Source organism: Seriola aureovittata, chromosome 1, assembly GCF_021018895.1.
Source record: "Seriola aureovittata isolate HTS-2021-v1 ecotype China chromosome 1, ASM2101889v1, whole genome shotgun sequence".
In the NCBI taxonomy this organism is placed as follows: Eukaryota; Metazoa; Chordata; class Actinopteri; order Carangiformes; family Carangidae; genus Seriola; species Seriola aureovittata.
Genome location: NC_079364.1, coordinates 22,240,729 through 22,458,998, shown reverse-complemented (window position 1 = coordinate 22,458,998; position 218,270 = coordinate 22,240,729). Strand labels below are relative to the sequence as shown.

Genomic DNA, 218,270 nt, shown 5'->3' with positions numbered 1-218,270 from the left:
AGGGCACATTTCTTCCCAGCTGGACTGGAGAGTTGTGTCAGTTTCCTAGGGAGCGATTGATTCAGGACCAGTCATCTAGAACAGTAATTCAATTCACATGCATTGTTAATGTTTGTTTGTCTTGTTCCAGTAAAGCAATTCGGATTCAATTGTTGGTTTCATGTTATTGCCCAAGGAAACTTGATTCTGTCATAATTGTCCTGACTTTCCAGTCTTTGAACCTTGGATTTTTCCAAACAGCCACGTTGAAAAAGTTGGAATAAACAGCCAAGATATTGGTGTCCTGTTTCATATCAACTGTTGAGGAGACATGAATCATCTAACATTGTTATTGTGCATATCAATTGTGTAACAGGCAGGCATGTGCTTTTTGCTTTTGAAACATTGTTGTTTTGTTGCAGTAGGATAAAGCACTAAGTTTGGCCCTCTGAGTTTTAACAAGTTGCAAGTTAAAGCATACTGACATGTTCTACTTTTCAGAGTTAACTCTCCTTTGTAACAGTTTGGCATGTGTTTTACTGTATTATTCTACTCATGCATGAAAACAGAATCAGCAGAGATCCAGTCAGAGGATATCACATCATTAATGGAGTACAGCTTTTTCTTCATGTGTTGCTTATGAGCTGCTTTATGAAACAATCATTGAGCTCAGAACATTGTATTAAATACAAATACAAAATACTTGCTTTCAATAGCATCCACATCTTTAAAGGGCTCGGTCCCATCGAAAGGTCTTTAGATGTTTTCTCGAACACATGTCAGTTCATAGCAAAGGATTTTGGTTTAGAAGTTTCTGTAAGCATAATCTCTGCCCTAAACCAAGAACCAAGGCTAAACAAACAGAAACAATAACAGGGTTAAGCCAGTGCTGAGGGTATGTGACCTGCTCATCATATTTGCATGAATATATAACTGTAGGCACTGTGAACCCAAGGGTTAGCACAAAGCTTTGAGGTCCATTTCCAAGAAGGATAAACATATTTATTCAGCCTTTCCTCACCTTTGGCTTCAAGAAAACACTGATCCCTGTGTAGAGAGATGCAGTTTTTGTTGGTTTGTGAAGCTGTATAATTGTGCCCGTCGAGGCGTCTGCCGCTCTCACACCATCAGTGCACAATACAAGACAAGAACAGATGCAGCTTCTGCAATACAATAGGCTCTGACAACATGGAATTACAGCCTCTGCAGCTGAAAAGTGGCTTTTTATTTGTGCACTCCTGGGAATGGCAATGAAGAATGGGACATGTATTGAATAAAAGCATTGATTCTCATACAAAGACGCAAGTAGCAAAAAAAAAAAAAAAAGGGAAAAAAAAGGGAGGCACAGTTAGCATCTGGACTCATCCGTCACTCCCGAATTTCCTCCTGATCTATAAAGAAACAAACATGTAGAGGGAGAAACTCAGTGGGGAGAGAAATACGGGATGCAAGATGATTCATGTAGAGACAGAGGCATGTGATACATCAGTCTGTGGACTCTCCAAAAAAAAAAAAAAACCACACCACCTCTGAGGAGCTTATGTACAGAGCTGTATGTTCTTGCATGTGGGCCTGTGCTGAGCTCACTGAACAGCTGTGAGGCAGGCTGCAGGTGAAAGATGAGTCAAGTCCTAGGGGGAGACATCAATCATTGATAGACTGACACATCTGAGAGGAAGGGCAGAGGGAGACAGAAGGAGAGCCAGGAGAGAGCAGACAACAATCACACTCTTACACTCTTGAGCTCTGACCCTGTTGAGAAGTAGGAGAGTCATCGCTGTCCAGCCCAACCAAGCCCATCGCAGCACATATGAAACCAGTCAGCCCAGACGGGAAAAGACGGATATGATGCAACAAATGACATGTGCTTTGACAATAAACAGTCATTTTCCAGAAAGATTCAGCATGTCCTGCTCTTTAGCGTCATTCGAATTATTTCTACTTTTGGCCAAAACTTAGATTTTTGTAATGCAGATCCCTTGGTGCCTCATGGTGTTTCAAGATAAAGATGCAGCAATTCATATGTTTCCCTCCTCAATTTCAGATGAGAGTATACATTATACTGCACTATAAAAATGTCAGCAGATCCATGTTTGGTGATTTGATTGGTCTATCCTGTGGATGCTGAGGGATATATAAAAGAACAAAACTGCAAAAGATTTATCTTAGAGAATGCTTACCTATTCAAACGACAGTTTGATCCTTATTCCTAAAGGTATTCGTTTAGAGTTGTGTTTCTGACTAAAGCAAATCCAGTGTTCAATCTCCTCTGCTCTATTGGTTCAAAAAAAGAAAATAAAAATCTGGCTCTTTAGATACTCAATTCTCCACTATGTTCACCAGCAGCTAGTCTAAACAGTGGTTTTTTTGGGAGGCTTTTTCTCTGAAAACATTAAAGTTGCAATCTGTAAAACCAAAACAAGGAGCTAAAAGAAGCTATAAAGATCCGCTGAGCTGAGGAAAACCTCCGATTGGTGTCATATTTCTTTGTCTTTTTTTCCTTTACACGTTGTCATTTGATCCATTGCTAATATAAAAAGTGTTAATTAGTGCAGCTTTAAGAACCTTTAGAAATGTCGAATGTAAACAAAAACAAAACCCTGTGATGTTTTTAAGGTAAAAACATCACAGGGTGCCCTTACCATAAGCACTGAATGTGGAACTTCTATATTCTAGTCCCTATATGATTTACACTGGTAGGACAGATGAAAGAATTACAGTTTTAAACAGTGGTTTATAAACATCCATAGGTCAAAACCACTTTATATAACACTGTTGTTGCGAACAATACATACGTATGCTATCTAGACTTGATTTATGGAAAAACACACATGGTGTGATTTATGGCAGAATTCTCTGTGTTGCAGGAATCACCAAATGCATTTCAGCTGTGTTGAGCAATTCTAGTGGCGTGTGTTTGTGCTATCATTCCTCCTAGAGCCCACTAGGCAAGGAGGAGAGATGATGAATTAATGGATTTAATTCTGGATCCACTTGGTCCTCTGTTGTTTTTTCCAGTGGAGACCTGCGGTTAAATTGAAAGTCCCATCCAGTTTCTCCAGGAAAGTGCAAACATTTTTTTGTTAAAAGAGACTGTCACAGTCAAAAATGTAGTTTCCCCACTTTCATAAAAAAAAATAAAAAGTGGTATCACACTCTGGATGCAAAACAGTTCTCTTGCAGCAACATTAAAATAACATTTCAGCCTAACTGTCATTTAAAGCTTCTTTGACCTCACAAATTCTGACATCAAAAACTCAACACCCCAGTGAAGTGAGGGATTTGAAATGGCTTAATACACCTTTGAGAGAAGGGAAGAGTAATAAGCTTTCACTGCCCACAATAAAGCCAGGGAGATGTGACCAACAAGGCCACTGGGACATTTTGCTTCTCTTTAATGAATACAATTGGTCTTTCAGTGCTAGGTGACTCACTGTTAACAGGATGTGCTGAAGCATCATCCGAGGCTCATCTTTTGACCCACGAGATACTGGATAACCTTTGACTGATGGGATTTGATTGATACATAAAAGCATGTGTGAAAAAGTCTCACAGGAATGTGCCGCTGCGACATATGAGTCAGTGACCAGTGTCATGCTTTAATGACTTATAATGGATGTGCATTTTTGCTGATGTGGGCTGGTAAGGTTAAAGTCTTTATGGTTTTGTCCAGTGTTCATTTTTGAAAAACTGCTTTCCTGAGATCCTTGTTTTACTCTATTCACAGCTGAATGATAGCACCAACAGTTTGTTCCTTCAGACACTTGAGATCCCTTGAGTATGAAGTGCAGCTTCAGCCGGTCCAAAGCCCCATCTCATATTTTTAGCCATGTGGTAAATGTGGCCTCTGTGACACTTCACTTGCTTGCTGCAAGCTCTCACCAGTCTTTCTCTTCCTACTACTTATGAAACAATAAAGTGGAAACAGACCAGCTCTTTTACAAATTGATCTAGTAAACTGTTATTATTTATTTGACCTTAGCAAGAAAGCTTAATTAAAGGTTTGCCAAAGTTACAAAGAATATATTTTCCAACTTCCCACTAGGGGTTATACATGCAGATAGCATTGGTTTTAGTGGCTGACATTTTTAGATATCCACATATATATATATATATATATATATATATATATATATATATATATATATATCCACAGATAGACTTCAGCTGCCAGACCAGGGATGAGCAGAATTTTATCTGTGGTGTTCAAAGCATCTGGAAGACTTGGGAGAGACCAGACAAAATGCCACATTTACTCTGGACAGTGCTCAGACCTTTACCATTTTCTATGAGCTAATATACAGAGGCTGATTGGTCATATATTTAATTAAAACCAGACAAAATGCCCCTCTCTGTAAGTACTGCATGTTGTAGAGATCTGGCTCCATTTTGATTCTAGTTGAAGCCCTTAGTCTGTTTGTTCTTATCATGTGTTAGTTTGATATCTCATGTTTTTTTTAATAAATGTGTTTACTATGAGTGCTTTGAAAAAGGTGAGAGTCATCAATATTTTATTGATTGACTGAATCAAAGTGTGATTAGTTTCACCAGAGAGAGACTGAGATGCAATAACCTTAATAATAATATAAATTATAAAGCCCATGAACTATAGTATGTCTAACCTTTAGTTCAGGCCACCTGTAGTAAAAAAACATCTACATCTTTTCTGTTACAGTATGTGCCAAAGACTCAAAAGGTACTGTAAGGCCCACTGGGAATTCAGAGAAAGTTTCCAATAACTCAGATGGATACAGGTGGGTGGATTTCCCCGAGTCAGAGCGTCTACATCAAACGGAGGCAGCACCTGTGCTAGCTGCTCACCTCAGGCTACAAAACACTCTATTTTTCAAAGAAGGATCGAGAAACCCCTAACAGGTGCACAGCTTACATCCTCCCATACACCAAATCACAAGGTTTGTATCAAAGCTTTGTACTGGAGCCGGACAGACACCAACAATCTCCGAGAATTCTCTCTCCTCCCAGATGAACAAAATTGCTTGCTCACATACAGTATTATCTGCCCTCGGCTTGATTGAGGTGTTCAGCTGGACGAAATTTTGGGGGTTTTTGCTGCATTCTGACAACGCAAATCATTTATTATAATGCCTATGAGCAACTATACTCACTATGTTTTGTGACTTTTACCTTCATTCACACATCTACAGTACATGTGATAATGGGCAATGTAGTGAATGCTGATCATTTGAATGCATCCACCTGCATTCATTATTTCATATATTTCAGTAAAGACAATGCATCTTCTGTTTTATTCTACAGATAGAAATCTACATTTTTCTGTGGTGAAGGGAGTGGAGATAAATCCTGATCTTCAGGTTATTTTCCTTTTAATGGCAAGAAAGAGAAGAAGCTCATCTCATTGTTCTGTTGCAGAAGCATTAGTTCATGTGTTTTGGGACTGGACTGCAAGTGTATATCTTAATTCTATTTCATTCCAATTTCAAAGAAAATGTATAAATATCAGGATACTGTATCTATTATATATAGTGACATTTTAGTATTATTGAGCAGCAAGTCTGCATGCAATGAGCTAATTTGCTTTTGTGTGTTTTAAGACTCTAAAAATGGCCAGTAGGCTCTGAAAGGGAAGGAAAAGTGGCACGAGAACAATGAAGTGTTCGTTGGTCTCGATTACAAACTGATTAGAAGTGCAGTTTTCAAGGAAACTTGATGGGTCAGTGCCACTTTCAACACCACGTAATGAGGATATCCTTCACAGACATGAACACATTTCCAACATGTTAAAAGGAAAAACCTACATTAGCTGTAATACAGGCAGTTGGCCAGTCAAGAAGCAGAGAACAACAAGGCAATTAATGTGAAATAACAATTAGTGTGAGATCAAACTTGATACTGTTGTACATTTTTCTGCAATAGTTTTTGTTTGTTTCATTAGTGGCCATTCCCGGTCTGGATTTAAATTACCTTCTAGTGCAAGAGGGAGTCACAGGAAACGATGCAGCATCTCATCCAATTTAATCTCACTGATAGCAGCCCTCACTGCTTATTGTTTACTCTCTTTGCAGAGCTGCATTAAGTTACTGCTAACAGAACATCCTACTGCTGTGGCTTCACATTGAATGTGTAGTGCTTCATTGTGAAAAGCAACTGGAAAAAACAATAAGCTCATTCATCTTGGTATTAAACTACACCTGCTGTTTTCACAGTCACCACCAATCAACCAAGACTAAAATCTTAAAGGAGCTATTTGTAAGTCCTGCTATTGCTAGATAGCCATTGTTAGCATTACCAGCTATTTACATACCAGTCTTGCCAAGCCATCTTTACATTTACAAGACAAGAGGTTACAATACACTCTCTGCCCAGGGCTTCTTCCTCAGGGCAGCCTGTACACTACTATGACTGAATATCAGAAAGTGATGAGACAGTTTGGGCATGCCAGAGCTAACTGGTTAACATGCTAACTTCAGTAGTTCAAGAAAAGCAGTGATAGACACAGAAGCAAAACAAGAGTTAGCAGCTGCAGACAGAGGACAGACAGCTCTTTGACAGTAAAGGAATTAAGTTGGATGCTGAACTCACAATGTTTGTTAATTAAACAGCGTTTAATGTTAATGAGGATAATTTGATTTATCTCACCTTGTGAATGATGTAACCACATTTCAAGGGTCACTGAAGAATCATAAATCAAGTACGTCCGCACTCAAGCAATCAGATCGAGTGCGGTATTCAAAAGAAGATTCCTATATATTTTTACTCAAGTGTTATTCATCTTGTGACAGCGGGGGAGTGGACTGTACCCATCAAAGGAGTCTCACTTTAATTACATACTGTAGATACATGCGGTGCTGAACACCTTCTTTGACTCTGTCTTCAAGTGTTTTGTTTTTCTTTATTCAGATGGAACAAATAACAAGAGCTGTTAGGCTGGTCAGGAGACCTCCATGACCGGTCCAGCTCTGCATGTGTTGGGATGATTACCCAGCTGCTGATGAAGATGTCTCTGCCCTTTCTTGTCTGTCTGTGGACAGTCTGTCTGCACACTGTCATACGTTTACTGCTGTACACTCCTGAGCAAACCTAAGTGGAGCCACATATCCTGAAATAGGCATAAGAGCCCGGTCCAGTGGGCTGTGGGGCAGGATGTCATGCAGGAGAGGATCACCCAGTGTTAATTATTGGTCTCTCATCAGGGGGTGAGGAGGACTTCAGCTATATTAAACCCCTCACTAGAGTGGGATTCTTGAGACACCCTGACCCCACTGTGGCATTCACACCCCTGTCAGAGTTCACATACTTCTCCTACAATCCTGAGGAATGTGTAGTCAATATGTTGTGCAGTACCTTGGCATTTTGTAAAGTGGCATACATAAAGACAAGATACTCTTACATAGAATAATACATTTTTAAAGTTTGAAGCTGAATATAAATCCTCATACCCAAACTCACAGCTGTTCAGGAGCTAGAAAGAATGTACTCTGTCTTAAATGCTTCATGACAACACAGGATATTTCTTTGAAAGAGGGTCTTATGCAACAGCTTGTGCATTCTCTGGGGATTTAGTTTGAATTTGAACATGTGAACTTCAGTTGCCCCAACACGCCCTGCCTGTACATCTCTGGAAAGCACTGAAAGCTTGGAGCGAGCTGTCAGAGGAGGAATGAGGTAATGTTGTTACACCCTAATAAAAACATGCTGTCAAGCGAATGGGAAAACAGAGTACTACATTGCATTGAATGAATAGCAAACATACGGCAGCCAAAAGTTAAAAATCCACTGGTGTAACAAACTGTGCATGCTGGGCACTTTCATTTTTTATGCCCTCTCAAATTAGTGTAATTAAATATGACAAAGGTGTTTGATACGTATGGTTTTTAAGGACAGCTGGGTTGTGCTCAATCATTACATGAGATACAAACTGACCCTATATCCTAAGTAATGGTTAAGTTAAGCTAGGTTAATTGTAAGAATAATTTCTTCATAAATCATTATAGAACAAGACTGAGAGTCTACAGCCGCGGCTGCAGTTAGACACAGAGGTTCTTTTCTCTGAATAAAATCACATACTAACATGGTCACAAAGACAGTGCTAACACGCTTGATGGGAACATCATTAGTTTTACAGATATTTAGTCATAAACCAAAGTACTGGACAAAGTCAGAGTTTGAACTGATGGTGGCGCTAGATAAAAAGTTAAGCTATAACCAAAGTGATTCCAGTTCACCCTGAGTGGGGCATGAATGTTTAATACAACTCATAGCAATCCATCCACTGGCTGTTGAGACATGTGATTCAAAACCACAAATGTCAACTTCTAATAGGGAACCTCTCACCTGACCTCTCTAGAGGAAAGGTCAGGGGATCACCAAAGTTAGAGGGATTAATCCTCTGCGAGTCACGAATGTCTGCAAAAGCTTTCAGTCTGGACCAAGCAGTGGACCGACCCAGCTATCCTTAGAGCTACGTCACTAGCATGGCTACAAACGTAAACCAGAATTCACCCTCTGTTTTCTTAGACAATCTGATGAATATAATTGAGCTTGGCCCCCGAGGCTGGATGTAAATCAAGGATCTGATTTGTTATGTAATAAAGGGACAAAGTGGGCTGCTCTGTTATGACTTCAAGTGGGTTTGTGGGCTCAAAATTGTAGCTTCAGCATTACATAGTCATCAAACTGAGCTTCATTTGACTATATTTTAGGTATTCTGCAGGAAAAGTGCCCAGATTCCTCTTATCCTCTCTCACAAACTCTGCCTTACAGTCACTGTCAGTAACTCGTTGCGCAACTGTTTTGCAGATGACATCATCACTGGCTCTATTATGTGAAGTTTTAGGAGAAAATTACACTTGATCACAAAACAGGTCTCAGCTAGCTGAGGCCATAACAACTAGCACATGGCATATTCTCTCACATTTTCCCTTTGAGAGAATGCCTGTTTCAGATTAATCATCGTGCAACATTTCTCAACCTGAGAGATAAACAAACTGAACTCATCGTGCGACTCTTGCTTCAGTCTAGAAACACTGTATTTACAGGGCGGACACCAGCTTTGAATGCTACATATTACTGATTAATGAAAGGCGGCCGGATGAAATGGCACATCAGGCTGACAAGAATCCGCTTTAGTATCTTATTTGATTGTGTTTGTGGCTGTTTTGTGTTTGCGTGTGAGAGAGAAAGAGAGGGAGAGAGAGCACAGTAAATAGTGGACCGTCCAAAGTGATGAAGCAGATGGTAATCACAGTCTAGACAGGCAGGGCAGAGAGGAGGTAGGCGAGGAGGAGATAGGCCTCGCTGTTAAATCAACCACCCACAGGAACAACATTTTAAAGCCGTTTTCAAAGACTGCACACTGTACAGATTTCTGCAGTGCAAAAAGCCGGCACTCCAATTATCATGGTAGCGCATCATGATGAACCAACAGTACCAGACTAGAATATTAATATGTTGGCATGGAATATGGGAGTACGGTACATTGTAAGTCAAAGCATTTGCTGCATATTACCGTAAATATTCTGCCCATTATGTGAACAGCACTTTTTCTGCTGACAAATGACAGAAAGACAGAAGCATATGCCATGAAAAAAGATGAGAGAGAGCCTCGAATGGCCAGTGTATAACAAGCATGAATTATAATTCAGTGAGCTTCCCAAAACACTAACAACAATGTATGTTGTATGCTCCAGTTCTGCTCTCTACCTGTAGGAAAACAAGTACCTTGAACCTTTTACATAACAATCAATAACAACTCATCTTACTCTGCTGACACAGTTTCAGTTTCAGAGACCACCAACTTGCAAACATTTAAAATCACAGTGCATTGGTATTGATGGGCCTCTGAATACTCGAGGGCACAGGAGCATCTTTATGTAAAAGAGCATATTCTGTCAATAAGACTGGATAATTAAAGGCTGCAGGGAGCTACACGGCCTTCTGTGTACACTGATAGCACAGTACAACAGGCGTGGAAGCCACTGTTATGACACACAGACAAATATCCTTTGAAGGAGGAGCGCTCCACTTATTGGTTTCAGTAGTTTCAGTGTCATATCGTCGAACGCTGCTCCGGTGGACCTGCCTCGATCTTCTTTGACCGTTTATAACAGTAACACTGATGTAACAGCACTGAATTAATTAAGGAATCTTAATCATACGAGACATTGATCATATATGTTTAATGCTCACATAGGTTCAGTGGAGTGCTTGTGCCCTCTAGGGTCAGAGTTGTACATTTCTCTGAGCACATAAAACATCTCTTTCATCTAAGCAGCCCACTTGAGGATACAGGACACAGCTTCTGAGGGAATTAGTCTAATTATTTTAATTGAGATTTGAGATTTTCCTTTTTTCCACCTTATGTATTTCCTCTATTCTGATTATTCCTTAAATTTTGTTAATGTCAGACAAATCATGCGTTTTATAGGAAAAATATTTATAATTTGCTTAATATTAAAATAAAAAATGACACAATAACAGAATTGTAATGATGAGTTGTTCGGCAAGTTAGCAGCCTATAGCAGACAGCAACTACAGTATCAGCTGTTCACCAGTAGATGTCAGGCTTAAAACAGATGTCGGGTTTGGTTTCTTTATCATGAAGTAGCTCTTTAAGTACACTGGCACTGTTTGTGTGATGTTACGTCTCTTGTGTGGCACGGTAGGTCACATCCTCCCCACACTGGATAAAGACTGGACGCACCAGGATATCACACGGCTCAACCACAGAGTCAGCCAGCCAGTGCTGCATTACAGTCTGCACACAGTGTACAAAGTGCAGCTGTTAGGAAATCTGATGAAATCAGCTTTTATGATTAATGACTGGTCATCAATCTCACAGTTTCTCAAGTACAAGCTCTCTCTATGTCACAGGAAGTTCAAACGCATGGCTGATATGATGCCAGGATACCTGCACTGGGTCTATGAGAGGGGATCCATGCTGCCAATGGGGCCAGTGCAGCTCAGTCCCAGCAGTCTGACAGACGCACACCGTGTGTACAAAAATGTTATGTTGAATAATTAGTGTTCATATGGCTTTGAAGCCATAGAAACATTAATGGATTCCCAAGGGTTTGAAATAACATTTGCATCACTTAGCTTTAAAGGGGACTTATGCTTTTCTTATAGTGTGTTATATAGGTTTTTGTGCATGTAAATGGTCTACAGAGTCATAAAGATCAAAGTTTACACCAAAGAGAGTAACTCTGTCAGGGTAAAAACACAATTTTCTCTTTTGTATGAAATGCACTCGTTGGGGGTCCAGACATTACTTCCTGGTCCTTTTGACGTCAATTCATCTCTTCGTGCTGCCCACCTGCAAGCTGGACACCCCCTGCAAGCCTGGCACGCCCCCACACAAACCACAGCACATAACTACTTTTAATAAAGACTTTTATTTGGTTTGTATTTTATTTATATTTATGTTTGCATGTCGAAAAGACACTGTGTTCTCAACTGCCTGGAGAAATGCTTCATTTTTTCACGGTTACTGCGACCTGATCACGTTAGCAACAAGCAGCAGCAAAGATATAAATGCTTTAACGTTTTTTCAGTGTTGACATGCTTTACCTCGTTAGCTCAGATAAAGTATCCATAATTTAACCGCTGAGTTCATTTTTCAGTAACTATGGCACTAAGTTAAATTAATTTACGTTTACCGGCATCGTAACCAGCAGGAGGTGAAGCGGTGGAGACTCCCTACCTGTACAACTTCTGTCTGTTCAGTTCTGTTCCTCCATTACTTATATTCCTTTACTCCGGAAGTGTCCACACATAAAAAATCAAAAGGGTTTCTCATAAAAGTATTCCACGTTATCAATATTGTCATCCGAAATGTTTGCAGACTGGCCAGCGTCAGTGCTCTTCATGTTTCTCCCTCCTTCCGGCTGCCTGGCAGTGGGTACGCTCGTTTTCTTCTCCAGTCCAGCTTGCAAAGGTGGATCAGGTCTTACATCTTCTAGTTCAAGTTCGGACTCTTGCTCAAAACGATAAGGCAGAACCGAAACCGCCGCAACCATTTGTTTACATGCAGAACTTTCATTGCCATGGTAGTCGGCGGCAAGCTGACCAATCAGAGCACACTGGGCACACTGGGCACAATGGTAAGTGTCTTTATTATTCTTATGCAGTTGCTGTTTTTTCTCCTGACATTTGCAAGTTTACGTTGATGATCACGACATGATGTTAGGCTAACTAAGGTGATGTAACCATATCCATAGATTTGCTTAGTATTCTACTTAAAAAAAATTAATTGATAGCTGACAAGATACAAAGTTGACTTCATAGATACTAACCAACACTTTCCTGCCAACACCTGCTAATCCTCTGGCATCACAGGATCTGACAGGTTGCAGGTCAGACTGAAGTTATCAAAATCTGCCACGTATGGATGCACCATGTTCTACACCTGCTTTTTCAGAATTATTATCATATATGGCTGGGGAGTCCTGAAAATGTGATAGAATAACAGATAATTGTGGTCCACATCATCCTTACTGATTTTCCATGATGGTGATGGTGTTTGATGAAGACATTTTGACAGTAGTAAAAGATGAATCACCAAAAATATTTCAAGGCTTTACAGGAGAGGGATTTTGATATAAAAACGTGTATTGACACATTAAATTAAGTGTTTGTGTTTGACTTTGGGCTCTGTAACTTTTGCCGATGTGTGGTCTCTCACAGGATGTTCGACCTCGTGATTCTGCTCTTCATTCTCCTGAGCTGTGTCACCGCCTGGAATAGATCCTAAAATCACAGTGAGACACACATCTGTGACCTGCAATTACTGTTACACCACAGAGGGATACACGGCACTCACATACACACACACATGCGCACACACTCACACACACACACACACACACACACACACACACACACACACACGCACACACACACACACACACACACACATCCACTTAGGCGCACACAAGTATGTGTGATATAGACGGATGTGCACACACACACTACACATGCATGTCCACTGTGTGGACATGCATGTGTAGTGTGTGTGTGTGTGTGTAGTGTGTGTGCAGTGTGTGTGTGTGTACATGCAAACTCATACATGTGTTCAGCTCCAGCAGGGTGGAGATAACTACACTACAACTTCAGGTCATTCACAACACTGCTATGTTGTTCTAACACTTTTCCTTGCCTACTTTGACTTGGCTCTGTGTTTGAAATGTGCTGTATAAGTAAAGCTGCCTTACCTATATGGTGACATGTCATTTCAAATGAAGCTTTACAATGAAGATAAAAGGTTGCAGTAGAGTGTCATATGATCAACAGACTTACTTTATGGCCTTAAACTACAAAACCTACAACACACATTCTGACAGTGATTCGTGCCTGTACTTTACCAGGCTTTTTCAAAGCAGACATTTTGACTTTTCATAGCAGGAGATGCACGGGTGAAAATAATGACACTAGTCATGGCTGTGTTGCTTTGAAGTGAAGTGTTCAGTGTGTCGGCATGTACAATATCCCTGAAACTGGTACACCTGAATGTAATGCAGCCTTTACTTACTCATGTGCTTTTCCTGCTGAGGCACGACTTGATGTATGATAACAAAGACCTAGACATTTTATACAGTTAAACATCAAAAATACAATAGAGTTGTTTTAAGTGGTGGAAGTAATTTAATACATTTTCTTGGTTATTGAACTTAATTACAGTGTTGAAGTGCTTTTACTTTGCTTTCCATTACTTGTTGCTTTCTACATTTATTTCTAGTACATTTATAGTTATTTTTCAGATTAAAATATTTCATAAAAAACTCATAAGCTTATAAAATAAAACACATTGGAGAATATGAAATCAGTGCTTTCCTTTTTGGCTTTTGACTCCTTGCAATAATGGAAAACCTAGTTGGGGTCTTTTGTCACATTTCAGATGTCTAATTTGCTGTCAGCAGCTCCACCAAAGAGACATTTATCCTCTAAACTTCTCAAATGCTTTCCTTTAAATGACTGTTCAAGACAAAAAGAGGTAAAATTATCCAATAGTTTGGGAAAATTTTGCAAAGATTAAAGTACAGTGAAAAAAATTAAAACAGAAAAAAAACGTTTTTTTCCTTTCGTCTCTCATTAATTATCTCACGACCCCTAAGATTTAGTTTGTGACCCCTCAGAGGGGTCTGAGCCTTAATTGGGAATCACTGTACTAGATTAAACTACCTGACTCAATTTTGGATGCAGGACTGTTGCCTGGTACTAACACCAAAGATTTCATTCTTGTATCATGAATAGTTTACAGTCGCACTCATTTAACATCAATCTACACAGACTTTTGTCCGACTTATTCTGTTGTTGAATCATGGGATGTACATGGAGGACAAACAATCACGTGCATTAATAGATTGGGGTCTGCCGGTTTGCCCAACACCTCTGACCTTTCTGAGATAAAGATATTTAACACATTAATCACTTTGACACTGACAAAGACACGTTCACTGCTCAGACAGGTTCAGTGGAGTGCCTGTGCCCTCTAGTGTCAGGGTTGTAAATTTCTCTCAGGACATTGTTAATTGCAGAACATTTCAGGACTTTCACTCATAATTCATAGGTTCTGGATCTGTGTTGAAACATCAGAGTCACCTCACTCAAGGATATATGAGACAACTCTTAATGGAATAAATCAAATTATTTTGACGCGATTTAGGGAGCACAAGGCATTTGGGTTTATCAAGGGGCGATTTTTCTTTTTATCCACCTAATGCATTTCCCCATCTATTCAGATTGTTGTTTACATGACTTAATTGAAAATCAAACAAACAAAAACCTGTCATATTTGTATGGAGTTCTGGTATTCAGATTATAATCGTGTCATAGTAAATAGTCAAAAATACAGGTGACAGATTTTCTCTAAAATATCTATAATATACAAATTCAGTAATCCATGTTATTGCTTGTCACAATGTTTTTTGCCTCCGTGTTTGTGTGTGTTTGTATTACTGACATTGTGGGGGGAATTTGTTCATGCAGTCTCATAATGGAGACACATATATAGTTTGGGGACAAACCACTGGTTCCCAGCATCGCAATTTGGGGTTAAGGCTTAATTTTTTAAAAGTCTCCCTTCCCCGTCTCATAACGTTCAGTGTGCAGAACAATGTATGCTCAAAGTTTGACATTATAGCAGGCTGTTTGCACATCCATCTGTTGAAGCAGGATAGTTTCTCTCTGTTCACCTTAAATTTAAGACATTTACGTATAAGCATGATATTGTGAAGTAACAACTAATTTTAAAGCCAATCATGGTCGAGTGTGAAATGTGAATGATATGGAAACTTTAATCTTTCAGTTCAGAATTGACCTTTTAGTTGCAAATTCACAGATTGTGGATTTTTCAATGAGATGGGAAGAAATTGTATTAACTTTTTTTTTCGAATAGTGTCAGACAAATAATTCTTATTAAAAGCAAAGTATTTTTATGTCTGAACACAGGTCTGAAGGGGATTTTTGATAGCCACCATCCTTAACTCCAGTCCTGTTGTGCGGGTGCAGACATAGTGCCACCTGGTGGTTTTTGTAAATGTCGTGCAAATTATGCGTTTTACAGTAAAAAGAATTACGACTAAGGTTTTGTTTCCTGAAATTTAAACAGAAATGATACAAATCAAAAATTAGAGATTTATCCAATGACTAAGTATTTCTTTAAAACAGCAAAAGAAAACCTTCAGGCTAGATATAACAGCCGATATCAAAGCTTTTGAAGCCAGTTTAAAAAAAGAAAGAGAAGACAGTCATCAGTATTAACTGATAAAAAACTGCATAAAGATGATGTTTAATGGCTGGTGGTGAATTGCACTAAGTCAGCCACATTCCGCCTTTACTTGTGGCGTTGAGGAGGAGCTCAGTTGTTTATTCATTCACGTCAGCCCCTCTTCCCTTCCCTCCTTCCTGCTACACACAACGGGGACCCACCGTTGTAACTGTTTTTCCCATATTAAAATTAACCACAGTCACGTCGCCACCATAAACCGATTTTGGAACCAGGTGAGTTATGGTTTTCCGTTTCTCTTGCTTTGGCGATAATAGAGGGGATATATCTGCTGCCGGAGCGTTGACTTGTCCGGCCCGGCGAGGCGGAGGAGGAGGAGGAGGAGTGTTTCAACCGTAACTTATTAAATTCCTCCTGACCAGGCTACTAAATGTATGCGCCTTATGTGTGCCGATTTTACCACCTCTGCGATTTGGACGGGTGTCTTTGGGTGCGGGTTTTCACGCTGTACCGAAAACAAATGGTCGATGTAGGTCAGCAACTACAGTCAAAATGTCGTCTTTTCTTTTTTTACTTCCACATTCTCTCATGGCACAAACAGATGGCGTCGAGAGGGGGGATGGAGAGAATGGGGAAAGAGACGCATAAAGGAGTAGGGGCTATACCAGGCCACATTAGCCCGGGTCTGCCCATCACTAATCTATACCCTGAACATACACACAACCCACCTCTTCATGCCAAGACACCGGAGGCCGAGATGTCTTGCTTAGGCCCGTCTTGAACAAAGTTTTCGCCGTTAAGTTGTCGGGTGTTTCTTTTTAAAGATACAGCGCAAGTTTTTTTGTTCGGGGGTGGGGGGATAATGGTTTATTTTGAGCTGACAAAAGTGTCCACAATCCCAGTCTTGAGATAACGCTCGTGTCCGTCAGCTCTGGTGTATGTAACGTACAGTCGAGGCCACATTTTGGTCACAACCCTGCACACGGGATATTTTGACACCGCACCGCACCGGGGAGATGCACTGCAGCAGATAACCTGTAGCCGGGGCTGCTCGCTCCTGTGGGGGAGACAGGCTATCACCAGTGGGCTGACTCGTCACTTGGGCTCTGTCAGAGATCATTGATAGGCCACAGGTACCCTCCACTGCACTAATGAGGGCAGTGCTACTCAGCACTGGCTGCCAAGGGATGTATGTGATGGTCCTGTATGGCTGTCTGGATTCGCATATGTACACCCTCATGTTGGACTGCTTAGTGCCATTTTCTGTGATGACATTCAAAGCCAGAACAAGTAATAACACTGCTGACGACCCATGCATACCTGCCATGCAGTGTGTAATCATATAATGTGGATGGTGCACTGCATGCAGCAAGGCAGCTGCATACTGTGCATACCAGTTGGCAGCCTGGGGCCTATAGATGTGCTCTGATGCAGTTCAGTGTCAGTGCATTTCAGTGGCTGGCAGTAATTAAAAAGACATCCTCCCCTTGCGGTCTGTGGGTCATCTGATTGATGGTCATTTAGATGGAAATATTCAAATGACTCAGCATCCTTAACCAAGGTATCACTGCTGTGCAGATCTTAATTCATGCTGCAGATCTTACTGTTTGCATTGTTTGAAAGTGACCCATTTCTGATGTCAGTTTGAGCAGATGAGGGTCCTGAAATAACACTTTTAACTGACTTAATCATCTCAGTGCCCAAGGGAGTGCAGGGCGTCAACCACTACTGTCCAACTCACCCTTTTCTAGTGCTACTGTAGCCTTTTGTCAGGGGATCCTATTTCATTGCAGCTCTTAGGTTGAGCATGTCCAGCCATTTTTGGTCTTTTTTATTGGCTCATGAGGGTCTGTCAGGTGATGTTGGCCTGGTATTTTCTCAATGTAGAGTCCACCTCCACCTCTGTCTTCTAAATAGTGTATCCCGTGTCACTTACTGTTGTTTTTTTTTTTTCTGAATTGTTGGATGGCTCTGGCTCCCTGAATGCAATTTTTAGGCTCTTTGACTTCCACTGTTTGATGATAACTTCTCCAGTCTGTTTTTGCTTGAAGGCATCTCTGCAAATTTTAATTTGCTTTGCAAAGTTGCTGTCTCTCAGCTGGCTGCTATATTTGTTGTCCTCTGTGTTAACCTTGTGTTAATGAACCGTCTCAGTGAATTTGCTCTGGCTTGTGATTTTAATGTATTCTGCAGACTGATACAGGCATTGTGTATTGGTCTATGGACCAGACCACTCTGTTTGAAGTGATGAAAGATTGCTTGATCATGATAGAATAGTATTTGACATTATGTATGAAGATCCCATAACCTAATTTAATAATAGTGTCCTGAAAATTTGTCAAGATCAACAAAAAGCACTGGCAAGTTCTCAACAATTCAGTACTTTGTCTGCAGAATTTATGCCTCCAAGTTTAACTGTGCAGTTTTTTATTTTTTGGCTTGACTTATACAGTGATGAATGAATTTTCCCAAGTTTGGATCGATAATGTGTTATTACGCTGCTGCTGCTACTACACAATCTGTATGCTACACAAGGGATCATAAGCCATTCATCCATGGATCATCACTGGCAGGGTTAGTCTGTTGAATGAGGTCCAGTAGTGCTAAACAGAAAGCATGTCAGGACATTCACAGTATTTCTAAATAAAAATAAAAAGAACAATCATCCTTACAGACACTGAAAATTAGACACATCTCTTGTAAATGAAAATTAGGCTTTCTCTTTTTTACTCCATCTTTTCTTTATCTGGATGTGGGAATATAGCTGTGGTTAAAGGTTTAGAATAGCTGATGATGGTGTCAGCACATTGCAGCGCTTGGCTTTGCTGCAGGCAGGGTTAAAAAAAAAAAGAGGCTGATGTTTCTCGAAGCACAAAGGCCTAATGTGTAGTGTAGGGCCTCTTGGTTACAGCCAGGCTCAACGACCTCTAGAGTGTAATGCCAGTTTGTTTGTATGTGCTGTGTGAGTGTAGTGTGTAGGCCCATTTAAATGCCACAATGCTCAGGCCTTTTTATTGTGTTACTGAAGCAAATTGACAGTTTAGTCTTTATTTATTATTGATAAATGCAACTTGCTTTTTTCCCATAACATCACTGTCAGAATATGGTCTGACTTTTAAGAAGCATCAGAGTAAATATGATTGTAATTCAAAACAAAAACAATAAAACAGGTGGATGGGAGCCCACCTCGTGTCTTTTATTTAACAAGACTGATAGCAACTCTTTCTTCAGTGCCCTATATTCTAGCCAATATTTGTAGCAAACATCAGCAACAACTTTTAGTCATGCTTGCAGCGTGGCTGTAGGGAGTAGTGTCAGTCTGTTAGTCCACCACTTCTGTGCAGACTGAAACATTTCAACAACTATTGGATGGATTGTCATTAAATTTGACATTCATGGTCCCCTGAGGATGAATCATAGTGACTTTGGTGATCCTGTAAATTTTTGTTTAGGTAAATAAGTCCAACAGCTGTTGGATTGTCATGTGGTCCCCAGAGGATGTACTTTTGTGACTTTCTTAAGGCCCTTGACTTTTTCCTTCACTGCGGGTTAGGGTTAGGGTTATTGGATTGCCGTAAATAAATTAGGGCCATAAATTGATTATTTTAATACAGAATACTTTTTTATGAATTTTAACTCTGCTTCATGGAGTGTATGCAGATGGAGCTTTTAACAGACAACTCCAGTATGTAATGCTCATTAGGTGCGAGTCATGCCTGTCACTTTTGGTCTCATTGGTGGTCTGGCTAAATGCTGTCCTTGCCAGCTTTTGCTGTGTGAAGTTGTTACTAGTTGTCTGGTGAGTTGGTTTGTGCCCGTCAGTCCTCCCAAATCCTGCCAAATTCTCTGCGTGAAAAAGATTAGCAGTGTTGAACTTATTTTGCTGCAGTTTAACAGAACATGGTGTTGTACAATCTGCAAATTATTTTATGGCTGAAATTATTTTTGAATATTCAGTCCTCAGTTAGACAGACTACTGCTTATCTTTTTCTCCATTTCCCTCTTTTATTCTGATTGTATCTAGATTATTAGTCCCTATATTGAGACATGATTGGACCATAATCATCTGGGCTGACAGTGGGTGTAGTGTTGAGTATACAGTATGCAACAATATTCAGTGTTAGCCTTTAGCCTTCAGGTCACTGGAAGCCCCCTTTCACTTAACTAACTACCACTTTCCAGCATAATGCAGAGCAGTGGCCTAGTTCATGCCCTCTTGAATGTAATTTCAGCTGTGTGTGTGTTTGTGTGCATGCATTGTGTGTATATGTGTGTGTGCACGCTTATCTGTTTTGTCTCTTTCTCTCACCGTATCTGTTTCCCGTTCTCTCGTTCCCTCTCTGTCCTTTCACACTGTCTCTGTGTCCGTGGCTTTTGTTGTGACATTGTGCCATACTCGGGCCAGCGATGCTGAGCTAGTTATGAGTAGTTTTACAGTTAGTGATGTATGTTCAGCTTTGCTACACCTCTGTGGATGGATGGTGTAATGCTAGAGGGAGTCAGAGACAGTCCCCCCCAATTTACAGTGTTGGTTTGATTGACACCTGGTGTTGCTCAGCCCTTATTGCTGATATAGAGTTGACAGTGAGGCCATGAATGGGTGAAAAGTATTGTATAAGAGTATTGGATAAAAAAGTTGGTAGTTAAATCTCCTTTTCAGATTTCAGTGAAGGCCTTCTAGATTTAGTTTTGGGGGAAGGAAAGAATATTCAGTTTTTCTGATCATTTATTATTCTTTTTTTGAAATAATAACAAATCCCTGCTACAAGCCACATAATTGTTTTTTCTTTTTCTAAACAAAACATACACCTCATTACTATCATCACAACTTGCTTCAATGGATACAGTCCTCAGACAGTGCTGTCAAATTGGCTCAGTCTCAGTGTGTGTGTGCAAGATGCTGAGAATTAGCTGTAATACAGGAGCTCATAGTGCAAGAATGTAAACCAGTTCACATTAAACAGATAATTAATGCTGCAAGGTCAAGAATTGATAGTGAATAAATCACAATTACCCAAGGGGATGCATGATATGTCTTGATTTGTCTAAAACCTATAAATATTCAATTTAGTAATAATAAGACAGAGGAAAATGATCACAATTTAGACACCTAAACATTATTATTTTTATTTTTTTTAACAAAGACTTCACAAAGTAGTTGCTGATTAATTTTGTGTAAATCAACTTAATTGATTAATCGACTAATAGTTGCAGCTCTAGTACATTTAGAAAAAGAAATCCATGTGGCAAATGTGCTGTTTAATCAATTAAACACTGTGCTATGAGAAATTTAGCAGCAGCTTTAAGTGATTCCAGTGATACATTTTAGAAAGATTGTGAATTTTAGTGGACAGCACAGCTTAGCTTAGCATCTTCAAGACTTGGCAAATGCACAATAGTGCGCTACATACTTTGCATGCAGTGGTGTTAAAGGTTATGTCCTGTCTGTGACATTTTCTATTACATGCTGAGTAGCGAATCTGATCACTGTGCCACGTGAACATTAAATGAAATCTGTAAGAGAGAACTTGGTTGGGCAGAGAACAACAGATCAGTGAAGGAGTGATGGGGATGATACTGGAAGAGAAAAGATAAGAAGGAAGTGATGAAAAGGGGGGAAAGGGAGAGAGAAAAAGGGGGAGGGGGGTTTCCATGGAAACATGAGGAACGAGTGATGGGAGAGAGGAAGAGAAAGGAGTGATGTAGTTTGAAACTGTTAGTTATAAAGCATTGAAACAAAATGGTAGGCCCACAGCAGCATTTAACAGAGCAACCGAGCCTACGTAGATTGAGACTTTAAATTTTCTCTCATAATTTCACGTGATTCCAAGTGATTCTGTCTGATTGTTTCATGCCATGATATTTTATCAAGCTATTACAGGTGAATTTGTGACATAAAGGTGAAACATGGTACGAATAAAACTGAACCTGGGACCGATGTTCTAATGCTGTTAGGTTGGTTTGGATTGATGACCTATTAAACATCAAGCAAAACCAGACTTATCTGTCTGTTCTTTCATATCTGTATGAAAGACTGAGAAATTGAACACAAGGGCAGTGTCATGAAACTGTTTTAAGATGTTTCCAGGAACAGCTAACATGCCACAGTTTTGGGAAATTTGGTGTTTATCCCCAAGAGACAGCTCATCATGAATATATTATACTGTATACCTGCCTGAAGCGCTGCAAGTGTAATACCTTAAATCTTTAAATCTGCCATTTACACCTCCTGTAAACTGTGATGGCATATATCATACATGCTAATGGTGTCAGATCAAAACCTATTTTAATTTAATTCCTTTTTCACTCCTTTATTGGCCCCCATAACAAAAAAGGAAATATAACAGAAGTAAGTGAGCACTTCAGATGGTCTGTCCTGATTCCTCTGACTTCATTTTTTCTTAATTCTGGGGAACTTCAAGTAAAACGTGAGATGTTTATGGGCCACTGAAATACAGTTCAATACAGGGGCGAAGGTGGTGCTCGACCTTGGTGCTCACTGCTTCGATTCTACCATTAAAGATGGAGTTAAATTGGCAATTCATGTGCCAGAGCTGTTGTTGATGTCGGCTTCATGTATGTTTAAGGAGAGGGCTTCCTCTCTTCACAGTGCACCTTTGAAAATTTTTTTAACAAAATCTGAGATGTTGGATCTGATTCAGTTTAGCCTGTGGAGCCTGAGTGATGTGCATTTTACATAACTGTCTTTGCCCTGTTAATGTATATAAGACACCAAAATGTATACAGGGAGGTTACATTTACCCTAACTTAAGGCTTTTCAAAAAGTCTTTACCACAAAAAGGCATGACTCACTCCAAATGCAGCTACCTACAGTCAAGATACACCCTAACTGATAGACGGTATGGGGTTTGATTTATAGATAATGAGGTATAACCATCTGAGATAGAAAGATGGGCGACCATAGCACAAGGTTCACATCATTTTCACGCTCATTAAACCATTCAGTGACCTTTTGTGCTCTGTATGGAAGAATTTACATTTGTTATGGGCCAACATATATTCAGGTTGTTCTCTTAATTTTTTTTTTTTTTTTTTTTACAAGATGTAGAAAGAAAGAGTAGACATCTTTTCAATTTTCTCATGTTCAAGTAATCAAATATTTAAAGTATTTACTGGTCCTATAAATGGTGCATGAATGTACTTCAGCTCCGCTACACAGCAATACTATGACTATAAACAATGTCGTACTTATTTAAGCAGAGTTTACTTTCATGTGTTCTCACAACTTACCATGGCAAGAAAAAGTAAGTGAACCTTTTGGAATGATCTGCATTTATATATACATTAGTCTTAAAATATGGTCAGATCTTCATGAAGTTACAATAATGAACAAACACATTGTTCTTGTCCTTATAGAAAGCATCATTCAAACATTCACAGTGTTGGCTGGAAAAAAGTATGTGAACCCCTCGACTAAAGACAGTAACAAAAAGAGTTATCAAACCTGGAGTCCAATCAGTGAGACATGAGTGGAGGTGTGAGTTAGAGCTACTTTGACTTGTAGAAAACACTTAAACATTTTGATCAATAATTATTGGTTTGCATGAGAGGGTTACAGAGTCATTTCAAAGAGCATAGATATTCATCAGTCCGCAGTCAGACAAACTGTCTATAAATGGAGACGAGTTAGTTCTGTGGCTACTCTCCCTAGGAGTGGGCGTCCAGCTAAGATGACTCAAAAAGCACAACACAGAATGATCAGTAACGTAAAAAATAACCCCAGAGTAACAGCTAAAGGCTTAAAGGAGTCACTGGCGCTGGTTCACATCTCTGTTCACAATCCTGCCATACGCAAATCATGGTTGCATGGAGAATAATGTCCTGACATGGACACCACAGAGGAAGCTGCTGCTCTCCAAAAACAACATCACTGCATGTCCGAAGGTTGCGAAGAGCAGCTTGGCCCTTCACAACACTACAGGGAAAATGTTTTATGGACTGATGAAACTAAGGTTGAATTGTTGGGATGAACACGCAGCACTATGTAGGGTGTAAAAGGGCACTGCATACCAACATGAAAACATCATCCCAAAGGTGAAGTAAGGTGCATGGAGCATCATGATTTTCTGGTTTTGCTGCCTCGGGACCTGCACTGCTCACCATCATCGAGGGGAAAACAATTTAACGTAGGTATCTTACAGGATAATGTCAGGGTGGCTGTCCACCTGCTGAAGTAGAAGCTGGTTGATGCAGCAGGACAATGACCCTAAACATCAAAGTAAATCTACTACAGAGTGACTTCAAACAAAGAAAATCCACCTGTTGAAGTGGCCCAGTCAGAGTCCAGACCTTAATCCAGTAGGGATGTTGTTGAATGACCTGAAGAGAGCCGCTTACACCACACATCCCAGGAATATGGCTGAGCCGAAGCAGCTTCATAGGAAAAATGGTCCAAATTCCCCCTTATCAGCAGCTTGACTGAGGTTATTGGTGCCAAAGGCAGCTCAACCAGTTATTAAATCATAGGATTCCCTTACTTTTTCCACCAGCACTGTGAATGTTTAGTGGTAGAGTTCAATAAAGACACAAACAATTATAATTGTTTGTGTGTTATCAGCTGAAGTGCATTGTGTTTGGTAATTCCAAAGGGTTCATTTACTTTTTCTTGCCACTGTATGTTTGTGTGTGAAAAGTGAACTTCATGTGACCTTTTGCATGTTGAATCTCAAAGGGAAGACGACAAGTTCAAGCTATGTTCCTGCTTCCATGCTTATGAAGAGCTCAAACAAAATGGCCTTAAACAGGACATTTTAAAAACGGCATCTGTGTATGTTTAATCTGAAAAAGTTTAATGAGGGTCCATGCAAAGTTAATGGAAGTTATAAAAAGCTTAGTGAAGGTGTGCAATTAAGAGTGATTTTAACTTTACGAAGATATCACTATCTCTGATGTTCATAGCAAATACATGTCCGTAAGAAATCATGTTCCTTAAAACTCCAGATTTATCATATTTTTAAGTTTCTCCAGTTTCACAATAATCTTGTAATAGTTTATATAAATATATATATATATATATATATATATATATATATATATATATATATATATATATATAGTTGTAATAGTACTGTGCATCCATGGGTATACTGCAAGCAGGAACTGCTAATGGCTAATTCGCCAGACTTTTTAATGCTGCCACCTTGCCAGAATATAAACAAATTTAGGCTTAAAACGAACAAAAAAATAACAGGACTCAACCTGTAGCCCACATTGTAACTCACTGAATCCATGGGGACACGGAAGAGATGAGGAGAGTGATGGAGGGGCACAGTTGTCTCACCTCTGCGATACACTGGTATCAATCTATCTTTGGCAAGATAACATCGGCCCATCTATCAGTTGCACTGTACTGTTGAGTGCTGTACTAGTTGTGAAGAGTAAAAGACGAGGGCCCTTTAGCAAGTCTGTGAGCACAACACAATATACCTGAATGGAGCTGTTTCCACCCTACAATGATTAACATGGGTGATTACAGCTGATGCTGATAGATTATGATGTTAGTGGTTGTGTGTGTGTGCCTGTGTATAAAAACCAACAATACCATTCTTCTTTTTATTCTCCTTTTGCTGCAGCCATGTTTGTGAAACCTCAAAATAGAGCGAGATATGTTTTGTGCTCTCTTTCTCCCTCACTCGCTTCCTATTTTTTTTTTCTACCTCTTTCTGTTTTTCTCGCTCTAGCTCTCTTCCCCTCCCCCTCTCTCTGTTCCTCTTTCCTCCTCTCCCTCTTTCATTCTCTCTCCCTCCCTCCCTGTCTCTCGCCTTCTCTCTCCCTTTTTTTCCTCTCTTGCTCTCGGTTTCCATCACGCTTTACCCCTCCCTCTCCTCTCTCTCTTTGCCTCCCTCTCTCTCTTTCTTTCTCTCTTCCTCTCTCACGTTGCACACTGCCCCTCCCTCCCTCTCTCTTTCTCGCTCTCACGTTGCTCCCTGCCCCATCTCTCTCTCTCTCTCTCTCCCTCTCTCTTTTGCTTTCTCTCTCTCTCCTTTTTTTCTATCTTTTTTTCTGTCTCGCTCTCAGTCTCTCTCTTTCTCTTGCTTCTCTTGCTCTCCCTCTACATCCTCCCCTCCCCCACTGCTGCCTCTCATTTTCTCTCTCTCCTCTCTCCATTTCACTCGCTCACTCACTCACTCACTCACTTACTCACTCACTCACTCACTCCCCCTCCCATCCCTGTTCTCTTTATCTCCTCCCCTCCCTCCCCCCTCAATCCCTCTTTCATTCCATGCAATCATCTGTTCTCTCTCTCCCTCTCTCTCTCTCTCTGCTTCCTCTATTACGCCCCATTTTGTCCTCTGCTGTTTCCCTCTCTCTCTCTCCCTCTCTCGCTTCTTTCTATCCTCCATGTTCTCTCTATCCTGTTGTTTACCACACTCCCCCATACCATTTATGATACAAACTTTATTCAAAAAAATGATTTTCTATCAGAAAAAACAAACATGTTTGGGGTAGAAACGGTTATATCTCTAGAATAAAAGCTGCATGTTGAACAAAAAGCTTCCCATCACTTCATATTTGTTTCTTATTTAACCCGTCCATCTTTGGTGCCATTCACTAGCCTCTGATATTCTCATTAACCCAAAATATAATTCCCTGTCTCCTGTAACAATCTGACCCCAAGATAGCCGTTTACCCCAACATGGTGGTTGCTTCTGTTTGTTCATATTCAACAAGTGGCTACGTGCAGGGCTACAAAACAACCACAAATGACAGTGGTCATCCTCAGGGGAATGTAAACTATATGAACTAGGTGACTGCTTCACCTCTGTTTCACACAAAGAGTGACCTCATAAACTGTGCTGTTTCTTCTGCACAGCTGGAAGCTGCAACCATTTGATAGTCGGTTGAGGATTTACTTCAAGTAAAATACAAGTGTTTCTGCCTGGGCTGGGCAAGGTTTAGAAATGATTCAGTGTTATACAGTTGCAAAGTGGGAGGAGCTGTTTCAGGTGCCCGTGGTCCCGGATGTAAAATTCCCATTCATTTTCTCCATAGAAAATGTAACATGGCTCACAGCTGGAGCACCTGTCCAGGTTAAATCATCAGAAGATGAATAACTGTGTTAGAAGATATTTGGTTTCTTTGATAAAAAGCTGAAAGTACAAGCCAGGCTTCATAAAGGATGAGGCAACTGTAAGTAACTACAACTCACATGGTGCATTTTGGCAAAGAACATCCGAACATTGATCGTAAAAATGTTACATGCACTGACAATGGCGGTTTACAACTCTAACAACAAAGTGTTTTAAATTTACATCCGCTTTGATTTGCACCTCTGACTGGCTGCCTACTCCATAGCAACGATGTCTGAGGCTCATGGGTATTGTAGTATTTTGATTCGTCTTCCAGGCCAAAATTACAGACGGAATATGATATCTCAGAAATTAAGTTGATTCAATCAGAACTGGTGGTCATAACATAAACCTATAGGATCATTATTATCTGGGGGAGGCCTGTGTTTCTATATTAAATAAAACTGAGGATATTGTTTAACAGAATTGGGAAAACACTTGAATTTCCTTACAGTTACTAAAATGATACTATTTATGGGCCCCTACATTGGGAAATATACAATATGTGTTTTTCTACAAACCCTTTTTTCATTTATCAAAAGAAACCATAGTTCTCTATCACTAAATGTTGTCTAAACATTTGTTGCTGTACAAGACCTTTAAAAAACTACAGTCTAAAATTAACAAAATACTTCAAATCAAGAACTGTGAGTAAAAATCTAAGCAAATGTTGCCTGCCAATCTATGGTGGTTGACAGTTTTCGCTACCAAAGAATATTGAGGATTAATACCCAGCCCTAGGTGCTGTTCTTGCTGTTTGAATGATACTTTTGACAATACATCTTAAATTAACAATTATTTTCCTTATCAAATGGTTGATTATTTCTGGATTAATCATTTAGTCCTAAAAATTACATAAAATAATCAAAAAAAATGGCCCTCACCTTCCCTGAGTCCAAGATGATGTCTTCAAATGTTCTGTTCAAATGTGCAATGACATAAATCAGCAAATCCTCTCATACAAGAGGCTGGAACCAGTGATTGTTTTCTTCTTTGCTTGATAAATGACTTAAGCAATTATTACAATTGCACAGTTGTTGACCAGTACTTTTCTGTTGACTGGACCCACAGTGGAGCTAACGTGGCTGCCACAGCTATGGCCACGCAGTTTGTCACTGGTTCACTGATAAAGGTCATAGGTCAAAGGCATCCACATCTGTTTGGGCCAGATCTGACCCTCTTCAGTATCTTTTATCCAGATATACTGTATCTAGAAAGAGTCTGCATCCAGTTGAGACAGAAGAGTTGACAACTGGCATCAGGATCTTTCCCATTGGCCACAGTTGGTCAGATTTCGCTTCCCCCTTCCATTTGATTTTATCTCTAGGAAACTGTGACTGTGACAGAAACAAAAGTTTGTTGTTGGTCATACAGTCAGAAATTTAGTCTGCATCAGATCCAGGGACAAATGTACATGAGTTTGGAAAATTCATTGCGTTGGATTGTGTAACAACAATGCAATGTGTCTTCCTTTCATTTTGGGTAAAACATTTATTCATATCTTAAACTTTCTGCCTGTGGTCTGATCACAGACCAAACAGACAAAATGTATCTCTGTGATCATGGGAAAATATCAGATACAACAAAATAAGTACTTTTTACAGCTGTAAACCAAAAGTAAAAATTAAGTAATTGTACATGAAGTTACTCAGGCAGTTTAGTTTAAGAGTCCGAAGCAAAGGTGAACTATGCAAAAGAAAACTGACTGAACTGAGTTGAGTTTCATTCTGTTGTACATATAGTTGTATTTTTTGCTTTATTGCATTACTTGTAGGATGTCTTAACTTATAATATTAAAATCAAACTGATATTTTTTTAATTTAAATTTTACAGACTGCATTCAGTGGAAGCGTCTTGTGTTTTGTGCTTGACTGGGTTATGATTGACAGGAGATGGGTTGTAGCGTAACCACAGAGAACGTTAGCTTTTTGTGTAAAGTTTTATTTTGGAGATGAAAACATGGGAATCACTGAAGCTGAAAGTAAAGGCAATACAGCCCCAGTCGTCACAGCTCAGCTCTTGTACTTCTGAGTGTGTGCTTTCACATGAAACAGTGAGAAACACACTAAGAAAATGAGGAGAAACAAGTTTTTATGACAGAAGAGATAATTATCAAAATATGCAAAGATCTGGAGTAAAAAAAGATTGAGATTTTTATTAGACAGACTTGGAACCAAATCCACACATTACCCACCAACACAACACTACTGGTGCTAAGAAAAAAATCCCCTAAAGTTTTGAGAATAATAAAAAAAAAAATATATATCTTATTTTGTCTTGAACCAAAAGATATTACGTTTAATGTAAAATAAGTTTAAAAAAACAAGAAAACTTTCATATTTCAGAAGCATGAACACCTGAATCTCTGTCATTTTTGCACAATAGAATAAGTTCAACGTTTAATCTGTGATTAAAATTGTTGCACATCAATGTACTGTTGATCAACTAATCAATCAATGCTATTGGCTCTAATTCTAATTGAGAAAAACCTATTTAGGTTGTGAATCAAACTATAGTTTTGGCATTTTTCTTTTCTCTCAAGCAGTGTAATCATGAACAGTATATGGCTTTCTCAGGATTTACTTTTTATTCCTCTTTTTATTTTTATTTATTTATGAATTGATAGAAGCTTCTCTTGTCTATTGTTCACTTATTTAAGAGTTTGATTAGATTCTTTCAATCAGATCCTTGGTTTCTTGAGTGATCAGTTATCTCCTTTGATTTTTCTTAAACACACCTGCACCTAGATCGAACACCTGTCAGTGTCTTTACATTTGTATTAACGGTGTTGAACTCAGGCTGACATTACTGTAGCTGTGTTCTGTGACATGGGAGGATGTGTGACTGATGGAAATGGAAGGATGTTAACTTCATGGAAATTAATGTTGTGACTTTACAACATAGTGTAGAGCGGACACACCTTCAACATACCGTGCATTGGGTCACACACTCATTAATAATGCATATCACCCTCTACAATTACAATCTGCTGTCCATTCATAAGATTCACGTCATCTTAGGGAATCACAGCAACATGAATATGTCTTTGGTGTTTTTTTAGAGCTGAAACAATTAGTCAAATAATGAATTAGTTGGTTGACAGAAAATTCATCTGCAACAATCATGATCTTTTTTTTTTTAATTCACTGGTTCCAGCTGGAAAAATTTGAATATTTGTTGTTTTTTTAGTCTTCTATGACATTAATCAGGATTTTTGGACTGTAGATCACACAATACAAGCAGAGGATGGTACCTTGAGCTCTGGGACAATGTTCACTATTTTATTAGATCAGACAATTAATCGATGAATCGTGACAATAATGGGAAGATTAATCCAAAAGGAAAATGTTAGTTGTAGCCCTAGTATGCATCAATCCACATGTCTGAAGTAATTCCTGCTAAATAAATACATGTAGAGTTTCATATATATAGTGTTTTATTAAAATATGATTATTTTTTTTATGTATTTTTTTTTTATTAATTTCTTTGAAGTGTCAGTCAGTCATTAGATTACAATTGTCTGATTTCCCGCCATGGTTTGCAGCCCTGTAATTTGCAGCTTTTGTGTCGTCTCAGTTTCATTATTGGCAGGATATGCATGACCTTTGTGGCCTCCTGGGCCACCGTTGGCACCGTCTCACAGCTCCACGGCCATCGCATCTCTCTATGCGTCCCTAATTTGAGTGGCGGTACGCTGGTCATGAGATGCTGTGAGAAGAGATGAAAGTTCTTCACACTTGAACCTTGATGTTTCCTGAAGGTGTCAGTCAGCAGCCCTGTGTGTGTGTGTGTGTATGTGTGTGTGTGTGTGTGTGTGTGTGTGTGTGATTGAGGCCAGGAGATGGATTCATGGGGCTGCTTGATGCATCATTACGAGTAGTACAATATCTTTATTTCCTCCCTTAACTCTCATTTTGTCTATTTCTTCCCTTCATCTATCTTCCATTTCTTCTTTTTCTTTTACCGCATTCTGCTCCACTCTCCCCATCCCCCTCAGTCGCTTTCTCTCTCTCTTTTCTCTCTCTCTCTCTCTCCCCTCCACCCCCTCCCCTCTCTTTTCCTTCAGTATTCTTTCCTTCCGCTCCCTCCTCCTCCTCTCTCTCTCTCTCTCTCTCTCTCTCTCTCTCTCTATCTCTTCCATTCGCTCATCTCCTTGTCAGTCACCTTCCATCTCTTTCCCTCCTCTCTCTTCTTCCCCTCTCCTATCACACTCTTGCATCCGTCAGTCTGTGCACGAAACAATCCTCCAACACTTTTCCCTACTCATAAACCTTACTTGATAAATGAGAGAGTGAAAGATACAAAGGCAGAGAGAGAGAGAGAGCGGCAGAGAGAGACAGAGAGAGAGAGAGACAGATGAAACACAGAAAAAGGAGTCAGCAATAGATGGAGCTACAGGAATAAACAGATAAAGGAAGAGAGACAGACAGGGATAGGCAGAAACAAAGACAAAGAATGACAGACGAAGATGGAGGAAATGCCGGTGAGTGAGGGGGGGCAGCCTGGTGGATCCATAATTTCAGACTGATATGATGTTGGTTTTATTTTTGTTGTTGGTGTGTCTTGTGACTTTGAGGTGACTTAGCCCATTTATCACCAGACTATCAAGGAGCCTTGTGCATCAGTGACGTATGAGCTGTGTGTATCTTTATAAAACCTGCTGGCCCCATGCTCATTTGTCGGGAGAATATTTGTTTGTTTGTTTGTTTGTGGTGTGTGTTTGTGCTGGTGTGACCAGAGTCACTACCAAAACTGTGTTGAAAAAGAAGGAGAAGAGAGGGGGAAAGGGGGGGGGTTGTGGAGGCGGGCAATGTTAGCTCCGCCTCCCCTCATTCCTCACGTATAAATAGGAGTCGAACATAGTCTATTCCCACTCAACACTCACACTGAAGAATGAGATCCTTAAAGCACCTGAAACCTCACAGCAGGAGGAGCGTGGTGAGTTTATTGGCTCTCACTCGTAGCATGTTTAAGAGGTGGCGGGCAACATGGGTTTGATCCCACTGAAGCTGAGAGACAGGTAGAGGACTGCTGCCGGAGATGCTTTGATTCTCTTTAGGTTTTCTTTGTTTTTAAAGTTCCCATTTGCCGATTTGTTATTTCTCACTAATTGAGAATTATCTCTGGCATTAACTCATTAGCACCTTCTCCATTCGTCCTGTTTGGAGCTTTTGTCAACTCTTCTCTCTCCCCCCCCCCCCCCCCCCCCCCCCCCGTCTGTTTCTCCTCACAATGTTTTATCTTTCATTCTGTCTGGCTTTCATTTTGTCATTTTCTTTCTCCCTCTGTCTCCTGGTTGCTCACTGCCTCTCCCTCCCTCCCTCCCTCCCTCCCTCTGTCTCTACATAATATCTTTCTTTCTCTTTCTTCCTCTTGCTCTCTTTTGCCTGCTGCCTCACACTCACCCTCTCACTCTTTCACTCAGCTCTCCCCTCCCTCCCTCTCCAGTGTCTTTTTTTCTCTCTCTCTCTCAGCCTTCCTCCTTCCCTCCTGTCTCCCCTCCCCTCCCCCTTCTCCTTATCTCTCCTTCATTCTCCCTTTACCTTTCATTTTCTCTTTTTTCTTTTTTTTCCTCTCCCCCCCTCCCCTCCACTAGACTCATGCCTGCTTTAAGCTCTCCCTCCCTCCCTCTCTCTGTATCTGCTTTTTCCTCTTTCCCCCCTCTGTTCTCTCTCTGCTCTCTTCTGTTTTTGTTTCTTCTCTAATCTTGTTCAGTTTTTTCTTTCTCTTTTTTTCCCCTCTTGCACTTGAACGTGTGTGTGTGTGTGTGTGTGTGTGTGTGTGTGTGTGTGTTGTGTGTAGATCAGTAGGCCATCTAATCCCCCACAACACACACACACACACACAGACACACACAAGCCATACATGGTTAGCACACTGATTCAGGATGGTGTCTTTCATAGTTGCTCTGTGTCAGTCACTTGATCTAAAAGTTTGTGTTCAGACCGTCTTGTTTCAGGTTGACTTGTACCAGAACGAGTGTTTTGGGAATAGGTTCGTCTCTGTAGGAGGAAATGTGTACGCTTCCTAGTGATGCAATAAAGGGCTCTTTAAAATCAAACTCTGTTTCTTTCTCCTTCCCTCTCTCTCTCTCTCTCGAAAAACAATCTGATTGAAATTGCAGACATCTTGATTGTAGCCCAAGGGTCCTGTGTCGACAAATTTGGGCTGTTTTCATAAGTTCTCAACAGCAAGTGTCTCAATTGTTTACTTAGCTTGTTATAACCACTTTTGTTTGTGAGGTAGACCTTAGAAATTGGCTGGAACAGCAAAGCTTAAGATGAAAAAAATCTCAAATATTTCCTCTTAATAAAATAGTTATAACAGTTATAACAAAGTCAATTTGATGTTTATATCTCCAGAGTCAGATAAATATTTGTTAATTGCTTCTTTGCCGTGCTGATGTCTTGACCATCTGCATGTGTGTCTCTTTCTCCTCCAGGAGGAGGCGAGCCGGCGCCTGGGTAGATGTGAGCCCAAGGTAATGGCCAGGCTGGTGGACATAGGCACACAGACAGATCCAGTAGTTGTGCTGTCCTTGGCCCAGGCCGCCGTGCTAGGTCTCATCTCCCAGAATGAAGTGTTCGGAGCTACTATTGCACCCAACGGCTTCTACACCGGTGAACCCAAAGAGTCCCCTGCACCCCCAGTAGACGGAGTCGACTACGAGTACGCAGACCAGCTTATCGGAGCCAACGGAGATTACTTAGGAGACAACTTGGGAGAAGACGGTCAGATGCAACCCAGCTGCAGTCAGAGGAGGTGGCAGCAGGGGCCGCCTCAACATCCGGACGGGAAAATGGTTGGCCCCGATCGCCACAGCCTTCAAGGCGGTGACGTGTCCTCGTCCCATGTGAAAGGGGAAGGGGTGAACTCTGGAATGTCCTCCTGTGTCCACATGCTTAACAACATGGCTCCCAGAGGAGGTTTAGTACAAGTGGATCCAGCCACCCTCAGAGGCACCAACAAGAACTGTGCAGAGTGTGAGCGGGAAGCAACGAACCAGCAGCAAGCCAACACACACGTCCACCCTCCTCCCACTCAGGTGGGCCACAGAGGAGGGGAGCAGGGCCACAGAGGACTGCAGGGCCAACGCCCTATGGGGGGACACGGTCGAGGTGGCCGGGAGGATGAAGAAGAGGTAGAACACCAGGGAAACAACATGATGAAGCCCACACAGCAGGAGGAAGCTATCAGCAGCTACTTCCAGACCAGTGAAGTGGGCAGCTATGACTCGGGGGAAATGGGCATGGGGGGCGAGTACGAAGATGGCAGCCAGAGCATGATGTGGACAGACGGGAGTGCAGGAGGGCAGCACCAGCCGCCTCCGCACCCCCAGCCTCCACGTCGGCACGGCGGTCGCAGAGTAGACCGGCTAGATATCAACATCCAGATCGACGAATCGTACTGCGTGGACGTGGGAGACGGTCTGAAGCGCTGGAAGTGCCGCATGTGTGATAAATCTTACACCTCCAAATACAACCTGGTCACGCACATCCTGGGCCACAACGGGATCAAACCACACGCCTGTCCACACTGCGGGAAGCTCTTCAAGCAGCCCAGTCATCTTCAAACGCACCTGCTAACCCACCAAGGTACACGGCCCCACAAGTGCACCGTCTGCAAGAAGGGCTTCACCCAAACCAGCCACCTGAAGCGACACATGCTCCAACACACTGACGTCAAGCCATACAGCTGCCGCTTCTGCCGCCGCGGCTTTGCCTATCCCAGCGAACTGCGAGCGCACGAGGTGAAGCACGAGCGGGGTCGCTGCCACGTGTGCTCGCAGTGCGGCATGGAGTTCCCCACCTACGCCCACCTCAAACGCCACCAGACCAGCCACCAGGGCCCCCACACCTTCCAGTGTACCGAGTGCAACAAGTCGTTCGCTTACCGTAGCCAGCTCCAGAACCACCTCCTGAAGCACCAGAGCCCGAGGCCTTACACCTGCTCCCAGTGCGGCCTGGAGTTTGTGCAGCTCCACCACCTACGTCAGCACTCACTCACTCATAAGGTATTGACACCACCGCCGGACACTTCTGCTCCCACCCAGACATGCCGACTGCTCTTGTTACAGGCACGCTGTAAATATTACATGTATAGATCATGACACTGCTTTTTTTTCTCGTCACGTAAAAGAAAACGATAGCAGAGAGCAAAAGCGAACAGACACGCACACAAAAAAAAAGAGGCAATATGCGATCACCAAAGGGAGGCTACCTCACCTCTGTTGTCTAAACGCCATACCTCAGTTCATCTGCTGTCCTTTACCCACTGAGATCTGGGTGAAGTAGACAGGTAAGAGCACTTCCCCTGGCAGGCAGGCATCCATCCTGCGTCCTGAATCCTTTTGTGTCTTTATGACGGGTTTTTGTTGTGCCTGAAACTTCCCGTCAGATTTCTGAGGTCAAAATAGAAGAAATTAAATGTTCCGTTGTAACATGCACTCATTAACACCCAGCATAAATGTTATTAAAGTAAAATCAATGACAGACATTGTTGCATTGACAGACATTATTTTTAAAGGTTTTTATCATTGTAGTGCTTGATCAGAAATGTGGCAATTTTTTGTGCAGTCGCCCAGAGTCTAGATAATCACCCATGTACTGTTCAATAGAATGAGCTCCAGGATGTGTCTCCCCTGGACGAGATCAGGAGAATTGAGTTTCTAGCTTCGAAAGAGTTTGTTGTTCATGTTAACAAACCAGGACTGATCTGTTGCAAGATCCTCAATCCTACTGTAAGCTTTAAAAAATGTCTTTTCTTAAAAATCTTTTTTAATTACCTGTGAAAAAAAAAACTGTGAAATAGCAGAGGAAATGAGATGTAGAATAGACACTTAGTGTTCAGTGCTGCATTTTCACAAGGGTTTGATTCTGTACATCCAGAATACCAGGCATCCTCATGTCCTCCTCATTATAATCCTTGTCTGAGTGAACTGTCTGTAATTGCTCAGTGCCCCCTGCCTATTCCGCACACATGCGCGCAGTTACTCGCACACACAGGTGAGGAAGAGAGAGAAAGGGAAATCACACACAGTGAAAATGCTGAAATCCTTAGGAATCAGCTGAATTTTAGGACTTTGAGGACGACAAAAATCCCTAAGACACACTCATCATTGAAACGGGAGAGGGTTCTGTGTTCTCAGTGGAGAAAATGTTCTCTTTTGAGGCTTGTGTTTGAGCCTGCTGTCTGTTCACTGCTCCCCCTGGTGGACAATGGCAACACAGCCCATTTGTTGTGCAGACAGTGGGTGGACTGAGAGTCTGCCAGATTTGTCTGCTTATACAAACACGGTCTCTCGACCAACTAGTGACCTGTAATACATATTTGTTCTTCTCAATAACCCAGAATCCACTTATTCAGCGCCTCTTGTTTGTCGACTGACAATGACTGCAGAGTGGAGTGTATGGTGCAGCAGCACATTCATGTAGACAGGCCTCAAAGGCCTTAGATGTTGTGAATGGCCTGCTCCTGTGTCCCGCTTCTCAATGTTTACGCATTTCCTGTGGCATGTGGTTGAGAATATTATGGGAGCAGTATAAAGACACGTACAAAGGGCTTTTGCTGTTGTACTGGAGTAACCTCTTGGTACACCTAAAATGGCTGCCATGGATATTTATATCAATGTGTGATGTGAATACCATTAAGTTAAAATGTTTAACAAAACTGACAGCTGACATCCCAGAAAAAAAGGTTTCTTTGCCATCAAAGCACATTGTCCTTACGCTGTATACAGTATACATGATAAAAAACCGACAAGCTGGTCTGTCCATTGGAGTAAAGCTGTAAACCTCCCCTGTAGGTCGTACGTAACAGGAAGCTTATACATCTCTTGTTGTTTTTATGGATGAAATTAGATATTAAGTTGCAGTAGCAGAAATTAAGCCAGAGGTTTATACTGTGCCACCCCCTCAGACAAAATTGAGACAACTTACCACCCCCAATGCCCCCACACTGTTCCAGAGATAAACAAACCACGTTGATGGAACAGTAATGTAGAAAAATCATTGATAATACGTCACACAAATTGATTATGTCACTGCTATTATGCTTTGTCTCACTACTTCGCCTGGACAATCGTCTCAGTGTTTTAGAATTACAGTTCCCTTCATTCTGTGAGGGATGCAAACAGGAAGTGTACAGTTGCCATGGATTCAATGAGTTGGCTACAACTTGAGCACGTTTTTTTTTTTTTTTTTAGCCCGATATTTGTTTATATTTTGACAAACTGGCAACATTAATTAGCTGTTTGCAGTTTCTGTTTGCAATACACCAATGGCTGCTCAGACAAACTATTACTGGATTATTTTGATACTGAAGAAATCGGTCTGGAGTTGTAAGAAGAGGTTTTTTTTTTTTTTCTGATTTCCCTCCGCAACCCCACTTCAAGTCTCTCACACCTCCCCCTCACAGTTTGAAAACCTGTCAATTAAGTAGTTAATCCACTTCTGTTGCACTTGTAGTAAACAATGTGACAAGGGAAAAAAACACAGCAATACACATTGCTATGCGGGAATGACTAACCCTCTCCTTCTGTCTGGACTCTGCAGGGGATGAAAGGCCACAAGTGTGACGTCTGTTCCCGAGAGTTCACCCTGTCTGCCAACCTGAAGAGGCATATGCTCATCCACAACAGCGTGAGACCCTTCCAGTGTCACGTCTGCTTCAAAAGCTTCATCCAGAAACAGACCCTCAAGACCCACATGATTGTCCACCTGCCTGTCAAGCCATTCAAATGCAAGGCGAGTATTTGAGCCTGATTGATTAATTGAAAAAAAAAAAAAAAAAAAAAGGTGAGATCCTCGGTGATAATAGCAAATGTAAAATTTTCAAATTAATTTTGGTGTGAAATAAGATGTTACAAGTCCAGTTCAATTAAATATAACAGTATTATATGAAGAGGAGAAATGAGAAAATATGCTGCCAGGAAACGGCTCAAAAGGGTTTTATGCTTTGATGTCAGTGGTTCCGGCAAAATCAAATTCACATTCTTACAGTGAGAGAAAATCCCAAAGGTTAGAGCCAACTGTCGTCAGGACGGATGATTTTATCATTAACTTCCATCTCCCAGTAACTACTTTGACATATCTTTTATGTTGATGTTCGTGCTCATAAATGTCACTATTCTAAATTATTTTTGTTATTTTTTTCAGGTATGCGGAAAGTCTTTCAACAGAATGTACAACCTGCTGGGCCACATGCACCTCCATGCTGGCAGTAAGCCCTTCAAGTGTCCTTACTGCACCAGTAAGTTCAACCTGAAGGGGAACCTCAGCAGGCACATGAAGGTCAAGCATGGAATGGACGTTTCACCAGAGGGACAAGGTGAGGACCGCTGCACGTACTGTCATTTTATTTTTCTTCAATTTAACCTGTATTTATCCAGAAAAGGTTGATCGAATGTGCATGCTTTTCTTCAGCAGTGCCCAACCTCACATTCACATCCAAAACAGCTTGGTTTTTATTGGTTTCACGCCCCTTTTTGGTTCCTAAGGGATATCACACAATTCCCACCAGTGACCCTCTGATCAGAAACCTGCTACTGGTCTGGTCATGGTCGGACGGCTTTGAAGTGAGCATCAAAAAATATCTAAAACACAGTCTCTCTTCCGCACATGCCCACAAATATTTTTACGAAGCGTTTAATTGTAATTTTTAATTTTGAAGTAATACGTAATAGTTTCTGATGATGCGTCAGTGTGCACAAAAATAAATAGGCTTTGAACCCAGCACGAATACGTCACTATGTTTGGACCTCGTCATACTCAGCCTGAGCTGCCGACCTCAACCAAAGCCTGTTTCATAATATGCGTTGTTTGGCTTGGCTTTGTTTTGGCTCTTCTTTTTCTGTTAGAGCTCCCTGCTCTTCATGGGTTACGTTCAATGTTGATTTGTTTTTTGACCAGATCGACATCCAACATGATGTCGTGTATTTCCTTGCAGAATTCAGCAGCATTTGAATCAGAATTGACACTTATGGCGTTGCCTGCTTATTAATCAAATTTGATCTTACATCACACACACACTTCTGTTGAAGCAGACTAGAGTTTTTGAGTGTTATACTCTTAATGAAAATTACCTACGGGTATTTTTCCAGACTTTAACTATGATTGTTACTTTATTGAATCATAAATGTTTAATGGTACTTTTTTTTTTATTTCAGAGGCTTTAAACTGGAAAAAAAGCTATAACCGTAAAAGGTTTTGTAGCACAATCATAGGAAATTAATGATAACTTTTATTCATTCAAGGCAATAGCTCCTCATATCTCTTCACATTTAAGCAAGAAAACGGTGTTAAGCATGATGGGCAACTCTATTGGAAATGTTGGTTCAGGAATTTCTTCAGCATGGTAACAAAGATTGTACCTAGTTTAAGGAGGAAGGTAGCTTTGGAAATGTGCTTTATAATACTTCTATCTTTGTGTTTTCCAGAAGTTCTTCCAGAAATGGAAAGCCAGGGGGAGTATGAAGGACAGAACTTCAGCTTTACATCACCAGACAATATGGACAACGGTGGCTCCCAAAACCTCACTAAACTCACTACAGCAAACATGGAGGACATGGAGGAGTATTACAACTTTGGCAAGGATACAAGCAGCTACACTACACCTTGAGTGATGATGGACCAGCAAACATGATTTGGGTTTTTGTTTTTTTTTTATTCCAAAGCAGAAGGAAATCACAGATTCGTTGTCAAGGCTTTGGGAGACTTTGGGGGAAGGGTTTTCTTTTAGTTATGGCCTCCTTCCAGAAGAGCCAGAACTGCCGGACTCTGATGGGAGGCCAGGAAGCAGACACACTTCAAAGGACACGTTTCAGCTCTGTTGCTTATAGCAGAGACGCTGAAACTGTTGACATGGTCTGGAGCTCCTTTTTGGGGATTACTACGCGAACCAACTCCAAGACACTCTGTCTGGCGGACAGTGAAATCTGTATGTTGTGTGTATGTATCAGTTATTTGAAAAGAAAAAAAAAAGAAAAAACGTTGCAGTTGCAGAGCCATCAGTTACATTTGATGTGATAGAAAACTGTTTACCATTTGCCATTTTTGTCATTCACAACCAATGTATGCCCTTATATTTTTGACTGAAAGTGCCAGCTAGATACATTTGCAACTAAGCTTCCACCGTGTCAGCTATTTACTCACTGTATATCGAACTTTTGATACATAGTCACAACATACTCATAGGTTTGAATGCTCTTACTAAACAGTTCCTAATTGTTGTTACCTGTTCCTGCCCAGCCCTCAGTTTAAAATTTAAACAGGCCGGTCTTTCAGTGCGTTTGTGCTTTTTGCACAGGTCATTGTAGTCTTTTTCTTACCAGGGCACTTACTACCAAAGTTGCTACTGTCCAATTTCGGCTGATGCCAGAAAACCACGTTGCCGGCATGTCAAGCCCTCTCACTGTACAAATGATTCTGCAACATGCAGTGTGTTTACCCCGTTTTTGTTTCACATGGTTTAGCTTTACATTAATAATCAATCCCGTGTAGTGAATATACAGCTCTAGTTTTTGAATTACTGAGTGAACAATACAAAGCACTTTTTCATTGAGACCCGTCATTTTTCTGTGAAGCCCATCTTCAGTGAGAGTGAACTCATTTGCCTCAAGGAGAAGAGCTTGGGGAAATAAGATCGTAGAATCTTCTAAACCCCATAACGGCAATATTATTAAAAACAAACAGATATGCTTTCTCAGTAGGTTTTTGTAAAGTGCAGTTTCCTTGATATGGGTATTCCACAGTTGTCAGTTCAAATGCGAATTGAGGAATGAGCAGTTTGTATGGAGAATCAGCAGTTTGGGTTTTTTGTTGTTTGTAGTTTCAGCACTCTTAAATCCAGGGCTGTTTGCACTTTACTTTCAATTCAATTAATTCAGAAAGATATGTTCCCTCTTCCAGTGATAGTTCAGGTTATTTGACGTGAGCTTCTGTCAGATACTTATCTATAGTCAGTGTACTGTCTGCAATAGATTAGATCGATGTGCTTCCGGTTTGGAGGAGTAGTCACGAGTAGTGACAGAGAAACAGAGTGATGTACTGCTGTTCAGGGGGTCAGCAGAAGAAACGTGTTTTAGCCACTTCAACATGCCCACTGAAAAAAAAAAAAGCCAATATCAGCTAAAGCATACACTTTATTTTGAATATATTCACTGCTTTATCTTGCCATAAAACAGCCCTTTTCTTTGGAACTACATTCTCTCAACAGTTGAACTAATGTATTACTACGCACAGGTGCGCTAATGCGATAGTTCAGCAGTTGACAAAAATGTAGTTCCAAAGGAAAGGGCTGTTTAACGGCAAGATAAAGCAGTGAATATATTCAAAAGAAGCATACACTTACTGCAGGTAATACACTGTCTATGTACGACTAAGTATATAATCTGACTAAGTACCTCACACAACCCCACGTCAAACAACCAGAACTAGGAAAAAAATACTGAATGGATATTAAATCCAACATGCGGATTAAAAAAAAAAGAAAGGAAATATTTGGCGCTCCTGGTTACATTTTGTAATGGTTGAATTGAAAGTGGACTGAGACTAGTCCTGCTATTCATAATTCTGTTTTGGGGAAGACAGTCAGCTCCCCCTGTCCTGCCATGCAGGTCAGCCTTGATATGCACACTAAACCAGAGGAATGGTCTACTAGTTCTTTTTTTCAGATGAGGAATATCAAACTGAGACCTCATGGAAATTGACCATGAATTATTTAATAAAGGTTCTCTAGTTTAAATGATGGAGACTGGAGTCGTAATCTTTCACTGTGTTTTGGGGGGAGGAGGTGGGTGGGGTGTTCCTGCTGCTTCCCAGCTACAGTGGCCTCTGAAAGTATTCAGACCCCTTCACTATTTTTAATGGACAAAGTTGCCATCTTCGCCCATTAATCTACACTCAGTAACCCATCATGAGGAAGTGAAAACATGTTTTTAGATTTTTCTAATTTATTAAAAATCAAAAACTGAAATCTCTATTCACAAGAGTATTCAGACCCTTCGCTGTGGCATCCGCCCGGCTGAACTGAGCAACCAGGCAAGAAGGGCCATAGTCAGGCAAGTGACCAAGGATCCAACGGTCAGTCTAAAAGAGAAGGAAGGACAACATCTCAGCAGCACTCAATATATCAGGCCTTTATGGTAGAGTGGCTAGACGGAAGCCACATTAAGTAAGAGGCATATGACAGCATGATTGGAGTTTGCCAAGTGGCATTTAAAGGGCTCTGAGAGCATGAGGAAAAAGATTCTCTGGTCTGATGAGCCAAAAATTTAACCCTTTGGGCAGAACTCCAAACACTGTCATGGAGGGGGGGTGGCTTCTCAGCAGCAGGGACTGGGAGACTGGTCAGAATTGAGGGGAGGATGAATGAAGCCAAATACAGAGAGGTAACTGGCTTCTATGAATCACTGAAATTTACTGAATTAAGGGTCTGTGTACTTTATACCAATGAGACCTTTCAGTTTTTCATTTATTTTTAATAAATTTGTAACAACAAAAAAAATCTTGGAAACTACTGGATGGAGTCCCACGACATTCGGAACAGACATTCATGTTTCCCTCAGGATGAAATGTAATCACTTTGGTGATCCCAAAATCTTTCATATACCGCCATCAGCTCAAAATTTCAATTTGTTCAACACTTGGGTTTATGATGCAAGAGCATTAACATACAAAGAGCGCCCACACACCGGAATCACAACAGTGTAGGTTGGAAAAAGTATATGAACCCCTTGGCTAATGACAGGTTGGATGGGGACCATCGGTGGACAGCCATCTTCAGGTCTCGCCTCAGATATTCAATTGGGTTCAAGTCACGGCTCTGGCTGGGCTACTCAAAGGCATTGACAGAGTTGTCCGTAAGCCACTCCTGCATGGTCTTGGCTGTGTGCTCAGGGTCTTTGTCCTTTTGGAAGGTGAACCTTCAGTGCAGTCTGAGAACTTGAGCTCTCTGGATCAGGTTTTCATTAAGGATATCTCTGTCTTCAGCTTTTCATCAAACCTTACCAGTCTCTCTGTCCCTGCCGCTGAAAAACACCCCCACAACAAGCTTGGTTTCCTCAAGACATGATGCTTTCAAGTTTGATGCCAAATCTTTTTTTTTTTTTTTTTTTTAACAGTCTTTGTGGCCACTTTACTATAAAGCCCAGATCAGTGGAGTGCTGCAGTGATAGTTGGCCTTCTGAAAGTTTCTCCCATCTACACACAGCATCTCTGGAGCTAAGCTAGAGTGACCATCAGGTTCCTGGTCATCTCTCTTACCGAGGCCCTTCTCCCCTGATTGCTCAGTTTATACAGGTGGTTCCATACGTCTTCCATTATGGAGGCCACTGTGCTCTTGGGAACCTTCAATGCAGATTTGCATTCAGGAGGTCCAATGATTTCTATGAGGGAATAATGAAAAAATGCAAATATAAAGAGAAAAACTCTTAGGACATTTATTGAAGACCAAAGGGAGGATGTTGTTCTGTTAAATCTGATATAGAGCAGTAAATAAGTCAGATATGTAGTCTGACTTTTTTACTGCTCTGTGTGCACAGTAACGTAGTGTAAAGGGGGCAGCTTCCTTCATTCTTCATTTGAAATATCATCACTTCTCCTTCAGCATGTTCTTTTTGATTTATTTTATGCAGTCAGCTGGTTGGAGGTTAATGTCTTCTCTGAGGACACATTTCCTTTTGTGGGAGATAAATTGTGACTTTTTGGTCTTTCTGAAGCCTCAGACAACACCGGGAAAAACCCTCCTCCTGTAAAGTGTGCACTTGTGGATTGGTCCAACAGTGTTTTACAGATGCTTGGCATTGTGCACAGAAATGATTTCCTGGGACATGATTGATCAAATTGCTCAGAGATATTATTCTTCTGTAGATCATATTAAGTGGGAGCTTCTTTAGCACTTGGCAGTTGCAGGAAAATGTTCCTCCAGGAGGAAATGTTAAAAAAAGGGGGTAAAATGGCATTTTGAATGCTAATTAGTATTTTATTTATTTATTTATTTATTTATTTTTGATAGAGGCACCTTGTTCATAATTTACTTTTTTAATGACTGCGAAGGGAGAGAGGGCCTAGTATATTCCCTGGCTATAAAGTGAATGTCTGTCAAGACTTTTGAGCACCAAGTGCTTTAGACTGAAAATGAAGAGCATTAATAACACAATATCAAATTAACTATTGTCCTGTCAGTGTTTGTATGTCTTCATACTCACTCAGGCTGCCTTCAGTTAGATCACTAATTAGTCCTGATGAGGTCCTCTTCACATATAAACCAATAACGTATAAAGACAGCTATGTTTAGTCTACTTTACTTACTTATAAGTTGTTTTATAGGATAACATAATTATGAACCAGTGTATCTTGTAACGTGGTACAGTGAAGTATCAGCATACATACTTGTCGGACAGTGAATATGACGACATCTGCCGGTGATCCACTGTAGTTGCCTCCACAGCAACTGCCAAATCTTCAATCAGGTGCGGCCCCCTGCTGGTGCAAACCACTCCCTGCCATGCACAGGAGGGCACCAAGGACGCCAGCTAACTGAGCATTCAGCGCTGCATTCATGCACTGCTGGACAGAGGCTCATTTAAGCAGATGCATGATATTAAAATGGAACTGCATGTGGACAGCTTTTTACTATTAGTATTCCTGAATTCATCCGGGTTTGCCATTTTGCTGAAGCCTCTGTGAGGTAACCCCTACAGTCTGGAGGAGTTGTGGATTTAACTCTTTCCAGCCCTGAAACAATGTCTCATTGAATCACTCTTGAAGCTCCTCCAGAAGGCAAAGTGGTAACTACTCCCACACTCAACACTGATCAGACAAATATTTCACAGTGTTATTCTGACATCTCACACACTTAGTAAATACATTCCTGTTGCCAGATTTTGATAAATAGAAAATGCCACCATCTGCCTTACTAATGAAATCGGTGTGTATCACAGTGCAGGAGGTTTTAAATTAATCTAACCACACCCAAAGTTATTTTGTAACGTCTGTGCTGATAAGTGTTTTCTTCCCCAATGTTCAGATAAGATAAAGACAAAATGACAACTGTTTGTTACTGAGTGATGAGCAATCACTATTTCTTTTTTGTATTCATGTTGTTAGTGCAAAACATGGCATTATTGTCCGAATTTGTACACACTGTTCACTGAAGATGCCTTCTAATTAAATGTGAAAAGACTGGAATGACCATTATAAGTTAACATTGGTATTAATATTAATTCATACAGTACAATCATTCAATTTGTGCAATACAAAAATGGTCTGTTGGCAATAGGAAAGGCAGACGAGCAGTGATGTCTATGTGAACTATACAAATACAAAAAAAGGCACAAAGTTTTTTCTTCAAAATTGGATACAAAGGTTCATACAAACGACAGGTAAAAATGAGCTAAAAATCCACAGGCACAGTTTTTCTCTATTCATTGGCAAGTGCGTCTTCTGATTGTTCTTTATTTGCCCAGAGCTTTGTCCAGGTTGGTCTTGATAGCATCAAGGAAGTCTGAGGTGTTGACATAATGTTCATTCAGCTTGCAGCTGCAAGACCACAGAGCAGGGGGTTATATTTGTGATAAATATAAATGTATTAAGATAACATCATACACAGTTTCTTAAAACTCAATTACACACATACAACACACACTTAGCATGAGTGAGGGATGTGAATATGTAAACTCACTTGGCCAAGCCATGGATGCAGCCTGCAAGGTCCTTGGTCATTACACCATTTTCCACAGTTTCCACACAGATTCTTTCTAACGTCTGGGAGAACCTGGAGGGCGACAATGCAGAGCAACAAATCAGCGAGCTATAATATTATACAAATATACAGTTTGTCATATTAAATGAACAGACAACATACTTTATCAAATCAGGATTTCCATCCAGTTTGCCTCTGTGCTCCAGTCCTCTGGTCCAAGCAAAGATACTGGCAATGGGGTTGGTACTGGTTGGTTTTCCCTATAAAGCAAGGACACTGTTATCATCACTTACTGAAAATTCAACATGTGTTGTGGCTGCTTTGCATTCAGGTCTATAGATGCCACAGTGGATGGCGACATTTGTATCTGTGCCTCTTCTGCCATGGACTTAGGGAATTGATTTTCATGTGGGAAATATGTGTAACAAGGTGAGTCTAAGGGACTTGCAGCGTAACCTGACATTAACTGTTGATGACGTGAAACACTGGGGAAAAAGGATCTGCTTTCAAACTTAATCGTGGCGTTTCTGAAAATATCACAAAATCACGTTATCATGTCAAGTACAAGAGTTTCTACACTGAAAGACTTGTAAACTGCAATTTCTGAATAATTTGGTTCTGAAGAATGGTCACTGTCAAAATATTAACATAGTTTTATTCATTGAGAGACTATATCTGGTGGAGTTCACCCTCCAGTGGTAAGGATAGCTAGGAAACATGAAACAAAGAAAATATATAATTAAGAACTCCATCCTGCCTGTTTTTTGAGTGACTGCAGTAATTCAGACTGGCGTAATTATTTAATTACATTTGTGATTAAATACAGATGAGGCAGTAACAATTTAAAAAAAAAAACTTTTTTCCAACTCCAGCTAGTATTTGGCACATGTATGTTAACAGCTCCTAATCTCCAACTGTCAGAACTTCATCTAAAGCCCCAGTCTTCAGACTAATTCTAACACCAACACCAACACAAACATGATGCCACGTTCTAGCCCTGAATGACTCAACTGGAAAACTGGCTCCGGCCAAAAACATGCATCACTTTGCAAACATTTCCTCACTTACAAGGTCTAAAACTCCAATTAGGTAGAAGGTAGAAGTACAAAGGTAGAAATGCACACACACAGTATTCTTTGCTCCCAAAATAAAAACACTCCAGGCAGTTTCCCCTGATGACTCTTACCCTCTGGTGTTCACGGTAGTGCCTGGTGACGGTGCCGTGTGCAGCCTCAGCCTCAATAGTCTTGCCATCAGGACACACCAGCACTGATGTCATGAGACCCAGAGAACCAAAGCCTGGTACAACACACAAGACAAACATGTCATATAAAAATAAGCCCAAATACACAAAGCAAGAGAAGTAGATCAGATATAAATAACTTGACATTCACTCAGCCAGTAGAGCGACTCCACGACGACATACCCATCATCAAGTTAAAGTGCACTTGCCTTGAGCCAGGATGTCTGACTGCACATCTCCATCGTAATTCTTGCAGGCCCAAACAAATCCTCCAGAGGACTTCAGAACCTGGGCCACCATGTCGTCAATGAGACGGTGCTCATACCAGATCTTCAGCTTGTCAAACTCTGGCTTGTACTTCCTGAAGGAGACAGAATAATAAAACACTTTATTGGGGCAGTTAAATTCAGTGACATGGTGGTTGTTAAATGGCCCCGTGTAACACAACTAGAGACAGTACGCTGTTTGTTTGTCTGGCTTTGCCACACAAATCTGTGACAAGCCTACTGAAGACAGGTGTCCTTAAGCCACGTGATAAAGCAGTAAAGTGTAAATGCTTGTTTGTTGAGCATCTTACTTCTCAAAGATGTCCTGGAAGATGTCTTTGAAGCGCCCGTCGTACGCCTTGAGGATGGTGTTTTTGGTACTCATGTATAGAGGCCACTTCTTCTGGATGGCATACTGGAAGCAGCTGTGGGCGAATCCACTGATGGACTGCGCAAAGAAAATGTGAAGGAAGGTCCAGAACGAAATCACTTCAGAGAACATTCATTATACATCTATTTTTAGCTAATTATCTTTAATTGTCTATAAATATTGCAGTAAATGTTTGTATTATCTCAGGTAAATAAATCTATAAACAAACGCATTCTTACCTCATCAGTGTTGTACATTCCCATCCCACAGCCCCCAGCAGGAAAGTCATACACCTCCCACTCCTTCTGCTTGCTTCCATCAGCTGGGGAAAACACCATCTTGAACTTGCCAGGCTGGTCAACAACAAAGTCTGTGGCTCTGTACTGTGAAATTAAAAATCAAACCCTGTATGTGAGACTGATCCTTTGACAGACACAGCAAACACATATTTGTGTTTTTTTTCATTTTTTTCACCTGATCGCCAAAAGCATGTCTCCCGATTGTTATGGCTTGTGTCCAACCGGGAACAAGACGGGGAATGTTTCTACAAAGGATTGGCTCACGGAAAACTGTGCCACCCAAGATGTTCCTGATGGTTCCATTAGGACTCTTCCACATCTTCTTTAGCTTAAACTCTGAAAAAATATAGATACGATTTTGCCCATTGCAGATGTACATGTGTTATTATTATTTATAGGTTCACTTTCATACTTACCAACATTGCTTCTAGTTAAAAATGAAGTATATAATTAAGAATGAGTCAAACTCACCCTCAACCCTGGCCTCATCAGGGGTGATGGTGGCACACTTGACAGCCACATTGTATTTCTGAGTTGCCAGAGCAGAGTCAATGGTGACCTGGTCATCAGTCTGGTCTCGGTAGGGCAGACCCAGGTCAAAGTACTTCAGCTCAACATCCACGTTGGACAGGATGAGCTGTGGAGGCACAAGATGCTGTTGTGTTATTTTTCTATGGATAACACTGCATGGCAACATCAAAAACACACCCACACATGTAATGCTCCTACACCACACCATCGCAGGTAGGAAGAATATATTCTGTTCTGCAACTTCCTCATGAGAATCAAAATTCTTTACAAAGCGAAGTTTAACATTCATAATCAATCGATTATTGTAATTGCTGCTGATTAGTTTTCAGTTTATTAATTAATGGACTAACTGTTTCAGCTGTAACCAATCTTAACTCTGGATCTAAGACGCATCCTCCAAAAACACTGCTTTGGGCAGTTCATGTCAATGATGGCCTGTATGATCTACCTTCTCCTTGATGAACTCCCATATGATGCGAGTCATCTCATCTCCGTCCATCTCCACCACTGGCTGGTCCACCTTGATACGCTTTGTTGCATCTGAAAAATTTACAGTTACATAAACTTTCATACTTCACAGTGTTTACAGTGGCACAGGGATTATGGTACTGAAAATGTTTGGGGGAAACAAAAAGATTTTTTCACAGTTGAGGCTGCCGCTGTACAGCTTATCTACTTAAAATTCATTTAACTTGAGGCCAATTTTCAGTGATCATTTGCATGTTTTCCTTGCTTTGGACTGAATTCACTGCCTTGTCTTATAGTTCCTGGTTCTTGAATTCATTCAGACTGATGTGTGACTGTCCCTGCAATTTGGCCAAGAGTATTTAACTCTCATCCCTCTCATCAACAACTCAAGAATATCTCTAAAATAACAACCTTTAAGAAAAGAGCAAGCTGTTGACACACAATGTTGCATTTTGTCTTTTGTCTGTATCTCTTCCACGGCTTAGTTAGGCAGAGTTCACTTTCTGACCTTGGGATTATATGACAGCTGTGACAGCACTTACCTATCAAGCCCTTTTTGTACTAAACAACACGTGGACTTAGATGCCAAGACAGGCTGGCACCAGCTGCTGTTATAGGCTTCACAAGATTACTTATTACAATAAGTTATTCATAGCTAATGTAGGCTGCATAAACTACATCAATGCTTTCACTTTCACCTGTCAGATTTATGCAACTGCGTGTTCTTTAGTTTTACACATTTTATTACATTTTTTTTTTTTAACTTTTTTTTTTTTTACAATTACAATCTTTTATCTATTATGATCTTTCTGTTACTATTTCCAGGAACTTCCAGCCTGTTTCCGCTGTCACATAGTCACACATGAATGAGCACTAACTCGCCCACTCACTCAGTCCAAACTGTACATTGAAAAAGCGGGTGCCCACTTTAATGTTGTGAACCTCGCTGTAAAATGCTCCCCGCGGTACATTTTGACTCATGCAGTTGAGGTTTTAGTCGACGGATGACTTACAGTTCCTCTGCTGCAGTCTGTGGTGGCAGACGGCGGCCGGTGAGAGCCCTGCGGGGTTTTGCGACAGCGCTGCAGCTGCACTTCTCGACACGGTCGCCAGAGCCTTTAGGTAACCTGCCATGTTTACAAGATATTGATTACGGTCAGGGACTCGGTCACTGTGACTGTATCCTCTTGTGAATGGACTTCAGGCCGGTAGAGCCCGGTGAAGTGATGACGCTGCACCTAGGTGCTATTGAATTTCCACCCACGTCAGCTTCGAAGTCCAACAGGCTTCACTCTGATTGGCCAGTAAAGCCGACCGCAAACCAATCGGAATGAAGCCTGCTCGTCAAGCTGCCCCCGGGCCTACGGTGAGCTCAAGTTCACTGCAACCCTTCTTCCTCTTTGCTTTTTCCTGTCCCTCACACAGCAGGCAGCCCAGCCCACTGTTTTGTAAATACACTGGTGGAGTAACATTCATATCAAAAGACAAAAATTCTTCTCAGATATAGTTTAACATTCCTCTGCATGTTAAAGGTCCCCTGCTAAAAGTCTGTAACCACAGGAAGTTTGGGCCTCCTGTGGTGTTCACTGTGACACTTAGTCATTCGGAGGCTCTGGTTGAACATGCTCCTCGCGCTGACCACAACAACGTGTAGCGGGTTGGAGACATTCACGATGGAGAGGAGTTTTAACAACACGCTGCTTCCTGTCTGTGACTAGCCTTCATATTTCCATTTCAAACATGTTTTGGACCATGACTGGTTTCCAAATCATGTATCTACCTATATGTGTTTACCTGATTTTTGGGGGGAATCACAGAGAAATTTTTTCCCTTCAGCAAATGAACGTGAAGAGACTTATAGCATCAAACTCTTAACATACATCATTGTGCAAAGTGAAGGTCTAACAGCCAAGTGAATTAACATTAAGGAAAAAGAAAACATGTTTGAGTGGAGGGGTCCTCTCTTTCAGAAAAAAAAATCAAAACTGATAAACTAAAAGCAGAGAGTACACTGGATTATAGCGCCTGAACTTTTGACTGATTTAAATTTAGATTTTTGTTTAAAACTGACTCTTGAAAAACCGAAAGATACACGTTTGGGAGCTTTTTTTCCAGATACTTTTAGCCTTTTCTGAATCTGCATACCTGTATTAAATATAGAATTGGATTTGCACACAATACCTTTCTATTTGACATGCACCCCCTTTCTATGTCATTCTTCCCTCTACAGTTTGATCTTTATATGAAATGAAAAGAAGAAAAGATGCTACTAATAGGGGCCTGAGTGTTATGATGTAATGTGCTGTTAATCTGTCACTTAGAAAACACTAAGAGAGCTGATATCAGACAGAGCTGCCCAAGTTTTTTCTTTTAATAATAAAACATGTTTTTGTATTTAAATTTTTGAAAATTAAAAATAGATTGTTATGTGAGTTTAGATCTGAACTGGCATCACAATACACAGATTGCCAGGAAAATTTTCAGCCAAAAATGCTCAAAATGCAAATTATAATCTGGCAATGTAAAGAAATTCTTCACACAGTTCAAAACGTATGACTTTCCACCAATTTTTATTGAAATCTGCTGACAGATAACAGACCAATAAACCAATGAGGGCTGAAAACATAACTTTTGAATAAAAAAAAAAAAAACAAACAGCTGTAACAGTTGGTCACTTTCCAATATCTATTAATGTAAAACTTATGGAAACTGAGAATTCATTCATCAGTAACAACAGGATGGCACACTAACATATTTAAACAGTAAACTTTTAACTTGGTAGGAAACAATTAAGGCACTTTGTATGAGACAGAGTACGACATGAAGGACACGTAACAACGACAACAACAATATTATGCACATAAATTAAGGTAATAATAAACAAAATACACACTATAAAACAAATAAAACTAACATTCAGAAACAAACAACACATCTTTGGTCTCTATTAGTGTGCCACAACATTCACTGTAATTGCTGGGTATCCACATGAAAATCCTTGACGGTCCTACTGTAAGGCAACAGATGGACCAAACCAAAACTATTTCATGTTGTACTTGAATAAAAATATAATAAATAATCTGTGCAAGGTTGAAAGGTGTCAGCCTTGTTTTCAACAAAAGTATGAGTGGTGTTTCTTTTCAATACAGCTTGTTAAGAACAGAACTACTAAGACATGAAGAAGGCATTCACAAGTTTCTCAGACAATGGGTAAGCACTCAGAAATAGTGAAATTCCTTGAACTACCCCTTTAACAAAGGGTTTGCTGAAAATACAAAAAGATGTGTGCTGGTTTCCAGATGCACTTCTGCATTCACACTGAAGAGTTTCTGAGACCACAGGTTCTAAGTGGTGGCTGCTACAGAGCCTTTCTTCTCACTGAAGAAGCTCTTGAGCAACATGACTTGACCGATGCCGATGACAAACAGCAAGACAGTTTCTCCGATGGACCAGTAGGTGACCCGCTCGAGGAGGTGCTCTGCTTTTGCTCGGTCGTGTGCCTCTCTCAGCCTATACCATGTCTGCGAGTCCACCACCACCTTCAGGATCTCATGAATGGAGACACAAGATGACTCCAACTGAAAGCCGAAAGATCAACAAAGATTAGTCAAGAGAACGGAAATGGCCTGGGGCAAAGGGCACAGTTGAAGTTGGGTCATATGTATGCAACCACTGACTTAAATTCTCCAAACTGCTCCTGAGAAAATCCACTTCAACTTCCTACACTTCTGACAATTCCCGGGTCTTATTCCACTTTATACAAAATTGAAATGGACTGACCCTCCAAAAACACACAAGTGTTCACACGTCCAACTGTTTCAGGCATGGTGGGGTAAGGAGAGCACAATTAAAGACTTTAAATAAATATTCAACCTTTGTTAGTATTCCCACTACACAGAATTATCTCAGAACAACTCTGGCTCCACCTGGTGGACTTTATAAAAACCGTCCCACTTCTGAAAATATTCTAACAATAATGTAACAGCAACTGTTACAGCAGAATATCGTTTTTGCTATAGTGCCTCTTTAATCTGGTTCATATCTTGAATATGAAACTATGTAGGCTTACTGTGGTTGTCTTTTGTATGTTTTGTTTGCCTGCCCACCATCTTTTATTTGCTAGTGTTTAAAAATTGAGAAATGAGACAAAACAGAATGCTCAGCAAGGGAACAGGATGACAACAAATCCGCAACATAAAGGCAAACATTTGCATTTTTCTTAACAATTATTGAGCACATTTAATCTTTTTCCTTTTAGGGTTTCCACTGCAGCAGACACCTTGTTCCTTAAGCGTAATTATCAACTAGGTTCCTCTGGCTTACCTGAGTCAGTGCTGTGCTTCTTGTCATGCTGGGCATGAGAGGGTCCTCATCTCCATGGCGGAACTCCAGATAGACTGTTTTATGGGTAAATGAGGAGAATTCATTGCTAAAGCACACCTGGTAGACTCCCTTCATAGTTGTGGTGTGAGAGAAGCTGTCATACTGCTTCTTCTTCTCATTGTACAAGACATTGTTCTGAGGATCGGTGACAAAGCAGTCCACATCATAGTTGCCTCCTGCAATGACCTAAAAGAGAAAACACAAAGCACACATCAAAAACGCATGTGGATAACAGGACATATGCATGCCAAGATAGATGTGACATATGTTTTGTACAAACATATTGGACTGTGCACTGTTGCACTGACTGAAACTGGCTGTGCAACAAACCAGTTAAGTAACACTGGGTAAGAACACATTTACCAAAACATGTTTTTTTCAATTTAATTGTAGAATTAAACTCCAGTTAAAGGAACTAACGTAACCTGGGTAGTTAAATGGGGCCAGATACATCTTTAAAGCTTGTCAAGAACTAAAACTATGCACATTCTTCCTTTCTATGAACAAGAAACATAAACCACTGAAATTACAAATTAATAGCCGAAGAAAAACCTTTTTGTTTCACCTTGTAGACACGGTGAAGTGGAGCAGCTTTCAGAGTAACTTACTTGGAAGTCTATGTCGAACTTCACATCTTTCTCTAGGTCCTCGTAGAAACATTGCTTTTCGTTGTCAGGGAGCTCAAATGTGAGCTCAGTCCCAAACACCACAGACACATACAGCAGCAAAGAGCTCAGTCCCAGGTACAGCATGGTGAAGGCAAAGAGAAAGTGCAGAAAGCAGAAGACTCCTCTTCACTGTACTACTGATGATAACGCTTAGCTCTGACGTGGCACGAGCTCAAAACACTTCCGGTGCAGGTTTGTTTACTTTTTTGTAAAATATTAGTCCGCTGTTATCAAACGTAGAAAACTGTCAGACAAAATCCAGTTTAACATCTTAACGTAAGACAAAACATTCAAACTAGTTAAAACCACGAAGCGATATGTTACTGCAATACATCTACAACCCGATCTAAACCAATGATAGCGTCGTAGTATCAACAGTCCTGCAGCTTACTTTTCAAAGTAAGTGCACAATATTTGAAGGTTTCTCAGAAATAAAATAAAGGCAGTTAAAATAAAACAAAAAATAAATAGGATAAATCCAAGTGTCCATTTATATTTAAGTATTTTGCAGTGGTAGAAAAAGTATCCAGATAATTTACAGTAGCAATACCACATAATCACAAATGTCCTGCATTCAGATATTCAAGTAAAAGTGCCGAAGTATCAGCAACAAAATGTACTTAAAACAGCAGTATGTACTAAGCAGTATGGCCCCTGTCACTGTTATATTATTATATTTTTCGACATTTGTCATTGATGCACCGATATCAAAATAGCATTTTAATGTCGTGGCAGGGTTTATTTTAACTGCTGCACACGTTGTTGATTAGTTCAATCTGTAAAATCACATCATATTTTGAAAACGGATACTTTGCATATTGTATTAAGTTATATAGTAAAAATAGTAGAAAAATGTAGTGGAATACAAAATACGATATAATTAAAGAAAACAGTGGAGTAAAAGTATGAAGTAGCACATGAGAATACGAATGAATGAATGAATAAATAATATCATCATTATACGAACAAATACGTAGGGTTTTATTTTGGAGGTGTATTTGTATTATTTCTACCGATTTGGCACGAAGGCATCGTGACAGCCGAGAGATATTGAATTGCTCTACGTTAAATTAACATAGATGAGTCAGCGAGCTGCATTGATGGGTGTGTTTTGTAGGGCGTGTGTAAACTATTCATCTAGACTGATTTGCTCTCCTGGGGCCTTTCTAATACATTATCAAATCTGCGTCAGAGAGTCAGACATTGACTCACAACGCCAAATTAAATTTTCATTAGAAAAAGAAGGGAAAAAACATCACCAGAGCAGTTGTTGCATACATCAGTTGCTGTGACAACAAAGGGTAAACATTAAACAGGAGTCTTATTATGAAAATCCCACTGCAAACCACGCCCCCACTTCCGCACAGCGAGTTGTCATTACAAAATAGACCAAGGAAAAATAGGTCTTTGGCACAGATTTTGGCATTATATGGCGTGTTATCCAGTGAATTACATATTTTGAGTGTAAACGGATCTTTTTTAAACTTAAAGTTTGCACAGTCAGGCGTGTGCTAATTGAAGTTGGCTAATTGTAGTTGGTTAATAATTAACAGCCTGAGACATGCAAAACTACGCAGAGGTGATCAAGGACTTTCTAGAGAGCCATGCGACCGGTCTCACTGTTGCCTTTGTTGCAGGTAAGTCGATTCTGTAATCATCACAATAGTGTGTGAGGTGTTTTGTACGTTAACACATTTTCTTCGATGTCAATGCAAGAGAGGTTAACTCTTATTATTGAGAATATAGAATTAGTAGATGACAATCCATCACCCAGACAGAAACTGTGTCAGAGAAGTATGACATTTTTTCCAAAGGCATTCATTGTTGTTCTTCGTTATGTTCAGCATAGTTAAGTAAACAGTTATAGTTATGACACAAAAGCAAGAAGAAACCAGTAGAGGGAAAGGGCAAATGAAGAAAGATAATCACAACAAGTCATATTACACTACATATAGTGTTAATGATAATAAAATAATACCTATATTTTGATAACAGTATTCACACAAACCAGCTGAATCTGTTAATGCCACGAAGCGACATGCTACTGCGATGCAGCTACACCACGATCAAAATCAATGGTTGCATCATAGCACAAGTCCTGCACTTTACTTTTCAAAATAAATGCACAATATTTTAAGGTTGGTCAAAAATAAAGGGAAGCAAGTCAAAATAAAAAAAAAACACATACATCGACTAAATTCAAAAGTCTATTTGTGTGATTATTTTGCAGTGGTGGAAGAAGTATTTAGATGATTTAAAGCAGCAATAGCACATAATCACAAATGATCTGCATTCATATGTAGTTGTAAAAGTACAGATGTAGAAGCAACAAGATGTACTTAAAGTAATGATACTTAAAGTGTCATTTGTTTTCTCTCAGGGGCAGGCTTGCTGGCCTTGCGTAGGTGGATGGCCGGAGGAGTGTGCCGGAGCAAGGTCAGGCTGGATGGGAAAACAGTCCTGATCACAGGAGCCAACACTGGCATTGGGAAAGAGACGGCCCTGGATATGGCCCAGCGAGGTGAGACCCTCATAACTGTTTTTTTTTTTTTACCTCCTATAAGTGCTGTTTGTTGTTGTTTTTGTGCAACACTGTGTTATTAACTATAGAGTAGAATTGAATTTACCCTAATTGACTGCTTCAGCGCTACTTCCACTATTACTGTTTAAATCCTAAATACATTGATTCTGTTTTTATTTCTGTCAAGGGGCCAGAGTGATCCTAGCCTGCAGGGACATGACCAGAGCCCGCATTGCAGCTGATGAAATCCGACAGAAGAGTGGGAACGGCAACGTGGTGGTGAAGAAACTGGACCTCTCCTCGCTGCAGTCAGTCAGAGACCTAGCCAAAGACGTCCAGGAGAACGAGGAACGCTTGGACATCCTCATCAACAATGCAGGTATTTTTCATTTGTCCCTGCATGAACAACATCAACGTAATTATAAACAACATACAGAGACCCAGGTGCAAACAGAATCTGTGTGTGAGGGCAGTGTATGTGAGTAGAATTAAAATTCAGTTGAATAAAATGGCCTCTCACATGCTCCATATGGTTTAGATGAGATAATCTTAATGGAGACAAATGTGTTTTGGACACAGTTAAAATGTCAGTGAACTTATTTGGTTGACATTGAACTGGCTGTATGTATTAGCTTTATTATTCTTCTGCCAACATTTATGAGCCAAAAACCAATCAGTTTTGAACTGATGCTGAAGTTAGAGATTATTTATTAGTTTGTTTTGGTCCATGTAAGTGTTTTTTGTATTTTTTTTTTAGGTATCATGATGTGTCCTAAGTGGAAGACTGAGGATGGCTTTGAAATGCAGTTTGGTGTCAACCACCTGGGACATTTTCTCCTCACCAACTGTCTCCTCGACCTGCTGAAGAAGTCGGCTCCAAGTCGCATCGTCATCGTCTCCAGTCTGGCACATGAGAAAGGTAAAGGCAATGTCCTGTCATTTTAGTGCATCACAGCAACGTCAGTCAACACATTAGAAATTCAGTCAAGTCGAACAGTGGCTTTTTAGTCTCAGATATCATCACAGTTAAAATAGTATCTGTAAAGTTTCACTTGCTACTTTCCTTTTGGTTGATTTTTATGACAGATAAAGCTTACATGGTTGTTTCTGGTTTTTAAATTGTAATTCCTACTCTGGATTGTTTGTTGCAGGTCAAATTCACTTTGATGACATCAACCTGGATAAAGATTACAAACGTGAGAAGAGCTACCGCCAAAGCAAGCTGGCCAATGTGCTCTTCTGCAGAGAGCTGGCTGCAAGACTGAAAGGTAGTGTATAATGCACACTTTTAACAATACGGCATTGTTTAAAAAAAAAAAAAAAAGGATAGATAATGTCTGTTATTATTAACCAAATGTACTCCAAGGGTAAAGGAAGGAAACACCCCACATTTTCTGAGTTTAAAGTGTCATGTATTGTAGCTCACGCTTGATGTGTTGGATCCCTCTCATTAGACACCGGTGTGACAGTGTACAGCCTTCACCCTGGGGTCATCCGCACAGAGTTAGGCCGCCACTTGTTCCCTACTTTATCCCTGTGGAAGAGGGTCATAGCCAAGCCATTTTTGATGCTGATCAAAAGTCCCTGGGAAGGAGCTCAGACCACCATCTACTGCGCCGTGGACGAGAGCCTGGCAAACGTCAGCGGCCTTTACTACAGGCAAGTACATCTGCAATGAAACTCACCTGACAGTAAAGATAAATCTCATTAATTGGAATTCCCATATAAAAATATTGCTACATTTGGATGACAGCTACTTCATTCCCTTTACTTGCTGTAAAGTAAAAGGAAATGCTTAGTTGTCTCAAAATTGATTAATTAAATTTCACTACAATTTTGCATTGCTGCACCATTCTCTCACTATAACGAGTTATTAAACAAATAACAATAAATAAGCCTTAGATAAAAAAAATGAATCTATCGAATGTCATTTCCATGCTTTTATCTCCATTGTACAATGAAAAAATGTTTTATGGCTAAGTCATGGTTTATTACACAAGCTTTATTACTACAACAGATTAGAGTATGACCCCACTGTATGACACTTTTATTGATCTTGTCCTCGTCTTTTATTTCTTCTACCGTACAGTGACTGTGCCCCCAAAACGGCGGCACCGCAGGCCCTGGATGACGCCGCAGCCAGGAAGCTATGGGACCTCAGTAACTCCATGGTTGGTCTGGCTTAAACGCATCATCCCGCCCTGCTTTCACCTGACATTCCTCCTGCTGGAGTCAGTGGCCCTGTTTACATGGGTGGAAAAATTACAGAAATTAATTTTATTATCTACTATGCATAAGGGCATTGCATTTATCAAGATTTTTTTTAACTTTTCCAAGTCTTTTATAGCTGAAAGATTTGATGATGAGTAAAACAATTTGCACTAATTTATCAGTCAGTTGATTGAATGTTAAAAGTAGGTGCACTGATTTATCTTTATATTATAGAATGTATATTCTGCATACCTAATAATTTGTGCTTTATTGTGTATCTACGGTGTGCTCATATATCCTTATTAAAACAAGGTTATACTTGCTTATTCATCAATTTATCATATTATGTTATTATATTGTTTGCATTTCAGTGAGCAATTTCTGTTATGCATTTAACTTCTAACATGTTTTGATTTGGAAAAGCTAAAATGCTTGTGGGCCAAACAGGTTCTCATTTTTTTCATCATATGATTGTTGCTGCAAATTCAAAAAGACGCGTAAGGCTTCAAACTTCTGCGTTTATTCATGGCGTCTAACAACAATTACCAACATACAGTAAGATGATTGTACAGTTTCTGTGTCAACCTCAGTGCAGAAACACATTCGTAAAAACATATAAAGCAATACTACAGTTTCAACTACAAGGGAAGGAGGATGAGAGCCAATTTTGTTTCCTCCAGGGTGAAGAAGTAGACTTTGGTGAAGTAGTCCTGAAGTGTTATGTAAAAGCTGGGAAGTGACCGTAGGTGCTGGCAGCGGTGAGAAGGTTGTTGCACTTGAGAGGACAGAGGATCCTCCGCCAGGTGTGGAGAGGGAGTGGACGCCTCAGGGGCAGAGAGCAGTTAGGAAACACCCAGTAGATTGTGTGATTGTGTGTTTGTTTGTGTGTGTGTGTGTGTGTGTGTATTTTATACACGGTAGATGCTGTTTGTTGTATCATGATGCAGTAGATCTGGTGTTTTGTTACTTTTTAGGTGAGAATTAAATTATGTGCCTGTGTTGACAAAGTGTACAAAAGGGAGGCAACAGCAGTGTAACTCTTTTGGCAATAAATGTCTGATTAAAAGTGATTTTCCTCTGCCAGTCATTATTGTTGTTGTTATTATTATTACTATTATTATATTAGACACGCGGTGTGTTTGTATAAGATGAACGGCTGCACATGAGGAAAAATATCAATCGTTGTTTAGAGTCACTTCATCACTTGCAGAAACAAGCTTTTGTGACCAGGCTATCAGCGCATTATAAGATGATGAAGCCCCATCTTGTATTTGAGAGCAGTTTATGCATCTGAAGATGGGGGTAAACTGCCAGAGCTCCTTATTGGAAGCTGTGTAATTTAAAAGAGTTTTCCCAGAGCTCTTTTAAATGAAGCCAGATGAGAATGTAAATGGGAATTAGCTGAATTAGCTCAGGCTTTTGAAAGAACAAAGCGTCCCTCAGCTGTTATATCCACCACTTGTTTAAATAATGACAGGAGCTTTTTCATGATGAATCAGCAGCTTTGCTCTGACGTCACTAAATATTTCATATCAGGATTTTCATATCATTTAATTTGCATACGTTTGTTTTCAGCTCTCAGCTGTCACTATCTTTCAGTTTGATGTTGATCTATCTTTTTGTATCAACATGAGTATTCATGTATAGTATGTTAAGTATGATATATATTTCCTTCCCTTCGAAACTTCAATCTCTGAGCCTTAATTAAAGTGTAGAAATGCCAAGGCTGCGTGCTTGTGGGTGTGAAATCATGACAGCGTGTTGGCGTGCATTATATTGACATTACTCACCTAATTTTTGTATTCCAGTTAGCCAGTTGCATCATCCTCGGTATATAGATAATGGATTATGTTAGTCATGCTGTCATGTCAGGATGTCCGAGTTCACTTTGATCCTGCTGCTATTCTAAATTGTCAAACCAGGTTTTGCCCATTTTGGTGAAAGGCATCATCTTGCCTGAAGTCGCACCTGGCAAAGAAAACTGCGCTGTTGCTTTCTGTCATATGTCTGGGAAATATGACTTTAAAACAGGTGCGCTCTAAACTGCCTGAAGGGAATTTGTGTTTCAATTAATATTCCACTGTCAATCATTTTGCCTGACAGAAATACAAAGACCAACATTTCCATTTGTCAGTCGTTGGATTTTAAGTTCAACTTAATTTATCCAACATTAAATCATCTAAAAAAAATCATTATTTAATGACAAATCATGAGCTAGATTACAATGCAACTTAAATGTTAGAGCAGACGAATTTGCATGAACAATGAAGTTTCTATTCGCTACTGAAACAAGTTCACATTTTAAACTTTTGACAAAAAGCTCTTATTTTTTAACAACTCTTACATGTTTAAAAAACAAGGAATAACAGTTATTGCCACCTTCAAAAAAACAAAGCATATAGTACAGAAATGAATAACAGCCTTCAACATGGTCACAAATTATGAACTGAGTGACTGAATTACCCCAAAGGCTGTCTGACTCTGATGTCTCTCCAGTGTCTGTAGGTAATGTCATGCACATGCCCTTATCAGTTCTCCGTCCAACGGATACAGAATCTATAGCTGGGCTGGAAAAGTGATAAGGAGATGTGAGCGACCACAGTACCACAGCATCTTTTTAATCTCTGTCCTACTGTGATGAAGGACCTGTTTCGGGACCTGTTTAGGGACAAAAATGAATGCTGGGAATGTTAAAAGGTCCCCAACCAAGAGCGGCATGAAGCTACCATCCTTTTCTTCAAAGTCCTGGACCTGAGAGCGGAGTTCCCGAGTTCAGAGCAGATGAGATCTGTTGTTTCATTTCCATCATTCAGTCACAGCAGAGGTGAATCTGTCATAGAAAAAAAAAAGGTCCCTCTCTGTCTTTTTCTACCGTCTGTGCAGGCTGAAAACTGCCCAGATCCTTACACAGCGAGGAACTAGTTAAGCTTTAACTAGTCAAAGTGGGTTCCTGCAGCAGTAGCCCTTCACTGTTTGACTGCTGACAGACTTTTGAGACACACCCCATTGATGAGTTTTATTTCACTGCAGCCCCGCCTGGCTCGGAGGGATTTCACAGCTGCCATTGGTTCATATTCTGAACTCACCATACCTGCCCCCTGGCTCCTGTGGACTGGAGCCAAATAGTTCCTCCAGCTGTCAATCACAGGGAGATCAGCCAGTGGGATGAGAGAGGCCAGGCTTGGCGGGTGTGTTCCCACCAGGTGTGGCTGAGAAGCACATTCCAATATGTACATACCTGTCAGCTCCTCTGGTATTCAGCTGCTCCTAGAAAGTGGGACCTCTGTTGACCACTCGCTCTCCCCTTTCCTCCTTTTGGGGCCCATGCAGAGGGAGAAGGAAATAGCTCCAAATAAGCAATTTTCTACCCATGCTGTGTGTATCTTCAATTCTTTTTAAAGCATGCTACTTCCTTTGATTTTATAAGAGCAAAACCTTTGGATGCCATCGGTCACAGACGATGAAAAGAGAACATAGACACAAGAAAACATGAATGTCACCAACGATAAAGTCATTGTATAGGACAGAAAAAGCCTGCTTTGTGCCCCAAAGGCTGTTTGGAGTGTAAACATAGGGGAGTTACTACAAGCAACGTTTCACAAGCAACTTTCCAATTGTGAAACTGTGTGAGCACAACATAGTGATTAAAGGCAGCACTGCGTTTTTACAAATTGCTGTATTGAGTATTCCAGGAATCACAGACTAGCACAGTTGTATCTCATTATACAGCCTGTTATGTGCAGTCAGTTAGCATACAGGTGCAGGCAGTGGCATGTGCTTTACCCCTCCAGCAAAGAACATCAGATCATCTGCGCCTGTTTTCTCCCCGTTGAGATCATAAAGCTTCAACGAGAATGTGTGTGAAGTGGAGATTTGTGCTGTCTGCCCTTCTGGTATGAAGGCCTCACTCACTCCCTCTCTCTCTTCCTCTATTCAAGCCATTTTTCTTTTGGTCTTTCTCTCTCTTCATCTCTCTCTCCCACCTCCTTTGTGTCTCCCCCTCTTGCAGCGGATTCCTCTGTCTCTGGGCTTCTCTCTGTCTCTCCGTCAGAGTACAGGAGCGAACGGTGTGCGCCTCAGGCAGGTGTGGGAATGCAGGTTTGCAGCTTTCATGGGCCTTGAGCAGAGCAGAACCCATGCCGTGATTACCTGCAGACGAGTCTGTGCATGTGCTGAGCTGAATCAGAGCAGCCACAGTGACTAAGCTTCTCTGTGTCGCCAGTCACTTACCTACTACATTGAACCTCGCTGACTGTTTCGCAGGTGTAAATGATCCACTTCTAAAATTATTCATCTCAGAAAAGGCTGCTTTAGTATAGAAATGGAAGAATCGAAATCTTAGAAAAAGACGCTGCTGCTGCTGCCACCACCGCCACAATTGAAAAGGAGTTTAAAAACAAAGCATCCTGGATGTGAAATACCCAGCAGTTGCAGCTTAGGATACAATGAAGCTTTAGTTTCCCAGAGGAATAATTTAGCTTACAGACAGCAGACAATATTAATAGATAAATACAAGTACATATAGATTAACACCATCCCCACTGTTGTCATTTTCACTTGTCCCCAAAACCATCTTGAGAAAGCAGCAAGAGGAAGAAACCAGGGGGCCACCATGCGGCATCCACAGCTAGTAACAGAACAGACTGCATTACATTTACAATACATTTTGTTTAAATCATTTTCTGTGTTACTCATGTGGCAGAAGAAGCAGACTGTGTATCTATGATCGGTACTCTGACTTTGTTTGCAGTGTATTGAAAAGAAATGCCCGGGAGACTGTTAGTGAAGTGACACTACACATTATCAGTAGGAGATTATGGTAGAGAAAATGAAAAGATGTCACACAATGAAATGTGCTTGAATGAACTGAAGGAATGTACAGTGAATATGTTTTAGTCAAACTGGATATTTTAACTAGACAAAGTAACATACACCTACTATATAATATAATGCTATCCACTTTAGCAGCATTGTAATAAACATTACATTTGACTTGAAATATACAATTTTAGTCAAGACTGTGTCAGAGCGATGTTGTCTCAACTCAGCTTTATATTTCTTTCAACTCTAACTGAGTCTAATGTGCTGGTCTCAGAGACCCCTGGGTCCTCTTTTACAACACAACTGGACACTTCATGGCTTTTGCTAATTTCCTAAACATTACTTTGAACTGATAACATGTTTGAGCAGTCTGTTACAGAAAATGTCAAATTACTTCTGTTCGAGCATGTTCATTAATGTTGTCGAAGTAAACACAACAAAACAGAAGTAGCTATCATCACTCATCAATATGTACGATTTCCTTGTCAGTGAATAGCATTTTGGCAAAGGGAAAATATATTTGTTAATGTTTGCCCATATAACTCATACATTTTTTTAACTTATTTGGTGTTTTATGGTTTTTCAGTTTTTTAAATTATTATTATTTGTCACACATCCATCAGTGGGATTTGTGGGATCCCAAACAATGAGGATGTAAAGCCACGTAAGCAAAGCAGAGCAAACACGGGTGTAACTGACTTCAGTGGGAGTTACAGATGTGGTTTTCACTGTTTGGAAACTTTGACAACACAATACTTTGGGGCCGTAATTATTATCACAAACTGTACGTGTTTTAACGTTACTTGTCTAGATGACACTATTATAATACTTCATGATTCTGGTTGTTGTTGTTGTGGGAAGAGAAAGAGAGGGCGGATCAGGATCAGGATCAGGGGTGTCTGTAAGAATTCCTGGGCCCGGGCTGTGAGTAGGATTTCCAGATAGTTGTGAGGGGTGTTTGGGCCCTGAGGCTGTATTCTGTCGCCGGGGATAAAGACATTGTCAAGTGAACACACACAGACAACAGGGTGGTGCTGAGTCAGCTGTCCGCCTCGTTTAGCGCATGCTGCGCTGCCTCGGACTCTTCACCACGCGGTTCCCATCAGCTCAGTTGTGGCTGCTCGATAATTTGCACTGATGAATTATAATTTTACGTTTGAATAAAATTTACCTCTATAGGCTACACTTTTCAAAATGACAGAATGAAACTATTAAAAGCTTTCCTTTGCTTTAAAATGAATGAGATGTAGTAAAGGAATAGTGTGTCTCACAAAGTTGCTTAAAATCTCATATTTCCAGATAAGGGGTAAAAAAAACAGTTTAGTTTATTTTCTGACTGAGTTTTGTCACTTCAAAAGGAAACAAATGCAATTTTGATTGAATCTGTTAGTTTGGCTTACTACTATGAGGTAGTTAAATCTTCACTGTTTTCCTATAGTACTCTTCCATTGGGAACCATGCAGCCCTCTTCCGCATGGTTTGACATTCTGCTCTTGATATTTTGTGATGTCTTAGCATATCATCGGGAGAGGAAGGGCTGTAGCCATCTCTGCTGGCATTGTTGTCGATTATTTAGTTGAGTTCCTCTCGTCAGTGTGAAAGTCTGGTGCTAACCAAACAGGCGTCGGCCTCTCTTTATCCAGTTCCGGGGGGTTTTGTGGGAACATCAGACGCCATGGCCACTCATGTGGACCAGGGAGATCTGCTAAAGCATCTTCTGTCCCTCACTGGGATTAGAGTGGACACATTCCTGGCCCCTCTGCTCTGCCGTTCCCACCACTGCACTGTTCACATGTGTGTATGAAAAACCACATGTGTGCATTCATATATGAGCACACACAGATATGTATGCATGCATTCTGAGACAGACACGCAATAATGACTTGTGATTCAAAGAACAATTTAACTCATTGCGAATGGCTATCATGGGTCACAGACAATCAAAGTAGAAACAATAATATGATGACAACACAGCTGTAGCACAAATTTCCTAAGATTTCCTCTCTCAAAACTATCAACACAGAATCTGTCACTAATCTTTACAAATGTACAACAACTAGTCAAGCTCTGCAAGTAGACATTCTTCCATCTACATGAAACACACCGATTACGTGTTCTACTGGTTACACACTCTCAAATTATGTTTAAAATATCACTAAAAACATGTTACTGTAAAAGACACACAAGCATGATCAACACTCACATTTAAAAAAAAAAAGAAGTGTTATTTCATGACTGACCAGCACACCAAACTCATACTAGGTGATAAAATATTCTAAATGAGAGAATTAATTCATCTCAAACACAAACCTGCTATTACAGTACTGATAATAAACAGTGTATAAAGGTTCTGGCTAGATGAGGCCATACAATGTCATCCACACATCACACGCAACGTTAGGCCTGGCCAGGCAGTGGGGGGAAGTACCCCCTGGCGTGTCGAATCCTCTCCTGGACGGACTCCAGTGGAATGTCCCCACACGCCTCCTCCAGCGCCGCTGAAGGTTTTCCCACTCGGGGAAAGAGATTCCTGTCACACACCTTCCCCCACCAGGCTGAGAACAACTCCTGTTTATTGATCCTGACAGTCTGTTTGCTGTGTAGTTGTTGCTATTTAGTGTTTGTACCTGTTGAGGTGAGTGTTAATTGAGTTCAGAAAGGAGGGAATCTGAGTTTATACTTACTACACCAGGAGATTATCAATCTTGTGGTGGCTGAAATGGTTTGAGAATTTTGGTCGTAAGCTCAGTTTTAGTGACCTTTAGTGAAAACAGCTGTAACATTGACCAAGTGTGTGTCCAATTAAGCAAGTAAGCGAACAACAGCAGGGCCTGGAACCGGGAGAGCTAAATGGAATGCAGCCATCATTAATACTGACAATTAATCGCGCCTTTTCTTCTGTGATGTCAAAATGCCATTTTTTTTTCCACGCTTTAACATCCCATCCTTTGATAACAAACATGATACAACTTGATACAACTCATAACAACACAATACACGACGGCATGGCACAGTTTCATACAACATGACTCAATTCAAAAGTATGATTGTAAAAAAAAGTATGATCAGTATGATATGATGAAAATTGTTGGTGTGTGGTTGCAGTAAACAGAAATAAGAGTAGTAGAACATGCACACATTCAGCTGAACTTCAAACTACCACTAGGATCTTTTGTTGACAGTCATCACAAACTTCACTGAAGCTGTTGGGGGTTAAATATCTTACCGACCAACATCAATTGCTGGAGGGAAGGACAGAGCTTCACTTCCCGCATCCAGAGTTTTCATATTGCTGAAAGATTTGAGTTGAGATTATCACTGCGGGCCTTCAGATGCATCCTTCATGAACCATTGCCTGTGAGAAAATGTGGGCACATGCTTCAGGGGTGATAATCACCCAATGCTAATTTTAGCTCTGTGTAGCTCCATGTCCTGAGTTTCTACAGGCCAGCTATGTTATGACAGGATGATTTCCTTCATCAAATCGTCACACAACGAATAAATGCATATCAGTCACACCCAAATCAGCTGAGGTCACTGAGCAAACCAGCGATGTGCATTTGTTAAAAGCCTCCAAGCGTCCTTTCATAGCATGTTACAAAGGCTAAAACTAGAATCAGCTTAATCATTATGCACATCATAACCTAGAGTATTTAAAATCAACTCCATGAGGAAATACAAAAAAATCTTGTTAAGCAGGAAATAAATGAGGTCTCAAAATTCCAAAGAAATCCCTGAGTATTCAAAGCTGTTTGGTAGGACAGCTGATCCGGTATCTGATCTCCCATAACCTGCGACAGATTTTACATACATTTCTAAATACAGAGGTTCCCTTTTTCAAAATCTAGTCACTTACCACAACCACAGTCTCTCTAAACTAAACCAGGGTTCTTACAATCATTTGGAAGGAGAGCGGTAGAAAGGATAATTCTCAAATAAAATCAAGGCAGCTGGAATTATTCATGGTCTGTCTATGACAACGTCTGGTCTGAGACACCAGCAGGTAACAGGTAAGAAGTAAATCTGGCTGAATTTGATATCACAGTATTAAACTCAGACAGTCTTGAGAGCCAAATGTGTATGTTTTTAATTTTTCTCCTATAGTGTAGGCCCCCATTTTTAATATGGATGATTTGGATGTTACTGTTAACTTAGAAATGCTCAAAGTATAAGCACCACATAGACACCGCACAGCTAAAACTGTCATATTCTTAGTTATAATTTAAACTTATGCAAACCATTAATCTTGATACACAGTACATTGATACTGTGGATATGAAATAGACCCACTTTTTGCTTATTTATATTGTTTCATAATTAAATATATGTTTATATTCTGAAAGATTGTGTCACATGCATGACGTATGTAGTTGAACCAATGCAGGTGAAGAGAAAGTTCAGTATTGTAAAGAGAGAAAGAGAGAGTGAAGATTTAGACATAATTAGCTCCATCTCCACAGCATACCAAATAGCTTGTGAATAAAAACGTAAAACATGGTGAAAAAACAAAACAAAAAAACCCAATATACTTTGCCATCAAATGTGTGTCATAGTCGCTGAGGCAATCATACGCAACGCATTTTTTTGCCAACCCTGAACAGCCAGTAATGGCTTCTAAAGTGTTTAAGCCTTGAAAAATTCTCCAGGTCCCTCTTTGTGCCTGTGCCTGGCAGCTGGCTTTCACACTGCATGTCATTTGGCTGATGGGTTGTTCTGTGCAGACTGAGAACGGCACGTGACTGCAAATGCTTTGATGGAGGACTCACTCTGGACTTTTGTCTGTTTTCTCTGTTGTTTGACCCTGCATTAACGCATTTGACCCTCTTAACCACAAAAACACTAAAAAAACATTTTTTGATGGGTTTTTTAAAAAAAAATGTTTTTATATATGTGCAATGATAAAAGACACAAGACACACAATGGAGTTTTTGTCTCTTAAAGCTGGATCTTTCTATTGATTCCTGTGCCTGATGAAAGTTGGATGGGATGAGATAAATTTCTCATTTCAGATAAATCAGAGTTGAAACCATTATGGTTATTCTACTGTTAACTGTTGTACTGTTAAATTCTGCTTTGAAAGACTATCGGCTTATTCAAACTTTTTTCACGGTTGGTCTCAGAACAACTTGTAAACTTTGGATAGGGATTCCTACATATTTGTTTAGGACATAAACATCCCAACCCACAGATTAAAGCTCACAAACTACTTCACCACCTGAAACAGGAAGCCGTGTGATGTCTTGATCCATATTTGGATGTAAATAATTTGACATACAGTTCGTACGTTTCCGTGTACGGGAGATAATTAAATGCACAACGATGATGTCACTTTTCAAGCACTTGAAACAGTTGCACTTGATTTATGTTCTGAGCTGAAATGTGTAACTGTCACTCACACGTGTTTTCACTGTTTATGATCCTCAAGGTTTTTTCTTTTTTTTTAATCATTTCCAGGCCGTCCTCAGTCCAGTTTGACAGGCCAAACAGCTCTCAGTTGCCATGGACACAGATCATGTGAGGTTTGAAATAACATGTCCTTGACAACAAGCTACAACTTTCTGTTTCTGTTTGTGTGTTTGTGTGTGTGTGTGCATGTGTGCGTGCGTACGTGTGTGTGTGTGTGTGTTGGAACATGTGGTACAGTGGTTCGCTGCTGTGCGCGCACGTGTAGCCAGTGCACACATAGAGAAATACTGTATGTGCACTATAAACAGAACTAACTCTAATTCTATAGTAAATAACCTTAATGTCAATGTAGCCAAGTAATGCCCAGATAAATAAAATTGATAGCATTATATTGCAATGTGGAGAAACAGCACAATACAAGCTCCAGTTTTAAGCATGGAGAAAGTAATCTGTAACTGATAGACTTTGGGAACGAGCTTGTCAACCGTGCTGGGACCTGAACAGATGAGAAGCAACACTGTGGAGCTTCCAGAGCTGCCGCTGCTGTTGTTGTGCTGTGTTACACCCCTGCTGTTCACTGAAGGGTGAAATGTGATCATGGAGGGCTGCCAGCACGCATCAGGACCTGGCAGTTGAAATGGCAAGCCCAGCGAACTGAGGTCTGTCGAGCCTGTACTGTCACTGTCAGCCTCTGAACACTAGAGGGCGCGCACTGCCCTCACATACTGTCAGTGACAGCAAGGCCACTGTCTGCCCTCTGAAAACAATATAAAACATCATAACATATGTATAAAAAAGGACTTAGATAACTTGTTGCACATGTATCAAACACATATATCATAGGTCGACATGCCTGTAATTTCCAGCGACTGCATAGAAATTCTTTTAATAATATATAATTATTCCATTTTATCCTAACATTCACAGATGGAGGTTTCATCCTAAAGGTGTAGGGTGTGAACGGTCTATTAATGCATGGCTCAAGAAACAGTTTTGTTTAATGTCATACTTCCTATTAATGGACTGAGGGCTGTGTTTATGTGTGTGGGAAAAGTGTAATTAGAAGAAAATGTTGGTTACTTAGTTCCTCTGAGGTAAATCATGTTAAGCAAGGTTTTGATCAATCTCAATCCCCTATGAACCATTGCTTCTGGTGCTTTTATCCCTGATGATAACTCCTCAGAGTTTCTCAAACTGGCTTCCCATCAATCTGTGTCACAGGTACTATCATAAAGTTAAAACCCTGTTACTGTTGATCCAGGGACAGCACATTGTCCTCCACAAAGTCGTGTCATAGAGCACAGAGGAGAACATCTCTGCAGAGTCAGTGCTGAATTTGAAAATGTCATGGATGATGTGTACCAGAATGACATGCTCTTAACTTCTGACAGTCCTGGAGATGTTGTGTGATGTGCGATGTTGTCTTTCTGATCGAAATATCCTGCCTGTGAAGAGAGCCTGGACTTGCATCATATTAAACCAGACACAGGAGACAGGTCACAGTTGGTGCTATTTATTAAAACTTAGAGGCAACAACATGAAAACTGTGCAATATAAGTGTACTACCCATGTGTGTCATATGATTCTCCATAGACGTAATATTTAAGTTGTTATTAAGACTAAAAGAGAGGGAATTTTCTGACACCTGCTGGATAGCTGACAACTAATCACTTGTTCTGTGTGTGGTTGTGTCTGCAGTGCAACAATGGAGTCCAGTCGCCTGGAGGCACGCTGCGGATCCTACGTCCTGCTGGATATAACAGTGTGCACAGCTTTTAAAATATTTAACCTTAACATGGCTGCTGACACAGTGGGCAGGGCTTCCCCAGATCAATCAGTGTTTGTATATTCACATAAACACTTGCTCTTTCTTTATATATGTAGGGATGGAGATCTTCGGTGAATCACAGCATGTTTCCATGTGTAATGTGATTAAAACTAGATCATTCATCTCTATGTAGCTTCTCCTATGAATCCTGTAAACTTAATATTTCTCCAGATAACTTATATTTCTAATTACACTAATTAGATGATGTGACAAACTGTCAAGAACATACATTTTTCAGTTGTCACTCAGACTCTATGGTGTGCAAGAACTCTTCTGACATTATGTTCAGATTCAATATAAAATGTAAAACAACTTCCCTGCAAACAGAACATTAACACTGAGGTACAAGACCTCAGCTGAAGACTGAATTGTGTTCACTTACAAAAGTGAACTAAACCCCTATTAAAGGTGGGATTTTGCTCTTTCAGTAGTCCTACTTTCAGCACCTCTACTGCTTCATCGGATTTAGTTTAGTATGCCAACATTTTGTGATATTTGAGATCTCTGCCTCCACCCTGATACAGTACAAGTTCATGGAGTTTTGTTTGCGGTGCTTGCAGCACTGGAAACTTTCAGTGTGAATGTGTCATCCCAGAAACAAAGCATTCATTCCTCCAATAATAATAATAATAACAAGGATGATTCAAACCTCTTCTAAAAGCAGTTTGAACTGGGAAGAACTCGTCCCTATGAAAACCATTGAGTGTGTTCTATGGTTAACCCAGGGAGTAACAGGTATACTGAAAGACAGGATCTTTTTTCTTTTTAAGCAGGTACATAAACAAAATTCCATTCACTTCCATTTTTTTTCACAACTGTCCTCGTCACGTGTTTCTCTCAGCATCTTGTGTTTCTTCTCTTCTTTGTGTGAATTGTGTCCTTGAGTTCTGCCCCGTGTGTGTATGTGTGGTCTGTCCCCTCTCAAGGTCTCTGTGGTACAGAGGAGGTTTTGTGGCTGACGTCCTACCAGCTCTTGCTCGACTCCTTCTCTCTGATCAAACCCTTTACATTACTTCATTTACTTAATACTCTAATTCTCCTACTGCTCATTCTGTCCACTCTGTACACATGACATCTACAGTTGTTTTTACACATCATGCCAAAAGATTATAAAAGGGGTTCAGAAGTAATTGGACAGATAAACAGGAAATGAAAAAAGCATCATATTTAATATTTTGTGTAAACTCTGTTGCAACCAGTGACTGAAATCTATGACCTGTAGACATCAGAAGGCGCTTTTATATTTTCTCTTCCCTTGTGAATCATAAAAAAAATGTAACATATCAATATGATCTGTGCAGTTAACTCAGTTTAACTGTGAGTAAAGCAGATGTGATTTGAACTAAAGAAACAGTGACCTCCAGTGGCACAAAGGTGACCCCCTACACGACACAACTGCTCAGTTACAGATAAGGCAGCTGTATGTTAAACTATAGCTTGAAGACACAGCCTGTGACTTCTTCCTAAACTCATCTTGAGCTCTAAACTGCAGACGTGATGACAGGGCAACAATCCTCACAAGTTTTGAATTATTTTCCAGATGCAACATGTTTTACCACAACTGGTCAGTATTTTCAACTTCTACCTGTTGATCTGCTGAGACCAGATGCTGATCCTTCATATGTAGAGGTGAAGTGAAAATGTGGAGCGTCTGTAGCTAGATGTCTTTATTTGTGTTGTAGCTAGTTTGACATGGATGTATCTCAGTTAAGTCAATATGTCCTGTCAAACGGAGGTGACGCTTAAAGATTATTCTCTGCCTGTGAATGCTGAACTATGTTCTTCCTCAGCAGTTTTAAAAAATGGATTGTTATACATCCAGAGCTCCATATAGCATTTTAAATTCAGTCTCACACTAGAAAAAAAATTTGCCTGAAGGAGGAAAGTGAGATGAAAGATTCATTTCAGCATGTCCTCCAAAGTAATCTAATTATAGCTCTAAATTAGTTACCTCATGCATTGTTTAAAAAACTACAGAAACTCCATTTAAGCATTTTAATAGTTATAACAGGGAAACAGGAGATGTGGACTTTGTTTATTCTAATGTATTCGTCAGGTACGGTTCTATATATGATTACGAAAAATAACAACTTTTAAGGAATTGGATTATTTCTCAAGATGGCAAATAAATTCTCATTTCTATGGCTGACATAAAGCACGTTTCTTCATTACCTGCTGAATATCTCTTGAAGGTTAACAACAGAACTGATGAAGTTCAACCCCCAGCCATGACACAGCAAGAAAAAGAGGGATTTAAATCAAGCTGCACAGGTCAGACTATCTATTCCTCCAGTTACGTCGACCCTCAGTACTGTGCCTATTCCAGTTTATCAGTGTGTTCATGCTCTGTTGTGCACTGCAGGCGGTGATTGCCAGTTCTGCTGCAGTTTTGAAACTAAGCGAGGCATACTCTGGGAGGTTTATTAGTCTCCCCCTGCCCCTCTTGCTCTCTTGCTGTCTCTCTCTCTCCCTCCCTCCTCAGGGCATGGCAAAGGCAACTGTGGAGAGACACTGCCACAAATAGACTCTCTAAATATGGAGGGCTTCAGTCAAGAGAGAAGCCACGATCGAATTTTGGGCCTCTCCACCAAACAGCTTCTATAAAAGGAACAGGACAGAGGAGAGGCTGAACGGTTGATGACGCTGTCTAGTGGAATATGTGTTTTCAGTGTTTGTAGCCGTCTGTTGGTGTGGGTATGCACCTGCTTGCACCTGTGTGTGTATCTGCAGTAAATGTGCCATCACCTGTGCCCGTGAGGCTGCCTTCGCCTCAGTGATATATTTTTGTTTGCCCACATGTTTAACTTTGATGCCCTGCTGTATCAGAAATGAAAGCCAGAAATTTTAGATCACAAAAAATGCGCAACTCAGCTTTTCTGTGAATGGAAAGAAAGAAACATGATCCTAAAAAATCTGGTGCAGATCCCAGGGAAATCATTATCATTATAATCAGCATCATTATAATCGTAACTTTTCACAGACAGATGGAGAATTTACAGGCTTTTAGATGTCCACATGATGACAATGGCTACATCTACTAACACTGCATTACAGTGGGCCCTTGCATGTTTAAAGATAAGATAAATACTAATTGAGAAAGCCCCATTACTAATAGATCTTGATACAAATTGTAGTGCTGCAACAGATAAATCATCTCCAGTACGTTGCAGATGTCAAACACGATTATAGATATTTTAGATGTATTCTGAGGTCAGTATTTTACTTTCTGCAAAGAAAGGGCCCTGCAAGCCCAACATCCTTAATTTGGGGCCGTCATTTCAATGGGTTACTTGTGGGTGAGAAAAAAAATCCACCATTATCTGTGATAAAGTCTGAGCCAAATCAGAGGCTGGTTTCACAAAGACAGACTTTGACTATGGTTTAGATACAATAAATAATCAGACTTCAGATAGATGTCTAAATTCATCCGTTGCACAAAGCAGTTCTTGACTTTCTTAAGCCAGACTGTGGTGCAATGAATTCTGGGTAAATTAAGACAAAATAAAATAAAAAATGGCTGACCGAGAAACCACATCCAACCTCTGAGCTCCTTTTGCCCCAGCACAAAATGTTTGTCTTTTCGAAGAAATCAACAGGTACAAGGATGTTTTATTTTGGGAATTCAATGAGGAGTGAAACAATAAAAAAGGAAAAATCTGATTTTTGTCTCTAAAAAGTCTTTCCCTTCTCGTTGCTCTCTTCATAACAATTTTAGCAAACCACTAATTATGAGCCATGTTTTCCTCTTTTTTGTTGTTTGGGGCTACTGGTCAGTGCAGGTGTCACTGATTACCATGTTACCATGGTAACGAGCCTGGTGGTAAGGTGTCTAATGTTTCTGGCTTACAATTAGTCTTTATTTTTGTGAAATGGTTGGACTTGGATTAGACAGATCTATGAGCAAAACTAAGGCTGGCCGAACACTACAGACCAGTCTAACATATCTTTGTGAAACTGGCCTCAGGTCTAACCAACCCCAGAGGGAAAACATCTGACCCTTAATGTTCCACTAAATGCTTCACCAACTAACTTTGTCTGGCATTTGGTGCTGGATAGATACTGTACAGTGAGGTTTCAGAGCTTCTCTTAGCTGAGAATAGCTGTGTCCTGTAGCTGACAACGACACCAGGAAAGCAGTGAGCATGAACCAAAACAGTAAAGTTACAAGCAGATACCAAAATAATAAGATAAAAGACACTAAAAAAACTCTGGAGAACTGAGCAGAATTGCAGAGTCAGATGATTATTCACCGTGACTTCATCAATATGAGCGACCCCTTTCACATGCAAGCAGTCATGTGATAAAATGTTAATATTAGAATATTGATTATAGATGCTTTAAAGCTCTCAATTTAGCCACATTCTCACACTGGTATAAGGCTACACACATTTTTTTCCATACACACATCACCGCACATGACCCCTGCAGCAGAGGGCAGTTTAGTGACAGGATGACATTTCAACTGGGATAGACACATGTGCTGTACTGGGTGAAGGCACTCTTCCTGTTAGTTCGTCGTATGCTGTACTGCTGCAATGCGCCATACTGCCCTGCAGTTGACCCTGTGAGCTGACTTTGTGTTTCACACACTGTGGGCACTGAGCATGTACGTGGAACAAGCACAAATTCCACTCAAGTCTTTTGTCAACTGGTGAATCATTAACCTTGCAAGCAAGACTTTGAGTGGTAGATTTTTTTTACAGACTCACTCTCGCTGCTTCTTTCTGCAGTCACATATTTCATCTGACCCAAAATATGATCATCTGAAGACGCGTCCACACTGACTATATTATAATAATGAACACATGCCCTCATGAGTCAGCCTCCCCCATACCACAGCCAGGACTGTGTGTGTGTGTGTGTGTGTGTGTGTGTGTGTGTGATGGAGGATGTCTGTAAGTGCAAATGTATGAATATGTGCATGTTGATCAGCACGTGCGACCCCATGCATGTGTCTTTGCAGCCACGTGTCGCAGCAGATGTTGCCTGAAGCCCCAGCAGCATCTCCACTGATGTGCTGTCCACCGACCTTCAGTAACATTTGAAGATGTCCCGTCTGTCAAGGACAGTGAACTTCTGTGGCTGATTACGATGCTTTGCCTTTCATTAATATGTGTCACCTCCAGATCTGCTATATGGCATTTGCATGACATTAGCATATATCTTTGGAGCAGCCGTTTGACACTGCAGTGTGTGGAGCTGGTGGGAATGACACCTGTTAGACAGAGAGGCAGATGCCACTCTGGCAGGGCCACACAGTGGAGGTTTGGGGTGGGAGATGGGGAGTGCAGACAGTTCTTTTCTCGGACTGCATGCAGTTGGTTATTGGAGATACTCATTAAAGAGTAAAATCTGTTTGTTACCAGAGTTCGAATCCAAATAAAATTTTCTTAAATAATGGCACCTTGGATAAAACCTTTTCAGAAAACTGTTTTTCACAGGGAAAGTCAGGGGATCTCTAAAGTCAGTAGGTTTCGAACTCTGGAAACCCTCCCTCAGGAATGTCATATAGCGTCACATCTGAAGTAAGGACTCAGAGCAGCAATAAAGAAAGGGCATCTGGTGCTTATCAAACTTTCTTCTGCTTAAGAAGTTTTGCCTCTCACTGCTCAGAAAGACAAAAATCTCTTCTGTCTCTTGCAAAATCCAACAAATTGCTTAACCTCAGACTAAACAGCACAAGCATGGATGATCATATAAATTCTGTCAAAAATGACCTATTTTCTTGCTCCATAATGTTGCATTTTTAAGATCTGAGTCATGATTTAACCACTTCACTCCACCCGTTTGGTTTGTGTTTCTTTGTAATACTCGGGTGGGAGCTGTGGTTTTGTTTGTTCCTGTCTGAGGCTCGAGCTTTTCGTCAGTTCTGATGCTGCTCGGCCCGCGGATGCTGCAGCCAGGTGGTGACCCTGCATGCAGTACCTGGCACACAGCAGAGTGCGTAGAGCTGCGGCCAAATGCCAGAGTCTGAGAGCTGCCCACACCGGCCAATCTGCCACCAGGGAGAATGAGCTGTGGACACTGTTGCTGATACACGCGCTCTTAAAAAATAAAAAGCTAATTTTACAATATATCATAATGAGGGATCAAAACTGACACTAAAAAGTTGTCCCTGTATGACGATGTATTATTTATCAACAGTCTATGAGAATAGAAAACGGTTTATACAGTAACACCACACCGCAGTAGAATAATTTAAAGTTTGACAGTCTAAATATGCCCACACCATACATCAGCATTTCATTGACAAATGTTAGTTGAGTGTCAACAAGGCTGCTTTTCTAATCCAGCAAGTCTTTGCATTACATCCCCCAAAGACTGACACCGTCCCTAACGGGATGTGACTTCAGACAATCACCGTCATTAACAGAGGATTCATGGTCTTCAGTCTCCAACCTGGCTGGCAGACATGGCTTCGGATAGAACTTGAAGTGTACCCGCCTTCGGTCTCAGGTTTAAGGTCAGCACTTCAAGGTAAGAGTTTACATGAAAACCCAATCTGAATAAACATTTAACGAGACATATTTAGGGCATTTCTAGCAAGAAATTGTAATGAGGATTATGAATCACCAGGAAGCAGTCATTGACCATTTTAAGCATTTAAACTGCTGTCAGGTAATCTCGTACTGAAATTGATTATCAGAAATGAAACAGTTCAATATTTCTGATACCAGTATCATAATTCTGGAAAACTAAAGCTGCAGTATATAAACATCTGTTCTATAATAAACTTTGCAGTAACACAAATATGAAACCTGTAAGGTACAATATTCGCCACCAACAAACACTAAGTGATCAGACAATGATATGAAATGTTATTTCTGAATTAAGGTTTCCAGCAGTAGCAGTGACTAGTCTAGCATCTAATAAGTAAATAGCCTGACAGTTTAAGGTGTTGGTGGAGACCAAAACTGAGCTAAAAGGAGAATGAATATTGGACATACATTCGTCAAGTGGACAGAAAAACGCTCAATTTTATTATCTGAGCCTTCCATTAACCCCTTTTTATCCCAGCTTTGTTGATGACCAACCCTGGGCTATGGACAGCTCGGCTTCACAGCAACCCAGAAACCCAGAAAGAATGCCTCAAAATCCTGTTGCACAATATGCCTAAAACAGGACAGACAGGATGGAAAGAGCCAAGGAGAGAGGTTCAAGGAGAGATTATTTCAAATAATATGGAATAAAACAAACTTTTCTCATTGATTCAGTGTAGTAAATCAGGTAGGTAGGAATCCGTGCAAGCTAGAATGTGACTAAAGTTTCACCTTGTTATGGCTGTTTGGCAGACTGTTCACTGAAATCTGCTTTCTGATTGGTCACGGTTTCATGAGTTTGAATCCTCTTCATGACCTTTGTCAAAATGTCATCACCGCTCTGTCTCTCCAATCTCCTGCGTCACTTTCCATTTTATACCTTCTATAATAAGATGCCATAAAAATAATCTTTACTATCAGTGCCAGTCAGAGACGAGAATCACCAACTCATTACCACCCCTGTTCAAGGCACTAATTATGGGATTTAAGGAGCCCGGCAACAGAGCAGAGCCTGGGGTGTCCTGGTGGCTCAGTCTGCTAATGGCTGCATGGGATTGAATTACAGCTCATTCCTCACTGTTGCATCTCTCTCCCTCCACTTTCCTGCCACTCATCACTGTACCTGTCACCAATACATAAAGAAAAAGATATTAAATACTTAAGAAAGGTGAACTGTCCTCTCTCCTTTTCAATAAAAAGACCAAAAAGCTGTATAAATCCGGCAACAAGAGCAGTTGAATCTCACTCAGTTATGCCCTGTTACCTCCCTGGATCCTTTTAATGATCCCACACAGACAAAGCACTGTGATCCCACTGTGAAACACCCTGTGATGAAATAAACCATTGTGTGTGTCCTCGCCCCAATATGCTAATCCAGGATTAATTATGGGCCAACCCTAATGAGTATCTCTCTCGCCCCCTTAGATATGTAAATGTGCCAGCAGTGGACAGTGTTGAGAGCCTTTGTTAACTCTGTGCTCTCTGTGTTCTATAAAAAAAGACAGGACAGGACGGAAAGAGACAAGGAGAACAGTTTAGGGATCACAGATTATTTCAAATTGTATGGAATAAAACACAGTCTTTTCTCATTGGTTAAAGGGAGTAAATTAAGTAGTGATGCCAAGAAACCTGTGTGAGCTCACAGTGAATGCTACTTAAGTGTCATCTTGTTATGGCCGTTGCCAGACTGTTCACCTGTCCCTGTGACAGCATTGGTGGTAAATTGTTTTTAAGCCAATTAATAATTACACCAGCCAGAGGAATTGTGTTCTTATAACACTTTCACCCTCTTTGATGTAGAGTCAATTAAATGATATGTACGCTTGTACCATATATTACACATATCATGGTCATTTTCTGCCATCATAAAGTTATTAAAATAGGAATTACTGAAAGTGAAACACATTAGCCCCAAGGTGGAGAAAATGAAACTTCTCAACCATGGTTGACCAAGATCAGAATATATTCAGATGCTTTACAGTACTTGAATGAGTACTTAAAGTACCAATGATGTAATGTAATGTAAACATATACAAGGAAATGTTCTCCATTCAAAATTACTTGGGTAAATGTTCAAAAGGATGTACTTAAAAGTATCAAATGTAAAAGCAACTGCTTGGTAGTAAAATGCATCAATAAATAATCAGTTTTTTAGTGCTGTAGTTAGTTGAGGTGGAGCTAATTTTAACTACTTTATGTACAATTAGTTATTTTACATCAGTGGTTCTCAACTTAGGGACAGGCCCGCTCCAAAGGAACACAGGATAAATCTGTGCATGAGATAATTCATGGGGTTGAGAAGAAGAAAAAAAGCTCTGCTGCACAAACTTATATAAATGTACTTTGGAATTGTCTCAAATCGTTATCTCTTTGAGCACTGAACAGTTATTTAAAAGAAACCATGTGAGCAAACTAGAGGGGAAACATCTCTTTGGTGCATACACCGAACACACTACGAGCATAACAAAAGTACAGGGTTTATTACAGGGGTATGGTTGCTCATGTGTGAGTGGTGATATTTGAGTTTCTGTATGTGTGTGTGTTGTTGGGATGTGGGTCGGGGTGGGGGGCTTCGGGGGCCTAATCCTCTTCTCCACATGAAAAAGCCGCGTCTGTGTTGCTCCTCGGAGTTACTGTCCAAGGTGTTGAAATTCAAGGTGCTGCTCCGGGGACTGATCACGTGACTGCGCTCCCTCCCTCCGAGAGAGCAGGATGCTCTATGTGTGTGTGTGAGAGAGTGAGTATGTGCGCGCGCGTGTGTGTATACACTATGCACGCGGACACTTCAATCCTCATCATGAGCGATTGAGGCTCATGAGGAAGGCTTTTCTAAGACGGCGTCCTGGTTGCTCTAGTATGCTTGCAGCGTGGATTTAATTCAGTTGAACGTGCATCAGTGACTCTCTACTTGCAACCTTTTCTTCTTCTTCTTTTTTTTTTTCTTTCGCCGTTGCAAACATTTAGTGTGGCAACTGTGGATGGGCACACAGGAGTGGGCTGCTGCCCACCAAGTCTGACTGTGTTTCGGAGCTGCTGAGGAGAAGAACATGTAAGAATCCGCAGGCATCCCCGCAGATCATTTCGGATTCACAGCCAAAATGCAGAAAGGGATGAGACTCAATGATGGCCACATCACCTATCTGGCTCTTTTGGCGAAAAAGGATGGGACGAGGCGAGGTTGCCTAAGTAAGAAAAGCTCAGACAACACAAAATGGCATTCAAAGTGGTTCGCTTTGTTGCAGAATATGCTGTTTTATTTCGAAAACGACTCCAGCTCACGCCCCTCCGGACTGTACCTGTTGGAGGGATGCGTTTGTGACAGGGCACCGTCACCGAAGCCATCTCTGTCAGCGAAGGAATGCTTAGAGAAGCAGGTATGATACTGATCACACAGGGGGTCTGACTGACTGACACTGTCAAGGTAATCCGTCAGTCAAAGCGGACGCACTCATCACCGCTGCTTGTTGTGTTTGTCTTGATGCGAGAAACTTGCTTTTGTCAATCTAACTCTGGGTTTAAGCAACAGAGGGGACAGGTATTTAATAGATGCTGCACAATACAAACAACACAGCTGCTGTTCAATTCCCAACATCTATTTACCACGCAAACAATTTCCCAGAGATGCTTTTGCATTATAGTTCACGCTCAGTGTTACGTAATGGCGTCATCCTAAGCGATTGATTGTCTAGATTCTGCACTAAAATAGCCTCGCAGCCTGCCTCTGAGGTAACTCGTCAAATGCAAAAAAATACCAAAACAACAGTGGTTCAGAGTTAGCGGGATTAATGCGATTCTCTGTGCAAACTTTGCAAACACAGGGACTGTACTTCATCTTTCTCCAGGTCTCCTCTCGTCATGAACATAACATTTGTTGCATCACATTCACAGCCTACATCACATGCTGTATTTTTAGACAGCTCAAACGTTCAGGGATTGCAGCGCATTATGAAGGGAGTAAACTTCAACTGCATCCAAACTTTGCAGGTTGCCATCTTGCGGAGGAGAGCTGCCCCTTCCCTGTCGTTTTGACGTATTGATTTAATTCCTTGTCTTGATATTAATAGCATCCTACCTTGGCAACTGCGTCTCCCCGGTTTATAGCGGCTTGGTGTATTTGATAGCTCTCTCATTATCACGGCGTTGTTAACGACAGCCATGAATGAAAACCAAATGATGTCTCAGGCATGCTTTTGTTTCCCAGTACATCCCCCATTCGTTTGAATTCCTCGGGAGTTTACTGCCATGGATTAACATGTGTGAGGGCTAAACAATTCCCACTGTGTTTTGTTTTTTGTTTTTTTTCAGTGCAACTGTTACAGTCAGAAATAATCTGAGCAGAAGGATGGTTGCCTCTAGTGAAACAGTTTTGAGAGGTTAGGAAGGCTGCTGTTGGGAGGAATAAACCTTGTGGAATGAAGAGTCAGAGAAGTGGTCAAGCTGCTGTGAGCTATGACTGCAGTCACCTTCTGAAATCTGCTCTGCCAGCTGCAGTCTGTTCTGTTTTCCCTGCAACAGAGACGCCAAAGAACTGGAGTCAAAAGTCCAAATGATGGGTCATTTTACCCGTTCAGTATTTGTAATCTATTTTTTTCCCCACTAATGTCATTAACATGTTAAATATGGACTTTGTGTTCCATTTTCCTTTACAGTGTATGTATGTATGAAAGTTTCCAATTGAATGTTGGGAAACCTGGACTTTAGGCCGTGCAGACATGTTGCAGTTTTAAAAGCATGCAAGTTTCATTTTGCAAACTACAACGCACCAAGTTTGTATCATGCAATTGGCACGCAAGAAAGGTCCCTCACCATCATGATTGGGATTTTAACCCCTTGGGCAACAGGAAGACCCATGGGGAGTTTTTCAGATCATGGAGTGGGGGAAAAAAAGAAACAAATATGGGTGCCCATTATTCAGGGCTCACAGGTGCTCTGACCAGGTTTTTGTTCCAAAAGCTGTTTAAAATAACTCCAGCGCAAGATTAAGGCGAGGGATCAGCTCATACACAGGGACAAATCTGATTTGGGGTCATTCAAAAATGGTTATGTTTCCCAAACTCATGAATAAACAACAGAAAGCAGAAAATATCACATTCTGGCATTAGATAACTAGAGCAACAATTGTTTGCTCACAGAAGAAACTCTTAAAAAAAAAAAAAAAAAAAAAGAAATCAGTCCTTACAAATGTTGTCCCATCTATATTAATTAATTGTTTACGATTATTTGACAATTGTTTTTATTCTTACTGTGTTTTACTCTAGGTTATCTGGTTATGAGTTGGTTTAGAACCATAACCCTGATTTATAATATTTGTGTTTGACTGTAGGCCTATAACCACTGAGGAGGAATTCTCAACTGGCAAATAAAGGATAGACGCAGGATAAATCTTCTGCAGTGGCTCCTACAGTTTCACTGTATGCCTGTTCCCATCAGCTGTACCTGGTGTCGCTGTCCATGGTGCTGAACTCTGCTGTCATGTCACGTTCTTCAAACGCTTGCCCTCTGCTCTTTGTTGGCTGAGCTGTCAGGAATAGTGTCTGTGTCACCAAGAGGGCGCTATACAGATGTGCCAGCAGAACTCAGAGAATTCAAAACAAAAAAATAAACGCATGTAATATACACATGCATTTTATTACAGTCCCAAAATCTAAATCCAAATCTAGGTTTTTTGGGGTTACAGTCCTCTGCAGAAAAAATAAGAAGGACTGGTTGTTTGTTTAAATATGTTTCCCTGACAAAGATGTCTTGCGGTGGGGAGAAATTGTCCACCAAGTAGCAAAGGGGAATTTTTTCTTCTTTTACCATGTTGCCTAAAATGAACCACACCTTAACTAAGGGTAGCAGATCATAAAAAGCTCACATCCATCGTATGGGTTGCTTTGGAAAGCAGTGACAAAGAACCTACTTTGTTATTTGCGTATGAAGAGTTGTTGGTCACTCTCATGGTGTACAACTATTCAACTTTGTCCCCTGCCAAGTCCATTTTCTTAAAACCATGTCAGGACAAGAGGCCTGCTCTATTCTGGGGATGAAATACGGACTGAGTTACATCTATGATGACAGATGTTCATGCAGGCTGCTCCAGTGAATTTATTTCAACAGTGAATTAAATGAATTTGAAAGCCTTCAATTAGCATTACACAGTCTTCTGTTCAGCACGTGTCCCTTTATATAATATGTGTCAGGAATAAATTCTCTCAGTTTTATGTTATTTGTGTGGGGGTGTTCATTTTTTGCACAAATACAAGTTCTTCATGTGTGAGAAGTGCACACTTTGTAGTGTGCAGTCAGTCACGCCAGCGTGTGCGTGTCTGTGTGCATCCGCATCTGTACATCTTGTGGGCCTCTGTGCATGCCTTGAAGTCTATATCTGCCTCGCTGTGTCCTCCTGCATACGCCAGTGTTGATCTATAAAGCTGAGCAGTTCCACAGAAAAAGGTGAGATGAGGACAGAAAGAGTAATCAATGCTCCAGGTGTCTGAGGGCATGCTGATTTCCTTTTCACTTACCCCACTCTGGAAAAAACAAAGAATGACACCTGAGTCAATGAGCAGACTGCAGAGGTTGTCTGAGGCGATGCTACTGTACATTTCTGACATTAAAACTGTTACAAATGCAGATTGCAGCAGATTACCCATTTCTGTTCAGTGTGTTAGCAGTGTGTGTGCATGTGCTGTATGTCTATGTGTGTCAGAGCTGCGAGAGGAATGGCCGGGCGAGCACTGGATCTTATCTGTGTGTGACAGGGAGAGGGACAATGCAGCGAATAGATGCCAAGCCAACTGCCACCTTGCAGGGCGACAGCGCTTTTTATAGCCCTCACTCCTCAAAAAAGGCAAAAGATCCCCCCCCCCCTCCTCTCCGTCTGTCTCTCCATTCTCATTGTATTCTTTGGAGTGTTCTACTTTTTAAATGTTCTTATTCCCCATTTAGAAGGCGAGCTACGTTTAAGCCCCCAGTTACTATGGCAACCCCTATTTGCATCTGAAAAAGTGCATTTGAAGGGGCCAACAAAATGTGCAACAACATGCCGGCATTATGCTTCACTTAGCGAGTACAGCAAATATGGGCATATGAGAAATGTGTGTAGTCTGGGGGATGGAGGTGGTGGTGGTGGTGTGTGTGTGTGTGTGTGTGTGCGTGTGTGTGTGTCTGTATGTGTGTGTGTGTGTGGGGGGGGTTATATGTTTAGAAATATTTATACAAAAACAAATGAACTAATAAAAAACTAATGAATCAATGCATCAGTAGAGGACCTCTCACTCAATACTCCAAATATATTTCCAACAGTTTTTAATGTTTACATTTTCTATTTCTGTATTTTTATTATTTAATTATTTGAATTTTACACCTTAAATTAACAGCAGGTATTAAACCATTTTGTATGTAACCCTTGTGTTTTTCTGACATTGGTTTTACTTCCCCAAATGATTTTTAAACAAATATGTTTATTTATTCTTTTTCTTTATTTTTCTTTTTTATAAATATGAGTAAATATAAGTAGTAATGTGGTATCTCTTCCTTTTGCCACAGACTGGACTTGCACATGTAAAGGTAACACATTACAAAAATGTCCATAAAGCTGTGTTATTACACCACTTAAGAAAACATTTTGTGATATAGATGCTCACTCAAGAGAAATCAATGTACAGATGACAATACCTATTTTTGGGTTAGTTAGACCCTATAGAAGAGCTCTAACTCCCCGTTACACCTCCTAAGAAAAAACTGTTATGAAAATTTAAATTTTTGGATCTGGAAGTATTGTTGTGTACTGATCACAGATATAGAGCATATGAAGAATCCCATTGTATTTAATCGTGGTTTTTAGCTGGAGTCTAAAGAGACGTAAGGCATAATTTTCTGAAGCAGACTTCTGAAATACGCCATTAGTTCGAGGTCATGTTCATAGGTACGTCTCATAAAATCAGAAAAAGTCAAGCATCTAGGTGATAAAACAATGTTGAGGGGGTTTTGTGAGTTATTAAAGAGGGCCCGGGGTCTCAAGGACCTCAAACAGAACATAGGGAGAATAAATGTTCAGAGGTAATATGTATATTCTGTTTGGAATATCATTCAGCCATCTCTGAACTTATTTTAAAACTTTTGGAAAAAGCTAAATATTTTTGTGGTTTCAATAGTAACAAAGTAAGTCTTTATTTTAGAAAAAGTGAACCAAAGAGGTTTTGAAGATGAACCTTCTCTGAAGTTTAGTAATTGAAAGTCACCTTTATCAGTCATCGCTATACATGTGTTTAATCTTTTCACTTGTTCTCAGTTCCAGATGAAATTCAGTAGTTTTTGTTCACAGATTTACTACAGACTACGTTGTCTCACTTACCGACAGCTAATGTCTCTGTGGCAAAAAATGTAGTGACGTGGAGCTAAATATAGCTGCCTAAAAGGCTTGACACACCAGCTCACAGGAAGCGCGAGATGAGAAGCACATTATTGACAAAGGCCCGTTCTGCTGCTCATCAGGAAATATGGAACATTACTCCCCTTCACAAATGATTTGCTCTTGGCATTTGGGAGGGATAAAAAAATCCAATATATTGGATTTGTGGGGGTCTATTTACAATGCATCAGTGTTATATAATTTGATGTGTTTCTACCACAAATAGTCTGTCTGTACTATTATTGCAATGACCACCACTTTGTTGATTTGAGGATTTGATCTGATAAGCCTATTAGAAAACAATTCCACATGCATTTGCCATAATTGCCATAACTGAAGCTTTAAGGCTGTATGGTCGCTGGAGATAATTGGAGAGCAAGTAAAAAGGGGTGATGTCCCAGGTGTGTTGGTGTCACTAAAATGCAGCAAAATCACTGGGACAAAGCAAAACAAAACTAAACAAAACATGGTGTCAGTCGAGAGGCCTCCAGCAGTGACTGTCAGGTAACAGACAGAATGCACGTAGGCTTTTCCATCAGGATCTCTCGACCCCACTCATTCACACACATGGGCGTAAATGTGTGTGTACGCATACAACTCCAGTGTAAACAAAATCAAGGTTTAAGAAAAAGCCGGCTTTTCCATCTTTACCTTTCAAACGCTTTAATATATCATAATTGATTCATTATCTGCTGAACAAATATTTAACTGCCTGTGTATGTTGTTGTTTTCCAGTATTATTTCACTGTCACGTTCAATCATGACAACCAGAAGGCTTTGGAGCTGCGCACTGAGGACGTCAAGGACTGTGATGAGTGGGTGGCTGCTATCACACAGGCCAGGTACCTCTCACACATGACCTCTAACCTACATACAGACATTCAGCTGAGCATGGCTTTTGTTGAGAATTTGTGTGTGTATGTGTGTGTGTGTGTGTGTGTGTGTGTGTCAGACTGATATTTTAAAAAGAAATATACAACTTGAATCCTAACAACGCTAAAACTCTATAGCAGCTCTGTGAGGCTGTAATTAGGCACCGCGATTCTTTGAGAAAAATGCTAACATCAGCATGTTAACATCAGAATGCTAACATATACAAAATGGAAATGTTCATGTGCTGATGTTTAGGAACAATGTCTACCATCTTAGCTGATAAAACACTAAGTCAACTAAAACATCAACTAAAATAACACCAAACAAAAAGTATTTGACCATAAACCAGATCTGAGAAGACTGAGAGAATCACCACCGTCATTAGGATTCATCCCTATGGAACCACAAAATTTCGTTTATCTGATATTTGTCAAGATGTTTCTTTCTGTGGTGAGCATTGCCATGCCTTCACCCCTTATTCTAATAGAGCTAAAAAAACAAACATTTGTGTTGCACAAAATGAACTTCCACCAAAATTATCACTGTTGTGATTTTCCTGCAATGTCAAAGAGCCATTGTATCCAATGGGAATCAAACTGGTATTTTTGGTGTGAAAGCCCTATTACACAGTAATGGAGATGAGAGTACTGACTCTTATGACTCCCACTGGATTATTACATGAATTATTACTGTTCAGAAAACTATTATATAAAGAAATAAAATAAACACATTATTATTAAACTTAATGTATGGAGTCCTGAGATGTATAATGAGCAAAATGCCCCCTTAAGATCCAAACACAAAAGAGGGTCATGAAAGACAAGCAGTACAATCATTCAAAATGTCAGCAGTGTGCATTTGTATGGCGAAAGGTCAATTGATTGGACTCATTGAAGATTACATTGATTAGTACTCAGTCAAGGCAGCAAGAGTAAGTTGGCCTGTAAGCATGTAATACACAGCAGGGGAAAAATTGCCGATCATAATTTTCCTTTTTTTTTTTAGGTTTCTTATGTCTGGATCGTTGCCATATTCTAATGGTTTTCTTTTTTTTCTTATTCTTTTATTTCAACAAATTTCTAGTTTAACAAGATGTTTTCCATTGCTGCTTCCATTATTAAATTGAAGCCCCTATTGAGCAGTCCTCACTTGTCAAGAGATATCCTGATTCAAAATACTTTGAGATCTGATTGACACCAGCTTGAAGGAATCGGCCTTCCTTTACACATAAAGTGTTGACTGGCTAATGTACAGAATTATTTCTCATGCAGAAGCAGCCTTTACACATGGTTTTCTAAGCCTGCAAGTATTTGAAGAATTTGAAGCATAACTGTGTGCTGTGTGGAAGGTCTGTGGCTCAAACATATGCTGATCAGAGGTCTGCTTTTGCTTTGATAAGTCTATGGAGAGTCCATGAAACATGTGTTAATGAGGTCCTTGCAATGCCTATGTGTGTGTGTCTGTCTAGTTACAGGAACCTGGCGACAGAGCATGAGACCCTCATGCAGAAGTACCTCCATCTACTCCAAATCGTGGAGACAGAGAAAACGGTTGCCAAGCAACTTCGACAACAGATAGAGGATGGGGAAATCGAGATAGAGCGACTAAAATCAGAGGTAACTTGCTTTGTAATTTCATGCTAGTAACACCTGTGTGTGCGTGTGTGTGTGTGTGTGTGTGTGTGTGTGTTTTGCCTTACTGTGTGGTGTGCAGAGGAGACAGAGAGAGAGAAAAGATAAAGTGAAAGTAGACAGGAACAGAGGCTAAACACAGAAAGGGGGCATAGGACAACGGTCACAACCACAATGCTGTGAGGTCATGGCAAGCATCGAGTTTGCAGCACCCCTGTGACGTCCTTGTTAGAAACTGTTCAGTGCTTTGTATCCTAATTATTCAGTCTAAACTAGATCAAATGCATCTCTCTTTAATGTGCTAATGGCTCCAATAGCTCCATTGAATTGAATGTTTTCAATATGCATGAATCAGCTTCTATTCTACCTGATAGTGCAGTCTGTACCAGAACATGATAATCTACTGTCTCACCTTCTATGCTAAAACGTGTTGTAGTAATGGATTTTGGTTGGTTTTGTTTCATTTCAGTCCTTTATTAAAAGCTGTTTTTCTCGAGTCTTTTCTTATTTATTGCCCACTATCCAAATACACGCGTCATCCTAATGGGAGTAAATGAAACAGGTTTGAATAAAACAAAATAGGAAACATTTTGATGCTGCTCATACAGTTAATTCATATATAATTTCTTTGATACGAGCTAATGGATGGCAACAAAGTTGAACAAAATGTAATTTAAAAATGCTGAATAAAACATTCATAACCATAATAAAAACATATAGTGGAGTGAGAGAATATGACCTGACCAAGTTCATGAGTAGGATTTTAAGAGTATAAGGTACTCGTCACCCACTGAGTGAATGCATCACCAGTTTGTGTTGAATTTCAGATTGCTGGACTGCTCAAGGACAACGAGAAGATCCAGTCAAATCCAGAGGTGCCGCCCAGTGAGGATGATACAGAGATCAAGAAGATCAAAAAGGTGAGATGTGACTGCTTTGTTGCTGTGCAGTTTGAAAACAGAAAGCCCAACTGTGTTTGTGTGCAGTTTTTCTTCATTAAGAATAACTAAAGCAATGCAAAGAGGAAGACCAAGTAGGAGAAGGGAGAGGTGAGACGGTTATAGCAAAGTTTGATCTGTTCCAGCAGAGATATGTATGGTTTCTGAAACAGCGTTTAAAACACTACATCATCTCCGTGCACCTGCAAGTTTTGATTTTTAACCTTAATTTATTCAGGAAAGCTTCATACTCACATTTATAGCAGGGCACTCCTCATCCACTACAACCAATGGCCATTATTATGAATACAGAGGCCCATGGGCACATAATCTTGGAGGGCCCCTGACTCCAATCCACTCTCCTCACACATATAAAGGATTTACACTGACAGGCTACTGCCTATGACTACAACCTTAAGGACAATATCAGCACCTGTAGATATAATCTATCATACAGGATTTACAATACATGATCGTAACAACAATACTTTCCTGGGCCAGCAGCAACAATATCAACATATCAGCCTACAAAGAACATACTGCTCTACCTCCAACAATACTTTTCTTATTTATGATTCAGACTCTTCTACCAATCGCTCTCTAACACACACACACACACACACACACACACACAACACACACACACACACACACACACACACACACACACACACACACACACCGCCCTTGGAGAGAAGAATGAGAGAAAGCCTACCTTATGAGGGTCTTCTTTCTGGACTTTCATCTCGAATACTCCTCCAACACATCATTAAAGTCCAAATGAGTTGACTCTGTTGCCAGTACTGATAAAGAGCCCGGGCGTTGTTGCCTCATCCTTGATCAGTTCATTTTTAATTTTCGCGATGTGGAAAACCAGGTAGAAAGTAATAAATTGTGGGGCTGCTATACTGGCAACCTCCTCAGGTGGAGATGACAGTGGGGCAGGTGAACAGGTGTCAGTCGCAGGGCTGTGGCTCTCTGACGCTCAGCTGAACCCAGTGGTTGCTGTTGCCTCACTGTCCTCCTCCTCTTTGACGTTAGCATCGTCCTCTCCAGTCTCTTTGCTAATGCTAACAAGCCAAGTAGCCGACTTTTGAACAAAGTGGAAACAGATAGTTTGTTCTTTAGAATTTCAGTTTCTCTGGGTCCTTTTCTTTTGTCTTCCTCTCTGAAGCTTCACTTCTCCAACGGTTGTTTTCCATGATGTTTTTAGATGTTTTCGCGACCAGACGGCTTTGCCACTAAAACATCCATGCTAAATTCCCACGGTCACCACCTAACATAACCTTTGACCTGACCTCTGACCTAACTCGTGATCACCAGCAAACCGATCATAGTATTTTTTTTATTTGCAAATAAAGTAACTCTGCATTCATTAGTATTATTCATTGGTCATATTTCAACATACTTAAAATTGATTTATATGATTTGATCAAAAAAAGAAAAAGAAAAAGAAAAAAATGGAGTTTGGAGGCCCCCTAGAGGTCGGAGGCTCTCGCGCACCGGACCTGTGGATAATGGGATAATTATTATTTGCTATCCTTGTCCTGTCTTCAGCTCTACCAGCAGCTGTCTGCTCCTTAATAAACCTGAAGAGTTTGGAAAATGATGAGCTTAAGGCTAATTGTGCAGTTACCCTTAGCAACAGAGAGCGTTTTACTGCCTTTCAGCTCATTGTTTTGTTTTTTGCGAATCACAACTTTACTCTCTCAGTGCTCTCGTTGTTTCCACCTGTCCGAGTGACAAACTAGCTAGCTGGTGGACATAGCAGCTTAGCAACTAGCATAGCAACTTAATGAGTATTTAGCCTACTGTATTTCCCTCGGGAGTTGGTGAAGACCAAAACGGAGCTGAAAGGAGAATGAATATTGAATTTACATTTCTCAGGTCAGGAGAAACTTGAGTCCAAATGTTAATGCTAATGTCTGAAGGATGTGTAAACAGACAACCGTATGCTACATTCTCCACCGCAAGTTTTTAAGCTAATTATGTGCTAATATTGTGTTTAAAGTTTATTATGCTGCTCATTTACCTTGTAAAGTTGGAAATCTTTGTTTACTACCAGGAAGGGTTATCTACATCTTACAGGTGCTTTTTTTTATTATTCCACATTATATAACATTTTACACATGGAGGTAAAGAACGATAATTGTCTTGTATCTGGGATATGTAACTCTTTGGAATCCACTTCTCCAGACCTCATTTCAGTTGTAATTAGTGCCACGGGTGCTCAGCTCCGAGGCACTCCTCTACAGCTAGAATAGCTGAGAGGAGTGCTAAACAAACTATTCATCTATTAATCTTCTGTTTCGGGTTTATTATTCTTCCGCCAAATTTCGGCGCGTAACTCGTCCCGCAGCTTTGAGAAAACCCCGGCAATATATACATCAAAATGTGCGTCTTGATCCCGAAAGGGGTGCTATGACTTTTGGTGTTAAAATTCCAATTTTTCCCAAAGTTATTCCCAAAAAACTGGGAATAAATAATGCATTAGAGATGCATTGGAATTTTCTTTAGAAACCCACCTTTTTTCTACAAAATTGCACCTTTTTTCTGAGTCACCCAGCTCTCTCATACCTGCACGTAGAAATGTGATTCAAACTATAAAACGGAGGAAAACTTCTGCTCTCTCAAAAAGACAGGAACTGTTTTTACATAACATGTAAACTTTTCACACCATGAGCACTCAAAGGAGGAGTGCAAATCACTTTTTTTTCAAAGTTAGAGTGAAAGCGTCAGTTGGCTAGAGTGCGTGAAGCAGTAAAAAATAACCTTTATTTTTATTTTTAACTCGAGCTCGCGGCCAAACCGTAAAAAGGAGACAAATAATTCTTTCTGAAAATGTAGACGTAGTTGTTGGGATTCATAAAATGTAACTTTGACAGGCAGGGTCTGCACAAAATTTAAACGGGGGTGCCGAGTCCGGCAGCAATACCTGTCTCACTCTCATTGACACCTAATGTAATGGTCTTTTTTTTTCAAAATAATCTCACTCTGTCTTCGCACTGAGCTTACTCACTCATTTTAAGGAATATCTGAATAAAATAGAGACTGTAGAAACTTCTGGCTTCAGTGTCTGGCACGGTCTTTTCGGTTTATGAAAAGAAGTAACGGTTTTCTCATAATTTGCAGTTGTTTGAAGCCATGTAGAAGCCAAATTCTGGGCAGATTTTCACATTGCCATGGCAACGGCAGCTCCTGACCTGTGTGCGTGCGTGCGTGCGCCTAGCAACCAGATAACCAACTCTCCAAGCTCCGCTAGCTTTACATTAGCCACATGTTAGGTCTTAAATTAAATTTAGTTAGGTCTTAAATATGTAAGTCCATTTACTGCTTCCTTCGTTGCTTTTTTTTTTGTTTTGTTAAAAGAGTGAATGAAGTTGTGACGGTCTCCGCTGAGACAGAGGAGAGGAGAAGCTACTAGCCCTCTCTCGCTGTCACTTCTAGTCACGTTGCTCTCCTCCCCAGTAATGTTAAATTTAGCACAGAAAAAAACATAATAGTGGTAATTTAAATAGCGGTTCATGGGATTTATTAACCCTCAGGGGTCCCTCTGTCCTTTTTTGGACATTTTCTTCACTTTTCTTTTTTGATTTGCTGATCATTTTGGCTGTGTTACAGCTGAAGGTATGGATTTCTGCAAGAAAGTGTCTTTTTTGACATATTTTTAAAATCTAATGTCAGTTACTGTTACAGGTCTATTATACACTGGTAACACATTTTGTACCCTCTGGGGTTCCTCGCGTCCAAAAAAGGACACACAAAGAAAATGCTATAAAATCATCATATATCAATATTTTTTTCTGCTTTTTTTGCATAAATCTCTTAAACCACTTCAGTTCTGCTCAAACCTGCCAAATGTTTATTAGTTTTCAGGATTTTAACCCTTTAAATGCCAGTTTGAAGACATGTTGCCTCTTGTTTTATCAAAAAAACAACACAGAATATGAGATATTTCCCACATAATACATGATGGAGGGATGTGACATTGTTTTATATCAGAGTCTTTTATATCAAGACATTTCTCAGAAGCAGAATATGATCAGGGTGACTTTTGAACACTGGAAATAAATCATGTACTCATCCCGGCAGTAGCCCCCGTGGCACTCAAAATTTCCCTGGAATTTTCTAGTTCTGTTTATTATCACATGATGACATCAGTTGTAAACATGATAAGTGTCATACAAAAATTAGGTATCATAGTAGGTCAAGTAAAGTATCAGATTTTTCCAAACCTTATGTATGTAGGTTAATTTGTAAGCTTGTATGCTACACTTTTTCATCACAGGTCCAGAGCTTCCTGCGAGGTTGGATTTGCCGCAGGAAGTGGAAGACCATCATCCAGGACTACATTCGTTCACCCCATGCCGAGAGCATGAGGAAGAGGAACCAGGTGGTGTTTAGCATGTTGGAGGCCGAGGCCGAATACGTCCAGCAACTCCACATCCTGGTCAACAACTTCCTGCGGCCGCTCCGCATGGCCGCCAGCTCCAAGAAACCACCCATCACCCATGATGATGTCAGCAGCATCTTTCTTAACAGGTGGCTGGTGGTGAGACTGGTTGTGATAGTGGTGTGACAGTCACAGTGAGCTGCCTACAGTTATGAACAGCAGCACATGACCGCTATTTTGCTTATTTGTTTTATCAGTGAGACCATCATGTTCCTCCACCAAATCTTCTACCAGGGTCTGAAGGCCAGAATAGCCAGCTGGCCGACACTGGTTCTGGGTAAGAGACACAGAGATGACCCCTCAGTCACCTATTCAGTTCCTTGTTTTTGTTGGGATTTGTTGAAGGATCAGTTCACCCAAATAGGCCCCAAAAATATATATTCTGTTTCACTTTACAGCTGACTTGTTCGACATCTTGCTGCCCATGCTGAACATCTACCAGGAGTTTGTGAGGAACCACCAATACAGCCTGCAGATCCTGGCCCACTGCAAGCAGAACCGAGACTTTGACAAGCTGCTGAAGCAGTACGAGGCCAAGCCTGACTGTGAGGAGCGGACACTGGAGACCTTCCTAACTTACCCAATGTTTCAAGTAAGATTCCTGGGATACAGTGTTGAGCATTATGTTAACTTTGCTGAAGTAATTATCTTAATGTGCTTAATGTGTTTTGCCTGCATGTTAACAGTAAGATTCATGTCAGTATCATAAAGAAATCCAGGGCTTTCTTTTAAATCTGATGCAACAATGGTGGCAGTTCAAAGTTTCAAACATCTGAGTTTGAATTTTATCACAGTTAAACCAACAAGTGTAATGTCTTTAAACACTGCACAGGTCCAAAATGCCTCATACCTCCATGCTTTAAAATCACATAGTGTTTTCTGACATATCACTTTTGAGTTGGACCTTTACAATAGTACCTCATTAGGCCAGCCAGCTTCATTTGAATGGATAGTTGTGTCCATTAATTGCTGTGATTTAAGCAGCTAGATTTAGGGTCTTTCAAAATTCTGACAATATTTGACACATCTTCTGGTTTGATTTAAACTGGACCAATGGTTTCAGGAAGATGGCATTTGAGTATAAAATGTTGACTGCTATTCATGGCTGAGGGCAGCAGGTGTGACATTTAAACACCAAAGTACATCATTATCTTTACAACTTTTACTTCCCAACTCCAAAGTGAAAAGTTGGAAATTTAAGGTTTTATTGAATATTTATTGAAATACTTCATAGTTTCAAGTGTATTAGTCGCTCACTGTTAAAAAGAGATCATCAAAGCTATAGTTAATGCAACACATTTGTATTGATTTCAGAGATGATCTTTCAGCCCTTCATGCAAATTCTAGACAGGCCTCATGACCAACTAATTACCAGTCAAGGGACATCAGAGTCAAATGCTTCTAAAAAGCTTTGAATGTTTTGACTTTTCAAAGTTTGAAGTTTACATTTTAACAGAAAAAGTGGTTTTAAGCATGTCACACTCCCTCTATGTCTCTCAGATCCCTCGTTACATCCTGACGTTGCATGAGTTGCTGGCTCACACACCCCATGAGCATGTGGAGAGAAACAGTTTGGACTACGCTAAGTCAAAACTGGAGGAACTTTCCAGGTAAATCCTCTGTCAGTCGGTCAAGCAATTGAAAATGTATTGTATGTTACATCTCAGTGTGCTTGATTGTAGGACTTACATTGTACACTCACATTAATTTTGCATTGTTGTTCATCATATCACTGTGTCAGTCTGAATGGCAGAGAGTGCTGATACTAAACATGTTGTTAGAAACACTCTCTGTTCTGGTTTACAAAACTGTTCCAAGCTAACTCTATAGGCGAGTAAATTGTATGTTTGACTGTAATTAAATCACCTGCAATTAAGAACATATTATGAAAGCATGTACACGACACAGGTATATCTACTGTATGAGATTCATAAAGCAATTTTGTCATCAGTCCTCTTAGATCAGGTAAAGTGATCATGGACCAAAGTGACAGTCAATACAGCTTTAACTGTGAAGTACTTGGATCCATGATTGTTTTTTGTCCTTTCAGAATCATGCATGACGAGGTGAGTGAGACAGAGAACATCAGGAAGAACTTGGCTATTGAGCGGATGATTGTGGAGGGTTGTGAAGTGTTGCTGGATACCAGCCAGACGTTCGTTAGGCAAGGTAAGTTTGTTTCACTGACAGTGAATAGATGACAATTACATTGTCAATTACATTACAGACAGGAATCTGAATGTTTACCCACACTCACTAACTTTGTAAATACTTTGTGCACTTTGACCTGCCAACACCTGATACAATGTCACCTAATGATTAAATGACACATCACAAAAGGTTTTTCGAAGGTTGGACACATCAACAACACCAACAACATCAAGCTCAAAGTCAAGGTCATTATGAAGAGCTGAGAGGAAATTGCGTGTTTTTCCTCATGTGTGTTTATATGTGTGCATGACTCCACAGGTTCTCTGATCCAGGTGCCGATGAGTGAGAAAGGGAAGATCACAAGAGGCCGACTGGGCTCTCTGTCTCTGAAGAAGGAAGGCGAGAGACAGTGTTTCCTCTTCTCCAAACATCTCATCATCTGTACCCGAGGCTCTGGAGGAAAACTTCACATCACTAAGGTACAGCAATATTGTAACTGAGACGGCATGGTAAAAAAAAAAAGAAAGAAAGCTTTTAGCATCATTTTGAAGTTTGGAATTACATTTCCATGAGGGTAACAATGAAAGTTGTGAGGTATTTAAGTTAAGAGAGCAATTATGTTTTCAAAAATTAATAATTAAAAAATTAAAAGTTAAAATTGTACACACACCTCCACTGTCTATTAGCTGGTAACATGCTGTATGTGACTGTGCAACCTTTCACCCCTATCACAGAATGGAGTGGTGTCTCTCATAGACTGCACACTGATGGAGGAGCCAGAGGGGACAGACGATGAGTGTAAGTTATGACGTACAGTTCAGTTTGTTCAAATATTTTCTCAACATACTGCAAATACTGTCTGTACAAGTTTATATGTACTGAAGAAGTAGATTAAACATCAAGTGATCACCTCACATCACCTTGCATCACTTCAGTAAACACAAACTTGCAGCAACTTCAGTCAGTGATGGATAAAAACTGCACATGCTGTGTTTCTGTGGGGCCAGTTTTTAATCTAATACAGTCCGGAAGTTTCACAATACTAACTTCCATGATGAGCAGAAGATATTATTTGCCCTTACTTGCTTGAAAATTAATGAAGGTAGCAGAATCTTTAAATAAGCATAAAGTGATGTATATACACAGAGTATGTTACCCACATCCCATCAACTTTAATTTTTGAGACAGGCAATTTGTGTTTGTTGTGTGAGGCTGAATTTTCACCCCCTAACACACTGATGAAATTTATAAAGAAATTGCATCCTTTCTACCTTTTTCCCTTCATTCCCACAGTAACCGCTGTGTTATGGGGTAGCAGGGAGAGAGTGAGCAATTACAATAAAACAGTTTGTTAAAATTGTAAATGAATAACATGTTACATTATTCTCTGATTGAGCAGATTGTTCCTTTGAGCCCTTTAGATGCAAACCTGACAATTCTTCAAAAATAATCCTGCTTACGTGAACTTTTTTTTCCTCAAACGATATTGTCTCTTGACTCACCACCATTAAATTGAACCAACATAGTCACACTCATAATTGTTGACTGGTGGTAGTTGCACATGATTTAATCAAGATAACCACAATAGATCATCATGCAATGGTCGACAAATGGATCGACAATTATTTTTTTTTAGCTTATACTGTAAGTCGTGAGGGAAAGATTCTGATAGAATGGTATTTTTCATGGTAAAATGGTACAAATCTATATAAAATCCGTCACTAACTACAATTAAAAAAAAAAAAAAAATTATGATTGGCCCTCACAGAGCTTTGAAATACACAGTCATGAATAGAAAAAGTAACTAAGCTTTGCTAACGCCTACATTTTCTTTTCATTTTCTACATTTTCTTGTTTATTCCTCTTTTTTAAGAGTCTTATAGAGTAATCTGTCGTTGTATTTTATTCTCTCCTGTTAAAATAAAGGTTGTTGAATTTATGCTTTGCAGCCAAAGGCGAGCGGAGTGGCCAGGACACAGAGCACCTGGACTTTAAAGTGATGGTGGAGCCCAAAGACGTCCAGCCTTACACCGTCATCCTGGTGGCTTCATCCCGACAGGAGAAGTCAGCATGGACGAGTGACATCAGCCAGGTATGCCTCCTCACCTGTGTTCAAGTATTTAATACTGAATACAGTATGTTCCAAATAATCACACAGCAGGATTGTGAGGTGCAGATTTTACTTTGGCATGTCAGCAGTCATTAGATGAGGCTTTCACACATAAAGTCAGAGCTCAGACTGGAGGCTACAAACATCGAATGCTTCCTCCATATCATGAGAGGAAGCATAGAAGGGTAGCATTGAAACTTACTTAAAGTGACTAAACTCTGTGTTAATCTACAGATATTTTTGTTCAGTTAGTGTAGAAGTGAAAGTTAGATACAGCATCAACAATTATGGAGAAAACACTGTGCTATTTACATATTTCTTGAGTAGATTTTTAATCTTTACCTCAGCGTGTTTCCGTGGTTCCACGTTGGATCTGATGAATTTTGAGACAGAACATAATTTAAAGGATCAGAAGAGGAAAGCCCTTTGGTTCATGGCCTTTATCGCACCTGATTGTAGGGATAGAAACTTAACTTATGTATCATCCACAGGTTTGTGAACTCACTCACCCTCTTGTGCTTTTATACTCACAGCCCTTTCTCTGTCTCTTTGTTTGCATTATTACAGTGCATTGACAACATCCGCTGCAATGGTCTGATGATGAACGCCTTCGAGGAAAACAGTAAAGTCTCCGTGCCACAGATGATTAAGTGAGAGACGGACGCCACACAGCAATGCACATACATTATACATGCACAGAGAATGGAATCAGCATTACATAGATACATGACAAATGGATGAAAAATGCATGAATATATGTTCCCTAACTCACACATATACCTCTATACTACTTCACATAACCTATTCCCTGGGCTCTAACCTTGACGATCACAACTACATGCCTAACCCTGAACTTTAGCCTTACTTTAAACTGCCCTTTAAACAAGTCCTCACACAGATAGAAATACAAGAGCAAAAACATTACAAAACCACCACTAGAAATTTTAGAGCCCCCTCCCCCAAGTTCAGCTCAACGGCAACTCTGACACAATAAACACAATCCTTTGCATGGTCTAAGGGACCCTGAATGATGGAGTCTCACTAGGAGTCTGATCAACTTTTGGTCAGACTTTACAACCTACTGAGACCTATGCAGGGCTAAAACTACTGTACTTTGTGGAACATTTTTAGGTTTTGCATATTCCACATTTTTATTCTTGTGGTTTAAATGTATTAATCATCAAATTACTGTCAGAAAACTGCAAAAAATATATATATTTTAAATATTTTTTCCTATAGGGGAAACAAACCCCTTCCCATGTCAGTGTTTGTGCTCTAGCCACTAAGCTACACATGACCAGAAAATATCTACATACCACTTGGCTGCATAAGTACTGGAAGGCAAATCCCTTTGAGTAACATTCCTAACCCCTCTTGTCCTCCGACGCAGGTCAGACACCAGCTTGTACTGCGATGATGTTGACATTCGCTTCAGCAAGATGATGAACTCCTGCAAGGTGCTGCAAATCCGCTACGCCAGCGTGGAACGCTTGTTGGAGAGGCTGACCGACTTGCGCTTCCTCTCCATCGACTTCCTGAACACCTTCCTCCACTCTTACCGTGTCTTCACCAGCGCCGACGTAGTGCTGGACAAGCTCATCACCATCTACAAGAAGCCCATTAGTGCTATCCCTGCACGGTGAGTGATCCCCTGACTGAGTTGATTCCAAGAGGGTTACCAAAGTTTGAAGATTGAACTTCTGTGGTCCCTGTGTGTGTGTGTGATGTGTGTGCTTTACCGCATATTTCATAGTATGCCTTGTTTTAATTCCAGATCTGTGGGGAAGTTGACCACTCTAGACTATAGTTCATTAAAAGAATGTCTTTAAAGGAGCAGTCCAACATTTTGGGTAAATGTGCGTATTATCTTCTTGCCAAGAGTTACATGAGAAGAAAGAGACCCCTCTTATATCTGTCTGTTAAATATGAAACTACAGTACAATTAGGAAACAGTTAGCTTAGCATAAAGACTGGAGACAGGCGGATACAGCTACACTGGGTCTTTGCCAGGTGCCGCTAACGTTCACCATAATTAGTACATTATATTTTATGTCTCTCGTCCAAAACCAAAGTCTCTTCTGGTTGCCTAATAAACTCAAGGTGATCACTCAAGTCTTGTGCAGATCACAATACCTGGCCCAAAATTGTTCTGCCACTTAAAACACCTTAAATCCACAACTTGTCTTAACAAGTAAACAAGATATACAGACAATATAATACGATAATTAGTGAGTTTTAGAGATGCTTGTAGGCAGAATACTTACCCTCAGACCGAACTAGGCTGGATGTCTCAATTGAGATTAAGTTACAAATCATGCTAAGCAGCTGGCAGCTAGTAGCTGTAGCCATGGCCTATTTTCTGGACGGATACGAGAATGTTACCACCCTACATCTAACTCTCAACTACTCTCAACTAGACAGCGAACAAGTGGTACTTCCCAAAATAAAAAAATACTGGTGCTGGCGAGCACTGCTACAAAGACAGGTCGTATTACTCTGAATGCCAGTATTTGATGTGTGTCTTTTCAAACCAACATCAGACAACTAACTTTTCAAGTCCATCTAAAATGTGATCAAGCCTGTGTTGTATTAGTCCATCTCTGTAGCAGTGTTTGCAATTGAGATTAAGTTTTTTCAAAGTTATTGTAGTCCTTTTTCATGAAATGTTTTTTTATAATTTTGTCCATCACTGCACAATCTTTATTAGCACTGCTACACAGCAGAGCTAAAAATCCTTGTGTTACATTAAACTCCTCCGAGCGTCTCTCTGCGAGCCCAGTCCCTGCAGCTTGTCACAACTGAAAAAGGAACAAAGTTTGAGATTTCCACATGTTTTCTGCTGAAAATGCAGCAACAGTGCTGTAATGGTGCAGTGAAATGGTGGGACTTCCCTGGTGTTTGAATTTGTCTTGGCGCTCACTTGGACTGTCTGTAAGTACCTCATCATGCTATCATATCTTGTCCAGGTGAGAAGGGACCAGAGAGGAGGCAGTGAGAGGTCACACCGACACGTCGTCGGTCCACCATCACAGTTAATTGGGTCCTGCATCCACCCACCTCTCCCTAACCCCTCCTCTTCTTTCTCCTTCCTCTCTTTACCCTTTTCCATTCTCTCGCTTTTATTTTTCTTTCCACAAGTCTGACCATCCCTCTCTCCGCTGCACTGTCACCATGGCAACCCTTCACTCTGCTGCAGGACCCCACCCTCTCCTTCTCTCCTCATCTTCTCCCTCCTTCCCTCCCTCCCTTCCTCCCTTTCTCTCCCTCTCCCTTTCTCCCATCATCTGCAGCGGCTCTACGGTATTAAATATTGATGGTGGTGTTTTGCACCCAGACTCTCCTCTCCTCTCCTCCCCTCCCCTCCCCTCTCTTCTCCTCTCCTCTCCTCTCCTCTCCAGTCCTCTCCTCTCATCTCCTCTCCTCTCATCTCCTCTCCTCCTAACCCTTACTTCTCTGGTTTCTCCTGCTAAATTATCTCTTCTCGTCTTTCCTCTTCCCCACTATAAATGTGTCCTGTCTTGACTTTCCAGTTTGCTTTTTGTCCGTTGTCTTTCTTATTTTCTTTTTGCCTCATCCTTACCTGCCTTACCACCATCCCTCTCTTCTCCACCCACCCTACCTCTTCCTTCCCCCATCCTCATATTTTCTCCTCTCATCTCCTTTCTTTTACTGTTTTGTGTATTTAGGCGAGGAGACCCAACATGGCTGCAGCTAACACCATACAGGGCTGGAGGCTTCCCATTCGCCCACTCCCAGCCAGCAGCCTTCACTGTGGTGGAATTCATATCCACTATGTTGCTCCTCTCTCGCCCCCTCCCTCTCTGTCTCCCTGTTATCGCCCCTGCTTTTTTTTTGCATTGCACCTCTATGTCTTTCTCCCACTTTCCCTCGCAGTCTCTATCTGGCTCCCCTTTTCACTCTGTTTCTCTCTCCCCGTGTCTCTGTGGGCCTCCCCTGGGCTGGTTGCTGTTGGCAGCACCCGTGCCTCCCACACTGTCACTTGACATGCTATTTATAGGCCTTCAGAGGGGGTGGCTCTCAGTGCAAGGAGGATGCTGTCTTAAACAATGTAGCTTAAATAAAAGAGGCAAGAGCTCCAGAGGAGCCCTGTGGTTAATGTGTTCCCTCTCTGCTTCTGTGTGCAGACACCAAGAGCACCACGCACCCCCATTTCTCCCCTTTCCACTGTCTCCTATTCAAGCCACTGAAATATTCACCCAAAGTGTTGTTTTTTAGAAGTGAAACTTCCTCTTGTTAATGTTCATCCTTCTGTCTTTTTCATGCGTCCTTTCATTTTCTCCTCTTTGATTCTCTCCTTTCCTGCAGTTCTTTGGAGCTTTTCTTTGCCAGCAGCCAGAACAACAAACTCCTCTACGGCGAGCCACCCACGTCGCCGCGTGCCAGCCGCAAGTTCTCCTCCCCTCCTCCTCTCTCCATCACCAAGACTTCCTCGCCCAACCGACGTCGCAAGCTTTCGCTCAACATCCCCATCATCACAGGGGGCAAAGCCCTGGACCTGGCTGCACTCAGCTGCTCTTCCAATGGCTATGCAAGCATGCACTCCACCATGTCACCCTTCAGTAAGACCACCCTCGACATCAACAAGCTCTATGTGTCTAGCAGCATGGCCAGCAAAATCCCAGACGAGGGTGAGCCCAAAGCCGAAGGCAAGGCTGACGAGTCTGTCCCCAACAAGCAAGGTCAGAATCACTGTCCAAGGGATTTTGCTCAGTTTTAATGAGGTTCTCGTGTACTGTGGCAGCAGCTTTACAAGTTCCACTGTCATGCTCATATCTGCTACTGTATGTATCCTCTGTATTCCATTGCGCTTGTGAAGCGGTGCTGATGTATATTTTGGTTATATAAAGGGCATAAAGGAAAAAATTGTTCATGGGCTTTGTAGTTTCCTCAGTTTTTGTCTAGACCTTTTGTTTTCTTCTCTGTCCCAACCTTGCCATTATCAACTCCCAAACCCCTAACCCAGTGGTTATGTCCTCACATTTCTTTGTCACACATTTCCTTTGCTCTCTGTCTTCTTGATTTTGAAACCTTTTTTTTCTGTCCAGATCTGTCGGTGAGAGAGGAATGCGATGAAGACCCAAGTCAGAGTGACGAGGCAGAAGCTGAAATGTCTCCTCCAAAGTCCCCGTCAACACCTAAGAACGTCAAGTCAAAAAACTCTGGTACAGTGTGACTCCATCCTCAGCCATTGTGTTGTGACCCAGAGTTGTGCCTTTAAAGATGCTGTATGTCGAACACTTGTTTAGAACCTCTTGTGATCTACCTTTGAATCCCAACCCACCAGTTAAAAAAACAAATTAGTTGGCAAGAATATTAAGTAACTTGGCAAGAATGTAATAGTTGGCTGCGACCTGCCAACTACTGCCAGCGGAGTGTTTTGGCGAATGAAAATATAATAAAATAAGATCAATAATAATAAAAAAATAAATAATAATAATAATATGCTACATCCATCATTGAATATTTCTAAGGGTTAACCAAGGGGTGACTGAACCAAATAATATGAAATGAGCAGTTACACTGAAATGACACGAAAATTTAAAAGTGCAAATTTCAAGTTGAACTGCACTGACCAGATTTGGAGGAGAAATAACACCATTCTGGCCTTTGGATTACCGGTTAGGCCGGATATTTCCTCACTGTTTAAGGGTCAACAGCTTGAAGTAATAGTTCAAAGTTTTGGGAAATGCACTTATATGCTTTCTTACCGAGAGTTACATGAGAAGATTGATATTCATGTCTGTGCAGTAAATATGAAGCCACCGCCAGCACCTGGTTAGCTTAGCTTAGCAAAAAGAGTGGGAACGTGGAAACAGCTAGTCTGGCTCTGTCTGAAGGTAATAAATTCTGTCCAGCATGTCTATATCTCACTAATTATTACGTCATAAAAGTTACACATTATTAGTTTTATGAGTACAAAGTGTAAAAACAACACATTGTGTTTTCATGGACGGTTATGATATGGACTATTTTTTGGTCCAGAGCAGCAATTCTGTCAAGTCTTATCATCACATGACGTTGCCAGGCAACCAGGGAAAGCCCAGGGAGTAGTTGTTAATTTGTGAACATGAAGAGGTGGTAGATGGACGGTGTTTGTTTGTTTGTTTTCAACAGAGCCAGGCTAGCTTTTTTCAATTGTTTCCAGTTTTTATGCTAAACAAAGCTAACTAACTACTGATGGTAGCTTCATATTTACCATACACACAGGAGAGTGGTACCAATGTGCTCATCCAACTCTTGCCAAGAAAGCAAATAAGTGTATTTCCCTAAATGTATATTTCTCGAATACATTCAACTTTGCACATTTTTCACACTGTCATCTTATACTTCCAATTAACATTTCAAATACTGGGAAAAATAATAAATTGTAATTATTAGCAGGGAAAACTGTGTAAACAATTGCAAATTTTAGGTCTAAGCCATGTTTCTGCATTATACCAATATCAAAGGCAACAGAATGTGTTTTTACCATCGAACATGCCTCAGATCTAAAAAAGATGGACACTGCACAGTCAGCTTGTGCACGTGAGAAGTGTTAAAAGGCTGAGATTCATAGAGTTCAATAAATATAGCCACAGCAGACTTATAGCAAACTTTTTTCAGAAAACGACAAGTGTAATTATAGCCAAATAAGGTCTTGATAAAAACCACCCACAGCCTCCAAGCCCTCCCCATACTGCACAGAGAGGGAGCATCCACCCCGTGGGTAGTCAAGCACAATTCATCCCCAGTGTGTTCTCTTCCCACGGTGCTGGATACAAGGGAAGCCAGTACCTTGTGTGAGTAGGTGGAAGGAAACCTTGTACCTTAGCAACGATGTGCGTGTTCTTCTATACCGCCCCCGGCTGAACGGAGGAAGGCAGGGAGAAAGGGGGGGAGCGAAGGAGGCAGGCAGTGAGGCAGACACAGTGGAGTGTACACCGTCACTGCCACGAGCTGCAGGACACACTGTGCTGGGTCTGTTTTAGCTCTCTGTTGCCCTCTCCTGGTCAACAACTTATTTCGGTTATACACATGTCCACAGCTCTTCACAAAGGGAATCGAATCACCTTAATCGCCACAGAGGCTCAGAAATGCCCACTGAAAGGATTGTAATAATGGTTTACTTCAGAAAATAGGAACTGTTTTAAATGTAGTGAAAGTTTATCAAAACAACAATGAAAAGTTAATTAGGGGTTTAACTTTACATCTGTGTTTGTTTCCCTCCTTGTAGAGTTTTCCCTGTTTTCCTTCAACAACGGCATGGTGGTGTCATCTTGCCGGGAACTGGACAATAACCGCAGTGCCCTTTCTGCTGCCTCGGCCTTCGCCATCGCCACCGCTGGTGCCAATGAGGGCACGCCAACCAAGGAGAAGTACCGTCGTATGTCCCTCGCCAGCACAGGTCAGTCACATGAGGGCATGGTGCTTCTGTTGGCCATGACACAAGCTTCTTGAGGACTACCTTTACGTTTCCTGTGTGTGTTGTAATGAACTGTAATCTGATCACAGAAACGGTGACGAAAATCTGTTACAATGTGTTGCCTCCAAACACACATTGATGAGTTAACACGACTGTGAATGTAATATCTGGTTGACTTATCTAGCCTCACTTCTGGGAGAAATAGACATTTAGATTGTGACACATACTATAGATCATATCATTTTTGCTCCAAAGCAATTGTCTCATGACCACCAGGGGGGGCTCAGACAAATTACAAACTTTACAATGAGTGCTTCCTTCATTTACATTCACACATCATCACATTCCTAATCCCATTACTTACATTGTCAGTATCACTTCAAGTACTTTAAGATTAAAGTCTACTGCACAGAAGCAGTAAAAGCTAAGGGGGGAAGCTTAGGCTAAATGTACATTTATAGTTCTTGAATGATGTTTCACTGGTCGTGAAGATTGTTATATCTTCTTTTTCTGAATCTGAAAGCAAAATAAAACATTAAAGAGAAATCATTTACATAATGATGATCTCATGTTTGTTACATTCGGTTTGAATGTAATTTTGTTAAACTGGTCCCAGGTTTTCCGACAGACCAGAGGAACGGGGACAAAGAGTTTGTTATCAGAAGAGCTGCCACAAACAGAGTCCTGAACGTGCTGCGTCACTGGGTCTCCAAACACTCGCAGGTACAGTTCACCTTTCCTCCTTTCCCTTTCTTAGTTTCTTTCCCTCTGTGCCTTTCCAGAAGAAAAACACTTCTGTAATGACACTGTTCTTGTTGTTGTTCCTGTGCTGGTCCTCAGGATTTTGAGCTGAACACAGAGCTGAAGATGCGGGTAATTGGTTTCCTGGAGGAGGTGATGCATGACCCAGAGCTCCTGACACAGGAAAGAAAGGCAGCTGCCAACATTATCAGGTTGGTTTGCTGTTACCATCGCTTCATCGCACATACAGTCATATATTGCACGTCTGTTTGTCAGCACCCACAAGAAAAAAACGTTTCTGCAAGAATACCTCTGATGCCAACAGTCAGACATTGTGATAAAAACAGAAACTGGAGATACAGTACATCAACCCAGGTCTCGGCCTAAATATAAGCCCCAGTGGACTTACACAAAATACACCCGGACCCTGGCAGTGGAGCTTCAGAAAGTAGCAACTTTTCACTATTTCCTCTAAGCAACAAGTATATTCTGTTCCACTTGGGAAGACAGAACAGGTTTGTCCATTGGACCTGGCAAAACCAGTATGGTGTGCAAACTAACTAACCTGTCAGCATTGTTGCTAAACATTATAAAACTGTGGAGCTGAAGCCAAAAAAAAGAAAAGAACCAGAACTAAATACCCAGTGTGAAGTTCAGCACTTTTCATCGGGTCAGATCCATTTATGTGGATTTAGGTCACAGCGATTTTTGACAATACTGTCAAATAATGGCACTTTTGTCATTTTGTATGCAGGACTCTAACTCAGGAGGACCCTGGAGACAACCAGGTCACCCTGGAAGAGATCACACAGATGGTGAGGGAAAAATTACAAAAGCTTTTTTCAGTATAAAAAAAACCTCTTCTTGAAATGACTGGTGTTACCTATAAATGATTTATGCTTTAGTTGTGATAATGCTTTTCACTCTCTGTGTGTGTGTGTGTGTGTGTGTGTGTGTGTGTGTGTGTGTGTGTGTGTGTGTGTGTGTCAGGCCAGGGAGGACTGTAAGACTGAACCTTTTGAGAGCCACTCTGCCCTGGAGATAGCTGAGCAACTCACACTGCTGGACCACCTGGTCTTCAAGGTCATCCCCTACGAGTGAGTACACACACACACACACACACACACACACACACACACACACACACACACAGGCACGTAGTCTATAAAATAAAAAACATAGTTGGAGGGAGAGGGGAAGTGTACACAGTGAATGTTGGTGTGTTTTTCATTGTTGATTATTTGAAAACATTTTTTTTTCCACAGGGAGTTCTTTGGTCAAGGCTGGATGAAGAATGACAAGAACGAGAGAACTCCGTACATCATGAAAACAACCAAGCATTTCAACGATGTATGTGTTTACACTGATAGATAGATAGATAGATAGATAGATAGATAGATAGATAGATAGATAGACATTTTTATCATTATGTATTTTTCTCTTTTTTTGTTAGATCAGTAACAGGATCGCCACAGAGATCCTGCAGTGGGACGATGTCAACATGCGTGTGGCCGTGATCGAGAAATGGGTGGCAGTGGCCGACATCTGCCGCTGCCTCCACAACTACAACGCTGTGCTAGAGATTACATCCTCTCTCAACCGCAGCTCCATCTTTCGCCTCAAGAAGACCTGGCTCAAAGTCTCCAAGCAGGTATCAGTCATTTCTGACATGTTCTTCCAGCTGTGAAGTTAACCAACTTTTGATAGGGGTCGAAGATTTTTCAGGTTTTAACTTTAGTGTTTTCCTAAACGTCCTGTCGCTGCTCCAGGCTAAGAAATAGTTCCAAGCATGTAACTCCTCATAAAATCACAACATGTCATTTTTACACTTTGATTTTTCTTTGCGGAATCAACAAATGAGAAACACGTTGTCAATTAGTGAGCTTTAGCTTGGCTGGCAGGTAGACTTTTACCTTTTCATACCAGGCTAGCTTTTTCCCCCTCCTTCCAGTGTTTATGCTAAGCTAAGCTATTTTGGAAATGTCAAACTTTTAAACTATCAAAAATGAAACACAACATTTTGCAAGTGAAACAAAATAAATGGAGGCGAACAAGCTCTTAGAGAGGCTGTTAATGATAATTTTGAATAACGTTATCATCATACAACTCTTGTAAACAAAAAATTTCAACTATATTTCTGGTTCCTGGCAGTAACAGTTTTGCTTTGATCGGTTCTCTAGACAAAGACTGTGATCGACAAGTTACAGAAGCTGGTGTCATCAGAGGGACGGTTCAAAAACCTGAGAGAAGCTCTCAAGAAGTGAGTCTCCAACGCTCTTCTCTTTCCTGTAACGTGATCACACAGGAATTAATTAATTCTTTGTTTTTATTGCTCTTTGTGTGTGCATCTGTACAATTTCCGTCTCCCTCTAACCTGTCTGGTGTCATCAGCTGTGACCCTCCCTGTGTTCCCTACCTGGGAATGTACCTGACGGACCTGGCCTTCATCGAGGAGGGAACACCCAACTACACAGAGGACAACCTGGTCAACTTCTCTAAGATGAGAATGGTATGGAACACCTGTGTGCTGATGTACATACGTTACATTAAACCTTCTACTGTTTCTTGTTTGTGTCTAGTTTCTCATTTGTGTTACTTTTCAGCAACCTGTGCATCTGTGTTCATTTGCTTATTGTCTACTGACCATGGCACTTGCTGAGGATACTGTCTGCAAGGTTAAATTTTATATAATTTTCCTTTCATTTTTCTTCAGATATCTCACATCATCAGAGAGATACGTCAGTTTCAGCAAACAGCCTACAAAATCGATTATCAACCAAAGGTGAGATTACATTTTACATTTCCAAGAGCTTAGTAAAAATAAACACTTGCATTTCAAGTTTAAGATGACAAAATCAATGACATTGTGCGCTCTTTATTCTAGGCTTCTGGGTGTAATGTATACCTGTGATTACTAATCAGTGAATGATAATGAACAATATGTAGCAAACCTTTTTTTCCCTTCCATACAACAACACTACGAGTTATTCATATGATTTCAGCAGATATCCTCATTTTAAGTTTTTTTTCTGTCCTGTTTGCAAACCAAATAAAAACTGAGCAAAAATACTCAATCACCTGTAAAGTGCCTTGAAATAATATATTTTATGATTTGGCACTATAAAAATAAAATTGAATTGATTGAAACAAAGCTATTTTAGAGAGATATGACTTGCAGGCAGAAAACAAGAGAATGGACAGGAGCACACTCTTAACTCTGGTGCCTTTATTCCAACATACTGTATAAAGATCAAGTTTTTGGCAAACAGACTTGTCCTTTGTGAAACGAATCACATGCTCAGTTGGGCTCAGGGCTGACCAAAATTTTTCATTAAAAGCAAATTCACAAAGCAATAGAATCTAATTTTTAAGTAAGACAGGGTTAATAGGTCAGTTGGCTAATATAAATGAATGCCCATGGGCTAAATGTTATATATTTACACTAAAAGTAGGTGTGCGTGCTCTCATTCAACATATCCATTCTACATGAGAAGCCTGCAAAAAACAAGGACTCGTCCAAAAACTGCTATGATTGTTGTCTTTATTGCTTTAGGTGGCAAAGTACTTACTGGACGGTAGTACAGTGCTCGACGAGGAAAGTCTGTATGAAGCGTCTCTGAGAATCGAACCCAAAACTTCAACCTGAAGAGGATCTCTCTCTGTCAGCCCTCATATGGAGTGTACAGGAACAATATATCATAATGTACATATACTATTATTTGTATTAGACACAATAGGCTGTGCCCTTCTAGTATGTGCTCCCCAATGGACTCGTTGTGTATAATTGTTATTAGAGACTGAGTAGAAGCCCAGAGAGGTTTTATTTATATAGTTACAGAGTATTTATATGTTATTTATCGTCTGAAATACCATTTTATGATGAAGTTATTTTCAGCCACAGAATAAACAGATGAGAGAGTATATAGACATGATATTTAGTCACATCCTAATGGGAACACGCAGTGTAAAAAAGATGGTCATTCGTGAGAGATGGCGGTCACATTTGACAACACGATCAACTCCCACTTTTCTGCTCAGATGTCAGAGTCAAGAGAGAACTAAACTTTATTTAAACCCCCCATACAGACATTCTGCCTTATTAGTACAGAAGCCATTTCTTCAGCCTCTTTGTCCTCAAGTATGAATCTGCTAATCCTCTCGCTGCATGATCGTTCATGTAAAGTTGTACTCCTTAAGAGTTCAGTCCTGGTTGATTTGAATTCAACCACTAACAATTAAAACTACTATACAGAGAGGTAGTTATTGAATGTAAATACATTGAATGGCTATTGCAGAAAAAAGTATCAAGAATGGGGTGTGATCTCAGAAAAATCTTAAAGATTTGAACTTTAAGGTTTTGAAGTTAAGACATTTTCTTAGAGCTTTAACTCAGAGAACTAAAGGAGGTGAAAAGTGGGACTGCTGCAGTGGCTAAAGCTGAATCATGTGCTCAGATGTTTTATGTAGCCACTGAAACATGAAGACATTTAGAAGTGTCGGAGTCAGACTGACACACCCGCTGATTGGGACTGACCTGGAACACGTTATTAGTGTGGAGAGATGGGTTTTTATGCTTTTGCTTATTATCACCTTATTCCCCTGGTGGGCAACGTGATGTATATACAGTATAAGCACCGGGCAGTGTATGTAGCAGATGTATCCAATATTGAGCCACTTCAGGAAGTTAAATTCCCAGCTTTTACACTCAGTGAGAGCATAGTTTTTATGGTTAATCCTCTTTGGCCAGTGCATTATGGTTTTGCCTTAATCATGAAATGGATTATATACCACAAAAGTATGTAAACTATTTTGTTCTACAATTTGCCAATGAAGCAGAAATATTTGCTGTGTACAATATTATGTACAGGCAGTCCGATGCATTTCCTAATGTGCAATGTGTTAAAAACATATCCCTTGAAATGTGTTATCCTTATGATCGTTCAACTCTGTAATAACTTTTCTGTGTATGATACTTTAAAACAAATGTTGAAAACAACTTATAAGTGTAACACATTCTGTATCCTGTCTATTCCAATGTTTTAGCAGGAACTATACAGTAGTAATATTGTGCTTATTCTTGGAATATTTATATGTATTTTTTACAGGCTTTGTATAGAACAACACCTAAAGCTTAAGTGGCAGGCATGTGCCACTTTCACGTGTTTAAATCAAATCTATATCTAGAGCAGTATGTGTACTGTATTTAAACCCCACCCTTGCACATGAATCTTTATCCTCTAACAGGCACATCAAATGTTTGCAGTGAGCAATACCCAGTGGTATGAGAATTATATTTCAGTCTATTTCAACAGCTTGAGTAGTATTTCCAGTTTTGTATAAAAGTGTATTCTTTCCTGATTACCTCTTGTTAATAAATCTATTCTTTCTCAGGGGGAGAAGTGTCTTGAAGGTTGCTAAATGTTTTTTTTTAATTTTTGTTTATACTGTATTAGCCCATTTGGTTATAGCTTTGCTGGGGGAAGAATAGAGGCATCGGGTGTTAAGTAGTCTTTATAAAAGGAGGTCCAAGTCATGTGACGCCCTCTAATCTTGTCGGAGCTTATGGGGCAAGTATGGCGCTTACTGTTGTTTGGTTCATCACCTCCGTTCTTAGTTTTGTTCATTCAACGCCGTTGATATTACTCGAAGGTGAGTAAAGACTTGTGCAGTGTGTCGCTTGTTTTTTTTCCGTTCAGTTTCGTTAAATGCAAAATTTCGCTGTTTTCTAAACGTCTCGCTGAAACGAATTTCAAAGTTCAACAGGTTTAACACTTCATCTTAATGTTTCCAGCAAAAAAAGTTTCCACAATATCAAAGGTTAGAACATGATATATAAATATATCCTATTTATCCAACTTAAGCAGTGGTGGAAGTTATTCAGCTCGTTTACTTACTACTAATATACTGCAATATAAAAATACTCCATTACAAGTAAAGGTCCTGCATTAGAAATGTCATAAGTAAAAGTAGGCTACGTATTAGCTAAATGAAGTTATAAAAGTAAAAGTGCTCATGATGTTAAAAATGGTGCCTGTGAGTGTTAAAATTATATTATAGGATAATCATTGTTGCATTCATGTGTAGTAGGATATCATAAAACTGTGTTTGGCAAGGTGGAGCAAATTTGAGCAATTTCATAGTTTAACCGGTAGTGCTTATTTTAGCATACAGCACATTTTATAAGCTAATCATATGATCTGTTAAATATTTAATTTTACACATTACAAGTATTTGCCAGATAAGTACAGTGGAGTAAAAAGTATTTCATATGAACTCCCCTGATTTGTACTAGCCTAAACTGGAAAAAAAGTAGCATGAAATGGAAACACTCAAGTACTTCTAAGTTGTACTTGTGTTGAGTAAATGTACTTAGTTATTTTTCCCCACTGATTATAAATGATGACAACTTCAGGCCTAAATTTGAAAGTTTGAAATGTTGAGTATCAGGCTGCTTTACTTACTGTGGGCTTCATTCTGTGTCCCATCAGAGGAACATCGATTCAAACAGTGGATGTCACAGGTAGGTTCATGATAACAAAGTTACTGAAAATGTACACTTAATTGTCCTATAGTTTGCTCTATGTGTATACTGTTATATCTCTCTTTTTGACGTACAGCACAACAAAGTTTACGACACCGAAGAGTATTACCACCGGCTCCAGATATTCACTGACAATGAGAGAGCAGTCGATCATCATAATGCTGGGAATCACTCCTTCACAAGTACAGTACAGAACTATCTCATAATGTTGAATGTGTAGATTATTTTAACAGAAGATGACCTGCCAATTTTAAAATGATGTGTATCATTGAGTTATGAAAGGAATGCTATTCTCACACAGCTGTTCATTTTCACATCTAGTGGGCCTGAATCAGTTCTCAGACATGACATTCGAGGAATTCAGGAAATTCTTCCTTTTATCAGAGCCACAGGTCTGATATATTGTAACACATTTCATTTTATGCATTCAAATTTTTTTTGGACTTCCTTTGCCATGTTATGATTCTGGTCTCTTGCAGAACTGCTCAGCTACTAAAGGGAGTCACGTCAGCAGGACAGGTCCTTACCCTGAGTTTGTGGACTGGAGGATGAAAGGCAACTTTGTGACTCCCGTGAAGAATCAGGTATCATGATATGGTACAGGACAGGCAAAAAAAGTCCCACCACAATTTAGTGAGAGAATCAGGAAGCATCAGTGTTTATTATCAGTCATCAGAGTCACTGTGGTTTTCAGTGCAGAAACACTCTTTGTTTCTTCTATAAACCACTTTGATTTTACTGTGAGCACTGAAAAAAAGTTTCATTTACAATTAGTTACATTAATCAAACCTGATGTTACATCATTTTTTGGGATGTGACTTAGAGAGTAAATGGCCAAAATTGCAAGATAAATGTGTCAAAGACAGCAGAAAAAACAAGATGGTGTTGTCACTGCTTTCTAATGTGGTAGTACATCATGTAATAGAAGTGGGATATCTTAGATTTGCTTAAAATGGTGCTCCACCAATTTAGCATTGCTCCTCTATACAGTTTGGGAATGTGTGATATTAAACAAAAAAAATCTAAATTGATGTAGCAGAGACTGAGATATATTCTGTGCTCTGAATCCAATATTTTCCCATCATGCAACATGAGCAGCATTGTGAATGCTGAAAGTTTTTATTTTTTCTCCATAGCCTGCACCAGGTTTGTAGCACAGGGGACGTTTTACAACTGTTTTCACAAGCAATTTACATTCACGTGTGAAGTCCGTGCAGTGACTTTTTATCATAAGTGAATTATCAGTTGTTTGAGTTATGTCGTGTTTGCGTCTTTAGGGTCACTGTGGAAGCTGCTGGACTTTCTCCACCACTGGCTGTTTGGAGTCAGTGAATGCCATCGCCACTGGGAAGCTAATATCTCTGGTAAAATCTGACTATTATTTAGTAATGCTCAACTCATTCATTTAATAGATCTAAAGGGCATGGACAAACGTGTTAACACTATCACACTCATCATCAAGAGGAATCCACTTTGGGGGTAGGAGACAAATAAGGCTGTGACTTAACCTATATGTGCGTGTTGTCAGCAGTGCAGAGGACAACTGTTCGCTCTTGAGCAGAGAAATGTGATGGGGTTCAGAGCATAAAGTTTCATTAGGTGTAACAACAGCATAGCCGACTTTACTCAAACCCGTGGCTGGATCCTTGGAAGAAGAGCCGTCCACAAACAGCCTGAGGTCAGCATGATGCGGCGTGCATCTGGGAGATCTGCTTTGGGGCTGCACACATGGTTAATTGGATTAAGGACAGTTCAATGTTTCACTGTGATGTTTGGCATTTTAAGCAGATTGTATTGTTTGTTAATCAACATGCTGCTGACAAATGTGCAGTCTTTTGTTCAAGCAAAGTCACTGAGACAGCATGAGGAACTAACAAAGCTGAGTCTTGGACTTTGAATCCACTGTAGTTATTAAGACTAGATTATGACCATTGTCAGCCACATGTTACACCAGTGCCGTTGTGTCTCTTTAGGCTTCCCCTGTGGAAGAGCAGATCATGAGGTCATCAACATACTAGAGGGGTGCACTCCCCCCAGGTAGTGTTAACTGCTCAAGGTTTCCCTTTGAAGCTGCGTTGTAAATGGTTGAACTCCCGCAAATCCTCGACATAACCAAGTGAGCGTAAAACTTTTGCCTTTAAAGGAGAAAGAAAAGCAGTACTGAGAATCTTTATGTATACTGAAAAAGTATACTGACTGTTGTTTGCCAGCGCAGCAGTTGAAAACCACTTTGGGGGTACCTGTGACAAGAGTGTGTGTGGACTAGGAACATTTGGTGTTTGAGCAAGAACTGCTGCTTTTACTGCTTGCAGCTCTTGAGTTCTGACTGGAGACATCACACATGGAACGATAATGCCTGTTGCTAGCAAAGAGTTGAACATGAGTGTTATACCTTCAAATACTTCAGGTTTAAATTATTCTTTTTCTTTGCATGGCCTATAATCAGATCACTACAGGCCCTGTATTTTTAATTAGGCCTATGTCATACTCCCTCTGTGCTCACAGTGTAGGTGGGACTTCTGAGAGCTCTGGTGATGAGACAGTTAGCAGAGATTACCGATGTGTGTATCTGCGCATGCTCTGTGGTTGTACTGTAGGTATACACCTCTTTTGGCCATCAACTCATTGTACACAATGTTCTGTACGTGTTCTGTACAAGCGCTGATTGTAAAATACCTGTGGTATTCCTGTCTCCTCCCACTGCTGTGTGTTATTGCAACTACTCATGCATGGTCCAAGATCCTCCTACTGTCTCTGCTTGCTCTTGGCGGCACATTGGCTGCAACATTTTGAGGTATTTGGTCAGTTGAGCCGGGGCTGTGACAGTGGCCGTGCGGATATCAGTTTTCCAGTAAAGCCATCTTACAGTCAACTTATCTGTTACAAAATCCTCTCTGAACCATTCTTTCTCAAAGGCCCTGTTCAGACCCCGCGTCATGTGAGATGTGCATGGTGTAATGGAAATCAGTTTCGGCTACTGTAGGTACTGAACATCCTGTCCCTGCATGCAGCTGTGAGCTCGTTTAACTGCCAGTCATACATGAACAGCAGTTCAAGTATGATTGTATTTTACTGTTTGTGGTGTATTTTCTGCTAAATTCATGTTTTCTTTTGACCTGAATTCCCTGCTCTGTGCACATTAAGAAAATGTCAAGACGTCGCTTCAAATCCCTTCCTGGAAGATTCATAGGGCAGCATGGAGAAAATAAGTGTTTGAGTGTTCGAGAACTTCACCTTCAACTTCAAAGGACAACATTGTCACCAGTTGTTCTTTTTTACAGTATCACCACTGGCTCCTATGCCACTGCCTCTCATTTTTGCAGCAGGATTCAAATCAGTTGTTTTATTTACAGATACTGTTTTGACTATGGTCAAAAATGCTTTGTCCTACGCTGACTTATACATTTCATACGTTGGCTGCTGTGAGTGTGTGTCTACTTCCTGTTTCTGCTCCAGTGCCTGCATTGCATCTTGAACTAATTGATGTGTGTCAGTGTTTGTGTTCTTACTGTTCTCTTTTGTCCCTGTATCTGTCTCTGACCCCGCACACTGTCAGTCCTCACAGGCGCCATGCTGCTGAAGCAGCTTCGGTGATAGCTGCTGTGGTGGTTATAGAAGGCTATGATTTCAAGCATATTGTTTCTAACCTGCAGATTTTAGGTTAGGGAGTTCTGATGCTCTCTCACTCATATCCTTATCAATCCAGGGTCGAAACACACAGGTTTGTCCTTGATGTCCCGCCATTTGAAACATTAGCAGGTTATAGGAGGCTGCAGGAATGAGTGAAGAAGATGGAAGTGTCCCCCTGTGGCCTCACCTAAAGCTAGTTTGGTAAAGTAGAGCGGTTGCCAGGATCCCTCTGTCTTTCTTGTGTCCTGCCTGTGGCAGTTCTCCTGCCACGAAGCAATTGTGCAGGTGGTGGTGTAGCTGTAGCTGCTGATTCCCTTGCTGAGTGCTGTTGGGCAGGAGCTCATTGTGAGCCAAGATGTCGTATGGATCACAAATCAGGAAAGTAATGTGGTGTGGCAGCCCTCACCTCCTCCTGAATCCCCCATCGTTTCTTCTTCCTCCTGCCTTTTTCATGTGGGCTGGCCTCTTCTCCTCTCCAGGGCTAGACGGGTGACAATGGTTGTGACCCCAGTTAGGAAGGTGTCGTCGGTGAAGGTATTGGTAGCTTGTCAGACGCCCCAGACTCCTGCCTGCTTGCAGCTTTTCCTCCTGCAATGAACCTGACACTGGTTCACTTTCAGCATCCCATCCTTGTTACCAATTTGTTGTGGAAATTCTAAAATAGAGATTCCCAAAAGAGAAGTTTGTCTTTCTTGTTTTTTATTATAGCATTTGTGCAATCAGACCTGTGTGGTGAGATTTGAAGGGATCCACTTTACATTGTGTGGCTGTACCTATTCCTGTGTATAAAGGCATAATGCAATTTGTTTATCTCCATTTTAGTCTGAGCAGCAGCTGATAGACTGCGCCAAGGACTTTAACAATCATGGATGCCTGGGGTAAGTTAGACGTTTATATGTTTTTAAACTTACATTAATTATTAGAATACTTGTGTATAAGGCTTAACCAGTTGTAGCAATAACTGATCGGTCTTCAGTGAAATAACAAAACATCCTGGTTTGTTTCAGTGGGCTTCCCAGCCAGGCGTTTGAGTACATCAAATACAACAAGGGTCTTATGACAGAGGAGGACTATCCCTATAAAGGCCATGTATGGCTTTTCTGGAGTAAAGTTTATATATATACATGCATACATATACATTCATACATACATACATACATACATACATACATACGTACATACATACATATACATATATATATATTATTATTTTTATTTATCTTAATAAATACCTTTACTTCCTGTTTTAGGATGACACTTGCCATTTTGAGCCTGCACTAGCAGCTGCTTTTGTCCTGGATGTCGTCAACATAACAAGTGTGAGTTAAGCTGTGAAGTTACATTGTGTAAGACGTTGTACAAGTGCCCTTTAAGAAATCCCTGCTGGGTCACAAAGTTACAGTTAACCATGTCAATGCTGGTAACTTTATAAGAAGTGGCCATTTTTAGTATAGACACATTATTTTCTTACAATAGTGTGTCATACCCCTGTGAATACTTGTTACAGTCTGATATACTACATTGCTAACATTTTACCCAAAATGCAATGAATTTACCTCGTAACCAAATCTGTTCATTTTCATATTAAAATTCCTGTATGTTTGTCCATCCACAGTTTGATGAAAAGGCCATGGTCGATGCTGTGGCCAGGCTCAATCCTGTGACCTTCAGCTTTGACGTCACGGCTGACTTTCTGCACTACAAAGACGGTGTTTACACCAGGTGAGACAAGACCTTGACAACTCAACAATCAATCAGAAATCTGCTTACATCCACAGTAGAGCAAATACTTTTTTCAAACTTTTTTTACTTCAACTTTTTTTCTATTGAAGTAATTACAATGATAATATTGGTTGCATTTTTAGCTCTGTACATTCAGCATTCATATATTTTTGTTGCTTTTTTTGTTGTATTCCCTTTGTTACCCATCCACAGTATGGATGTCTGGAACGTGTACATCCCTGAGAAGGAGCTATTCATGGACTGACAAGTGCTTGTGGTTCACATCACTACAACTTTCTGCCCTTTCTCATAATAGTAACTCAGATGTGATAACATTTCACCAAAGTTTAATGTTTTGGACTTGATAGAGACAAATGAGCCAGTTTTTAATTATTTAGATTTTATTCATTTTTCTTCAGTTCTGTTTCACGGGTCGATCATGAAAATATTCACAGAAACAACTACACATCTTCGCACAGGCAGGATGCGATATGATATTGAAGGAGGAAAGCAGCCCACTCACTCTGCAAAAGACATGCACTCTGTTGATCTAAAAGTATCACTGTTGTCTGTTTAGCACCCAGTGTAAGAGCACAGCAGACAGGGTGAATCATGCGGTTCTGGCTGTGGGTTACGGCACTGAGGAGAACGGCACGCCATATTGGATTGTGAAGAACTCCTGGGGCACAGCCTGGGGAAAGGACGGGTAAATATAGTCTGTGTGTGTATTTCAGTGTGATGACTGGTTACTGCTTTCAAGGACCATGGATACCTTTTATTTTTATTCCATCAGGTATTTTTTGATTGAGCGAGGAAAAAACATGTGTGGACTGGCTGTATGCTCTTCCTACCCTCTACCTTCAGTCTGAGGAGCAATGTGGCAACTGGAGTGGAAGACTGATGAAACAACCTTAATGGAGTCCACGTGATGGGAAGTTGGTGTTTGTGATATTTATGTGTTTTCACGTTTCCTGAAGAATCTTTGTGGCTGATCCAAGGACTTGACATAAACTAAGGACTCAAAACAGAAAAAAGAAAACATAAAGCCAATTATAAGAGGAAAGAAATGTGTCAGCTCAGGTGTTAAAGAGCTGTAATTTGGCAAAAGCTCTTGGATTGTGACTAAATATGAACACACATAACTATCTTACATCAGAAAAAATTCAGAAACATATTTTATATGCCAGAGGGTGTGGACTAAACAGGGCAGCTGTCATGATGGAGCTGATTGAACAGTTTGTGTTCATTCCAGCAGTATGTTCTTTCCATTCAGTCTGTCTCATAATGACAAGTCAGCTCTTCCCATAACAGTTTCATAATTGTAAGAAGTCGCATCAGATCTGGTTGTTTGTCAAAGTGTCCTTACTTGGTTTAAATGTATTCTGCATAATGTTTCTTACAAACATTAAATTGATTTTTACTCTCTCAACATTACCGTGTTGTGTGTTTTCTGTTCTCCTTAAGGTCAGAAGTTGTTTTCATTTGATTTGGGCTGCTTTTCCAAAGCCAAAAATATTTGTTTTGTAGTAACAAAATGACATTTCATGTTCATGGTTTTCACAAAATACGCTGTTCTTTTTTTATTACACTTTTATTACATATCACTTTACATTGAATGGTTAAAAAGAATGCTGTTCACCACAGTGAGTGGACAGTGAAAAATACACGTAAACTAGAATAAAATACAAAACAGGTTTTCATATTTAATGCAGGATAAGGGAACACATCTTGACTTGCGCGTCTGCTTACTGTCACTGCTGTTGCCCAAATCTGCCAAAAGGTGGCGACTTTATCACTGACTGTGGAGGCCGAAGCAGGAAGCAAGAGATGAGATGTCAATCAAATTGAAAGGCGTTCATTGGTTGTTGACAGCAAAGAACAACCCCTTATTCTAATGACGTTCTGTTTTCTAACCAATGAGCTGCCGGTATTCTGTTTCACAACATGGGGGGAGGGGCTAGTTACAAAACATCTCTAGCATGTGGCGCCAATAGTTCCACTACCCTCAATTATCATCACAGTGACTAGCGGTGAGTGCATATGTGAAGTACTCGCATTTCTCTCGAACAAATAGCTCTTACCAATCGTTGAAAGTGCACTAATATGTCGACGAGGCGAGCAACAAGGGAAGCTGTTGTGAAAGTACAACTGGTGGTGAGTTTTTCGAGTTTTGTGCTTGTGTTGGCTTGCCGCTGAATAACGTCATCTTTAGCTGTTTGTGTTTATATGATTTAACATTAAGGTAAACATCAGCAAGCATATTTTTTGGCGTAAATTCAGTGTGCTCCCTAAAATTTATGCTTCTTTAGAAAAGTTGAATTAACGCATTAGTGTACGTCAGGTGTTACGTCCGTTGTTAATAGAGCACACCTTGCAGGAAAGGATCCCTGTGAATCTCGAGGAAGAGGTCCGACGATCATCTCGAAATGTGTTGGCACCTAAACGCTTTCAACACTCTCCCTCAGCTGAAACACCCAAGAAGAAAACGGTGAGAGACAATCCACAAACACGCAGAAACACCAATAAGTCATTTTGTTTTGCTGTTATTAATTCCAACGTTTTCTTTACAGAGAATTAAAACGCAGGATGACAAACACACCCAGAAGAAGACACTGGACCTTAAGGAAGAGGCTGCTGAAAGTAGTGATGTGGAGTATACATCTGTAAGTGTGAAAACCCTGCACAATTAATCATACACACCACCATTCTTGTCTTGCATGTGACAAGGTATTCAAAGTTTCTACAGAGTGTCAGTGCTATGTCTTTGTGTAACACAGAATGGACATGGAGGACTTTCACCATATGAACTGGAGCGACTGGAGAACATCAGACAGAACCAAGCCTTCCTGTCATCTATCAGCTTATTCCAGGTAGGTATACAGGTGGGATCCTCAGAGCCGCATGGGTTGACCATGTCTTCATGAATGTATGGACACTTGGCTGTAGGGCTGGAAGATTTGCTTTTACAGACATTGTGAATCCCTCACTAATCTGACAATACTCTCATGGCAACTCTCAATAAATATATACAGTTGTGTCTCTTGAATGGAAAAGTGGCCTCAGACTTTTGGACGTAATTAATTATTTAATTAAAATCAGAATAGCTACAACACCTAATGTCATCCAACAACACGCCCAACCATCCCAGAAGTCACAATCTTTGACTGGTGATACTTTGATTAATCCAGACAAACATAGCACAAGAAAGGAAATGGAATGTAGTGAGTCAGCATTAATGAAATTAAGTCATTAGTTAAAAATTACCCACATCATCAGTTTGAATTTAAGACATTATCACAAGCCTTACTTGGTTTTAGTTATATTTCAAAGGAAGCCTTGGATCAGCCTACAGTATCAATAGTGTGCTGTAAATAGTATAACCTTTAAATTCTCATTAAAGTGAGGCCTGTACTAACACATCCCCTCAACAAATCCATCCAAACGAATTGGATCCTTTGCGTGCATGAAGGGAAGTTGTGGGTCAGAGTAACCTGTTTGTGTGTATTTTGCACAGAAGTTCTCTACGGCCATCTTGTGACTCTTTCCTCTTGCTGTCATTGAACCCATAGGATGAGTAATAACTATTGTTCTTTGTCAAAAGGCCACAGAGGAGCTCAAGGAGCTGACACGGCCAAAGGCGTCACAGAGGGGTCTCATGAGGTACAGTTGGCAACAGTAACAATAATTTCTGAATAAAATATTTCGTGGGAGGGGGTGCATGGCACCTGGCAGGAATGGTGAGATATAGAAGTGGAGTGTTACAGAGAAATTTAAAACCTGTAGTGACCAAAACACAATAGTGAGTGTTTTGCATGTTGCACATGTGTGAATTACGCTCACCTCTGGCTGAAAGTAATTGATTTCTTGAAAAAAGTCCCTAAGTAAAAATATTACATCTTTTTCCATCTTTTTAAACATGAGGGTTTGTTTTTTCTTTTTTTTTATTTCCAATTTCATTTGTCTGTGTGTTAGTTTCAAAAGTCAGAAAACTTCTTGACGTCACCATAACGCTGAGTTTCTGTAATGGCAGGTCACAGGCTGCTGCTAAAGAAACGCTGCCAGCTCGCAAATCCCTGCGTCTCCAAAATAAAGAGGCAGAGATCCTGACACTTCCCCCTGAACCCACGGGCATGCTAAGCCATAAAGAGGTATAGCTTAATATAGATAACTGTATATAATGTATATCATTGCTGTTGGGTGGAAAGCTTGCATGTCCAAAACTTACTTTTCAGGAAATGAAAATCTTTTTAAAATAATTGAATTCGTCACAAGCTCTTGTTAATACTCTTCATTGCTAAAATAGTTAAACTCACAGACAGACTTAAAAGGTGACCAATACCAATTATGGAAAAAAGGATGAAATATGGAAATAGGAAGTTTCTGCCCAACAGCTACGATATGCTCTGTATTATGACTCACTTCATGCCACTTCACTGCCGTCTGTGTCTCAAGCATTTCCTTTTCTTGCTGTTCTTTTTCTATTTATTTCCTGGTTTTGTTGCTCATTGTAGTTGTTTTACTTGCTTTAAAGTTTACGTCACTCAAAAAGTCTGCTGGCCCTCTGCCCATGAATCCACTCAACATGGAAGAGGGAAGCAAGCTGCCTTCACAGCTTCTTGACCTGTGCTCTGAGGTAGGAGTCACCTTTCTAGACCAGTGTGATGTTTGATGTTGGTACATCCCTGAGATTCGTCCTATCATATTTAAAATTCAGCTATCACAATCGCTGCAATAGTCTGCACTATGTCTGCTCTCCTGGCACAGTATAACAAAAAACACTTTGAAACTTTAAGGAACTGACATAAAGTAAAGTTTATACTTATTTTTCCCATTCATTTGATTGAAAATAGTAAATACATGCAGTGATGTTAACTGTTGTGCCACCAGCACAAGAACACAGATTAATAGTTAAAGCTGAAATGTTTTTGGAAAAACCCAAAAATAAGATGTGCAGCGTTGCATCTTTGTTGGTCTAGTAATTGTTGTTTACTTATGTAGCTTGTGAATAAATTGGTAAATCTTAAAATTGCTTTTCTTTTCATAGGACTTGACAGAAGAAAAAAAGGTGGAGCTTGATGTGAAAGAGTAAGATTTAAAGTTTTTGATTCTGACATTTCAGTTAAAAAAAAGCCACGGCTCCACCTCTGAGGCCATATGAGTTGCTTTGAGACTAATATATTGGTAAACACATTTTTTTGAAAACAGTTGAACATGTTGATACTGACAATCTACACTGGTGTCTTGATGCAGGTACAGCTCAGCTCTTAAGAACATGAGGATAACTGAGGACAGAGTGGCCAAAGTGGTGAAGGATCGCATCTTCTCTGCTGCTTTCCACCCCTGCACCAGCAGCCTGTTGATGGCCGCAGGAGACAAGTGGGGGAAGGTTGGCCTCTGGAAGTTGGTAGGTCTTTTTTTTTTTTCTTCTTTCTTTTTTTTTTTTTTTTTTTTTTTTTTTTTTTTTTTTGGATCTGGCCTGAATGTTGTTGAAAGTAGGTATTTGATCACTAGAGGGCAGGGACTGTGCTCAAAACAAGCTCATAGCAACAGGCCTTGATATACTTTTCTAACACTTGAGTAAGAAACAACAGAGCTACAGGAAAATGCCGTCATAGATGCATTTCTCACCACCTGTTGGTTTTTAGAATTGTATTGGTCCACCAGCTTGTGGAAACCAGGGATTTTTTGGCTTTTTACACATTTGACTTTTTTCAGCATCGACTCATTTACTTAATCTCCCTTTCATCTTGCCCTGGTCACGTTGTCTTTAACCTGCTATGTTTTATGAATAAAAATAAAAAAGATAAAATTCCTGGAAGCAGAGCACTGGTTACTGGACACAAAGTCCCTTTAAATGTCACAACCGTTTCATATGTTCGAAAGCCACATTGGGAACTGGCACACATTTTCTGCATGTGTCAATTCCTTCAGAGTGGTGACTGGGGTGATGATGGCGTGCTGCTCTTTGAGCCTCACACTCGTCCGGTGGGCTGCATGGCGTTCTCCAGGGCTCATGCCACACACCTGCTGAGTCTCAGCTATGACGGATCTCTACGCTGCATGGATGTTGAGAAAGCCGTCTTTGATGATGTGAGATAACATTTTTTCCATGAAATGTACATTTTTAAAAAAAGATATAGAGGTTGTAAGGTAAACTGGCTGAATGCAAACTTGACTTTTGAAAAGATTACAGTATTATCAGTCCAGCACATTTACTCCAAATCCAAATTATCCTCTTTCACCACTTGACGTGAGGTTGTTTGTTTATTGTTCCAGGTGTATGACATTGACGATGGCCTGAAATCCTTTGACTTCATGTCACATGATTGTTCGACACTAGTCGTTGGGAACTGGTATGGAGAAGTTGCCATCGTTGACAGGCGCACCCCAGGGTAATATATTATTGGTGGTGGTGGTGATGAGTAGAAGTGTGTTTTAGTGTCTTTCTATGGTTGAAGAATAACAGGGTGGATGAACAAGTCTTGTCTCTTAATGATATAATTATTATCATCATTATCACACTAGTGATTCATTTCTCTGCAGAAACTCTCACGAGTCCCTCCACTCATTGGACCCAAAGGTTGTGCGTTGTGTTAGCGTCCATCCTTTACAGAAGCAGTACTTTGCTGTTGCAGAAAGCAGGTATGGCTGATAATTGATTTTTATTTCTTTTTTTTTTATTGAAATCTGTTTGATTTTAAGTTCTCTATCTGGTGTTAGTCTGTTTTTTGATGTTAATAGATGAATGTTTTTTTCATCTTGTGTGCAGGGTAGTGAATATTTACGACAGCAGATGTCTGAAGAAGACCAACAGCCAGGCGGTCTCCCAGCTGCATGGACACTCTTTAAGCATATCCAGCGCTTATTTCTCCCCTTGCACAGGGAACAGAGTTCTCACTTCCTGTATGGATAACCATATAAGGTGGAAGAAGCTCAGCACTTTGAATAATTTTGTTGTACTAACTATGTTTATTTTTCAATCCCTGCTCAATGTATGAACTTTTATTTACAGGATATATGACACATCTGCAATGACTACGAAATCTCCCTTGCTGACAAAAATCAGGTACGTCCGTTCAATTGAACTTAAACTTTGTAATCAGATCAGTTGTGATTTTACACACTTTGAGTTACTTACTTACCACCCGTCCTCTCAATTTCCAGACATGATATGCAAACAGGCCGCTGGCTGAGCAAACTATCAGCAGTTTGGGACCCCAAACGGGAAGACTGCTTTGTGGTGGCAAGCATGTCAAAGCCTCGGAAGGTGCAGGTGTTCCATGAAAGTGGCCGGCCCCAGCACACCTTCATGGATGACGAGAACCTCAACACCGTGCTGTCCGTCACTGCTTTCCACCCCACAAGGAACGCCTTACTGGGGGGCAATTCATCAGGACGCCTGCATGTCTTCTCTGACTAAGATAAAGACCAAAACATGACGTACCTCTGGTTGCCTTCAGCAGGGTAGAAGAATATCTCACTGTGGAAAACAAGTGACAATATTGTCTCTTGCTTTTTCCTCATAATTCTCTTATTGTAGATAAGTAACATACCTGTAATTTAAATATCAACTTACACTTTATAAGTCACTAATCATATTCATAGGTATGTTACATTCACAGGTAGAGTATAAACATTCATCCCCTGTGAGTTGATGCAGTGTTAGTAACAAAGTATAAGAACTTTCTTCCTCACTATTTACAACAAACTACACTGCTACATGCTGCTATTGCTACATAGGGTAAGTAGTGTCAGAGTAGGTGTATTTGAAGATCGTCAAGATGTGATGCATCCTGCTCTTGTTGGAGATGCAGTGAAAGGCATCAAAGCCTCCAAGTTTGATAATGTTTATAAAAAATGATCAGATCACATCTCTTCCCAGTCTGATGTTCAGTTTGAACAACAGCCGAACCTCTTGGCACATACCTGCATGCTTCGTCGCTTTGAGTTGCTGCCGTGTGATTAGCTGTTTGCGTTAACGAGCAGGTGTACCTAATAAAGTGGCCACTGAGATTAAATTAAGCACAAATGTAGAACACCACTGTATTCACCCCTTTCAGCCTTGAGCCTACAGTGTGGATGGGTCTGTATGAGCATACAGGAGGACACTGCGCTCTTCTCCATTTGCAAAACTGCCCAAGGACTGAGTAAACAGTGTTCTGCCTCCAATTCTGCACTGACTTGAGGTCTGGACTTCAAGATGATAATTTGTTTTGAAGCCACTCCTGTGTAGATTTGGCTTCATATTTGGGTTTGTTGTCTTGCTAGAAAATAGAAGTCACAGTTCACTTGCAGACAGCAGCCAGGTTTTCCTCAGGGATTTACCTGTGTTTTTATGCATTCATTTCACCCCCTCTGCCTCAACAAGCTGTCAGGCAAGTTGCAAAGAAGCATTGCCCACAGCATGATGCTGCCACTGCCAGCCTTCGTGCTGGAGAGGATGTGTTAATCCTTGTGCAGTGCTTGTACAATGGTCGAAAAAGCTCAGTTTTGGTCCAGATTTGGAGGCAGTGTACAGCTGTGCTTGATTGTTGCCTCCTTCTTATTCTAGGGGATAATCAGTGCCTTGGAAATAATATTTTAACACCTGATGGGAAATTTTCAATTACCCAGATATGTCATGTTTGCCATCTTGTTTTTCGAGAGGATTTTGACTAACCAGCTGTTGGACCTTTTCAGATGGAGGTGTATTTAATGTCACTATGTAGAATTTCTATGACACACAAGTGATCTGTCATTCAAATTATGTCTTCAGTTTTATACTTCAACTTCACATAGGTTCTTTCTTGTTATTCTTTCTGTTAATCAGGAACCAGCAATTAATTGGTTACTAATTACAGCCAGTGGGATTGAAAATAAAAAGTGCAAATGCAACAGTTTGAAAACATTGTACAGATACTGAAGGCAGCCAGTGATCAAGTATGGGCATTGAGAAGTTTTCGTTGTTGATTCTGCTGTTTTCTTATTTTTACTATTTGTTACATTCCGAATGTCCTACAGAACCTAAGCAACTTCTAAAATGAATCCCTTCAATATTTTTTGTTTGTTTTGTTTTTTATATGTGCCTTCTGAACCAAAAGAATAAATAGACATTTTTATCCCAAACGCTTTGAGTATGAATATTATTATTGTCAGTGTCTGTGGGCCCTTAAGATGGCAGCATTGTAACATAAAAGCATAGCGTGTGTTAGCAGTGACCACCAGTCTGTTGTTTTAGAGCAGGGACGCTGAAAGACTGAGCTGATCTGGGTTCTGCTGTTGACTGTTTTCTTCTGTGAATTTAAAATTGAACTTGTAGCCACACTAGCTGCTAGATGTCAAGAATAGATTATATTTATTCATAAATAGAGTACACCAGTCTTCAGTCAGTGATTGGAAATAAGCAGTCTTGTTGGAGGTAATAAATGCAGAACACATGCTTACAGAGACATTTCCATGTACAGGGCCAGGGTACAGGAAGGAAGCTTACAGTAAGACCACATCTGAGGCTTTATTTCCTGTTTACATACTTCAAGAAAACAAAAAGCAACAAAAGTTGCCTGTCAGTGGAACTGTCACCCCTCTTTATCGATGTGCCGGTCCAAGTGATCTGAAACAGATGTTAGCAATACAGAAAAAATATTGAACAGCATTGCACAAAGAAAGATTCAGGTAGTTGAGTATGCTACTTCTGCTGTTTTTAATTGGCTAAAAATACAAACTGTCCGCTTTCATTGTAGTAAAAGCTGTTCCAAAGTCAAGTGAAAATGGGTCTACTGTCAGGTGTTCAGTTCATTTACATGTACTTTCATTGTATCTGTGTCTATAAAATGAGTCAGAGAAGAGCAGTCTAGGATTAGGCAACAATCAAACGGGGTTTACATGAAAACTTTTTTTTTTTTTTCTTTTTGGACAACAGATATCTTGGAGAAGTATCTGCATTACCTGCCACAGTGGCTAATCAGGAACAGTGGACACCATTCCCTTCACACATGCATCTACAGGCTGTTTTACCTTCTGAGAGGACTCAAAAGACATTTTTCATGTCTAGCAGACAGAGACGAACATTAGTTTTGCAATTCATGGTTATTAGTATTCATTATGTTATCTGTAATATTTATTGCTCAAATTATGTATATTTTATTCATACGCATGAACATAAAATGAGACTTTAAAGTACAAATTATAGGAGGTAAAAAGCAAATTTTCAGCCTCAACTGGTACCTTTCACCTAACACATCAATCAAAAACCACTGAGCACCATCTGAATTAAAGCAAATACATCAGTAATTTATCTGACAATCAACCGCAAAATATGTTTTTTCTATTGAATATAAATATATTAGTCGATATTCCTGTTAACTCTAACTCATCCAACTCTGCACTAAAAGGAAAAAAGAATGACCTCTGGTCATTTCACCATTGCTGAATTTGAAAATATCAGTACTGTACAAAAATAACATCAACATTTAAAGCCTGGTATTTAATACTAGAGGGATTCTCAAAGCACAATTTTCATATTAACTTTCAACTTGTGGAAGTTTGTGGGAGAGATTTGAACATTAATACAGTAACTTTCCAAACTGCCCCTCCTGAACCCCTCAGCCAATCACGATCCTAAACCATTCCTCTTGTTGCATAAATAATACATCCATATGTGTTTTTTGTTTTTGTTTTTTTTTAGGTATAATGTTGTACACCTGCTGATCAGCCTAGAGTTACCACTGGCACACAGCATATACACCTACATACTGCACATCCTAATGAACCACTTGTAGGCTGGTCGAGTTGACTGTCACAAACGGTCTATGGTTTGTAATGTTGCTGTTGGTTACTCTGGGCTGTAGGCTAACCTGTGAAAGAACATAAGGCTGGAGAAGCACAGCAGACTATCAGAGTTTCCATCTGTTGACGCAAACTGACAGAAATATCAGACAACAGAGGTTTTCTTTGGTAGGTGCGATGATGAAGACTGCAGTAGGACGTAAACATGACTTATCTTAGGCTCTCTTGGAAGCAAGCGTGGGGCTGAAAACCATGTAATCACTGTAAAAAATAATGCTTCAAGTCCATTAAAAGTCACTGTGAGGAAATCTCCATGTGCTGACCAGACATCAGTTTGTACAAAAATGGAAACATGACATGATTCAAATATATTCAGCTTTTACAGATAAGCACATGAATTTGAACACAGCAGGGCTAAACAAAAAATGGAACATGGGTCTTGAACAAAATACAAAACAAACAAACAAACAAAAAACAAGTACATTAGCTCTCTTAACTGTATACTGTGGGGGGGGAGCACTCATTTTTGCACTTTACAAAGGTAAAACAAGGTCAAATTTCCCATCATGGAGAGGATCTTGAGTTTTTTTTTATATTAACAGTATTGCACATCAAGATAAGCTCCTTCTACAGAGTGTGGGAGTCAAAGAGCTAACCAAACACTTCACTATCACTACAGCGCTAGCTCACACAGTCCCATCACTTTTTCAACTACCGTAAAAGTAACTACAGCAAAGTGACAACTGTTCCTTACACAAAGAAGTTGATCGTAGTTATTAGCATTATTTGGCTGCTGTTTAATAAAATCAGCAAACTTACCACCTGCATTACTTACTCACATCCCTTACAAAAGCTTCATTTATAGTCGTGGGACGATGAACCTTTATTGGTGCTCTGGACAAAAAAAATTGTAACGTGAGCACAATGTTGACGCACGTCTGACCACAAACTAAGTCACACTTATTACAAAAAATCATTCAAGGCTTCTAACAGGGCAGCACCGACATCACTCCTGGGTCAAACAGCTATTGCAACTAATACTTAGCACTTGTTTAAATTCAATATGCCAGATGTGTGGTTGCATACCACATCAGGAGAATTCAGGGGAGTTGTCAGTTACTTAAAGTGTGCTAAATTCTCTTTGTGATACACGACAAATTCCACATATCTGCCTAAAAACTGTATGGAACAGAATATAATATTTGCAAATATTATTTTACTCAGGACCGATCTACATTCGGTAAGTGCTGCTTAGTTTTCCTTTTCACACTTTCTCTAACGCCCCCAGATACCGTTACAACTCCAAACAGCAGTTATCAGTCTCATAGCAGCGACTATAATAACATTTAATCATCGAGAATGATGTTGTTGGCTTTGAAATGAGAAGATTAGATGAGCTAGACTGCCCCCCATCTCCTCGTCTTCTTCTTCAAAACGTTACGCAGACTCTCAGGTCGCACAACACACACCCCGACACATCAAGTCGCTCTGTCTTACTGTAATGTTATAACATATAAATTAATACAAAAATAAAGGCAACTATTATCGGTGGTTGAATAGGTGAAGTCTGTCAGACTGGCGTGTCCCTTTCAGTGTTTAAATTAAACCCTGTTGCTGTGATTTTGTGTAAAAAATAATAATAATTTCCAAAGTAAAATGTGATTTTCTTTCCTCGCAGTGATGGTCAAACATTATAAACAAGGCTATTCAGGGGACAGTCCGTGGCTTGTGACAGGAACTTCTTCCTGGGAGAAGCTGAGTCCATATTGGGAACAGGGCTACAATCTTTTTCCTTTTCCGTCTTATTCCTTTTCCCTCCTCTCACCCTCTCTCCTGTCTGTCTGTTGTATGTGTCCCGTCTCCATCAGTGGAGACCTGCGTTGTGTCATTCAGTCTCTGCACCTCTCCCCTCGCCTCACTTGCTGATGAGGAAACCTCCCATCCATCGTAACTTACAGGCGAACCAGCGCCGCAGAGGGCAGAAGTATTCAAAGTGGAACTGCTGGAATTCAGGTGTCTTGCGGATGTCTCTCAGGAAGGCAATGTCCAGGTCTGACTCTGTCAGCATGATGAGGAGCAGCAGCAGGGCGAACAGCAGTCCGATGGTAACGAGGAACAGACGCAACACGCTCAGGACGAACTTGTTCAGCTCCTCCACATCACTTGGTGGTGACGGCCTGCTCCTGACCATTCGCAGCGCTCTCCTGCCGGGCCTGAACTCTGCCGCCTGCCCCTCCTTCGATGTCCCCGCCTCTGACTCCTTGTCGTCATCGGCGCTGCAAGTAGAGCCATTGAGGTGGCGAGCCAAAGGCATCTCATGGCCATGTTCTGCCACGGGTGTGGGCAGCACGCTGTCTGAAGGGCTGTAGGCCTCGTCCGAGATGACTGCTGATGTACTTGCCTCGCTGCCGTCCACCATCTGGCCCCGGGAAGGCATAAAGCAGTCGCCATGGGAGACCGAGCGCACAGGCGTGGAGTGGGCGCTGTCTCGAAGGGACTCCAGACCTGAAAACACATGGCGGAGGAAAACAGTTCATAAGGGAGATTTAATATTCAGTTAATGGGAAGTGTTGTTGCAGGATACACAGAAATTAAAGAGATATGACAGGCCTCTCCTTTATCAAATTGAGAATAAATCAGTTCAAACATATGATCTCCTCCCTCACAGGTGGAAACCTTACCACACAATACTGTTTCTATGGACCTTTACTATGTTTATATTATCACAGTGTCAAACATATAAAGTAATATATTAGTCCATGAATATTTCTATGTAATATTTGATGGAGGCCTGAACACTTGCATGATGCATGTGTATGTCTTGCTATTAGGGCTGTGAAAATACATTATTCAGTGTAAGACTGTCAGATTTTATTATTGTATTTCATATTATTATTCTAAAGCACAGTCAAAATGATACACTTTGAATCAATTTAAAAAATATATATTTTTCAAATGTTTTGCACTGATATCAAACATGTTATAAGGAGACAGGGAATACATATAATCTGACAGATTTTTTGGTAAAATAGTGAAACATTATCTAATTCATTTCAAGTCTCTGTATTATTGCTGGAACAAATTTACCGCAGCGTTATTGTAATTAGAGTTTGGACTCATCACTTCTTTCTGTGCGGATCAAATTTCCTCACAGTTCACAGCTAGTGTTTTCTGTTCTGTAAACTCATAAAAAATTAAGAAGCTATCCTTGTTTTCGCAGCCACTTGAAAAAGTTGCTCTGAGGAGAAATTGTCTTCATTTGCGTTTAATTAGAGATTCACTCAGTCTCTTTGATTCTGAGTCTGACTTGCTCGGCTGCCTGAATATTCAGGTACACTGTGCTCTGTTGGACACTGTGCCTACAATATAATTCTGCTACGCCAAGCTAGTCGTCACCTACGGTATGCTTAAGAAACTGACCCAGTTGTGTCATTGTGTAATCTTTGTATAATTGAAATCCTCAGAAGTGACAACACTAACCCCTGAGTAAACATGAAACGACCTCTAACAACTGTCACTCGCCCCTCACTTGATCCTCATGTGCTCTGGAAGCTTGATAATGACAATGTCAATTCTGATAACAATGGATTCAGCAACATCTTAATGTATAATTCCATAATTTGATGTGATACTCAGAAAATGTCATAAAAACATACAGCATTCAAACACTTTTCCTTAACAGAAACTCATCCAGCTTGACATTTTCCAGAATTGATCTATTCAAATCCAGGACCCAATCCAAAGGCTGTAAACGCTCAAGAACCACAAAAAGGGGAAACTCCATAACGCCGCATTACAAAACCAGTCTCGGTTTTTACCTGCACGACCGTCTGTTGGGCTGCGGCCATGGAGTTGAGGCGGGACAGCTAACCTGGAAGGGGTCCTGGAGCTCTGTCCCAACCCCAGACCAGAGCCCGAGGTGGAGGAACCCCCAGGGAGAGCGGGGAAGAGCGGTAGGACCCCCAGGGCCTTGCCCAAGAGCCTGGGTCCCAGAGCCAGCACACGCACCTTCACATCTCGATAACAATGGTTGACCATGCGCAAGTGAATGTTCACTTTGGTCTTGATCTGGATCAGACACTTCACCATGGTTCAAGGGGAGTAAAGAACACCTGTCTAACCTCAGCTGCGCTCCAACACACTTTTGCTCCTCTCCTTTTTTTCTTTCAAATTTGTCTCTGCCAATTCTTACAACTGCTTCTCCTCTGTTTCCTCCTGCTGTCTCTCTTTGTCTCTGACTGCGGCTGACTAGCGAAGCAGCACTCCCTCTTCCACAGCGAGCTCCCACATGCTGGCAGGCAAGCTGACAGCGACAGATAAATAGAAAGACGGACAGAGAGTGAAAGACAAGGCACGGGAATGTGGTCCACTTGTGGCTCAGTTCACCTCTCCCACCCCTGCTGTCGGCTGTGACACACGCTGCATGGCCACTGACGGCGGGAGCTATTTACAGCCTGAGATATTATTACCAGTGGAAATACCAACGTAGACAGAGCAACAGGACAAAACACAGGGGGTTTGTTACACTGTTGCAACAGTGGGGTGCAATGTCAGAGCCTGCTTTGTGTGCCAATGACAAGAGGGAGGCTGGTGTGACAAAAGAGCTTTTTTTTTTTGTTGTGGACAGACTGAAAGTTTATTTTTTATTTTATTCAGGCTGTTCTAACAGCAAACTTACTCACAATGGCAGTACTGGTAAAAGGTTAATAGCCTGTTGGAGGAAAGAGGGTACAGTAAGTGCCCTTTATAAACTGACAGGATGACTTTCTCATGTCAAAACAGTGCCTGAGGCCACTGGCTGATGGGTGCTACTTGAGTGTGTCTGTCTGTGTGTGTGTTTCAGAAAGCACATATCCAAGTCAAAAAGAGTGAGTTATCACACAAATGAGTTGGATGTTTATAAGGACAATGCGTGCGAGTGCACCGTGGGTGTGTGATCCATAGCAGATCAAGTCACATGGACTAGGAGAGTGATCCCTGAGCAGGGACACTTCTGCAGCTGTCAGGGCGTTAGGGTAGAGATTGTACAAACTACTATTTTGATAAAAAAAAAAAAAAAAAAACCCAAACAAACGGCGTGCATGCACATCAATAGAGCGTATACAGGTGCTGGATCAAAAAATAAACTGAAGGCAAAAGTCAAACAGAGCTCTGCACTCTGCACTGATAGCTCCCAGCATTTTTTTTTTTTAATGATGAAGAGCTCCGTTAGATCGTTCTGCTTAATTAAATTTCTTGGGAGCTTTCAGTACAGTTTGTCTGACTTATGTCATGGAAGAAAAGTCAGCCCACTAAGTCAGCTGTAACACTTAAACACTAGTGTCTGAAAACTATGATTGCTGAAGTACTGAATATACAATAATTATAGATAATAATCGATAAATTATTGAAATAATTAGCTGGATTTATTTCACTGTCACTAATGGTGCAAACGTGACCAAACCCAGTCATTCACAGCTCAACTGTATGAAAAAAATCAACTTCCTCTTCTTTTTTTTAGTTAATAGTGGTGTATATCATTCATTTAAAATAAATTCAAATGAACATGAATGTAGCGTTTGAAAAACAAGTACTGTAAGGGTCTGAAAAAAAAGGTCTGAACAACTGGAATAAGAGACATTTGCAGGCTTATTGCTGCACGTTGACAGAGGCAGCCTCTCTCTGCTCCCTGACCTCCCATCAACACGCTGAGTGCTTACATTATTCAAAAAGTATTTCTCTACTCTACTCTGTGTGCGTGTGCCTGTTTTACCTTCCATGATAGAGATGTGCACAGCTCTTCGCCGGGTCCTGGGCACGCTGGTCAAACGAGGGCCGTGGGTGATGGATGGACAGCTCCTACTTGGCACCATGCCAGCCCTTCACAAACACACACGTATACATAAATGCGGACAGACACACGTGCAAGTGGACCACCATATGCACACAAGTAAGTCTGAATGCACAAACACATACAATCTATAAATCATTCATTACGAATATGCAATTTAAGCAATAAATTGCACAATTTACCTTATATAAGAAATGTTACCTGTGGATCTCAGGGGGGTCTCTTTTAATTTTGGCACTTTGTTCCATGACTTCCTTTGCAACTTTTCCGCTAATAAAACATAGGAAAAGAAAATCGCTTAATCTGGGAAGGATATCTACAACATTTTTATCCGAGGTCCTGGAAAATCTGGAAAAGCTACACATGCATTTTATACCTGTATCTAAAGCGACTACCCTTGAAGAAGAGATTACTACTGGACACAGTGCGGACTTGACTCGACTTCTCTAACCTGTGAGTCAATGGGGAGAAAAATCATGAATACAATCATAATCTTAGACAAAATGATGTCCATCGTGAAGTGAATGTTTGCAGGTCGTGTGACTCACTTGTAGAAGGCCTGATTCTCGACTCCACACTTCCACAGATGCTTACAGGCCTCAGGTGTAGGTGCAAAGTAAGTCAGTATGATTTTCTTATCCTGTAACAAATCCAGCAGCACATCAGCTCATATGTATTTAACATGTTTATTACTATACAACATATTAAGAAGACTTTTCTGATAAGCGCTCAGATTTACTGAGCCCTTGGCTACAGGGCTGTATCACCCATCAACCAAAGCAAACCCTCAAGAAGCTGGACTTGTAGAACAAACAGTATGTTAACCAACTCTCACACAGTGGCTTTACTTTGCTCTTATGTATGCTAAAACGCATGGCTAACACACACATTAAGGATAGATTACTTTGGCTCCCCAGTGACAGTGTCTCCATGCATAAAACAAGGCCATACTCATTTAACTTCCTGAGCTCCACAGGCCAGAAAAGGCAGCGTTTCAATAATGCATACGCATACCTCCTTCTGATTTGCATATATATGGAATGTCTTTGCTTCAAACTTGAGTTTGGTCACCTCCTCCCTGAGATACAGAGACAGAGCAAAGGGCAGAGAGACAAGAGAGGAAAAGAAAGGCGAGAAAATGACAAGGTAAAATAAAAAGAGAAAAAGAACAACAGAAAGAGAATCAAACAGAGAGGAGGGGGGAGAGCAGAAGAGAGAGAGAGAGAGAGAGGCCGGAAAAGAAGGGAGAGACAGAAATGGACAAAGGTGCTAAAATATTAATTGCAGCTGGAGGCAAATTAATAAGAAGCACAGTCTTTCATTTCTGTGTCGAAATGTCTAGACACATTGATTGTAGATTACAGTTACAAATTACAAGAGTAAAATGCAAGAGATTTTTAAAGAACAGATTTCTACAACAAAACAACTCAGGGACTGAAAACGTCTGAGTTTTGCGAATAAATTAAATGCCGTTCCTATTACATGTACATGTACATACCATGGATGTCTTAAACAGTGGTTGTGGTTGCATTATCGCATTTGAAACACAGCACTGTTCCTGCCAGATTGGTTTGAGCGCCATATTTTTGTTTGGACTTTTTGGCCCTTGAACATACAGCTCAGAATCAGTTACATTTATTATCTCAAGACAAATTCATTACACTGATATAGTTTCAACACACTTTTCCCCTCCCTCATGTGTTTGTTCATCCCCAGTTTGTTCTCTGTGTCTGTATTTGTGTGTGTGTGTGTGTGTGTGTGTGTGTGTGTGTGTGTGTGTGTGTGTGTCCGCTGGCCGTGGCTTCCTGGTTCCTGCTCCCTCCAGTCTCCATACCCACCTGCTTCTCATCATGCAATCAACTCCACAACCTGCTGCAGTACAAAAGACCAGTTCAACTCACCATTCTTCGCCACGTTGTTCCAGTAACGTTGAGTTGTAGAAACGCTACAGCCAAACAGTGTCGCAAACTTGTTGCTCTGTGTCTGTTTTTTGGACTTTTTTGGTAATCCTGTTTGTTTCCCAGTGCTCCAGATCCTTAAATCTACAACCCTGCCGCCCGCCACGCTCGGCCCAGCCTAATCTCACCTGCTTGGATCCCTGTCTGTTTACCTCACCTCCGCCATCATCTGCCACACTATCTACAGTGTTCTGCTCTGTGGGTTCAGCTCCATACTAAACCTCCACACATGGTCTTGAAGCATGTGTATTATGATCTATTCTACATCACTTGCTGTGCATTATGTGGACACTGAAACTTGAAACTTTGAACTTGTAGCTTGTTGAGTTTGCTGCCACTCTACTTTGTACAAGTTGGTAATTGCAGGAAGGATGAATGTTCATGTTTTGAACTGTGCATAGAAGGACAGTTCATATGCATGCTGTTTCATACGCATAAAGTCCACATACACACATGCTGTGACCTTTTGTTTGAATATGAGTATTATGTAGCTACTATCCACCATCCTTGTCCATACCTTGTCCAGTTTTAACTGTTCACCTGTACTCACCATTTGAGGAAATGGACCCTCCTGTTTCCTTGCAGCACAGTGAATCCAAAAGGAGTGAAAGCCAGAAAAGCTGGGTTGCCGGACACATCCTGACAGACGCACAAACATATGTGTTTCATAAATATTCTACATTGATGAAGGACACTCAAGCGAGCAGCATAACAAATCAATTAAACTATTATTCGTCTCACATTTACTAAAAACATACAGAATTACTTACTGCATCATAAACTCATAAAAAGCACAAAAAGCACAAGCTCATAATTGCAGAAGAACATTGTTTAGTAAAAACCACCTTGCATGGATGAGGGTCCACTCCATATGTCTCCAGCATCTGAGCTTTCTGGAGGAAGTTGAGCTCTGACGTTTCAGGAGTCTGACCTCTGGGAGATAAAAAAAAACAAAAAACAATAAGTCTGTGTTATGGCTTCTGTCACAACCGTCTGTCAACTCAGAGCACACCATGTGACTGAACGTTTGTGCTTATTTTTTCATAAATAAGCTGGAAATCAGAATTTCTAACTTTACCAGAAAATACAGTATATAAACGGTTTGGACCTGCAACGATGCCATCACAAGCTTGAAGCATATGACTTGTTGATTAGAGTAAAATCATCTTGCCACAACTCATTTAAGGAAAATCTGTGATGCATTATCAGTAAAGCTAAAAACTTGCTCAGTTAGAATCGCTGTCTTCATCCAGTGCTCCAGCAGAGAGTGTTTTCCTCCCAGGAAGAAAGCTGAGCTGCTTATCTTCACCTGATAATCAAATATGGCCACTGTGTCAAAAGTGTGAAGGTAAAGCGGACTCATATTTCAGAGGTCTGTCCGATCCTATTTGTCCCATGTCAAAGACTAAAGCGGTAACTAATGTTCTTACAGCGGCTGTACTCAGAGGTTGGGTATTGACCAAAAGGAAAAAAGGATTAAAAACAGTCTGCTCTTTTTTAAATCCTCACTGACACTGAGCTTTGTGAGTACAACTAGTCTTAGTCAAACCGCCTGGCATTATAGTTTTGAATTCTGGCAGCATTGTGATCATTTTTTTCACTGAAATGGTTTCAGGTACAACTTTTTCCTGTGCTGACACACAACTACAGAGAGAAACACTTGATTGTTCAAATGAGCAATAGAGGGCAGTGCAGGATCAAATCTATAACCAGGTCCAGTGTGTGTGTGTGTGTGTCTGTGTGTGTGTGTGTGTGTGTGTGTGTGTGTGTGTGTGTATGTACATGTGTCTGTATGAGACACAGATAAAGAGAAAGACAATGGAGAAAAAGGGGTTGGAGTTAATGAATCAAAGATTGGGCATTATAACCTTTAGATCTGTGAGTACAGATGAAGCATGACAAGGTTAGAGGTTTCTATCTGTGCTCATGGTGCTCGAGTTACAGTGTGTAACCTTTATTCTACTTCACACTAGCTTTGTCTTTGATAGGGCTCTGCAGGCTAAAGAGGCAAAACCAGATGCTTACAATACCTGCTGTGGCAGCAGTCGGACACAAGCCTGTGAGCTTGGCCCACACTGTCTGCCACTATTCCACTTAAAACAACATTAACTGAGCCTGACTGAGCGCCACAAATTCATATCAGTCCCCGGGCACAATTCAAACACTGTGCCAAGAGGAGCCTAAAATCACTTGCATCCAGGAGACAAATAATCCAAAGGTGGCCAGCATTCCACCGATCTTATGAACTAGCAACCAGACAGCGCTGCTTTTGCAGGTCATACAGCACCACTCACACACTATGACCTCTCTCTCTTTGAAAGTGCAAAAACATGTACCGGTGGGAGGGGCAAAGTGTCTGGCCCTACTCATGTAGAAGAAAGAGTGGGGACTGTGACAACCTGCACATCTCCACCTCAGATCTGTCCCGCACCATGGTCATCACTAGCTGTGTGTGGGAGCGAGAATCCAACACCGCCTCCATCACTCCTGACCCTTTACTGCAGACTGGGGGAACACGCAGCATCCCAAGAGCACAAGTTCTCCCAAAGATCCAAAGTGCTCTAAGACAGCACAAACCTGTGAAAGGATTCAGAAACCACCCGCAAGAAAAAGTGTAAAAAAAAAAACAAACAGAAGGATTTTGTCCTCACTGCTTCTGGAACCTGATTCTTGCTAGCTGAAACGGCTCACTTAGCTCACACCCTTTGAACACATTCACCAGACTATTAGTGGGTGCCAGTGACACTGCCTCAGGCAATAAGGCCCCCAAAAACTAAGGGCAAACTATGGCAATCTTTTATGAGATCTGTAGTCTAAAAGGTCTTGCCACTGTTGCCACTGGCATCTGGTCAGCAAAACACTGTGGAGGACGCTGCACACTAAGGCATCCAGTTCCAGCCATGTGTAGCAGTGAGCGTCAGTCCTAAACCTGTACATTAGAATGTAAGTATGTTGCTCTGCAGAGGTGCAGAGCGAAGCCTATAGAGCACTTAAGTGCCTGTTGTATGACATTAGAAACCTATGGCTCTCCATGTTATTAATATTTACTTTCATTCTGAATACGAGATGTCATTCTTGGATTGCTCCAAGTCAAAAAAGTGATGTTTATTTCCTGAATGTTAGGGATTATATATAATCAGTTATTTAAATGGAGACTAATCCATATCAGTATATTACTGAAAAGGGTAAAAAAACCCATGTAGTGCTTCTTTTTGTCACCACTTGTGATTCAGGACGGTCCATCCCACAATCATGTAGGAATGTAGGAGTAAGTTTAACCAACTGCATCAGAGTTGCAGCCATAATAAGTATTAATGTGTCCTGTAGAGACCTAAAACCATCAGAGCAGTCGATCACTTTTGTTTCCAAAGAGTGATCTGTGAGTTCAAAGGGCTCTATAAGAGCACATAGTGCAGGAGCTACAAGTTCGGTCTGCTCCTGTAAAGCCTGCGCTGTGTCTGCTGTGACAGTGAAGGAGTACACAGGGACATGGTCAGGTTTCACCTTACATCAGCTCAGTCTTGTGGATCTCAGCAATCCGCCGCTCCAGCTTCTCTGAGTGTTTGGGGAAGAACTGGAACTTGGAGCTGTAGCCCTCTGGGTGTTTCCCAGGGTCGTAGTCACCGATTTCAGCTGGGAAATGGGAAAAGAAGAGAAACAACACAAGCAGGTTGAGAATGACATTTCATTTGACCCTATAACCCACTTATTTCCAAAGTAAATACTTAAAGGCATTAATCAGGACTGAGGAAGAAATGACCACTCTTAACCTAAACTAAGTAAGTTAACTAAGTAAACTAACTAACTGAAATCGTTGAAATTTACTGAAGACACAAACTGTTTTCTTACTTTGTTCAAAGCACTGATTAGCTACATCAACTTGGTTTAATTTTTCAGGGATTTTGTAAGGCCATGGCACTGCTGCTGGTTATTGTTGCATGGGTTGTTGATATTTTCTCTGCTCTGAACATAATATCTACTGTAGTAACATGCAGAGAGGCACAGATTATGTATTGTGTGCTGAAGGGGAGCAATAGAAGGAAACAAAGCAGTAAAACTGCATCATTCCATGAACATTTAAATAACATGATGCATAAACACAAGTGGTTATGAAATATTCTTTCCTGCTGTGAGCAAATGGTGATGGAGGGCAGATGGTTCGCTGAATGAGTAAAACGTAGTTGGAATTCTGACAGTCAAATTTGGATATCAAACTTTTTTTGATACAAAAAATTTCTGCAATTAAAATGCTCAAATTTGGGGCGTCGTGTAGCGTAGTGGTTTAAGCAGGCGCCCCATGTGTAGAGGCTACAGTCCTCGCTGCAGTTGGCCCCGGTTCGAATCCCGCATCGGACGGCCTTTCGCTGCATGTCATTCCCCCTCTCTCTGCCTCCCTGTTTCCTGTCACTCTCCACTGTGCTGTCCATTAAAGGCATAAAAGCCCAAAAAAATATACTTTAAAATGCTCAAATTTCATCTTTGTATTCAATTAATGTACCAAGGGCATGTTTCACTTTCATCTTCATCGTGGTCATTCATCAAAACAGAGTTAATACCGTGGTGCATAGTGATCAATGATCATGCCTCAGCAAAACGAACTGAAAAAGAGAAAAGCCCACAGCGCACATTTGCAGAAGATGGAGAAATCAAGGTTTTGAATGCACCTTTGTGAAATAAAGGCACACACAAAAACCATCAGTGTGCATATTGAATAGGCCAAGGCTGACTCGAAGGAGCTCCGACCCTCAGATCTCTAACTGACAAAGATCAACATAGCTTAAGTCACCACATAATGGTGATTTATTGGAGTGTTGGAACTTTTAATATTTTATATTTGCTGTTTAAAGTCTTAATCTTTTAAGAACATGCATGAATACACCAAAAATGTGTGTGGAACAAAAACTTCTCTTGAATCGCCATGCATAAGTTATTAAGTTGGCATGTCTATGCCATAAACATACCTGCTAATGTTCTCTGCATCGCTGCAGCCTAGCTCACTAACAACTGGCATCAGATTACAGATGGTGGAGGAAAGACAGGGAGAGTTTGGCTACTTGTCTGCTCTCTGGGGAGTATACTGTACTGTACTGCTCAGGCAGCCGTCACTGTTGAAAACTTTGCAGAGCATTTTGTAGAGCCAAAACCCTCCCAGTTTATATGCACAGTAGACGTTTCTGATATGTTGACAGCGTCTAACAGTGAAACACCTGGTGAAGAAAAGCCTCACAGACAGCCACTGATTTGGCAAGACAGAGAGTTTATTCCCCTTTCTTTCTTTCTATGGTTATTACCAAATCATTTAACTAAACTGGTATTGTCTCTCCTCCGACATCACTCTCTATAATACTGCATGATCTGTTAAAACATACCCCTACAGTTAGCTAGTGCTGAGGTTTTTACCAAATTATCTAATGGTGTAACATATGAATAGATGCTATGGATATGCATAGATAGGCAAAACAAGCAAGTATCTTACACTGTATTGATGCTCTGTCTTGTGGGTAGGGCCACTGGCTGAGAGACAAAAGGCTGGCAGCTGATCTGCTCCTTAATGGATCTCACCTCTCAGCATGTTGATGATGTAGCCAAAATGACCAGAGGAGCCAAAAGGGTCAGCTTTTGTGCAAAATTGTCAGATTTTCTCAAAGGGAACTATGCTAATGAGTTTTTTTCATCAAATGCCGTGGATTTTTTTCAATAAGAACTGTATCTAAATTTATGCTGCTTAGGGTTTTAAAATTTATATTTTCAATTTAAGATAAAAACAACAAATCCAAATTCTCAAGGTCCCCAATTAAACAACAGCGGTGTACAAGCCTTCATACATCTCTGAAAACATGCTCTGCTTGCACATTTGCACACACCCACACAATAAAACTACACACAAGCACGCACACACTTTCATTGCTGGCAAGTGTTTATTAACAAGCCAGGGTCATATGGAAATCAAAGAGTCCATGGAAGGTCACAAACATTATGAAATATGGTAATTATAGTTACAGTCTTAGTTTGGGGTGATGATTCCCAAATGGGAGCACAAATATGGAGGATGAAAGCAGTCAACACTGAAATGAAATCAGCCGATTTACCATCAAAACAATTAGTGAGAAATAATATGGAAATGGCTGAAATGCACCAATGAGAGATAAATGTTCCACTGCTTGTGTTTCTGGTCAGCGTAGCAATGTCTGCCTAGTGTGAGGACATTTGTGCTTTTTTGATTTAAGTCTTTGTAGCATTTTGTATTCTTAAATGACCACACTGTCATACCTTGTAATATGTAGGCAGCCAACAGAGCAGCATCTGATGTCTTGCACAGGAGGCGACCATGGTAGAGATCCCTCTTAACCTGCAGGAAGACGAGATATCTGTGGAGTGGAACACAAAGAAACTAATGTGGGTCATTATTTAGATAGGATCAATATATTGATAGTTCTCTCCTTTGTAACACATGCTGGATGGTAACAACTTAATGTGAATAAAAGATTGCTGGGGGAGGAAATCCCTTTACTTAGTAAGTTAGGACCTGAATGATGAATTTAAAACGAGACAAGGACACACACAGCTCTTAGCTGTGTCCCAATTCAGGGCCCGCATCCTTGGGAGGCTGCATTTGAAGACCGATTGCGTCACAGCAGCGCAACTAGACTGTCCCGTTTGGAAGTCTCCTTCAAATGCAGCTGATAAATGCAGCCTTCTTTTCCTGGGCAATGAAGGATCCAACGGGTGGATCCTTTGACACCCAAAGGATCCAATGGGTGGATCCTTCATGGCACAACCTTTCCCAAGATTCATGCATGCCGGTAATGAAAACTGATCTACAACCATGCTAGCACTTCTGTAAGGCAGTGCCTTGGGCTGAATTGCTAATGTTAGCATACTCACAATGACAATGCTAACATAAACAGGCATAGGTTTTACCATGTTGGCTATGCTAGTTTAGCAAGTTAGCATGCTAAAATGAGTTAATTAGCACTTGTGGGAATGCCATCAACCAAAGTTGTGGACAAATTAAAAATTTGAAAAAACAAAATCATAGCATATAAGTAAAGGACTCAGTGTCCTTAAAAACAAGAAAAATCACGAGTGCGTATGACGCAGGTGGCTTTGTGTTTACCAGCCCACTTTAGATGCTGTATCTGTGGCTATTTCAGACAAGCTTCGGTTCTTCAAAGCTGTACACAGCAAAATGACTGGCAACAGCTCCATTAGTCTAGGGCCCTTTCACAACCCATCTGTAATTAATTTATAATTTGAATTTTGAAAAAATTAAATGAATGTGTGATTGGCAATCCAAAGTTATCTTTTGGAACATTAGGCACAGGACATGCCGGCTGCCTCGAGGCACAACTCCACCTAAAGCATAATCATTCTGAGAGCGGACAGTGATTTAAAATATGATTGCTGGTTCACACTGAAGTCCTCCGGGAGCAACTCAATCTTCTGGTCTCGTCCACAACATCCAGAGATTACTCATATGTCAATTTTCCCGCCCAGCATTCATTTCATACGCCTGTGATTCTGCTTGTCTCCGAGCAGCAAAGCAATAAATAGTATAGCAGCACTAAGCATTGCTATGAAAACTGCCAAAGTAGAGTTAGTGTGTATATTGAACATTTTTACATTATTGAATGCACAAGTTATCACCTGATGATATACCTAATGTCTGTAGTCTAAGTTATATGTCAATTACATTATGCTAATGGCCTTGATTTATAATAAGAGTGCTCGAGTAGGGGATCCTCATTCAAATACAGTTAATTAGTCAAATGTGTCTAGTCATCAGTCTTGCAACCTCATGGGATGTGTGTGTAAACTGCATGGTTCCTATGTCAAATTTCCTCTGAGCATAAAAAACAGAACTCTTGTGAAATAATAATTAAAACCTAAAAGGCACCATAAAAATCCACGTGAAATGTTGTTACCTTTCATCTTTTTGCTTATCTAATACGCATTTGTGTGTCTGTGAAATCCTCCAGTCAGAACAGATGGTGGAGGATGGAGGAGCTCTCCCTTGCCGGAGCTCTGCTCTACCAAGAAGAGCTGGATTGTGAATAAAAAGATTTGATTGCATGGCAACCAGTCGAGGGATGCGATTTAGAGGGATCTGTGCGCTCAGTAGCTCTCTGGCTCACTCCTCACAGCAGTTTGTTCAGCTGTCAAGGATGCCACACACAATATAGTGTTGGTGAGGAGCATCATGACACTGTAACTCATGAGAAAATGAGAGACTTGCACCCCCCCCTGCACACAGGCTCACTGTATGGACCTTGATACTGTCATGAAATGAATGTTGTGGTCTTTCTTTTGTAACTGCATCACTTTGTGCCTTTTCAACAGTTAGGATGGTTTTATATTGAAAATACTGTACTTCACATTACTTTATAAGATGGCTACTTTCACTCAGTAATAAAGACGGCACTTTTCCATGAAAATATGTCATAAAACTATTTTGCTTTTCAGTTTTTACTCAAAAGAACCAAGCAATTAAGGGATATAGGAAGACGAATGCTTTCAATAAGTATGGACTGAAAAGATTCTCAGTTCATACAAAAAAAACATTCTTCTTTAAAATCGCCATTAAACTGCAGTGCTGTTACTAATTTTTCAATAATCTAAACGCTTGCTGCAGAGGCATAAAAGAATGATAGTAAAATTTAAAAATACTTTTGATCTGATTTAATGAGACAAGAAAGTTAATAGACAGGCAGAAGATAGAAACATCCCCAGTGGTTCAATAAAATCAGTCTCTCACTGCGGAGACTGATTTGATTTTATATCTCCCAACTAGCGTTGCTCTACGTCAGCACTTTGAGACTGTGGTAACAACTCCCACAAAAAGAATGATATATGATGTGATCGTTCCTAGTTGGGTGGAACACATTAATCTCCATTGTTCAACAGCAGTCAGTAGCTTTAAAAAAATCGGGGCGTGTCCACGAAAACCCAGATTGATAAAAGTGAACACAAATGTGCCCTTTTCGGTTTGTGTCATCTATTTTTTGTTGCACTCGGTTCCGGATGAAAATGCTAAAAGACAAGGCAATTTTCTTTCCACATTGCCTGGTTGTGATTTATTTTTTTCTTGTTTCCAGTCTGTCCTTCCAGTTTGGTAATTCCTACTCCCATCTCAATATAATCACACACATCACGACCTCTCGCTGAAATGGCTCGGGCGTCTCAAATGGCCGTCAAGTGATTGCTCCTGACTGCCTTCTACTGCAGGGCTTGATTTTTCTTGTCCTGTACCACTCCCAATTACACAAGGTAAGAGACATCGCTTCTTCACATGATGTTTGATACCAGCATTGAGTTCACAAACAAACCAACAGGTAGCTGCTACGAATAAATAGATCTGTGCTACCACAGGAAAAAAACAATATCACAGGGATTTCTAAGGATGTTCTGGTTGTCTGCGGAAAGGTTGGTAAAAAAATATTCTGTTAGTATTATACGTTTGGAAAACTGTTTCAGAAAACTGTGAGCTCAGCCTATGAAAATACAGGTGCCAGTTTCCCCAAATCTGCATGATATATGGTTCAACAGCAACAACAACAACAACATGTTGCAACATGAGTTATTTCAAGTCTCACTGGCCCATGCATCAGTATATACTCTGTGTGTGCACTTGACTGTGCAACCTTTTTTTTCCACAACTTTACCGATGTTTTCTATATTTTAGTTGTGTAAATACATGATGGCAGATGCCTCTGTGCACACTCACATCATGTTCATACCCTCTTTAGTCCTTTAGCCCAATTAAATGGCTGCGGTCATGATGGCATATTTCACACTGACAAACTGGTGACACACATGGCTAATTACGCCTTCATTAAACTCTACTGCCTTTGGTGCTACTTGCTTGTAGCATACAGTATGATTGGTTTAACTCAGCTGGATGAAAAACAAACCTCTGAAGAGGTATAAACATGTCACTGCCCTCAGTTTCAGTGAGAGAAATGCAAAGTTTGACTTACGTTTAACTTCTATTTCTGAACTCCACTCTCCCCACCTGCTGCCCACTGAGCTATCTTAAAATCTTACCTGGTGATTTCCTCTTTCAGAGCAGCAGGGTCAGGTGGGTAAAACTTGACACGTAAACACATAGTGAATGGTGGCTGGGCTGTGGAGGAAAGACAAATGTTTTATATTTTGCATATGTTTTGTAATAATTCTACTGTTGCTGATCTGATACTTGTGATGTGTTTTTCTTTTATTTTGTCAGTTTCGCATTATATGTTTTGCCACTTTTATTCTGGTCAAATATTATATTTTAGAAGTGGATTCAACCAAAGGAAATCACACACTAATCAGGTATGTTAAATAAAATACTTACATTTCATTTGTTTGGCAATTGACTTTGAAAACTCCAACCAGTGCTGAAAGGGAGAGAAAGAGATGTGAAGAATCTATAGCTGATAAACTGTCAGTCTGGAGTCTGATTGCTCAGCAGCTGAGCATGATGACTTGAAATCTATAGCCGGAAGGCGCAGTGGAATTACTCCCATCTCCTTGCCTTCTGTTTATTTAAACTCCCTCCAACGCCACGCAGAGAGTAGATGAAAGAAAGCTGTTTGGAAGATAATCAGGGGGGGCACTGTTTTCTGTCAGAGTGCTAAACATCATGAGTCCAAACTGGCTCTAATCAGTGAGATGATGACACGCTGAAAATAATGGGCGACCGCTCCTCACAATGATGCTACACCACCTTTGTTATCGTTTTTTTTTTTTTTTTTTTCACCTGCATTGACGTCTCTCAGCTGGCCGATGTCTTCGCTGCTAAAATGCAGCGAGAATCTGCAGAGCGCAGAACATTTTCAAGCCCTGCAAAGCATTTGTAATCCTATTCACAGCTGAAAAGTGCACGATAAACAAATACTCAGTTCAAACTGTGCAGATTCACCAAGGACTGTATGTGTTCATTTCTGTGATTGATACTCATTAAATGGGCAGGCCTCTCAAAGGCTTGCATAGTTGACCTGCAGGCCTACAGTATCTGCCTGTGCTGAATATTTATGAAATAGAAAAAAAGACTCATTAGACCAGTTAGACTTGGCATTTTTACCTAACATCCTTCAATAAAGTATCTGTCACTGATTTAATTGATAATGTACCTGGTGATATGCAGACTCTAAAAGAAAATGTAGAGATGGTAAGGACTGACTGGAACAGCCACAGAGCTTCCTTCTTATATCCCTGTATTACTTTTTGGCCTTTTACATTTGAACAGTGTTGTCATCCATTAAAATCAACTGTAGCTTATTTAAAGGAGCAAATCATATAGTTTACATAAGGTAATCTTTAATTCAATGGGACAAATGACTAATTTGTACTCATAAAGGTAAACTGAAGCTCCCACAAGTGGAAAAGCTTAAGAAGTGGATGTCACATCATGTAACTCACTGAAATTTAGTTGGCTTTATTATATATATAAAAACTTACCCTTTGCTTGTCTGGGTCAACATATCTGATGCCAAAGTAGTCTTTCTCCAGCAGGTTGAGATGATGGCAAATTAGGTCAAACAGGTACTGTCCCTTGGCATCCCGCTGAAAGAGAAATGATATGAGAAAATTCATAAAATGCACTTCCTATTGAGGGACAGTGGAGCGAAGGAAATAGAAAAAAAAAAAAAAGGAAGACTCCACAGCCCTCATCGTTTCCACCCTAATATCTCCATATTCACAGACACAGTTAATGAACCGCCAGCAGATCAATGGTGCATATGTGTGAACACGCAGCTCCAAAGTCTACACTCTGCCCAGGAAGAGCAGCAAACAACATCACACATCATAAAATATCAAAGACATTTCACAAACATGTTGATATTGTCACATCAAACATGATTTTCTTCCCCTGTCATCAAGAAGTCCATTTTTTTGGAGCGTCTGAGAAGTCAAAACGGCCAGCAGAAAATGTTTTAATATTTCACTACCCTCAAGGGAGATATATGAGGGCTATCAAATATTCATATCCAGGCAGCAGCCATCTGTGAAAGCTTTGAGAGATTTTCTGCTGCAGAAAAAGACCTGAAAAAGCAGTGAGACAAGGTGTAGGGTAGAAAAAAGGGAGGCTGATAAAGGAGAGGAAGCCTTTGACATGCAATGCAGTACAAACATTTGACCATTACAAATGTATGAATACTGTTTATATATTTTCTTGTCATCATTAAAGCACCAGGAAATACTAGGTTTACCTGTTGTTAACTGAGAAAACCTCTGAATTAGTTAAAGTGCGGAGAAACCAAATCCAAATATACAGTGTTCTAGATCAGGTGTGACAGTGGAGAGGAAGCAGGCCTGCCGTCCTGGCACTGGCAGCTTAACGCAAAGCCGCATCTTCCCCAAAACACTCATTAAAAACTATTTTCAATGGAGTATTTATTTACATTTAACTGCAACAAACGGCCATTTATCAAAATATCTGTAGCCCCCCTCAGGCTTGTCGTATAAACCGCAGGTGAGGAGGCGCACACCCATGGCTGCAGACTGCAGCTCAGAGTCCTAACATGAATCTGTACTGAGCAGGTTTAAAAGCATCCTGTTCACATTCATCTGCTGAGGGAGGAAAGCTTCTCTGTGCTCAGCCTGAGACGTGTACAAGCAGGATTTTGTGACGTTACCAGCAGCTTGGAAGCCAACTGTGGTCCAGTATGAAAAGTTAGAAAAGTGTGACGTGAAAACCTCCACTGCACATACACCGAGAATGAACGTTTCAGTGAATTTCTGAAATGCGCAGTACTGGCATTTTCATGGTCTCACAGGGAAAGGGAACAGGTGTAATTTTAAGAAATTTAAATTTCACTTTTTTTGGGGGAAAAAACATATCAGACCAATATTATTCCAAGCACAGTAAAGTTTATGTCCTAAAAAATGTCTGTATACCTGCATAGTGAGTATGTGCACATCCACTGGAAATGTTATATACCATGTGCACTATGGGATACAGTGTTTCCTTCTTTAGGGGTAAGGGACACTATAAAATATCCTGCTCTGCCCTTTAGAAGAGACACTGTGTTCACATAAGTGACACAAAACTGCACAGTCAGAGAAAGTCAAACGCAGATATATGAGAGCGGAGGGAAGAAAAGAGAAGAGAAAGACAAAACCAAACAGAAAGAGTGAGAGACCAAGTAAAGAGAGGGAAAGAAAACAGAGAAAGGAGAGAGAGAAGACTAAGCAAGGCCCCTGATTGGTCCCTCTATAGCATACCACAGCACAGTAGCCAAAGAAAGAGAGAACAGGGGCCCATGTATGAGCCATTTTCAGATACGATCCCTGTTGAGACACATTAGACAACGTGAGAATCTCTATGATGAGGCCTGTTCACACCTCGGTTTCACTCAATATCAGATCAAATGACAGAACAAACAGCCCCCAGGTGACGTGGTATAACACTGTCAGGGTGCCCTAAGATTAGAGTTATTGTCTCTCTTTGAATTGTGTTAAACCAAAGTTAATCTGCAGTTTCATGACCAAAGAGAGCCTGCTGTAAAAGGCTGCTTATTTCATCAAAATTTATTTTTTTCCTTTAATTTTAATTCTTGTCCTGTTTGTGTTCAGCTCAGAATTTACCGGTTCTTTCTATTACTTCCCTCCGGTCTCGAATTTCCTCTCGTCTCTGTAGGTTTATGAATCAGATTCAGGAATCCCCAGGATTTTTCACTCAAGTTCAAGCTGACAAGTTAAAACCTTTTCAAGTAGAGCATACATGTCTTCATGTAAAACTCATGTCCCTCTGGCAAATTCGCACCTAATCCTGTCTTTCCACGGACTTTGGGAGCAATTGTGCCGCCTCCAAAAAAAAGCTTCTGTCTGGTTTGATGGACCTGCCAAAGGATAGTAAATATAAAGATTAGGCTATATCACATTAAAGTCCACCAGCATCAAGGAGATATATGCATGAATTAAGTCCAGGGATGTGATTCATTAAAGATAAATGTAAGTTTCCAGTGTTTTTAATGAAATCTTTGAGCCAGAAGAACTCAACCAAAGCACAACCCAACATCAACCTATCAGGTTCAGTTGTGTCAAGCAGTGCACTGGCCAGACCTTTCCCAGGATGCACCGGGCTGACCCTCCATCTCTGTCAGTGTGTCTGTATGTCACTGTCACGACATACACCCTGACACACCAGGACAGGCCTGCTGAGTAGCCCAGCAGCAAAAATAGAAATGCAAGCATCCGTGTGCAGTCTAACACACACACACACACACACACACACACACACACACACACACACACACACACACACACACACACACACAGAGCATCAATCCTTCTTGCTCTGTTATAAGTGTCTGTGGTACACCTGTGAAACCTCGAGATCCACAACATTTTCAGAGCCTGTACCTCCCACTCGCTCCATCTGCTGTGCACTGTAGTGTAAACTACAGCGATGCCCAAAAAAGCCTTCGCAATTAATCATGTTGTCTTTGTGTTTCCTCCTATGTGTGCACCAATGTGTTTGTATATGAAATGCCCAAGTGTGTGTGTGTGTTTGTGAAAGAGAAAGATTAGTTACTGATGATCCAAATCCAAAGTTAGTGGTTATGAAACAACAACAGAGAGGCAGGGTGATTTATCTCAGTCCAACACTTAAGCAAATAAATGAAAACGAATGAAACGCATTAATAGAAACCATTCATGAACAAAGCCTGAGAAAAAAAAATCTCACTCAGAAGCTGCAGTGCTTTTTATAGCAGCAGCGCAACTTGAACATACACCGTTTCTACAATGGATTTATCAGCTGTTTCAACAGATTTAAAATGGTACGACTTAATAAAGAGCTTCTGATCTTGAGTTTCTATTGTGCATTACAATGAGTGCAGGTAATCCTATTGTTCCTGGTAATTTACCTGACTCTGCACTCTGATGCGGTTTGTAATGACGCGATCGAAGCACAGTCTAACTTTGTTCTGAGGCTCGACTAAACGGTGATGGAACAGAGCAGAAGAGTCTCTCTCGTGCGGAGGCAGCTGGCCAAACACTTGTAATGTATATGTGGTGTTGTTTTGCATAATGATGCGACACACTGGATTTCAGTGCACTGACCAGGGCTCCACTGGGACACAAAGGGAGGCTCTGAGGCAGAAACATTATCGATCTAAAGTTAAGTGTTCTTCAACATCCTTATGAGATTCAAACCCTGAGCATAGCTGCAATACACCAGTGGCTGCAGAGAGGAAATATTATACGTTGCCAGTTAAAGCTGTGTTTTATTGTTTTTGAGTATATAAACTGCAGATCTATTATGTGGTTTGTGATCATGTGATTCCAGTGTGGGAATTGCTTCTCTCACTGTTTTCTCTCCCTTAGGTTTTATTGCTGTGGTGGAAATAATTAGATCCATGCTATCTTTGGATTAAAAGCCTCTTACTGCCAAAACATCAAGAAATAAAATAACTTGCTATTGAGATAAATGGGCCTACAGTTTAGAACATACACAATAAGCTTTGCAGTGGGATTGATTTTTGTTTTATTCTGCAACATAAGGGTTTTAGTCTGACTGCAGAGCGTATTGTGAAGAAATCCTTAATGATGCATTCCATCATATAAAACTGAAGGTGTCATTCTGCAGGTATGCAGCATCCATATCTGCCGCTACAACACTAATTATTGTTATTATTATTATTCATTGCGACTATTGCTATCATGCTATCACATTACATAACTATTATTATTGACAACGCCATTACCTATGAGTATTACTATTACTATCTTAACTGTATCAACATATCAACTGTATATACAGCTGTTCCTGGTCTCTCTCTCTCTCCTGAGCTCTGTTGGAGGCCTCTTCCTTTTAAAAGGAAGCTCATTGTGGGAGCTGTTGGGTTTTCCTCCATAATATTGTAAGGTCTTGACCATACCTTGTTAAGTGCCTGCAGATAATGTTTGTTATGATTTGGCGCTGTAGAAATAAAATTGAATTGAACTGACATTGCATTAACCTTGATATTTAAGGTTAATGTATGTTGTTTATGTATGTATGTATTTAATGTTATGTTTTTCTGTTACTTTTAAAAGAGGAAGAAAAATCTAAAAAAAGAGACAGTGGAGAACTGTAATCAGTCTGCGGTAATTGGGCTTTAAAAAGAGATTTATTGAGTTGGTTTTTAATCAGTAAAGCTACATCATATTTCAGAGTAAACAAAGTGTGGATTAAACACAAGCCCAATGTCATCTTATCACACTGCTTTGCAGAGAACTGGAACTATTAATGAGCTTAATGTTTGCATGTTTTCTATGGGTTCATTTGGAATCAGACTGAATTGACAAAGTCGCTAACAGACTTCATAAAAAAAAGAAAAAGCAGCTGAATAGACATGAATCTCTGTTTACTCCATGCAAGCATTGTGCCAGCTTTCATGCTTCCATACAAGTCATGGCTCTTTAGATGTAGATCCCTTTTAATCTGCTGGAGTCACTAAATAACTGTAGAGTTTTTTGACACCCTTATTCAACCACAAGTCTGGAATATAATAAAGGCCAGCTGGCTGATGGCCCTCATGTAAGAGTAGTTTGGGTTTTGATCCGTGGAGCTTCCTACAACATATTTATACTAGTTTTAAATAACAGTGTTTCCACTAATCACACTCAGTTTGACAGTTTGACCAAATCAATTTGACAGAGTAATTCAACTCCCTTCTTCAACTACTTCTAAGACCGGAGTGCAGCTTTACAGTGTGTAGAGATTCAAGAGATGCCACATTTTGTTGTCTCAGTTCTTACTGAAAATCAAAAACAACTTACTTTATATTGTGATATATATCAACTAATAACTAATATCACATATTGTGACAAACATGTCTGCCGTACGAGCTTGCCCAGCTGTAAGCAGCACCACCAACCACATTATCACACTAAACAAACAGCATCTAGTACAATGTCATGTTATGGCGCTGTGTATGCTGGCAGCTTTGAAAAATAATAATAATAATAAAATAAAGGAGGTGGGTCATGATTACATGTCAGCTTCCATTCACTTCATGGGGAAGTCATTAAGGTGTGGTATTTGGGCTCATCGTTGTCCCCTGATCAGGACAAATGGATGGCCTGGAGGCCCTGCATGCTACGTGCTGTGTGCTCGTGTGTACGAGACTGCTTGCACCTCAGATTACAACTGAATATAGGAGACAAGATAAATCTTAACACCTCATGGATATGGATTCTAATAGAGATGGGTCAAGCTATAGCATCAACCTCAATGAACAGTTAGCCTCTGGGATTCAAGAATCATCAGAGGCGGTATCAGCAGACCAGTGGGACTAAAGCAGCTTTTGAGATCACAGAAGTAATGTCTTAGATGTGGGAAAAGAGGAGGGCTTGGTCTTTCAGTTGACCTAAAGGTGATGAAGGTCATTTCTTCCTGAGTGAGGGTATGATGAAATATGAGAGTGACAGAAGATTGTTGCAGTTGTGTGTTTTGTCCTGGACTCTTGTGGTGAGGAGGAAGCACTAAGATAAAGCTCTTCATTTACCGGTCGATATGTTTTTAACCCTTAGGGAGGAGGTGAGGAACTCAGACAACAAGAACCAGGAAGAGCAGAACCACTGCAGCTTAGCGCCGCAAGAAGCCAATTGAAGTGATTTAGGCGCCTGATGCCTCCTGGATGACTAACATGTCTAACTGATGAGAGACCCTGTCGCAGCAGCAGCAAAGTAACCTCCAGTAGAATTAGCAGTTAGGATTATCCCAGCATTACTAGTAGCAGAAGTGGTAGTTAACATAGTGCACTTTTGTGTGCACATGTTCATGTATGTAATGTGTTTCTTATGAGACGTATGTCATATGTTAGTGATAAAAGTAATAATAGTTTGAGGGTGTGAGAGGCGCGCAGCCGTGATATTAGCCACAGTGACTCATGGGTAAATGAGATTAGTGCAGGCCTGTCAGTGGGAGAGGAATGTATTAAACAAGCAGAGGCCTGTAAGTGCTTTATGGAAGCACGCGCAGCGCTTCATCACAGCTACAATAAAAGTGATAAACGGAGTGCTGGAAATAACCCAGACTGGGGCCAAAATGATCACTGTGGTCCTTAGTGGAGCGTCAGCAGCAGCACGCCGCTCTCTTAGCCCTGGCCATGCCTTGCGTCAGATTAATTATTGAGAGGGGTTCCATATCAGCTTGGGAAACACCACATCAATAAATGATGGTGTAATTTTAAGCTACAGCATGGAAATTGCAACAACTGAGCAAATGGTCCTGAATGGTTACTGCTTCTATAGCAGCGTCTGGTAACACTGGTGCTCGACGATGATTTGTTTTAGCTTCATATTAACATGTAGCTCTGAGCTCCTGGGTAGCAGCGGATTAAGTCGAAGAATGGTTTATGGTGGTCTTAAACAACACCCGCTTCTTGGGGGCTGATCCACAGTGTTTTGATAGTTAGCATATCTCAGTGCTCCACTTTATGATCTTTATGCTGATTTTTTTACTGTCCCTAAAGTTCCTGCTTCCAGGGCTGCCAGCAGCAAAGCCTGTAAATGGCTTATTCTAATCTTATGATATGGTAATGTGTACTTCCTATACTCTGGAGAAAAGCCACAGAAGTGAAAGTCCGTAGTGGATGCTCCTGTCAGTCACCAGCTGAATAGTATCAAGATCAACGTGTTTTCCCTGGAAACTGAAAGGAAGCAATAAATATAAATCAGTGACAGTATATTACAATGCTGCCTTCACATTGGTCAAGTAGATACCTATGTTATATGTACACATTTTGAATTACTTCGAAGTAATGAAAAACTAGCAGGATAGAAACCTGTTTTGGGTCGTCATGCCAAGCTAAGCTAACCAGCCGCTGACTACAGCTTCATATTCAACAGACAGATAAGATCAGTCTGCTCAGCTTAACTCTCTGTTAGAAACTTCCTGTATTCCTGTAACAATAATCTGTAACTTGAAGGGAGAACAGTATTCCTACATCCTTTATTTCTACATATTTATGGATTGCGTTTTACCTCTAACATGTTAGTCAGCCAGACAGTGAGTGAGGGCTGCTCTAAAGGAATCTCTTTGAAAGAGTAGAAGTTATTTCATGAGTGACACCACTTCAGTACAGCCCATCTAAGGCCACACTACAGTACAAAAACAAGACTATGTCCAAACCCAGTATTTGGTTTGACCACGTCGTATAGGCCTTCAGGACAATACTGGCGACTCTGTTCTGTCATGGTCTCAGCCTGGAGGCTCCAGGGTTTTGGTTTTTTGGACTTTCTTGGTTTGGTTTTCTGTGTTTTGGGTTTCTGTTCTGGGTTTTGAGTGTTTCTGGTGTCTAGTTTTGTCTTCCCTGTCTTGTGCTCTATTTCCCCGTGCACTTCCTGTTTTTATTTTGATAGTCATGTCACCCCAGTGTCTGAGTTCTAGTTTTGCTTCCTTTGGTTAATCATCCCTGATGTGTCCCACCTGTGTCTGCTTCCCCACCTGTTCTCCATAGTAATCAGTTCCGTTCCTTTAAGAAGCCCTTGTACTGTCTTGTCCTTGTGGGATCATTGTTATTTGGTTGTGAGGTTTGGTGTGTGTTTCGTTGACTCATGTTTGGACTTTGGTTTGTTTGAATGAATAAATTCTTTGACTCTGGTTTATCCTCCGCATTTGAGTCTTTCACCCTCACCGCTGCCTCATTGGACGGTGACATGTTCCAAAAAAAAAGTCGCTAGATTTGTCTCTTGGTGCTGTTTTGAAGAAAAGTCACTACAGGGGTCTGAAAAAGGTGCTAAGTTGGCAACACAGCTTGTTCGTGCTAGATCATTTTGAAAGAGCATCGACCAATGAGAAAACTCCAACACTCAGCTGGCCAATGGTGTAACTTCATCACAGTCGGTAATCAACATGTTGATAGGGCTGGCCGTGCCAAAAAACTGTGAATAAAACCCTGATCACTGATGATTATACGGAGATGACTCATGCCACTGCTTTTGGATAAGGTTCCTTCCTTTCCATGTAATTCCCCAAAACTGTATGAGATTGGATCTTTATTTAGCTGCACACCCATTACTTTGTCTGCATACTGGTGATTCATTATTGTTGCATAGCACTTATTTGAATTGCTCAGGCTATATTACTCGTCCCTGGATTTAACCTCAACATAACTCAAGAAACATTGTGGATATAATAATGCTGATAAAACATCCATTTTATGTGCCTGGGCTTCCACTGTATAATTGCATTAAAATTTTATTTTACTTTCAAGTATGGTATTTTGACTCTTCTTGAACAGACCTTGCATAAAACATTTTTTATGTTTATGCAGTAGAACAGGATTCTTCGTCCAGCTCTGACTATGATACTTGATCTTGTTTCTAAAGGTGTTTGACAGTGATGAGAAGATTGATAACAGAGGAAGGAGTACCATAGTTAGGAGTATGGAACTAGCTAGGAGGTGATTAGCTTATCTTGGCATAAAGACTTGAAGTAGGTGGAAACAGCTAACCTGGCTCAACAATACACCTACCAGCACTTAGAAAGCTCATTGATACATTAATTAACATATTCATTTGTTTGTTTAATCTGTACACAAATAGAAAAAGAGAAAAGTTGTGTTGACTCTCAGCGTCATAACTGCTCGCCAGAAACCTTGGTTTAGCCACAGTGCAATCACATTGTGCTGAGGATTTTATTTTGCTAAACTTGTACACAGTTTTGTGTCACAGAATATCTTCAAAATAAAATGTTCTTCAAACAAAAGAGCTCCGTAATGTACAATGCATTACCAACCTGTGAGACAACAATATGCTTTCATCACGTATGACATTATTTGACTACATATCCAGTGTAATGCACCTCTACCACTGCTTTTTTTATGTTCACTCACATGCCCCTAAAAAACCTTCTGCTGCAAGAAGGAAAGACAGCGATCCTCTTAAAAAGATGTTCACTGTCAGCAGGCTGCCATCTTACTGCCCTTGAAGTGGCCCAGTGGGACTCAGCGATGCTGCGGCTGCGTTCACAATCACTGCTCAGTTGTGTAAATCCTTTCTCATTTAGATAGAGGCTCATGCTCCTGGGGGCTCCATTACAGAGATGCCACACTGGAGAAGTGGTCCTGTGAGCCAGAAACTCATAAGAGTTATAGGGGCAACCATACTCTGAGAGCTTGCTACCGCTTTAATGCACTGGTTGCTGGATGTTTGTGGAAGGAGAAGAGAGGAGAGGAGAGGAGAGGTGAGGAGAGGAGAGAAGAGGAGAGGAGAGGAGAGGAGAGGGGAGAAGAGGAGAGGAGAGGAGAGGAGAGGAGAGGAGAGGGGAGGAGAGGAGAGGAGAGGAGAGGAGAGGAGGGGAGAGGTGAGGAGAGGAGAGGAGAGGAGAGGACAGGAGAGGAGAGGAGAGGAGAGGAGAGAAGAGAAGAGGAGAGGAGAGGAGAGGAGAGGAGAGGAGAGGTGAATGTAGCGGATTGAAGGAAAGTGAAAGAAGGACAGGATAAAGGAAGGGAGAAAAAAGGTTAAAGCACCAGAGCAAAAAGAAAGACAACAGTCACAAAGTGTCTTGTTGCCCCAGTTGAGCAGTCTCTCAGGCTTTTCTCCAGGAAAAGGGCAGTGATGTGCAAGACATAAAAAGACGCCAAACCACTGAGCACCTGTTCTGTCCGTCCTTCCTTTAACCCTCCGGCTCGAGGGACTCAGCGGTGCACTCACTCAAAAAACTTACTGCTTATACACATATAACTCAGTAAGTTTTCAATCTGAATCCCCCCTTTTCATCCCTTTCAACCTGGATGTTTGAACTTGTTTTCATCTCACTACATAGGAGGATCTTTTTTAATTAGCTAAAATGTAGAAAAACATGCTTTGGGTACTTTTGTGGCTGCTAACATGTTGGCCCTATAGCAGCGTGTTGGCAAACAAAAGATGAGCACCTCTTCCTTCAAACAATTGCCAGCCATATCCAACTGGCAACGTAAGCTATTCTCGCTGGCTCCGTTGGGCAGCTTGGCCAAGCAACGTTGCCAAAATCGTAGTTTACTGCTCCCCATACACTGTAGCCTGCAACAGTTCAATTCTATATTTACAAAAATTGGCAGATGTTTTATACGTGTCCTTCAGGATGTGATGTTGCAGTCTCTCGATCAGCATCATTAAATGAACAGACCTTGAGCACTGACTATACTGGCATCAAAACCCTCCAACAACTTGCCACATTCAAATAGTGTCAACTGGGTTCCGGTCTATACACTCTTTAAACCTATAAAGATATAAAATCCTCTATCAAGGTGTTATATATCAAAGTTGGCCTATGTGTTGGTAGGAGTTTATGATGTATACACATCTTGAGCAAGCAGCCACAAGCAAATGATCAGAGGGAAGCATGTCTCTTACACTCTTAAACTGCTATCCCATTGCTCTGTGGCCATGAACTGTAACACAAACTGTTATTTCATTAAAAAAAAAAAGGCATGAAGATTGAGACCAGAGGAATGTGTTAAAGCCTGGAGGGAAAGCAGCTGACTCTTTGTTCACTGGAGGCAAAGGTAAGAGCTGGTGCCGTGTCTGGCATTTAAATAAGCTCTGCAGCAATGTATGCCCAGTCAACATTTTCACTGTAGGCTAACCGCACACACAGAAAGTGAGAAATGTCTTTACAGGGTAAAACAATGATTTTTTTTTTTCAGTTGCTCACAATCTAAAGACTGTTTGACTTAGATAAATGACATGTTTGAATAAGATGAAACTGAATATCACACAGTTTTACTGCCCTCCCTCTAAGGTGGATATCACAGAAAGAACTTGTGTGTGTGTGTTTCTTGGTGGTTTCAAATATATAAAATGCAGTTAATGCACACAGAACAGGTAATGATGTTGATAGTGAAGATCACAGTATACACCTTGAAAACGTGTGTGGATCACATTCCATGTGCGGGTTTCTGCTACAGATGCACTGTCAGCTGTAACTGAGAGTGCTGCTTCTGCCTAAACTTCCTGTATTTGTCATTTAGTGGAACATGGCTGGTATGACATTAACAGATACACCAAGGACAGAACATACAGAATCAATAACACTGCCACCTCCAGGTGCACATGCCATCTCCCCCAGAGGAGATAAAACACACACTTTCTAGTAACTGTAGGCTTCTCCTCAGTGGTTATATCTTTTTCATTCTCATTTTTACATGAGAAATATGTTATTTCATGCTACTTTAGCTAATAGCAACCAAAGCATGATTACAGTTTGCCTTCAGGTGATCTAAAATACATGAATTGGAGATAAATACATATGCAGATATATATGCAAATATAGTTATGAACTTAAATGTGCTTTCCAAATTGGTGTGAAAAGGCCCTCACTAACTACGTAAGAAAAACTTATTCAACAGTCTGAAAGAATCAAGGGCAGAAATAATATAAAGGTCAGGTTCCTGTGTATTATTTTTCCTACTACTGATCAACAGTGATGTCACTTTCACTTCCAAATAGCGGCAGAGACAACGCTGGCCTCCAGATATTACTAATGCGTAATTTGTCACACATTAAAATATTGCTGTCATTCTTAACGGAGCCTTTTAAGAAATGAGGGGACACACTAAATTGGATTCACTAAACTGTGCCAAAAATCTGGAACATTGCTCCTGATCACAAGAGACTTCCTGCAAATAGAAATGTAATTTCCTCCATACGTGCATTTTTTTTATTCTGAGGTTTTCTGCATGACATTCATTTTAGTCTTGGAGTTCATATAAACATATAACTGCAATTACCAACAATAAAATCTGCAATTCCTGTTGTCTGTTGTGGTGTGTTCAGTGACATAACTAAGATAAAACTACCAAATTTATGTTATAGTAGGACAACAATACCCGTTTTGTCATTGTATCAGTTGTGTTTCACCAGGTGTAGTTGAAGCATGACTGCAAAAACATCCGATGCCTGCACCATCTGGCGTCTGTCAGGATGTAAACTCACAGACAGGCTTCAATAGGAAGCTCATTACAGCAGAGGATGCTAAACTCAAATGCAAATCACAAATAAAAAATAAAAAATAACCCATCATTGATCTTCAGTCCAATTATGTTGACAGCTAATATTGCCTTGTATGCATAATGATGATAAGCTGGTTCTGTCAGGAGCTTCTGTGATTGTGACAGATATTAGCCAAAAACAAACTGAACTTTGCCGCTACAGCTTCTGGCACACGCTTTTCTGATTAGCCGATGTATCATCTTTATACTGAATCTGTGTTACAAAAAAAAAAAAAAAGTGTTTATTAGTAAGTACAGTCATCATTGGTGGTTGATGACAGATGACAGGACTGCTTATTTTTGGGCCATGAGCTGGAGAACATCGCTGGGAAAAGCGGGTGTTGGGTTGCGCTGCTGGATGGATGATTTTGGTTAACATCAGCCAGGAGGTTGTGTGATTAATCTGCAAAATAACTGCACCAAACATTTAATAAGGAAAATTCAACGAGCATCTCCATGTTCAAATTTATAGAATAAAAACCTTTACCGTTTGAGAAGTAATGTTACATCCAGATGGATTCAAATATATCAGCCTGCCTAAAATATTATTTTAATTTGATAAACAGCTTCTAGATTATTAAAGTGTCACTCTAGATTAAACAAGACTAAAACTCTAGACACACTAGCAACACTGTAAGACTGTATACATCAGTGCTTTGAGCTAAATACAAATGTCAGCATGCTAGTATGCTAACACTGACAATGCTAACATGCTGATGATCCATGCTCACCATCTAAGTTTGGCTTTTTTGCATGCAAAGATTTGCTAATGACACAAATCAAAATTCTGAAGATGACAAAACAAACAAGACAATGTAGTTCGATGAAAGGTCAGGGGATCACCCAAGTTAGTTACGATTTATCTTGAGGGGAACATGAGTGTCTGTACCAAACACCATGGCAAGTAAAAATATTTCACTCAATACCGCAAACATCAACCTCATGGTGGTGCTCTAGGAAAATAAAAGTCATCAAAGTCATTTGTCTTCCTCCTCTGAGAATGGAGAATCTTTGTAAAAAATATTTTTTTTATGGCAATCTATCCAGTGGATGTTGAGATATTTCAGTGTGGATCAAAGCAGCGGACCGACCGACCATCTGACAGACAGACACTGGTTTCCCTACAGCAAAGCCGCTACTCTGGCTACAGTGTTTCAGGCATGAAATGGTAATCTGTTCCTACAACTGATTAGGAGTCAGAGGAGTAGGATGGTCTGGTCTACAGTATGTTTTATTACGGACCCCAATAACTTGTGCACTTGACTGGTCCAGGAGCAGAGAGAAGGTCACCAGAGGAGTACAACGCAGGTATAGACACAACAGATAGCAGATTACAATGCAGTAAACCTCTGATCTTAATTAAACCAAACCTTTAAACAATGTCCAAATCAATGCTTAGACAACACAATCAAATCAACACAAACCTGACCCAGACCAGGAGGATCAGTGAGTAGAGTATAACGGCTTTGAGCTCAGCAAATGTCAAGCAGTTCTCCCAGAAGTCACTCACAAGAAGAGCTAGACTAAAAAGGGAGCGATTAAACAGCAATCACGAAAGATGGAGCAAAACTGTAACTGTAAAAGAGGCAACTAAAAACCCTCATAGGTCAGTGCTGCTCACAATATATAAAACATTTAATAATTAACAATAGATGAAGTGTTTCTTGTGTATTATCACATTAAGATTATTCAACAGTAAGGTTAAGCATGTTGAAGTTGTGGATGATTGAGCTTGATTTTGAGCAATGTTCTTTAATACACTTTACATGCTTTTGAAAACAAGGCCACAACCAGTAAAAACAGTCACAGAGCTTTTCTCTAAAATAATAAATTGTATGTGACAAGGAATCTAGCACAGACCGTGGCTTCGTTTTCTCAGATGTTAAGAAATTGTCTGTATTCAGATGCCTACTTGACTTGCATCTAGCAGTGCGTTCCTTCTGTGAGGCTGGTTATGTAATGATGGGTGTAAAACAGAAATACAGTCAAATAATTTATGTTGAATAACTAAGTTGAATTTTTGTACTGCAGAAACACTGCGCACATAGTTCATTGTGGCTTATTTGTGGATGGTCGACAAACTTCTTTACAAACATCAGTGGGCGAACTAAGAAATAAATAAAGCATCAAACAGAGGCCTTGATGCAGTTCTTCTTCTCTTGTCTCAACTCTGGAGCTATTTGAAAAAGACTATATGGTAGGGATGACTTCTATGTTTTTGTCATTCATGCAAAGTGGCAGATATAAGTGGTTTAAATATTGAGAGGTTAACTGCAGTAAATGCCCAGAGGTCACTTTACCCAACAATTACTCAGCTTCTTAGGCCCTGTAATGGCAGTCCATTTCAGAGATTAACTCAAGGAGCACTGCCGATACATAGATGTTATTACTTGGCTGAGCGACCATTTGGCTCACCGTGAAAAGGTAAGCGATAAGATCCGCTGCATGAGATGTGTGAAATTAGTGAGCGAACAACCCAGTAATACACCATTTGAAAGATGTCCAAAGAAAAACCTCTCAGCTACAACTTTAATGTGGCGTGGAGAACAGAACGAATACGCAGCAATGATGATTTAACGTCACCTCAAGACACTTCTGCTTAATATTTTGTAAAAAATACAAAAAAATCCCCCCCAAAAAAACCACCTTGGCTGCACGCTATAAGCAGCACCGAAGGGCAGGGCTGTAACAAAAGCTTTGAGCTGTGACACCACAGACGGTGGTTCGTTCTGTGAAAAGTGCTAACAGGCAATACTGTTGCCCTGACCGCGCAGTAAGCAGGTCAAATGTGTTACTGATCATGGCCCATGATCGGAGGAGGCGCCCTGCATCTGCTGCACTTGCATCCAGACAAGGATTCAGAAGGGCACACACACACACACACACACACACACACACACACACACACACACACACACACACACACACACACACACACACACACACACACACAGCTCTCAGCTCTCTTAAAGCTCTGCTCACACATGCACATGGCTTATCATTATCTTATTTAATCGAAGTGCCACACCAACTCACCCTCAGACAATGCAGCGGCCATGTATCTTCCCCATAAATGGTTTTTCATTATTTCCTTGCATTCACCCAGAATGCACCATGAGCACACTTGGATGAATTGGTTTATCTCCTTTGGGGACAATGTGACCGTCAGTGTGGTGTCATAACACTCAGGTTGCTGCCAGAGTGATGTTGTGAATGGAAAACTGAGCCAGAGCAGCAGTAAAACAGCTTCCCTCTTGTACCGATCTGTTGATAAAGGCAGCAGGACACGCCTCTGTAGCAAGCAGGAAACCTGAGAAAACCTGCATGGTGTTTGTAGAAGTCTTGAACCCATGCTTCTTACTACATTTAGACAAACAGCGTGAAAAATGGCTGGAAAGATGAGAGTGATTTTTTTAACGTGTGTGTGTTGTGTGTGTGTGTGTGTGCTGGCTGTATGCCTTAAAAGTTTGTATGAATCTGTGACCTCCACTTGCTCTGGGATGATGTGATTCTCAGGAACGCAGCCAAATGCCATAAGGAAAACCGACACTTTCAAATAATCTGCATTTCTGAAACAGTTTCCTACTCTACTCCTCTTTGTTTACTGTCATCTTCTCTTGTTAAATATAAACTGAACTGCAAAGTAAAGAACCACTTCACCACACAACGCTCACCATTTACAAATTTGTATAAGCTGTCCACTGCGGAGCACAAGAAACTGATGTTTACTCCTTTTTTTATTTCCATCTCATCACAAGCAGATTTTGAATGTTTCAAACCAATCGAAATTCCCGCTGAGGGTAATTTTCTTGGTGGAATTACTGCCCACAAACTTTAGTTACCGCTGCAGAACTTAACCACAGAGAAAATAGCCACCTTGCAGGTAAACCATCTCAATCTGAACACCTTTGTTTACATTAGAAATCACAGAAATAGCAGTTTCATACAGTGAGGTGCATGTCCATAACCACAGATTAGAAGGTGACTTCAGTGATGTATGTATTTTCTGTATAAAATTTTAAATTCTTAAAAACTCATCAAAAAACCCCTCTTTTTTAAAAACCGATGATTTGCTATGTTCAAAATTTTGTCCTTTACAACCCAGTTGTACACGCAGCGCTACAATATTGTGCTTTCTAGTGTTTTAACCTGCAGGCATGCACAGCCCTCTGCTGTATTCATCTCATCCATATAACCTCAGCACATGAGCAGTGATTAACCACCCACACATGACCTTTACACCGCATACGCGCAAATGTGAAAACACAGCTTGGAAATGTATCGTTCAGTTTGAGACTCACGGAGGTGTGTGCTGAAACAAGAAAGTCAGTGGTCCACAATAGAGAATAACAAGCTCACACTGTAGTAAATCATCCAAGAGAGCTCTCTGCTCCTGCAGCCTATATCCGTCACAATAAACAAACTTGTGATCATGCCGCCGAGTCAGAAATCAAGAAAAAACGGTCCACTGATTTATACACTAAGAAGCTGAACACACACTGGCTGTTTACATTACAAGCATTTGCTCGGCAAACTCTTGGTGAGTCCATCCCAGGTAAAAAGTATGATACTGTTAATATTGTTGCGATAGGCTTCATATGAGGAATAAGATTAGACATGGAAAAGAAAGGAGGTGAAATTACACTTGTGACCCTTAATCCTTGTCCTGTCCAGTCGCTGATGACTAGGACTGGAAAGTAGCCAATGAGAAAAATGTTTCATCCAATGAGGAGACAAGTGCAGTCTGTGAGATGCAATATGTTCAAATACACCACATCACAAATATGGTGCACATTTGTTTTATGTTTACTGGATTACTTAAAGAATAAAAATTGTTCAACAAAGAAAAAAAAAAAACATTTACAAACATTTTGAGTGACATTGTAGCGATTTAAGATGCTTAAATGGTTGCATAAAGTGACGATTGCTTATAATAATCTTCATTACAAACAGCAAGTATGCACACAGAGTTGTGGAATTTGACTTATGTGTCAGATGTAACTAAATGGCCTGATGGCTTACATGTATAACCTGGCAAAAACAACCATATAATGCTGGTGGAAATCATCAAATTATCAGCTGAATTACAGAAATCAGGCTTGGTCCCTTGACATTTCTTTCTCAACGCAATGTCAAAGAACCAATTTTCAGCAAAGTACCGACATCTCGCCTTGTGAAAGCCCCTCATCTCGTTTGCCCTTTGCCTCTCACCTTCCTGTTCAGTCTCACATCACATGGAACAAAAATGCTAAAAGTGCATTTCACTGGCACAAAAGACGCCAGTGTGCCGCAGAGATGCTTGTGATGTGAGATCTCTGAGTGAAAGGTGAATTGCATCTTAATTGCACGACTGAACAAATAGAAAGCAGGTTTCGGCAATTAGACCCTTTGAAGAAATGATCCTCATGAAGCACGTGTACAGTAGATGAGCAATAAGGGGCTTTAAATTTTTGAAAAAAGCGTGATAATCCGCTCGGATACTGCGTAAATAGACATGTTAACAGCGGAGAGACAGCTGACAGTGAAATAGGTTGACAGTGATGGAAAACCTCTTGTCTCTACAACCAGTGAGTGTGTATAAGAAAACTAGTCCTCCTGATTGAAAGCTGGGTATTGCTGTATTAGCCCTTAATGATTCACACATAAGCTGAGTAGTAGAAGAGATTTCTGGAAACTTTACTTCAAAGTTGAAACTTGGTAGAGACAATGAGACACGAGGGCTTGAAGAAGAAAGCTCCCGTGTCCGTGCAGGTGCCTGCAGGACAAAGAAGCACTATCAAAGCCTCTCTTCCCTCCCATTGAGCTGTTATCCACATCTCCAACCTCTTGTTCCAAAAGTCTGCTCCGTCTGCTGAAGGGCAGCGCTCGGAAAGTATAACCTTTTCAACTAGGCTTTTAGAGTTTGTCAAATGATCTATTTTAAGATGAAACATGTACTTTCTTCTTGTAAAGTTCCGGTCTTTTTCCCTTCATTGTCTGTGTGAGCAAGAAGGACGGTGTCATGCCCAGGAGTCTCCTACTTTTAATAGTTGGAAAAGATAATACAGTGAAAGTGAAAGGAAGATGAGAAGAAACCATGGATGTAAAGTAAATGAAAGTAATGGCAGGCCAGGTCATAAACACTAACAGGCCTAACATGGTCCAAGTGGAGACTAGAGAAAAAAGACATTTAGGCTAATGTATTTTGGACGGATTGAGACGGACTTTTGTGCTCTTCCTAAATCAAATCACCCCAACAGGTACACAGCCAGCTGTCTTTTATCCAAAACCTCACGCTACAATTACATCCTCCAGTGGAGACTTACATGGAACCTATAACATTAAAGCCTGAAGTGTTAGCAGGTCCAGACACGGACACGGCTCATTTTTTGCTCTACGACATCAACAATCACTGGCTTGAACTGACTGTGAAGCACATCCATTTCCCAGATTTGCAGCCAGTGTCCTGAGACTGAGTTCAGTCGCCTATCCTTTGCCTTTCTTCGCGGCTCTCGTCCTCGCCCTCGTCCTCCAGCTCTGTCACATTACATCTCCTGTGTCAGAATCAAAATATCTCTGATGACAAGAGTTGCTGCAAACATACTCGTATAACTACATGAGAGTCTAGTCACATCATGTCAATATATTCAGCCTGCTGGACTCCATTAGCAGAAGAGTTTTTGACGAGCACTCACCATGTCGGCCTGGCACAAGTTTACAATTTCACTAAATCCTTTTAAAGAAGTGCATTTGTAAATCTGTCAGTCCACAATGAGTTGAACCTCACGTCATGTCTGTGTCTCTAAAGTGAGTGATAGCTTAAAAAAAAAAAAAATTTTAAATGGTGGAGTCAGAAATATAATAAGTTTTAGAATATAAGAATATAAAGTATAAAAGGACAAATGTAAAACAATGTTTTAACAATGTTTTAAAAACAGAAGAAACTATGTTAAATTGTTTATAGTGCTTTATATATAGTCCTCACTGCACCACACTGCTGCTTGATGAGCTTATTGCTGTGAGTGCACAGTACACACTGAAGGTGACTCAAATGAGTGTGTCAATATTTTTGATCAACTCACATCCTGTCTCATCTGGACTTTAAGAGAAGAATGTTTGGACAAACTTCTATAATTATTATAAAAGTGAGGGAGACAAAAACAGGGTTTTGAAACGTGAGCAAACATCTGCCCCTCTCCTCCTCCTTTACCAAAATTACACTCAGTCCACAGCAGCCTTCTGTGTTACGTCATGGACAACGCACTGGGAAACGCAGCGCTGGAGTCCATGTAAACAGCAGCTTCAAAGACACAGTGTTTGTTGGCAGTGTACACAGTCACAGTGGCCTGCAAATATCAAGAGGGATGCAAAGGAAGCCAGAAAACGCATTTTGCTGAGTCATTAAAAAGCAGCCGAGTTGCAACACAGCGAGTGTGGCCACTAGAAATAAACCCCATATTCAGTGGTGATCAGATGACTAAAGTTAATTCAGAGACCAATTCGAAGAAGACAGCATATTACAGCTGTTAGTTACACCACCTTTAACTGTGTTTAATCTCTACAGGACTGAAAACATCATCTGCTGATAGTGAGTTTTTTTTTAATTAAGATGCAACATGAGAGGTGGAGAGATGATGTTTGGACACAAGCAAGCAGGGCTGTTTGCTTCTCTGCTGAAGTGAACTGGCAACACATCTAGGCCTACCTAGTAATAAATTGAACATAACTTAGATCCAGTTTGCAAAACATCAGTAGATATGTTGGAAAATTAGCTCGAAATCTTGTTACTCTCTTGTCTTTTCCTAATCTTAAATCGTCATTTAAGGCATAGCCTTAAACAGAGTGGCCATAAAAGAACCAAATAAGTGAGATGGACTGCAACACATTTATTTTCTCTCAATCATCATGCTACTCTCTGTGGCTGGTCACCTCCGGGGTGCAAGGATAATATGGACAAAACTGCTCTCATTTAATGATGGTGGAGCTGGAAAGACCTCTGGGACACACACACACACACACACTCACACACACACACACACACACACACACACACACACACACAAACACATGTATAAAAAACATTCAAAAAGACATACAGATGCACGTGAGCACTTTGACACACACAAATAAAAATCACTGAGGGATTTATGACAACGTCCTGGGATTAAAGGCAAGATAATGATTAAACCCCTCTGATTCCTGATAGTTGATGTGTCCGGAAGGTATTTGGAGATAACTGGTTTCCTTTCACAGAAACAAAGAAACACATCAGGCAGCCATTTAGGAGAAAGTTATTGTTTTGATTCTTAAAAGTAATCCTTTCTTTTTTTTTATATATCACCTGCTGTTCATATCCTCACAGGTGAAGCAGCACCTTCTCCAATACCGCCAGAGGCAAACAGCAGCCAGTGACAGGGACAAGATTGCTGCAGCATTCAGAATGCAGACACACAGCGGAGGAGACAATTAGCTGCAGAGCTGCAGAGATTCACTGAGCCCCTGAGAGGACAGCCAGGAGTCGTTCTTATTCCTGTCACACAGCCCTCAGCTCAACAACACTCTCCTCACACACAAGCCACACTGGCAGAGAGGGGAAAAAAAAAAGGCTTCAGACATGATGCAGATTGTGTACGTCTGGGCCCGCCGTAATGTCCGACAAGACAGACGGGTCAAGGAGGGTATGCCTTCACACCAGAGCAGCAGCAGCAGCACTGTCTATTTGACGATTTATGTTGCCACTTCTCTTCCTGCCCCTAGTAGCTCAGCCCCTCACCTTGTGAAGTTTTAATTTGCATTTTAAACTACATCGACCGACTGACAGTTTACAAGGCTGCCACAGTCAGTGAGCCTAAAGTGCAGCTTGATGCAGGAGGTCAGTCTGACTGGAGCTGCAGGTCAGAGCTGGATATTGCATTTAAAGACACACTCGCACAGAGGGCTAAGCTGGCTCATTTCACAGGGCGGTGCCCGCTGCCCCAGTGTGAGCTAAGCCTCTTCTGAGGGCACATGCCCGGCTAAACCCAACAGCCATGCCAGCTTCCCCTTGTAGGGCATTGTAAGCAGCGCTAACATGGGTAAACAGCACAGACAACCTCTGCCAAACCGGCATCCAGCACAACAGGAGAGTGAGCAGTCCATCCCCCCTGAGTATTTGTCTTTACTGAGCCAGGAGCAAAAATGAGAGGGATAAAAGAGCAGGGAAACATACAATTTGAAGGGGATTTAAGAGACACAGAGACCAGTCAATAGGATTTTCAGCTACATACATACTGTATGTGTTTTGACCATGACCACACACCATCTGTGCTTTATTGCAGGTTATCAACCTGTTTGACTTCTGGACCCTTTCAAGTTAAGCAATGTGTCAGGGGCCTTGACAAGATTGCTAAGGAGATCAACCAAAGGGGAATTATTTCTACTTTCATTTGAAGGATTTCTGGGGCCTGAAGAGGTCTAATATTTCTGTATTTCACAAGAAAGAAGCGAGAAACGAGAACTACTGCTTCAGTGCGTATTAACACATTAGATGATATTACAAACACACACACAACCACAGCAACAAGAAAACAGTCACCAGCGTCTTCACTTGTGTTGAGACCTAAGTATAAAACAGTAAGAGACCCCGACCTCCGAATTCACAGCCGCCTATTTTGTTGGACACCCTGATGACACTTGTTGCTATGGACAACCACCATATCTTATATCACTCAGTGCAGTTGACATCTATGTGCTATTTCTTCAAAGCTATTATATTCACAACTGATCAGATGTCTTTGTGGGATCATTTGTAGCGATGAACCCAAAGTGAATCATCATCCAACTCTGCAGTTCCCCTTTTTAGCATGTTTCAATATTTTGGTTTTACGACCCACAACTTTACTGTTTGGGCTCACTGCTGCAGGGAGCTGCTTTCAGTGGAAAAGTGCACACTACTTGCTCAGCACCAAACTGCAGACAGACAGACAGACAGACAGACAGACAGACAGACAGACAGATAGATAGATAGATAGATAGATAGATAGATAGATAGATAGATAGATAGATAGATAGATAGATAGATAGATCTTAACTGACTCCTGTCCTTGTGTCCCAGTGTTGTACTCTGACAAAGGAGGGAAGAGTTGCGGCTGAGCTCATGAACCTGGCTGAGGAGTACGAGTGAAAACACTTCATTTAGGACAGATACTTCCAATACAAGTCTTTCAATAAAAAGCTCCACTACCTCTGAAAATTGTGTCACTCTGACTGTGCAATACAGAGGAGAAGAGAGGAGCGTTAAATGGCAGCTGACTGCTGAGCTCACGTGCCGCCAAGCCTCTACCGTAATAGGCCTCCTGTCTCTGCATGCACTGCATTATAGGGAGGATGACTGACACTTAAAAAAGCCCTGTTTAAGCCAGATGTCCATAACATCAATGTGTGCATGAGCACTAATGTTTCATCTGAACAGTTAATGTATGTAGGATTCTTGCCATCCATGAAGCGCATCGTGTAAAGTGAGTGCACCCAAATAACCCTTGAGGTCTTAAAGGCAGAGCTGCAGTGTTTCTTAGCAATAGTCAGGCTTGCTAAATATTCATCATTACTCCACTGTTGCAATATTGAACAAATGTCAAATGAACAAATGATGTGAAATAGCCCACCAGACTTGGAGCAAGTCTGTTCAACAAAACATAGATTAATTGAGAGAAGATTGGGTTTTGAGGCCTCGGTATCATTATTAGACTCCGTTCTCTGTAAAGAACAGAGCAATTATTGATCCTTTGAGTTAGTAATTGACTTTTAGATGCATTGTAAATGTCTTTAGCCTGGCTGTCCATGGAGGAGAGCAGTAGCATGACTGACATACATATTGTCCTAACACACAGGAAAGATAACTAGTTCCTTGGTAATGTATGAAACTATTGCTTGAAAAGTGATGGATTTTACTACAATTATTTTTGCGAAAACTCTGTTGTTACTCTGTGGGAAAGTGGATCAGTTTTAGGCAATATTTTCCATCTTTGCGAAAAAGAATAGACGGCTGTTATTGGCCGGCCGGCGGCAGTTTTGGATGAATTAAACAAAGAAGATACGACATGTTAATTTGTGCGCTTTAGAGGTGCTGTAAGTGGATCTTGTTATCTTTGGACAGAGACAGACTGGCTGTTTCCCTTTGTTTTCAGTTTTTATTTTTTGCTAAATTAAGCTAACCAGCTGCTGGCTCCAGTTACATATTGAATGTGCACATATGAGAGTGATATCAATCTCCTCATCTAGCTCTCATCAAGAAAGCGAACAAGCATTTTTGACCAAATGTGGAACTGTTCTTTAAATAATGTTGTCTTTGCATCATAAAACCAACACTGTCCTTTACTGCCTTATTATTTATCTTAAATTGTGGTTGTTTTGGGAGAATATTATTATGAAATTGCTCAACTGCAAATCAAAACATGGCTTTCATTCTTTCATCCAAATACATGATGGTGTAGTAGTGTTTCAGCCCTGAGTACGGTCTACAGGTTTTTCTCTCTCACGGCAGATAAAGCCTCAACAATCTCCTCCAATTAGACGATGTAGGGCAGCCTACCTGGGATCTGAAACCCAGGGCAAAAAGTCCCAAAACTACTCACTGCTCCACATCATGCTCATTACTATGGATACGTGGTAGTAATTGAGGCAACCTGAATAAGTACATCAAATTTTTTATCTACTAAGAGAGCTTCTGTCATCTGGGTTTTGGCTGGGCAGAGAACACTGTTTAGAACTGACTTAAAAGAGTAAATAAAACTGAATCTGTGAAAATGCAAGGACAAAATTAGCATTTTGGAAATGAGGGGGACAAGTCCCCCACATCCCCAGTGGATACTACACCCTTGGATGAGAATAATGTTGCTGATTTATCACATACTGAACAACAACAGTCTTCTTCAACATGAGCCAGAATTCACTACAAGCACTTTCATGGAGGTTTATCCTCACAAGAGCAAATTAACGAGCCGTCTAAATTCAGGCAGTGTAGAAAACTGGGGTCGAGCATTTTTGCAAAGTCAGAACTCAGACTAATTAATGAGTGACAGCAGCTGAGCCATACCTATACAGCAGAGAGGGGACAAAGGAGGGAAATGTATATGATGTAAGAGGCGAGGGCTTAGGATAGCTATAATCACATCATCAGACAGACACTTTTTTTTTTTTTCAAACTATCTAATTCAGGCACAAATTTAGACACCTCACCTGCAGACATCAGATCCTGTTTCAGCAGGGAGCTTAATGGGAAATGCTAATTCCACTAAAAGATAGAAAGCCTGGATGAACTATTGTCATTTGAAGTGTTTTTCATTCACTCAGATGTCACCCATTCAGACAGAGCAGAGACACATGACTAAAGTGAAGAGGAAAGATGCTTTTTAGAATAAAAGTAGAAAATGAAATTCACCTGTCTTAGTTAGTGAGCTTATTTATTGTTTATTGTTACAGACTTTCCATGCAGTCTAAATGATATTATCCAGTCTAAATTATTTTTCTCAGTCAAATTTGATATGTGCTAATTCAAATGGGGCAATTAAATATTCATAATTAAGAAGCAGTAAATTGATCACAGCTTTAAATGATTTCTCGATGACCTTTTCCCTCTATTTCACTTGATTTTACAGAGGCTCTCTGACCTTCTCCGACCTGCGCAAAACAGGTACTCCATTGTTAAAATTAACTAATACAATACATATTCATTAAAAATATTAACTTTTTAATGTGTTAATTTATGGAGTGATTCTGACTTCTGACATCATTGCTTTGAGATGAATGTCTTTGTAAATTGATGTCAAATGGTCGACATTTCATTAATTGAATAGCAGCCACCTTATTCCATAATTAACACCCCTTCTTTGTCCCTTACGGCTATGGAGAGGTGCCAACAGTTTGCTCATTTTTCAGGTTGAAATAAGGTCTCTAGTAGGAAAATTGGATGCGCATTGGCTGATTGTCTAAGCTATATAAACATACATTTGTCTAAACCTACCACTGTAATAAAGGTTAATCATTAAAAATTTCCAATCAAGACTTCAATAATGTGAGGGAATATTAAGCAGATAATACAACAAACTCAATCAGTTATTTCTTCAGGACATAACCAGAATTTTCATTTAATTAAAATTTAGTTAAGAGATACAATATATAAATAATTATCCTTCCAAATGAAATGCTTGATTCTGTAACACAGTGGCTGAATCTTGATGCTCACTTGAATGTCTAGTGGTAACCACATTACAATGGCACTAGTCAATTAGCTGAAAAATGTGCTCAGAGTGAGCGGTGCTACTCTGGCTTAACTGGGAACCACAGCTGGATTATGATTTACTGCAGCAGAGAACACACAGAAAAAAAATGTAAACTCTGAATTCAGAAATTCTGCAAATATCTGAATAAAAACAACTGAGATGCTCAGCATACAATCACATACTTATATATGTTCTCAATGTGACAGCTGCTGTCTCCTGGCTCCTTTGAGTGATGCCAGTTCTTTATCTGAGATTGTGCCAATGCGCAGCCTTGTCATAAATAATATGTTTTCTATGTTTCTGATTAAAGCATAAGCAACAGAGGTAGTGGTGCAAGATAAAGCACAGGGATATAAAGTAATCCCCACCCTTATGAGGCTAATCTTCTCTCTAGCTGCCCATACTTTATGGGATCAAATCCATGCAGAAGTTAAAGGTATTTTGCCTTCGTGACTGTGATCCTGCTGATGGACACTGACGTTAAAGAGGTGAGCCATGATCTCGTCTTTAATGTTAGGGAAAACTCAAAGCAAACAGAAAGATAATCGGGCTGGAAATCCTGCTAATTTTTTTTTTTCATCCTTGCTGTCTCTTCTTACCCCTCTTTTCCCCTCTGTTTCTCTCTTTTCCATTCCTGGACCTCACCTCTCTTTCTGCTGCATTATCCTCCACCTTCTGACAATTTATACATTTTTAATTCCCACCACCGATGACCCTTCTGCAGATATATGTGCTGACATCATAACTCTTATTTTAGATCTTCTCAGAAATGTACCTGAATTACGTAAGAACTACACGTGTATGGGCAAGAGGATGATAAGTAACAGTCATGGGTAGAATAAATGGATAACATAGTATTTTAAAAATTAATTTGAATATTTTAGCTTCTTGTAAATATGATTCTACTTCTTTATATACTGCAAAATTCCAGTTGTGTTTGGTACACTGCACCACTGCCACAGCCACCAGGTGAGACTCACCTGGGGCCCTCTCTCACCCCTCCTTCCTCTCCTCTCATTCCAGTCAAAGCTCACCTGATCTCATTATCTTCAACTCTCTCCTCCTAGTGAGACCCGAGGGCCTATGACACACTGCACACACATTAATGTTTAGTTCAGCTGAGGGAACACAGTCGGAGTAGAGAGTTCACTCAGGCGGCAAGGTCACTTCGACCTCTGCTGAAGCAGGAAGTACACATGGCCTTCTGGGATACGCTGTCCTGTCTGAGGCAGTGCAGGCAACTTGATGAATTACGTAGCTGAGGGACAGGGGTAGGGACAGGGGTTAAGGAAAGGGAGCCAGCTGCTTTGAAGCCGCACGAATGACAAACCTGCTGTTGGACCTTTTTGTACCAATCACATCTTGATCCTCTGCATACGCACATCACAGTGGCTGTAGGTAAGTTGCTTTCGTGTGGCCATCTATCACAGGCATCCACAGGGACACAGCCTGCTGAAAATTGGGCTACCAGAGACTGTTAACCCCATTTAAAGAGTGCCAAAGATTTTAAGGACTAACCTTCCCCAAGGCGAAAACCAAACTGGGGTAGAGGAGGCTACAAGTGGAGAAGACAGCTGCCGATTCTCAGAAGGGCATTCCAAAAACATCTATTATCTATCTTATGGTCATCTAGATTCTTTTGTATCACTTATATTTCCCTTAGAATTGTAAAACTAGAATTACCGCCTCGCGGTGGTATATGCCTCCGCCAACCAGCCAAGTTGATATATATTGATATATGGCATTCACAAGAACATGAAGTCGCCATGAACTTGACCATCAGTTCATCCTTGAGTCCAAGTGAATGTTTTTGCCAAATTTGAAGAAATTTCCTCAAGGCGTTACTGAGATATCATGTTCAGGAGAATGGGATGGACGGACAGATGGACAGACAGACAACCTGAAAACATAATGCCTCTGGCCCTGGCTGTTGGCGGCATGGAGGCATAAAATGCAGCAAAGTGTCAGAATTGTTAAGCTGAAACCATTAAATGTTTTGAATTTTCCTATGATTAAGCGTGCTAAAATGCATGAATGCCTTTTACATTCTTACTGCAGTGCAATGTCTCAAAAATGCAGGACATTTAAAGGAGGTGGGACTCTGCCTTTTAACACAAATTGTTTTCTTATCTTTAGATGAAATTACCACACTCAGAATCCAAATGGAAATAACTAGCTCCTATCAAAATCTTGATACGTTTGTACATATGGTCAGGGTCTTGTAGTTAGAAGAGTGAGGTTTTTGGCATGCACAGCAGCGTGTGTGTGTGTGTGTGTGTGTGTGTGTGTGTGTGATGAGTGTGTGGAGTCACTGTTGGGCTGCCGCAGAGCTTGGCCAAACACCAGCTTGACGACAGCAGCTGGAGAGTAGTGATGTAATAATCTTGTTGCCATGGAGACCTGTGGTTCCCCAGCATCTCCAAAAATCCAAGGGCGGTGGAAAGTCACTGGGCTGGTTGGCTGTGCCATAGCACTGCTGTGACGAGACGATGATACACAGCCACTAGTGCATCTGAACAGACTTTACTGACTTATCATCAAGCTAATGTGCGCAGTGCAAACTTAATGATCGCTCGTCATGTTGCACAAAACTTGATTCAAAGCCCGATTTTTAAAAGCAGCAATAAAATCCTCATTGTCATATGTTATTCATAGTTATTGGAGAGGTCAAGACATTAAAAACAGACCAGTTGCTACATGAGGAAGGCACCGCAGTTGGAAGATTTTCATGCAAGAAAGTTGCCCCTTCAAACTAAACCACCATGACCTTGTCAGCTTTTACAGTGTTGTCAAAACAGCGGTGTTGGGATTGCCCAAATCCTCAGGCGGAGCGGTCAGTGAGCAAATCTTTCAATCAAACAGATGCTGGGAACATGGTCAGGGGAGAGATGCTGGGAAAGTAGAAAACCTGCTTTTCAATGAGTCTCCGCTGTCTTTCATCACATTCACCTTATAGAGCAAATGTAAATGCAGGAAAGCTTTCACAGTGAACCGACAACAGAAACTTTTCTATTATGTGCTCTCAGTATCCACCCTTAATTGAGTCAGAGAACCCCTTCAGTCTTTTGATGTAGATGATTTGAGATCCTGATGACGCTCTGGAGAAAGACAGAGAAATATAGGACTGAAAAATTGGCTGAGACAGTAAGAGAAAGAAAGCAACGGGAAACAAAGGATGGGGGAGAAAGAAGGAGCATGCAGTAGCGTGCATCTCATCATCAGTTAAAGCCTATGGATTGTGGAAATGAAGTGGTGCCCTTGCCTTGATGTCTGAGGCCCAGAAACCAGGCTCTGGAATCTAATTAGGTGTCTGCTTGTATTAGAAATCAGTAGTATATCAAACCATTTCATATGATAAAAAAACTATTATTTGCTTGAGTTTATATTTTCTTGCCTGCACTGTGGGACATAGAGTTCAGGGTATTTTACTCCCTCAACAATAAGTTTCTCCTCATCCATTTTGACAGCTACAAATTCAAAGATGCGACATCACTTCAAACGAAGAAGTAAGGTATTTTAGGATGTACATGTTGATTCAGTATGCAACATCGCAATATAAAAAATTGGTAAGAATGTTCACAGCACTGTGTATGTAGGAGCTGCCAGTGACTCGAGGTCCACTGATAATCAGTGCTAACGTTAGCATGCTTGGCTAAACTTGAACCTCTGTTCAAATGTGGGGAAAAAAATTAAACCTTTGTTGTGATCTGTTTGAATTCAAAATGTAGAGTCTATATGTGCTACAGTTTGAAGTAGTTGCCTTGTGGTCCAACATCCAGAGGGCATTCTAAAAAAATTGACACTTAGCTTGACCAATAGACCTTTTTTGTGTTTGTAAACGGTAATAACATTTCGCGGGTGAAGCCGAGCAGAAGGTGACCATTAGCAGTGTCAGGTGTCAATTTACAACATAGGAAGATGAATCAACTGGAGCACTTCTCCAGTTATTTGAATGGTTTGCCAACAGAAGACAGGTTAAAGAAATGGACAAATGAACAACAATGGAACAAAGTCTGGACTTTCTGGATCCATCGATGCCTCTCCTATATGACATCCTCAGTCGTTATGTTGTAGCGCCAATGATATTATGTGGTCCCAAGACTATGGTTTTGTGCTCAGTCACAGTGTAAAGTAAGTGTCATATCACAGATATAATAATACTGTAAGCCCCATTCATTTGTTAAACGCTTGCTTAAATACTGAGTGATGCTATAGCTAAACTGTCAATGAGCAATTTGGTTTGTTTACGTGCTACTTCTGCTTACACGCTAATGTTGTTAATGTTGGTAAGTGGTGTTAACAGTTATGAAATATCCTACTGAGAATGCCAGGTTTGTGGTTGCTGCAATTATCTATTGTTATTAACTACATCATTGATTTTGTCTTTGTGTGTGATTTCATCAGTCCATTATGTCTGTTTAATGGCTTGAAAACATAAACGTCTGCATTTCGCTTCAAACGGTGTCTTCAATTACAGTATTCTGTCGGTCATCATTTTTTCTATTCCTATTCTGACGTCCACCTGCACAACAAGACATTTTTTTCCCTCCACTTTTTTCTGCTGTTTTTCTGTCACGGCCACTCCAAATTGGTCTATTGCATATCCTATTGACTTGTCAGTTAACTACACTACCAAATAAACTGGAGGTGGACAACAGCAAGCCAAGCTGTGCTGATCAGATAATCACAACTCAGAGGTATCTAAGAGGCAGTGTGTGGAAGTACTTAGGGTTCCTCACTGTAGATGGCAAAATAACAAAAAAAATAAGGCTATTTGCCACCTTTTAAAAATCAGCTGCTTACACTACAGTGACAAAAAGTCTGAGGACTCTCAGCTTGCCACCCAAGTGAAGCAATGGAGGCACCAGAATCAGATTAGCAGTCAACTGTGCAACTTCTTCTGGCTGTCTACTTTCACCATAAGCTTGTAAAAAGGCCATCACCAATAAAATAGCAAGATTTATATGTAAGGATTTACAGGACCCTGGCACTGTTTCAGGAGAAGGCTTTCAGAATAATGACAGAACTGGAGCCATGATATTCAATTCAAAATTACACCACAATCTCAAGATACATTCTCAACTCCCAAGGTTAATTTCGGAAAGAAACATCTGCACTGCCAGTGGTAGGTGTACACAACTCACTTTTAAATTCCTGTTCAACTGTGGAGGACATCAGCAACTAATGAATGTTGAGTGTTTTGAATTCTCTGCCGCGCCTGATTTCTGGTTCAGTTGAAATAAATAAAACTGGTGTCTGTAACATAAATCTATAAAATGCTGTGCTTCTGTCCAGAAACATTGGTGATATTGTTGAAAAATAAAAATAAAATGGAAATACAGAATGAGGAAAAACATTTCTGGGACTAGCAGTCCCTCCGGCATCGCTTCTCTATTGGGATGTACCTCTTTGATTAATGACAAGTCAATTACCACATGTTCAGATTGCAAAAAGTGAAATCTGATTGGTCAGTAGCAGCCGATTAGCCTTGCATTACAAAATATTGTACAACAGGTTAAAGGCCCTGAAAAAAACAATTCTTTCAATCAGCTTCTTACCATAAGTGATGGGATCTTATATGAATACACTATAAATCCACCAAAGTTAGAACAGTTTTGATTATTTAATACATTTCTGTATTTCTATTTTTATTCTTGGTTTTCTCATCGGTTTTTGAATATTAAACTTTTAATATTATAAAATAATAAGTGTATTTTCTCTCTTAACCAGAAATGTAATTGTTGCATATTCAGCCATTAATATCTAATTGTTTGTAGAAATTGTAGAAATCACTAGGCTGGATACACTACACTAGATAGACGTAATAATTTAAGCATAAAGGGCCATTTGAGTCAGTGTGAAACCATCAAAAGGCTTTAACACGAGCTAGTGCTGCTGCTAAATAGAGAGGTGGCTTTCAAACCTTAGGTACGCTTGTCTTCTTTCTCCTTTCTTGCTGAACATCTTAAAAGTCAGATTCTTACAAAAGGTGCAGAAATCTCATCAAGGCTGAGAGCCAATCTACACAATTAGATGTTCTGTGGACGTCCAAGTCTGTATTTCATACTGTGGCAATCGGAGCTGTAGTGATTGATGAAAAATGTGTCTGGAACAGATCCATTGCCTGCCGTGGTGCTAATGGCAGAAGGCAAAGCTGCGTGTGTGTGTTACTCAATACCTGAGCATGACAGAAGAAGTCGTCTAAGAGCAGTTTTGTTTGGCACGGATGATTGAAGGAAAGGTGGTCATCAGTCAGAAATAGCTTGGTCTGATTTTACTTGACATTTAAGTTTGATGAGTTATTGCTCAAAAAGTCATGCGTGGTACTTAAACAAATACATTCATCTTGTCTACTTGCCTCTCTGCTTTAATTTAAATTCATTTTTCTGACCAAAAACACTCACTCTCTGCTTGTATGACAGACGGCCACACCTTCGATTGATCTTATTCAAAAGCAACAGAATTCAATAGAAAATATTGCACAAACACCAACCTAAGCACTGAGAAGGAAGTGTATGGTCCATCAGAAATAGCCTTTAATCTTAACACAGATCAGTATGTTACACAAAATGTCAGCAGATGTAGTCAATGCCGATATCTGAGGGCATATCAGGCCTAAGAGATCAATCCCTCTCAATTCTCATGCTGTCTTCCTCTCTGAGAGACATGAAGACAAGAGAAGAGAAGAAGAGCTCCCACGAGACAGGCAGACCTTCCTTCTATGAAACACACACACACACACACACACACATAAAGTCAGCAAAAGGCATCGCTGATCAGCCCTGTGTATCAGAACAGCAGCTCTCCCTCCAAGACGTCATGAGATTACAAAGTAGTCTGTTAGCCAGTCTGCTCACTGATCACGCTGCTTACCATGCCAGAAGAGGCTCAAGAAGCTAAACTCAGCAAAGAGACAAAGAGAATATTATAGGGGTGATGGGAAGAGGATGGGAGAAAAGTCACAGATGTATGTGAAAAGACATCAGATTGATTCTGTGTTTGTGTGTACATGGAGGAGCACAAGAGGCCGAGCAAGAGAGCAAGGAAGAAAAATGAGGGCTCTTTGGCTGGCACTTGACTGAAGTGTGCGCCGCTCTGCGTATGGAAGTGAGCCGATGATGACTACAGTTACCCACAGTTAGAGAGGGGATGAGCGAGAGTGAGTTAGAGGAGCGGTGCTTAATATTCCACGCACGTACAGTCGCTCCGCTATAGCAAGAGCTTAAAAATAGACCGCAGCAGACTTGTGGACTGAGGAGCTGAGCTAAACATGGAGGTGCAGTCGCGTACGATGAGGGGGATCCAGACCGGTCTGGATGATGTGACGGGTATGACGATGGAAGGCTTTATGATAATTATTGACTGCATCCCTCCACTTAAACACAGAGCATTGGAAGAAATATAGTAAACCAAGACATGATCTGCTCAGATTTACCATCACTGCAGCCATTTCTGCTTTTTAAAAGAAACATTGACTAAAAACAAAGGATTAAACACAGACCTATTCTGATGTTCCACACTTGAACAGACAGACCTCCTAAACAACTACACACCTTTGAAACTATAATTGCGAGGTTTACAAGAAGTCCTCCAACCTAAACAACCATATAGTTCATTTGTCTCTACCCATTGTTATGACCCATACAGGAGCGTTTACTGGCAGGAGATATACCACAGATGTGTGGATGCGTGGAAACCTTTCTTGGCCAGAGGTAGTGACAGAGCCAGGTTAGCTGTTACTCCTTGTTTCCAGTCTTTCTGCTTAGCTGCTATAGCTATAGCTTCATATTTTAATGGACAGACATGAGTGGTACCAATCTTCTCATCTTACTCTCTGCAGGAAAGCCAATAATGGAGCAAATTCCAAAAACTGTGCCACTGTCAGAGATTGTATTGCTTTAACAAATTTCTGAAGATGTATACCTCGGCATGATGCATAAATAGGATGAGGTTTTAAGTGACTTTAAAAGCACATGCAGCATATTGTATCACAAAGGGGTTAACTACTGGGGCCATATCATCAACACAAGAGAATTTAAGGGAAAAAACACACATCTTTCCACAAGAGCAAATCTACAAATCTAAGTTCTCACAAGAGTGAGTGAGTTTTGTATTGCAGAAATATTAAGTGCACTGGCTCACTTTAGAGATGCTCCTTTATAAAACACACGGGACCAACCAAGAGGATTTAACAAATGCTCTCTCTTCCGAAGCCCTGTGAAAAATTGATAAGTCTAGATGCAATTAACATCAGTGCAAACTGTAGCCTGAGTTTCACTCTATTCCCACTTGAACTCTTGAATTGAAAATCTGGATGCAGCCATCTGAAGGACTGAAGAGGTTTGTTTTACTGCTGTTCCTATATTTTCTGAGGAGAAGATTCTACCACTGACATTCACAATACATCAGCTAAGATGTCATGGGAATGAGGTAAAAATCTGCACAGTAAAAGGTTGTGTTCATACAGGAGATAGTGGAAAACTGGGTCTGTCTAACATCATTTTTAAAATGCTGAAAGACAGAATGAGATGCAGAGTTTTCACTTTTTAGTGATGCAAAAAACAAAATTATGAAATTTGTTTTTGCCCAACAGGGTAAGGATTTCCCAGTAACAGCTTTGACCCGATAAAAAGACTAAAAACTAACTTGACAGGTTTTAATTGACTATTGACCACAGCTGCTTTATTGTGCATCAAAATAAAAGCCTTCAGGTGTTTCGCTAGTAAAAGGTTTTTATTATAATGTGCAGAGACAGTAGGAAAATATGGTAAATGAGAGCAGGTCAGAAAACAGTGAGGCTGTTAACTGGTACATGAAAGTAAAGCCAGGAGTCTGGGAGTAGACGAAGTTGCATTGCCTGGTTGTTGACAGGGAAGAGTGTGCGGTCCAGATTTGTGTCTCTATGGCAAGACAAACTATACGGTCCCCAGTTCTCATCATGTTTGTGTTTTTCAAAATAAACTGGAGGGAATTATATGGAAATTGACCTAAGTTCATGTGAAGCAATAAGTCAAAATAAATATCAGCACTTTAGCTGGAGTGAAAAAAGATTAACTGCTGAATATGTGTGTGTGTGTGTGTGTGTGTGTGTGTGTGTGTGTGTGTGTGTGTTTGTGTGTGCGCTCATGTATACGCGTGTGCATGTGCGTGAGAGCTCTGGACTAAAAAGTTGCTGACTACCACACAGCACAGGGACTTATGTGAGTGTGGAGGAGCTTACTGTAACCATTGTGATCCTATACATTTTTTTTTGTTTTTATTTTACTGCAGCAAAAAGCTGAAACAGTCACATTTCAGTCGGGCATATAGGAAACTATTAAAAGAACATTATCTATTAGAAACTATTCTTAAATTTAAATTCAAATGTTAAATCTTACAGCAGAACAAAGCTACAAGTGAACATTGTAAAGCAGTGATTCATGACATCTGAACCTGTCCTGTTGTGTGTGATGTGACACACTCATTTGCCAGTTTATTGGGTAAAGCTAGCTGAAACTAATGCAGTCTAATAACAGTCAATAAATAAATAACAATAAATCCTACATTCATAAAGGTTATTTTTGTAAATTTAGATTCAAATTAGTTCCATAAAACTATCAGCTGTATGTCTAAAAGATAAATGTAACTGTATACAAATACTTCTCATACGTTAAATGACACTCTACCCGCCATATATACATTTATCTGCTCACAGCATTAGATTTCTGATACAACATGACCTGCTTAGCAGTAGCACAACTATGATTCTGATACTGAACACTGATAGGTGAGATACTATTTTATAGCATTAACATGGTCTGAACTGCAGCCCCAGGCTGTGCGGCTTCCACCTCTTCTCTGAAACTGTGAATCGAGCAGCTTCATCCCACATTACAGCGCAGACAGCCACACATTCCCAAGAGACGACAAGCAACACAAACACACACGCACACCACAGACCGCAACACATGGCCTGGACTGACCCAGCACCGGCACTCTACATTAGTATATGGTAAGCCTAATGTACAAACTACACGTGCACATATACACAGTCTTTAAGGGTCCATCAAAGACGCATTACAGCAGCAGTAACATTCATTAGTGTCGCTGTATCAGACATCAGTGCACATTCCCAGGCATACAGCTGTGTGTTTTCACTGCTCACATTACAATAACCATAAAGTATCACAACACTGCAGAATCACAACACTTATAGGAACCATTCAAAAACATTGAATTTACATATTTTTACTGTATATTGCACTGCATTGGGGATGTGTGCTCTTTTTTGTCCCTAAACCGTAGTGCGTTTGCGTCTTGTCTCTCTGCTGCAGAATAATTAGCAGACACAGTACGCTACCCTTGTGACAGTCCTGGAGTCATTACAAGCATCTTCATGGTGTAATGTCTCCAGTTCTTTTTGTGCAATGCAAACCTTCGTTCCTAAAGCCCCGGCGTGCGCGCGCACACACACACACACACACACACAGACACACACACACACACACACAAACTCACACACTCACACACATCCGTATGCACACTCAGAGGATACTGTTGTCTATAATGTGCCGAGCCAGCAGGCAGCCTTACAGGACGTCAGCATCCATGTGTAATTAAAGCTTTTTGCCTTTTCTTTACAAAGCACCCAGCTCATACCCCGGTGGACACATGACACCAACAGCATTTTTTGGTGCCATCTCTTATTTAAGAATGAATTTACATATATATTATACAAAAGAAAATCAGATATGCAGGTGAACTATTTGAGAGAAGACATATATATATACACACACACACTTACACATCAGAGTGGAAACCTGATTAATATGGTGATTAAATATCAGCTGTTGGAGGCAGAAGGAACTGGATTGAGAATAACGCATGAGGCCCATGTCTGTCCAAAAATCACAACAGAGTGATTTCCAAGTTCAGCGCGGCCGACATCAGTCTGCACAGGATCACCACTGTGCCTGAACTCTTCCTCTCCAGTGACGTGTTCAACTACACAGCAAGCCTCTGCCTTTCCAAAATAAGTCTCCCCCTTTCAAGTTTGACATGAAAGAAGAGTAGAAAGGAGAAAAGAGGAAGAGGCGCGCCACAGAAGACACCAGTGAGAACAAGAAGCCGCTCTCTTATTTTTGTTAAGTCTTTAAAGATTTCCCTGCTGTACAGCCTGTGCTGGGGTGAGAAGGATTTCTCTGTCAGTCTGATATCAACCAGCATTGAGAGACTAATGCACATTCATTCTGGTAAGCTTCAGAGCTTTGAAGTCGCTCACTGAAGACATGGCATACCTCTAACACCTTACTGCAGCTAGGCCAAATGTTGTGGATGAAGTAGTGACAGAATGTGCTAATTGAGAGACATCTGAAAAGATGTTTTTTAAAAAAAAAAAGAAAAAAAAGAGACAACGACAAAGAGAATCAGGAAAACTAAAGAACATCCATTTTCAAACCTTTTTGCTGCAGAGCTTCCTCAGTCCTGTGGTAGCCAATCCCCTAGCTGCAACTGCTCCCATATACAGGCAGTGGGGTGATTTAATTCGGTTGGTTACAGTCTGGCTGCTGCTCAGTTCCCCACATTAAACCATAATCTTCTTGATGCCTCCCAAATATGACAGGAAAATTACTTAATTATGTTTCAGCCACGAAATTAAAACCAGCCATACAGGGAGACTTATATTCACACAACGCTGTGCAGAAAATCTGCAACATTGATCGTTACTATTTTAATTAAACTGATGAAGCTCAGCTTGACTTGACCGACTCCTCTGCAATCACGTCTTCATTTCCTCACGAGTTCGTGTGAACTCGAGCACCCTGGTGTCAGTGGACTGCAGACAGACTCGTCTTCAGTGCCTGCCAACAGTGAACAGTTTCCTAAACTCATTTTGTCCCATTTCTATTCCTAAAAGCATCAGAGTCAACAGCAAATACACACTGCCTCCCTGAGAGAGATGTAATTCATCACTGAGGAAAAGAGGGTGAATATCATTGCACATTCATTGTGTGTTTCCTTCCTGAAAAACTTAAGGTTGGTAAAGCAATGCTAAAAAGAACTGAGTGACTGGCATCTGGGGCAACACAGACTGTTATGTATGTGTACATGCAAAACTAACAGTCGCCCAATACTACAAGTACAAACAGTACACTTAAGACCAAGACCAATGATTTGTCCTCATGGCAATCCAGCCAACCGTTGCTGAGATATTTCAGACCCATGTTGAATCTACCAACCAACATTGCCATCCCTATAGCTGGCATGATAAAACCTTGGAAACCATCATATATGCAACTGCAAAGTGTTGACTCAGCTGCATACTTATAGCCTTCTGAGCTATAACAATGGCTGTAATGTCTATAGCCGTCAGTGAAATGCCTCTAGCACCCTTCTTGCTGTGTCACGTATAGTATGTCTTTGCTGTGTCTTCTACCGGTGTCAAGTTCAGTCAGGGCAAGCTCATTAATCTGCTCAGCTGCAGTGCTACTGGCTGAGAGAGGAGAGAGACTGAGGAGAAATGAAAGTGAAAAAGGAACAAAGAGGGGATTTTGTGGAATTCAGGGGCTAGCCAGGAGACAAAGCTCAAAAAGACAGGAAGAAAAAAAGAGAATTGGAGAGAAACAGAGGAAAAGATAGAGGAATACAAGCAAGAGTATGCAGAATTAGCTTTGCCTCATTATAAACTGTGAGTCCTTCTGCTGCTGCTGCTATACAACAAATGCAATTACGTCACTAGGAGGCAGCTAAGTGCTCTGAGTGTACCGGCACGTTCTCCTGTCACGGCTGCTTCTGACCTCATCAAACACTGCCAGAAACATGTGTATCAGAGACAACCAGCATTAAGGATTCACTGTTGTCAAACACCTTTGGAAAGCCAATAACCCAGCAACCTCAACCTTGACTACACAACTTCACACCATCCACACTGGCATCATTTCTGAATGAAAACCTTTGACAGAACATGGAGGCACAGGCTCCTCTGAGGTTAAATAAACGTCCATTCACGCTTGCAAATCCCATTGCAGATGAAAATGAATGAAGATTATTAAGAATCCATATGGCAATGATTGCAACTGATATTTAAACATGTCATTTTGTTCACCAAACGATTTCCATTTTCCTAAAGTCATACACTTTTTTAAAATAGACACTGATGTGGAGAATTTAATGTCATATTCACGACTGAACTGAATAATCTAGTTACTAAACGACATGTTGAAATAATGATCAAAAATGTCTCAAGGGTACAAGATATTCCATCCAAAAAATGTATGTTTCAAGCAAGAAACGCACATTAAACAATCTGGTTAAGGCGTATCATCTATTTTAATGCTTTGCTCTTGCATTGTATGTGAATATTATGGAAATTTCATTACTTTAAATGAGAGCCTCGAGCCATCTGTCAGTACAGAAAATAAAATCCACAGTGTAATTTGTTGTCGAACAATCAGTGGTTAGAAATCTACTGATTATATAGAAAATGATACATCTTTATGAGCTGCACTAATTGAACAATAGCTGGAACTGGTATCAGCTAAAAGTCATTCTCACTGATTGCTCATTACCATGAAGTAGCCAGTATACTGTATTGTCTTGGATTTTAGGAACCTATTACCTGAACTTTGAGAGCTTGGGTCTAATCAGTTGATATAAAACAGTCAGATCTGTAAAGTACTATAGCGGTGGTGCATGTGCTCACTAGAAGATTCAGTCAGAGTTGAGGCCCTGACATCACTGGAGTCGCAGATATTACTGTCATGGCCATCAGCTGAGCGTCCTAATCTGAAAGCACACCAAAGCCTTGAGGGTTTATCTCACCATTTCTCCACATTATGGATTAACATGTTATTTAACAGGGCGCCTTCACATCAGGAAGACATGTGTCTCGCAGATTTCAGCAGGGCGGCACATAGCTGGCAGCAAGGCTGATAAGAAGGAGCTCTGTCTAAAGTACATCCTATTTTTATTCTATATTAAGCCTTTACTCGTAAGAAATAAAGCTACTTAGGGAACCAGCATTCCCAGTCCGTGGATTATTATGGGAAAACAGCTCTCCCTAGAATCCCATGCTTATGAGCCACAGGCTGAATATTTGGATGTCAGGTGAAGTTCATGTTCGTCTATCCAATAACATTATGCTGAAAAGTGTATGTGCTGAACCTTTATCAAGGAAGGCTGGCTGAGCTTGCGTGGCCTTTTTTAGCACCACTATTCATACAGTTCAAGGTGCTACGTGTAGCACCTTTAGCTGTGGTGTGAGAAAGAGGCTATCAACAGTCTCTCATTGGTAAGGTGTCTAAAAATACAGACAAACACCTTATAATATTTCCCATTTAGCTCCTTTAGTTTGTACCTGGGAGCTTCCCAATCCAAGCAGAATTCTGTTATCAGCTGCTGAGCAGATCCACTGGAGCTCAGACCGAGAGCCCTGATCAAAGACAATTTGACAGCAGTTGTTGAGTGAAGTGAGAGCATTCATGCAAGTCCCAGCTGATCCAAAATTCAAAGATGTGTGCAGAATGCACAACCCAAATCACAGGCTGCTTGTCCACTGAGTAAATAAGGGCTCAAACTTTTGGCTGTTTCCTAAAGCTGTACTTACTGAGTAACCTATTGATTAATACACATGCACTCCAATCCATAAAATGCCATAACTATTGAAAATTTCCCTTCAGACATACCACAGCCCAAAATGTTGTTATTTTAAATTGTGTATTTTATCTGAACAACTGTCTCAAGTTACAACTCAAAAGTATTTGATATGCAAGGATATGAAACTGTAAAAAGAGAGCACATCCTCACATTTGACGAGCTTACACCAACATACATTTTTTTATTACCCACGCTAGCTGCCTGGCGAGTCATTTTTTAATCAATTACTAACTGTTTAAGCACATCCTGAAAAAACTATTTTGATGACAGGTGATCACAGTCAAAGGCATAAAACATACAATCATGAAAATCCTATTAAAACCCATTTCAACAGCTGAAAATCCTCTTTGACATCTGAAGTGTAAAGTAATAGATCAAGGATAAATCAAGGTTCAGTGTGAGAGGACCATTTATATACTTGTCCCAGTACAGAACAACAATTTGTCTTCCTCTGGAAAAAGAGACATATGCAAATTTGTATCTGGCTGTGGTTTGGTTTGGACAAATTTAAATAATTAAACCTATGCTCTGATTTAGGGGTAAGATAAGATATCATCATTATTTTAGTGTGTAAGCTTTGATGTGAAGGCAACATAAGCAGAAGAACAGGCCCGCCCATGTATGAAAACAAAATATATTACAACCTCCATTCCAATTTTAGCAGTGCACACCAAGAAGAGAACAATACAAGTGCAGGGAGGCCACTTAGGAGACAAGAGCAACCTATTTCAATAATGCATTCACAATGCAAAACGAGAGGAGCTCCTTCCAAGTTATACATTTGGCTTCAAAAGAATGCTCCTAATTTCATTATTGAGCTATATAGGATCTGAGCCGGTGCCAAGTGACTCAACCACTTACTCATAATGATGAGGTACGTCTCTTTGGATCAATGCTATTCTATCATTCATCTTGCTTTCAATCTCTGATATGCATCTTTTGGTTCACGGTAGAAATTTTAATTTCGAGCTAATGGCCTCCTCCAGTATCTGCATGTAAAAAATAACCGCCAGACTGCTTGGTGTCCTACTTCCTCACATGTTGAGCTGTTTACACAATGTTGGGCTGTGAGTGATATTTGTAAATTTGAGCCTGACAGTTCCACATCTACGTCTTATAGTTCAGGTTATGGATGGCGATTTGAATTTAGCATATACATTCCAATAATAATGTCTGAATTAAATTCAACTCAATTGAACGTGAGACGGTGGAGTGTTTATTCTACTCTTCTGTGTTATCTAATGAGATGCTGCAGATTAATAGTGCTAGGTCGTAACTGTTTAACCGCACTCCATGACTACACAATACAAAGCCATCCAGGGTACAACTGCCAAACAAAATGTAGATCTAAATCATCTCTGTACGTACTTGGCTCTTTAATTACAGTGATAATTTGAAAGTAAGAGGTACTCCACACAGGTACTAAATAGCCTATAATCATGACTGTATATTAAATGGGCTATGGCTAAATCTGAAATAGAGACACAGTTTATTAACAGTTCTCAAGACAAAAATAATAAAACTCCCAATGTAACTCATCCATTTGTCATGGAGACAATCTCTATGTAGCATATTGTATGTAATTTCATCACCAGGTTGATTTCCATGGGATGGACGAAACTACAGTGCTCTTGTCCAACAGTGTGGCTCAATGATATATTATTGATAGTTTTTTTTTCATAGGAGCTCTACAGGAATAAGCTATATCTTATTTTGGTTAACTCTGGTCAGTATAGGCTCAATTCATCTGAAATTTCACCAGCCCTATTCTTTAAATGATTTGGCCAATCATGAATCTAGGTCTTTGTCATGATACACAATATATCATAATATATTTGCATCACTGATATATCATGCCATTATATATTTATGGACATTCAGTCAAGAAACTGCTTATCCTGCTATTGACAGGGCAGCTGCGGCTCAGCAGGTAGAGCGAGGTAGGTAACTGCAGGGCTGGTGTTTCGATCTGCTCTCACCCTATGCTCCCCATCTCCACAGGTATCCCTGCTTAAGTGCCCCAAAATGCTCCCTTTGGTTTGCCTCCATGGATTGGCTCACACCCTTGCTGATGATCACAACCAACATCATGTGGCTACACACAGTCCCACTACTGATTCTCTCTCTCCTGGATCTGTTATTCCTGGCTACCTGGGGCCCATCAGGGGCCATCCAAATTGTCTAAGTGCCCTTCTCAGCACTTTCCACCTTTTTCCCAAAGCAGTTCACCATCTCCTCATAACAATCACATGCTAGCCCTCTGCTTGCTCCCTCACAAATGAACCCTCTGCTGGATTCTCTGCCAGCAGAAACAACAATGTGCATCAATCTTGGATTGGGGCTTTAGGAGATTGTATTGTGACCTCTGGATGTGAGATGCCTGGGAATATCTTATAGGGCTGAATGGTGTTGAAAGAACAGGAGAGATCAATGAGCATGAGTCCCCCCCAAGCTTTCAGGGTCATGATGAGCAGCAACACTGCCATCGGTAGGGGATGGGGGGCAGGTACACAGGCTGATATGGCTGAGATACAGGAAATGGGTGGTGGTAATGGAATCTGACGATCCTGGTAGGTGAGCATGGCAAACTACCAGGCAAAGGCAGTGGTGTGGGGGTAACAAAGAAACAGGACTTGTTTGCTTCATCTTTACCTGTTCACTGTCCTATTCCACACTGCCCTCACTTTCATTTATGAAGGTCATGTCTGGCATCATTCCCCTATGATGTGATTCCACTGTAACAGCAGCAGTTCAAGGTGTAGGCTAATTGAGCTAAATGGAGAGTGTGACGGTTGTTGAGCCCCATGAGGGCCCTTTATTCTGGGCCACATCTCCAAGGTGTGCAGGGAGGGGCAGCAGCCATCCGCTCTCATTTCCAGTGAGCCAACAATGTTGTCATCCTCCAGTATGGTCAGTGTAATGACATATTCATTAGTGTTTATTTAGCTTTACAGATGCTTTGTGTGGAACATAATTAATACAGCTCCCTAAACGTCGTGTTCGCATATTCTGATGGCAGCAAATAAATGGTGATGTTGTTGCCGTAAACAATAGATGATTTATTAAGCCGATGATCCTATTTATGTTTCCATTTAGACCAGTTGTGCTTCATCGAGAGCCCCACAGTGTGAAATAATGGCATATTTCATTATTTCCCATGGTGGAAATAATGAAATATGCCAATAGAAAGCTAATCCCTCTCAAATAGAAGCTCCACCAGAAATTAAGTATTCTGTCCCTGCTGTGTGCTTTCTGCTTCTAAAAGGGTGGGATCAGCATATTTTGACAGCCGAACACTTTACATCATGACTGGGTGAAGGAGCTGCTCAGAAGTCAAGGGGGAGCAAGCGTGAGCTGTACTTCGGAAAACACAACTCATCAAAAAACACCAGACACGCCATGTCTTCTCACGATCAGTCAGGACACAGTGTTTTGCTTGTACAAACATTAACATTAAAAAGGAAAGTTAAGTTGAGAAGTTGGTCAAAAGTTCCATCATCTATAAAGCATGTCTTCTTCTAGCAGGATGAAATGGGGAGAAAGCGAGGAGGATGGTGTGAAAGTCACAATCATTTGACATTAAAACATGATTACATGAATGACATCTCATGGAAAACAACATCGTGGACTTCCCACCTGTTGTTGATATTTATTATTTAGTCGCAGACGGGACGAGGACAAGACCTGAGACTGACGAAAAATTTCATCTGTCCCCCGGGTGCTGCCACTTTAACTTGTTAGACGTTGAAAGGCTTGCTTTGCCTTTGCTGTCAGATCCCAAAAATGAGCAGGTGGTGATGTGTCTTTGTGTGCCGTCGCCTCTAATTCAGCAGCAATGGAATCCCTTCAAGTAAGGAGCATCAAACGCATCTCCGTCAGCTCATACTACCAGGTTAGATGATGCACACAGCAGACTTCTCAGTGATGCAACCGCACAAAAGACACCACGGGGATACGCGCACACACACACACACACACACACATACACACACACACACACACACTTATTTACAAAGGAGATAATACACATTAATCGCTCATTCTTACTCCTCCATTCTCTTGCTTATACACACACGATCTGTTTACTGACTCTGGTGATATCTCGACTTCATTCATGCCAATATAACAATTGATTTTTTTTTAAACCACCCAGTGTACAGGAAATACAGAGAAATACTTCAACCAAGTCTAGAGTGAGACAGAGGCTGAGTGAATGACTAATCCAATGTGCAGAATTAATCAGTTTTACCAGAACACATGGAAGACTTCTGAGTGAACCTGTCATGGAAACAAAGAACACTAATCTACCCCAAAAGTGACCAGAAAAATAGAAACACCTTTACAACACAACAAAACAGACCTGCAGGAAATTCTACCTTGCTCCATCCTTTACAACACCACCACAAACTCCAGCCTCAGAGGTGACCAGCAGAATAAATGTTTCTCTGCCACTGTGTCAACAACATAGAAAAACCAGTGATGGACTCATATTATAGCTGAAACGAACAACCACAACCAGAAAGTGAGAATGAGGGAGGAAAGAGTCTGTGTGACAGAATTGTGAAAATGCACTCAAACTGCTTGAAAGCTGCTATATTTTAAAACTAAACACTCCCAACCTTCAGCTTTAATAAATGCATTCTGAAGGAGTAAAAATGGCCGTTTCATTTTCCTCTTACGGCAGTATGCTACTTCAGCTGGCTTTACTGATGCAGGGGTAGGCTAGCAGAAAATTGTCATGAATATGTTTTTTTGGACCCTGTTTTGAATACTCAACTAATGAGAAACAAGCTAGATTAGGCAGAGTTGACGCTTGATTGCCTCTGTGTTTCTCATTTAGCTCCAAACCTTCAAAGACTCCAAGAAAATCTGGATCAACAAGGTCTTGCTTCAGCACTTCTCAGAAATGGGCTTATTTTTATTTTTTATTTTTTTTATCATTTTAAGTTTTGGGAAGGGAAGTGCCCACACTAAAGTTATTTGATCATCAATATTGGATGTTAAGTTCTGTCATCACTGCATAGTGCACATTGCTCTGTCAAAGCCAGGGTCAGTCTGAAGGGCAAACAAGTTAAGGTATGACACCTGCTTTGTTAACATAAATTAGGAAATATCCACCTTTGTTTCAGACTAATTGGAGTCTAAATTACATTTTACTTTTCCCTGGATACAGACCAGGATTTCTGCCTCATGGAGCCAGATGATCCAAAAATCCACTCTGAGCCTTCCACTGAAATCGTTCAAGATCAGATTATCCAGATTAGTTTCATAATGCATTCAAATCAATGCATGCATGAAGCTGCTGAAAAGCCAACAGCTTATACACAGATATTTTACAATATATGTATATGTAGAGTTTTTTCATATCACTCTTTCTGTTGGAATAACATCTAGTGCTACGTGACAGTCCTGGAAATTTGCTACGCAATACAAGCACCTCATGCATCATGACGGGATGTCCACACAGGTAACGTCTCTGATGAAGACAACATCTGCAGCCCCATGGTAACAGACATCTGACCCTGAACACAACAACATCCAAATATGCTGGAAAACTGAATGTCAAGGTGAATGACACCTGCTTTAATCAGGATGCCTTTTTTTTCTCTTTGCAGGCTATGTGTAAGCAGCAGATCCAGTGTGCGGTGAAATGTCATTTTACCTTATCACCACCCCGCTAATGTCAGTATCACGTCCTCCACAACAAGGTGATTTGATAAACGGGAAATGTTGGCCCCCACTGACCTGAATCGTGCAGGTGTACTCCGAATCGTCCAGCAGCCTCACAGTGCAGTTGCATTCCCTGTCCAGACTCCTGATGCTGCTGCTCATCAGTCGGCTCAGCATCTTCTCGATCGTCTGCGTACGGGACCAGGGAGAAGGGCGCGCAGCACATACATACAAGTTTATCTTCTGTCACGTCAACGACGTCCCTGTTCTTTGGTCCAACACCTGGTCAGAGACAGCGACAGTGCGGAGCGGCGGCGGCGGGGCATCGTTTCATCAGTGTGTGTGTCTGTGTGTGTGTGTGTGTGTGTGTCTGTGTGTGTGTGTGTGTGTGTGTGTGTGTGTGTGTGTGTGAGAGAGAGAGAGAGAGAGAGAGAGAGATGAATGGCCGAGGTACCACACGGCGCGTTTATCCAGTCAGCGAGGAGTGGAAATAGTGCTGCTGCTACTGCTGCTGCTCTCTCTCTCTGGTCCGGTTCAACTGTCCACACCTCATTGCGCCTTCTCTCCCCCCGTCTCCTCGCTAGTTGCCATGCCGCTCTCGGTGCTGCTGGGCGGGCTGGTTGGTGAATGGCGAGACTGTCAGCCAACGGAGCAGTGACTGAGATGCTGCCTTCACAGAGTTAACGACAGGAGTCGAAATTCCGATAGGCTGGTAGATGTCGTGACTGTAGCCACATGGTCGGGAATAATAACAGAGTGCGGCCTCTGTAGTGTCACCAGTCCAACAACAGGCGGGCGCTTTATGCCGCTGATGAAGTTGACCAACTGATAATTGTCTCTCGACGTGAAACACCTATAGGCTCTTTAAACCCGGGAAAAAATAGAAACACGTACTCAAATAGCTAAACATGCATTCTCTAACCGATTAACACACAGGCCTCATATTTCAAGTCAACTATCATAATCAAATGCATCACCTTGACTTGAACGTCACATCTCAGAGGCCCGTCCTAAGTCAAATGTTCGCTTCTGCTGACTTGCGCTCTTTGTTTAATTGCGGCATTTCCGACAGAACTTGAAGGCAGCAACATACTTTAACATTCCTTCATTTCATCCTTCACAGGGTGATTGTACGAAGCATGACAGGGGCATAAAATGTAGCCACGTAAGGCAACGAGAAACATTTATATTACTGTTATGTCTTATAGCCTACGTGACATGTAACCAAGCAACTTTGATATAACTGATTCAAAGTTGTACTTTTTCTAAGTCTTCGTGAGAGCACGTAAATGTAATAAGAGCAAACCCTTTGCATTGGCAACTGCCCAGTTACAAATGGAGACAATGTCTCTCACGAATACTTTAAACGTCCTAATTGAATGTGGCACAGAGGAAGATCACTGCACGAGTTTGGTTCAACCTGTGAACAGTGTAATGTCCTGGTTTCTTTGACGGTGTCTCCCTCTGGGTGTGCTTCATGGTAATGACAATAAAGTGATTAAAAACTTCCGCGTAAAATAGAGTCACCGTAGAGTATTTTATTTTTTCTTCCGATCCCCGCAATGACGGGATCGACGAATTTTTACCTCTTGCTTCAAGCGGTACATTTTGTAACATGGTGTCGACCACCATAACATGAGTCTTTTAAGGTTAAAAGCTATTCCTTGGTTTCAATAGAACATTGGTTATGGAGCAACTGCATAAAAAAGGGCCGATTTTGACATAATATCACTTAAAGCAATAAAAGACTACATGCAATAACCATCCGGTGGTTTCAAAAAACACAAGCTCATCTGCCGTGACATTGTTCCACAATGCCGTGACCCGGATTCGAACCGGGGTTGCTGCGGCCACAACGCAGAGTACTAACCACTATACGATCACGGCGAGCTACGATGAGCTGACAGTCTCGCTCTGCAACAACATGGTGTGTATCAAAGAATAGGCTCAGCGGGCTTGTTGGATGCTGATTTTTTTTGGACTGTAGAGGGCATAGTCCTCTTAAAATGCTTGCTTGGCTTTGTTCCCAGTCCTGCGCCACGGATAGTGAGTCTGGAGACAGAGGGTCTGTAAAATACAGTTAATGTGACAATGTTTAGATCTTTAACCCTCGAGTATTGTTTGCACTACAGTGACATCTGGTGGATAAAGCGACTCACAACCCCGCGCGTGTTGTGTGTGTGTGTGTGTGTGTGTGTGTGTGTGTGTATGTCTTCACCAGACCTCCTCTGGTTGGCTGATTGTGCTGCAGACGTAGCAGGGCTTCCCGTTTTGTAACAATCAAACGTGTGTGTTACCAAACACGGATTCTGCAGTAAATAGCAGCAGAGTTGTAACTGAGAGGTGCAGTTAAGGTAAGCTTTATAATTGTGTATCATTTTGTTTTAACTTGTACATGTAACTTCCTGACTTTGTGACATGGTGTTACCACAGTGTTAGTTCGTTGTTTTGGGTCTGTGCTGATAGATGGAAGCACTAAAAGCAACTATATCGCGCTGTATGTCTAACAAACAGAGAAACGATATTGACTCAACATCTGGATCATCTAGATTCATACAGTTCTGTAAAATGCAACGTGCTGTCCGTGATGTGTTTACAGGCTCCCCGACATGGCTCATACATGTATTCACTGGTTCCGCAAGGGACTCAGGCTGCATGACAACCCAGCACTGATGGCCGCTCTGAGAGACTGTAAGGAGCTATACCCTGTGTTCATCCTGGACCCTTACCTACATACCAATACCCATGTGGGCATCAACCGCTGGAGGTTCCTCATTGGAGCCCTGAAAGACCTGGACTGCAGCCTTAGGAAGCTCAACTCCAGGTAGAAACACCGGGAGAAGTTTAAAAAAATATTGAATACTAAAATAAAAGTTAGAAACTGCTCAAACACTTGTAAGTTCTTGAATGACTAGACTTGATATATTGTGATATTGTCACACTGTGGTGTGTTCGATTCCTTCAGGCTGTTCGTTGTGAGAGGCAAACCAGAGGATGTTTTCCCTAAGCTGTTCAACAAGTGGAAAGTAACAAAGCTGACCTATGAGTACGACACAGAGCCCTACAGTCTGAGCCGGGACAAAAAAGTGATGGAACTGGCCAAAGAACACGAAGTTGAAGTTATCTACAAAATCTCACACACTCTTTACAATATAGACAGGTACTATTCATTCTGAAGATGTACACATACGCAATCTTTCAGGGTTTTTAAAGGCTGTTTCATTCAGAAAGTGAATGTGTTGTCTAATTTCTCCCTGTAGGATAATTGAGGAAAACAATGGGAAGGCTCCCCTTACTTACAACCGTATGCAGGCAATAGTGAAAACTCTTGGACGCCCTAAGAAACCAATCCCTGCTCCAACCATGGAAGACATAAAAGGTGGTCAACTACCAGAAACACTGAATCATCTTTGTAGAAATAATCATTTAAACCAATTATTTTAAACCAACTTTATCAAAATGTGACATACTAGTGTAAAACTTAAACACCTATTCATTGAAACATATCTACTGTGGCACAGATGTGAAGACCCCTTGTTCAGAAAACCATGAGAAGAAGTATGGGATCCCTGCACTGGAGGAGCTCAGCCAGGACACTGCAGATCTTGCAGAGGAGCTGTTCCCAGGGGGAGAACAGGAGGCTCTGAGGAGACTAGATGAACATATGAAACGAACGGTATTTTACTTGCTCTGTATGGCTTGACATGATTCTTTCAGACATCTAAGAAAACGGAGAATCTTACTAACAACATCCAAATCAGCATTTAGTTGTGTCCTGCTTTTTAACATACATGTAACTGTGTAATTCATGTTTCTTCTGTTTCCCCGTTTCAGGGATGGGTGTGTAACTTTGAGAAGCCCAAGACATCTCCAAACTCTTTAAGCCCCAGCACCACTGTTCTCAGTCCATATGTCACCTTTGGGTGCTTGTCTGCACGCACCTTCTGGTGGAAGCTGACAGAGGTCTATCAGGGGGTGAGTGTCGCCATCACTGTACAGCTTTGTAGGTAATATGTTACTCTGTAAATAAGGCTGCGCAGCTGATATTCTATAACGGTATTGTAATTTAAATGAATACATTTCATAAGTAAATAAAATAAGCAAGATGCTGATTTAAGCATCTTGCATAAACATAAAAATGAATTAAAGTTTAACTTAGTTTGACTTTTTCACATGTGGTTTATGCAGAAGAAGCACTCAGATCCTCCAGTTTCCCTGCATGGCCAGTTACTGTGGAGAGAGTTCTTCTACATGGCTAGTGTGGGCATCCCAAACTTTAACAAGATGGAGGGAAACCCTGTGTGTACTCAAGTGGACTGGGACGCGAACACCGAATATCTGGCTGCATGGAGAGAGGTATAGAAGTTTGAGCCCATAAATGAAAAGAAAAGGGAAATTGTGCTGTTAGTTAAAGAGTTTTCAAAATCATACATCACGTCACATCATCACTGTTAAGTTGAGGGTTATGTAATTTCTTGTACTATAAATAATTCCTGTCATCCTGTACTGTATTTCCCTCAAGGCTCGGACTGGTTTCCCCTTCATTGATGCCATCATGACTCAGCTGAGACAGGAGGGCTGGATCCACCACCTAGCCAGACATGCTGTCGCCTGTTTCCTCACCAGGGGAGACCTATGGGTCAACTGGGAGGAAGGGCAGAAGGTGTGTAAATGAGACTGGCTTTATAGATACTCTAGATGAAGTTGTAAGTGTGATGTTGTCTTCACATGAGAGCAAGCACACATGCAGGCACACGTTGCATGTGTACATATTTCAGACCATGGTTTATGAGCTATAGCTAGGTAATCTGGTTAGAAATAACACCGTGAATGCAATCTTATCCAAATGAAACAAAACAGTATATAACTATATAACTTTATATAACTACATGGCAGTCAGAGTGTGCAGACGTCTGCTAAAGTCAATGTTAAACAACATACACCAGACTCCAGAGAAAAAACTTCAGATTCATAGTGAATGATCTAGATCTGCACCAACATTTGATGTGGTCTTCCCAGGCTCATGTCCCAACCCTCCACCAAGTTCAGTGTCAATAGGTTCAGTGCTTTTGCCGTAATCCTGCTGACAAATAAACAAGACAACTATTTTCTGGCCTTGATGATTTAGCTTTCTAAAATAATGTCTAACTGAAAGTGAACATCATCAATAGGATTTTCAACCATTTTTGAGAAAAAATGAAAAAATACAAATACAAATGTAGAATCAGAATAATCTGGCTGAGAAGTTGCATGGCGCAGATGGCACTTGAAATCCTCAAAGAAAGCTTGTAATCAAGCATTGAGCACATCTGTGAACTCCTTTTCTTCTGTTGCCATCTTCATCACCTAACACTGCAGTAAAAAAACAACAACAAAACAAAAATTTTATCATTACCAAAGGGGTTTTCAGGCTATTTCCTCTGTGTCTGTAGGTGTTTGAGGAGCTTTTGTTGGATGGCGACTGGGCTCTGAATGCTGGGAACTGGCAGTGGCTCTCAGCGAGTGCCTTCTTCCACCAGTTCTTCAGAGTCTACTCCCCTGTCGCCTTTGGCAAGAAGACAGACAAAAATGGAGACTACATCAAGTGAGATCATAATTGTATCAAGCTCAAGTTATCACATGTGTAACATTTATTTTATTCAATTAAAATTTTCCCTACTATCTTTCCAGGAAGTACCTTCCTCTTCTGAAGAAGTTCCCAGTTGAGTACATCTATGAGCCTTGGAAAGCTCCTCGCAACATCCAGCAGGCAGCAGGATGTATTGTGGGTAAAGACTACCCACATCCTATTGTACAGCATGAGGTGATCAGCAAGAAGAACATCCAGAGGATGAAGTTAGCTTATGCCAAGAGATCCTCAGACCACACTGAATCACCCAGCAAAAAGCAAGGTATTACAAGACACAAATAGACGTTTATCTCTTTTGATGTTTACTGAAAAGCCCCACAATATTTCCACAATATTTACTTTTATGTTTTCCTCATAGGTGCAAAGCGCAAGGCTCCATCTGTTGTCGACATGCTGACGAAGAAAGAAAGAAGAAAGTAATCATCTACAAATAAATTCCAAGTAATAGAGATAACGAATCTTTATTACAAATAACTGAATACTCAGGCTACTTGGTTTCTTCCTGTGCTAAAGCTCTGTCTGGACTGGAAGCTAAAGTCGTTGATCAGAGACTTTTAATTTTTTAACAGGCTGTCAACTATATCTTATTTTTTATTGCACCCTTCTTTGGTTTCTATTTTAGATTTTGAACATGGTTTTTGTCTTTACTTTTTATATTGTATCTATTTCAGTGTAAATGCTGTTTATTGAGTTAGATTAGGTCAGGTTAGAGGTTTTTGCAGGCTACAGTTTGTATCAAGTGTGTCTGGTTTATAAATAAGAATTTTTATTGTTATGTAGTGAAATGTATGTTAAATTCCAATAAAATTGATAAAAAAATATGACCCAGATATTTTTTGAGGATCATTTCAACATCCATTTATCAACTAAAAGTGGCAGAAATATTGGCAATGTGTGTGGTATGATCTTATGGCCTTAAGAAATAAGTAATGTCTAACAGTTTTCTCTGCTTTACATATTCTGTCTGTAAATTAGAGCAGAAAACGGTCAAATTCAACATAAACTAGTTCAGTGGTGAGATTTCAGAGCGCTCACTCTCACCACTAGAGGTCACTGTAATTCCACCTGCAGAAAAATGATCACATTGACGTTAATTTATACTGAGTATTATTTATGACGTGAATAAATCAAGTTAACAAAGAGTCCACTAAAATGATTTAAAATGCTTTAATCTGCCAGACATGTTTAGTTGTTAGGGTATTTATTAATATATTTTTCAATATAATAAACAACTGTTGAAATATTGTGTACACCTTTTTTGTTTTTTTTTCAGTTAAATATTCAATATTCATGAAGTCATCCATTCTCTTTTTTCCCCCCTAATTTTTCAGCTTCCTCTTTTGCAAATCTTGGAAATAAATATGGAAACTGGTCAAATTTATCCCATGCATCACAGTGGCCATCAGCTCCTGTCTAATCAGGAGTATGCTGCCCACGCGATATTAACTAAGGGCCATTAGTCAATATAGAACAATATACAGTATGTTTATAGACTGTGCGTGTGATTGGCTGAGCAGTGTCAGCAGTGCAGTGCTACGTAAAGGCAAGATGCATGTGAGAATGTGTGGGGCACACAGCTGTCCTTGGAGGTCAAGTCTTCTCCTGTTTCTGCCTCCTTGGAGCTGACACTGGTGTGAATATCCAGAAGATGATGTCACAACCTCAGCAGCGGGCCAGACGGCCGTACAAAGCCAGGCTCAGTTTCCACAGAGACCTGTCAAACATCAAAACAGTCTGCTGTCCAGCTCTGCAAACGTATGTGAGGGGTTTTTGGGGCTACACTTGGCATCCTGGCATCCTGCCACCCAGCTAACAAACAACCCCCCCCCCCCCCCCCCAGCCCCCACCCCCCCACCCCCCCACCCCCCAGCAGGTCTGGCTGAACTGATCTCACTTCATTTATTTATTTGCTATTTTTCTCTCATGTTTAATGAGGGATCTAAAAGTTAGTATACCAGAGTATGTTATGCACTCTTTGTTCTATAAACATGCGAAGTTGGCATCAGTCCCAGACATATTCATTAACCTGTAATCAAAGTCACAAGTATAACTGCTTTGACCCCCGTTTGTCCACTGGTGTGCCCCTCTCCCCGTCTGTTCATGTCGACACCTCACTCCTCAAACTATCTTGGATCTTGGTGTTGTAATATCCCAGTTGGATAAGAACAACGTGTTCCCATGCAGCTGGTGTTTCATGTAGCTTTAATAGTAGTGATTTATCTCAAGAGTTTATTTGCTCCACGGGAAACAACATCAAACAGTTCATTTTGACTCTCTGCAGTCTGAGGTTGCTGGTTTTAAGAAAAGGAAAAGATCCAGCCAGCATGTTGAATGGGAATGAGGATTTATCTTATTTGTTTTAATATAAATCTCTGACAATAACAATAGGGCAAGGGGCTTTTTCAAGTTCATTATGAGCATCATTTGTAAGAAATGCTTTTCATCCACTGACAAAATAATATGAACACACACAACAGAACCAAACAAGTAAAAATACTGGCCAGTGCGCACTCATTTAAAGCAGGAGCTGGCTTTACTCGCTTAAAGTGGGTCAGTTCAAGTTTACGTCACCATTTTCTGAAGATTACCGCAACATCAGCGGGCATGTCCACTTCACCCAGTCTAACTCTATGCTTCAGTGTTAGCTAAGAAATGATAGAGCTCTGTCATTCAACACAAAGCTAACTGTTGGGAGGCTACTTTACCTGGTGAGTAGTTACAGGACAGCACCTGTTCATAACAAAAATACTGCGACTGTTAAATTGCACAGAAAAATGAAACTACACTGACACTCATTTTGAATGCAGGTGTTCGCAGCGAAGACCTACACTAACACTGACAAATAAAGGACTGCTGAGATTTCCCAATTCTCTCTTTCAGTTGTCCTAATGACAGTATAAGAGGAGAAAGAGCGAGGGACAAGAGGAAGTTATGAGTGAAAGGTTCATGACCACACGCTGAAAGGTCACTATTTATTGGGCGTCCATGGAGCTGGTAAATAAATGCCATGGTGAAACTGAAGAGCTGACAGTTGTCCAACCTGCCTCATACCTTTTGGCCTGTCCCTGTGTCCGCCGGCACAAACACACACTTACACACACACACCTCTGCACACATCCTGAACAACAACAGTCCTATAGACCTGGGTCTGTCCATTACCACTCTGGTTCTAATGAGCGATCACAACAATTTACATTTGGCCTGCGGTAACCTCCCTCTATTTCTGCTAGTGCACAGTTGGGTTTGCAAAAGACAGATAATGGTATAAACAAAGCCAGAGGTAGTGATCTCAGTGAGCATCATCTGTACCTCTATAAACCCGCCAGACTAAGTCATAACAGGGTTTTGACAACCGCTATACATAGGAAAGCATGAGGCAATGGGGATGCAATGTTAAAATCATGCCCCCCACACACCCCATCTGAATTCAGATTTGGAGAGGGATTGTTAAAACACTGACGTGGTGATTCATTTTAGGGAAAGGGAGCATAATATGACATGGATGGCATAAATATTCTGAAACAGAACTTCGTGGAAAAGCTATAATTGGATGTTTGTCAAAGTCGTTAACATCTAAAGAATCTTTTATTTCCACTGAATACTATTTTTACGAGGAGAGAGTCAGGTCTCTTTCAGATTTTAACCTCTGCTTAACTACACAGCTGTACATTTCTCTGTATTTTCATACATATGGTTCAGCATTAGGAAACCCCTCTCCAACCATGAGCGCTTTACCCAGATGCTTAAGGGGGATTGACTGTCAAACCGAGTCACACGACAGAGTTTCCCGGTCTCTGTGGTGTTTCCACACCCTCTTATGCTTTGATCTCTCTGTACACACCCCATCCAGAAAATCCAGACCATGCTGAGGCAACTGTGTTTTCTGGCTCCCTCACAGGGAACGAGCAGCCAGTCACACACATGAGCTCTCCAGCCCATACATGTCTCTCGTGCCAGTGTGTATGTGTTTGTTTAGGGTGTGCTGTCTGGGAATCACTCATGGAATCCTGCCTGTCCATTTTTTGGGGGGGTTAAAGGTCCTTCATTGTTCATGAGAATATTTACATGTTGTACATTTTGTGGTTCTCTTATTTTGAAATGAAATTCTTCTTTTGATCTTGGTCGTCCAGTCGAGTCAGAGTATCACCTCCCTGGCAGGAAAGATGGAAAGAGTTACAGATGGTGTGTTGGATGGAAAAAAAAGGCACTTAGGCATGTGTAATATGACAACTGTATGTGGTAACGTGAGACATAACTCCAATTGATGACTTTGAACTTGATTCAGTAAGAACTCACCAAAGAACTGTAATTCATATCTATAATTCATATTGGGTCAGTCATTCTCAGTTCAAAGAGGAGCCTGATGGTTTGCATTTTATTTACGATGAAAAAAATAAAACAAACTTCCTTAAAGGCTATTTTGATAGTTTAATTACCAACCTTACGGATTAATTTAATTTTTACTTAATTATGATTTGTTTGAGGAAAAATGAAAACGTCAAGAGTGTTTGACAAAATCAGTACATCACGTATAGCACCCTTTAAGTTAAAATGCTGATCACTGAGTGTGTGTGTGTGTGTGTGTGTGCACAAGATAGTGTGTGTACGTGTGCGCATGCTTGTGTAAAGATAAGAGCCCATAGCTCTTTGGCGCTCAGTGGGATCTGCCTATATAAGGCTGTTCTATTCCTACTGCTTTTCCTTTGGGGATCTACTGCAATTGTCACTCACAGGACAATGCATGCCAGAGAACCCGGTAGGCCTCACCATCATATACCATATATTATTTATATATATAAACATGTACTTTTATCATTTTAAAAACAAGATTATTACATAGAACAATGGAAAAAAGTACCAGTTGATGCTGTTTTTGTAAGGTTTTGTTTATTATCTGTGTCAACAAGCCCTGCGGTCAACATTAACTCCACAGATTTATGATCAAAACCTAGTGCGACTGGACGACTGAAAGAACGTGCTGCTCATATTAATGGACTTAAAAGTGAAGGCGTCATCCTCCTGATTGACAGGCTCATATGATTCTTTATTACAGTCTGTGCACAGAGCTAAAAAGTTTGAGGAGAAGAGCAGCCAACGACTCAGCACACAAGCGGCCCCTCTTCTGCTCTCAGCTCATGTCGTCCAATGGTAACAGAATAGGAAAAAAACCTTCACCCTGTTTTTTAAATCCTCTCCTATTCAGGGAACTACCAAATCTGGGATGGCCTTGTATTTGTCATGGAATTATTGTGGAACTTTCTTCTTCAAAAGGATTTTTTCTTGTTCCCTCACAGATCTTTTTACGACACAAGTTTTCAGTTTTTGCTGCTCTTTGATTATTTTTTATATCATGGTCCGAAGGCAAGTTTTGGAAAGAGTGATGTGCTCTTGTGCCTATTTGCAGGCCAACTATAAATAGTCCAGCAGCCTACGCATGCTCATGTTTGATTGGAAATTGCAGTGCCTTGAGTCAGTGCAGTGGGGTATCTGTCAAAGGAGGGAAAGAAACTTGTGAATGGTGAGTTAAATGTATAAAAATGTAACTAATGAATAGGGCAGCATGTAAAAGAAACCTATTTTTTACAAAACATCTCTTGCTGATGTTTGTGTTTCGTGTCAAACCATAGAAAATTATCATTATTGTATTTTGTTGTTTTCCTATGTTCAAATGTTTATGTGATGTAACTTTCAGTTTTTCTGTTATCAGTGTTGTGTTCACTCTTTTGTTCTCTTTTAGCTCATATTAATCTCTCAGGAAAGCCAAAAAAATAAGTGACAACCCAAACTTTTTTTTTCCTTGGAGAACTTTTTTTCTTGAGTATCTCTTTTTCTGGTGGGAAATGAGTTCGCGGAGGACAACACCACGCTCCACGTCTTGGAACGGAGGGTCCAGTAATGGGGATGACAGCGGTGGGACTAGCCGGCCGGGTGGCTGCAGCTATCTCTCTAACGTGAGGCCAGAAAACAGGTACTGATTCATGACTAACTCAGTGTTGAACTGCCTGTTAAACACCTCTGTGGAGAGGATATTGTCTAGCTGTAATACACCAACACCTCAAGATTTTCCTAACCTCAGATGAAAGAGTCTGGCATGTTATTTCTTTGTTTGTTGCCATGGTCACCAAAGTTTAAATAAACTGCCGATTAAGAGCAGCATCTCAGTAATGCACCATGGGCCCCATTTCACATCAAGCAATACACTAACAACAGCTTCTGCATGGAAAGATTTGTTCATGGAACAAGGCGTGTTGACCTTCACGTCGGCCTCTTTCGTCATACATCAACTGATAATAATAGAAAGAGTTTTTTCAGACAATAATAGTTGTTTTTATTCAAGACAATAGTACAGGGCAACTATCTGAACAGTGCCACTGAGTTGTATTTCTGCTTAAGAATTTAAAAGAAGATTTTGAATTTATTGTCACCCTGGTTTTGCCTTTATGAGGACAATTATTCACATGCTTTACTCTCATAATGTCCAGTGTCTTGTCACTACTAAATTATATCCGAAGATCATTTTGTAGCAACTCATATGAACAGGTATACATCCTGTAAGTGCCAGTTTATCAACAGTAAAAACTATTTTTCAAAATAAAATAAAAAGAAGTTACTTTTAAGCTAATTACTCTAATGTTTTTGTTGTAGATGCTGTAGATCAGTGCTTTGAATTCCATGAGCATGAACACCAGCAGTATGGACTGCATATAATATAACCCATACATAACATGCATATTATTTAGAAGTGTAACTGTCTTTAGCATTAGCATCTTGTTTTGCTTGCTTAATCATGAGTAACATGCAGTGAAGTGTAACGGTATCCTTTAGCTGTGCACTGACCAAACACTGAAATGGATGTCAACACCAGACATGGATCAACTGCACGTAATACAAGCATCATGATAATTCTCTTGCATGCAAGCCCACATCAGTTCATATTAAGATATTAAGATATAATCTTGAACCATTATATTTATAGTGTCTCATTTCTGCAATTAACTTCATACGGACTGATGAGACCTCTCGCAGGAAGAACCAAAACACTACTCATACGTTTATGTGGTCTGTGTGAAAAAAAAAAAAAAAAAAAAAAATATATATATATATATACAGACGTGATTAAAGACATTGATTCAAACATGTTTTCCCCCCAAATTTGACTTTTGATGACCCAAACCTCCACATGTTTGGAGAAATCATGATCATGTCTCCATTTTCTTGCACAGGAGCACGCTCTGCAGTGTAATGGCACAGTTAACTGAGGAGACGCAGCCCGCCTTTCAAACAACCCTCAAGTCAAAAGCTGTGTCGGAGAATTGCAATGTGAAGTTCTCATGTGTGGTTACAGGTAAACACTGCCTCAAGCTGCTTCTTACAGGTTTAGCAACACTTTGCCAGGCCATACTCCAAATTTGTGTGATCTTGTGAAAATATACTTCAATGCCGCAGAATAATACACTGTACTTGATTAAAACAAATTGTTTAAGCAGCACGTTTATAAGAATGAAATAACTTAAAGGAAGCAGATACACAAAATATTTACTATCTCTGAAAAAAGGCTCATTAAACATCTGGTTTCACACATCTTGAGCAGCTGAAAATTATTCAGAAAGCCAACAAGGCTGCTATAACGCACCAAATCTTCTCTAACTGAAGATTATACATTATATCCTTATCCATACATACACTTGATGATACAGAACCAGAAAATTGTTTATCCTGATATTTTTCTTTCTTTTTTTTTTTTTTCAGGATACCCTGCCCCTCAAGTTAATTGGTATAAGGACGATATGCAGTTAGACAGATACTGTGGACTGCCTAAATATGAAATATTCCGCAATGGACAAAATCATTCCCTGCACATTTACAAGTATGTATGATTCAAAACAACAATAAGACACTGGTCTGCACAGAGATCAACATTGTGTTATTCTGTCTGAACTTTATATCAAGGCATTTAAATCACTACACAGCAAAGGGCATTCTAATGGAGGCAACAAAACCAAGAGTATTATTTTAATCTGTCTGCTCCAAAGTAATCCAGAGTGTCTTGACAGTCTTGCTCATATAAACCTATTAATAAAGAGCTTATCCCCTGAGCAGGGTTTCCTTGTCACCAGTGTTTAATTTTGTTGCGTCAATAATTGGTTTGCTTGGTGTAATTTTAATAAGGGAAACTTCATTTGGCTTTTCTGTGCAGTTGTACTGTGGAGGACGCAGCGATATACCAGGCCTCAGCCATCAACAGTAAAGGTATCGTGTCCTGCTCTGGGGTTCTGGAGGTGGGAGAAATGAACGAGTTCAAGATCCACCAGCGCTACTTTGCAAAGCTCAAACAAAAGGCTGAGCACAGGCGCAGGGAAGCAGAGGGTAAAGAAAACCAGGAGCCATTACGAACCATCAGTCCAGACCGTACACAGAGGAAACGGCGCTCCACAATGGAGGCCTTCCTTAGCATGCCAAGCTCCATGGAGGATGAGAGCAATGAGGAGAGCCCCCAGGCTGTGGCTGTGGGGACTGAGGACAGGTTGCAGGAGGCCACCGTGGAGGAAGTGGAGGAAAAGCCGGTCACTAATGGACAAGTTATAAATGAAAATGGAAACAGTGGCGGGACATACATATATGACAGCGCCCAGAAGATTTTCACTGCACACCAACCCAAAACTCCCTTTGTCAAGAAGAAGATTAAAATTTCGAACATCGCAAAAGTTGCAAAAGCAGATACACTAGGAGAGAGGGTGTCTGAGGAAAGAAGGGCTAAAGACGAGACATCAGCCTCTGTAGCTCTGGCCTGCATAGATCCAGTGCAGTCTGAGGGGAACTCAGAAGAAGTTATGGAGGTAGAGAAGCTTGTCAGTTCGACTGTAGATTCAGACTCCAGAAACGTGACAGAACAATGTAAGAAATCAACAACGGAGGAAGCAATGCTTGTTGAAAGGCCTTCAAAGGATGAAAACGTATGTGTTACGCCTTCACAGAGCACTGTTTCTCCTGCTGCTCTTATATATACAAGTCATACTGTGTCAGGAACTGGAGGTAAACAAGCTGCAAAGTCTGAGAAGGAGGTTGGACACAAAGACAGAGAAGAAAATTTCGAAATGCAGAAACAAAGTCCTTACCTCAACATTACCTCAACACAAGTACAGTCAAGTGTTGCATCAACACCAATTATATTAAAAGAGGACATTATTAAAACAGAAGAAGCTACAGCCATGGATACTGATGAGAAGTCAGATACTTCCACTGGTGGATCTTTAGCACACAGAGACCTCAAGTCAGTGGACACAGCGTGTGAAAGCAGGACTGCTTTGCCTCAGCATCCATGTGGACGGGCTAGAGATCAGCTGTCTGACAAGGAAACAAGCCCCTGCCAAGAAAATGTGTCTGAGCCTCGGCCAGCCCCGCTGAGAGAGGTGAGTGAGCCTTTTCGCATGAGCTCATGAGTGCTTTGTGCTGCCAACATAGGCCTCATCAGTAACACAAGCATCCTGGCGCTATTCATAGCTATTTATAAGTACGCCTTCTTGTGTGACAAGAATGAAATGACGCACATGTTGACAGTTGTAAAAGGTATACTGATGCAACGCATTTGATATTGTAAGTTCAAAGGTGTCATAGAAAGCCAGTGCAGCATTTCTTAAGTTAGAAATGTGGAATTATACTTATAATTTGGCACTCTGTAATATTAGTATATGAACTAAACAGCAGATGATTAGCTTAGCTTAGCACACACAGGAATACAGCTAGCCTGGTTCTGTCAAAACACAATTTAGTTGGTTTTACACTTTGAGTTTTGTACAAATCAGACAAACTACATATAATGTGTTAATAGATGAGCTTTAGAGGTGCTGGTAGGCGGATTTTATTATATTTAGGCGTTGCCCCCCGTTTCCACTCTTTGCAAACTGGCTGCTGGCTGTAACCTTAGAATGCATTTAATGGACAGAAAATAAATTTGTATTGATTTTCCCATCTAACTCTCTAGTTTTTACCCCCAGAAGGCAAATGAGCGTATTGTAAGCAAAACTATAAGCAAACTTTTCCTATAAAAGTGAAATGGATAGTGTGATGGGGACCTGACTGATGATGTGAGTGCAAAGAAACAGAAGATATGAATGCTACAATGTTCTCTTAGATGACAAAGTCCTCAATCATCACTTGAACATTTTGCTGCTATGGGATTGTGAATCTATATTGCACACTGCTTCTGCAATCATCCTGACCTCAGCTGCATGGCTGGATACTGACGGCACTGAGACCTGAGACAAAGCACTGCATGGCTGAAGCACCTCTTAAAATTATTCACATTCCTTTCTGGCCACACTTAAATGTAAAATTCCAACCTTCCTCCTGAACAGGCCTCACCATGTCAGACTGAGACAGACGGAAATTAGGGGAAACAAGCAGATATGCACTTTTATGTGTCTTGAATGTATGCTATACAATTTTAAAAGCTAGATATTTTAAAGTCAGTTCGATGGATGCATTTTGAGGCATTATCAAGTCTTGGTTGGAGTCACACACAAATTGTAGTTAATACATTTGCATTGGATTTACATTTAAGAGATGTTTTCTGAGTCTGTGTCCTCAGATTTGTTTACAAGCATCTCTTACATTCACCAACAAGAATGCAAATACTAATATGGCTATGAATATTTGGACTTTTTTCCCAGCCATATGAATTTGTCCAACATTACCAACAGAGCAGGTAAAGGAAAGGCCACATGTTACCATCACTAACTATATCTCTTCTCTGGTTCATAAATTAGCTTTTGCTCTAAGGTCTTCCCATTCCTTACTCTGTTTGTTGCTGGTTACGCTGTTGCTGTTTTTAAAATTACATGTGTTTAATCCATGTCCTGCATAGCCAGGGATAAGGGACTCAGCATTTACAGCATGGAAACCTCTGCTTGTTTTATGTCCCAAGGTTACACAGGCCCACACAAAGATGAACAGGAATGATGCACCTGTCAACCTTGAGCTTCCACGCGCCCAGCGTACGATGGACGCGCAACCACCACAAAAGACTCCATCAGAAAGCAAGGCCACAACAGATGACATCCAGACCCCGTCTTTGCACTGTGGTCTTCAAGCAGCCATTGACAAAATGACACAGGACACATGGGATCATTCCAGAGGATCAAATGAAAGCCCTATGGTCCTTTTTACAGACCTACAGAAGTCACCCTTTGAAAGCCCTGGTGCTGGTGAGAACACCCCAGGGTGTAACGTTTCGCCCACGACCCCACAAAGCCAAGTTGATACAGCTATAAAAACTGTTGAAGGGACAGAAATACAAGCTGATGAGGAGGTAGAGGGTAACAAGCTAGGTAAGTTATTAGCTGAGCCCCCAAATGAGAAGATAGTTGAGATGGAGACTGACACTGCTGCTCTACATATGGTTGAACAAACTAAAACAACAAAGACCAGGGATGTAGTGGGTAAAGATTCTGCTGTTGTCACTGTAGAAACATCTTGTAAAGAGAAGAATGAACCAATGTCAAAAGTGGCAAGCAGTTCAGAATTACAGAATCTAAAGTCCGATGAATTTCCGACTGCTATGCCACACTTAACAAATAATCCAGAAAATACAAACACATCAGAGCAAATTATAAGCTTCAATGAAATTCAAAAACCTGTATCAAAAGTCATATCTATCGCTGAACTTCTGAGATCACAAATAAAGGCTCTTGACCTCACACTAGCAAATTCAATGTCCACCATACCAGTTCAGACTGACTTTGTACAAGAACCTACAACAACTGCTTCAAAGACAAGTCAGGAATTAAGAGATGGTGACAGAAAATGTAAACTGGAAGTCAAGACGTCAATACCTGGCAGAAAAACGGAGGCAATTATTGACGATACTCCTGCCACAAACATAAACGTAACACTTACAACAGTGCGTCATCAACTAAGTAAAACTGAGCAGACTCAAAGTGCAACTTCGCCACCTGCTCAAGCTTTACAAAAACCTCTCCTTATAGAGACCACAGGACCTCATGGCGGTGCCAGCAAATATAATAAGGGCGGTATGGACATCGGCCAGGAAAACGGAACATCAAGTCAGGTTCCTTCTCATTGCCCAGTTGTTTCCCTCACTGAGAGCGAAAATGTCAAACACAAATTTCTTCCTTCATCTTCAAAGGATGAAGTGACCAACAGACCTGCATCTATTTCAAACTTATCAGGAACTGTCAGTCAAGGATCTGGGACTCTTATAAAGGCAGATGGTGAGGAGTCAAATATTACTATTTTGGAGCATGCCCAAGATGAACCTGTCCGAGGCAAAGACATGGAATCGACACAAAAGTTAACTCCAGAGATTAAACTCAATAGCAGAACAGAAAGGGGGATTACTGAAATTAATTCCACAACACGTCTAGATCGATACAAAATGGAAGAACTTAACACAAACAGTTCTTTGCAGAGTGTCCAAAAGTTTCCCACTCAAAGTGTATTTAGCACTGATACACAAGACAGTACACAGGACAGCTCTATGGTTGAGGAATTTTCAAGCAGAGACTCCTTAACCAATCCAACTCTTGAGGCTAGTCCATTGTTAAAGAAAAGAAATTGTGTTTCACCTATTCCTTCTGCTACTCCACAAGAGCTGGCCTCTGGAGCCCGCCGCAAAATCCTAACACCCAAGGCCAAACCCAAGGAGGCCACAGAGGCCACTTCACCTGTTGATAACCAAGCTCAGAAAAAGGAGGTTTCTACCCAGAGCAGCAAGCTTTCCACAAGTCCTCTGACCCCCTCTGTGTCTCCAAGTCTGTCTCGACGGTCACATCTACTTCAGCCGGCTGGTGAGCAAACCTCTGCCGTAGAGAGGCGTTCTCCGCTCTTGAGCAGGAGAAAGACTGCATTGGAGACACAAGCACCGAGCCAGCAGCCCACTGATGAGATCAGCAGCCTGAAAACTGAGGGGAAACCTACAGAAAAGGACAAGCACAACCCATTCAAAGGTAAAACCCCTCTTCATGTCTGAATAATATTTTTCAGTGTGGTTGTTGCTGGAAGAGTTGCTGTTTTAATAGATAATATGTGTAGACTATGAAATGTTTTTTTATATTGGCACCCTCCTGTGGTAGTATTAAAAAAAACCCCACTGTGTCAGACATGCATGTTATCAGAGTCGCCTGATAGACATGATTCACAGGGTCCTTAAGAGTGTACCCAAAACCAAAGACAAGTATAATAAAGTATAAAAGACAATATATTTTTACCATTTGAAAAAGTAATGCCCTTTTTTTTCTTCTTTTTTTTTTTTTTGCATAAACAAACAACATCCGTGTTTAAACAACAATCTTTATGTATAGTCCTTATATTTATTTTTGAAAGAATTGAGACCAATATACATACTGAGCAGGACATTACAATTATAGCATTAACTTGTCAGAGTTAACTCTCTGGCGAACAAACTTCATGATGATGACATTATTTCTAAATCACCTCAACCTCCTGGTTTGGTATTTCTCCAGTGTCACTTCTCGTTACTTGTTAGCTGGCATATTTTATTTGCGGATACACACTGATGTATGGACCTGGCTGATTTATTGTTAGCTCTACTCCATTTGGCTAAAAATATACAGTAGCTAGTCGGACTGTGCTGATCAACTCTAGGTAACAGTTAGCACTGGGGGATGGAAGCAAGATGTGCAGACATTTTATACTGTACATTCAACTGTTCAGCTTGTGCAGCAATCAGACTGACTCTTGCAGACTCATTTAATCCCAAATGTCACAAATTTATTTTAATTTAGCATACTTTTTTTTGACCAAAAAGAAGAGTTACTTTTCATTAATCACACTGAGCCTAAAATTTTAAATAGCTTCATTTACTCTCTCCTAGTACACAATTACTCACAGCTATGTATTTGCTAAATGTTGGCTTCATCATAGTCAAGGAGCCTTTGCTATGAGGTTTATACAGCATATAGCAAACAAATATCAGAGTGGATACATCAAGGTTGCTTGATACCTAATGGTGTGTGTCTTTACCATGTTGTCTGTGCTCGGTGTCTCTCCCTCCAGCTCCTCAAGTTATTCGCAAAATCAGGGGCGAAACCTTCGCAGACACCTCAGGACACTTGAAACTGTGGTGCCAGTTCTTCAATGTTCTTAGTGACTCTACGATCAAATGGTACAAAAATGAAGAGGAGATTGCTCAGATTAAAAGAAAGTGAGTACCCTAAAGAATACAAAGAATATCACAATAAACTGAATATTTGGAAAGATTCTTTGAATGTATTACTTCTTATGAAATATTGTGTTTTTTTGTTTGTTTTTTGTTAGTTTTTTTTTCAAATAGAAAGGTTTGAGTGGGAAAAATAGCTTTGAAATTACTTGAAGTAACGTAGAAGTGCCTTTACTGTAATAACAGTTAGGCTTAAATCACACTTAAATCAACAAATTTCAGACGAAAATCAAGTTTTTGACCTTGTTAACATGCCCATATGATGTTTTTTATATAATACAAGACATATCATGAGCGAAATAAGTAGTCAACACCATGACTGAGTATTTCCACCTTGGAAGTGCAGTGAACCAATGACAGGTTGGTTGTGTCCCAAATCACTCACTCCCTACTCACTATCAAGGGGGTTCCATGTTGAGGACTATATAGTGAGCTTATCGGTAAAATGGAAAAACACTTCCAGACACTACGCTACTTGGATTATTTTCTCCACACCGCTTTTCTGTCTTTCAGCGTGAGCACAATGCATGATGGTATATATTACTTAGTTATTGATCAAATGTTGTACACTACTTTTCATGATGCATTGTGGGATACTAGGGTAAGATAATTCTCAATTTGTACAGCAATACAAAATGGCGAACTCACTAAATAGTGGACAATACAGGGAGTAGTGAGTGATTTCAGACACAGCCACAGTCTCATAAAAAAGGATTCAGACCACCAGGGATTCATACGTCATATAACTAAGGAACCAATCTCTCAACTTGCGGGGCCAGGGGTGGGCTAACTAAACTAGCTAGAGTTCGCATTAACACAACCAGTAACACTGTGTCAGCCACTGCCACCTCCAAGCTAACAAACAGCATTAACAAATAAAAGATGCTAACTATGCTAACTGTACTGGTATGTCTGCTAGTTGTCGATTTTGGTGTACTGAGGCTAAAACATGTAGCTGAGTCTCTCTCATGTATCCTCTATCACTAACCATCTTGGTAATCTCTGATCCTTCACCAGTCACCAAAACCTTGTCAGCACAGAGAGCAAGAGTTTACATTAGCACAGCCACTTACACTGTATATTAGCCACTGCTAGTTACAAGCTAACAAAAAATATAAACAAAAACTACTTACCATTCAGATACATCTTCTAGTCAATAAACTCCTCAAAAACTCCTCAGTCTCCATCTTACTGAGGCTAAAACGTGCCTGAGTCTGTCCATTAATCATATTGAAACACACAACTGTTTCACCTGTCAACCTCGCGCACGCAGCGGTGGTGGGCGGGGCATAAGGCCTGATCCTGATTTTTGAATGAGGAAATAAGCAGCGATGAGCTTACAGCTCCAGTTTTTTACTTTTTTTTCACTTTTTAAACCTTTTTTAAACCATGTTAAACAAAATATTAATCATGGCAGAGTATTTTTTTACATAGTTTAAATCATGTCTGGAGAGGAACTTTAAACATTCTGTATGATGATTTGTTATTTATTATTTATTTGTTTCTCTCCCAGTGCAGGGGATGAAACTCAGGTCAATCTTGCCATTGTTCAAGCATCATGCAGTGACTCTGGTGTTTACGGATGCTCAATCACAAATGAATATGGGACAGACTCAACAGACACACTACTTAGTACAGATAGTATGTGCTTCTACCTTACATTTGTCATAAACCAAACATTTTTTCTTTGCTTTACCTGGCTACAGCATGTCTCATTCTGTTCTCTCTCTCACAGTATTAGCAGGAATGTCCCTACGTGAGGATCTCGGTGGTAAGATAAGATTTTGTGTGTTTTGATCACTTTTTTTTTTTTTTTTTGGGTAGCAGTCCTGCATACCTATCTTGCTGGCATCCTTATACTCTTTTGCATGTTCTTGTTTTACAGTTGGAGAAGAAATCGAAATGACACCCCTGATATTCAGCAAGGGTGTGGCTGACTCAGGCATCTGGGCCAACAAATTATTTGGCCGTATAATGATGCAGGAATCTCATATTGGTGATGGCTGTTCTCATAAAGTCTGGAGGGCAAAAGTCATCTATGGTCTGGAGCCCGTGTTTGAGTCTGGTAACACATGTATCATTAAAGTACGCAACCCTATCGCCTATGGAGGAAAAGAAGAAAGCTGCCTCGTGGAAAGAAACCTGGACATTGTCAAGCAGGTATGTAGGAAAGGTTTGATTTTGTAATTTATCCTTGCCTTCTTGAATTTAAACACATCAACCAGTAAACTGACAATTCCAGCATTAAAGTGAATCAGTCAGGTGTCAACCCTGCCACCCACATAGGATTACCGTGGTGCTAATCAAAGGAAGATTTAACAAATTTACTTGTGTAGGTTGAGCTTATCTTTACTGGCTGTCCTCCAATGTTCTGCTTACAGGAGTGTAAAATTCAGAACTTGGCTCGTGAATACTGCAAAATCTTCTCTGCAGAGGCAAGAGTGATTGAAAACTTTGGTCCCTCTCTTGAGTGAGTACAATCACTTTACTCTAAATAAAAAAGTTAACATCCTGGGTATTCTCTACAGCACATGGACCATGAAGGCTCCCTAAAAATCATGTACATCATGATCGATCTTTGTTACACAGGGTGCTTCCAGTCTACTTGATGTACCGACCAGCTAACACCGTCCCCTATGCCACAGTGGAAGCTGATCTGACAGGGGTCTATCAGAAATACTCTGTCCTCGATCATACAGGCAGAATAGACGTGAGGACTGGCTCTGTGGTTGAGCAGAAATGCTGTGCCCTGCAGCACTGGATCTTTCAGTGGACCAATGGCAATCTGCTTCTCACTCGGCTTGAAGGTAGGCTGACACCTGAATTCAGTAGAGCTATGTGACGTCTACTTTTCCCCCAAATGTGCGGCTAAAGTAATTAAGAATATAATGATGCCGTGGGAGAGAGGATGCCGTGAAAGAGTGGCCACCTTCCTGGTTCATTCCACATTACGAAAAAAATACGCATTTACCAAGTTTGTGTTAAAATCAGTAGCCAGAATGCAAAGCTCAAAACTGTCTGACAAATTTCCCACCTTAACCATCTGATAACTGTAAGAAATAACATAGAATAATGCATGCAGTGAGGAAGAATTATGAGATGAGCTACTTCAAATTTTAACTTCTCAACCCTTCTCCAGAGGTTAAAGAGAGGCACGAATGTTTCAGATCCATCACACACCATTTTATGCTGATCAATTTTTAAGTATGTTGTGGTGCAGTTTTAGACTTAATGTGGTGGAAAATCACATGGCATGCCTATCACATCTGAATATATTACCTGGACAGCAGAAAAATAAAGTGATTGCATGGTTTTATTTTGCAGGTGTTGACACTAAGATCACCAATGTTGGGATTTCAGTCAAATCTACGGGGTCAGTATATTTGTATTGTGTTGTTTTTTGTAAATGACACTGTGAAAAACATCATTTTACAGGTAATTTACATTTTGTTCTGATTTCGACTTTTGCGTTTGGTTTTGTTGTGTGTGTTGCTGCAGGCATCAAGGTCTATGTGTCGAAGGTAATCCCAAAGTGTTTGAGCAGTTTGTCTCCCAGCACCAGTGTAACTACTTCTGTGGTCTGCTTGGTCTGAGGTCACTAAAGGTCATGGACTCTTTATTGACGCCAACGAAGCCCAAGGGTTCCAGGAGTCCGTTACTTCAGCGAAAGATTGCTGCTGGTTCTTCCAGCCCTCAGACTGGCAGGAAAGCTGCTGGCAGCCCCAGAATGCCAAGAAAGGCTGAGCCAGAAGGCAGAATGACCCCCACTAAACAAAAAGCTGCTGATGCTCCCAAAGTTGTTAAGATGGCATAGGGTGAATATCTCTTAGAGATCACAAAGATGCACAGAAAGCCCAGGAGGAGCTGGAGGGAAGCTCGACAGCTGATGACACTTCCGAAGTATAAAACCTTTCAGAGACCGGGGAAGAAGATTAATAAATATGATGACTTAATTTAATTTTAACAGCCACCATTCCTTGCTATTATCACTTATTGTGGACTGATGCCCTCACATGTTGTGGTGAATCTATTGTGTCTTGCATTTATGTTCAAATCCTCGGGATAAAACTATTGTGTAATAAGAAGTAGTGGCTTTCCTGGGTTTGTATTCTATCAATCCATGTACCATTGGTCACAGATTGTGGATGCCAATCTCAGGTCAGAGTATTTGTACTATATTGACAAAAAACATTTTGGACTGAAGTGGCATTATATTTTGTCAACTATATGTGTAATTTTCAATGTAAGAGCACAAATTGTATTATTTGTAGTCACCCCTGTCAGTTCACGAAAAAACGAAAACATAACAGGGATATACAATAAGCCCCATGGTCACACCGCACGTTCTAAAGGCTGAGAGTAAACAACCATTTTTTTCATGTATCAATCAAAATGTAGCTTCACATGACACTGTTGTACAGTGGCTAATGGTGCTGTGCTTTTATATTGTAACCTGTCATGTTTACTTGCTGTTCTACATTGCACTGCATTTTTAGAAACCGCACCTTTGAATGCAAATGGCTGTAAAATAAAAGATATATTTACATCTTGTACGTCTGGGGAAGCTGTGAAAGTGCATGATATGAGCTTTTTAAATATGAAGTGTCGCTCTTAATAGAAATTAGCATAGGCATAATGAAAGCCATCCCACTCAGTCTATCAGACATCAGCATTCACTCATTATCATACACGTCTAGATAGATAAGGAAGTGTTATCTCACTGACTCCTATTATCTGAGAAGACTTTCTGTCATCATATTGAC

General features: G+C 40.6%; 10 protein-coding genes and 1 non-coding gene across 15 annotated transcripts; 7 read left to right on the top strand and 4 right to left on the bottom strand.

Annotated features, from left to right (window-relative positions):
- Positions 1 to 31,111: 31,111 nt before the first annotated feature.
- znf710b (zinc finger protein 710b) lies at positions 31,112 to 41,517 on the top strand. 2 transcript variants are annotated; one of them, XM_056382014.1, is made up of 5 exons: positions 31,112 to 31,255; positions 33,215 to 34,786; positions 37,326 to 37,517; positions 37,929 to 38,100; positions 39,209 to 41,517. In XM_056382014.1, exons 1-5 carry the CDS (start codon positions 31,241 to 31,243, stop codon positions 39,388 to 39,390), a joined length of 2,133 nt encoding a protein of 710 aa, XP_056237989.1. In that variant the 5' UTR covers positions 31,112 to 31,240; the 3' UTR covers positions 39,391 to 41,517. The 2 variants fall into 2 exon arrangements, with proteins under 2 accessions (XP_056237989.1, XP_056237981.1); XM_056382006.1 differs by lacking the exon at positions 31,112 to 31,255 and adding an exon at positions 31,628 to 31,710.
- A 3,308-nt stretch (positions 41,518 to 44,825) lies between these two features.
- On the bottom strand, positions 44,826 to 49,907 carry LOC130173094 (isocitrate dehydrogenase [NADP], mitochondrial-like). Its single transcript, XM_056382022.1, has 11 exons — positions 49,665 to 49,907; positions 48,632 to 48,723; positions 48,124 to 48,289; positions 47,828 to 47,988; positions 47,593 to 47,736; positions 47,295 to 47,431; positions 46,927 to 47,078; positions 46,661 to 46,773; positions 45,637 to 45,734; positions 45,454 to 45,546; positions 44,826 to 45,311 (listed from the first exon to the last, which is right to left on the bottom strand). Exons 1-11 carry the CDS (start codon positions 49,783 to 49,785, stop codon positions 45,227 to 45,229), a joined length of 1,362 nt encoding a protein of 453 aa, XP_056237997.1. The 5' UTR covers positions 49,786 to 49,907; the 3' UTR covers positions 44,826 to 45,226.
- Positions 49,908 to 51,204: 1,297 nt separating this feature from the next.
- tmed3 (transmembrane p24 trafficking protein 3) lies at positions 51,205 to 54,024 on the bottom strand. The gene is made up of 3 exons (XM_056382047.1): positions 53,643 to 54,024; positions 52,975 to 53,220; positions 51,205 to 52,229 (listed from the first exon to the last, which is right to left on the bottom strand). Exons 1-3 carry the CDS (start codon positions 53,784 to 53,786, stop codon positions 51,996 to 51,998), a joined length of 624 nt encoding a protein of 207 aa, XP_056238022.1. The 5' UTR covers positions 53,787 to 54,024; the 3' UTR covers positions 51,205 to 51,995.
- A 1,037-nt stretch (positions 54,025 to 55,061) lies between these two features.
- Positions 55,062 to 59,504, top strand: si:ch211-107o10.3 (uncharacterized protein LOC407663 homolog). Its single transcript, XM_056382034.1, has 7 exons — positions 55,062 to 55,339; positions 56,083 to 56,223; positions 56,411 to 56,602; positions 56,981 to 57,142; positions 57,375 to 57,491; positions 57,678 to 57,882; positions 58,313 to 59,504. The coding sequence occupies exons 1-7, from the start codon at positions 55,264 to 55,266 to the stop codon at positions 58,407 to 58,409; spliced, it is 990 nt and encodes a 329-aa protein (XP_056238009.1). The 5' UTR covers positions 55,062 to 55,263; the 3' UTR covers positions 58,410 to 59,504.
- Positions 59,505 to 79,758: 20,254 nt separating this feature from the next.
- On the top strand, positions 79,759 to 111,152 carry LOC130170739 (ras-specific guanine nucleotide-releasing factor 1-like). Its single transcript, XM_056378331.1, has 27 exons — positions 79,759 to 80,402; positions 86,159 to 86,265; positions 87,765 to 87,912; positions 88,755 to 88,847; positions 93,154 to 93,407; positions 93,516 to 93,595; positions 93,717 to 93,910; positions 94,819 to 94,928; positions 95,369 to 95,487; positions 95,788 to 95,948; positions 96,204 to 96,267; positions 97,419 to 97,561; positions 98,147 to 98,229; positions 98,970 to 99,218; positions 101,906 to 102,279; positions 102,646 to 102,762; positions 104,814 to 104,984; positions 105,619 to 105,725; positions 105,843 to 105,955; positions 106,498 to 106,558; positions 106,734 to 106,840; positions 107,009 to 107,093; positions 107,197 to 107,394; positions 107,924 to 108,003; positions 108,135 to 108,252; positions 108,457 to 108,525; positions 109,297 to 111,152. The coding sequence occupies exons 1-27, from the start codon at positions 80,127 to 80,129 to the stop codon at positions 109,387 to 109,389; spliced, it is 3,774 nt and encodes a 1,257-aa protein (XP_056234306.1). The 5' UTR covers positions 79,759 to 80,126; the 3' UTR covers positions 109,390 to 111,152.
- A 67-nt stretch (positions 111,153 to 111,219) lies between these two features.
- LOC130170747 (pro-cathepsin H-like) lies at positions 111,220 to 119,067 on the top strand. 2 transcript variants are annotated; one of them, XM_056378345.1, is made up of 12 exons: positions 111,220 to 111,392; positions 112,232 to 112,263; positions 112,361 to 112,466; positions 112,606 to 112,676; positions 112,764 to 112,868; positions 113,562 to 113,648; positions 116,737 to 116,792; positions 116,922 to 117,003; positions 117,165 to 117,233; positions 117,530 to 117,636; positions 118,214 to 118,342; positions 118,430 to 119,067. In XM_056378345.1, exons 1-12 carry the CDS (start codon positions 111,317 to 111,319, stop codon positions 118,503 to 118,505), a joined length of 996 nt encoding a protein of 331 aa, XP_056234320.1. In that variant the 5' UTR covers positions 111,220 to 111,316; the 3' UTR covers positions 118,506 to 119,067. The 2 variants fall into 2 exon arrangements, with proteins under 2 accessions (XP_056234320.1, XP_056234329.1); XM_056378354.1 differs by lacking the exon at positions 118,430 to 119,067 and having other exon boundaries at positions 117,850 to 118,327.
- Positions 119,068 to 119,605: 538 nt separating this feature from the next.
- Positions 119,606 to 126,741, top strand: wdr76 (WD repeat domain 76). The gene is made up of 15 exons (XM_056375437.1): positions 119,606 to 119,790; positions 120,014 to 120,124; positions 120,207 to 120,299; positions 120,414 to 120,506; positions 121,238 to 121,296; positions 121,667 to 121,784; positions 122,168 to 122,269; positions 122,681 to 122,721; positions 122,887 to 123,040; positions 123,568 to 123,726; positions 123,913 to 124,028; positions 124,180 to 124,278; positions 124,406 to 124,558; positions 124,649 to 124,702; positions 124,801 to 126,741. Exons 1-15 carry the CDS (start codon positions 119,740 to 119,742, stop codon positions 125,054 to 125,056), a joined length of 1,659 nt encoding a protein of 552 aa, XP_056231412.1. The 5' UTR covers positions 119,606 to 119,739; the 3' UTR covers positions 125,057 to 126,741.
- A 365-nt stretch (positions 126,742 to 127,106) lies between these two features.
- On the bottom strand, positions 127,107 to 194,665 carry LOC130173497 (FERM domain-containing protein 5-like). Its single transcript, XM_056382845.1, has 14 exons — positions 193,757 to 194,665; positions 147,631 to 147,735; positions 146,525 to 146,567; positions 146,233 to 146,311; positions 142,459 to 142,556; positions 139,698 to 139,821; positions 137,034 to 137,121; positions 136,739 to 136,827; positions 135,245 to 135,308; positions 134,779 to 134,870; positions 134,607 to 134,681; positions 134,432 to 134,500; positions 134,153 to 134,259; positions 127,107 to 130,905 (listed from the first exon to the last, which is right to left on the bottom strand). Exons 1-14 carry the CDS (start codon positions 193,856 to 193,858, stop codon positions 130,316 to 130,318), a joined length of 1,725 nt encoding a protein of 574 aa, XP_056238820.1. The 5' UTR covers positions 193,859 to 194,665; the 3' UTR covers positions 127,107 to 130,315.
- Positions 194,666 to 195,496: 831 nt separating this feature from the next.
- trnah-gug (transfer RNA histidin (anticodon GUG)) lies at positions 195,497 to 195,568 on the bottom strand. Its single transcript has one exon. It is a non-coding gene; the product is annotated as a tRNA-His (tRNA).
- Positions 195,569 to 195,901: 333 nt separating this feature from the next.
- cry5 (cryptochrome circadian regulator 5) lies at positions 195,902 to 200,134 on the top strand. Its single transcript, XM_056373698.1, has 11 exons — positions 195,902 to 196,035; positions 196,281 to 196,505; positions 196,647 to 196,841; positions 196,942 to 197,060; positions 197,203 to 197,357; positions 197,516 to 197,656; positions 197,870 to 198,037; positions 198,204 to 198,344; positions 199,114 to 199,265; positions 199,352 to 199,572; positions 199,669 to 200,134. The coding sequence occupies exons 2-11, from the start codon at positions 196,291 to 196,293 to the stop codon at positions 199,728 to 199,730; spliced, it is 1,569 nt and encodes a 522-aa protein (XP_056229673.1). The 5' UTR covers positions 195,902 to 196,035; positions 196,281 to 196,290; the 3' UTR covers positions 199,731 to 200,134.
- A 4,256-nt stretch (positions 200,135 to 204,390) lies between these two features.
- alpk3b (alpha-kinase 3b) lies at positions 204,391 to 218,060 on the top strand. Of its 3 annotated transcripts, XM_056405431.1 has the most exons (15): positions 204,396 to 204,828; positions 205,048 to 205,278; positions 206,534 to 206,655; positions 207,060 to 207,177; positions 207,508 to 208,720; positions 210,235 to 210,637; positions 211,919 to 212,275; positions 213,345 to 213,492; positions 215,021 to 215,148; positions 215,243 to 215,278; positions 215,393 to 215,667; positions 215,889 to 215,977; positions 216,097 to 216,314; positions 216,832 to 216,880; positions 217,006 to 218,060. In XM_056405431.1, the coding sequence occupies exons 2-15, from the start codon at positions 205,151 to 205,153 to the stop codon at positions 217,319 to 217,321; spliced, it is 3,600 nt and encodes a 1,199-aa protein (XP_056261406.1). In that variant the 5' UTR covers positions 204,396 to 204,828; positions 205,048 to 205,150; the 3' UTR covers positions 217,322 to 218,060. The 3 variants fall into 3 exon arrangements, with proteins under 3 accessions (XP_056260572.1, XP_056259838.1, XP_056261406.1); XM_056404597.1 differs by having other exon boundaries at positions 204,391 to 204,828; positions 205,114 to 205,278; positions 210,235 to 212,275; XM_056403863.1 differs by having other exon boundaries at positions 204,391 to 204,828; positions 210,235 to 212,275.
- The last annotated feature ends 210 nt before the right edge of the window (positions 218,061 to 218,270 follow it).

Excerpts from the sequence above, each read along its gene's own strand:
- cry5 (XM_056373698.1), top strand. The coding sequence starts at position 196,291 with ATGGCTCATACATGTATTCACTGGTTCCGCAAGGGACTCAGGCTGCAT. Across the intron at positions 196,506-196,646 it reads CTTAGGAAGCTCAACTCCAG|GCTGTTCGTTGTGAGAGGCA; the intron begins GTAGAAACACCG and ends CGATTCCTTCAG. Across the intron at positions 199,266-199,351 it reads AAAAATGGAGACTACATCAA|GAAGTACCTTCCTCTTCTGA; the intron begins GTGAGATCATAA and ends CTATCTTTCCAG.
- LOC130173094 (XM_056382022.1), bottom strand. The coding sequence starts at position 49,785 with ATGGCAGGTTACCTAAAGGCTCTGGCGACCGTGTCGAGAAGTGCAGCT. Across the intron at positions 48,724-49,664 it reads CAGACTGCAGCAGAGGAACT|ATGCAACAAAGCGTATCAAG; the intron begins GTAAGTCATCCG and ends TAAATTTTTCAG. Across the intron at positions 46,774-46,926 it reads GTCAGACATCCTGGCTCAAG|GCTTTGGTTCTCTGGGTCTC; the intron begins GCAAGTGCACTT and ends GTGTTGTACCAG.
- wdr76 (XM_056375437.1), top strand. The coding sequence starts at position 119,740 with ATGTCGACGAGGCGAGCAACAAGGGAAGCTGTTGTGAAAGTACAACTG. Across the intron at positions 120,300-120,413 it reads GTGATGTGGAGTATACATCT|AATGGACATGGAGGACTTTC; the intron begins GTAAGTGTGAAA and ends TGTGTAACACAG. Across the intron at positions 124,029-124,179 it reads GTTGACAGGCGCACCCCAGG|AAACTCTCACGAGTCCCTCC; the intron begins GTAATATATTAT and ends ATTTCTCTGCAG.
- alpk3b (XM_056404597.1), top strand. The coding sequence starts at position 205,151 with ATGAGTTCGCGGAGGACAACACCACGCTCCACGTCTTGGAACGGAGGG. Across the intron at positions 207,178-207,507 it reads CATTCCCTGCACATTTACAA|TTGTACTGTGGAGGACGCAG; the intron begins GTATGTATGATT and ends TTTTCTGTGCAG. Across the intron at positions 215,668-215,888 it reads ACCTGGACATTGTCAAGCAG|GAGTGTAAAATTCAGAACTT; the intron begins GTATGTAGGAAA and ends TTCTGCTTACAG.
- znf710b (XM_056382006.1), top strand. The coding sequence starts at position 31,666 with ATGAGATCCTTAAAGCACCTGAAACCTCACAGCAGGAGGAGCGTG. Across the intron at positions 37,518-37,928 it reads TCAAGCCATTCAAATGCAAG|GTATGCGGAAAGTCTTTCAA; the intron begins GCGAGTATTTGA and ends TATTTTTTTCAG. Across the intron at positions 38,101-39,208 it reads CGTTTCACCAGAGGGACAAG|AAGTTCTTCCAGAAATGGAA; the intron begins GTGAGGACCGCT and ends TGTGTTTTCCAG.
- LOC130170739 (XM_056378331.1), top strand. The coding sequence starts at position 80,127 with ATGCAGAAAGGGATGAGACTCAATGATGGCCACATCACCTATCTGGCT. Across the intron at positions 80,403-86,158 it reads AGGAATGCTTAGAGAAGCAG|TATTATTTCACTGTCACGTT; the intron begins GTATGATACTGA and ends GTTGTTTTCCAG. Across the intron at positions 94,929-95,368 it reads AAACTGGAGGAACTTTCCAG|AATCATGCATGACGAGGTGA; the intron begins GTAAATCCTCTG and ends TTGTCCTTTCAG.
- tmed3 (XM_056382047.1), bottom strand. The coding sequence starts at position 53,786 with ATGCTGTACCTGGGACTGAGCTCTTTGCTGCTGTATGTGTCTGTGGTG. Across the intron at positions 53,221-53,642 it reads AGTTCGACATAGACTTCCAA|GTCATTGCAGGAGGCAACTA; the intron begins GTAAGTTACTCT and ends TTTCTCTTTTAG. Across the intron at positions 52,230-52,974 it reads GAAGCACAGCACTGACTCAG|TTGGAGTCATCTTGTGTCTC; the intron begins GTAAGCCAGAGG and ends TTCGGCTTTCAG.
- si:ch211-107o10.3 (XM_056382034.1), top strand. The coding sequence starts at position 55,264 with ATGCAAAACTACGCAGAGGTGATCAAGGACTTTCTAGAGAGCCATGCG. Across the intron at positions 56,224-56,410 it reads CCTGGATATGGCCCAGCGAG|GGGCCAGAGTGATCCTAGCC; the intron begins GTGAGACCCTCA and ends ATTTCTGTCAAG. Across the intron at positions 57,143-57,374 it reads CAGTCTGGCACATGAGAAAG|GTCAAATTCACTTTGATGAC; the intron begins GTAAAGGCAATG and ends TGTTTGTTGCAG.
- LOC130173497 (XM_056382845.1), bottom strand. The coding sequence starts at position 193,858 with ATGCTGAGCCGACTGATGAGCAGCAGCATCAGGAGTCTGGACAGGGAA. Across the intron at positions 134,871-135,244 it reads TATATGCAAATCAGAAGGAG|GATAAGAAAATCATACTGAC; the intron begins GTATGCGTATGC and ends GATTTGTTACAG. Across the intron at positions 134,501-134,606 it reads GGTAGTCGCTTTAGATACAG|CGGAAAAGTTGCAAAGGAAG; the intron begins GTATAAAATGCA and ends ATGTTTTATTAG.
- LOC130170747 (XM_056378345.1), top strand. The coding sequence starts at position 111,317 with ATGGCGCTTACTGTTGTTTGGTTCATCACCTCCGTTCTTAGTTTTGTT. Across the intron at positions 112,264-112,360 it reads TCAAACAGTGGATGTCACAG|CACAACAAAGTTTACGACAC; the intron begins GTAGGTTCATGA and ends TTTGACGTACAG. Across the intron at positions 117,004-117,164 it reads ACTATCCCTATAAAGGCCAT|GATGACACTTGCCATTTTGA; the intron begins GTATGGCTTTTC and ends TTCCTGTTTTAG.